Genomic DNA, 288,358 nt, shown 5'->3' on the forward strand with positions numbered 1-288,358 from the left:
TTATTGCAGTTAACACTGGAAAACAGTTCTGTGTCTCGTTTATTGTAAATTAGACATGTTCTGTTGCGATATGTGACTTGGGTTATCACATGGACCCGGGTCTTCGGCGTGACGAGCGAACGCTTTAACCACTAGGCTACCCGACCGCCCCCTCATATTGTATGTACATCACATGTTAATATTATTGCTCTATAACACAGAGACACATGCTCATTGGTTTCACAAAACGTCTAAGCCCATGATCACGTCATTGAATTATTGTTGAACTAGGTGTTAAAACAAGCTCGCTTACCTGCTCTACTTAAAAAAACGAATATGAATATTGTTTGTTGACCTACATACTCGAAAATAACTTCAGATTACCTGAAAGTTAGACAAGTGGGGTCGGGCATACAATGAAGAATTCGATAGTCACCAATAAATAAATATTCTCTTCCAAACCGCTAATGCCTCATCTCGCACTATTCAATCACTCTTGAAGGCAAAACCCCCAAACACCCCGGGCACACTCTCTGCTTAGCGAAAAGGCCTCCCCTGACTCATAGTTTAGCGTGTGCGCAGAAATCCAAACAGGTTGTACAAACATTCCCAACCCTCAGACTGGTGAAACTAGTTCTGATTAGAGAGCTCAATGTTAAATATTCTAATTGTTATTTGTAGGTGAACCTTTTTCATTCTTCTCATCAACAAAACATAGTGCGGTTAAAACATTCTCATTTTGTCTTTCGCTGGTGGAATCCAAAAATTGAACAATTTCAAATTCAAATTCAAATTACTGATTAGTAATTACTGAATTAGGTAACACTACCATTTGCCATTACTGAAAAAGACAACAGTAAGATTACACATTTCTGAAAAAAGAGGACTAACATTTGCCATCACTTAGAACAACAGCACTAACATTTGACATTAGAAAGAATTGTAGCACTAACGTTTGTCATTATTGAAAAAGGTAGCACGGATTGACCTTTGTTATTACTGAAAAGGTAGCATAATCTTGCCGTCTTAAGCAAATATTCGGGGGCACAACGTCTCAGTGTTATCAAACATGACCCTGACGTTCTGCAGATATCAACTGCTTTCTTACTTCCTTATTCAACACTATATAACACGGCCAACCTACCCATTCTCTTGCACCACAAGGATGGATGCAAAATTATATGTAGTTTTGCTATTATCTGTTTCTGTTCCTTATTCTTTGCAATGGACCGGGTAAGTTCTTTGATTTGATTTGATATGATTTTGCGCAAGTTTGTTCGAAGGATATATATATCATTGCACATTTATACAAATTTTCAAACTAGTACCGACATCGTAACCATTTGTTAAAAGTTAACAGTTATTGTGCAAAACCTCTTTTCAATCATCATGTCAATCCTCTATTCAATCTTTATGTCAATCCTCTATTCAATCTTTATGTCAATCCCTATTCAATCTTTATGTCAATCCTCTGTTCAATCTTTATGTCAATCCTCTTTTCAATCTTTATGTCAATCCTCTATTTAATCTTTGTCAATCCTCTGTTCAATCTTTATGTCAATCCTCTTTTCAATCTTTATGTCAATCCTCTTTTAAATCCATATGTCAATCCTCTATTCAATCTTTATATCAATCCTCTTTTCAATCTTTATGTCAATTCTCTTTTCAATCTTTATGTCAAACCTCTATTCAATCTTTATGTCAAACCTCTATTCAATCTTTGTCATTCTAATGGTTGCATGTCTTTCTATCACACTCTGTTTGAAATGGTAATTAATAACGAGTCGCCATTCCATTCATCTAGCACAAGAAAGGTTTCATAATCAGTGTTATACAATATATGAGCATAAATTGTAATGCAGTTGCTTAAAAGCAGCTTGATATCGCAGGCAGATGGTCGCGTTGCAACCTACCTGGACTGAATGTTTGAACAGCTTATTATCAATTCATTTTCCATTGTTTTTCCCACATTTGAACTTATCTAACTTTAACTTGATACATTTCTATAAGATATCTATTACTTTCGGGTGATGTATGATATAGATAACGCTGCTAAATTTAAAAACAAAATTGGTGATGTATGCTGTATTTATTGTCTCCGTTATTGCATATATTTGTTTGTCATGTAGCTTTACTTAGTTTGTACATCCACCGAGTATCTTCCTTAACGAGCATACATCTGTTAGGTATTATAATTACTCTTTAACAAATGTTAGTGTAATCATATCAAAGTATATATCGATATGTGCTTTTAATAAGATTGAACAGGTAATTACTTTGGCTGCAGATGGACCTGTATACATTCTTAACATTGTTATTTTGTTAATTGAATATATGTTTATTTATATTCAAACTAGGGGGAGTGACATACGCTTCCCTTTGAATTAAGATACAAAATTTAAGAAATTGGATACAGCGGTATCTTTTGATTCTAAGCAATAATTCGTTACTTTCAGACACGTGTGTCCATACCAGACGGTGTACTACGTGAGCACAACAATCTGCACGTACCATTGTTGGTGGCAGTAAGTCGTTTCCTAAACTTTACTTAACATCACTAAATATTGACAGCCGCACGTTGCATAACATATATTTTGCATGGCTATTAGAACAGTAATACCATATGTTTGTTTTCTATTCAATGCCGGACTTACCAAGGCCCAGTCACGTGACGTCAGTCTGGATTAGATAATCCGGTGACTGACAAAATGTGCACTGACAAATGCAATTGGGATACGATAACTTGCAAACAACCAAGTCACTGAGCCTGACTACCTGTTCTTTCAGTCACCTCCTACGACAAGCGAGGGTTCCTGTGGACCTCTATATATTACTAGGAATCCCCACGGGTCCTATGATGAAACAATACACCTGATCTACAATGTATCCCTGGCATGGGTTTTTGGAAGAAAACCTCTGACATAGGGCAGGTAACCTCCAGTGCTCGTCATCTGACCCCACTTGGAAATCCGGGTTACTATTGGTCACCCACAACTTGTATTATGCATGTACGACGCGACTGAATGGATCGGGTAGTCAGGAGCGGTGACTTGGTTGATGACGTGTCATCCTTCCCCGACCACATGGCTCAAACGTGGCTCATAATATCACTCAATGGATTGTCTGGTGCAGAAGGGATTATTTCCGCGCGACCATTTTAAAGAGGGATATTGGTGAGGTTCCTGTTGAAATATGAGGTCTTGAACGGATAAACAGTGGATGTTCTCGTACGTTGCTTGTAAGAGAAGATACAAAGTAGTTAATAGTAGTAGTAAATTTATACCAATCTGGTCTTATTTGTTACAGTTGCTGTGATCATGAAGTTATCCAAACACCAATTATAACCACGGCGCATAAGTGTTGTCCTGGTTGGAGTCACAACGGCGATCACAACTGTAATATTGGTGAGGTTACGTAACTGTGATTGATACTGTTCACATCTACTCTACAGTGAATCCACAAGTTCATACGTGACTATCGTCAGCCAATAGTCCCATCATTTATGTAGGCGATTACCTATCCAGCACAGACCGATCTCTAACAAAATCCTTGTTATACCCTACAACTCTATTTGTGTTACCGGGAAAGGTGGAGTAATGTATTAATGCATACATATATCAAGATATATGTATATTTATGTTTTGTTCATGGTATATATATATATGAATATAATCGCGATGAGCTAAATAATCGATACGTTTTTGTTTGGTTTAGTTTTATAACGCCGCACTCAGCAAAATTCAAGCTCTATCACAGTGGCCTGTAAATGATAGCATTGAAGAGACAAACCGGTCACTGACGTTGTGGTTTGTTGCTCATATATCAATCACTGGATTGTCTGGTCCAGATTCGAGTATTTACAGGCCGCGAGTGTGGCGTTGAACAACAAATTCACAAACATAACACCAATTGTTTGACTTTTTCGATGTCGATTTACTTGTCCAGATCTGGACATGTACTATTCCGTCCTCGCCAATCATAAATTGATCTCATGTGTTGATACATTTTACATGTTTTACAGCTCAATGCTACCCAGGGTGTGCTAATGGCGGTACCTGCATCTCCCCCGGCAGGTGTAGCTGTAGGGCAGGATATACTGGCGACACATGTACTGGAGGTAGGTTCAATGTATAAAGTTGGAAGATCGATATAAGAGATCACATTGCGCACAACACATTTAGTTATAGTCGGTTGGTGTAGGGTTTGTGTCATAAGATGTGAAGGTAATGGATAGTTCATCCTGTCTGCATGGACTCTCGACCTTCACCAGGAACTAATTTTAGTAATCTTTTCACTCCACCAATACCAGATTCTGTTATCTGCGCATGCCAATCAGAATATTTTGTTATCATTTACGAGGCATTCTGGCCTCATTTACGACATATTCTGTTATCTTTTACGGGTAATTTTGTTGACATTAACGGGATATTTTGTTACCAGTTACGGAATATTTTGCTATCATTTACAGGGGGTACATTCTGTCATCATTTATGGGAATATTCAGTTGCCAGAGTACGATGTTAAAGAATAAAAATAAACATACAAAAAAATAAAAAAATAAAAAATCTGTGATAACAATGCAAGGGCCAAATCTTTCGAGACGGAAATTCACATATAGCATTATCTAGCATATATCGGATCCGGACAGAAAGATCTCCGGATTTGTAGACCATTTGGACATGATTTAAAAGAGACTAGTTTTATTAATTATCATACAATGCCTTGATCTGGCATCTGAAACGAATTACGTGGCTGGGTTAAGAGAAAGGGGACATGCATATTGACTGTTGAGATACACTATTGGTGGTATGATCCTGAATTGATAATACAAAGTAGACTTCGACCCCTGTCCCTGTGCAAGAGCGTGGGTCTTCTTATCAGTAATATTTGTATATGTCAGAAATAGCGATATGTCAGGCTTATTAGAAATCTAGTCATGTGACATTACTCTGCATTCAACGAACCCTACATTTTCTTTAGAGACCATTGACTCAATGTGAAACTCGTTTAAAGGACTACACCTCCGTTGTTTAGTTGCAAGAGCTCTGGCCTGGAGAGCGGAAGCTCGTAGGTTCGATCACCGGCCGCGTCACACCAAAATAAGTTAAAAAGATGGTGCTTGGTTTTATCTAGCCTCGCGGTCGCCATTAACGGGATTAAACAAGGACTGGTCGGCTCTGAGTCAGTATGTTGGTATCTCAGAGGGCTAGTACTTTAAAACCGGCATTAGTCCAGTCTAGCACGCGCACGCACGCACGCGCACGCAAACACGCACGCACGCGCACGCACGCACACACACACATTTACGGGAAATATAGCTGTCAGTTTTCATGTATGGGACGTACTGTAATTCGAAGGGTTGCTGAAAAACTAGTAATTTTGTGTTTTCAAATAAATGCTATCTATCAATTACCAGTACAAGTGTACACAATTATCAGTACAAGATATGTACAGATTACCAGTACAAATTGTACAAAATTACCCGTAACGGAGTACACAATTACCAGTACCAGGTGCACACAATTACCCGTAACGGTGTACACAATTACCTGTACCCTTTGTACACAGTTACCATTACCAGGTGCACACAATTACCGGTAACCGCATGCACAATTACCTGTACCAGGTGCACACAATTACCAGTATAGGTGTACACTATTACCAGTACAAGATGTACAAAATTACCCGTAACGGTGCACAGAATTACAAGTACCAGGTGTACACAGTTACCATTACCAGGTGCACACAATTACCGGTAACCGCATGGACAATTACCTGTACCAGGTGCACACAATTACCGGTATAGGTGTACACTATTACCAGTACAAGATGTACAAAATTACCCGTAACGGTGCACAGAATTACAAGTACCAGGTGTACACAATTACCTGTACCCTTTGTACACAGTTACCATTACCAGGTGCACACAATTACCGGTAACCGCATGCAAAATTACCTGTACCAGGTGCACACAATTACCAGTATAGGTGTACACTCTTACCAATACAAGATGTATAAAATTACCCGTAACGGTGCACAGAATTACAAGTACCAGGTGTACACAATTACCAGTACAATATTACACATTTACCCGTAACGGTGCGCACAATTACAAGTGCCAGGTGCACACAATTACCAGTACAAGAATACATAATTACCCGTACATATGCACACAATTACAAGTACCAGGTGCACACAATTACCAGTACAATATTGCACAATTACCCGTAACGGTGCACACAATTACAAGTGACAGGTGTGCACAATTACCAGTACAAGATTACACAGTTACCCGTACAGATATACCAATTACAAGTACCAGGTGTGCACAATTACCAGTACAAGATTACACAGATACCTGTAACGGTGCGCACAATTGCAGGTACCAGGTGTACACAATTACCAGTAAAAGATTACACAATTACCCGTACAGATGTACACAATTACAAGTACCAGGTGTACACAATTACCCGTACAGATGTACACAATTACCATTAACATGTGTACATGTATCTTCAGTAACATACCCGTAATGGCTCAACGCACCCCTTGTCCTAATAATGTGCCACTGAATATGACATAAAGACCGGTTCGTTTTTTAACAAAGCACCTTCATACTCTTTGGTAACGACCCATTGTGATTCCGGGTAAACTTACAGGTCCCCAGCAACTTTTGCTTGTCGAAGGCGGGTTAAACGGACTGTGTTGTCAGGCTCGATTATTTACAGATTGACTTCATATAACTGAGTATTCTTTCGTGCAAATGTATGTTGATATCAACACGAAAGACCTCTGTATTTTAAGATCATTTGAACATTATTAAATAGAGACTAATATTATTAATTATCATACAGTGCCTTCATCTTGATTCTGAAACGAATTTAGACCTCTTCAAGAATCACGAGGCTGGGGCTAAGGGAAGGGGCCATGTACATGATATTGACTGATGTGAAATACTTTTGGTGGTATGATCCTGACTTAATGGCCAAAAGTAGACATCGACCCCTGTCCCTATGCAAGCGCATTCGTCTTCTTATCTGACGTTTATGTATGTCAGAAATAGAGGCATGTCACTCTGACCTTAAAACTGGTCCTGTTACATTCCTCTGCATTCAACTGGCCCTAAATTTACTGTCGTTATTTTTAAAGACTCATTGTGTAACTCGTTTAAAAGAGACGTCCCGTGATCTAGTGTATAGAGCGTCTGCTTGGAGAGCGTAAGGCCGGTGGTTCGATCCTCGGCCTGGTCATACCAAAATTATTTAAATGATTGTACTCGCTGTTACCCTGCCTGGCACTCGGCATTAAGGGAATAAACAAAAACTGACCGGTTACTGTTCAGTGTACTGTGTCTGAGTTAAACATGGTATCTCAGTCGGATGCACTATAAAACTGGCATTAGTCCGGACTAATCTAATCTTTATTTCACATACTGAAGAGGCCACAGGCCTATAGTACAATTTGAAGAATATACAATTTTATACAATTTATGTACATATCTCACCAGATCACCTCACGTCATTCCACCGTCATCTCAAAGCAGTCACATAATTTCACACATACAGTACAATACCATACCCTGTAATTTCAAAATTTCTATATTACCATATCACAACTTGTTATATCATACCACATATTCTATAACATCATATCATATTGTACCATTATTATAAGATCATACTATAAAGTATAATTTCATATACCATTATCATATCATAACATACCATACATACCATCGTACCATATATCACACCTATATTATATCACATTTCAACATGTCATATCACACAACACATTAGCAATTTCATAGCTTGCCCAATCATATCTTATCATATCATACTATATAATGCCATGTCATTCCATGCCAATTTATTTCATATCAATCAATCAATATTTATTCAACACTGGAAGACCGCAAGCCATATAATATGTACACTAAAAAACAGTATTTACACAATTTCTATAATACACATAACATATTGCATCATATCCCCTCATGTATCATATCACACGACAACACCTATCATATCATATCACATCATGTCATGTCACATCATATCATTTCATATACATATAACTATACTAAACCATTTGTAATATCACGTCCCACAATATCATATGACCGCCTAGTAGTTTAATACCATTTCTAACTCTTTTGTTTGTAGTTTATTCAGATGGCAAATATCTATAAATATGTACTTAATGTATATACACAATAGTTTCCTAATACCAAGCAGCTAAGATTATTTTTTCATAAGGTTCTGTCGGTATAAAGAGGCATAATATATGTACATGGAAACATTTTGTAAGATACTTCTTTTTGTGTTTGACAGCAGTGTAACAAATTTAATAATATTAGGGTACCTGTAATAATAAGCTTGCAGGTATTTTCCCCTAAGGTGTAAATACACTGGACATACAAGTAAGAAATGAAATTCATCTTCTACTGAGTTTAAACTACATAGATTACATATTCTTTCTTCACGAGGAATGTTTACATAGCGCCCTGTTTCTATTAAAAGGTCGTGAGAAGAACATCTAAAAAGTCCGGACTATTGCATGCGGCCATTCACACGCAAGCACATTCACACGTACATGAACGCAAACACATGCCGGTCGCTCTATGATACAATAATCTTTCACGTTAAACCCCATTTTAGCTGATTACCTCAGAGTTTAAAGGAACACTGTACTCATCTACTGCGTATATCTATCATATTGATGAGAATGCTGTTGGCACACCGACATGTCTTCAAAATACTGAAGACAACACATATCTTAAAATAACACCCTTTAAACAAGTATCACTACTTTGGGTATTGAAGTCACCACAACGTTTCATTTATACAGGGACTTAGTTGGCTTTATCAACCCTCTTGAACACTTTTTTTGTTACATCACATCTTCCAAAAGATTGACACGTTTCTATATGTTATTATATATACATGTATGTAATAGTATTGGTTAAATTGATTTCCCTTTCTTTGTTGTTTAACACCAGTTAACGATATTCTAGCACATAAATAAGTGAGTCTAGACAAGGAAAGGCATTGACTCATATTATCAACAACGTCCAATGCCGTTGGAATAGTGTGACACACAAATAACCATGTTGTCGAGCCTGACCAGCCGGCAATCATATTGTTACTTCACAACTATTCAAGCCTAAGATCAAACAGAGGCTACCTTTTGATGTTGTGTATTTATTTCAGAGGACTGTAACCACGAACGTCCATGTTTTCCTGGGCAATGCACAGGTAACGGCGCCAAGGTTGTCTGCAACTGCATGGACGACTTCACTGGATCATCTTGCAAGACGTGTAAGTGAAGATGAGTCATAAGGATTGTGTGTACATAATATCGATGAATTTCTCGATAAGTCTTCACCATAAACATTTCCAAAAGAATTATCTGGTATTCATGACCAGTGACAAATGATACTGAATTTCATGTTGACTATGTTTCCTCTTAGGATCAGGTGTGTACTTCTCGAAATGCTTTTGTTTATTCTATTGAGGCATGTTGACACACTGCATGAGTTACCACTATTTGATCACACTGATGTGTAATTTCAATTTGTATGTTTCTATGTAGTGAAAGCTGTACAGGCACCTAAGGTGACACAGCTGCAGGCCAGCTTTTCCTACAACAAGGGACAGGAGGAAATCTATGGCGTCATAGCGGACAGTTCTGGGAAGCCAGAACACGCCACCATCTGGACAAACCTAGACAGGCTGAATAACCTTACTGTGACTGCAAGTGCGATGTCCGAATGTAGAGAACTTCCAGCACCCCCTTCTTACATCAGGGGATCACGTCTTGGAATTACCAGAGCCTATGTTAGATTAAGTGAGCAATGACATGGATGTCCACTTCCATGAAACTTCAAGTCGCACTTCTTGTATAAAAACACCAGTGCTATGCACAAAGTAAAGATCTTTATTTCAGTTGCAGCTTTGCTGACTGTCAGATCTATGTCTCTATGATATAACGTTGTAAACTCGTGTCCCTAATTACTCCATCCAAAGACTAGACTTACTCGCTGAAAGTGTAGGAATGAAAAACTATGGATAATTATGATATCAGATGAAAAGGAATACTCTTCATTAATTATTTAACTACAATTTAACTCCTTAAGTTTGCGTTGGCGTTCTATGTCCCACTCCGTCAAAAATGGAACAAATCTTCAACTACGCTAAATGTGTTAAATGTCTAAAGTGTTTGTAATAGGAAAATATGTAGTAAATTAAATGTTAGTGTTAATATTCCTTTGTTTGCATGTTGTATGGACAGTGTTACTCTCAATTTAAGATGTTGTTTTATGTTCTGCCCTACCTAGGTGGACCCGTGGTAACATCTGCCTCCTCCGACCACACGTGTGATAATACCGTCAGTTCCCAGGACCCTAAAGATATAATTACATGCTCCGTCAAAACACAGTACACCAAACGTTTAAATGATGGTGACAAGTAAGTTAAAGTATGATAACACATCTGATTGTTTGAGTACTGTATTATACACGCTATTGTGTGTGATTACAAATCAAAAGAATATTATTTTCAGATATGGTCGAAAGTTTTTGACTATCATTTGATGAATACATTTTGAATAAACATACTTTTAAAATTATCCAAACAAAGTGTTCCAAAACGACTGATATAGCATGTCAGGTATCTGTTTTGAAAATTGATATTTTCAAAGTGACATTGGTACAGTTCTGTATTCACACATCATGAGAACCATGTATATACACTTTATGGCTCAACTGTGGACTTGATCTTATTGTTATCAATAGAAGAACATAACTTTCAATGATTTAGACCATTCTGGGTTTAGGCATTACCAGGGTTAGAAGGATCCCACATGTGTTCAAAGATGTTTTTCTCCAAAATATCGTAATAATTATGGTATTTTTAAAATTTCAAATTTACTTTCTACCGAGTGATTTTGTGATGTTTCAGTGCAGTGGTTTATCTACTCAAATCTCTATCACGTACTTATTGCAGATCTCCCCAAACCCTCACTCACTCATACAGTAAAAACCCACGAATCCAGAAACACAACTGTCCAGGCGATTACTGTTAGAAATGTCTACATGCAGTCAGTAAAAATGTTTAATTAATTACGAAATATGAACATCCCTCACAGGGCAACTTAACTCAGAATGCTACCTCCCTGATTACTAGAGTTCCACAGCACCTACATGTCCTACTGCACAATCTGAACACATAACGTTACTATCTAGGTTGACGATGACATTCCGGGTGTCAAGTGGTGGCTACCGGGAATTGTACGACACCGGAAGTAGACGCGTGACAGCTCATGAGAATTACACAGGGCAAGAGACAGTCACTTCTGTGGCCTTTAACATTGACTTGGTGGAGCCTATTTACAACGACCCCGACCCTGCGTTTCGTATTACTCCCGAATTTACAAAGGTAACATAATTAATAGTAGATATCTGATCTGTAATTCTAAATAACACTGACTACTTAGTTATGTCATTTTGGAAACACAGAAGGAATGTTTTCTTGGATGTCAATGTCTACTTTGTTCTCATTAGTACCAAAAGCAACATAGTGAAACTGTTTGGTCGTTGAAATGATATGCTATATATTTACAGCTCAAACGACGCCAGCTGGCACATAAGACAGTTCTACCAGGTTTTAGACTATCTTCCTTTGTGGACTAAAAACTGTTTAGTGATTGTCGTTTCTAGCATATTTCCTGCTGTCGAGAATCTTATATTATGTCAGTAAAGAAAACAACTTCGAATTTCCATCATAGGTTAAATTAGAATGGACGTAAAGTTTGGCTTTCATTTTTCCTTCTTTAAAACAAACAATTGAAACATATTTTCATTACGATTACTGACACGACTGAGTTGTATACGAGTCATACGAGAAAAGGGAAAAACAAGATTACAACATCCATCATCTTGATCATCGTCTTCTATCATGTGAAGCAAATGCCCCTAGAATCTGATGGAAACGACTCACGTGTTATTCTTTGTTATCACAGGTTGACATCACTTTGAGTTGGCGAGGCTGGACTGATGCTAACTCTGGAATGAACAAATACAAATGGGAAGTCTTCAAACTCCAACCTAGTACTGGAGGAGCGCTGTCGGAGCTGACAGGACCTGTAAACCATGGAGAAGTGAAACACACCTCTCCTATCTCCTTCCCTGTGCCCTTTCTTCCAGAAAAACCAGGGATGTATTCCTTCATCCTTGAAGCTGTTGACAAGGCCAATAACTCTGTATACATGAGACGGTTTGCCCTGTGTGACAAAGAGTCATCTGTTACTACTGACCCAAAGTACGCCGTGTTCATATCAACTGCTGTACAAGACCAGGGCTTCCAGTGGATGACTGATGCCTCCAAGCCACTTGTCATCATCTGGCAAAACCATTTTCGCAACTATGTTCACGAAAATGGTAAATATCTCAACAAAATCCTGCCCCTCAAAAAACAGATCGTGAAAGACCCGCCAATATACAAGCAAGTGATCCAAAGGAATGATGATAAGTATGGTAGAAGAACCACAGCGGCCATCCCCAATTTGAGAGGTGTCGTGAGGTTTGAGTGGACCCATGCTGTCAACAAGACAGGAGGTAGAACACAACAGACGCCTCCCAACTGGGATGATATATCCGGATTGAACACTACTTTACACTTACCTCAAGGTAAAATGTCAAGCCTCTGTGGTATAATAACAAATATGTTATGTAGCATCGCAACATCGAGTAAATATCTTGACATCACTTGATCCATTGCCAGAACATAATTCCACATGTTAACATAAATCTACTGACAAATATTTTGAAATTAAATTTATTGTCATATTTGGCATCCTGTAAATTCAAAAGAAACCTTTATGAAAATAAAATAAATCATACCGATTTAATAGCTCCGAAGACATCAAAACTTACTCGAGGAATAATATGCTTACTGTTTTCAGAGAAGAATTGGTTTTTCTGAAAACTAGTGAATAGAATTGTCACAGTATAATATTCGTTGTTAATGTTCGACTGACACCATCAGCTTCAGAACATTCAAGCTCCAAAACTAAATGAGTATAAAGAATATCTCAAGTTTTATCGTTGGGTTTCAGAAAACGTTACCAGCGGGAGCACTGTTACGATTTGGGTGAGAGCCAGGGACATTCTGGACAACAAGAAAGTGGACTCGACAAGTGTCACCTATGACTTCACGGAGCCACAGTTCAGTAAGATGACATTCCTTCGAAACGAGATATCAAACATCCCCTTCAGTTCAGGGTAAGCATAATGATGAGACAATGTTTACAAGCACTTTTTATTTACCCTTAGACTTATTGCACTAATGCAGCTACCAAACATGTCCCATTAACTGCAAATGCGTATCTGTTAAGGGAACACTTGCCATAATTGTACCATACTTGTTAGTGAGTGAGTGAGTATGGTCTTACGCCGCTTTTAACAATATTCCACCAATATGTAATTGCGGAGGACACCATGAATGGACTTCACACATTGTATCCATGAGGGGAATCGAAACCGGACCTTCGGCATGACAAGCGTAAGCTTTAACTACCAGGCTACACTACCGCCTCACCATGCTTGAGAATATTTCATAAACAACAATTGTTCATGCTTGTAAATATGACATATTTACAACAATTATTCATGCTTGTAAATATTTAGTAGCAGCAATTTTTTTATTATTTTAGACTTGTCATATTTAGAACAGTTATTCATGCTTATAAGGACCATATTTGCAAACATTTTTACAATTTTGTGAGTAAAGGTATGCATTTCAAAATATTTCATGTTTTACGTGCAAATCGGATTCGTTGAATGTTTGACTCATATGGAAAAAAAGGTTTAATACCGTCCGTGCTGTTGCAAATGAACGTGGCGTTTGTTCGATAGATAAACGGTTTCGTCATTCTGAGAGTTATTGTGGTAGATTTATGTTATGTTATGTATTATATGTTTCAGATTAGAATTGACGGTACAGGACCTTGAGAGCGGCATTGAACACGCCGAGGTCAAGGTCACGCAGATGGATGATGGTCACGTAATGACGAACAGGACCCTGACCCTGCCCCTGCCATCAGTTTCTGTACGTACTTATATTTTCTATCAACATTGGAAATATGCATACACCCTACAGTCAGTACAGCCGTGATATAATCACTGGATATTGCTAAACATCTAATTGCTTAAAGTGGCAACGTTCACTCAGGACCAGGTTCTTATACATTCCGTGATATTTCGTTGACTGTACCATTGCTAGTAAAATCGGAAAAAAGAATTTGAAAAGATATCCTGGATTAATGAACAAGTTAATCGGCTGGAAGTTGGGGGTCTGGAATAGTGTACATGTGGACCGGACTCGGTTTCATAGTACATCATAGCAAAAGTAGGCATCAATATCTTAAAGTGGATGTTTTTGGCATTTTGGTAGCCTGGTGGTAAAAGTGTTCTATTCTTAACATGTGTGAAATGTCTGAAACCCATTTTGTATGTGATATTGAGTCGTGCTGGAAGCGTCGTGAAACCTTTCTCAATCACCGTAAAGACATTACTATAGGAACTTTAGTATCAATGAAGACATGCAGTACATGATAGACTATGGATTCAAGCTTAGTTACAATCCCCGTTACAGTAGTAGTATATGTACCGAACCATCTTTGTGGAAGTAGCAAATCAACCATGTCTCAACCATGTGTACATTTTGCAGAATGGACACATCTTGTGTAAAGACTTTAGGTTATGTGATGCGGGAAATGTACATAAACTTAATCGGCTAAATTATCTCCTTTTACGTCCTTGATAATATCAGTGTGTAAAACTGTCCTTCTGTTATTCTTATATTATCATCACTCTTTTTCCACTGAACCGGATTTGTTCAACTGTTTATAATGAATCTCTGTGGTATTCATGAACAAATTTGATGTTTCAGATGTATGCATGTTTAAACAAACCATCTAGCTGCTACTGTCCAAAAGCCCTGAACGTGTGTTACAAACGAGTGTACAAACTGTACATCAGCAACTGCTGGCTGATGGTGGCCAAGGAGGATCTTGAGTCAGCTCACGTTAAGCTGGAGGTGGACGTAGTCAACAGGGCGGGGCTGAAGACATCCATCCCCAGAGTGCACGTGGTGAGTAACTGTTAAAAGCATATGTGAAATTTCGAGTAGCGATAGATGTAATTAATCAACTCCATGTAAATGTCGACTCTTCTAAATCATGCGGCGCTTTGACATCTCAGAGATATCATATCATGTATAGCACCTTTACAGCATTGTCCATTCATGTCAAGGGTCCAAGTAAAACGAGTTCATTGCATGTAGTGTTTATATTATTTGCATACTTATGTGTGACAAGTGTAGGCCAGTCCTATTATATCAGAGGTAGGTTTAGTTTACCAATTTTCACTTTGTGGCATACACCGTTTCGTGTTTGAAACCATGCGATACCTTGGCATCTTGGCACATTGATATGTCATCCTCAAGATAAGTGGCTTGAAAAAATTGCTTTGCCAGAAGTGAAGGTTTTGAAAGGGAAGTGCATGGAACTTTCTTATTAATGTGGCTAGAGACGTGGGACTGCATAGAGCAAATATGATTGAACCATGCGTGTCAAGTGAATATCAATGTAGCCAGAGACATGGGACTTTCTGATTCAAAGATATCTTGCATAAGCAGGTGTTTTATCAAACCGGAAGTGGTGTTGTTAAAACCGGAAGTAAAAATATTATTAAGGGAGCTGGAGGCTTTTCGTGTCATAGTTGTGCAGCATTGGGTATGTGTCCTACCAAAACAGAAGTGATGCAACCATGCACGTGTGTGTGTGTGTGAGCGCGCGCGTGTGTGTGGTTGCTTGTACTAGTCGATGTTTTAGTGTTATGCCACTGAGATACCATGCTGCAGTTTAACAGGAATACCCCACTCAGACACAGTTTATTGACTCCGTGCCGACCAGTCCTTGTTTTAGCCCCTTAATGCCGAGCGCCAGACAGGGCAACAACAAGTACCATCTTTTAACGTCTTTTGGTATGACGCGTCCGGGTATCAAAAACCGGACCTTCCGCTCTCCGGACGGACTCTCTACCACTAGACCACCACGGAGGCGGTCAGAAACTATAGTGAGTGTGGAGTATGGTTTTACGCCGCTTTACGAGACATAAATTCCCCATGCTAGCAAATCAACAAAAAGTGTCAGTTTTCGATATGAGGTAAGTAGGGTCAAACGGATGGGGTTGCACTGAGACCTCGGGGTGAAACCTAGACATGATCGCCTCGTAACATTAATTGCACTATGCAATATATTCATATCTGCTCCTGGTATCAATAGAGAAATACAATAACAGGAAGGCGAATTTCAACATCTACCGTTAAAAAGCCTGTAAGCAAGCCGTCCCGTGAAGGGTATGATCCTAACAGTTTACCACCCGCGGCAAAGATTTGGGTGGACTAGGCAACACCAGGGACGGGCTTTGTGGCCTTTCACCATGTTTCACGGTTTTACCTCCGATTCATAAATGACAGTAAACCTTTTGGCGACGTAGGTAGCGGCGAGCGGTGTGTAAGGTTGACAATTCTTGACCATGATCGCTATGGGGGCGGTGTCATGGTGTGTGGTGGTATCACACATGATAGACAAACTTATTCAGTTATTGTGAAAGGGCATTTGACAGTCCAGCGGTATGTTGACAAAAATTTTCGTCCTTTCTTTGTTCCTTTCGTCGGAATTATCGGTGGACATTTTGAAGTGCAAGATGGCAATGCCAGACTACATAATGCCTAGGTCATCACCGATGATCCCAACTAGAAAACATACGGCCATTGCACTGGCATGGTACGACCCTTAACATGACCCCAACAGAGCATGTGTGACAAGTTCTTGGGCGGAGAGGGGCGGTCGGGTAGCCTGGTGGTTAAAGCGTTAGCTCGTCACGCCGAAGACCCGGGTTCGATTCCTGACATGGGTACAATGTGTGAAGGCCATTTCTGGTGTCCCCCGCCGTGATATTGCTGGAATATTGCTAAAGCGGCGTAAAACCATACTCACTCACTCACTCACTCACTCACTCACTCACTCACTCACTCTTGGGCGGAGAGTGTGCGCCAGGGACCCAGCACCCGCCACCACCCACCCAGCTTGGGGTAGCTCTTTTGTCGGAATGGCGGACAATACCAAGGGCAATCATGCGCATGTTATTAAACGGAATGCCAGCAAGGTGTCGTGCATGTATCACCCAACATTGAGGACACAACAGATATTGATCTACAGGCCCCAATTTATCGATTGCTATTACACATTAACTATTATTTTATCAATTCCCTTAGTTTTTGTCTATGTCATTTAGTTGCAAATATATAATGATTTATAATGCAAGCTCATATTGGTTTAGTTTGCATTCTCAGCTCGTGTTGGAGTATCCACGAACATGGCGACGAAAGGTACTTTCAAGTCATATTTCTGTTCATAGGTGAAGGACCTTATGGTTATTAATGGGACATCAGCATGTAAGTTAATTAATGTAGTTGGGTTTTGATTTTAGTAAATCACAGGGAGTTTTTTATTTGACGAATGGTTGAAAATGAAGTTCTCGAAACCGTTCCAGTGACTGATAGCTAGGGTGTTTCATTTTACAATGTTTTCAAATCGAGTTTTTTAACTAATGTTTTCAAATCGAGTTTTTTTACTAATTAAGTAATGTCAGACCATTTACTCTGACACGATGACTCTCTGCGTGCAAAGCTGACCACACCTCCACAGGAATATGAATCTTCTGATCAGCCAATTAGGTTTCTAAATTCGCGGTCCAATTGAGCAAACAAGCATGTCTGACTTCTGTAATTTGAAACCGAAGTTTAAACGCTCAAGTCCAAATGTAAATAATTCATGCCGCGCTTGTATATCGTTATGAATAGTCCATAACCCTGTCGTTTCTGAGCTCCATGTCACCTCCACCCAGTTGCGAGGAATATTTGGTTTTGATGTTGGTTTTCCTTCTGTAAAACTCGAAATTCCGATTCAAGATGGTAAATAAGTCTGAGCAGAATTGTTTTAGAAAGCTGACGTCCGATTATCTCAACAACCTGGCCATCTTTCATCTTTTGTAAAAACATTTTACAGTCACTTCACATAATTCTTTACCAGTCGCGATGACGTCTCCCTTCGTGTTGGTGCAAGACCATGCCACATAACCCAGCAGTGTCACTCAGAACAACTGCGCTTTTGTATACATGAGAACAACACAATTTGTTCAACATTTGTTCATTGTTTATCAGATTTTGGACCAGTGAACGTGAATGTTGAAAAGTTGACTGACACGACGGCCAATGTGTCGTGGACACACGCCCCCAGCTGCCATGACCGCACATTTATATCGGTCACATATCAGCTCGATTCAGGCAAGCCAGAGACGATCAAACTGTACAAAGGTAAGAACTCCTAGAGGATCCGGATCAAAAACTAAACTGTGTGTGGGTGTGTGGGGGGTGTGTGTGTGTGTGGTAGGGGGGGGGGGGGGGGGGGGGGGGGTGGTCACGGGTGGCCCAGTCGTCTAAGCCGCCGCGATTCGCTGTGCAGAGTTGCGTCCCTTGGGCACGCCAGAAACCTATGGTTGTGGGTTCGAATCCCGGTTCAACCCAATTATGTTTCTAGCTTTCTACCCGTGCTCGTGGGTTTCACCGAAGTGGTAAACGTCGGAGACCTGCATCACTTCGGGCTTTCCTCCCACATTAAGCTGAAACGCCGTGATATAACTGGAATACTGTTAAAAGCGGCGTTACACCCAATTTACTCACTCACTCACTCACTAAACTGTGGAAGGGATGTGTGAAGAAAGCTTATTTTAGAGGTTTCCATGAAGCGTGTTTTGACCAAAGCTGATCATATTCAAAGGAGACGTACATAAAACAGTGCAAAGATATCTTTGGTCACAGACTTAATATATTCACACAAAATCATTTGAAATTCTAACAATCCGCCTCTTTCACTCATTTTGTCTATCTTTGTATATTTGACCATGTCAGACGTTCAAAACTTGCACGCGTAAGAACGAAAGAAAGGTAGTCGCCAGTCATTTGAACGCGTCTTGTAACTGTCATATCAATGTGTCAATTTAAAGTATTCATGAGGGCCAACAATATCCGCATTCTACCTTCCCCTCCTTTCATCTTGCATTTCTATAAAGTCCCCTTGCGATGATATATGATTGGATTTCTTCAGAACCACCAATTATGTCATCAATAATAAATCGCAATTTGATCAAAGGTTCATCTATGTTCTGACAATTTATGCTTGTAACTATGTCAGTAAATATTGCTTGAAGTCGCATTTAGAAGTATTGCAGCAAATTGCAGGTGACAATTACGTTGCCAGTTTTGAAACTACATGTATCAACATGACTTATCATGTAGGAATTTTACATGTGTAAATTGATGTTGCAATGTACAAACTATATATTGGCCTTCGTACAAATGAACTTTGACCTTGACTTTGAATTCTTCAAAGACGCTACATTCCAACTCCTCAAGGGCCTTGAACCTGGCAAAAAGTACAAGGTCATGGTCACAGCAGACTATGGGGACATCAAGAGTAAACCTAGAAATGCCTCTTTTACAATGGGTAAGTCAAATGTTGTGCATGTCAGTTATATTTGACATAAAGTTATATATTGCTTTACAAATTACACACTTTTGGATATCATATTAATTATTCAAATAACTTCTTTACTAATTATCTTCACAGCTTTTTCAGGGGACACCTCAGGTTTAGGTGCTGGAGACATAGCGGGTATGGTTGTAGGTAGGTGTAATGTTTTTCATTCATTAGAAGTCTAAGTCCCTAGGAATATCGAATATCAGTTCATCCGTTTTGTCGATATTAATATTGTGACGAGTAGAATTATGCCAGGACTATAAAGTAAAAAAAAGAAGTCTAAATGATATGTCGAGTCAAAAGATTTCGAGTTTACGAGGTTAACCTGCATCCTGTTAGTTGTTTTAAGAAATTACATTTAGTACTAACTACTAAATGACTTTATCGCGCGTATCAAAACCATTGGCTAATTACGTCCGTAACACAATCACCCCTCGTAACTCAATCACCCCCGGTCACCACTCTGCACCGTGCCAGGGGAATATTCCCGCGCGAGCATCATCCCGCCTTTTGTTAGTCCATCATTCGCGGACATTCCTTCTTCAAGTACACACGCGTTCACTGTATCTAATCGCTTTCGCTTTGTACGTTTCCTTTGTACCCAGTCGCGACCGTTTTGCCGATTACGCTTTGAATACCATCTATTCAAACACTCGCCAAATCGCATTTACACAATCGCGACCGTTTCGTCGATTACGCTTTGAATACCACCTATTTCAGCACTCGCCGTATCGCATTTATTCCGTTCTACTCCCGAACTTCATCCTCGGGACATTTTTACACTTGTGGAGTACCAACTAACCACCTCGACCTTTCGTGATGCCTCCCAAGAGAAGAGCAGCCGTCAACCACAAGCTTGTGAGGGGAGCCAAGCAGGCCAGGACAACCAGAAGACAAACCTCGGGAGTACACATTATGCAGGAGGCAACAGCTGATGGTGAGTCTTCCAATTACGGAAATATCCAAGGTGGCAACAGAATTAACGTGCAATCGGCGCAGCTTGTAAATGCCGCGCAGGCTGCCAACTCGGCTACCCAGGTAAACGAGCAACTGGAAAAAATACTCCAGTTGCTGGAACATTCAGCGCCCAGCCCGGTTAGCGCAAACCAACAGGTAAGGCTTGGTTTTAGTTCTCACGCCATTTCGCCCAACATAGGGAGAATCCCCGATGCGCACAACGAGGCCGACGGTGACGCGGCTTGGCCAGCCAATCAGAACGCAGGATACGGGGATTCCCTATCCTTCCGTGCGGATGGAATAGACGCGCACGTCAAACAACAGGTGAGGGAAAAATTCTGGCGTGGCGAGTTTGTCGACCTCGGCACAATCCTACCAAACACCTAGGGAAGTCACAAGGACGGTACGATTACCATGGCGTACGACTCCTCAGGTAAGATAATTTTTAAACCAATAAAGCAGCAACCAAAGCGCCTGTACCTGGCAAGCTGGACTTCAGCTTTCCACATTTTCATGTATATCTATGTTAGTAGGCACTCCGAGGTCCGCACAACCCAGGGGTTGCTGTCCTACATGGAAACCATAAGAACGGCGGCTCTTCGATTCGGGTGGGAAGCCTGGTCAATCTACGACCAACAATTCCGACACAGAATGTCAAGGGACCCCTCACGACGCTGGGACAACATTGACGGGGAGTTGTGGCTGAAGTACATGGTCACACAGCCGGTACGACAACCAGAATCAGGCGGACGGGGCGCAATGACACGCGTACAGGGGGACATCGCTAGTCAGGTATGCTGGGATTTCAATAAACTTGGTTGTAGCAGGGTCAACTGCAAGTACACTCACAAATGCGGTAAGTGTGGCAAACATTCCCACAGCTCTAGGACCTGCTTTCGATGGGAATGGGGTCCAACCGACCCCATACAAGCCCAATCAGCCTTTCCCTAACAGAAAACCAGCCGTCAAGGCAGGTAATTTCAATGGCCCCTTCCCCCGTGGATCTCAATGAAATAGCACCCTGGTTACGCCAATATGCTAGGGTCAATTACAGAGATGCAAATTATTTATGGGTAGGTTTTAGCTTTGGCTTTAAGCTCGAGTTCCAGGGCAGCTGCATGGGTCGCCTGGCACGAAACTTGCGATCAGCCACGCACCAAGACACGGCATGCTACGTGAAACAAAAACTACAAAAGGAAGTCGACCTTGGCGGGATGGTGGGCCCCTTCAAGGACACCCCCCTGGACAACCTCCAAGTATCCCCAATAGGCCTGGTGCCCAAGAAGCAGCCAGGCTATGGTCAGCATCTGGGTAAGCATGCGGAGGAATTCCGTCTAATTCACCATCTATCCTATCCCAGGGGTAAATCTATAAATGACTTCATAGACACAGAGGCCTGCTCCGTTGTGTATGCCAGATTTGATGAAGCTACGCATATGGTTCAACAACTGGGAAAGGAAGCACTACTAGCAAAATTCGACATTCAGTCGGCCTTTAGAATTATACCAGTCCACCCATCCGATTTCGAGCTACTAGGCATCAGATTCGAAGGTGAGTTCTATTTCGATAAATGCTTACCATTTGGCTGCTCCATATCTTGCGTCATATTTGAAACGTTTAGTACCTTCTTGCAATGGTGCATGCAATTACATCTTCCAACGTGTCAGATCATGCATTACCTGGATGACTTCCTAACTGGGGGCACAGCAGGCACCAGCTACTGCTCAGACAACCTCAACGGATGCGTGAATACACTGGAACAGCTTGGGGTCCCTATTGGGCACGACAAGACGGTGGGCCCCACGACCAAACTGACATTCTTAGGGCTGGAAATCGACACCAATGCAATGCAGATCAGAATCCCAGAGTCGAAGATCAAGGAGGCGACAAGGGAAATCCAAGACATCCTGTCAACAGGTAACATCAAGGTCACAAAAAGGGCCCTTCAGTCCCTCATAGGCAAGCTTAACTTTATGTGCAGGGCTATACCAATGGCAAGGGCATTCAGCCGAAGGCTAATCGATCTGCTTAGCAAAGGTAAGCAACCATTTCACCATTAGGATTACCAGCTGGGTCAAGGAAGACCTACAAATGTGGTTAACATTTCTTACGAGTTATAACGGCATTTCAGTGTTTCAGGACCAACTATGGGTAGACAGCGATTTCCTCCAGCTGTTTTCAGACGCAGCGGGTGGTGCCAGCTTTGGGGCCTACATGCAGGGCAAATGGTTTAACGGCGCATGGCCAACCCAGTGGGTGACGGATGGAACTACATGGGACTTGACGCTCCTGGAGCTGTTCCCCATCACACTGGCAATCCAACTTTGGGGCAAGCAACTCGCAAACAAAAAGGTCCTCTTTTACTGCGACAACCAAGCCGTCTTAGCAATAATCAACAAACAGTCGACCAAGGCCCCCAGAGTGATGAGCCTACTCCGTCGCCTAATCCTGCAGTGCCTCCGATATAATATTATGTTTAAGGCAAAGTATGTATGTTCCACTGCTAACACTATTGCCGATGCTCTCTCGAGGTTTCAGCTCAAATGCTTCCGAGAGGGAGCACCAGCCGCGGACCATAACCCCACACCTATCCTGTGCAACATATGGCGGATCTGAGGCAGGAAGCCGGCAGACTCCTTCAACAATCTCTGTCTACAAATACATGGACCACTTACCAAACAGGCATCAATGCCTTGCACCAGTTCCGGTCCACACACCAGCTACAAGAGGTGTGGCCAGTCCGGCTGGATCAGGTCGTAAACTTTATTGCTTATCTGTCAGTCACTCACCACTCCCCTAACACAGTCAAGACTTACATTCACACCACAAATTCCACGGGCTCACCGACTGTACAAACCATTTCCTGGCAGGCAAGATTTTAACAGGCCTACACAAATCAGCGGGCCGACCAGACACCAGAAAACCGATCACTGCAGAACTGCTGCAGGTAGTAACCAACAATCTGCCTCACGTATGCTCATCAGCATATGAAGCCAGACTGTTCAAGGCAGTCTACTGCACAGCCTTCTTCGGCTTCTTTAGGGTTAGCGAACTGGTCCAAACTGGACCCTCAAAAACAGGTTGCGCCATCCAGAATTTAAGCTTCTTGGGCAACCCCCAGCAGCTTTCAATCCATTTACCACACTCAAAGTCTGATCAGTACAGGATGGGGATAACAGTTACAATGTCATCGATACCAGGTAATCCGCTATGTCCGGTAGTCACCATCAAGCACTCCTTCCGCATTGGGGCAGCCACATCAGCAGCCATGAACGGGGTGCCCGAACACCTCATACAACAATACGGCAGGTGGAAATCAGATTGCTACAATGCTCACATACGCTTACCAACAAATTCAATGTTACACAATTAATTCAAATAGTCTTTCATGGTACTTACTACACTTCTTATTGTTTACAGTTTCGATGGTGGGATCCAGCTACATGGCCAGGGCACGGCAGTACTTGCTCCTGAAGGGCACCAGTCCAAACCAACCGAGGATGCTATGGCTGGCACGAGGGGGGATGATGTGGAAGGAGCTGGACACCATTCTGGATGCACAGGTCAAGGCGACACGGCGCACCCCTAGAGCCCTAATCATTCACCGGGGCTCCAACGACCTGTGCTCGGTCAAGGGCAGCCAACTCTACCTTGACATGGTGGCATCAATCCTTAGGATACAACTCCAGCTTCCTGGCACCAGGATCATTGTATCCTCAATTCTGCCCAGGCGCTACTGGCACGATGCCAGGGATCCACTAAAGATCGAGGGGATGCGGAAGAATATCAACCGCTGACTGGCCAACCGAGACAAAGAGCTCGGCGGTACAATGGTGCCACATCCCCAGATCCTGGCATCAGACAAGACATGGCACCACAGTGACAAAGGATTGTGTGTGTTTACGGACAATTTATTGCATGCCCTGGCGCTTGTTTTGTGCCAGTAAGGATGTTATCTCCACAGGTTAGTTAGTGTTTCTTTTCAGTACATAGGCAAGCGGGACAAAAATGCTATCTCCACGTATCGCGTGGCCGTGGGTGTGGGGTAGCACTCTGGTGCTTTGTGGCGGGGTTCTTGTGGGCTACACTGCTAGTGACGAATTAACTTGCTTCCAAATTAATACTCGTGCTTAAGGCTACCTGCTTTTCAGGGGGAACCTTGTCTTCCCCGACTTTTCCTGCCGGGGAATCGTAAAATAACATACGTTGGGGCAAACAATTGCCACGTATATGGGCCTGGCGGCGGAAGTCGTCTTGTCAAGCGCTAGCTGACAGTTGGGTCCGCGGCGGTAGTCGCACAATGGTTTTTCTAATGGGGCCAGGCAGTGGAATCGCCGTTGGCCACGCTAGTGGCCATTGCAACGGTAGCATTTTGGTATACACAATTAGCAGCTTAGTAGCCCACTAGTACCTGCACACCCTCGGCCTTAAAACCCAATCTCATCTTCTGTTTTTATTATAGGCACGGGCATCCACGGCTCGGTGGCCCGTGCCTCTCCTTGGCATATCGTGGGATAATTACATTAAGTACTAACTACTAAATGACTTTATCGCGCGTATCCAAACCATTGGCTAATTACATCCGTAACCCAATCACCCCTCGTAACCCAATCACCCCTCGTAACTCAATCACCCCCGGTCACCACTCTGCACCGTGCCAGGGGAATATTCCCGCGCGAGCATCATCCCGCCTTTTGTTAGTCCATCATTCCCTGACAGTCCTTCTTCAAGTACACACGCGTTCACTGTATCTAATCGCTTTCCCACCCACCCACGCAGCTTCCCACTCCTTTTCTTTCCTTTTCAGCCTGATGTGTCCTCTTCACCTGGAATGCTAATCACTTCTTTTCTTCAGCGTTTATTCAATTACAGGTACCAGCAGAGCAGATTGTATATATGTAAATAACCTGTACATATGTAAAATAGGTTTTCAGGGCGCTTGTATATATGTACATACCTTTTAAACGATTCTGATATATGTTAAAAAACATGACTTATAAATAGCTGTATATATGTATATATGCGAATACCTGTCTCAACAATAAACTATGTCGAGGTGTGCGGGGTTCTTGTGGGCTACACTGCTAGTAACGAATTAACTTGCTTCCAAATTAATACTCGTGCTTAAGGCTACCTGCTTTTCAGCTGGAACCTTTCCGGGGTTACCTGCTTCTCAGTGGGAACCTTGTCTTTCCCGACATTTCAGCCGGGGAATCGTAAAATAACATACGTTGGGGCAAACAATTGCCACGTATATGGGCCCGGCGGCGGAAGTCGTCTTGTCAAGCGCTAGATGACAGTTGGGTCCGCGGCGGTAGTCGCACAATGGTTTTGCTAATGGGGCCAGGCAGTGGGATCTGCTTTGGTCTACTACCTGGGGCCGGGCAGCGGTAGTCTGACTTAGGCCAGCAGTGGGGAGCTGCTTTTGGCAGCGTGGGAGTTGCCAAGCAATGGTAGGGTTTGAATATGCTACCGTGGGGGCCGGACAGCGGTAGCAGTCTCAGGCCAGCAGCGCTAACTGCGAATCGCCGTTGGCCACGCTAGTGGCCATTGCAACGGTAGCATTTTGGTATACACAATTAGCAGCTTAGTAGCCCACTGGTACCTGCACCCTCGACCATTTAACCCAATCTCATCTTCTGTTTTTATTATAGGCACAGGCATCCACGGCTCGGTGGCCTGTGCCTCTCCTTGGCATATCGTGGGATAACTATGTATTATGTTATTTCTATAATATCACAATCACGTGGGGATTCCGGATTAGAATGGGATGAGTGAGTAAGTGAGCATGGTTTTCGCCGGTTTTAGCAGTATTCCAGCAAGATATAGGCTTCACACATTGTACTCTTGTGGGGAATAAAACCCAGGTCTTCAGCGTGACGAGCGAACGCTTTAACCACTAGGCTACCCAATCGCCCCGGATTAGAATTGGTCCTCTGCAGCCTGTTGTAAGAGGCGAATAAATAAATCCCTTTTACTGAAATTCCAAAGACACCTTCCTTCAAAGAAAGCCAGACGACTCTTGCAGAAATGTTTTTGGATCAGAATAAATACCAAGGCCTTAGTAAGCTTTCCCTTGTTGGTATGGTAGACATGTGGAGGACATTTCCAGCTATGACGCATCAATGAATGCACCGTGAATATTGGAATATTGCTGACTTCGGCGTTCAACAAAACAATTATGATAGCACTATAAAACTATAATAGGATACTGTAATTATTGCTTTAAAATATCAACACCTCAAACATGTACGAACCTTGATCATTTTTCTTTTCTTACCATTGGTGATATTAATCCTAGCTGTCCTTGTCATTGGCCTGTTTATGTGGAGGACGGGCAAGATGGTGGCGTTGATCAATCGACGTCAGAGCAGACACAAAGGACGTCAGAATCCCAACACTCAGAAAATCTACAATAACCTTCAGAGACCTCGGAAGGGCACAGTGTCCTATCATGTAGGTTTCTTCAGTCACAGGCATGGACGTTAGACAAACGAATGTTTCACAGGGAGAGTTTGTAAGGTTTAACGCTGTTTGGAAAGTATCTCGTACTTACGTTATATCACGTCCAAGATTATTGCACTTATATAGCACGTGCATGCACGTGTGTGTGTGTACGTGTGTGGCTGCTTGTACTAGTCCGGACTGATGCCAATTTATAGTGCTAGCACACTGAGATACCATGCTGCAGTTTAACATGAATACCCCACTCAGACACAGTATACTGACTCCGAGCCGACCAGTCCTTGTTTTAGCCCCTTAGTGCCGAGCGCCAGACAGGGTAACAACAAGTACCATCTTTTAACGTTTTTTGGTATGACGCGGCCGGCCGGGATCGAACCCCGGACCTTCCGCTCTACCACTAGACCACCACGGAGGCGGTCTCACGTGACTGCTAAATACTGGAAAAGGTGATGTACGTCCCAGACGTTTACCCAAAACACGGACATGCTGCTGACAAAATTAGAATAAAAGACAGGCAAATCTGGGATTCGAACCTATGGCCAGCAGTAAAACGACTCATGACAGGATGTGGTTAATTCTAATAGGGAATGTGATTGTAACATTTACAAGTATATAAACCATGACATGAAAGAGCCAAACAGCGGCTGTTTGTCTGGCAGCCATAATCATAGATAATGTATCATTATACTCCGACGTGGGACGTTGTTTATTATGTCAATCGCTGGTTTGTCTGGTCCAGACCCAAACAAAGGCTAAACTCGCTTTGTAAAAGAAGGCTGTGGTCTTAAAACATGGATCCTCGATAGCGAGATGTAACATTCAAATAAGCAATATACTAGCTGAATACAAAAACGGGAACGAACTGCACGTATGTCACCTATATTCCATTCATTATGTGTACTATTATGTGTACTATTTATTATGTGTACTGTTATGTGTACTATTTATTATGTGTACTTTAACATTGATGTGTACTATATGGTGTACTATTATGTTTACTATTCATTATGTGTACTATTATGTGTACTATTTTTATGTGTACTATCATGTGTATTATTTATTATGTGTACTTTAAATTTATGTGTACTATTATGTGTACTGTTATGTTACTATTTAGGAAGTGTACTTTATGTGTACTATTATGTGTACTATTATGTGTACTATTTAGGAAGTGTGCTATTTATTATGTGTACTATTACGTGTACTATTTATTGTGTGTACTATTATGTTTACTATTATGTGTGATATTATTTAACATCGGCAAGTGAAATTTGTTTCTTACTCAATTTGTGACTACATGTTTATTTTCTCTTCAGAACAAAACATATGAAGTTGACGACGACATCTATGTGTACGGCAGCATGTCGTTCACGGCGGAGCAGCCTTGGTATATCCCCAAGGACAATCTGACGTTGATGGAGGAGATTCACACTGGCAGATTTGCACGGATTTACAAGGCGTCTCACAAGACTGGCAAAACATCGAGCGAGATGGCAGCCAAAGTGTTGAAAAGTGAGACATGCAAACACTGTCTGGATGGTTGTTCAGATAAAGGATTTTGGTGGTTGTGCAGTTGGACTGTTGTTGTTCTTCTTATTTGTTTCTTGTTCTTTTGTTTGTTGTTGTTTTTTAGAGGTTTCTATGGGGCCGTCGTGAACAACAAGAAACTGGAGGTTTCATCTCGGTAGCCCTGGGTGTTTGCGTTTGAGTTTCGCCTTTTAGTCGTGCCAGGATCCACTGACCATGGGTCTAAACTGTTCTAAATCTAATTCTTGCTTTTTAACTCCATTCGCCTGCCTTTCACCAAAACTGTAGATATTTGAGACCTGAGCGAAACGTAAATCATTTGCTTTTTGATCATCACTATAGTGCAACGCCAATGCTCAAGGGCTGTTCATTTTCGATTTTTTGTGATTGTAAGAAAAGGGACACGGAACAAAACAGAAGAGAAGATACAATTGTACACCCACGAAGCCTCGTTAAGTTACACTGATAACATCGATTGTGCAGCCAGTGAGCATGTCGGAGGCTGCTGTCGTGAAGGTCACTATCACCATAGCCTTAGAACCCGTACCACGACATAGCAGGACCATTTGAGACATGAAATAGGCTTGTGACAGGCTCCTAGCGATGAATCATTAGACACACATTTTTATCACAGAAACACCAGATGAAGAAAACAGTTTACTGATGATGGCCAAAATCAACTTTGCTGCAACACAGGTCGGGGAACATCGCAACGTTCTGGGATTTCGGGGCGCTATTCTCAACAACGATGCTCGTAAGTGAAAACGTAAACGACTAACACCTCTCCATAAGTACCAACGGTAACATGGAATATATACTGGTAAAACCAACTGAGGGATCAACAGCATATTACAACCTGATCGCCCTGATTGTTTCTAGGCGATAGTACACTTTTGGGTGTAGATGGCAAAAAAAGAAATGGGCGGAACAGGCCCATTAACTTCGTTTTCAAGATAGAAAAATTGGAAATGATGGCCTGATCATGCTTCCTTTATTTATAATCGTCGAAATTGGTTGGCGTGAAAGTTAACGTGACGTGACATCCTTTCTGCGACCAATGCAGAGAAGTGTGTATCGGAGTGAAATATTTGATTGTAATTAGATTGTAGCTTTATTCTCTTCCAGTGGGACCTGTGCTGGTGTTAGAGTACTGCGAGAACGGACAAATGGACAAATGGCTGAGAGACCACAGAGACAATGTCAACGTGGACACCTTGGAGAGGATTCAGAGCTTTGGATTGGGTATTGCCAGAGGAATGGAATACCTGGCCATTAAAGGGATATGTCACGGCGCGTGCTGATCTCCTGAATAAGCTTGCTAAATGTGCAATTTGTATCATGATCGTAGGTTTCCATTTTGAACGTCCAAGGCCTGAATCCCTTCCACAAGCTGAGCCTTGATATAATCGAGAAGTTGAAATCGTGTTGAAATCTGCATTAAAGCCCCATTGTGATATGTCTGGTCTCTCCTAGCGCCATCAACCCTCCGAATGATTGAGTCTGGCCAATGTTAACAAGGGTAGCTGACTATAAATTGTCAACCCGAAAGCGAAACGATAAGATGGCGCGTACCTTCCTCACCATTCGCAGCTGCCCTTAACCTACAAGAAGACCCCTACCGATCAATGTAATCTGCGAAAACCAAGCCGAATACCTTAATCATAGGTATTTATATGTACAAACGCAAGAAAAGTGTGCATCTTAAGTGACAGTCACAATTGTTTCACGATACTGAATAACACGTGGATGTAAAACGTTTTAAATAAATACATGTAAAGATACGTGTACGTGTAGTACAACAGGTTGACCTCTACTTTTTGAAATGCCTGTTTGCGTGGAGACCGGCTCAAAATGAAAAATATTTGCCACGTGAGGGTCCACGTAAGAGGGTCCGTTTTATGTTCATGATCACGAATCATGGCGAGTGTCGTTTATTAAGAGTTGCTGAGCTATTTAAACAATTCATGTATAACAATATAATCTTAATTGTATTTTTTTCGGGGTGGGGGTGGGGGTGGGGGGTGGGGGGGGGGGGGGGGGGGGTGGGTCTTTTGCTTTTACACACTGAAAGAAATATTACAGAGCTTTATCACGACATCCTTGAAATAATATTGGCCAAACAAAGCAGTGGTTGATTGCAAAAACATCACCCCTCGCCGTCTGGCTTAGATACAAGCAGCCAAGTCAGAGAGCTTGACCACCCGATCCTCGTCTCTGCTATTCTGGCCTGAAATCTCCACAGATTAACAAGCTAGTTGTGTCACAATCATATGTATTTCAATAAGAATGCGAAATATTGATGCCATACGTCTATAACAGGATACAACTTTAACTGTCTAAATTAAAACATTTTTAGGATCGAATCCCTGTGAAGTGGACGGCTCCATAGTGTCTTCAGTCTCTGAAGGTAGCCAACGAGAAGAGTGACATCTGGTCCTTTGGCATCACTATGTGGGAGATCTTCAGCATGGGTAGGTTTCTAAATCTGAAAATGCCCTTCTCGTCTTTTCAAAAGTTTTGTTTCTTGTAATGATTTGTTTGTTGACACCGCAATATTTCGGCTGTATGAGGGCGGCCTGAAAAAAATTATATGCCAGTGATTTATTTTATGAGCAACGACCCCAATTCATTATGTCGCCTCTTGCTAGGGATCTATATATTCTATTTTGAAAAGTGACTTAAGGATTTCAGTGGAATGGACAAACTGTTGCATTTGTACATATATACATGTTGAGTTTACTGAACGAACGTCAGTAACGTTCTTCATTTCCCGGTTTTGGTATTCAGTCAAAAGCTGATTACGAATACATCACCAGGTCCTGATACTGTGTGACGTACATGTATATGTACTCAGTAATCAGTATGTGGGTACCATATTATATTCTCTATGTACATTTTGCATTGTGCTCGAATGACTAAGACACGCCCATCTACATACTGCACAGGCAAGGCGCCCTACTCAGACATCCGTAGCAGAGATCTCGCTGTCAAAATCAGGAATGGTTTCCGGCTCCAGAGACCGGAATACGCCGAGGATATGTGAGTTGTTTTCTTCCGGTATCAGTCGGAGTTTAATATTGCCATTACCCAACGTTCTTGTACAGTGATATTTAGTGTGGCTAGTTACAGTAGGTAGAGGCTTTGACCCATTGGCAGTTACAGAAAGTTTGTTTCAAGTTAAAATACGGCTTTGGTTACATAAATGCCCAAATTTGATAATGCTTAACATAATGTCCTTAATCATACAGAGGCAAAGATTCCGCTTGAAACATGTAACTTTTCAAAATGTGTAGATCTGGACTTGAAATGGGTAAGGGACTGTTGAGTTCCTCGTATATTCTCCTGATTCTGGTCATTGATCTGGATCAGTAAAAGAATTGAAACGGACCAAATAACCGAAAAACTCATTTATAGACATCTTTTATTTTGAATTAAATAAGTGAATTGATGACGTTTAGTGATTGAATATATTTGGGGAAAGTTGGCCTTTTTAAAAAGCAAGATGGCCGCCAAAGTGGCCTTTTAAAACGGGACCAATGGCTTTCTTGAGTACCGAGAACATAATAATCACAACAAATCAAACTTGAGCAGAAAGTCCAACAAAATGTCCAACTATAGTGTAATGACACTGAGGCTGATTAAAATTATCATTTGGAACGATAATAACAGTTCGAACTAATTGAAAAAACGACGGGGAATTAGGGATTAACTGTTTCAAGTGAATCCATTTAGCACAGGAGTCCTACAGGATTAATTCATGTAATATTTGTAGTATGGTGAAATGTATATAATACGGTTTCCAGACTAATTCTATTACAGTACCTAATGAGGAATACGCCCCTTTTGTTATAAAGTTAGATGCATTGTTCGTTAAAAAGGATAGCTTTGCAAATCTACATTTGCAGATACAGTGTATTTCATCTTGCAGCCATCACAACATGATGAAAACTTGTTGGGAGCAGAGTCCCGATAGGAGGCCTACTTTTGCGGATGTTTGGGGAAAGCTCGAGGCATCGTTTGGCCTAAGACCCACTTCCGGGGATGTGTATTACTACGCCCGGTAGCCAGTTGACGAGAAGGCGCAGAATTACCTCCCTTTTATTGCTTCAACATTTAGCATTTTTTGTTTGAGTTTTAAATCTGCAGCGTTGTAACAAATTGATGTAATACTTTGCTTGACACAAGAGTGTATTTTAGTACCCCTGCTTATATGTACGATCCCATTTGTATTGCTGTACTGTTTATAATTACAAACATCTCCCAAGACACTGAACATTGAATCTTTGACATGATTCCATTCCATCGAATTACTCTTTAATGTACGATTCGCTTTGCTAGTATATCAAATTGAAATTGTCGAATTGAAATGGTCGAGGCTCTTAAAACATTTTTTAACCAGTTAACCCTTGTCGATTATTTTTTCGAGATTATATTGTACTTCGTGATACATGTTTTTTAAGCCTGCTGGAAAAAATGTAATTGCTAATATATTGTACCCCCTATACATTCTTCACTAGACATGCTGGATGATCTGGGTAAAAAGGGAATATATGTGTTGGTCAAAGCAGTTAAGTGGTTCTGTTCCTCCTTGCCTAGAAATACGTTTCTGTGCATTAAGAAATAGATAAGCAAGCACTGTCTTTTACCATAAATTGTCTTTATACCTCCTAAACAGAAACAGTTGAACATATGCAAAAATTGCAAATCCTCTATGAGCTCCTCTATGATTTGACAGACGATTGACTTTTTCTGTGCGCCGGTCATACACGCTATTAATATGATGTGTCAGTGAACTTGGGCGACTTTATGCTCTTTTTCGATTACGTTGAAAGCTTGTTTTTGCTACCCCACCTCAATTCGGGCAACTGTCATGCGAATATCGGTTGCTGTATGATTGTCATTTTAATTGTTTGACTGATTTATAATTGTGGTAAAGTTTCTCTTGGATGTCAGTCAAGGTGATCTTAATTATTACTAATTTTAGTTATTAATAAAATCATATACATGCAGAAAGTGTTACCTTCGTCTGAGAGTATACATGTATGTCTAGTTCACAAAGCCGTAGGATGTTTGCTATATGTCATGCACAAATATTGTGTTAATAAATCAATTGACAGTTTACGGATTTATTAACTTTATTGTGTCTATGGCTTCATGACCTTGCTGCAGTTCTCCAATACCACTGCTGTTTGGCAACTTGATGTCACCATACAATTTGCAGGTTTCATGTTTGTTCATGTTCCGTGTTTATGTTATAAAGGAATCTTCAGGCTGTTTGTTTTCATTCAACATTGTCATTTCGTTTTGGTTTTTAACATATGTGAGATTGTGAAGTCGCAGCTGACCGAAGTAACTGAAACGGACATAAAATATTCACGCAAAATGTCCGCCCAAATTGATATTTCTCAAATGCCCATGTCTCGACTGGCTCAAGTGCCAGCATAGTAATGACGGTGGTCTAATGTAACATACATTTGGTTTTACTTTAATTGATTTCGAATCACAGGTGGAACAGTTGATTAGCTCTCTTCATTTGAATTTATCTCGGGAACTTGGAGAGACACATATATTTTTTTGTTATGTACGCACATTGTTCGGAAGGACATGACGTGCACATATCCGCATGAATATACGCATCGGGCAGGTACTACTCTCCCGGAGACTATACACATTGTAACTGTTGCTGATTAGATATTGAATTCCTTGGTAGCTCTGTTGATTACGGCTGGTCACTTTAAAAATACTAGGCATAATATGAATACACATGTGGCATGAGTGACCTTTTCATACGCACAAGAAGTCTCTGTCAAAGGAAGATTCGACACCGCCGATTTGAACTGTTACAGTATTTTCTATATATAACGTCCTGTCAGCTAAACGTGGAAGGAAAGGCTAATGTGATGCAGGGATAAGACGTTCACCACTTTGTGAAAACAACGAGCCTGTCTGAAACTGGCAGGAATATATTTGTTTACATTTAAGTTGACGATTGGTTGTTTTTAATAGTCAAATTCTTACGTCACCCTGCATTATAGCATAAGCTTTTCGCCATTCCCCTTTACTATGTAGACACGGGCCACTGTGTCGTCCGAGGCGCCTGAATAAGCTGTGGGTAGTTGAGTGTTCGAAGATAAAAAATTAGCACAGTACATGTGGGTTTCACTAAACTGTTCAGCGTCTGATAAGATTTTCATCATACAAGAAGTTGACGCGCCGTCACTGAAGTAGCGTTCGAGGACGTTAAACCAAACTCACTCACTCAGTCACACACTCACTCACAGAGCAGTTTTATATTTTTCTGAGGAGTTTCATTTGAAATTACTGACAATGAATATTTTGGGTACATGTATTTTGAACATGCAGTAAGAAGTGTAAGAAGTGCAGTAAGAAATGTTCTTTTCCGTTTCGGCATATCTTCATGAAATATAATTCCATATAATATATATTGTTGAATAATTTCAAATCTCTTCACTAATACAATGACATGTATACGTTTCTATAAAAACGACATATGTTAAACTAATTTCAAATATGGGACAACATATACCTTAAAGATAACCAATGGTTAAGGCTAGCAGATAGCATGACTTCGTCTTTGAGTGATGTACGTGTAATTGCACTCTTCCACTAATTGCAATGGGTGCTAGGATACATGGCTGTCTTTATACATTTCATTCGCAACAGGACATCACATATTTTGTCTTAGAAATGTAGTTTGTCTTGGTAATGTTACGAAAATAATGTTCTTCAGATTATAACCTTTCAAGCAGGAAACGTAGCGAAATCACATCAACATCAAACACAAACAATTGCCAGATTGTATTTTTTTTCTAAATTGCTTCTGTTCATGGTTTCTTCAAAGTACACATTAGCAAATCTACACCAACACAAGACGGGCACGGGTAGCCCTGTCGTCTAAGGCGCAATTCTCTATGCACGCCAAGGATAAAAGATCGCGGGTTCGATGCCTGCTTCGCCCCGTTCATGTCTCCAGGTGTGTCAATACCATTTCCGTGCTAGTTGGCTTCACCAAAGTGGTTAATGTCTGATGTAACTCATCTTCCCGAGGCAAGGGAGTTAACTGACTATAAGAGTCCAGTTTCCATCCTTGCCGAACTAGGCTGGAATTTCCAGGCTCGATCGTAGCACCACCAGTGGCTATTACGAGTTATGTCCCTTCTTTGTTCCTCCTATTAACCAATCAGATTCTATTAACCTTGATTAAAAGCATGAAAGAATTTACAAAATATCTGTCTACGCCAAGTCGGCGTTCCACATCCTTCGCATATCCTGCAGTCGACCGACATCTGCACGTTGAAATTCCTGTTGTAAACGAACCGGATGTCTAGTTCGTTACGCGATTTTGATTGGACTATACACAGACTCGTTGGCCCAGCCAAAATGTAACTCCATAATTATAGCCCAGTTTGGCAAGGGTGGAAACTGGCCTTTATAGTCAGTTAACTCCCTTGCCTCGGGAAGATGGATGTAACTGGAATGCTGTTCAAAGCCGCGTTAAACACAACTTATTCCGTTTCCTGATTGCTTGTAAGAAGAGGTCAACCACAACAGATAGTACAACCAGCCAGGCTTGTTTTATTGATGAGACAGTATGTGGTTAAAGCTGGAAAAATAAAGTAGTGTGAGATACAGTCAAGTTCTACACACAATGAACTAGTACGCCATTACAAAGTAAATGGTGTAACTACTTATTTCTCTCAAGATATTGCAATTACAACTAACTGCGCTGCAATTTACTAATAGCCATGAATGAGTGATATAGAATGATGGGCTTATATACTCCATATAATCAAACATGTAAAACGTTCGGAAGTATATATTTGTTTATACACGTTATAAAATGAGTAGTCATACAGCAGTACCGAGCAAAATTAGAGAGTGCAACAATAAGTATAAGTCTAACCCTAACAGGGCCTCTGGCAAGCCGATGAGAAATGCATACTAAAGATACTCATAAATTCAGAGTCTTTATAACCAACTGACACTTTGTCACTGACAAATATACATCATAATGAATTCTAAGAGGTAGAAATATAGCATACAATGTACTTACAACACAGTGCGTGCTACATAACTGTATTTTCTTAGACATTTTATAAGAATGCGTTTTGTGCTTGTCCACATAGAGGAACAAAGGGCGATAACACACGAGGCTTAACTGCCTGTCGTTAAAACAAAAGACCGTTATAAATGACTAAAGGGAGGTAACTCTGCATCCCTTCAGATAAACAGCTCACAACTCACTTACTCACTTGAATGTGAATCGAAAGTTTTCGAATAGGTTTATAATTAATAATTTGAAACAGTCATTGGTGTAAGGTTGATGTTGGTGGTAGGTTGTCCATTTTACGAGTTTATGTCCAAATTTTGTTAGTTCCTTGACATTGCAAGTTTCCAAAACACAGCACCTTTTGTGGGATATGATTCTGAGGGTTTCCTGATGAAATCACAATGTTCGTTTTTCGCTGATATAGATGGTTATAAAGGTCCAACGAGAAGGTTTGCTTCATCACTCAATGCCAGTGTTCCATAACGTTAAATATGCCAAGATTGACACGACAACAGCGGTGTCAAGACATCGGACGCCTTCACGCTGTTCAGGGTTGAGAACGGTGCTACTGTTTTCATGACCATCAATAGCGTTTGGTCACAACCAAGACAGAGACAGAACAATAAAAGTAGAATACTGTAAAAATGTAGGGATTTGATTTGAGCCCAACGGGGCTTGATCTGAGGCCTGGTAGAGGGGAGTGGCCTGATCCTAGGCTTAACATATTCTAAACTAAACTTTTAAGCAATTGATTTGAGCCTGCTGGACCGGCACAACTCTCGCCTCCGTAATAGGTTCCTGTCTGCCAACCGGCATGACACACTATTGGAGTTAACAACCTATCAATCGATTGTGACACAGTGCGGCAACCTCAGCTGTCGTCCAGTCCGCGGTCAAATCCTGACAGCGATGCACCGACAGAACGGTATGCAGTGGATTACATTGTATCGAAACTGGCGTAATTAACAGTGGAGACCCTATTGTATTCTAGGATGAAAGTCGTTTAGGCATTGTCAACGCTGACGCCAGCGTTCGAATATAGCGCAGGCGCGGTGAACGCTTTGGTGACGGATGTGTCGTGGAAACCGATACGTGACCCTAGGACCGCCATTTGCCTGAATCATAGATCTTTCAGTTGTCGCCCAAGACGATGAAATGGGGTAACACCTAAACGTTAAAGAAGACAAGACCAAGTGCACCCAAGGACAACAACAGCAGCGGAACTCCCGACAGCCATTATCTAGACATGTTATTCCTATGGCCTTTGTCAGCAGTCTCATGAATTCCATGTACCAAAGGTGCAATGCAGTGGTGAGTACAAATGCTGATCGCGGATGCAACTGAAGTTCAAATTCATTCATGGTTCCTGTCAGTTCGGTTGTTTGTTTGTTTGTTTGTTGTTTAACGCCGCACTCAGCAATATTCAAGCTATATGACGGCGGTCTGTAATTAACCGAGTCTGGACCAGATTATCCAGTGATTCATATCATGATCATCGATCCACGCAAATGGGATCGATGACATGCATCAACCAAGTCAGCGAGCCTGACCACCCGATCCCGTTAGTCGCCTTTTACGACAAACATAGTCGCCTTTTACGGCAAGCATGGGTACTGAAGACCTATTCTACCCCGGAATCTTCACGGGTCGGTTCCAGTCAGATGAAAGTTTGCCCCCAGTTGTACAAAAGGGTTTATTGAAGTGTTAGAATAATGTGTGCCATGTGTCTTTCCCGCTAATTACACATTTCCATGCATCCTCTCTTATAAATAAACTAAAGTATTTTATTCTCAACTTCCTTTTCCTTTTCCGATTCAGTATATATTATAAGTTGTAGCAGGATCACAGGTGGTTGGGGCTTTATGCGTCCCGCATTAGGTTTTATTCCAGAGCCGTATGCTCACGTGACAAAGTACAGATAAACCTCCGCACAATCGAACAGCTGTTTTCTATCAATTTTGAATTTATTTTAATTCTTTCACCAATAGCAGATTATAACATGTTGGAAAGATAGATTCATTGCAGCGGAGGATGAATTTTGCTTCATCGCTGAACCAGACAACTCTCCTTTGCAGTTGAGGCCATACCCTGAGTTGTCAACACCAATGCAGCCGTTGTTGACGATGTTGTCGACTCAATATGACGCGTCGAACAGGACGTCGTGCTCGTAGACCAGCTGCTTTTAAACGGTTTCGTACGGTCTGGTCAGAGATTCTGCACAGTCCGGGTATTTATAATTAGGATGCGATTGAGGTGGGCGAGGTCGTCCTTTCACGTAGGTGGCGCAGTCGGATGTAGCGATCTTGGGCTGGGTGGTCTTTTGGTCATCCCGACCTTGGCCGACCACATGTTGACCCATGCTGTTGAACCCGATTCCATAGCCCTGTGATTGTGCTTGGCGCTACATTGAAAACCCTGGCTACAGCTGATCGGGACCCCCTGCCTTCAAGCGGCCTATGACGTTGTTTCTTTGCACTTCTGTTAATCTTGGGATGTTGTTGAACTGTCACGGTTCGATTGACGCAGTTACCAGGCATTCAAAAACCCTGCATTTTAATACTGTTCATAGTGCTGCCGGTCGCGCAGTTTCCATGTCCTTGTTGTGATCATTTTGATCCGTGAAATTTGTCACTGACACTATAACACATTTAACCTCTTCATTTTGCACCTCTTGGTCAGCTAATTTTGCTTTATGGCCGCATTGCGTTTCCCTTTTTTAAAGAGTAAACATATGTAAAAAGGTTTAATGTCACTGCTTTAACACGTGCTTTGAAGATGACATGTATTGAAATATGATCATAACTGATTTTGTGTTGCCTATCTTCGTCGTGCCAGGACCCGCTGAAGATGGGTTCGAATTATCAGATTGGAACTGATTATGATTACTGACGCGGTAAACGTCGACGACCTGCGTCAAATGGTTCATACGTTACATGAAGCTGACACGCCGTCATTGTACCGACACACTGTTAAAAGCAGCATTACATTCATCCCATTTAAACTCTGAAATGAAGGGGGTGGTCGGGTAGCCTGGTGGTTAAAGCGTTCGCTCGTCACACCGAAGACCCGGGTTCGATTCCCGACATGGGTACAATGTTTGAAGCCCATTTCTGGTGTGCCCCGCCGTGATATTGCTGGAATATTGCTAAAAGCGGCGTAAAACCATACCCACTCACCACTCGCTGAAATGAAAGATTATATAATGCTTATATGCCAGTGACGACTCAACCAATTTGTCATGTAAACTAGACGTAACCAGGCATTAGGCATACCTGGGAATACACAAAAAAAAGATCTGGATCATATATATTTGTGGAGATATTTTTTATGAAATTGTGCGCTCAGTATTCACTACAACAAAAAATATCCCCCAAAATATTCATGATCCCGACATTTTTTTGTTCAGCAATGGTGAGCTAATTACGATGGCTCAATGTAGGACTGCCTGTTACGGTGGTTACATGGGTGCATTTATGGTTCGATGTCAGCCAACATGATGTCGACAGCAATGTGTATCACCAAAATATATATATCCGTTTTAATTTGTTGACAATGTTACATAACGATCACATGAAATATATGTGTTGAACCTGCAAAAGAATACCAATCCTTTGGTTTTCGAGATAATATTAACATTAGTTATCGTTTTATTCAATGTTATCTTAAAGCAACAGAATGCGAAATCAGGTCACAAACAAAGCTTGTTATCAGGTCCGCCGGATACAGATAGGTCAACTTGTTTCGACGGGTCATCTGGACATATGCATAGCTATGGCGAGTGTAATTTCTAGTGACACGTTATCACAATGTGACCCATAGAAATATCTTCAGATAAATATTGCATATACCACAAAGTATGATTTTAATTACACACACAAAAATATAGTTGTAAAGTATAGTCTTAATTAGAATAGAGTTAATTTTGAACCTATATTGCTATGCTTGTACGAGGCGACTTAACAGATATTGTTGTCTGGCTCGGTGACTTGGTTGATTGTGTGTTATCGTACCCCGATGACGTTGGGCGTTGCTCAGAATACCAATCACTGGGATTCTCAGTATATATCGATGTGGTATTCAAACAAACCGACATGGTAACGTAGTTATTAATATTGTTTTATGTCAACGAAAATACTGTCATCCCGTTTTATTACTATGTATAAAAATATTTATACCTCCATGTCAGAATGTCAAGATCTGATTGGTTCAAGTGATCTTAATAAAATACGATGTATCCCACCAGCGCGAGGAATACAATTTTTGAGAGGAAGGAGAAATCCCTTATACCCCGCTTCGCATTTTTTTCGTTTCGAGTTGACGAAAGTCACGTGACATAGCATGGTGTTTTATGCCTCGAGCTCGTTGAGTGAAGGCTAACTCGGGACTCCATGTGCCCCTTGTGATCATGCTGCAATGAATCTATCTTTCCGACATGTTATAATCTGCTTTTGGTGAAAGAATTAAAATAAATTCAAAATTGATAGAAAACAGCTGTTCGATTGTGCGGAGGTTTATCTGTACTTTTTTATTAAGCATACGGCTCTGGAATAAAACCTAATGCGGGACGCATAAAGCCCCAACCACCCCTCGTGACCCTGCTACAACTTATAATATATACTGAATAGGAAAAGGAAAAGGAAGTCGAGAATAAAATACTTTAGTTTATTTTTAAGAGAGGATGCATGCAAATGTGTAATTAGCGGGAAAGAAACATGGCACACATTATTCTAACACTTCAATAAACGCTTTTGAACAATTGGAGGCAAACTTTCATCTGACTGGAACCGACCCGTGAAGATTCCGGGGAAGAATAGGTCTTCAGTACCCATGCTTGCCGTAAAAGGCGACTATGTTTGTCGTAAAAGGCGACTAACGGGATCGGGTGGTCAGGCTCGCTGACTTGGTTGATGCATGTCATCGATCCCATTTGCGTGGATCGATGATCATGATATGAATCACTGGATAATCTGGCCCAGACTCGATTATTTACAGACCGCCGTCATATAGCTTGAATATTGCTGAGTGCGGCGTTAAACAACAAACAAACAAACAACCAACCGAACTGACAGGAACCATAAATGAATTTGAGCTTCAGTTGCATCCGCGATCAGCATTTGTAATCACCACTGCATTACACCTTTGGTACATGGAATTCATGAGACTACTGACAAAGGCCATAGGGATAACATGTCTAGATATTGGCAGCCGGGAGTTCCGCTGCAGTTGTTGTCCTTGGGTGCACTTGGTCTTGTCTTCTTTGTAGTTCAGCCATAAATGTTCTAGGGGATTAAAAACCGGATTGAGTGCTGAACACGTGTAGCGCTAGCAGTATAGGGTCTTGCATTATCCCGTTGGAAGGTGTGTTGTTGGTGTCGATCAATCATTAGGACAACCTGGGGTCGAAGGGCCTGGTCGAAACAACGTTTAGGTGTTACCCCATTTAATCGTCTTGGGCAAATATTCTGGAGGACAACTGGAAGGTCTATGATTCAGGCCAATGGCGGCCCTAGGGTCACGTATCGGTATCCACGACACATCCGTCACCAAAGCGTTCACCGCGCCTGCGCCATATTCGAACGCTGCCATCAGCGTTGACAATGCCTAAACGACTTTCATCCTAGAATACAATCAGGTCTCCATTGTTGATGACGCCAGTTTCGATACAACGTTATCCACTGCATACCGATCTGTCGGTGCCTCGGTGTCAGGATTTGACGGCGGACTGGACGATAGCTGAAGTTGCTGCACTGTGTCACAATCGACAACCAACGGTGGTACAAGAGTATATATATATATATATGTTGTATATATATATATATATATATATATATAGGGTCAGGCTATATATATATATATACAACATATAATATACAATGCATATCAAGATGGTAACAAGCCTAAAATAAATAGAAATTAAGCAAATAAAATAATAATAATAATAATAATCATCATCATCATCATCATCAAAAGAAATAAAATTAGACACCTTAACGCAATAATGAGTTCAAATGTACGATGAATCTGGACAGATGTTTCAAAGTGGATATATTTTTAGGTGATAACGTTTTACACAATTTACACATATTTGGCCAGATATAACAATTCTGTTGGAAGTCGTTGTTTGAGAAGTGCTTCACACCTACAAAGATAGTGAAATTCGTCTCCAACAGCAGATGAATTGCATAGTGTGCAGACACGGTCTTCTCTCAGTAACCCTCTCCATCGGCCGGTTTAAATGGGCAAATGATGATTGGATGTGCGAAATTGTAAAATTGGCAAGTAGATAGTTTTCGGAAGTAAAAGAAATTTTGGTAATTCTTTTAAATGTTGGTAGTATAAACCTTTTGAACTTGATAAAATACATTCTCGCCACTGTTGAATTGCCGGCTGGCAGACAGAAACCCATTGCGGAGGCGATAGTTGTGCCGATGTAGCAGGCTAATATCAATCGCTGAAAAGTTCATATTAGAATATGTTGAGCCTAGGATCAAGTCCCTCCCCTCTACCAGGCCTCAGATCACGCCCCGTTGGGCTCAAATCAATTCCCTACATTTTAACAGTATTTTACTTTTATTGTTCTGTCTCTGTCTTGGTTGTGACCAAACGCTATTGATGGTCATGAAAACAGTAGCACCGTTCTCAACCCTGAACGGCGTGAAGGCGTCCGATGTCTTGATAGGGCTATTCTCGTGTCAATCTTGGCATATTTAACGTTATGGAACACTGGCATTGAGTGATGAAGCAAACTTTCTCGTTGGACCTTTATAACCCTCTATAACAGCGAAAAACGAACATTGTGATCTTATCGGGAATCCCTCAGAATCATATCCCACACCAGGTGTTTTGGAAACTTGCAATGTCAAGGAACTAACAAAATTTGGACATAAACTCGTAAAATGGACAACCTACCACCAACATCAACATTATACCATTGCCTGTTTCAAATTATTAATTCTAAACCTATTCGAAAACTTTCGATTCACATTCAAGTGAGTAAGTGAGTTGTGAGCTGTTTATCTGAAGGGATGCAGGGTTACCTCCCTTTAGTCTTTTATGACGGTCTTTTGTTTTAGCGACAGGCAGTTAAGCCTCGTGTGTTATCGCCCTTTGTTCCTCTATGTGGTCAAGCACAAAACGCGTTCTTATAAAATGTCCAAGAAAATACAGTTATGTAGCACGCACTGTGTTGTAACTACATTGTATGCTATATTTCTCCCTCTTAGAATTCATTATGATGTATATTTGTCAGTGACAAAGTGTCAGTTGGTTATAAAGACTCTGAATTTATGAGTATCTTCAGTATGCATTTCTCATCGGCTTGCCAGAGGCCCCGTTAGATGAGGTGAGGTGAAATGGGGTTTAACGTCGCGTCAAAGATTATTGCATTTATATAGCGACGTGCATGCACGTGTGTGTGTGACTGCTTGTACTAGTCCGGACTGATGCCGATTTATAGTGCTAGCACACTGAGATACCATGCCGCAGTTTAAAATGAATACCCCACCCAGACACAGTATACTGACTCCGAGCCGACCAGTACTTGTTTTAGCCCTTTAATGCCGAGCGCCAGACAGGGTAACAACAGGTACCATCTTTTACCGTCTTTTGGTATGACGCGATCGGGGATCGAACCCCGGAGCTTCCGCTCTCCGGGCGGACGCTCCCCTGTTAGGATTAGACTAATACTTATTGTTGCTCTCTCTAATTTTGCTCGGTACTGCTGCATGACTACTCATTTTTTAACGTGTATAAACAAATATATACGTCCGAACGTTTTACATGTTTGATTACATGGAGTATATAAGCCCATCATTCGATATCACTCATTCATGGCTATTAGTAAAGTGCAGCGCAGTTAGTTGTAATTGCAATATCTTGAGAGAAATAAGTAGTTACACCATTTACTTTGTAATGGCGTACTAGTTCATTGTGTGTAGAACTTGACTTTATCTCACACTACTTTATTTTTCCAGCTTTTACCACATACTGTCTCATCAATAAAACAAGCCTGGTTGGTTGTACTATCTGTTGTGGTTGACCTCTTCTTACAAGCAATCAGGAAACGGAATTAAGTTGTGTTTAACGCGGCTTTGAACAGCATACCAGTTTTATCCATCTTCCCGAGGCAAGCGAGTTAACTGACTATAAAGACCAGGTTCCACCCTCGCCGAACTGGGCGGTAATTATGGAGTTACATTTTGGCTGGGCCAACGAGTCCAATCAAAATCGCGTAACGAACTAGACATCCGGTTCGTTAACAACAGGAATTTCAACGTGCAGATTTCGGTCGACTGAAGGATATGCGAAGCATGTGTACCGCCGACTTGGCGTAGACAGATATTTTGTAAATTCTTTCATGCTTTTAATCAAGGTTAATAGAATCTGATTGGTTAATAGGAGGAACAAAGAAGGGACATAACTCGTAATAGCCACTGGTGGTGCTACGATCGAGCCTGGAAATTCCAGCCTCGTTCGGCAAGGGTGGAAACTGGACTCTTATAGTCAGTTAACTCCCTTGCCTCGGGAAGATGAGTTACATCAGACATTAACCACTTTGGTGAAGCCATCGAGCGCGGATATGGTATTGACACACCTGGAGACATGATCGGGGCGAAACAGGATTCGAACCCTCGATCTTTGGTCGCTGGCGTGCATAGCGAATTGCGCCTTAGACGACAGGGATACCCGTGCCCGTCTAGTGTCGGGGAAGATTTGCTAATGTGTACGTTGAAAAAAAACATAAACAGAAGCAAAATTAAATCTGGCAATTGTTTGTGTTTGATGTTGATGTGATTTCGCTATGGTTCCTTCTTTAAATATTATTATCTGAAGAACTTCCTGTTGATGTCCTGTTGCGAATGAAATTTTTCAAGACAAACATGTTGCCAAGCACCCATTGCAACTAGTGGAAGAGTGCAATTACATCACTCAAAGACGAAGTCATGCTATCTGCTAGCCTTGACCATTGATTATCTTTAAGGTACATGTATATGTTGTCCCATATTTGTGACTAGTTTTACATTTGTCGCTTTTGTAGAAACGTACACATGTCATTGTATTAGTGAAGAGAATTGAAATTACTTAACCATATATATCATATGGAATTATATTTCATGAAGACATGCCGAAACAGAAAAGAACATTTCCTACTGCACTTTATGTTCAAAATACATGTACACCCCCCCCCCCCCCCCACACACACACACACAACTTCATGTGTGATTAAAAATTTATTAGACGTTGAACAGTTCAGTGAAACCCACGAGCACGGTAACACGTACTGTGATAAGTCTGGTTTTCAATCTGAACCCTCAACTGCACACAGCTTATTCCGGCGCCTCGGACGACACAACAGACCGTTTCCCCATAGTAAAGGGAAATGGCGAAATACTTATGCTATAATACAGGGTCATTTAAGCATTTGACTACTAAAGACAACCAATCGTCAACTCAAATGTTAACAAATATATTCCTCCCAGTTTCAGACATGCTCGTTGGTTTCACAGTGGTGAGCGTGTTATCCCTGCATCACATTAGCCTCTGGGGCGATCGGGTAGCCTAGTGGTTAAAGCGTTCGCTCGTCATGCCGAAGACCCGGGTTCGATTCCCGACATGGGTACAATGTGTGAAGCCCATTTCTGGTGTCCCCCGCCGTGATTTGCTGGAATATTGCTAAAAGCGGCATAAAACCAAACTCACTCATTCACTCGTTAGCCTTTCCTTCAAAAAGTAGTTGACAGGACGTAATATATAGACAATACTGTTCAAATCGGTGGTGTCGACTGTTCTTTTGACAGAGACTTATTGTGCGTTTGAAAAGGTCACTCATGGCACATGTGTATTCATATTATTCCTAGTATTCTTAAAGCGACCAGACTTAATCAACAGAGCTACCAAGGAATTCATTAACTAATCAGCAACAGTTACAATGTGTATAGACTCCTGGAGAGTAGTACCTGCCCGATGCGTATATTCATGCATATATGTGCACGTCATGTCCTTACGAACAATGTGCGTACATAACAAAACAATATGTGTCTCTCCAAGTTCCCGAGATAAATTCAAATGAAGAGAACTAATCAACTTTTCCACCTCGAAATCAATTAAAGTAAAACCAAATGTATGTTACAATAGACCACCGTCATTACTATGCTGGCACTTGAGTCAGGCGAGACATGGGCATTTGAGAAATATCATTTTGGGCGGATATCTTGCGTGAATATTTTATGTCCGTATCAGTTACTTCGGTCGGCTGAGACTTCACAATCTAACACGTTAAAATCTAAAACGAAATGACAATGTTGAATGAAAACAAACAGCCTGAAGATTCCTTCATAATATAAACACGGAACATGAACAAACATGAAACCTGCAAATTGTATGGTGACATCAAGTTGCCAAACAGCAGTGGTATGGGGGAACTGCAACATGGTCATGAAGCCATAGACCAAATGAAGTTAATAAATCCGTAACTGTCAATTGATTTATTAACACAATATTTGTGTATGAAACATAGCAAACATCCTACGGCTTTGTGAACTAGACATACATGTATACTTTCTGCATGTATATGATTTTATTAATAACTAAAATTAATAATAATTAAGATTACCTTGACTGACATCTAAGAGAAACTTTGCTACAATTATAAATCAGTCAAATTCAACAATTAAAATGACAATCATACAGCAACCGATATTGGCATGACAATTGCCCGACCTGAGGTGGGGTAGCAAACATAAGCTTTCGACGTAATCAAAAAAGAGCATAAAGTCGACCAAGTTCAATGACACATCATATTAATAGCGTGTATGACCACCCCTTGCTACAAGACAAGAAAAAACTCTCCGGCGCACAGAAAAAGTCAATTGTATTTTAAATCATAGAGGAGCTCATAGAGAATTTGCAATTTTTGCACATGTTCAACTGTTTCTGTTTAGGAGGTATATAGACAGTTTATGGCAAAAGGCAGTCCTTGCTTATCTATTTCTTAATGCACAGAAACGTATTTCTAGGCAAGGAGGAATAGAACCACTTAACTGCTTTGAACAACACATATATTCCCTTTTTACCTAGATCATCCAGTATGTCTAGTGAAGAAAGCATTTTGGGGGGTACAATATATCAGCAATTACATTTTTTCCAGCAGGCAAAAAAAACAACATGTATCACGAAGTACAATATAATCTCGAAAAAATAATCGACAAGGGTTAACTGGTTAAAATATTTTTTAAGAGCCTCGATCATTTCAATTCGACAAATTCAATTTGATTTACTAGCAAAGCGAATCGAACGTAAAAGAGTAATTCGATGGAATGGAATCAAGTCAAAGATTCAATGTTCAGTGTCTTGGGAGATGTTTGTAAACAGTACAGCAATACAAATGGGATCGTACATATAAGCAGGAACACTAAAAAAAACTCTTGTGTCAAGCAAAGAATTACATCAATTTGTTAAATTACAACGCTGCAGATTTAAAACTCAAACATAAAATGATAAATGTTGAAGCAATAAAAGGGAGGTAAATCTGCGCCTTCTCGTCAACTGGCTACCGGGCGTAGTAATACACATCCCCGGAAGTGGGTCTTAGGCCAAACGACGCCTCGAGCTTTCCCAAAACATCCGCAAAAGTAGGCCTCTTATCGGGACTCTGCTCCCAACAAGTTTTCATCAGGTTGTGATGGCTGCAAGATGAAATACACTGTATCTGCAAATGTAGATTTGCAAAGCTATCCTTTTTAACGAGCAATGCATCTAACTTTATAACAAAAGGGGTTCATTCCTCATTAGGTATGGACATATGTTATTGCAAAGTTTACTGTAACAGAATAAGTCTAGAAACCATATTATAAACATTTCACCATGCTACAAATACTACATGAATGAATACTGTAGGGCTCCTGTACCAAATGGATTCACTCGAAACAGTTAATCCCTTATTCCCCGTCGTTATTTTCAATTAGTTCGAACTGTTATTATCGTTCCAAATGATAATTTTAATCGGCCTCAGTGTAACTACACTATACACTATAGTTATGGGCATTTTGCTGGAATTTCTTTTCATGTTTGATTTGTTGTGATTATTCATTTCTCTGTTCTTTAAAACTTAAGAAGCCATTGGTCCCTTTTCAGGAGGTCACCTAGGCGGCCATGTTGCATTTTAAAAAGGCCAACTTTCCCCAAATATATTCAATCATTAAACGTCATCTTATTAATTTATTACTCAATTTCGAACGTCATTCTGCTTCAAGTATGCACAAGAATGGTCCGAGAGTTAATTCAAAATCTAAGGTGTCTATAAATGAGATTCTCAGATTCCTTTGTCCGTTTCAATACTTTTACTGATCCAGATCAATGACCAGAGTCAGGACAATAAACGAGGAACTCAGCAGTCCCTTACCCATTTCAAGTCTTGATCTACACATGTTGATAAGTAACATGTTTCAATTGTATAATTTAGAACATTATGGTATGATAAGCATAATCAAATTTGGGCATTTATGTAACCAAAGCCGTATTTTAACTTGAAACAAACTTTCTGCGACTGCCAATTGGTCAAAGCCTCTACCTACTATAACTAGCCACACTAAATATCACTGTACAAGAACGTTGGATAGTGGCAATAGTCAACTCCGACTGATACCCGAAGAAAACAACTCACATATCCTCGGCGAATTCCGGTCTCTGGAGCCGGAAACCATTCTTGATTTTGACAGCCAAATCTCTGCTACGGATGTCTGAGTAGGGCGCCTTGCCTGTGTAGTATGTATATGTGCGTGTCTTAGTCATTCGAGCACCATGCAATATGTACATAGAGAATATAATATAGTACCCACATACTGGTTACTGAGTATATATACATGTACATGACAGAGTATCAGGACCTGGTGATGTATTTCGTTATATTATTAGCGTCGAAAACTCAGTATGATATGAGCATCGACGCGGAAACCTTTTAGAACCCGTTCCACAAAGCGATCTTAGCGATGCGATCCTTTATGTAAGTTTATGTTACATCAAGGGAGTAACGATCGTGCTAAGAAAGAGCGAGTAAAATTCGTTGTTAAGCTTTCACGGCGACGTCCTATTGTTTTTTAGGGCGCTTTTGACTGAATATCAAAACCGGGAAATGAAGAACGTTACTGACGTTCGTTCAGTAAACTCAGCATGTATATATGTACAAGTTTGCCCATTCCATTGAAATCCTTACGTCACTTTCCATGATAGAATAGGTCCCTAGCATGAGGCGACATAATGAATTGGGGTCGATGCTCATAATATAAACCACTGGCTTATAATTATTTTCAGGCCGCCCTCATACAGCCGAAATATTGCGGCGCCAGCAAACAAATAATTACAAGAAACAAAACTTTTGAAAAGACGAGAAGGGCATTTTCAGATTTAGAGACCTACCCATGCTGAAGATCTCCCACATAGTGATGCCAAAGGACCAGATGTCACTCTTCTCGTTGGCTACCTTCAGAGACTGAAGACACTCTGGAGCCGTCCACTTCACAGGGATTCGATCCTAAAAATGTTTTAATTTAGACAGTTAAAGTTGTGTCCTGTTATAGACGTATGGCATCCATATTTCGCATTCTTGTTGAAATACATACGATTATGACACAACTAGCTTGTTAATCTGTGGAGATTTTAGGCCAAAATAGCAGAGACGAGAATCGGGTGGTCAAGCTCTCTGACTTGGCTGCTTCCAGCTAACCCAGGCGGCGAGGGGTGATGTTTTTGCAATCAACCACTGCCTTGTTTGGCCAATATTACTTCCAGGATGTCGTGATCATGATTAAGCTCTGTAATATTTCTTACAGTGCGTAAAAGCAAAAGACCCCCCCCCCCCCCCGAAAAATAATACAATAAAGATTTAAAAGAGAAACAAACAAAACGAACACAACAAAAAAATCATCCACAACAACAAACACCTCCCTCCGTAAAAAAAACAAAAATGGATATAAATTTGAAAAATTAAAATAAAAACATACACATCAACAAAAAATCATCAACAACAACAAACGTCCACCCCCCTCCCCCCAAAAAGATTTTGTTTTACAAAAAAACAGCGACAAACAAACAAATAAAACTAAAAACAACGAGAAAACACAAGTTGAATATTACCCCCTTAGAGTTGTCATCCTCAGTGGCGTCCATGCGACAAGGTCCGAATCCACTGACCTTCACCTCATTTGTGAAGGTCAAGAGGCAATTCCGAGCAGCCAGCTTGCGGTGGGCAATCTAAAATATGGCTGTTGTTATACATGAATTGTTTAAAAGGCTCAGCAGCTCTTAATAAACGACACTCGTCATGTTTCGTGAGCATGAAGATAGGGCAAACAGGGCATATCAAAAAGTAGAGGTCAACCTGTTGTACTGCACGTACACGTATCTTTACATGTATTTATTTAAAACGTTTTACATCCACGTGTTATTCATTTTCGTGAAACAATTGTGACTGTCACTTAAGATGCACACTTTTCTTGCGTTTGTACATATAAATACCAATGATTAAGGTATTCGGCTTGGTTTTCGCAGATTACATTGATCGGTAGGGGTCTTCTTGTAGGTTAAGGGCAGCTGCGAATGGTGAAGAAGGTACGCGCCATCTTATCGTTTCGCTTTCGGGTTGACAATTTATAGTCAGCTACCCTTGTTAACATTGGTCAGACTCAATCATTCGGAAGGGTGATGGCGCTAGGAGAGCCTAGACATATCACATTGGGGCTTTAATGCAGATTTCAACACGATTGAGCAACTTCTTGATTATATCAAGGCTCAGCTTGTGGAAGTGATTCAGGCCTTGGACGTTCAAAATGGAAACCTACGATCATGATACAAATTGCACATTTAGCAAGCTTATTCAGGAGATCAGCACGTGTCGTGTATGACATACCCCTTTATTGGCCAGGTATTCCATTCCTCTGGCAATACCCAATCCAAAGTTCTGAATCCTCTCCAAGGTGTCCACGTTGACATTGTCTCTGTGGTCCCTCAGCCATTTGTCCATTTGTCCGTTCTCGCAGTACTCTAACACCATCACAGGTCCCACTGGAACAGAATAAAGCGACAATCTAATTACAATCAAATATTTCGTTCCGATACACACTTCTCTGCATTGGTCGCAGAAAGGATATCACGTCACGTTTACTTTCTAATTTGCCAACCAATGTCGACGGTTATAAATAAACGAAGCATTCAGGCCATCATTTCAAATTTTTCTATCTTGAAAACGAAGTTAATGGGCTTGTTCCGCCGATTTTTCTTTGCCATCTACACCCAAAAGTGTACTATCGCCTAGAAACAATCAGGGCGATCAGGTTGTAGTATGCTGTTGATCCTTCGGTTGGTTTTACCAGTATATATTCCACGTTACCGTGGGTACTTATGGATAGGCGTTAGTCGTTTACGTTTTCACTTACGAGCATCGTTGTTGAGAATAGCGCCCCGAAATCCCAGAACGTTGCGATGTTCCCCGACCTGTGTTGCAGCAAAGTTGATTTTGGCCATCATCAGCAAACTGTTTTCTTCATCTGGTGTTTCTGTGATAAAAATGTGTGTGTAATGATTCATTGCTAGGAGCTTGACACAAACCTATTTCATGTCTCAAATGGTCCTGCTATGTCGTGGTACGGATTCTAAGGCTATGGTGATAGTGACCTTCAGGACGGCAGCTTCCGACATGCTCACTGGCTGCAAGAACAAACGATGTCATCAATGTAACTTAACAATGCTTTGTGGGTGTACAATTGTTGCTTCTCTTCTCTGTTTTGCTCTGTGCCTTTTCTTATAACAGAAAGTCGAAAATGAACAGCCCGCAAACATTGACCTTTGCATTACAGTGATGATCAAAAAGCAAACGATTTACGTTTCGCTCAGGTCTCAAATATCTACAGTTTTGGTGAAAGGCAGGCGAATGGAGTTGAAAAACAAGGATTAGATTTGGAACAGTTTGGACCCATTGTCAGTGAATCCCGGCACGACTAAGAGACGCAAATCGTGGCTTCTAGCACCACTGGGGTACCGAGTGCAAAATGAAACCTCGAGTGTCTTGTTCTCGACGCCCCCATGGAAACCCCAAAATGGGGAAAAAAGAACAACAATCCAACCACACAACCACCAAAATCCTTTATTTGAACAACCACCCAGACAGTGTTTGCATGTCTCACCTTTCAACACTTTGGCTGCCATCTCGCTCGATGTTTTGCCAGTCTTGTGAGACGCCCTGTAAATCCGTGCGAACCTGCCAGTGTTAATCTCCTCCATCAACGTCAGATTGTCCTTGGGGATATACCAAGGCTGCTCCGCCGTGAACGACATGCTGCCGTACACATAGATGTCGTCGTCAACTTCATATGTTTTGTTCTGAAGAGAAAATAAACATGTAGTTACAACAAATTGAGTAAGAAACAAATTTCACTTGCCGATGTTAAATAATAGCATACATACTAGTACATACAATAAATAGTACACCTAATAGTACACATACTAAATAGCACACCTAATAGTACACATCAATTTTAAAGTACACATAAAATATAGTACACATAATAGTACACATAATGAATTGAATATAGGTGACATGCGTGCAGTTCGTTCCCGTTTTTGTATTCAGCTAGTATATTGCTTATTTGAATGTTACATCTCGCTATCGAGGATCCATGTTCTAAGACGCCGCGATATAACTGGAATACTGTTAAAAGCGGCGTTAAACCCAACTCACTCACTCACTCCATGTTCTAAGACCACAGCCTTCTTTTACGAAGCGAGTTTAGCCTTTGTTTGGGTCCGGACAAGACAAACCAGCGATTGACATAATAAACAACGTCCCACGTCGGAGTATAATGATACATTATCTATGACTATTGCTGCCAGACAAACAGCCGCTGTTTGGCTCTTTCATGTCATGGTTTATATACTTGTAAATGTTGCAATCACTCCCTATTAGAATTAACCAAATCCTGTCATGAGCCGTAATTTGCTGTGCAGAGTCGTTTTAATGCTGGTCATAGGTTCGAATCCCTGATTTGCCTTGACGTTTAATTTTCTAATTTTGTCAGCAGCATGTCCGTGTTTTGGGTAAAACTCTGGGACGTACATCACCTTTTCCAGTATTTAGCAGTCACGTGAGACCGCCTCCGTGGTGGTCTAGTGGTAGAGCGTCCGCACGGAGAGCGGAAGGTCCGGGGTTCGATCCCCGGCCACGTCATACCAAAAAACGTTAAAAGATGGTACTTGTTGTAACCCTGTCTTGCGCTCGGCACTAAGGGGCTAAAACAAGGACTGGTCGGGTCGGAGTCAGTATACTGTGTCTGAGTGGGGTATTCATCTTAAACTGCAGCATGGTATCTCAGTGTGCTAGCACTATAAATCGGCATCAGTCCGAACTAGTACAAGCAGCCACACACGTACACACACACACGTGCATGCACGTCGCTATATAAGTGCAATAATCTTTGACGCGACGTTAAACCCCATTTCACCTCACCTAGCAGTCACGTCGTGATATCACGTAAGTACGAAATACTTTCCAAACAGCGTTAAAACTTACAAACTCTCCCTGTGAAACATTCGTTTGTCTAACGTCCATGCCTGTGACTGAAGAAACCTACATGATAGGACACTGTGCCCTTCCGAGGTCTCTGAAGGTTATTGTAGATTTTCTGAGTGTTGGGATTCTGACGTCCATTGTGTCTGCTCTGACGTCGATTGATCAACGCCACCATCTTGCCCGTCCTCCACATCAACAGGCCAATGACAAGGACAGCTAGGATTATTATCACCACTGGTAAGAAAAGAAAAATGATCAAGGTTCGTACATGTTTGAGGTGTTATTTTGAAGCAATAATTACAGTATGCTATTATAGTTTTATAGTGCTATCACGATTGTTTTGTTGAACGCCGAAGTCAGCAATATTCCAATATCCACGGTGCATTCGCCGATGCGTCATAGCTGGAAATGTCCTCCACATGTCTACCAACTTTGGAATTTCAGTGAAAGGGATTTATTAATTCGCCTCTTACCACAGGCTGCAGAGGCCCAATTCTAATCCGGGGCGGTTGGGTAGCCTAGTGGTTAAAGTGTTCGCTCCTCACGCCGAAGACCCGGGTTCGATTCCCCACATAAGTACAATGTTTGAAGCCTATTTCTGGTGTCCCCGGCCGTGATATTGCTGGAATACTGCTAAAAGCGACGAAAACCATGCTCACTCACTCAGTCATCCCATTCTAATCCGGAATCCCCATGATTGTGATATTATAGACATAACATAATACATAGTTTCTTAAAACAACTAACAGGCTAGGATGCAGGTAAACCTCGTAAACTCGAAATCATTTGACTCAACATAAAATTTAGACTTCTTTTTTTTACTTTATAGTCCTGGCATAATTCTACTCGTCACAATATTAATATCGACACAACGGATGAACTGATACTCGATATTCCTAGGGGCTTAGACTTCTTATGAATGAAAAACCTTACACCTACCTACAACGATACCCGCTATGGCTCCAGCACCTAAACCTGAGGTGTCCCCTGAAAAAGCTGTGAAGATAATTACTAAAAGTAAGAAGTAATTTGAATAAGTAATATGATATCCAAAAGTGTGTAATTTGTAAAGCAATATATAACTTTATATAAATATAATATAGCTGAAATGCACAACATTTGACTTACCCATTGTAAAAGAGGCATTTCTAGGTTTACTCTTGATGTCCCCATAGTCTGTTGTGACCATGACCTTGTACTTTTTGCCAGGTTCAAGGCCCTTGAGGAGTTGGAATGTAGCGTCTTTGAAAAATTCAAAGTCAAGGTCAAAGTTAATTTGTACGAAAGCCAATATATAGTTTGTACATTGCAACATCAATTTGCACGTGTACAATTCCTACATGATATGTCATGTTGATACATGAAGTTTCAAAACTGGCAACGTAATTGTTACTCGCAATTTACTGCAATACTTCTAACTGCGACTTCAAGCAATATTTACTGACGTATGTTATAAGCATAAATTGTCAGAACATAGATGGACCTTTAATCAATTTGCGATTTATTATTGATGACATAATTGGTGGTTCTGAAGAAATCTAATCATATATCATCATATTATATAGAAATGTTATATGAAAGGGAGGGGGAGGTAGAATACGGATATTGTTGGCCCTCTGGAATACTTTAAATTGACATATTGATATGCTAATTACAAGACGCGTTCAAATGACTGGTGACTAGCTTTCTTTCGTTCTTACGCGTGCAAGTTTTGAACGTCTGACATGGTCAAATATACAAACATAGACAAAATGAGTGAAAGAGACGGATTTTTAGCTCGTGTTCAAATGTCAAAACATGCTTCGTGGAAACCTCTAAAATAAGCTTTCTTCACACATCCCTTCCACAGTTAAGTGAGTGAGTGAATTTTAACAGTATTCCAGTTATATCACGGCGTGTGAGCTTAATGTGGGAGGAAAGCCTGAAGTGATGCAGGTCTCAGACGTTTACCACTTCGGTGAAACCAACGAGCACGGGTATGGTGCTGACAAACCTAGAAACATAATTGGGGTGAACCGGGATTCGAACCCACAATCATCGGTTTCTGGCAACTCTGCACAGCGAATCGCAGCGCCTTAGACGACTGCCGGATCCCCAAGGAGCTCTTACCTTTGTACAGTTTGATCGTCTCTGGCTTGCCTGAATCGAGCTGGTATGTGACCGATATAAATGTGCGGTCATGGCAGCTGGGGGCGTGTGTCCACGACACATTGGCCGTCGTGTCAGTCAACTTTTTAACATTCACGTTCACTGGTCCAAAATCTGATAAACAATGAACAAATGTTAAACAAATTGTGTTGTTCTCATGTATACAAAAGCGCAGTTGTTCTGAGTGACACTACTGGGTTATGTGGCATGGTCTTGCACCAACACGAGGAAAGACGTCATCGCGACAAGTAAAGAATTATGTGAAGTGACTGTAAAATGTTTTTTTCTCCAAAAGATGAAGGATGGCCAGGTTGGCAAGATAATCGGATGTCAGCTTTCTAAAACTATTCGGCTCAAACTTCACTTCTTTACTATCTTGAATCGGAATTTCGAGTTTTACAGAAGGAAAACCAACATCAGAACCAAATATTCCTCGCAACTGGGTGTAGGTGACATGGAGCTCAGAAACGACAGGGTTATGGACTATCCATAACGATATACTCGCCCAGCCTGAATTATTTACATTTGGACTTGAGCGTTTAAACTTCGATTTCGAATTACAGAAAATCAGATATGCTTGTTTGTTCACTCGGACCGCGAATTTAGAAACCTTGACACTAATTGGCTGATCAGAAGACTCATATTCCTGTTGAGGTGTGGTCAGCTTTGCACGCAGAGAGGCATCGTGTCAGAGTAATTGGTCTGACATTACTTAATTAGTAAACAAACCTCGATTTGAAAACATTAGTTAAGAAACTCGATTTGTAAAAACATTGTAAAATGAAACACCCTAGCTATCAGTCACTGGAACGGTTTCAAGAACTTCATTTTCAATCATTCGTCAAATAAATTACTCCCTGTGAATCAGGGAAGATTTACTAAAATCAAAACCCATCTACATTGATTGACTCACATGCTGATGTCCCATTAATATCCATGAGGTCCTTCACCTATGAACAGAAATATGACTTGAAAGTACCTTTCGTCGCCATGTTCGTGGATACTCCAACAAGAGCTGAGAATGCAAACTAAACCGATATGAGCTTGCATTATAAATCATTATATATTTGCAATTAAATGACATAGACAAAAACTAAGGGAATTGATAAAATAATAGTGAATGTGTAATGGCAATCGATAAATTGGGGCTTGTAGATCAATATCTGTTGTGTCCTCAATGTTGGGCGATACATGCACGACACCTTGCTGGCATTCCGTTGAATAACATGCGTACGATTGCCCTTGGTATTGTCCGCCATTCCGACAAAAGAGCTACGCCAAGCTGGGTCTCTGGCGCACACTCTCCGTCCTAGAGTAAGTGAGTGAGTATGGTTTTACGCCGCTCTTAGCAATCTTCCAGCAATATCACGGCAGAGGACACCAGAAATGGGCTTCACACATTGTACCCATGTTAGGAATCGAACCCGGGTCCTCGGCGTGACGAGCTAACGCTGTAGCCACAAGGCTACCCGACCGCCCCTCTCCGCCCAAGAACATGTCACACATGCTCTGTTGGAGCCATGTAAAGGGTCGTACCATGCCAGTGCAATGGCCGTATGATTTCTAGTTGGGATCATCGGTGATGACCTAGGCTTTATGTAGTTTGGCATTGCCATCTTGCAGTTCAAAATTTCCACCGATAATTCCGACGAAAGGTACAAAGAAAGGACGAAAATATTCGTCAACATACCGCTGGCCTGTCAAATGTCCTTTCACAATAACTGAATAAGTTTGTCTATCATGTATGATACCACCACACACCATGACACCGCCCCCATAGCGATCATGGTCAAGGTATTGTCAACCTTACACACCGCTCGCCGCTACCTACGTCGCCAAAACGTTTACTGTCATTTATGAATCGGAGGTAAAACCTTGAAACATGGTGAAAGGCCACAAAGCCCGTCCCTGGTGTTGCCTAGTCCACCCCAATCTTTGCCGCCAATGGTAAACTGTTAGGATTACACCCTTCACAGGACGGCTTGCTTACAGGCTTTTTAACGGTAGATGTTGAAATTCGCCAATTAATGTGATGAGGCAATCATGTCTAGGTTTCACCCCGAGGTCTCAGTGCAACCCCATCCGTTTGACCCTACTTGCCTCATATCGAAAACTGACACTTTTTGTTGATTTGCTAGCATGGGGAATTGATGTCTCGTAAAGCGGTGACCGCTTCCGTAGTCTAGTGGTAGAGAGTCCGCCCGGAGAACGGAAGGTCTGGTTTTTGATACACAGCCGCGTCATACCAAAAGACGTTCAAAGAAGGTACTTGTTGTTACCAAGCAGGCGCTCGTAATTGAGGGACTAAAACATTGTACCCATGTCGGGAATCGAAACCGGGTCTTCGGCGTGACGAGCGAACGCTTTAACCACTAGGCTACCCGACCGCCCCGACAAGGCTGTAAAGGTGCTATACATGATATGATATCTCTGAGATGTCAAAGCGCCGCATGGTTCAGAAAAGTCAGGCGGCGGCGGTCAAATTCAGACAAAACCTTCAAAATTTACATTTACATGGAGCTGATTAAATACATCTATCGCTACTCGAAATTTCACATATGCTTTTAACAGTTACTCACCACGTGCACTATGGGGATGGATGTCTTCAGCCCCGCCCTGTTGACTACGGCCACCTCCAGCTTAACCTGAGCTGACTCGAGATCCTCCTTGGCCACCATCAGCCAGCAGTTGCTGATATACAGTTTGTACACTCGTTTGTAACACACGTTCAGGGCTTTTGGACAGTAGCAGCTAGATGGTTTGTTTAAACATGCATACATCTGAAACATCAAATTTGTTCATGAATACCACAGAGATTCGTTATAAACAGTTGAACAAATCCGGTTCAGTGGAATAAGAGTGATGATAATATAAGAATAACCGAAGGAAAGTTTTTACACACTGATATTATCAAGGACGTAAAAGGAGATAATTTAGCCGATTAAGTTTATGTACATTTCCCGCATCACATAACCTTAAGTCTTTACATAAAATGTGTCCATTCTGCAAATTGTACACATGGTTGAGACATGGTTGATTTGTTACTTCCATAGAGATGGTTCGGTACATATACTACTGCTGTAACGGGCATTGTAACTGAGCTTGAATCCATAGTCTATCATGTACTGCATGTCTTCATTGATACTAAAGTTCCGAATATCTTTACGGTGATTGAGAAAGGTTTCACGATGCTTACAGCACAACTCAATATCACATACAAAATGGGTTAGAGATTTCACAGAATAGAATTTGAGAATAGCTCACTTTTATCACCAGGCTACCAAAATGCCCAAAACATCCACTTTAAGAAAGTCATGCCTACTTTTGTTATGATGTACTATGAAACCGAGTCCGGTCCACATGTACAATATTCCGCACACCAAACTTCCAGCCGATTAACGTTGTAAACATGTACATGTATATACTTGTTCAAATCCAACCGATTTTACTAGCAGTGGTACAGTCAACATAATATCACGGAACGTCAGTTTCTGACATGTATACTGGAACTGACCGTCAATAAGAACATGGTCCTGAGTGAACATCGCCACTTTTAGCAATTAGATGTTCAGCAATATCCAGTGATTATATCACGGCTGTACTGACTGTAGGGTGTATGCATATTTCCAGTGTTGATAAAAAATATAAGTACGTACAGAAACTGATTGCACGGTCAAGGTCTTGTTCGTCATTACGTGACCGTCATCCATCTGCGTGACCTTGACCTCGGCGTGTTCAATGCCGCTCTCAAGGTCCTGTACCGTCAACTCTAATCTGAAACAAATGATACATAACATAACATAAATCTACCACAATAACTCTCAGAATGAAGAAACCGTTTATCTATCGAACAAACCGCCACGTTCATTTGCAACAGCACGGACGGTATTAAACTTTTTTTTTCCATATGAGTCAAATATTCAACGAATCCGATTGCACGTAAAACATGAAATACTTTGAAATGCATACCTTTACTCACAACAATGTACATGTAAATGTTTGTATATATTGTCTTTATAAGCATAAATAACTGTTCTAAATATGACCAAGTCTAAAATAAAAAAAAATGCTGTTACTACATATTTACAACAATTGTTGTTCATGAAATATTCTCAAGCCGGGTGAGGCGGTAGTGTAGCCTGATAGTTAAAGCGTACGCTTGTCATGCCGAAGTTCCGGTTTCGATTCCCCACATGGATACAATGTGTGAAGTCCATTCATGGTGTCCTCCGCCATTATATAGGTGGAATATTGTTAAAAGAGGCGTAAGTCCATACTCACTCACTCACTAACAAGTATGGTACAAATATGGCAAGTGTTCCCTTAACAGATACGCATTTGCAGTTAATGAGACATGTGTGGTAGCTGCATTAGTGCAATAAGTCTAAGGGTAAATAAATAGTGCATGTAAACATTGTCTCATCATTATGCTTACCCTGAACTGAAGGGGATGTTTGATATCTCGTTTCGAAGGAATGTCATCTTACTGAACTGTGGCTCCGTGAAGTCATAGGTGACACTTGTCGAGTCCACTTTCTTGTTGTCCAGAATGTCCCTGGCTCTCACCCAAATCGTAACAGTGCTCCCGCTGGTAACGTTTTCTAAAACCCAACGATAAAACTTGAGATATTCTTTATACTTATTTAGTTTTGGAGCTTGAATGTTCTGAAGCTGATTATGTCAGTCCAACATTAACAACGAATATTATACTGTGACAATTCTATTCACTAGTTTTAAGAAAAAACAATTCTTCCTGAAAACAGTAAGCACATTATTCCTCTAGTCAGTTTTTATGTCTTCGGAGCTATTAAATCGGTATGGTTTATTTTATTTTCATAAAGGTTTCTTTTGAATTTACAGGATGCCAAATATGAAAATAAATTTAATTTAAAAAAATTGTCAGTAGATTTCCGTTTACATGTGGAATTATGTTCTGGCAATGGATCAAGTTATGTCAAGACATTTACTCGAAGTTGTGATGCTACATAACATATTTGTTATTATACCACAGAGGCTTGATATTTTACCTGAAGGTAAGTGTAAAGTAGTGTTCAATCCGGATATATCATCCCAGTTGGGAGGCGTCTGTTGTGTTCTACCTCCTGTCTTGTTGACAGCATGGGTCCACTCAAACCTCACGACACCTCTCAAATTGGGGATGGCCGCTGTGGTTCTTCTACCATACTTATCATCATTCCCTTGGATCACTTGCTTGTAGATTGGCGGGTCTTGCACAATCTGTTTTTTGAGGGGCAGGATTCTGTTGAGATATTTACCATTTTCGTGAACATAGTTGCGAAAATGGTTTTGCCAGATGATGACAAGTGGTTTGGAGGCATCAGTCATCCACTGGAAGCCCTGGTCTTGTACAGCAGTTGATATGTACATGGCGTACTTTGGGTCAGTAGTAACAGATGACTCTTTATCACACAGGGCAAACCGTCTCATGTATACAGAGTTATTGGCCTTGTCAACAGCTTCAAGGATGAAGGAATACATCCCTGGTTTTTCTGGAAGAAAGGGCACAGGGAAGGAGATAGGAGAGGAGTGTTTCACTTCTCCATGGTTTACAGGTCCTGTCAGCTCCGACAGCGCTCCTCCAGTACTAGGTTGGAGTTTGAAGACTTCCCATTTGTATTTGTTCATTCCAGAATTAGCATCAGTCCAGCCTCGCCAATTCAAAGTGATGTCAACCTGTGATTACAAAGAATAACACGTAAGTCCTTTCCATTAGATTCTAGGGGCATTTGCCTCACATGATAGAAGACGGTGATCAAGATGATGGATGTTGTAATCTTGTTTTTGCCTTTTCTCGTATGACTCGTATACAACTTAGTCATGTCAGTAATCGTAATGAAAATATGTTTCAATTGTTTGTATTAAAGAAGGAAAAATGAAAGCCCAACGTTACGTCCATTCTAATTTAACCTATGATGGAACTTGTTTTCTTTACTGACATAATATAAGATTCTCGACAGCAGGAAATATGGGAGAAACGACAATTACTAAACAGTTTCAAATCCACAAAGGAGGATAGTCTAAAACCTGGTAGAACTGTCTTATGTGCCAGCTGGCATCGTTTGATCTGTACATATATAGCATATCATTTCCACGACCAAACAGTTCTCAGTATGTTGCTTTTGGTACTAAGGAGAACAAAGTAGACATTGACATCCAAGAAAACATTCCTCCTGTGTTTCCAAAATGACATAACTAAGAAGTCAGTGTTATTTAGAATTACAGATCAGATATCTACTATTAATTATGTTACCTTTGTAAATTCGGGAGTAATACGAAACGCAGGGTCGGGGTCGTTGTAAATAGGCTCCACCAAGTCAATGTTAAAGGCCAAAGAAGTGACTGTCTCTTGCCCTATGTAATTCTCAGTAGCTGTTACGCGTCCACTTCCGGTGTCGTACAATTCCCGGTAGCCACCACTTGACACCCGGAATGTCATCGTCAACCTAGATAGTAACGTTATGTGTTCAGATTGTGCAGTAGGACATGTAGGTGCTGTGGAACTCTATTAATCAGGGAGGTAGCATTCTGAGTTAAGTTGCTCTGTGAGGGATGTTCATATTTCGTAATTAATTGAACATTTTACGGAGTAATGGCACACTGACTGCATGCAGCCATTTCTAACAGTAATCGCCTGGACAGTTGTGTTTCTGGATTCGCGGGTTTTTACTCATGAGTGAGTGAGGATTTGGGGCGATCTGCAATAATTATGTGATAGTGATTTGAGTAGATAAACCACTGCACTGAAACATCACAAACTCACTCGGTACAAAACAAATTTTAAATTTTAAAAATATCATAATAAGATATTTTGGAAAAAGAACATCTTTGAACACATATGGGATCCTTCTAACCTTGGTATTGCCTAAACCCAGAATAGTATAAATCATTGAAAGTTATGTTCTTCTATTGATAACAATAAGTTTTATTGTGTAATTAGATCAAGTCCACAGTGGAGCCTTAAAGTGTTTATACGTGGCTCTCATGATGAGTGCATACAGTACTGTACTAATATCACTTTGAAAATATTAATTTTCATAACGGATACCTAACGGACTATGTCAGTCGTTTTGGAACACTTTGTTTGGACAATTGTAAAAGTATGTTGATTCAAAATGTTTTCATCAAATGATAGTCTTAAACTTTCGACCATATCCGAAAATAATGTTCTTTTGATTTGTAATATAAACAAAATAGCGTGCATAATACAGTACTCAAACAATCAGATGTGTTATCATACTTTAACTTACTTGTCACCATTATTTAAACGGTTTGGGTACTGTGTTTTGACGGAGCATGTAATTATATCTTTAGGGTGCTGGTGATCCAGGGTTTGATCACACTTGTGTTCGGAGTAGGCGGATGTTACCACGGGTCCACCTAGGTAGGGTAGAACACAAAACAGCATCTTGAATAGAGAGTAACACTGTCCATGCAACATGCAAACAAAGGAATATTAACACTAAACTTTACTTTACTACATATTTTCCTATTACAAACACTTGAGACTTTTTAGACATTTAGTGTAGTTGAAGATGTGTTCCATTTTTGACGGAGTGGGACATAGAACGCAAACGCAAACTTAAGGAGTTAAATTGTAGTTAAATAATACAAACGAAGAGTATTTCTTTTCATCTGATATCATAATTATCCATAGTTTTTCATTCCTACACTTTCAGCAAGTAAGTCTAGTCTTTGGATGGAGTTATTAGGGACACGAGTTTACAACGTTAAATCATAGAGACATAGATCTGACAGTCAGCAAAGCTCCAACTGAACTAAAGGTCTTTACTTTGTGCATAGCACTGGTGTTTTTATACAAGAAGTGCGACTTGAAGTTTCATGGAAGTGGACATCCATGTCATTGCTCACTTAATCTAACATAGGCTCTGGTAATTCCAAGGCGTGATTCCCTGATGTAAGTAGGGGGTGCTGGAAGATCTCTACATTCGGATATCGCACTTGCAGTCACGGTAAGGTTATTCAGCTTGTCTAGGTTTGTCCAGATGGTGGCGTGTTCTGGCTTCCCTGAACTGTCCGCTATGACGCCATAGATTTCCTCCTGTCCTTTGTGGTAGGAAAAGCTGGCCTGTAGTTGTGTCACCTTAGGTGTCTGTATGACAGTCACTAAGTAGAAATATATAAATTAAAATTATACATCACTGTAATCAAATTGTGATAACTAATGCAGTGTGTCACATGTAATAAAGAAAAGCCCTCCGAGCATGTACATAGACGACCCTAATTATAAGAGGAGACATGGACAATATGAAATTCAGTATCATTTGTCATTGGTCATGAATACCAGACAGATATTTTTGAAATGTTTATTGTGAAGTTTGATCAGGACATTTGTCGACATTATGTACACACGATCCTTTGGAGTCATCTTTACTTACACTCCTTGCAAAATGATCCAGTGAAGTCGTCCATGCAGTTGCAGACAACGGTGGCGCCGTTACCTGTGCATTGCCCAGGAAAACATGGACGTTCGTGGTTACAGTCCACTGAAATAAATACACAACATCATGCAAAGGTAATCTCTGTTGGATCTAAGGCTTCAATAGCTGTGAAGAATAGCTCGACAACATGGTTATTTGTGTGTCAAACTACTCCAACGACATTTGACGTTGTTGATAATATGAGTCAATGCCTTTCCTTGTCTAGACTCACTTATTTATGTGCCGTACTTACGAGACACTGCAAGAAAGAAATAGACATCAATTTAACCAATACTATTACTAAATTCCACTTACATATATATCTAATAACATATAGAAACATGTCAATCTTTTGGAAGATGTGGTGTAACAAAAATATTGTTCAAGAGGGTTGATAAAGCCAACTAACAACAAGATGTTATCTTAAGATATATGTTGTCTTCAGTATTTTTAAAGACATGTCGGTCTGCCACTCGCATTCTCATCAATATGATAGATTTATGCAGTAGATGAGGGTTCCTGTAAACTGTGAGGTAATCAGCTAAAATGGGGTTTAACGTGAAAGATTATTGTACTTCTATAGCGACGGGCATGTGTTTGCGTGCGGATACGTGTGTATGTGCTTGTCTGTGTATGGCCGCCTGCAATAGTCCGGACTAATGCCGGTTTTATAGTGCATCCCACTGAGATACCATGTTTAACTCAGACACAGTATCCTGAAGAGGAACCGGTCGGATCTTGTTTATTCCCTTAATGCCGAGTGCCAGGTAGGGTAACAGCAAGTACAATCATTTAAATAATGTTTGTATGACCAGGCCGAGGATCGACCCACCGGCCTTACACTCTCCAAGCAGACGCTCTGTACACTATATCACGGAACGTCTCTTTTAAACGAGTTACACAATGAGTCTTTAAAAATAACGACAGTAAATTTAGGGCCAGTTGAATGCAGAGGAATGTAACAGGACCAGTTTTAAGATCAGAGTGACATGCCTCTATTTCTTGCACAGAGGCCGGGGTCGATGTCTACTTTTGTCCATTAAGTCAGGATCATAGCACCAAAAGTATTTCACATCAGTCAATATCATGTACATGGCCCCTTCCCTTAGCCCCAGCCTCGTGATTCTTGAAGAGGTCTAAATTCGTTTCAGAATCAAGATGAAGGCACTGTATGATAATTAATAATGTTAGTCTCTACTTAATAATGTTCACATGGTCTTAAAATACAGAGGTCTTTTGTGTTGATATCAACATACATTTGCACGAAAGAGTACTCAGTTATATGAAGTCAATCTGTAAATAATCGAGCCTGACAACACAGTCCGTTTAACCCACCTTCGACAAGCAAAAGTTGCTGGGGACCTGTAAGTTTACCCGGAATCACAATGGGTCTTTACCAAAGAGTATGAAGGTGCTTTGTTCAAAACGAACCCTTTCTTTATGTCATATTCAGTGGCACATTATTAGGACAAGCAGTGCGTTCAGTCATTACGGGTATGTTACTGAAGTGTAATTATGTAATAATGTACTGGTAATTGTGTACACCTGGTACTGGTAATTGTGTACACCTGGTACTTGTAATTCTGTGCACCGTTACGGGTAATTTTGTACATCTTGTACTGGTAATAGTGTACACCTATACTGGTAATTGTGTGCACCTGGTACAGGTAATTGTGCATGCGGTTACCGGTAATTGTGTGCACCTGGTAATGGTAACTGTGTACAAAGGGTACAGGTAATTGTGTACTCCGTTACGGGTAATTGTGTACAATTTGTACTGGTAAATCTGTAGATATCTTGTACTGATAATTGTGTACACTTGTACTGGTAATTGATAAATAGCATTTATTTGAAAACACAAAGTTACTAGTTTTTCAGCGACCCGCCGAATTACAGTACGTCCCATACATGAAAACTGACAGCTATATTTCCCGTAAATGTGTGTGTGCGTGCGTGCGTGCGTGCGTGTGTGCGTGCGCATGCGTGCGTGCGCGTGCTAGACTGGACTAATGCTGGTTTTATAGTACTAGCCCTCTGAGATACCAACATACTGACTCAGAGCCGACCAGTCCTTGTTTTATCCCGTTAATGGCGACCGCGCGGCTAGATAAAACCAAGCACCATCTTTTTAACTTATTTTGGTGTGACGCGGCCGGTGATCGAACCTACGAGCTTCCGCTCTCCAGGCCGGAGCTCTGGCAACTAAACAACGGAGGTGTAGTCCTTTAAACGAGATTCACATTGAGTCAATGGTCTCTAAAAAAAATATTGGGTTCGTTGAATGGAGAGGAATGTCACATGACTAGATTTCTAATAAGCCTGACATATCGCTATTATTGACATATATAAATATTACTCATAAGAAGACCCACGCTCTTGCACAGGGACAGGGGTCGAAGTCTACTTTGTATTATCAATTCAGGATTATACCACCAATAGTGTATCTCAACAGTCAATTTGCATATGCCCTTTCTTTAACCCAGCCACGTAATTCGGATCAGATGCCTGACCAAGGCATGGTATGATAATTAATGAAACTAGTCTCTATTAAATCATGTCCAAATGGTTTACAAATCCGGAGATCTTTCTGTCCAGATCCGATATATGCTAGATAATGCTATATGTGATTTCCGTCTCGAAAGATTTGGCCCTTGCATTGTTATCACAGATAAAATTTTTTATTGTTTTATGGTTGGTTTATTTTTGTTCTTTAACATCATACTCTGGCAACTGAATATTCCCTTAAATGATGACAGAATGTACCCCCTGTAAATGATAGCAAAATATTCCTTAACTAGTAACAAAATATCCCGTTAATGTCAACAAAATTACGCGGAAAATATAACAGAATATGTCGTAAATGAGGCCAGATAGCCTCGTAAATGATAACAAAATATTCTGATTGGCATGCGCAGATAACAGAATCTGGTATTGGTGGAGTGAAAAGATTACTAAAATTAGTTCCTGGTGAAGGTCGAGAGTCCATGCAGACAGGATGAATTATCCATTACTTCACATCTTATGACACAAACCCTACACCAACCGACTGTAACAAAATGTGTTGTGATCTCTTATATCGATCTTCCAACTTTACACATGGAACCTACCTCCAGTACATGTGTCGCCAGTATATCCCGCCCTACAGCTACACCTGCCGGGGGAGGTGCAGGTACCGCCATTAGCACACCCTGGGTAGCATTGAGCTGTAAAACATATGAAATATATCAACACATGAGATGAATTGATGACTGGCAAGGATGGAATAGTACATGTCCAGATTTGGACAAGTAAATCGACATCGAAAAAGTCAACATTTTGTGTTATGTTTGTGAATTTGTTGTTCAACGCCACACTCGCGGTCTGTAAATAATCGAATCCGGACCAGACAATCCAGTGATTGATATATAAGCAACAAACCACAATGTCAGCGACCGGTTTGTCTCTTCAATGCTATCACTTACAGGCAACTGTTATAGCTGGAGTTTTGCTGAGTGCGGCGTTATAAAACTTAACCAAACAAAAAAGTATCGATTATTTAGCTGATCGCGATTATATTAATTTATATAAACCATGAACAAAACATAAATACACATATATCTTAATATATGTATGCATTCATACATTACTCCACCTTCCCCGGGAACACAAATAGAGTTGTAGGGAATAACAAGGATTTTGTTAAAGATCGGTTTGTAGTGGCTATATAATCGCCTACATAAATGATGGGACTATTGGCTGACGATAGTCACGTATGAACTTGTGGATTCACTGTAGAGTAGATGTGAACAGTATCAATCACAGTTACGTAACCTCACCAATATTACAATTGTGATCGCCGTTGTGACTCCAACCAGGACAACACTTATGCGCCGTGGTTGTAACTGGTGTTTGGATAACTTCATGATCACAGCAACTGTAACAAATAAGACCAGATTGGTATAAATTTGTATAAAACTACTTTGTATCTTCTCTTACAAGCAACGTACGAGTACATCCACTGTTTATCCGTTCAAGACCTCATATTTCAACAGGAACCTCACCAATATCCCTCTTTAAAATGGTGGTGCGTAAATAATCCCTTCTGCACCAGACAATCCATTGATTGATATTATGAGCCACGTTTGAGCCACGTGTTCGGGAAGGATGACACGTCATCAACCAAGTCACCGCTCCTGACTACCCGATCCATTCAGTCGCGTCGTACATGCATAATACAAGTTGTGGGTGACCAATAGTAACCCGGATTTCCAAGTGGGGTCATCTGACGAGCACTGGAGGTTACCTGCCCTATGTCAGAGGTGTTCTTCCAAAAACCCATGCCAGGGATACATTGTAGATCAGGTGTATTGTTTCATCATAGAACCCGTGGGGATTCCTGGTAAGAATATAGGTCCCCAGGAACCCTTGCTTGTCGTAGGAGGTTACTGAAAGAACAGGCGATCAGGGTCAGTGACTTGGTTGTTTGCAAGTCATCGTATCCCATTTGCATTCGTCAGTGCACATTTTGTCAGTCACCGGATTATCTAATCCAGACTGACGTCACGTGACTGGGCATTAGTGAGTCCGGGCATTGAATAGAAAACAATCATATGGTATTACTGTTCTAATAGCCATGCAAAATAAATGTTAAGCAACGTGCGGCTGTCAACATTTAGTGATGATAAGTAAAGTTTAGGAAACGACTTACTGCCACCAACAATGGTACGTGCAGATTGTTGTGCTCGCGTAGTTCACCGTCTGGTATGGACACACGTGTCTGAAAGTAACGAATTATTGCTTAGAATCAAAAGATACCGCTGTATCAAATTTCTTAAATTTTGTATCTAAATTTAAAGGGAAGTGTATGATACTCCCCCTAGTTTGAATATAAATAAACTTATATTCAATTAACAAAATAACAATGTTAAGAACGTATACAGGTCCATCTGCAGCCAAAGTAATTACCTGTTCAATCTAAACATATTAAAAGCACATATCGATATATACTTTGATATGATTACACAAACATTTGTTAAAGAGTAATTATAATACCTAACAGATGTATGCTCGTTAATAAAGATACTCGGTGGATGTACAAATTAATTAAGGCTACATGTCAAACAAATAAATGAAATAACGGAGACAATAAATACAGCATACATCACCAATTTTGTTCTTAAATTTATCAGCGTTATGTATATCATACATCACCCGAAAGTAATAGATATCTTATAGAAATGTATCAAGTTAAAGTTAGATAAGTTCAAATGTGGGGAAAACAATGGAAAATTAATTGATAATAAGCTGTTCAAACATTCAGTCCAGGTAGGTTGCAACGCGACCACCTGCCTGCGATATCAAGCTGCTTTTAAGCAACTGCATTACAACTTATGCTCATATATTGTATAACACTGATTATGAAACCTATCTTGTGCTTGATGAATGGAATGACGACTCGTTATTAATTAACATTTCAAACAGAGTGTGATAGAAAGTCATGCATCATTAGAAGGACAAAGATTGAATAGAGGTTTGACATAAAGATTGAATAGAGGATTGACATAAAGATTGAAAAGAGGATTGACATAAAGATTGAACAGAGGATTGACAAAGATTAAATAGAGGATTGACATAAAGATTGAAAAGAGGATTGACATAAAGATTGAATAGGGATTGACATAAAGATTGAATAGAGGATTGAAATGATGATTGAAAAGAGGTTTTGTACAATAACTGTTAACTTTTAACAAATGGTTACGATGTCGGTACTAGTTTGAAAATTTATATAAATGTATATATATATAAATTCTTCGAAACAAACTTGCGCAAAATCATATAAAATCAAATCAAAGAACTTACCCGGTCCATTGCAAAGAATAAGGAAGAGAAACAGATAATAGCAAAACTACATATAATTTTGCATCCATCCTTGTGACGCAAGAGAATGGGTAGGTTGGCCGTGTTATATAGTGTTGAACAAGGAAGTAAGAAAGCAGTTGATATCTGCAGAACGTCAGTGTCATGTCTGATAACACTGAGACGTTGTGCCCCCGAATATTTGCTTAAGACGGCAAGATAAGCTACCTTTTCAGTCATGACAAAGGTCAATCCGTGCTACCTATTTCAATAATGAAAAACGTTTATTAGTGCTACAATTCTTTTTAATGTCAAATGTTGGTGCTGTTTTTCTAAGTGATGGCAAATGTTAGTCCCGTTTTTTTCAGTAATGTGTAATCTTAGTGTTGTCTTTTTCAGCAATGGCAAATGTTAGTGTTACCTAATTCAGCAGTCGCTAAAGTGTTATGTTTTCTTACCTATCTTGCTAAACATGTACATCAGCATAAGGATACTTTTAAATTGTTAAATTTTTGGATTCCAACAGCGAAAGACAAAATGAGAATGTTTTAACCGCACTATGTTTTGTCAATGAGAAGAATGAAAAAGGTACACCTATAAATAACAACTAGAATATTTAACATTGAGCTCTCTAATCAGAGCTAGTTTCACCAGTCTGAGCGATGGGAATGTTTGTACAACCTATTTTGATTTCTGTGCACACGCTAAACTATGAGTCAGGGTAGGCCTTTGTCGCTAAGCAGAAAGAGTTCCCGGGGTGTTTGGGGATTTGCCTTCAAGAGTGATTGATAAGAGTGAAATGAGGCATAAGCGGTTTGGAAGAGAATATTTATTTATTGGTGACTATCGAATTCTTCATTGTATGCCCAACCCCACTTGTCTAACTTTCAAGTAATCTGAAGTTATTTTCGAGTATGTAGGTCAACAAACAATATTCAAATTCGTTTTTTTAAGTAGAGCAGGTAAGCGAGCTTGTTTTAACGCCTAGTTCAACAATAATTCAATGACGTGATCATGGGCTTAGACGTTTTGTGAAACCAATGAGCATGTGTCTCTGTGTTACAGAGCAATAATATTTACATGTGATGTACATACAATATGAGGGGGCGGTCGGGTAGCCTAGTGGTTAAAGCGTTCGCTCGTCACGCCGAAGACCCGAGTCTATGTGATGACCCAAGTCACATATCGCAACAGAACATGCCTAATTTACAATAAACGAGACACAGAACTGTTTTCCAGTGTCAACTGCAATAGAGTCCATGAAAAGGTGCATGATATCAGTAAATAATATATGTAAAGACATTCAGGGGTGCAAGTTGAAAAGGATACATTGGGTAATTACGCACAATGTTATTGCTGAAATGTTGCATCAAGCAGCACAAAACCCGACTCACTAACTCATGATCATCCTCTGTGATTGTAGCTTTGTGTGATTAGGGTGTCAGACCCGGAAGCTGTATGGCTACAAAACATCAGTACCTGAACGCACACATTTTGGGGGGACCAGGAAGAATAACTTTTAAGTAAACAACCCTAAAGATTAGGGATAATAAATCATGCTTTAATAAAAGAACGGCACATGCATTTGCAAGTCGTCAGTTTACGTACACAGTAAACACTAGTTTGTTTGTCCATGCAAGCGTGGATGTATGAACATACTAGGGAACTTTGAAATCTGTATATGGATTGGATTGATAATTCCGAATGACCAATCTCGGGAAAACTTTGATTTAAAAAAATGACAACTTCTAAATTTGGAACAATTACATAAGATGAATTCTCAAAGAATTCCGGTATTTCGCCGTCGATACCTGGCGATTTTCCTGTTTAAGCTATTGTGACTTAATCTGATATCCACTCTTCAAATAGGAGAATCTACAATATCTGAAGCTAAAATTAGTTCTTTGAAAATGGTTGTACAAGGTGTCGATACGATATAATTATCATAAACCTGTCTTCTGCCATCGGATTGTTTAAGAGAAAACCAAATGATTTTTGATAAATAATTAAATGCTCTGATCGTTCTCGCTGTCTGCCCTCATATTCTCTTTATTACTTTTGCTTGTATTGATATACAGTCTAGTCTGACATTTAAGGTTACTTAGGACATAAACCTACTGTGTTTGAATATTTGGTGTAGTCCCACTGCAGAGTAAATACCTCTTATCATAATTTGGAACCGAGAGCTTTAGGCTGGAGGAAATATGACAACATTGAAATACCCATAGTCTTGATTTGTTCAAAATATGTGTTAAAAACACATAGTTTTTCAAAAATAAATTGACAAATAATCCTTCAAACTAAGTCCAAATAGGGAGATGTTTCAATTTTATCATAACCTGCTATGCACCGTTTAGACAGTGACTCACCAAGTCATGTCTTGGAAATCAGCGAGGGAAGTCATTTCTTGGAAATCTAATACGCCATTTCCATTGTAAGGGTGACAAGTTGTAGAAATAGTATTAATAAAGCTAAGAGAATATATTTCTCAATCAAACTTTATGATTAAACATTCTACTATTTATTTTACATGTGTAAGTTTTATTAGTTAGTTAGCAATTACCCCCAGTAAATAAATCTTTTTAAATCCTCTCCAACCAAACTTGTGGCAGACATTGACATACATCACGGTTACTCACACCTCACAATTGTCAATGGCTGTGTTTACATTCTCCGAAACAAGTTACACGAAGCAAGGTGACAACCCCGATCTGTGATGTGGTTCAACATTAAGGTTCATATTTACTGGGAATAAGACTACTGGTACAATATGATCACCAATGGAACAGAGTATGACTTAACAGTCGCTTTGTAGGCTGCAGACGAGCCGGATATTTCAACACGAGGAATCTGCATGATTTGAACTGTCATATTTGCTGGGAATAAGACTACTGGTACAATATGATCACCAATGGAACAGAGTATGACTGAACAGCTTCTTTTTAGGCTGCAGACGAGCCGGATATTTCAACACGAGGAATCTGCATGATTTGAACTGTCAGTTTTAAAGATTCATGGATTCTAAGCCAGCATGTGAAAGCAATGAGACATTTGTGGCCCAGACATTCTTTTCATTGCCTCTAGTAAGGAGGTGTGTTTTCTGATGGGCTTTCAAATTCCCTGCTGACATACCCTTACGGTGGTGGTTGATGGAGATGGCAATGCATATCGATCACAAAAAGGTTTGTAAACAATATGTTGTCATGAATAAAGTTTCTTCTGACACATTGTTATGATGTTATATTTTACTTTCATTGTCAGTTGTTGCAATGACTAAATTTCCTATTAATTCCGAGTCTGTTCACAATCGAACATGTCCCTGACAGTTCCATAAACATTTCATTTGTATGCAAAAGACATGCCTTCGTACGGTCTTGGAATCTCATCATCGAAGCAATCCGGGTTACGGCCTAGAACATCATATCACCGCCAAAAACATCCTATATCAAACTCCCGTATTTTCTCTGGACGCTAGGAAGACTTAATTTCGCGAGAACCGTTGACTCAGCGTATATTAGAGACATGGCTTGTATTAAAGACCCAGCGATACGTTTTACAGTTCCAGTGAGTGATCAATCAGCAGCCATTCTTTTATGAATCGATATGTAGGCTATTGATGTATTCAGGCGCACGCTTTTGTGTGAAAAGGCTTGATGTATTTAAAGGGGTTTTCTGTAGCTAAAAGGAAACCTCTTTTTAACTAATCAGAATGAAGCATTCTTCAATGTCATGGTAGAATGAAAGTTTATATTTTCTGAACATATTTAAACACCTACAACTTCCTTTTTTAGACATTTACACTCTAAATCAAACACTTTTTATATGTAATACCTCCAACTTTCTTCTGCATACACATACAAATATTGCTTCAACAGCAAATTTAATAATTTCATTAATATCAGAGAGTGCCGTTTCCACAGATGTGGTTAGTAATCCTTGCATACTATCAGAGTGAAACGCATCATGAAATTGTCCCGACTTATCATAATCCCATACAAACTTGAAATAGAAGGAAACAGGAGTATTATCTGAATTACCGGGGAAGATGACTTCTGGTGATTCTAGGGTAACCGTGACAGATAAGTTCTGACCTTGTGGTAACAGTAAATTTAGTACAGTGGCTGAAGAGTTGTGGTTAACCATATCTATCATATAATTTATTAATGTTGAGTACTGAATATAAGTATAGTGACACTTGCCATAGATAAACACAGTCTTATCACACACATATCGTGCGAGACTGAAATGATTCAAGTCCAAACATTCCAGGGCGGCATTGAAATCGCTACCGATGAAAAGTATGATATCCCCGTTTTTAATAATACACCTAGAATGTCTTCTTGTGGTAATGTAATACTGTTTCTACCCGCTATTCCCACAGTTTTATTTGTTAGTTCCTTTAACGCTGCAGCCAAAACATGATATTCCAACTTTATGACGTCGGTCTGCAAACAGTTGAATCTGGACCAAAATAAGTAAACAAATCTACGCTGTCGGAATAAGATTACACGAAATTAACCAAGACTATGACCATCTACCCATTAAGGCACCTCAACAACAAGCATCGCTTGCTGGGCAGTTGCATGTATACGCACCTTTTATCACACTTAAAACGTCCAAACGACCGCATTTTTATATTATGTTTAGTTTTTGAAAATATAAAAAATAATACATTGGCCTGATTATAATTAGACTCATATTTGTTCCTGCCAAACAATATCTTCATCAAAAGTAAGGCTTACGACGACTTGAAGCAATGGTATGAAGCTACATCATGGGCATTGTTTCGTGCTCGGTAAAATACATTTCTAACATTATATTGGTATCAGAAGAAGAAGGGTATGTCACCACAATGTTAATCAGATCATGGACATGCTGGGAACATGGGGGTATATATGTTACAGGAAATATGTATAATCAGGGAATATGTGTATTACCTGAAATTTCCAGGAATTATATTAATGTCTTATTCACTCAGGGAATATAAATATAAATTTTTCCGGTATTATACATATTTCCTGTTTTAACATCATGTTTGTTAGACATATTCCCTGAAATTACTTTTGGTCAATGTTTTAAGTACGTATCTAGCCATGCTATCATACCGGAAGAAGAGAAATAATATGAGTAAATCATGCCAAGGCGGAAGGACACCTAGAATGGGCTTCATTGTTGCCATGTAGGGAGTCGAACCCATGTGTTCGGCGAGCCGAGCGAACGCATTAACCACAAGGCTACCCTGCTGCTTGGGCGATCAGCTGATCATTACTCTGTCAATGGCGGCCAATTGGCTTCATCAGCAAAAGAGTTGTCAGCAAAATAGACGGTGTTGTGTTGTTTTGATGCATTAAGAAGAGATATCAGAGTTTCCTCAAAACGGACCCGAGACAGCTCGGTTAGTTATTTAGTGAACCGATGCACTCCGTCTTATGAATTTGAAACAAATCCTTCAGAATATGCTTTCAAACATATTGGGCAAACACCCTCAAACTATATCGCGATCAGCACTCAAGAACCCCTGAAGATCAAGTTTGGAAGAGGTCTTCAGCAACCCATGCTTGTCTTTAAAGGCGAGTATGCTTGTCGTAAGAGGCGACTAATGGGATCGGGTGATCAGGCTCGCTGACTTGGTTGATGCGTGTAATCGTATCCCATTTGCGTAGATCGATAAATGGTTCATTTCATTAAAAAGATTAGGCACATGTGGCCCAGTCGTCTAAAGGCCGCATTTCCCTGTGAAGAGCTGCGTCTTTTGTGCATGCCAGAAACCTATGATTATGGAATCTAGGTTTATCAACACCATACCCGTGCTCGTGGGTTTCACCAAAGTGGTAAACGTCTGAGACCTGCATCACTTCGGGCTTTCCTCGCACATTACGCTGACACGCTGGAACATTGTCATAGCGTCGTTAAGCGGTTTCTTTGTTAACACTGAGGGCATTGTTTCCAAATTTGACGCATCTGTGACAAAAAACAATGTCTGATACCATTCCCTATTTTGACTTGTACCATACGTTCCCATGTTTTTTTGTTTGTTATTTTGTTTCAGGTGAAACAATTGTCTTTTTCCTGCCTGTGTTGTGGCGAACACCTAGTGTCATCACTATTTGATAGTTATTCATAAACACTTGCTTATTATATAGTCGGAACAGGACAGTGGACTTCACAATGGAAATGTCTTCTGAACGTTTGTTTGTTTGTTGTTTAACGCCCCACTCATCAGTATTCCAGCTTCATGACGGCCGTCTGTAAATGAACGAGTCTGGACCAGACAATCCAGTGATTGATATCATGAGCATCAATTGACGTAATAGGGATACGATGCCATGCATCAACCAAGTCAGCGAGTCTGACCACCCGATCCCGTTAGTTGCCTCTACCCACAAGCATAGTGGCGGTCTTGTAGCCTTCATTTATTTGGATATATCGTGAGGGAATAGTTGCACATTATTATCAGAGAGCACATCAACATTTGGTTTTAATTATTTTGGTATGTTCTTTTCAGGTTGTAATATCGTTGATTTTCTTTCCGAGCGAGTGTGACAGTTTAGGTCTAAACGGGTTGCCATCGGATAATTCTGTACGCATGTCTTTCTACCCTTGGACAGCTTGTGATTCCCCATCTTCCCGAGGCAAGAGAGTAAACTGACTTTAAAAGTCCAGTTTCCACCCTTGCCGAACTAGGCTGGAATTCCTGGGATCGATCGTTGCGCCACCAGTGGCTATTACGAGTTATGTCCTGTCTATGCCTCTCCTATTGACCAATCAGATTCAACCTCTCGTATCACTTGCATTTTCTTCAAACAAAACGGTGGCGCCCTGTCAAGACGATATGATCGATAATCAAGGTCTATATTGTGATACAGCGAGTCTTACATCGCGCAGTGCAACAAATCACGTGAGCACCTTGATAAAAACATAAAAAGATATAGAAAATATCTCTTGATAACGAGTTCGCGGTGCACATGCTTTGCAAATCCTGCAGTCGACCGAAATCTGCATGACCCTTTACGAACCGGATTTCGATTTCGGTGCGCGATTTTGATTGGACTATGCATAGACTCGTTAGTCCAGCCAAAATGTAACTCCATGATACCTGCCTAGTTCGGCAAGGGTGGAAACTTGACTTTTATAGTCAGTAAACTCACTTGCCTCGGGAAGATGGTGATTCCCTTAATCATGGCCATTACTGCTTTATCTGGAATTCGGAGTTTGCCCAAATAACCTGTTGCTATTCACTGTGTATCCTGATTACTTTGAGATATGCCTCGAGATATGCCTGTCTAAGTTGTTCACACACACACACACACACACACACACACACACACACACACACACACACACACAGAGGCTCACTGACACACTCAGACACACACGCATGCACGCACGCACTTACACGCACACACACACACAGACATACGCACGTACACACACACACACACACACACACACACACACACACACACACACACACACACACCTAGCAATATAGAGACCCAACCGCCAAATAAGCATAGACATCTTAATCTCTTCAACGTTAAACCCCATTTCACTGGACCTCTTGTCTTTGTGGTGTGATCGGAATATAGAGTTTGATTTGTGTCGGAAACCTTTATATATAATTCAAGCTTTGTCCGCTGCAACGGTACTGTTAAGGTTAAGACCTTAGAAAATTAATCCAAAGTCAACCTTTAAATTGATGGTTATAGCTTTAAAAACGATGGAGACAGAAAGCAAACAAGCAGGAAATCAATAGGGCCATGACAGTGAGAGGATAGTTCGGGACTGAGAGGAAGTAAAACTTATGCGAGAATAAAGCTTGTGTTGCGTTTCTTTATTATACGAGTATAAATGCTGATGGAGAAAATTCGGATTAAGCCTCGTCAGACCAATCACTCCTTGACTGAGATGAGCCGAGTCGTACAAGCAAGGCGAGCTGCAAAGTCACGGCTTCACTGACCACAACAAGGAAAGACAATGTCTTTCGGTAACTGTAGTAGGGCCCCACTTGACCCCCGAAGGCAGTTATGACAGTACCAACTGCAAGTCAAAAATATTGCCAAGAATTGAGTCGACATTCGGCCTATCCCGGAGAGACACGAGGGCCAACGAATGGGGTCGTAAGAAATCTCGAGTTATGTTTTTGTAATTGTAGCTGTCAAATGTGATAAACACGGAAAGTTTTTGCAAGGGCTAGCAAAATCAGAGGCAGCTCCCAATTTGTAGAATGCCCCAGAAATAATCACATATCACCACCCATTTCCAGTGTCTCACCTTCGGTTCTTTGAACTACATTCCTATGTAATACTAGATGTAAGTACCTTGCCCTTACCTGGCCCGTGAAGATCCGGGGTAGAATAGGTCTTCAGCTACCCATGCTTGTCGTAATAGAAGGCGACTAACGGGATCGGTTGGTCAGTCTCGGTGACTTGGTTGATGTATGTCATCGATCACAATTGCGTGGATTGCTCACGATAACAATCACTGGTTTGTCTAGTCCAGACGCGATTATTTACAGACCACCGTCATATAGCTGGAATATTGCTGAATGCTGCGTTAAACAACAAACCAATCAATCATAAGAAGGTTAAACGCACTTTCGTTTGAATTAAATCACTTTCATTTTGAGCAAATACATTTCATAAGCAGCGCGACTTTAAAACAGAAAATCTCCGAGAAGATCTGGGTTAGCATTGGTCTTCAGCAACTAAATGGATCGGGTTAGTCGCACTGGCTCGGTTGGTCCAATGGTGTGGATCAATGATGCCAATCACTGGATTGTCTGATCCAGACTTGATCATTGACATAACGTCGTCATAAAGCTGGTATATTACGGAGTTCGGCGTTAAACAACAAACAAACAACGAAACAGAAAGTCCATAAACGTAGTCGACAGTTACGATACGGAAGGGCCATCGACCAGCAGTACAACATCATGATAAAACGTGTCTCCCAAACCAAACAATATATTCCATTTAACGTTGTATAGCGCCCTGAGTTTTTGTTACATAAAGCGTACTTCTGTGCTTTTTTACAAAATGGACGCTCGAAAGCTACCTTCAACATCCGGGTTTTTTCACACTTGCTAAGTACTTCCGGCCTCGTCAAACACTTGGCGGCACCCTGCATAACACTTTACCCATGCGACAACCACATACATACACTTAAAAGAAAGTACATATGAAATACAAATCCTAAAACCAAATATGAGAACAATGCTAGAACGTTTATGTCTGTACAACATAACACCAAAACACACCCTACAGTAGCGCAATACACGCGCGTAGTGTGTCATTCCTGATTTGGACACTTTCAAGGAAGATCGACTAATCTGTGTGGATCATTATGTCTGTCAATTTTGTTGACTCTGCTTATCATACAGTTGTGATTTACTTGAGATTTAATCCATTGTTTGTGTTTGAACTAGCGACGGGCGTATCTGCAGCGTATGGAGCGTCCACTGGCTATTGACATGCTAGAAACTAGCAGAAATCAGCGTGCAGTGGCCAAAACAGTCTGTGATGAGCAGTGATTATTTGTTGGATGTTGATCCTCAGCAAACTTTGTGTAGTATCGCTCCGGTACCAAACACGAATCACTTCCTTGTATGTACAACAAGAAGTACTGTTATAATCCATTAGTCAATTCTGTCATCATTGATACTACAGCTTAAAAAATTAATACGGTTAATTTGATTTGATGTCAGATAAGTCCGATTCTTTTGTACACAAATCAATCAAAAGATTTAACAGTATAGAGAAAACCGACTTACTGCCTTGTACAATCTTCTTTAGGAACTTTCACATAGGACCACAAACACAACATGATATAGTTTATGGTGATTGCTTAATGTGACCGATATCCAATGTATATCGGGGGCACGGGTGGCCCAGTCGTCTAAGGCGCCGCGATTCGCCGTACAGAGTTGCGTCCCTTGGGCACGCCAGAAACCTTTGATCGTGGGGTCGAATCCCGGTTCGCCCCGATTATGTTTCTAGGTTTGTCAGCACCATACACCGAAGTGGTAAACGTCTGAGACCTGCATCACTTCGGGCTTTCCTCCCACATTAAGCTAAGACGCCGTGATATAATTGGAATACTGTTAAAAGCGGCGTTAAACCCAACTCACTCACTCCAATGTATATCAACTCACTGGTTCGTAGTGCTGGATACTGGTGTAAAATATTATCATTGCATGATGACCCCTCCATAAAAAAGGGTACAACATGTTACTTTATTTAGATAATGTGGGGTATAAAAAGTTGGCTTCAAATATACTGAACCGCAAAAGAAACAACACCCCAAGTAACATTGCATGGACAGTTGTCATTTAAATATCTGGGTAACAAAGCAGATGACAATGTAAACCGATCGCCCAAACGCATCACGAGTTCCGTGCAAATTGAAATGCACATGTGTTCCCCTATTTCTTGCCCTATAAAAATACACCCAGATCCGAAAACATTCATTCGTTATTGAATTGCTACCAAATCAGCGAAAAACCAAGCCCATGGACGACTGCAAGTAGCCAATGCATTTCAAGTCCACGTAAGGACCATATACAGGCTCCAGCAACGGTACAAGACCACCAACACCACAGATGACCGACCACGTACTGGAAGACTAAGGGTCACCACCCGACGTCAGGATCGTCAAATTGTGCGACAGCATCTTCAAGATCAAGACTGCTGCGGAAACTGCTCGACAGACCATTGGGAAACACCAGCGACACACCGTGCGTCGACGATTGACGAGCAGACACCTCCACTTTCACAGGCCACACCGAGGACCCATTCCGACACCACATCATCGCCGGTACCGTCTTCATTGGATAACACAGCACTAGCATTGGCGTCACCAGCAGTCCTCTTCTCAGACGAGAGCCGTTACTGCATCTCAACAGCAGATAGCAGAGTGAGAGTCTAGCGACGCCGTGGGAAACGTTACTTGGATGCTTGTGTTGTTGAGAGAGACTCGTTGGGGGGTCCGAGTATCATGGTGTGGGGTCGAATATTGGTCTTGCAGAGAGGGTCGGCCCTGTGGTCTTCCAGAACATCGGTCCAGGGAGAGGCAATGGTGTCACAGTAGCTCGGTACATTGATTAAATCTTGAGACCACACGCTGTACCCCATTTGGCACGTCGCCACAACCACGAGTTTCAGCATGATAACGCCCGTGCCAAAACTGTGAGAGCAACAAAAGACTTCCTCCAGCAGAATGGCATCAGAACCATGCGGTGGCCTGTCCTCAAAATCACGATTGAAATACCATTGAGCACCTGTGGGACGAGATTCAAGAACGGCTGACAACTGCAGCTGAACTACGTCAGGCGTTCCTCAGAGTGTGGGCTCAAGTGTCTATGGCCTTCATCAACCGCCTCATCCATTCCATGTAACGACGTTGCATGGCAGTCATCAATGCACATGGCGGACACACGAGATAATGACTTGTGATGCCATTTTCTCAGAGACTAGTGTTGTGTTTCACTTTAAGAACATTTAACATTTTCATTTTAACCTTGATGATCAGATTTGCCAAGTTTCATCTTTTTTATATGTCTCAAAGTATCTTTACAGTGTTTGGACAAATACTTTTTCTCATATATCTATCCAGGTGACGTTTCTTTTGCGGTTAGTATATTAGATATCTACTATTTTCTCATGGTTTTGATTTTATTTGACTGTCACAAACAGTTGGAGATAAAAACATGTTCAATAACAACGTTGATGGATTGTGCTATTAATAGTGAGTGAGTGAGTGAGTGAGTGAGTACGGTTTTACGCCGCTTTTAGCAAAATTCCAGCAATATCATGGCGGGGGGACACGAGAAATGGGGTGCTAATAATGTTTTATCAAAATTGTATATCTGTATTCATGTTATAACCATTATAGATAATTTAAAAGTTTGTTAGAACCAGACAAATATCTTTATGCAATTAGCGAATTAAAGCTTCGAAAAAGTTTAGTGGAGTTTAGAGGTGGACTATTACGGTTGAGATAAAATGAAGGTAGATGGCCAAAAAATCGATATATGCATGAGAAACTGTCCTTTATGTCATCGATGTATAGAGGACGAATTTCATTTGCTACTTGTATGTGCTACTTTTGATGCCATTAGAAGTAAATCTACCAAAGACATGTATAACTAATGTTAGTATGCATACATTTAAAACCATAATTGCCACAAACGATACAGAACAAAATCAATTTGCCTGTTTAATTATCATGCGTATGAAAGAAGAAAGTATTTGTTAAACAATGTTTCAAATTATGTATATTGCCTCTACCATTCTTGTAAACTGCTATTTGTATATGGGCTTATGGCCTTCATACTGAATAAAGTATTGTTTGCTTGATTGATTGATTGATTGATTGACTTGTTGATTTATTGATTGATTGGCTGATCTCCTGCACATTTGATTCAATTCGTACAAACGATCAATGTTTTTGTCTGGTAACACAAATCTAAAATTGCGTAACAATTTTCGACAAACCTTTGCCGCCTTTAATCACAGTCATATAACAGGTTCATATACGACATATATTACAACGGTTAGGAATGAAAATGGTCTTTGAACAGTTGGGCGTAGTCTCTCTTTAAACGCCTGAAGTAAACACACAACACTATCAGAGAGAGAGAGAGAGAGAGAGAGAGAGAGAGAGAGAGAGAGAGAGAGAGAGAGAGGCTAATCATCAGCCCATATTATCGATCCGTGAAGGGGGTGGGATGGGGGTCGGTTGAGCAGCCGATCCTTGCCAATAATGTGTTTATATCATCGTGCGTTTAACCATTTATTGCATATATGACACGTAGAATACCAGAATCATTCCGCGTATGATCCGTGGTCAGTCGATACTATATGGGCGGTGGAGTAGCCTAGTGGTCTCTCTATATGGGCTGATGATTAGCCTCTCTCTCTCTCTCTCTCTCTCTCTCTCTCTCTCTCTCTCTCTCGCATTCGACGTCGTCAAGCGCAGTCGCCTTTTACGGCAAGAATGGGTTGCAGAAGACCCCGGATCTTCACGGGTCACAAATAATGCAAGAAGATACTCGGATATTTTCGCGCTAAAGCTCATCTGACAAGTAGAAAAAAGTTGTCCTGGTCACGAAAACACGAACGCATTAATAAAAAAAACCGCAATTACGTCGCGTTGTTTCGGAAAGTACATAACCTGAATGTTACGTACTACAGTGGTATCTGTGTCAACCGGACTATGACTAATCCGGATTTCTGTCAATACTGGACCAACGTTCTGGTCCCGAAATAAATTGGTTGATTTGTCCAGATTAACGGGTGTTTGCTGACTACAAACCTGGTGGAGAGAAAACACATCAACGTGTATTTGAATTGTTTGGCTCTTTTCGGTAAACGTTAACTGCCTGGTTTGAAGCAGTGACCGAAATATATCCTGCCTCAAAGAAGAATCGCCTTTTTGATTAGTATTACAGTTACGGTGCGGTGAGGTGAAATGGGATTTAACGTCGCGTCCAAGATTAGTGCACTCTTATAGTGACGTGCATGTGCGTGTGCGTGTATGTTTGTACTAGTCCGGACTGATGCCGATATGTAGCACACTCAGATACCATGACGGAGTTTAACATGAATACCCCACTCAGACACAGTATACTGACTCCGAGCCGACCTGTCCTTGTTTAAGCCCCTTAATGCCGAGCGCCAGGCAGGGTAGCAACAAGAACCATCTTTTAACGTCTTTTGATATGATGCGGCCGGGGTTCGAACCCCGGACGTTCCGCTCTCCGGGCGGATGCTCTACCACAGGACCATGGAGGCGGTCTGGTGTAGACATCATCCGAGGATAAGAAAACAAGACTTGGACAGTATGCTGTTCACAGATGAGTCCGGGTTTCATCTGGGCCGCCCTGATGGGGTCGTGCAAGGGTCGACAGGGAACCAGGAGAATGTTCGACGCTTTGTTACTCAACGTAAGCAGTTTGGGATTGGAAGTGTCTTGGTATGGGGTGGCATCACAACTAATGGGAGAACACAACTCATCGTTGTTGATGGCAATTTGAATGGCGTACGCAACAGTTATAACATCGTTCGAGATCATGTTCTATCCTTTGTGCAAATGGAGGGACGTAACGTCACGTTGCAGGACAACGCCGCCAACATGTTGCACATGTTCTCACACTCTTTATGGGGCAGCATTGTTGTTTTGCCATGGCCGGCTGTTTCCTAGACCACTCCCTCATACGACATGTCTGGGATGAGATAGAGGAGAGACGCCTACGACAGGATCAGAACCAACCGGTAAAGCTACTCAGTTGGACCAATCTTTTGGTAACATTTGGAACAACACCCGGTTGGCTGTTTTCAATCATCTTGTGTCATCAATGCGTTGCTGCTGCCTCGCCTGTGTCAACGCAAATGTGGGTCACACCCGATATTGACATTGTTAAGTGTGTTGTTACGCCATCCCTCTTTTAGGACGTGAACCTCGTGCATTGAACCTCGTCATTGACATCTCTGTTGTATTCGGGCGACCGTTTTCCGTTTACGGACTGGTTTACAAAGGTATTCATAGGTTTTAATGAGTAATGGGCGTGTGATGTTGATCATGCTATCAACCACTGGTTTGGTGTTCCAGGGCTGTAATGGAATATGACTGTCTGGCGTGAAAGAACAACAGCTGACATTGACAGCATGAGACAACAAAAGCGCATCGACAGATTGAGTCAGATTTAAGTGTATTTATTGGATGAATCATTCAGAATCAATTCCAAAAGTAGACAAAATTGTCGTAGTTCATTTATATAATAAAAAGGAATATTCCAGGAGATGGGTTCGCGTGTTAAAAATGTCGAATTTTTAAGAACTCTTTACCAGAGGCTTATTGCGCGAAAAGTCCAAAACGCGGCGCTGGACCTGAGGGTGCCGACATTTGATGTTGTTGAGGGTTTCGGAGTGGATGGGTTTGAGGATCTGAGAATGTATCCAAAAAATATTTGTTTTAGCAAATCTCAGAAAGTTTTTCGTTTTGTTAAAATATAAATGGGGAATGTTGGCTGAACATGTCTTAAAACAATGCACAGTTGACTACGGTTATAACGAACTCGAGGGGGCCACTAATTTTAGTTCGTAATAACCGTAGTTCGTTATAAGCACACATACAGCATATATACAACAAATGGTCGGGACTAAAAGAAGGTTCGTTATATCCGTCATTTCGTTATAAGCATGTTCGTTATAAACGTAGTGTACTGTAGTGAGAAAGAAATTGTTCGACTTTTTTGTGTGAAAAAGGTAGGGGCACGGATTTGGCACTGAAACATAATCAGAGCGAATCATGAATTCGAACCCACGTTTATGATCAGCAGATACAGACATTACATGCGTAAATCTGCATAGCGAATAGCTGCACGTAAGTCAACGGACCTGTTCCGCAAATGTGTTGTACAAGTGAATATATTATGGTTGGTTGGTTCGTTTTTTAACGCCGCATTCAACAATATTCCAGCTATACGACGGGGGTCGGTAAATAATCGAGTCTGGACCAGACAATCCAGTGATTGATATCATGAGCATCGATGCATGCAGTTGGGGTCGATGACATGCATCAACCAAGTCAGCGAGCCTGACCACCCGATCCCGTTAGTCGCCTCCTAAGACAAGCATAATCGCCTTTTACGGCAAGCATGGGTTGCTGAAGAGCTAAGCTATCCCGGCTCTTCACAGGTCGAATGTATCATGACCATAGTGTACCGGTCACTTGATTCAAAGCATGCAACTGATAGCAGTGTCTTGTTAAATAAAATACGACACGGATAACCCTAATTATCAAGTTTCATCCCAATTCAGACAGATTTATTCGGTAATGTGGGCCACATGGCTTTATTACAATGTCAGAACAATATAAATTTAGTCACGTTTTTCTAGATTTAAATATCTTATACAGGTATAGTCAGTTTTATTACACTGACATTTTTGCAGTTAAGAATATTTGGAAGTGACAGGTACCCGTCATACATATCCTGTAGTTGAGTAATACAATGATTCCGTAAAGTCTGGTAATAATCACAAGTGAAAAAGACAAGATCTTCATTTTCAATACAACCCTTGTTACAATATCTACATACACTATTTTCATTATCTGAGGGGGTTTTACGTAGAAACTGAACATTAGAATTATGTAAGCTAATCCTAAATTTACAAAAGGTTCTTCTGAGAGATTTATCCTGCAAAGAATCAATAAATTTTCCCAATTCACCCTTTCATAAGGTAAACAATATTTGATAACACGATAAAATGTTGTTCAGGCCAGGGACTTATTGTGAGTAACTCTCGCGACTATCAACAACGTGTATTCTTGCACGTTTGACAATAATATTTGAAAGATACTGGAAAATATTCCAAAGCAATATAAACAGAGTGTACATGTGTTATTCTTGTTAGTGTACTCTGTGGTGACGTGAATTATTCTTATTCATTGTACTCTGTGGTGACGTGAATGATTCTACACCAGTGTACTCGTGGTGAAATAAATGATTCTATGTCAGTTTACTCTGTGATGAACTGAATGATTGTATGACAGTGAACTTTGTGATGAAGTGAATGATTCTATATCAGTGTAGTTTGTGGTGACGTGAATGATTCTTTATCAATGAACTTTGTGTTGAAGTGAATGCTTCTACATCAGTGTTCTCTGTGGTAAAGTGAATGATTCTATATCAGTGAACTCTTGTGTTGAAGTGAATGATTCTATATCAGTATAAACTGTGATGAAGTGAATGATGCTATATCAGTGGATAAATCAATGATTCTATATCAGTGTATTCTGCGTAGTAGTGAATGATGCTCTACTTCCTTGATCTTCGTCAAAAGGAAACATATCCTTGTCGTAAGGAAACTTTCAAACGTAATATATATGAGGAAATGTTTAGTCTTAACGAGGAAAAGGTCGACATTTGTCGCATTTCTTTATCAGGTGACACGTTTATCGTCCTGTATTCAATCATTATGTGAATACAACGTCGTCAGAGTCAACTGTGGAAGTGCAGTTATCTTGAACGCAAAGTTAAACCCGTTTCACCTCACCTCAGAGTTATACATACCACCCTGGCGTTAAAAATGTTATAGTTAGTCATGTTAGTCGCCTCTACGACAAGCATGGGAAGACCTATGATTACCAGCCCGTGAAGAGATCACCCGTTTAATAAACTTACATACATCAGTCAACCAGCAGAAACATCGACCCAGTTTAATTAAATGAAAACTTCAACGCTAGAGATTACCCATCCTCCATTATCCACTGAATCAGATTTCATTGGGCGTAGGTCAAGGTCACCCTTGATAAACACATATTTTGTTTAGAGGCATTTGTTATCAGAACGTACGTTGAATTTTTTACCATAATTCATTCTATGGAGTTGCGTCTCTTACGCATGCCAGGGACGGATGATCGTGACCTCGAATCCTTAATTCGCACTCTTTCCCCCTTGGTTTGTGAGTGAGTGTGTGAGTATGGTTTAACGCTGCTTTTATCAAAATTCCAGCAATATCACGGCGGGGGACATCAGAAATGGGCTTCACACTTTGTACCCATGTCGGGAATCGAACCCGGGTCTTCGGCGTGACGAGCCAACGCTTTAACCAGTAGGCTACCCGACCGCTCCGTGGGCGTAGAAGGCACAATAGCGGTGATTTCTTTAAATGGATCACAGAAAACCCAGTGGAGGGGAGCATGCCCCTCCCTACCTCTAGCGTCCGCCACTCATACAATTTCCATAAAGAAGTAAGTGTTGGTTGCCTGACGCCGCAAACCGCAACATAACAGACGGTGACCCTTTCTTTTAGTTTACTTATTGTAGTTAATATTCGTTTTTATTTATCAAATAAAATGCAAGTTATGTAAAATAATATACAAATTACATAAATTTGTGAAGAATTAATTAAATGGAAGTTTGGCTTGAATCAAATTCAAAATCATGTATCAATTACTCCCATAGTAAAGTCTCTGCTTGAGGAAACATCCAGAGGAGGTCGCGTCTATTCAGCCAATCAACATCGAGGTTTATAACGCTTGAAACAAGGGATCAAAGCATTTATAGAAGCATATCTGACTTCTGCATCTCGAAGACGAACTAAAAGGAAAAGTTCAGAAAGTAGATAATATAGAGGCACCTTTATATTGGTGTGTATATTTCATCCGAACTGTCGTGGATTAAGCAGTCAAAGCTAATATCATCGCAGGTATATGTGTATTCTATGTGTGCTTTTATTTCTACCAATCGACATTTCCGAAAAGAGATGGCAAAACAATGAAGCCGAAAGCTGACAGCTTATCGCCTCAACAACTAACGGACTTTTCTGTTTGGGGAGTAAAATTCGCTCAGGGCGACTTTCTGTGTAGTGTCCTCAGATCTTACCTCTCTGGCTATCCTGAATTAAATGAGACTGTTTAACACAAACAAGACGTACAGGAACCAGAATACACACCAAATACATCTGTTTTAAGCAGCAATGTTTGTATAGTGTCAGAAACATGGTCCTAGTTACTGTCGGGGTAACGTTGGAAACGTTAGTGTGATCTCGAGAAATAGTATTATTGTATATCTCATGTCGCCCCGAAAAAATAGTGCCCTGGAAGTTGCCACAATCTTCGGGTTACTGCTACTAGTTGATCATGAAACACGGAAGGTAGAACCGCAATCGGCAGATCGTCGGCAGCTGTTACCAGCTGCTACCTACGTCACTATACTTCCTGCCGCTTCAAACAGAAATACGAAATATCGCGATGATTGACTAGTGAGTGAGTATGGTTTTAGCAATATTCCAGTAATATCACGGCGGGGGACACCAGAAATGGGCTTCACACATTTTACCCATAAGGAGGATCGAACTTGGGTCTTCGGCGTGACGAGCGAACGCTTTAACCACAAGGCTACCCCACCGCTCCGATGATTGATTAACGAAGATAGCTTCATGTGTGCTGATACTTATAAAGTTAAAACAAGACAGGAGAAGACATATGCTTGTCGTAAAAGGCGACTAACGGGATCAGGTGGTCAGGCTCGCTGACTTTGTTGATGCATGTCATCGATCCCAATTGCGTGGATCGATGCTCAGGATGTCAATCACTGGATTGTCTGGTCCAGATTCGATTATTTCCAGACCGCCGTCATATAGTTGGAATATTGCTGAGTGCGGCGTTAAACAACAAACCAACCAACCCTTTCTTTGTCTTTCTGTTTGTGCTGCTAATGTATATACGCAGAACACGCTGCGACACAAGCTCCTTCTCAGCGCGTGATACCTTCGTTTCCCCTTCGGTGACATCGCTGCCACCATTGTGGGCGCGGCCATTACAAAAATCTTGAAATTTGACCTCTAACCCCAAATGTAGTAACGTTTATACCATCATTTTGAAAAGGTTTACGACTGACCATGTTTTCCAGATTAATTTACTTTGTTGTTTGAATAATCAGATTGGTTCGAGATTGAAAATCAACCAACTCCCTTACATTCTTACTATATTAGTAACACGATAGTTTTAATGGAACAGAAATTCAAATTGACAAACAAAGAAAGTAATTTAGCAGCGGTAAGTGTATTCGGCGTCACGATAGTCGTCACTTGTTTCTAAATATAACGGTCATTCGGTTGCGAGTTCAACTCCAAGCATGGTTGTGGCCACCTATCACAGTGGGGAGTTATGACTGGTGGCATCGATGGTATAGAGAGCTCCACGAACGGGTTATCGCTGTGAGGAGCTTGGCTGCGACATTTACCCGTAATACAGTCACTTGCCGACGTTCACCCGGATGTTTATCACGTGATTAAAACTCAGCGATGATGTTTATCGGCAGCAAATTGGATATTTCGGGAAAAGCACGTTTTGCAACTTTTGTCATTACTGTAAAGTAATATTCCTTACCGACGGAATGGCTTCTTTTCAATTTTTAAGTATTAGCCCTTTTAAGTATGTGGCCTGTACATATCTCACCACTCGGTTCGAATTGGTCTAATTGACATGTCAGCACTGGCTGGAATCCATATAATATGACCATAAAATGTGCTCCATTATTTTGTTTTTAAATCAAAGAGTATACATCACACCAGCCAACACACACTTGTAATACAACTGTCGTCGTATGAACTAAAGGCGGTGTGATCTGGCGATTCACGTTCAACTTTTATTGCTGTCCAAGGTATTGTGCTGGAATAATCAAGCCGAGTGGACCGGAATGTATTTCTTCACTGTGACCGTATGTTCGGTTTTCGCGATGTATCGCAGCCTTTGTTCTGTACCGTATATGTAACGTTTCACACAGTCGCACACGAGTGTTGTTGTAGCATTATACCGTACAGGTAGTATTTGTAAATAATCGAGGCTGACCAGACAATCCAGTGATTGACGTCAGGCGCATCGATCCACGTAATTGGGATACGAGCCTGACCACCCGATGCCGTTAGTCGTCTCTTACGGCAAGCATGGGTTGCTGAAGAATTATTCAAATCATCCTTTGTCATAATATCATGTGGCAGTGAAAATCTTTGTAACTATAATTTAATGAAGCGCACGTAAAATATGTTTTGCTGGCCTTTGGTGATCGTCCCACGGCAGCCCGTAACACAGAGTGACCTCCCTTAGTGTTTTAGTCTAAAACACAGTCCGAACCATCAACGCCTTCATTTTCCTCCCGCTATAGAGCTCTTCTGTGAGGAACTTTTTCCTTCAAGGACTTGTTTACAGTTATTAACCTTCGAGAACTACATGGTTCCAGATGCTTCGAAGTAGAAGTCTGTCGAAGGTTGCCTGGACCCATATAGGAGAGAGACAGTTCAAGGTCTTCCATCTGCATCTGACTTGCGTTTTATATACTTGCTCAATGCGGACGAGATACCCATCGGAAAACACAGACCTTTCTGTCTGTTTCCAACACTGTTTCCTGAATTCAAGAATGGAGCACGTGCCTCATTCAAACATTCAACTGTTAAACTTGGTATCCCCATCTTCCCGTAGGCGAGGGAGCTAATGGGCTATACGACCCTTACTTCCACCCTTGCGGTATAGTCCACTCAAAATCGCGTAACGAAATTGACATCCAGTTCGTCAACTGCTGTGCAGGTTTCGGTCGATTGTAAAGCATGTGTACCGTCAACTTGTTGTCAACAGATATTTTCCAAATCATTTCATGTTGATTTGATGCACTATGCGAAGTAAGACCCGTTCTTTTAACAATATAGATTTTGATTATCGATCTTATCATCTTGACTGGGCGCCGCCATTTTTAAGCAAATGCAGGTTATATGATAGGTGGAATCTGATTGTCAATTGGAGGGACAAAAGGGACATAACTCGTAATAGCCACTGGTGGCGCTACGATCGAGCCAAGAAATTCCAGCCAAATTCGGCAAGATTGGAAACTGGACTTTTGTAGTCAGTTAACTCCCTTGCCTCGGGAAGATGTGGTATCCAATGCGGAAAAGAATCAGACACGTCGTTTTGGAGTAAAATAGTAAAAAACACAATATTTGAGGACATCTTTATTCAACTAAGGACTACACAAAATTATATGTACTTTATTGAAGGAGACGTTATTGAGCCTTATCTTTCATTAGAGTTGATAAATAAGTCTACATAAACGATAAACACAGATAGACAGATGTTGGTAAATATACGGAGGGACAGATATATGATAACAGCTTAACTCCACTAAGATCTACACAAAATCAAATGTACTGCGCTGAAGGATAAGTTATTAAGCAACTTCGTACGTTACACGTCGTAATATAGTCGGGATCAACAACAAACAAAAACTAGAACAAAACGGAATATATAGCATATAAGTTGTTATTTATACATAAATTAACTGGAACGCTATCACTACAAACGAGACAAAAAACAGATAAATGTTTTAAAATATAGCATTGGAGAATTCTGTGAGCGAATTTGATTACAACCAATTTCAACTTGGCCAACAGTGTGGTTCAAGGAGACTCCAAAATACATTGCCCTTCATGTTTATACATTTTAAATAAATGGTTGTATATTTTGCCAAAAAGACATTTCAACATGGCTACCATGGAGGATATGTTAAGTAATGACTGTTGACACGTTACACACTTTTTATGTATACCGAATTATTATGAATTCAACAAGCAGTATAAAAAATGTTCAGTACACTGAAATAAGGTATAACTGTTGTTATTGTTTAGTCTGTCCATATGTATGCATGCGTCAACTAACATTTCTTGCAAAATCGGTGCTCCCTGTGAAGACCATTGACTTTACTTACCCAACTTTATTCTATTACACTTTGAGGATACTAGTGGAAATTATTAATATTATATTGGTAATTAATAATAAGGCTGCTTTGAACAGCATTTCAGTTACATCACGATGGGTTAGCGTAACATAGGAGGACATGCCCCAGTAAAGTAGGTCATGTAGAGTCGAACCCAGTATCAGCAGATCCTGATACGACAAATGGAATTATGACCTTGGCAACTTGGGCCCTTTATTCATATTGAATACGGAATGCAACTCTTCTGTTTGGTAACGATGGTTTCGGTATCATGTAAATAGATAGTAGCTACACATCTGAATAAATTCAAAACCACATAGTAAGAGTTTAAGATGTTAGCAATTTGTTATATGGACTAAATTATAAATATATAAATTGATGTGAAATTGGTAATATACCCACAGACGCCAACTCTAGAATAAACAACTAAATTTACAACGCTTTTAAAATACAGATGATAATTTATGTAACTGTATGTAAATTTAGACACAATTTAACGAAAGGTAATTTGTAATAAGACAAATGTATGTTAAGGCTGGTTGATGTTATATTTGCAAAAAATATGTAGGCTTGTAAATGTCGCATATTCCACGGTTACTTACCCTTGTGAAGTGATTTACACTACTTTACAATAAGTAAAGGTACTTTGAATATATTTCTTCCAGTGCAATACATAACGGCATCTGTGGTGAAGATGCTGGACAAGTGTTACTGTATATCTTATTGTTTGCGATAATAAAATATGCAATAAAGTATAATAAATGATATCCTATCATGTATTATATCCAATTATATTAAACGGAATGGGTGATATAAACGACAATAGCGATTGATTGGTCAACAGTGAAATTGAACATTTTGCAATATTCACTGACAAATATAATATTTTTACAATTCAATTTTGCTTCCTTGTGTTTACATTTAGTCCAAAAAGTTGTGTTTCTGTTTTTACAAATTGGATACTTATTTTCATGTGACGGAATGCGGAACAAAATAAAACATAGCGAGAGTAAAATGACCTCAACTTACTCTAAATAATACATAAGTAGCAACATACTAATGTACTTGGAATATAATGAAAAATAAAAAGATCATTCTATTCTCATAATGGAGAAAACATTTGTTTTAGTTGCTTCCAATGTCTGTCATTCCTGCAGTTACTATTTGGAGTAGTAATACAGAACTCCAGAAGTCGGTCTGAGGCCGAATGACGCCTCCAGTTTCCCCAGCGCATCCGCGAAGGTAATCCTGTCCTCTGGCTTCTGCTCCCAGCAGCTTTGCATCATGCTGTAGTGACTGAAAAATAACACCACAGGCTATTATATTCTCGTTTCACAATAATCATCCACTTGTTTTACATATTTACCCTTCACAAAGCAGCCGTAGCGTTACACTCCGAATCTGCACTTCCATTACATTACACACAATACTGGAAGCATTATAAGGTGTTTTTCCTTGCCTCCGTGGGGTTCCCGGGCAGAGTGAGTGAGTTGGGGTTAACGCCGTTTTTAACAATATTCCTTTTTTTTTATCACGGCGGGTCAGCTTAATGTGGGAGGAAAGCCCGAAGTGATGCAGGTCTCAGACGCTTACCACTTCGGTGAAACCCAAGAGCACGGGTATAGTGCTGACAAACCTAGAAACGTAATCGGGGCCACCCGGGATTCGAACCCACAATCATAGGTTTCTGTCGTGCCCAAGGGACGCAACTGTGCACAGCGAATCGCGGCGCCTTAGACGACTTGGCCACACTTGCCGGTCAGGAAAGGGCTCCCAGTACTTCATTCTTCATGGCTGGTTGTGTGCCATCGTCCCCGACAAGGATCGTTAACGTTGTTCATGTAGTCGACCACAGGCTGACCTGACCAAGACTCGAGTATTCACAAGCCGCGGTAATAATGCCGAAATCTTGCTGACGTTAAACAACATTATAAACCTCCGGTGACGTCATCTTATTATTCTCCAGTCAGATTAAATCTCATAAACAGGGACGTTGTAATGTCCCTGGGATTTTATGGGATATTCAAGTCATATTTGCTAAATAATGGGTTATAATATCCCAGGGATTTTATATTATGTCCTGGGTATTTTATTAATATAACTTTCGTTCAGATTGTAACATGAAATGAAATGTAAAATCAAATGACAAATGTTTGCTTTATATTCCCGAGGATCGAACTCGCAACCTTCATATCTGTAAGGTGAGGTGTTGATAAGCCAAATAGGCTTCTCTGGAATTTTCATTAATTGTCAAGATCACTTAATGTAATAATTACCGTATTAAACATCACTGCTATTAATACACATGCGTTTATCACTCACATATCTTCAGCATAGTCCGGCCTCGCGAGTCTGTAACCATTCCTCAAGTCGGCTGGCAGATCCCGGCTCCGCATGTCAGTGTAGGGCATCTTGCCTGTGTGGGATAAAGTGCAGGGATATACTAAAACCAAATACCCTCCATGACTATTCCGTGAGTTTTAGATGTTTTCCATGACCTCAGATATATCAGCTGAACTGATTGGTGAGCCAGTCATATGTACCAGTCTAAGTACTGTTTAATGAACACGGGCGTATGCGGTCGGAATTTTATACTCTTTAACTTTTCCTGCTTTAGCTCCAGCCTGTGTCCTTGTAATACACTGATGGATGATGCCACAACAGAGTATATCAGCGCTGGTAAGCAGTGTTTGGAATCACTATGGACTATGATCAGCGAGTTGTTTTGTCTGTGTGTTCATTTTTAACGAGAAATATAGTGTAATAAACTTAAGCTAAAAAAGTGATCCATGACATTTCCATGGCATTTTGAATAATTTTGTTTCAAAATCGTTTACAGGCTCTTGAAATGTACTATTAAAATGCCATGACTTCTAAAGGATTTAAGGACGGGACACTGAAAATATTAATCGTGCATAAAATCTTCACTTGCGGAAAGATTAAGATCAGTGAGTAAAGCCTAAGGCCTTAAATTTCTTTTATAATAAATCTCCTCATAACCGAACCAGCAACCCATGCTTGCCGTAAAAGGCGACTATGCTTATCGCAAGAGGCGACTAACGGGATCGGGTGGGCAGGCTCGCTGACTTTGTTGATGCATGTCATCGACCCCAATTGCGTGGATCGATGCTCATGATGTCAATCACTGTATTGTCTGGTCCAGACTCGATTATTTACAGACCGCCGTCATATAGCTGGAATATTGCTGAGTGCGGCGTTAAACAACAAACAACCAAATCACATCCACCAACAGCTAATGATAATGTACGTAAACGTTCTCCAACTGGAGATTTGAATAATTAACCTATGTACCCCACGAGGAACCCAATATTGGATTTAAAACTAAATTGTTTTTTATTTAAGCTTTTGTTCATGTGCAACTGTCATTATGTAATATTAATATAATCATTAGAGAGTTCTATTACCCATGAGGGATCCGGCTTAGAAAAGTGCAGCGTTAAACGTGAAACACAAACATCACATGTTTTAGGAATCTATATCCTCACATTCTTTCATGAGGCAATGGAAACTATACCAAGTATTCTTACCCATGCTGAAGATCTCCCACATAGTGATCCCAAAGGACCAGATGTCACTCTTCTCATTGGCTCCCTTCAGAGATTGAAGACACTCTGGAGCCGTCCACTTCACAGGGATTCGATCCTGTAATAATGTATATTTGTGCCGAATTACATATTGACAGTAAGGGTTTATGTCATTTTGTGTTAAACATTGTTTTCTTATTTTAAAAAGTAATGACAAGCTTATAAGAAATTATTTAAATGTCTACGGTGTTTATTGCCAAAATGAAAATCATGGTGTGTAACTACATCATAGATGCAGGGAACTTTGTTTTGCTTGTTGTTTAACGCCGCACTCAGCAATATTCCAGCTGTATGACGTCGGTCTGTAAATAATCGAGTCTGGACCAGAAAATCCAGTGATTGATATCATGAGCATCGAACCACGCAATTGGGATCGATGACATGCATCAACAAAGTCAGCGAGCCTGACCACCTGATCCCGTTAGTCGCCCCTTAAGACAAGCAGTCGCCTTTTAGGGAAATCATGGGTTGCTGAAAACCTATTCTACCCCGGATCTTCAGGGAACTTTGATTCCCTGGGATGCCATACTTTAACAGAAGCATTTGATACATGGTACACTTCCCATTGGAAATTGCGGGAAGAGGTCAGTCACAAGTACACCTAATAGTCATTAGGTCCTTCTAATGAGGGCTGGGTGGGTAAAACGTATCCGTCGTTTGTCATGGTGCATGTGTCGCTGCTAAAATTGAATGCAGTCAACCACTGATTTGCCTGGGAGCCGTTTCACAAAGCCATACGACTGTGGTACGTCCTTGTTATAGAATGGAACTTCTTAGTGTTACAATTGCTTTGTGAAACGGGGACCTCGTCGAGACTCGATTACTCACAAGCCGCAATGATGTAATTGTGACCACATGATGTAATTGTAAACAGCATTTCGTCTCTTACCCCCTTGGAGTCTTCGTCTGCACTGGCGTCCTCCATGCGACAAGGTCCGAATCCACCGACCTTCACCTCATTTGTGAAGGTCAAGAGACAGTTGCGAGCAGCCAGCTTGCGATGGGCAATCTATAGAACGACATCAAATTGATACAAACAGCTTCAATCAATACATACATAAATGTTATTTATTGTAATCAAATGTTATATGTACATATATTTAACTTAAGCACATCTAGTTACTGGCGTTTTGGGCACAACCGTCATCCTTTCTAGTTTGGTTTAACGCCGCTTTGAACAGTATTTCAGTTACATCACGGGCGTCAGCTTGAGGTGAGGGAGAGCCCCTTTAATCCTTAAACAACTTTTACGGCAAGCATGGGTTGCTGAAGACCTATTCTACCCCGGATCTTCACGGGTCTGGCCACACTTGCCCTCTTTATTGGGTTGAATCCCATGGCCAGTTGAACGTGACTCCATTAAAACTTTCATCCCCATCAGCCTCATTACCAAAACCACCCGCCTCATGTCAGTGTATTGTCCCGAGGACATACAAACAAGAAATATTGCTATGGGTGTTACTTTCTTGCTTTTTAAGATGATAAACGCCATATACTTGATCCTATCAGACATTCGCGTTCCTTTTGAATCACTTCAGGCAACATTAATGTCCACAGATAGCATGAATAGTTTGTTTTTCAAAATAGAACATTATTTATGAAAACGTTTGTCACGTCGTTTGTTTTTATTATTTAGAAGAATTTGTAGTACAATGAAATCATAAAAAGTACCAATCAGCCAGCTATAGTCAAGGTAACTAACCCACGTTCTTTATATTTCCATCTCTTACAGTCCTTACATGCACTGTACATTTGCCTCAAAACAAACAGCGTCCAGTCTATACATACCCCTTTACCCGTTAGATACGCCATGCCCCGGACAACGCCTAAGGCAAATCTCTGAATCTGCTCAAGAATGTCCAGTTTCACTTTGTCCCGACGAGAGGTCAGCCACTTGTCCATCGGTCCATTTTCACAGTACTCCAACACCAAAACTGGGCCCACTGACGAAGAAGGAATGTACGTGAATAGGGACCGACCATTTGATATTCAGAGGGGTGGCAGGGAAGATTTTATCGAAAACAAACAGTCCCAGAAAATCCTTTAAATAAATAGTTAAGCCGTTATATAAAGTATATTGTCTGCCACAAAACTTACATTGTTGCAAGGTGTTGTGCTTCTTTTGATAGTCTGGTTCATAGTTTTTGTTTAATATGAGCTTTTGCAGCTGTATCTAAAAAAAATATCTAGTCTCCACACAAAATCTCATATCAGTTCGTGGACCCCGTGCCAATGTCTACGAGCTTACACATAGCGGAGGATTTTCCTTTCGGATATTCGGATATTCAAGACTGATTTTTTTATATTTAAGGAACCCACTATATAATATTCAAGGGCTGTGGGTGCTAGATCTTTTCTGTGAAAGGAGACTAATATTATATTTTTGTTTTAGTACACCAGGAACATCCTAGTGAACAACTTATTCTTTTGGGTAAAGCCTGAGGGCAAACAATGTTTTCCAAATATTTTTTCAAAAAAAGGTCTCACGTCCTATTCTCATGCCTAAATTGGTACCTGACACATAATCGTAAGTGAAGTGCGCTAATAGTATAATGAGGATGGAGTGGAGCTCAAGGATGGCCTGTTCATGATATTGGCAAGAAGGGTCTTTTGCCGTTTTGAACTGTAATTCATATGGCGCTTAACTTAACGTGGAAGATGAGCCAAGTCGTAGAAGTTTCCGAAACGTTTTGTGAAATGACGAATACGATATGGTGCTGAAACGGCAAGGGACTGAGCGAGTCTGAGATTTGAACCAAACATCTGTGGATCCTGATGCGACTAAGGTACGCAACTCGGAATCATGTCGACTTCAACCCTTGGACAACCCTGGTGTCTTCATGTCTCTATCAGGTTAAAACGGTGTCCGTGTTTTTGACTGTATTTGAAGAGGCTCATATGCTGTTGTATCTCGTACTTACATGCATCATTATCAACAACTGCACCGACGAATTTCAGCACGTTGCGATGTTCCCCGACCTTTGTGGCAGCAAAGTTGATCTTGGCCATCATTAGTAAACTATTTTCCTCATTAGGACTGTCTGCAATAAAAAATCTTTGGAATAGGCACGTTTACAGCCTTAGACGTATCAAGGCCAACACACCTGATGTTGTCCTTTTTTATGAATCACATGAATCATTTATATCATTGAATTTTGTCCCTTTTGACACTAATGTGATTGACAAGATTCAGGAAAAAAATATGGCAAATATGCGGACCTCGCCTTCGAAATGTTACGCTTGCATCCCAAGTACCAAGTCGTTCGACTCCCCATTGTTCTCGGTGCCTTAGGTTTGGTACCCCAAAATCTGTTGACTGACATTGGGAGAGTACCCAGGTTTGCTACCTGGAAAACAGCCCTTATGACAATCTGGCTAATGCAGAAGGATACAGTTTTGGGGAGTCTGCACATTCTCCGAAAATTTCTGGGTGGGTTCGTTATTTAGTCGCCTCTTACAACAAGCATTGTCGCCTTTTACGGCAAGGCATCGATCTACGCAAAAGGGATACGATGACAAGGATCAGCCAATTTAGCGAGCATGAGTACCCGTGCCCGAAAGTCGCATCTTACGACAAGCAACCCGTGAAGATCCTGGGTAGAATAGGTTTTCAGCAACCCATGCTTGCCGTAAAAGGCGACTATGCTTGTAAGAGGCGACTAACGGGATCGGGTGGTAAAAAAAAGGTTCGCTGACTTGGTCGATACATGTCATTGATCCCAGTTGCGTCAATCACTGTATTGTCTGGTCAAGACTCGATTATTTACAGACCGCCGTCATGTAGCTGGAATAATGCTTAGTGCGGCGTAAAACAACAACCAAACGATAAGCGCAGTCGCCTTTTACGGCAAGCATGGGTTACTAAAGACCTATTCTAACTGGGAAATAGGCTACTAACGTAGTGCAATGAAGTACCTGCGCAAAGCTTTATCATCACGATCAACTTGCCAAGGTGTTTAAACCTGCTTCAAAAACTCAAATCTCCAAAACTCAAGCGTCATATTCCAGCTTCTAGACTGATGGTGCACAAATGGTATATACAATGCTCCAATGTACATGAGCGAACTTTGTTGACCCTGAAATAGATATAAATACATTAAAGGTATATGCTACTGTCAAGACAGGCTATTCCTCTATATTGTGGTTACCTTTCAGAGCTTTGGCCGCAACCTCGCGCGATTTTCTGCCAGTCTTGTAAGCAGCCTTGAAAATCCGTGCAAATCTTCCGGTTTGGATCTCCTCCATCTGTGTCAGCTGATCTTTCGAGATGTACCATGGCTGCTTCGTCGTGAACGTAATGCCGCCGTAGAGGTAGATGTCCTCCTCGGGACTGTACGTTTTGTTCTAGAATGGACATTGCAAACATTGATCAAAATTGACATATACAGTGTGTGAATGCTGAGCAGCGGTCAGCATTATACTAGCTACATGGCGACGGCAAGGATATAATCGAATCTAGACCATAACAAGACAGTGACTGAAAGCATAAGTACTAGGAACGATCCACGTCCCCGTTATGCAGATTCCCATCACATCATAAAGGAAAAGACCCATGATTGAAACCCGAGGGGATCCAGGTTAGAATTTGTCCCAGTAATCCTGGCCGAAAGAGTCAATTCACAAAGATCGGGTAATTAGATACGGTGACTTGGCAGATAGGATCATGACCAGGCCGTCGTGGTACAGCTTGGAACATGTCTGAGTGTGGCGTAAAAAGAAGCAAGCCCTGTCATAATCAAGTGCCGATCTCGGCGTGTGAAATACCATGGGCACCCCATTTGAAGACTATACAACTTTGGTCTAATTAGCTTAAAAAGACTTCAATCCAAGCCTATGCCTCTTCTTCTCCCGGATGCTCAAAAATGGCCTCCTATGACGGAAAATTGGACGTGTTGTGAGGCCGTGACCGAAAACATATGACATTGATGGTTTCACCCTTTCTTGGAAAATGTAGATTCATTGGCATATTTCGCTGAAGGGCAGGATAATAAATATGCTGTCCCATTACGCAGCTGCCTTACACAGAACATTAACATAAATACAAGGCTATCAATTTGTCTTTATTGGTCTTGGCTTAGAAAAGAACTCTTGACCTCCGTTGAAGTCATAATAACATATTTATTTATATTTTGCTTGTCCATACATATACGTCTATGACATTAATACATTTATGTTCTATTCACAACATGTGTGTGTCAGTGATTATTGATGCCTACCTCGACACACGCCCTGTCCTTGTGAGGGCCAAGGTTATTGGTCACCGTTCCTGCCACGTGATCCTCACGTTCAGCGTTCCTCTTCTGACGTCCTTTGATCAGTGTCGATATTCTTCCCGTCCGCCACAAGAAGAACCCGACTCCTAGGACTGCCAGTATTATCAGGAGTACTAGCAAGAGAACAGTTGATCATTACAAGGCTAGCAGAGGTAGCCATAAACCGATGGCAAAGAATTATGCTATTAAATATATCGAGGATATTTGGCTAATCTTGTAAAAAAAAACGTTTATCTGATCGAGTGACCTGAGAAATTTCATATTTTCATGAGTGGCGATGTCATACGTGAAAATGAACTTTATCGTTGTATTCAAATGGTAACCTATCCCAGATCTCCTTGCTTGTAGAGCAACCGCTTTAACGTCAAGTGTCTAACCTTCCGCCGTAAGAGCAAAAAGTGTGATATGTAAAAAGAATTTTTAATTTATTAACACTGATTTTAAAACATATTTAACAATTTGCAAGACAGACATCACAGTTTTATAACGTCTTAATGCCAATCGGGATGAAATAGAACGATCTTTCTATGAAGATTACAGGCATTGGCAACAGAACTGATTTACTAAATTAAGAGAAAGAATTCGAATTTAAAACTTTGAAATGTACACTTTAAATTCTCAAAGATAAAAGTTTCGTGCTCCTTACATAATATGTTCAAAATGAGAACATCACAGTTTACATACGAGTATACATGATGCATAAGACGAAAGTATGTTTTATTGTTCATTAAGACCGCACTCAGCAATATTCCAGCTGTGGGACGGCGACCTGTAAATAATCAGGACCACACAAAATAGTGATTGATATTATGAACAACGTCCCACGCCGCCAGGTACGACAACATGCCATCGACAAGTCATAAAACCTGACCACCCGATACATTTTAAAGAATACATGTAGTCTGGGGATCTATTCCAAGCTGGAATCCGCACAGGTGTAAAGTCCTCTCTACTCACCTACGATGATTCCAGCTATACCCCCCGCACTTAGAGCTGCAGCAGTCGTAGTCGTGTCCTCCGCTGAAAATTATTACTTATAATTTGTTTGTTTGTTTTGTGTTTAACGCCGCACTCAGTAATATGCCATCAATATGACGGCGATCTGTAGATACTCGAGTCTGGACCGGACAATACAGTGATTTATATCATGAGCAACGATGACATGTATCAATCAAGTCAGCGAGCCAACCTTATCCCGTTAGTCGTCTCTTACAACAAGCATGGGTTGCTGAAGACCAATTCTAACCGAAATTACTGCGAAGAGTGGTCTCCCTTGAGCATTCAAAAAACCTTTGATGGTTTGTTCTGACTCTAGATTTGTTGCTGACGTGATTATGGCTCTTTCCGCACCACAGTTATGATCTTCTTCAGTTTCTGAACGTGTGTTTGTCATTGAGTCATATGACGCATCACTTTATATATAATGTTTCCTCCAAAGTCAAGGAGTACCAACATTTCTATGAATAACACAGGTTTTGCCTTAAGATATGATTTGATATTTCCTCTTAGTGTGTCTCTAACAGTTACTCTTTGAACATAACTGAAAGAGCGTTTATGCATACAAAAAGTTAAATCCTTTTCATTATTTTTAAAGACCGCCTCCGTGGTCCGGTGGTAGAGCGTTCGCCCGGAGAGCGAAAGGTCCCGGGTCCGATCCCTGGCCGCGTCATACCAAAAGATAGTACTTGTTGCTACCCTGTCTGGCGCTCGGCATAAAGGGGCTAAAACAAGAACTGGTCGGCTCGGAGTCAGTATATTGTGTCTGAGTGGGGTACTCATGTTAAACTGCGGCATGGTATCTCAGTGGGCTAGCACTATAAATCGGCATCTGTCTGGACTAGTGCACACACACACAGACACACACACACACACACACACATGCACATGCACATGCTTGTGGCTATATAAGTGCAATAATCTTGGACGTGAAGTTAAACTCCATTTCACGTCACCTAATTATTTTGGGCAAATTAATATATTTCTTAGAATTTTCGTAGAATATTCATGCGAACGGCCCAATACCTATATATAGACTCGTATGTATTTACCTGTGGCGACGGATGCAACGTTAGCAGTACTCTGCTCTGTGCCATACCCTGCTGTCACCATGACCTTGTATGCTTTGTTGTGTTCAAGGCCAGTGAGGTCATACGATGTATCGTCTTTGAACACGGTGACGACATGGCGTGGCCCGGATTCCGTGTGGTAGGTGATTGTTATAACTGTGCGTTCGTGGCAAGTAGGGGCGTGATCCCACTGTACACGAACAGATGTTGCAGTCAGTCGTTTGGTCCTCACGTTTGAAGGTGCTAAATCTGGGGAAAGATCAAATGAGTTCACTTCACTGCAGCTTCACTGCTACTTGGCAAGATCATATTTTGCCCATTTTACAACAAAATGTATTAAGTACACCACAAGTCAGTCTCTAATACATTTGAAGTGATTGAAAGGCCTGGGGCAAGTGTGGTGTGAGTGTTTCGTGGGCAATACCATGTATTCAAATACTGAAAATGTATTACAAGATATCTATGCGCATGAATAAAAATAATAATCATCATCATCATCATTGAAAGGTCAGTGGCCCGGAAGGGCTTACAAAATATGGAAAAGTGACTAAAGTGAAAAGTTAAACTAATCCATATGCCAGTGGATAAGGTCATGAAATGGTATTGAGTTGTTACTCATCACCGTTGGCGTCATTTAAATTCAGAACGTCAACGCCAGAGAAGAATCAGTCCAAACTCTCTGCCGAAACAGATTCCACTTGGCACAAAGGGCGAAACAGTGATGGAAATTAAATGAAAGGATCATTGAAAATCGGTGATGACGAGGGTGTCCAGGAAAAGGGTAAGCATGTCCTGCTCTACCGTCGCACCATCCACTACTTGTTTGCAAGTGTTTGTTTTATACCTTGTGATCAATTTTGTTTTCGATTGATAAGCAAAGTTTGGTTTCGTAATAAGGTATCTGGTTTGCATCGAACACTCGGATTTTACCGGAAGAATGATCTTTCCATGCTTCTTGTCTGTTTGTTGTTTAACGCCGCACTCAGCAATATTCCAGCTATATGACGGCGGTCTGTAAATAATCGAGTCTTGACCAGACAATCCAGTGATTGACATCATGAGCATCGATCCACGCAATTGAGATCGATGACATGCATCAACCAAGTCAGCGAGCCTGACCACCCGATCCCGTTAGTCGCCCCTTACGACACGCATATTACTTTCCTTGCTAAATAATGCCGCTACGGTTGTTTTTTATGTTGAATAAGGTTTCTGCTTAGTCGGGAAAAGAGGAAGCAGAAAAGTCCAGTGACCTGGTCGTTATGGAAACATAGTTTGGGAAACATTTGGGACTGACATCACTGCTTGACCCAAGCATCCTTATTCGGAAACAATGAGGCTCTGTATCAGAACAAAAATAGCATAATTCATAACATTACTTACAGGACGTGGTGCCGTTTAGCTCCAACAAATTCGTCACCTTTGAACAGAAATTGTCAGGTTGTGAGTACCAGTTTGGATCACGGGTAGTGTCGTAGGTAATGTGAATGAGTGAATGTTGCTTATCGCCTCAGTCAGCGAGCCTCGCACCCGATCCGTTAGTCGCCTCTTACGATAAGCATGGTTTGCTGAAAACCAGTACTAACTCGCAAAGATCTTCAAGTGGTTATGAAGCCTCAGTCAATACAGAGGCAAGAATATTACTTACATGTGGATAAAATAGTATTAAGCACCGTGACCGAGCCGTTCTTGTTAAGCGAACTACTGATTTACTATGCGTTATGAGCGACTCAACGCGTGATGCAAGCTCCATACCCACGCATTCCATCTGAGCTTGATGCAAAGTGCTCTGCCATCTGGAGACGGATGAATTATTGTGTATATTTGTTTGTTTGATGTTTAGCGCCGGACTCAGTAATATTCCAGCTTAATGACGGTGGTTCGTAAATAATCGAGCCTGGACCAGACCATCCAGTGATTGACATCATGAACATCAATCCACGCATTTGGGATGACATGCATCAAACCAAGTCAGCGAGCCTGACCACCCGATCCCGTTAGTCGCCTCTTACGACAAGCATATATAGTCACCTTTTATGGCAAGCATGGGTTGCCGAACACCTAGTTTGGCAAGGGTGGAAACTAGACTTTTATAGTCAGTTAACGCCCGTATGTCGGGAAGATGCACAACGCTGTTATAGAGTTATTTTGCTGACTGTGGCATTTAAATAACTCGCCCACTCTCTCAATGTAAGAAAAGCGTTAGTGGCAGTGTCATATAGCTTCTCACCACTTGTTCCTCGTGGTTGGCTGACTTCAGCCCCGCCCTGTTGACAACGCGTACATGCAGCCGAACCTCGGCCTCTTTGAGGGCGTTCTTGGCCACCATAAGCCAGCAGTTGCTGATGTAGACTTTGCTTATCCGTTTGTAACACACGTTCAGGGCGTTAGGGCAGTAACAATCATGTTCTCTGTCTGTGCAGGCATGCGGCTGAAAGCAGGTGCAAAACAACATGGATGCAGAAAACAGATAATTAAGATGTGAGGATGAGGTTGGACACACTCTGATGATGCAAAATTTGCCAAAATCATATTTGTATTTCCTTTTTGTTCTATTCCCTATGCATTTAGCATGCCATGCATAGATAAATATTTCAGTCAAACTTTCAATCTTGAAAGTTTATTTTTTTTATTGCGATTTGTTTATTGTAGCACCAACAGCAAATCTCATGCTTAAAGCGAACTTTTGTATATATAATGCTCTTAAGTAATTGGACATATATATATATATAAATATATATATATATTTGTACAATTACGTAAGAGCAATATATATATATATATATATATATATATATATATATATATATATATATATATATTTGTACAATTACTTAAGAGCAACACCCTGATCCCTGTGGGGACAAGGAACGTGCCATGCGCTCGGAAGTAGTCTGTGCATGCATAGTCCCTGTTCATGCAGACTGGCCCTTGACAGTATTCACATATTGCAACCCTTCACAGAATCTCTTCCGGGCCTGCTTGAGGAAATCAGTGTTAACTGATGTTCCGTTATGTCATGACATGTTTGTTAAACGTTCCATATATTCCCATATAAATTAGACTAATTAAGGTTATTTTGCGAATCATATTTTCTCTTGAACAATAATTACAAAATTGTTTATAAAATAAGAATAGCATGGACAAGTACAGTAACTATGTCCAATAATACAAAGACATATCACTCACACTGACGGATCTAATGGTTACATTCTTCGTATTCAGTAGGCTACTATCTTCATTATTGAAGACCTTGAGCTCAATACGGTCGATTCCGCTCTCGGCATCGCGTGCGGTCACCATTAATCTAGAGAAACGAACAGAGAATTTCTTGTTTAATAATCAAAAAAGTCTGCAGTGGTGTCATTATGAAATATAAATTTATATATTACAGTACTAACCGCATTGCACAAATCACTGTTCTTCGTGAAATACACTTCAACAATGGACATTTATAAGTCTGATCAATACATGACACGTACACATCACCCTTGGAGTTAACATCATTCCCGTGAGGATGACCCCGTGTGTGTGTGTGTGTGTGTGTGTGTGGGTGGGGGGGGGGGGGGGGGGGGGGGGAACCACAAGCAAACAAACAAAAAGTGACCATGATGCACTGGTGAGTGAGTGAGTTGGGTTTAACGCCGCTTTTAACATTATTCCAGTTATGTCACGGTGTGTCAGCTTAATGCGGGAGGAAAACCCGAAGTGATGCAGGTCTCAGACGTTTAAACCCAACTCACTCATTTTGTCGAACAGTGCAAAACTCCCTATGTACACAGAGTTGGTATATATAAATTAGTAACTAGCGTAAAGTCTTATCGTCTTTGATATATTTCCACAGGAAAGGATTTTTTTAGTATTTGGAGTAAAATGCCAAAGAAATTAACAAATTATACATTACAAAATATGTTGGTTTTTTTAACATCAAATGGATCTCTTACTCCTCAATAGTTCTACAAAAGGGATACAATCTATAATTGGAATCTATAACTTTTGAAAGATCAAACTCAAGCATATAGGACTATCAACTGACACTCCCCAAACAAGCCAGGTTACTAGATCTAGGTTTCTTTTTACCCAGAGCTGAAGTGAACGTTGGATCTCTCGTTCTTGTGGAATGTCATCCCATTGAAACTTGGTGGAGTAAAGTCGTAAGTTACACTTGTCGAGTCCACTTTCGTGTTGTCGAGGATGTCCCTGGCTCTGATCCACACGGTAACGGTGCTCCCGCTGGTAACATTGCCTGGAGTACAAGACACAGATTGTGCAATGGTAACGAGTTTTAGCAACAGTTATACAGACAACGTCCTGCTGAAATTTAAAATCTCGCATATATTGTTGTTATGAAATCCGGAAACGAAGTTTTTTTTCAGTTCAGTGAGTTGAGTGAATTATCTTTTTAATAAGTATCAGTTACCTTTTTGTTTAACCACACACACTGAAGGACGCCAATACGGCCAACCAATGACCCTTCACTCTTAGCAGATCAGGTTCAGGCAGAAAATATATAATAAAACACAAATGGGTCTTTTCTTGCCAAAGAAACAGGTTGATCGTATGTCTTGCCTTGAGAAAGTTTATATTTATTGGAGCCAACTGTAATAATATCTCTTTTTGTGGTTATTCGATCAGATATCTCACTATTTGACATCATGGTCCAAGTACCATTTGTCAGACTGTACAAGGTGAGGTGAGGTGAAATTGGGTTTAACGTTGCGTCCAAGATTATTGCATTTATATAGCGACGTGCATGCACGTGTGTGTTTGTGGCTGCTTGTACTAGTCCGGACTAATGCCGATTTATAGTGCTAGCACACTGAGATACCATGCCACAGTTTAACATGAACACCCCACTCAGACACAGTATACTGACTCCGAGCCAACCTGTCCTTGTTTTAGCCCCTTAATGCCGGGCGCCAGACAGGGTAACAACAAGTACTATCTTTTAAAGTCTTTTGGTATGATCGAACCCCGGGCCTTCCGCTCTCCGGGCGGACGCTCTATCACTAGACCATGGAGGCGGTCTCAGACTTTACAAATAACAACATAACAGAATACAAACCAAAGAATGGCGACTGCATTGTTGTGTCCAGACCAGAGGCATCATTCCAGTTGGGTGGTGTATGTAGCGTTCTGCCTCCAGTCGTATTAACAGCACGTGTCCACTGAAACCTGACAATGCCACGTACATTGGGGATAGCTGCTGTAGTTCTTCTGCCATAATGATCATCATTTGCATAAGGCACTTCCTTGAAGATGATTGGGTTTTCTACAACCTTTACCTTGAAGGGGAGGATGGTGTTGAGGAATTTACCACTTTCATGGACATAATTGAGAAAATGGTTTTGCCAGTTGATCACTAGTGGCTTGGAGGCATCGGTCATCCACTGGAAGCCCTGGTCTTGTACAGCAGATGATATGAACAGGGCATGGTTTGGATCAGTGGTCACTTCTGACTCTTTGTCGTACAGTGCAAACCTTCTCATGTATACAGAGTTATTGGCCTTGTCCATGGCTTCAAGAATGAAGGAATACATCCCTGGTCTTGTGGGGGCATAGGGAAGAGGATATGACATGGGATCGGTGTGGTAAACTTGTCTGTGAACAACAGGTCTCAGTTTGTCTACTTCCGTCAAGCTTCCATTCCCAGTGGGTTCAAGTTTGAAGGCTTCCCATGTGTATTTGTCCATACCGGATCTGGCATCAGTCCAGCCATCCCATGCCATTGTGATAGGTTGCTATTAAAGGAAAAAGTAAACGCGTGCAAGTCATCCACTTCCTGAGAAATAAAATGAAGTAAGGGTTCAGTTATTTGATTTGGGTTTACTAAATTACTTGATTTACAGATTAGCTGATCCAAACTGTCACAAATGTGGAATAGTTCTTGAACGCTTTTTCATCATCTCGCCTAGTCTGTCAACATGTTTCGGCAAATCTTGACAGTAGGTCAATATTGGAAGAGAATAAACTCTGTGATTTTACATGCCCCCCAAACAACATTTTCGCAATTCATTTATACCCTTATAGATATTTTTTTACATATATGTTTTCAATGTCACTTAGTAAATATTCTGGCAAACGTTAAATAATTCTTACTTTCTTGAATGTGAAGTTAAGTGTACGATGAACACTCTTACCTTTGTGAATTCTGGGTGAATCTGAAAAGCATCATTGGGACTGTTGTACACCGGTTCACCCGTGTCAACGTGGAAGGCCACAGTGCTGACAGCATCCTCTCCGGTATAGTGTTGTGTGGCTGTAGTATCTGTTCCGACTAGCTTCCGGAAGCCACCACTTGAAACTCGGAAGGTCAAGGACAACCTGAACAATTGCATAAAATGTGACATCAATTATATGTTTTGTTTTGTTCGTTTGTTGCTTTACGCCGCACTCAGCAATATTCCAGCTATATGACGGCGGTCTGTAAATAATCGAGTCTGGACCAGACAATCAAGTGATTCACATCATGAACATCGATCCACGCAATTAGGATACGATGACATGCTTCAACCAAGTCAGTGAGCCTGACAACCCGATCCAGTTAGTCGCCTCTTACGACAAGCATTGTCGCTTTTTAGGGCAAGCATGGGTTGCTGAAGACCTATTCTACCCCGGATCTTCACGGGTCTGGCCACACTTGCCCACTTTATTGGGTTGAATCCCAGTTGAACTTGACTCAATGAAAACCTTCATCCCCATCAGCCTCATTACGAAAACCACCGGCCTCATGTCAGTGTATTGCCCCCGAGGACCTTACACACAAGAAATATTGCTATGAGTGTTACCTCCATGCTTCATAAGATGATATACACCATATACTTTATCCTGCCAGACACGTTTCGTGTTTCATGGGAGTGAGTGATTTGGGTTTATCGTCACTTTGAACAGTATTCCAGTTATATAACGGCGTGTCAGCGTAATGCGAGAGAAATTCCCGAAGTGATTCAAGTCTGAGACGAAAGCCACGAGAACGGGGATGGTGTTGACAAACCTAGAAACATAATCCGGGCGGATCGGGATTCGAAACCAAATCATAGTTCTCAAGTCAGCGAGCCTGACCACCCGATCCCATCAGTTTCCTTCTTACAAGCATTATCGCCTTTTAGGGCAAGCATTGGTTGCTGAAGACCTATTCTACCCCGGATCTTCACGGGTGGCATATTTCTTGAATAGTACGAAAACGCACACACATACACGCGCACACACATACACACGAGCATGCACTTCGCTATATAATCTTGAACGCGGCGTTAAACCCAATGTCACCCCAACTCATGTCTATTGTGAAGGATGATAACACAGACAGTCAGGTCAATATCTCTCTATTCTTTCAGGAGACTTACCTGTCCCCATCTGTCAAGTAGGAGGTATAATATTTTGTAAAGGAGCATTGGATCCTCTCTTTGGGAATTTCGGGGCCAACTGGATCACTGCATTGAATATCCTCGTCTTCAGAGACTGAAGTCGGTCCGCCTTAACATTTAGAAACAAATATGAGCTTTGGATAAAAATATCTAATCGATGTCCAAATGGCACGCCATCTCGCTGAAATATGGATCGAGTTAGCACACCTAAGATCAAATGTATTTCCCTGCTTTTAATAATTGTTTATTTTGTATTATTTCCCTATTCTAACCTCTTTTCAAATTGCAGAAATATTTAATTTCACACTAGTATAAGACAGGACTACTCACAGATGTCATTGATTAATGTAATATTTACAATTCATTTGTGTTTGTGACGGGTGCCATCGAAGGGGCGGGATACGCTTACCTTAACACCTGTTATCATCACTATTTGATAGTGATTCCTCAACTCACGTTCAAGTTATTGTCGGAATCGTAAAATCGACTCTGCTTTCCCCCCACATAAGCTGACACGCTACACATAAAATACTTCCAAGCACAGAAAAACCCATGTCACCCATTCTGTATGACAAAGAGCGTATCGAATTACTTACTAAGCTTAAAATAGGCTCTGGCAATTCCTGTTTTAGCCTCACTGATGTAGGAAGGAGGGGGATATGGTAGATCTCGGCCTTTGAACATAGCACTGGCGGTGACGCTCAGGTTGTTCAGTTGTTGTCGATTTGTCCATACGATGACTTCTTCGGTCTTGTCCGTGCCATCGGCTATAAATCCGAATATCTCTCTCTTTGCCTGTCCTTCATCTTTCCAGTAGGAAAACTGTGCCCGTATCTGTGTGACCTCCGGAGTTTGGGTATCTTTCACTGTAGGATGACATAAGACAAGGGAAAACGTATCAAAGCGCGCATGACATACCGTATTCGACGTAATAAGCGCCCCACTGTAATAAGCGCCCACGGCGATATTTTCTAATATATTGACTAGTGAACAATACCAATTAGCACCCTTCCGATTGATCAATGTACACAAGACTTATTTATTAGTGTATAATACACAATCCTGTGTTATAAGCACCTTTAATTACGGGCAACTGAATTCTGGAAAAATATATCTGTCGTGTATAATACGCACAAACTTTTCTTTTGTATCATTTCAGGCTATCAGCATAAACCACAAAATTTACGATCTTTCAACAAAATTATATTCTAAAAAGAGCTCCCTATTTCTAATTTTGAGAGCGCCCTGGGCGCTTATTACGTTGGATACGGTAGTATGACCATTGAGGTTAGAACAGCGATATTCTAAAGTGTGAAACACTGTCGAAATTATGATCGACACCGGTTTCTCTAACACTGAGTTACATTTTTACAGTCACTTACTCTAATAATTACAAAGACGCAATTTAAGTAAAACAAAAGCGAGACAAAACCTGCATGCTGGTCCGTTATCATAAAAAGACAGAGTCCATTGTAAGATTACGACTACACCATAAATATGCTATTATGAATCACTATAGAATGCTGATGATACCAGGTGTTCGCGAAAAGGTGAGCGTGTCCTGTCGCGCCTGTGGCACCTGTCACAAATACATGCAAAGGCAAGTCTAGTGTTCATGCGAAGAAACACGGAACACATGGTACAAGTCCAAGTAGGGAATGGTTTTGGGACATCATGAAACGCTATATGTATATGTTTATCAAATATCAAGGTTTCGACACCTTTCAACATATAGCCAAAAGTCTAGTAAAAATGCATATTAAGGATTCGTGAAATATTGTAGGACACGACCGCGGTTGTATGTGGACAATTTATTACTAGCCACATTTTGTTTCCATCCTTCTAACAACTTGACAGTTAGAATTCAATATTTCAATTACAGAAACGACATTTCAACAGTGTTAAGATGTATTTTCAAGCAGCAGTTTAGGTGTCTAGAGGCCGAGAGAAAGATCGTAAGATCTAGTTGTGTGTAAGGGGTCAGTATCATTGTGGCAGCTGGTTTTCACTATTTTCCCTACGGGGACGTATGCGTGGAATATATTTTAAACTACTACCACTTACGATGTACACAAAATTGTCCATTGAAGTCCTGCATGCAGTTGCACACGACGTTCCCACCATTGCCTTGGCAGTCCCCCGGGTAGCATGGCCGTTCATTGTTACAGTCGACTGATAATAGAGATACACCACCAGTTGATAGAACTGTTTTACATTAATCAAGTGATAAAAAGTAAAGATATGTATACATATACATTGTTACTCTATAAAGGTAATAAAATATATATATATCAACTGCTTTACGTACTTAACGGAGACACTGAATCAAACCACGTTTGATCTACTCCTGAGTCTACTCCATGAAAATATTTACACTAACAACACGTGAAATCCGATTTTATCCACCTGCTGATCCCCCCCCCCCCCCCTCTTCCCCCCCCCCCTCTTCTTATTAACCATAACACAGGAAAAAGACAAAAATACAACACAGTCAATAGTTTGTAGGTAGTTATGCAATCCCTATTATGCAGTCGCCATAAAAGCAGAATGGCCGAAGAAATAGGGGTTGCAGTTTGTTACCTGCCAATCAAAACTCAACTCCACTATGGTGGCCTTTGTCTTTGCGGTCATTGAGTTGGTTCATCAAGGTTAATGTCCGGGTTGGATTCCCCACATGGATCTATAATGTGCGACGCCTATTGTTGGTGTCCCCCGCCAGGATAAGGCTTGAATAGTACTAAACGCGGCCTAACACCTACCTCACTCTCTCGGCTACTCGCCTTCTCATCAGCTATAAGATTATCGAAGAGACCTTTACTAAATATGTACTTACGCCCGGTGCATCTGGTTCCAAGATATCCTGACCTGCAGAGACACGTTCCTGGCTTCGTGCAAGTACCACCATAAGCACACGGGGGATAGCAGATGGCTACAATGAGAGTGTTATCAAATTGCACGTAGAAAATTAATCCATAGCCAATATGATGCAGTTGTTTTCGGTTCTTTATAAGAACAGGAGGAACAGAAAGCATTATGTATTTCTATATTTTAAACAAACAAAAATCACTTTCTCTTCCATATTCCAAAACTAACGCAAGAGTCATGGGCAATCATGATATGCAGCATTCTTTTCCATCGACCCAAAATAGATAGATGTTTATGAATTATTACGTATGTTGCAGATTTCATTTCCATTGTGAGTCCACCCGGGACAGCACTTATAACGCCATGTATAAACGGGTTCGTTTACATATGCATGGGCACAGCACCTGAAACAAGAATAAGTATCATCACGTCACCTATGTTTATATACACCTGGAAAAGGTTGTGCATACCCAGTAGGTTTTCAATGACAAATGAAACAAGTGTTGGAATGAATTTACAGACCAAATAAGTGTGATATTAATCACGATATTGTAGTACAACCACCGGTGATGTCACCCAGAAAACAATGTCGGATCAGCTTATCTCGATGCAAAGCTAAACAGGAGGCAGCAGTGCCTGTATACCACGGCCAATGATGTTCCCAAATGTGCTCCAGTGGACTCAGATCTAGGCTCATGGCGGGCCAAGGCAAAATGGTCACAGCATTGTTCTGGATCGACGGGCTTGATGTTCCTAGGTGTACAGGTTTCTTGTGCCTCCGAGCCCTCCGTCGTCCATCAGTGACATGGAGCAGGAGCCTGATTTCGCCCGACCAATGCATTTTCCGCCAGGTTCAACATGCCAAACAGAACCTCTGATGGGAATCTGCCAGTAGTGGGAGTCCTGTCACCATTCATGCTGCCCTGAAGCGGTTCCTCAACTTTCTGGTGGACACATGCATTGTCGCATTGTGGTACCAATCGAAGCAGTGCCCTATCTTCACGCTGAGGCGTCACAGACGCTCAGCCTGACCGTGAAACCTCCGCTACGTCAGCAACAACAGACAACAAGGAGGCAAGAAAATACAAATATACCGAGTCGGATAAACTTACCTCCACCACCAACAACGTGCTGTACAGTAAGCTCGCCGGCTCTCGTAGTGAACCGCGGAGTAAGGACATATCTGTCTGAAAGAAGAACAAATATAATTGAAAGGATTAGGTATTTTAACGATCCTTTTATCCCCTTTGGCAATTATCCCTTATCCCTTATCTATCCCTTATTTAAAATGGTTTGGATTCAGTTATTCTTGGTTGATATGACGCCATATACACGGACTTTACATGCCTGTGTCAAGAAGCACAACAAAACCAACAGAATCATATTTTTATCAACATTAATTTTCAAACTATTACGTAACACACATGTTATAAGTACTGAATTTAATTATCGCGATTCTTCAATATCACACATGGCAATGAATGTTTGTTTCTTGCTTAACTCATCACTTAGCATTATTCCAGCTATATATGACGACGGTCTTTAAATAATCGAAGCTTTACCAGACAATCCAGTGATTGACTTCATAAGTATCGATCTACCCAATTGGGATACGATGACATGCATCAACCAAGTCAGCTAACCTGACCACCCGATCCCGTTAGTATCATGCACATTCAGTGTGACAAGCATGCGTTGCTATTCTAACCCTGATCTTCACGGGCCTTGCAATGATTATGAAAACCTGCATGATTCCGTTCTCAGCAGTTTTAACTAATGTTTAAGAACTGTAAACTGCATGTATGGACACATTATACATTTCTTCTAAAACTGTCTTATAACATTGTTGGTTGGTTTGTTGTTTTACGCCGCACTCAGCAATATTCCTGCTATATGACGGCGGTCTGTAAAAAATCCAGACAATCCAGTGATTACTATCATGAGCATTGGTCCACGCAATTGGAATCGATGACGTGCATCAACCAAGTCAGCGAGGCTGACCACCCGAAGCATAGTCGCTTTTTACGGCAAGCATGGGTTAGATCCGAATCTATCAGAATTAAGGTATCGTTGGACAAAGGGAGAATGTATTTTTTCCATAACATCATAACACACTGTACCCCATTTGTCCGAATGAATAAAACGTCTCACAAGAAGCTGAGAAAGATAATTTTGGATTAACGAATAGATTGAAGAGTGTATTCGTGGCTCGTGTCCGTGTTATCGAAGAATTATGTGTTGTGGTTTAGACCAAATTTATAAAATGATGTGATCATGATTACAGCCGAATATGATCTCTATACGAGGTTTCAAGTCTGAGATTAGCATTTTCTAAGTCTGTGCATCAACCGAATACAATTACATCCACATGTACGCCTTATACCCATTTATGAAAAAAACTCAATATAATGAGTGAAGAGCATTCAATTGTTTCTGGGGACTAGTAATAGAGTATACCAACATCATCAACAAATGATGCTTACATCCATGCTTACAAATATACTAAATTGGCTTGTAGTTCGGTAGCAAAGTCATTAATATTCCTTGGTTAATAGTTTCAGACTTAAACTATTCTTTGACCGTACAACGGAGAAAGAATAGTTGCTTCTAACCTTGTTTGTCATTCACAACAGCGTCTTGAAATGGTAGTCTCAACATGCATTGAAAATGAACGTTCAAAGTCTAATGTTTAAAGTTGTCATGACAGACACTTTTTAACAATGAATGTTTTTTTTATTCTTCAACCATATATGACTTTCTTGTATATCATTCAGATCAGAATAATAATCTGCTTAAGAACCGCGTTTGCAATGTGATGTGACACGTGATGTTTACGCGTTGCGAGGAATGTATTTAAACAGATCGACTTAAGAAAACACATTCGGTTTAACATGCTATACGGGTTTGAAAATGACTGACACGGTGTATTAATAGGTCCCTAGTAACCAATGCCTGATCTTCACTTTTTCCCTTCCATTACAGTCGTCTGTTCAATGCAGCAGACGTACTTGATTTGCGAACCCTTGCATCTTAAAGGGACGCACCTTCACCCAGCGTATTCCTCAAGCTTCTGTGCCACCCTTTTGCCAAAGCATAAACGAAACACCCTCCACTTTGTTCGTTTGTTACAAGTTCAGTGACAAATCAAGTGAATTGTGAACTTGTTTCAAGTGAAAGCTGGATGCATTGCAAAGAAAGAGAACAGTAATATGCTCAAGAAGGAAGTAAAATATTTCTTCGGCCACAGTGTCGCGCTTAGAAAAGTATTGAAAAGAAAAGAATGTTAAAATCCTTCGTGTCTGCTGCATTGAAAAGGCGATTGTGATGGATGGCAAAGCCTACCCTGACCCATAGTCTTTTAGAAGGACAAATGCATCCAGTCTTAATTTCAACAGGGAAGGTATATATGGCACTGGTGTTCATAGTGGTTAGTGTACAGCTCTCAACGCCCGTATATGGTCTTAAAATTGTAATGTATACGTAGTATCATTTTTCACGTGACTACCACATCATAAAACACAAACGGACGGCATTCGTGACCATAACCTCGATATCAAGTTGTATTGAAAACAATGAAACCAATTTCTATCAACAATTAAAAATACATTTTAATTATAAAAATCAGCAGTTATGTTCTGCGAAGCCCTAAGGCCCGCCTTCTACTTTATCACCTGTACAAGAATCATCATCAATAACTGCTTTTATTCACTGTAGGGGACCACCAGCGGTGGGACATCAGAGATACAATTCATTAACAATTGTATAGAACATGTGAGACAGCAAGATGAAAGATCCATAAACACTCAAAGAAAAGTAATGTATCTGTCTTATAAAAAATGACTATTCAGGAATACGATGAACTCCCATAACTTCTTGATAACAGATATAAGTTTGCATTTCAAAATGTTTACCTAACCGTATTTGTATTTCTTAATCAAGATAGCTTATATATTGAATAGTGATTAATCACAAGGGAACGGGTAGTGGAATCCGAGGTATACCTGTCCATCGATCCGTTTCTCTTGATATTTTATTGTAACAATTACTGAAAAAAGTAATGGTTGGGAAATATATCTTACAAAACACCGAGCTTTAGACGTTTACCACTTTGATGAAACCCTCGAGTATGGGAATAGTACTGACAAACCTAGAAACATGTGTCAAGTTGTTTTGTGTTAACACTTAAAGAAGGTCTTGTACAAAGGTTTTCAAGCAAAATCATTGTAACGTCATCAGCAAATAATAGCAAAATTAGTATATGGGTTTATTTGTGTGACTTTACACTAATATTCTAGTTCTTTTGTCAGTTCTTGAAAAGAAAAAAGTAAATAGGAACGGACTTACAATACACCCTTGCCTAACACCTAGAATGCCTTCAAAATCATTGATCGTAACTTGTGAACCGTATCTGGAATTTCGGAGGAGGGACCAGAAACGATTTGTTGAGGTTCTTTAATTAGATTCATAATCATCCTCATTCCCTGGGATTTTTTCTTTGGAATTAAGAGACCGGTGAATAAAATCCCTTGCTTTGTTTTGTACAGTTATGATTACAAGGTCGGCTGATGGAATCGACGTTCGATAGGACGGGATGTAAGAGCAGGAAGAACCTGGAAGAGTAGTTTGTACCCATGAGTGATGACATCGAGAATTCCAACTGTCTGCGCAGAACAACAAACATCCTCCCACTGGACCTGGAGTCAGTGAAACGGGGAAAAGCCAGGTCGATAGGGTCTGAAGCTTCAAGAGGAGCAGGTATTGAGCACAGTCTGCACTTACACCGGCCGGCAGATCTAAAGCGACGTTGCAGGCTCATTGATTTGGTTGATGCATGTCATCGATTCCAGTTGCGTGGATCGATGCTCATGATGTTAGTCACTGGCTTGTCTGGTCCAGGCTCGATTATTTACATAGCTACATGTTTACATATCTATGACAAGACTTGTTTTGTCTTTTTACATGGACCCATCATATAGATGAAATATTGTGGCGTTAAACAAAACCAAATACAAGAACGAACATAGCCAATGAAACCTGCAAACGCCGAACCTAAGAGGACTTGCTATAAGACACATCACAAACTCTATTTGGTTGTCACTCACGACAACGACAAATTTTACAACAGTCTATATAAAAGTGTTTCCAACATCCAAAGAAAATGAGCGTGCAAATTCTTACGTTTATGCTGGTCGCGATGGCCACTTCTTTCTTAACCTATATATGACTTCAAGGTATCTCCTTCAACTCAGAGAAATGTTCTGCTTAAGAACCGTTCAACTGAATGTGCTGACAGATGATGTTTACGCATTGCAATGCATGTGTATAAATAGGTCGATTAACAAAGCTATTCACGGGTTATAAATTTTAATACATTCCACGGTGGCTTTTCCAAGGCAGGATCGGTACCCAGAGAACCAGCCTGTCGTTAAGAGAGAACCGCCTTCGTGGTGGAATGATAAAGTAGCCACACACACGCGCGCGCATGCACGTCGATATATACAACTCAAAGTTTGCTGAGAATTACATTTTCTGAATTCCCAACGACACATACAAATAACCATGGGCAAAATCGTGCAGATAAATGTTTAATTGAAGGGAAATTATTGGAATTTGTTGAAAATACCAAAGTAACACGTTATCGACCGGTAATATTAGACTGCCATAAAAAGTGATTATGACAGCAACCATTAAATCTCCAAATCACGGAGCAAGTGTCAACAGCGGGTATATGATCCACGAGATGCGATTACAGTCTGGCACCGTCGTCTCATGTTTCCAATAAACGTCTGGATGGATGGCAAGGGAAGGCTGTTCCACTCTTTGGTGAGAGCAATTCCGAGTTCTTGGAGAGAACCTGGATACACAGGACGACGTGCGACGGACACGTGAAGCATGTTCTAAAGGTGTTTGATCGGGTTGAAGTCCGGTGAACGAGCTAGCCACTCCATATGGACGATTGTCTCTTGCTTAAGGTAACGATCAACCACTCTGGCACAACTCTCTACCAAGTTAGGACCAACTGCACCAGTATATGGTCTCACCTACACATCCAAGATCTCATCTCTGTAACGCAAACCTGTCATCGTGCCCCTCACTAACACATGGAGATCAGTTCTCCCTGCCCGGCTTATTCCACCCCAAACCATTAATGAGCCATCTCCCCATCTGTCCTGTTCGGCTACGTCAGCATCCTGTAAACGCTCTCCTGGTCTACGCCACAGCCGAGCACCTCGATCAGGGAAGTCTAATCAGTACCGTGGCTCGTCTGTGAAGATTACGGATGTCTAATCATTGATTGTCCAATTGACATGAACTCTCGGACTGTCTACGTTGAAATGTTTACTCCAGTGGCGTTCCGCAGTTCATTTCTGAGCGTGGGTGCCGTGGGGGCATTTCTGTTTTTCAGCAATTGTAATAGTCTTTCACAGAACGGAGTGCAAGGTTGCCTTGACAAACAGATAAAACGCTGGCAACTGTGGCTATCATGCACCACGTGCATCACGTGCATATGGTGTCCATCACAGAATGTCTTTTCCTTCCTGGTGTGGTAGCGTGACTCCAGATGGGCCACCCAATCATTGTGTACCGGGTTTTATTCCAATATGACTTCATATCATAAGTTCATGTTGCATTAAAGGTGTGATCCTTAGGAAACTTTGAGTAGGAAAACAAGTCACTGTGTATATAATCATGAATCATTAAAGCCCCACCCTGACTATAAATAGCCCGCAAGGTGGCGATGTTTCAGTTTCGAACAATGACTGACAATGTAAACACAACCGAGTGTCGGGAGACCTTTTTGAAAACTATACGGGAAGGAGATCACCAATGACCGTCAAACTTCGAATAAACTGGAATGACAAACCATGGATACAACACATGGCTCCATATCAAGATATAAGTCAATAAATTTTCTGTAGTTTTATCCTAAAAAATCGAATCGATCGTGTTTGGCGGCTGCATCGATCACAGTGGGCGGAGCTTATTTACGTTTGCGCTATAAATAGCAAAGCACATGGTCATGTGTACATGTGGCACATTTAATGCGTTTGTGGTCAAAGAGTATTGTGTTGTATATTTTTACGGCAGAACAGCAGCAGAACATCAGTTTCAGTTAATGTAACAGTAACGATACGTAAATACGAAATTGACGACGCGATTCTTCAGTTCTATCCGAAAATTACAGATATTTGTTTAGTTTGGGTCATTTGCATTCCACAGTTAGATTTGTGCCACACAATAATCAGTTCTTAATTCATAAAACGTAAATTATTACAGTGATTTTTCAACTAGTGTTTAGGAAGGGGCCTTATTTGAAGCACCAGAAGTTGCGCCAATATTTCTCAGCTTGACTACAATAGATGAATATGGCACGTGTATCAACATAAGCACATAAGCAACTGGTAAATAAGTAACGAAATATACTTGATGTTTTGGCCTACAGATCGAAGGCGTATCCGGATAATATTGTACTTACGATAAACGAAAACTCCAATACACATATTCCAAGACAACTTTAATTATGAATTTCCTTTTCTTTCACAGAATTTTCACACACAAAACTGAGTTTGATCATTAGACCCACACTTGTCCCATGTATTTTTTGTTCGGGGTAATTGGATACACTTCGCGCACAAGTTTTAAAACATACAATCTGGGATCCCTTTCCCGTTTTGTCCACACCAATCCTTCATTTGCTGCAACATTTAATTCCGTTTCTTCAAGTCCAATATCTACGATCTCTCCAAACACTTCGTTCATTTAGCTCAGTCCATAAACAATGTGTTCGAATCGATGAATTTCTGCAACATGGTGGCCGCACCATTCCCTAACTGCGATTGCCTGTGTCGTGTCACGCATGGTTGATAAAAGAAGTGTGAACATACATATTCGGCTTCATCTGGTTCCAAAACGAAATCTAGCTGTGACACTGATTCACTAATCCCAAGAATCGGCACTGAATTTATCAAAGTTTCTGTTGCACCTGCAAGGGCGGGAAGAGAGGCGATTCGAGTTGTGAATCGGAATGATGTCATCTTGAACTGGAACTTCCTCCACGATAAAGTCACCAATGTCACAATCGAAATGACCTAAGGCTCCCTGATCTCGAACAATTCTTCGTTAAATTAGGCTTCACATGAAAATGTTCTGTTGCTCATATTGAAGACAAGCCAAATTGCAAAGTTCTTGACAGTTGTAAGCAGCAACTCGATGCGCTCATGGGGCGTGGTTGCTAGGAGATCGCGTGTTCAGAAAGGCGAAATTAAATTTTTTTAGAAAGTAATAAAAGAAATACCCAGTGCAATGAAAAAGTACCATGTACAGATATTTTTTAATAATAATATTCACGAAAAAAATATTTTCTAAAAATGCAAAATAATTTACTAATTTATCCCAAGGTCGTATCACGTGGTGGGTATTTAGAAGGAATCTTTGCGATGACGCCGTGAATGAGGCCGTGTATATTACATTGTTGAATTCAACTGCCCAGGAAGATTGTTGAGGCATTGACATTATGACAGATGTTCGTCATGGATGGAGAGGAAAACGTATCTGAGAAAAACATTGTTGCTTTGGGCTTCGAGACAAAACACTACTGCCGAAGTAGCCAGCGACCTGAATGTAAGTTTGATGAAAGTAATGTTTAAACCCATTTTCACGCACATGACAGAATTAATGTAAACAAATATTTATCTGAACATCGTTTCGAAGTCTGTGAGGCAGCCCGTAATTGAATATTTTTATCTCCATTCCCACGTGAAATAATATAATGTCTTCGTGTCTCGATTTTGCTGCCGCTGTGGAAAAGTGCGCACCGATCTAATACATGAAATACTACTAGATCTACAATTGCACCGTCATAAAAGAACCAGGTCAACTTTATCTTTGTTCCCATGTTTATTAAAAATTCGTTTCCGAAAAAAAGCGAATCGATCTACATAATAAATTAATTCATAGACTAGATTCAAGTACCAAGTGTTGAACCTTTTTTAAAATGTCATAAAATAACTTCCACAATTATTGAAAGACATTTTTTTATAAGTCATATATTTTATTTCGTCCGCCCGCTCTCTGATTAGTTGAGGCTTGAGGGGAGAAACACATACACAAAATATGGATGGCCTTATGCAAATGACACTTGGCATGCCAATCAACAGGGATCTGGGTCACAAGGGACCCGCCAAGTTTCACGGATCGAGTTACTTCGGCATGAGGAGCTTCATCGGACAAGTGAGACTTTGCCAAAATACATTGCTACTGGGCAATGAAAAAACGACAAGGAACTACTTTGATCACTTGAAAATATTTTTGTCCATTACCATTTTTACACGATCGTTGTCATCCAGATTCCAGATGACGCAAGACGAACAAAACGAAGAAAAACACTGTTGAAATCACCGATTGCCGGATATATTCTGAGAAATGCTATTTGTAAACTGCAGATATACCGTACACCAAAGGATAACGATTGGTGCCCCAACACATATTATGTTTCTTGTTCATTTACACTGCTCATATGCATCACGACAAACATATTTCGTTCTCGTCCAGAGATCTAGAACAATAATTTGTGTGTTGGATAAATCGTGGACATTCACACGGTATCATTTTATGGAGATGTGAAGACGACATGGCAGGTAGGTGGGTGTTTACATGACGTCACCCGTTTACGCATTAACCAATGAAATGTATGTGTTATCATGACGTCATATTGACCTGTCAAATCACTTGTATAAGCTCCACCCACTAGAGTGCGGTAGTCACTGCATGTCAGCTTATTGTGGATGAAGAGGTCATATTGGCGGGTATGATGGTGACAAACGAAAAATTATATACAGGGCAACCGGGGTTTCGATCCCATGATTTGCGAATCCTCGCATAGGTAAGGGACGCAACTCCATACAGCAAGATGTCTTTTGGTCCACCCATTTCCCCAATGAATAGAAAACCCGCTCGTTTTGTATTGATGGTGCTGTGAAATTAGTACACTGTTCAATGCATTGCAAGCATAAAGGACAGAAATATAACGAGGCAGTAAAAAGGTATCTGTAATGTGTAGCAGCTTGAAAAGAAATTCTATTTCAATCCTTCGTGCGTGGTGCATTTGAAAAGAGGATTGTAATGGAAGGGCAAAGTCTACCCCTTGAATGACTACTCATACATCAACCCTGTCTATGTACCTCTCAACAGGGAAGTAGAATATCAGGCCTGCCAAAGACAACCAACAGAGAGCAACCAAACTATAGAATATGTACACAAAGAATTAGCCATGCAAATTACTATTAAAATTAGACTACTTTGTTATAATTTTGCCCTGGCACTTTTTCAATGGAGACCGCAACAAACCAGGTTTGTACGCACTCGGTTCGATGCGATCTGTGTGATTAGCTGTGTTTGGTTCCTTTGAAAATGTGAGTTTATGATAGGGCGGACCTAATCTTAACAGTCATACAATCTACATTGAAGTAGGATCAGCCAGTCCTTTGCTCCCATTTGTATGACAACTTTAGGAGGTTCTCTTATCGAAGTGAGACATATCTGGGTTTCAACCCACTCATCACTCCCAATTAACCAAACCCCCACCATTTATAGCTTAAATAAAATATAAACGCCAACATACAACCAGTCAGGAGTATCTGTCGATACAGATTCCTTGGGAAAAGGCGCACTAGCGGCGAAAATAGTATGAATGAATCACTGAAAACCATGATGACACCAGGTGTTCGTGAAAAGGGTAAGCATGTCCAGTCCTACCGGAAGCTCTGCGCTCATTGCTGGCAGTGGTAGTCTATTGGTGTTGTGCTGCTGGGGGTGACAATTGACGAGCACGGGCGTTGTCGTTTTGAAGGACAAAACGTCGACATACATGCCTTGCAAGCGTGACAACAAAGGATGTCAGTATGATTCCCCGATAGTGCTGTACATGTCACGTGACTGTTCCGTACACAATATGGAGCGGGTCTCGGTCACACTGCAAACACGAAAACGTCGTTTTTTTCCGTATATGGTCATTGGACGGAAAAACGCCGTTATTTTGACGCTTTCAAACCATCGTTTTTCCGTTCAAATAACGTCGTTATTTGACATCGGGATTTACTGGGAGAGAACGATATCATCAAGCTCCTCCCTTTCTTGATTGGCATTGTCAATCAAGCAATAGCGTCTACCGGTATTCCTCGGTATTCCTACTTCTCAGATTTCATTGGTCAGTTCTCGCGTGTTAGATTACAGGCCCGAGTTTGACGCTGTACTCGAAGCGCTTAGGGGAAGTACTGAAATCAATCGTTCTGCGCATGCGCGATTTCGCGTATTGTTTCCACTATATGTCACCACTATTTGACAGTGATTCATAAACACAGTCTCGTGATGAGTTCGGAATCGTACAATGCCGCTTTAATTTATGGCACGTACTTGATCGACGCGTATTTCCCATTAACAAATACAATGATAACGGTAATAATTTTAGTCAAAATAATTAGGAAAGCGCAAGGCTCAGAAACGTCTGAGTATAGGAAAAGGATTTATACTTTCGAAAGTTATATAATCGTCAAATACGCAAAAGAATATCAACCGGCTTTTAAAACTTATTTTTGTAGGTGATCTTGGTGTTTAGTGCCAGAATGTATATGCATATACATTTTCCCGATATTGCTTATTTTAATGTTTATTAATAGTTTTAAGGTTCGTCCGCCTAATTGACGGGATTCCACTTTCTCATTTGTACATGACACTTAAACAGTGTTCTGTTACTGCAAACAGATTAGTTTCAAATTCCAAACTGGTGATATCTATTCAGACTAATGCTTAGTCTGAAACTGTATAGTTTTCAAAAAAACAAGTAAATTCCATTTAAATTGAAGAGGAGCCGGAGTTATGTGGGAGATTCCGAGATGAACCTACTCTATGGATATCTAAGCTGCCACCCAAACCGACCCAAACGGGACCTGAAAACTTATTGTATGCTATATAGTCACATAGAAGTGCACTAGAATCATACATTGTATTCCGGACGATTGTGTTCTTTCATCTACTTTTAAATGTTGCCTATACACTAATCTGGACGTACTACTCATTGTTATATTTATGTCATCCTATTTTATATATATATAGATGGATGACATAAATTATATATATTTATATCAGATATACATTAACACATGTTACCATTCTAAAGTCATACTCTCATATAACCTTATATTGTTCATAGTATCAAAGTTTATTCAACAACATCAAGAACAGCAATTTAAACAACTGAAACACCCAAACACAAGGTTGTTATCACGCGCTGGTGCAGACGTGATGCATCGTAAAAATCTGTATCGTGATGTCTTCAGAAATACAATTTCTTGAAACATTTATACTACGTGATAGTAAGGCTAACGCCTACTCACCGGTGGAACGTAGAATATCGCTAATACAGATATCACGTATTTGAATGTTAATACTAAAGACAACACTCATTATTTTTGCAGTGACGATATAACACTTATACACGTTTATTGGCGACTTTCATCATTTTTACTATTAATTTTAATAACTTTGTTTTCACAGCTACAAGTAGCACTACCCGACTGGCCTGTCATACATACATATCGGGCAGTTTTCAATCTTGTTCTGACTTACTCTGGTGTTCCTGAGGGGAGGTTATTGGCTTGGGTGTTATACCCCGTTTTTCTGGTAATCCTATTATTACTTCATTTTTATCTAATGACACCCTGTTCTCTGGATCACGGCTCCGTGACTATCCATAACAATTAGGATGAACATTCAGATCAAGTACATGAATGAGTTTGTTTTGACGCCACAGTCAATCAAAGACCAATGCTGTGCGGTTTGATTACACACTTCTACTAGGTCGAACATCGTGGATCTTTTTCTACCTAAAGAGAATCATAGTTAATATGCTAATCCATCTCATCTATTGCCTATGAAAACCGTTCCGCTCAAGATGACCTTACTTGTTGTTAAATCCATCATCTATCCCCCCGTTGCCCCCCCCACCACCACACACACACACACACACACACACACACACACACGCACGCACGCACGCACACACACACACAACGGACCTAAATAACCTGGACAGGAAATAATGCTGATAGCCTCTGGTCACACGCCGCGAGCGCTACCACAGAATGTCCAACTCTGCAGGGGGCATTCTCAGTAGTGTTATAGTGCAAACCATTTCAATACTTTTACTTAAATAGTGCAAACCATTTCAATACTTTTATTTTACATTCCATTTATCTAAATACCTAACTGGTTCATCATGTTTCCAAGTGCACCGACATTCTATGCCCTTTGTCTGTTTAATATATTCAGCAAACATTCGACGTATCCCCTCTTATCATAAGCCCCTCCGGGCAGGACCCTTAATCTCAAGGGCTATCTATAAATTTCAATTAACACCTCCTAACGTCGCCGGATCTTACGTCTATACATACACGTAGGACAATGACCTTGCCACACGTTACGTAAAACCTCGCTCTACAAAACCCGACTGACATGGCCAGTCAGGGAAACAGCCAAGAGACAGCCTAGAGAAGAGCCAGAAGGTAAGTGATAGAGCGAGTCTCCACCCGGGAACATTGGCCACTCGGTCCCGGTGTGCGTTCCGTCACGTTCTTATCAACATGTACCCCTTCGACTCATTTCAACCATCAATAATAAATATGGCTGCTGTCGTCTAAACTTCACCCCTTCGTTTTGTCTTCCGTCATCACCCTGAGCTACCATCTGAGGGCCGAAACGTACGCCCTTGGACAGTAGCTTCAAATGCGCTGAAATGTGCGTGTCAAGGACAGCTGATGTCCGATGCTGAAGAACCGTGTTCACAGCTGACCGACGTGGTATTTTTCTGCACTGAAAGAAACTGGATATACTGACACGCAGCTGTTATAAATATTTACATAACCCCTGATCAAATAGATGCACTTCGTTAATCTCTGTGTGGAGTACCGTATATACCTGTGATAACGATACCGGTGGCGATGCTGATGCTGATGGTGGTGGTGATGATATCCTGATATCCTTGCATTTTACAGTGGTGATAAATATTATCTGTGATTGCAAACTTTAACATTTGGAAAAATGAAAACACTTGCGATATCTAATCCGCTGTCCTCGCATAGATATTAACATATCTTCGAGATCTGTCTGAATGAATGGCGTGACAACATTCAAGAAGTACGTTAACGGTTATGTGAAATATTAGAATGATTCCACCACAGAAGCCAAATCTTAAAGTGTTCTGTCACGTTATTATCAACATGTACCCCTTCGACTCATTTCAACCATCAATAATAAATATGGCTGCTGTCGTCTAAACTCCGCCCCTTCGTTTTGTCTTCCGTCATCACCCTGAGCTACCATCTGAGGGCCGAAACGTACGCCCTTGGACAGTAGCTTCAAATGCGCTGAAATGTGCGTGTCAAGGACAGCTGATGTCCGATGCTGAAGAACCGTGTTCACAGCTGACCGACGTGGTATTTTTCTGCACTGAAAGAAACTGGATATACTGACACGCAGCTGTTATAAATATTTACATGACCCCTGATCAAATAGATGCACTTCGTTAATCTCTGTGTGGAGTACCGTATATACCTGTGATAACGATACCGGTGGCGATGCTGATGCTGATGGTGGTGGTGATGATAATGATGGTGACGGCGATGATGATGGTGATGATGATGATGATGATGGTGATGGTGATGGTGATGTTGATGATATCCTGATATCCTTGCATTTTACAGTGGTGATAAATATTATCTGTGATTGCAAACTTTAACATTTGGAAAAATGAAAACACATTAGGTTGATCATATGATCAAGGCCGCTGGCGTTGCCTAGTGGTAAAAGCGTTCGCTCCTCGTGCCGAAAGTCCAGGTTCGATTCTCTGTATATCATAGGCACAAGGTGGGAATCCCCCGCCGTGATATTGCTGTAGTATTGCTTAGGCGGTGTAAAATCCGACTCACATAAACTCTCATAAATCACTGTGCCATTGCTAACCAAGGTTCTGCAGATGGCACCGGAGTATGTCAAGATTCAACTCTCGGTTGGTCTTCTTCCATTATATCTCACTAGGGGGCGCTACTGGCCTCGCTAGGTCGTTCATTCATCCACAGGGCTGTGTACATGAATGGCGGCACTTTCTTAAAGCGGTTGTCAAGTAGGAGTTTATGTCATGGGAAGTTCACCTCAACCGATTCTAGCAGTCCTGCTTTTATCTGATCCATTGACCTAAGTTTGTGGCTCTATGACAGCACGTACAAAAGAAAGTCTTTGTACAGGAGATGCAATGGGCTATTCATGGCATATCACAGGCTTTTACGGACTGTGAACCGGCCTCGCGATATCTAATCCGCTGTCCTCGCATAGATATTAACATATCTTCGAGATCTGTCTGAATGAATGGCGTGACAACATTCAAGAAGTACGTTAACGGTTATGTGAAATATTAGAATGATTCCACCACAGAAGCAAAATCTTAAAGTTGTTTGATTCTTCAATAGCATTTTCAATAAATGTTGCTCACGAAAGGTTCCTGAATACATTAATCGAGATTACGCCATCCGCATGTATTATTCTATCAATCTACCAATCAAACAATCAATCAAAATGGAAAACGAGTGACGGATGCTTGACTCATTGTAAGTCTTTGTAGCCATTGTATCGTTGCTAGTGGTACCAGTTACCGGTTTGGGCTAGACGAAGCATTGACGAAGCAAAGAGTTTAATCAGACGTCTTCTTGAGGGAGACTGGTATCACACCTGTGATCCCTGGCGACAAGAAATAGGACATTGCGTACCAGGCCAGCAGTTAGACGTATCAACGTATAATCGTAAATTCTCCTCGGCGTAATATATATCTTGCACGTGTACGTAAACAGGGTGTGTTTGGTAACTTGAGTAGGAAGCACATGTGCACGAGGGGATGGTATTTCAGATGACAAATGAAAGAAGACAGAAAGATTGTGACCCAAATTTAGTGACTGGTGGCCGCGTCGCACACACGAATGTTTATTAAATGTATCCTCGAGTGTCAGTAAGAAACTAGAAATAACTGCCTTTGTTCTGTAAATCTCACTAAGTTTCAGCTTTCGCCTCTTCCTTTGTGGAATCAGGTTTCACATTTGAAAAATGATCTCTGTTATCTGTCTGTACCATCAACTTAACTACCCTCACCCCCTGCAGTTTTCCCGTCCCATATTGCCAAGCAGGTGACCCACAAAGAGGAATGCGGCCCTCCCTCAGTCCAGACTCATGAGTTGTACTGTGCCTACCACAATAAGTTGTGAATACGTAGCCTTGCTGGGCCAAACATTTTGTAACAATTTGGCAAACTTTGATATGTAAACAGCACATATAATTCAGTTTTATTTCATCTCAACATATCAGTTAAATCCCACTTGACCTTTGAAAATCCGGTTAAGAATAGATTTACAGCAAACCATGCTTGCCCTTATAGGCGACTATGCTTGTCGTAAGAGGCGACTAAAGGGATTGGGTGGTCAGGCTCGCTGACTTGGTTGATGCATGTCATCGTATCTCAATTGCGTGGATCGGTGGTCGTGATATCAATCACAGGATCCAGACTCGATTTACAGAGAACCGTCATACAACTGGAATATTGCTACGTGCGGCGTTACACAAAGAACAACAAAAACGGAAAAAACGGATCCTACTTATTTTGTGGATACCATAACAATAAATCAAACCAATAGATCGTTTAAGCTAGCTAAATATTAAAAAATAGTGGATAGTCATATTTCCCTCTGTTGGTCCCACGTGAAATGTTCTTCATGAGTACTGTAAATCATGAAATTAACGCAATAATAAGTCAGCACATTAATGCGAGTATAGAAGAACCCTGGCCTCAAATGCGTCATGACATTTATGAGAGTAGCCTCGCAAAAATCACTGTAGTCTCACAATTTAATAATGTAGTATTGGCTGATAGATGTTCAACTGTTCATCTAATTTCCATTAATGTATGGGTTTCTTCTCTGAACGTATAGTGTTGAGGACTACTTCAGTTGAGGATAAGTAACATAAATAATGATGATATTATTTTGATATTATTGTCATTATTATTCCTTCAGATCATTAAAAAGAGTTATTATGTTTCACATTAAACATAGAGAAAGAGGTATGGATATTGTGGAGATTATATTTTAGCATCGACATTATTAACATAATTCTTAGATATTATGTTTTGTTTATGGTCTAATGCCGCACTCAGCAAATTAAGGATATTACAACATACATTTAGGTTCAGTTGTATTATTAAATTTGTTTTATTTTGCAAATGTTACAGAGACCTGATATAGTGATATAAAAATTTATAGTCGCTCTTCTTAAAAGTAAGCATATGTTAGATTTATCAACCGGAAATATTGCACACCAAAGGATAATTATATATCATGACACTACTCTATGTCGAAGTCAACTATATTTGTGTTTGCTACTGCTACATGATTGGTTATGACTCGGATACGTCATGATAAAGCAATGAGAAATTGACATTTGATGATATAGGACAGCTACGCGATAAATCGCAGAGAACAAAGAAGAAGGAAGCGATATTTATTTCACGATAGAACCTTGTTCTATCATGACGTCATTTATGGAGATTCGAACATGCACTCGCAACTTGAGGACGTCGTAACTTTGATGTTATTTGTGAGAGGGAAGTGTCCAATGAGTTGTTCCCAATAGATGTAGCAGGGGAAGGTAGATAAATGCAATGCCCGAACAATCGCATCAGAAAGTGAGAGCGAAATGTAAATCGGTACTGGGAGAAAAGGTACAGACGAGAACATTGTGGGAATATGCGGGAAAGACCAAATTCAAACCCTCCTGTTCATAAAATGGATTTATCTGGCATTGCCGCGGTCGTACGTAATGTTGATATCTCATATAAGAAATAAACGAGCCTGACATTAAATTACAGTTGATTATATCAGTTGACAAAAACGACATAAGCCGTTCCATCATCACAAGAAACCCTTGCCAAAAGTAGCGCCAACTGCAGGATTCCGACAACACCAGGAGTATGCATGTTTCATTATTCACCTTATAACATGATGACACTGTGTGCTCGCATAAAGGCGAGCTCATCCCGATCCACTGGTGGCACCCGCTACAAACACATGCAAAGGCAAGCCAATTGTTCACCCGAAAAGGCACGGAAACACACGGTACAAGTCAAAATAGAGAATTGCATCAGACATCATTTTGGTCATTGATACGTCAAACCTGGAAATGCCAGCTACACGTCCAACACAAAGACCAAGCCAGGACCCGAATCCTTTAAACCCGTCCAAACAACCCCCTGAGCACGAAGCTTGCATACATTTTCTCCTAACCTAAATTAATCTATACTAGTTCTGAAGTAAATCGTATTTACCCGCATGAATCGCCTTATGTCATTTATTCCCGATAAACAGAGCATGCACACTTTCTGACAGTAATGTGGGGTAAGTCACGCACCAAACCTATACTCTCGATATACATGTTGCTCTTACTTAAAACACTATTGGGCTAACAAGATACGTATATCAGTCATCGAGATGTCACCCAACACCATTATAGATCACCGCCAAATTTGTAGGGGCGCGTTGTCGTTGAAAGCGGTCGACAGTCAACATTTTCGGTTTGTTGGTACCTGTTCCATAGTCTGATATTCACAGACTGTGAAACACTGAACGTATTGGTCAATAACACGTAGACGCTGCGCGAGTTGTAGACGCCGCATCGCTTGTTCATACACAAACAATGAATAAAATCAGTAACTCACAACTGTATGATAGGCGGAATCAATAAGAAATAAGTCCACAGATTAATCGACCTTCCTCGAAAATGTCAAAGTCAGGAATGACCCTACTCACGTGTGTTGCCCTACTGCGTAGGGCACGTACAATCTATCTGACGTGTTTTTGTGTTATGTTTTACAGACATTAACGTTCTTGCATATGTTTGTCGTCACCATCTATTTATATGTATAAATGTAAAATACATAAAAATGAATCTGTAACCGTAGGCTAGTGATGTCCAAGCTAAAGGAATTTCAATATTTTATCCAAAATGTGTTTAGATTATAATCACTCCTCTTTGAATCTTTTTCTTTTGACATTAAAATCGTGGATTGGTTTAAGAATCACCATGTTGCGTAGTTTCTGCATGTAAATAGAACATGTCAATCAACTTCTAAATGATAACCACATTTGCAGTCTGAACTGTCTGATACATGCTGATTAAATCTATGAGCGTCTAATTCGCTTCAGCAGAATCTGAGGTGACGATGCATAATTTGACAGAAGCTAGAACCGAAGCTTAAGTCTATACATTTATTTGTAGTGTCAGGGTCATTGATTAAAGTGTTACATTCTCTTAACGAGCTAGTTACTACAATCCCCGAGAAGAGCGTTCCACAGTTCAATCGCACCTGGAAGAAACGAGTGCGCATGTCTTTGGGTCATATGATTCATTGCTTGTAAATTATATCTATCCCTAAGAATATGATTGTTATCATCTGAGATTTAAGCTGGAATATGTTCACTGAGATATTCAGGAGCAATACTGGTATTCATTTAATAAACGTTCTTCAGTTTGGAATGGTCTTCTTTCTTTCAGAGATTTGAAACATGTTTCATTATGAAGTGTATCATGACTCGTGCCACGAACCGCAATGCAAACAGAGCATCCAATTGCAGGTTTTCTAAGTACCGAGATCGTTCGTTTGCGCAATTGTCCCAAGTACGACAATGATCGAATATAGGCGGTATAGAGTTCTTTCAAGATAAACGATCTTTTTACTCCCAACGCAGAGTTCTTCAGTTCGAGAGTTAGGGAGGAAAATCGTAGATGCTTTTGCCACAGAGACCCTCGGTTGCAATGAAATAACTATTATGCTATCTTGTGACCTGACAACATGCCTAATTGCTAATCAATGCATTTGAGTATTCTGCTCCGCCGAATGGATTCATTTAAATGGGGTCCGGATTAACGGGGTCCCTTTGTATGTAAATACAAAAGCGCATACGTAAGGCCTGTTAATATATATAATTAAATATTCTGACAAAATTAAGTTACATGACTGACTTGCGTCAATGGCTGGGCATATTATTAAGTATGACCTGAGCCTCATTCCGGTAGTTGGTTACCCTGGCACTAACGATGGTTTTTGTAGACGTGAATATGTGGAGTTGTACTTGCATTTAGCAATGATTCCACAAATACCAATGCGAGGTCCTCACGGCTTTGATCGAACGCTTTAGACGTCATGCTACCTAGGTTTCAGCAGTAACCATGATTCACTAAATATTCGACAGTTTTGTTGTAGGTCGTCCTGTAAACAAGCCTACAATATTTACACATCTCATTAAAACAATTGATAGCTCATATTTCATGATGAATATATTACCCGTGCAGTTAATAATTTCAGAGAATATATCTCAGTTTCCAAAAGGACTCAATGTAACTTCTCTGCCTAATCTACCTAATAACAACTCAACTATCCAGTGTGAGAATGATACCCAAATAACAGCGAGTTGTCAGTTATATGTTTTTGCATAAACTCTATCTGAACAACTCTCAGTATAAAAATTCGTGATGATGAGATGATGTTCGTAATTCGAGATGTCGTAATGAAAACCCCCAAGAAAACCGAAATCAAAATAATTAAATAAGCCTTACCCGCTCCATTGAATCGAAGGTTGAACCCACAAAGCAAGTACAGAGACCATCAACACAATTGTTGCAGACATGTTGGACGGGTATGCGCACACGCATAGACGCGCTGTTTTATAAACATCCAAGAAGGAAGTACATTACAGCATTAATGTAAACAGTCACATGGTTCTGCCTTCAACCGTTTCATTAAAAAAAAACACCCTCAAGGTCGACTCGAAGTATTTACTGCATACAGTAAAAGAAACGCTAAACAACCATGTTAGACCTTTCCTCGAATATTATCAGAACACTGAAATATACAGTGAAACATTTAATTTGTTATTCGGAAACCTCACCTTCCAACCTACCCTGTTAGGAACGTGTGTACATATTTAAGGACAAGTTACCCCACATTCACGTTTCGTTAAACCAGGAATCTTCCATTATAAGTCGGTTTAACTGTAACTTTCGGAAAGGTTCAAATAAAATCCTGTGAAATCAAATCAAACCCTATGAATTGTTGAATTATCTGAATTAATACAACGTTGACAGTGAACACCTCCAGAAAACTCAAAGTTTATTTCACATTGCTGTTTGTTGAAATTTTGAGTTCAAAATAGAATGTGCTATAAAGGTACATAGTACGACATCTTGGTATTTTAACTTTCAAAACACCGACCCACTCATGTTATTTTCGTTATTTCAAGACGTGAACATATTTCAAGTTGGCTGACCTGGTTATGAATTATAATGGCGCCAAGGTAATGTTGCTTACCAGTACAGTAGATCTAAAAATGCATTTGTGATTTAGTTTTGATTTGATGAATGTGTTATGTGGAAAATATTTCATTTATACTCGACAAATTATTGATAAATATATTTTGTGCCAAATTGTTCATAGACGGAGATTTTATAGCAATCATTTGACTTCAAACAAGTAAAATTAAAATCTGAACTTCCTAATGGATAGAGTTATGGATTGGTTTAATATAAACTTGCCTCCTTCAACACATAAAACCAAAGTGCTTATACTTTTAAACGAGTATTGATGATGGTGGATCCTTAACTGCCACGAAAACAAGAACATATGTTACACCGTCAAATATGGAAGACTAGCACATCAAAATTGATTGTATCGTTGTTCATGCACTTCCGGTGTAATGATATCATTTCCGTTTTGTGTAAACACACGCCTCTTGCAGTTGAGCAAACACTGGCCTCTAACTACCACAGCGAGAAAACTATTTGTCATTCCGATTTATTTGCCCCTGTCTGCTTTCAGAATCCACACGGTCACAGTGACTACTGTGCCCGATCCTCAAGACGTTGAGAACTGAGACATATTAAAAGTATTTACGTAAACACTTCCAGCTTCCACTTCCATTCGTGACCATTCAAGAAGGAGTCTTCCTACGTGACCAGCACCCATTGTTACAGGAACAGAACAGAGCAGCACTTTATTCCTCTCAGGCCGAGTACATCGGCATATGAGGTACAAACAGTACACACTCGAGCGTCTTGATTGGGAAGACAATAGGGTATTAAGGGGCCTACATTCACATAGACTTTACTGATTGAACACTGTTATGTTTATATATCAATGAGTGAGTGAACATATTTATAAGACATATCGAGATATTCAAATTTATGTAATATAGTGACAATTTTCAGCTTGGTAAACCTCGGGCAAACTGAAAAGTATTTTACGAGGGAAGTTTAAGTGTAGCGAGTTAATGTTCTATCTATTACCACAGATGTAATCTGAAGAGTGAGTGAGTTAGTATGGTTTTACGCCGCTTTTAGCAATATTCCAGCGATATCACGGCGGGGGACACCCAAAATGGGCTTCACACATTGTACCCATGTCGGGAATCGAACCCGGGTCTTCAGCGTGACGATCGAACGCTTTAACCACCAGGCTACCCGACCGCCCCGTAATCTGAAGAGGAATCGACAAGAGGAAGTGACGTCAGTGATGTCAAGTGCCGTACGTGAAAGTTTGAAGTTCATTTTTGTCTCCTGTACGGTAAACGACAAATTAAAGGCGTCATTAGTCCTTTATCAAAGCAGTAAAAGGCACATAATAACTAGCATAATAATTTAGCAAGAAAAAATCGTAATCTCTCGTTAATTTCGCCTTTTAAACTCGTACTCTGTGCGTAGTAGACTCAACAACTGTTCCAGGTTTATTTTGATACTTGTAGATCTTTAATATCTCTGCATTCGTTGTTTCCTGTACGCAAAGTTCAGATCTCAGCCATTTTAGCACTTAACGGTTACACTCGTTTCTTTTACTTGGCAGCGTGGTACCCTAATGATTGAAGCGTCCCTCGTCCCGGGTTCGAATCCCCACATGGGTACAAAGTATGAAGCCCACTTCTGGTGTTTCCAGCAGTGATATTGCTTGGATAATGTTAAAAGCGGCGTAAAACCATACTCACTCACTCTTACACTTGGAATTATTGCGACGGAAAGCGACTTCATCCTGTCTTTGACGAAGTTAGAAATTGGTGTGTGGGATGTTTACCGAACCAATAAAGTGATAGAAATATCGATATGATAGATAAAATGGATAGATAAAATAACATTAACATCGGTACGATATTACCGATGTACTAATTAATTATTCTTGCTGATGCCAATGGCCCACAAAAGCTCAGGGTTTATATAAAGAATACTGATAGTAAGCAAAGTGAAGTTTAAACTGATTGTCTCTTAATTCTGATTTCATAATGTGTAATAGTATAAAATATATATCAGTTTCACAAACTTGACTGCAACTGTGGACAATCTTACGTAGGTGAAACTTCCCGCCCAATCAACACCAGAATCAAAGAGCTTAAAACCTCCACCATCAAACCGACAGCAAATAAGCCATCTCGGACAATATGTGCAACTGTCCCAATCACATCATCAACTGGGACAACGTCCAAATCCTCCCCAACAACCTCCATGATTTCACCAAAAGAAAACTAACAGAAGCAGTCCACATGCGCCGCCACAAGCCATCAATCAACAGAGATCAAGGCTATTTCATCCCACCCGCCTACTATGAACTCATCAAACAATAATCACTCATCCTGTTTATTGGCTTCATCACCCTATTGGCTTCCAGCTACATGTATGTGTTTTCTGTCCATCGTGTTGTGACAGCACGGTGTCGTGCCGGGTTAGCGAAAATCCAATTTTCCCTAGTATCAGTAAAGCGAAAACCCAAGTTGGGGTATTTGCCCCACGAAACCGAGAAATGAGTAATGGCTATAAAAACACCGGATTACCGTAGTTTAGATTAGCGCCCGTGCTGTTCAAACAGAGGAGAGGAGAGTCGCTTCTTAAGAATACATACAGTATGTATTTGATGGTATATATAAAGATTGCAACTTATTTATCCATGTCCAAAATTGCTAAAGCACAAGTTCGAGTGACCATGGTTGATACCGTGGTCAGCACTTGTTTTATGAGGGATTCAAGTTTCGTTGTAAGAAAACGGTCCGTGAGAAGAAGTATTGGAACTGCGTTGTTGCTGCCTGCAGAGCGTCGGTGATCACTGAAAACGGCATTCTTCAAGCGGCGTTGCAGGTAAGACAATAATGCACATGATCATGATGATAATAATCTTAAAGACATAGACTCAAAAGACTTTGCTTACGGACTACAAGAACGAAGATGAAGTGCGACGACTGGTGAGAAGAGCCGCAGCCTTGCCTCTGCTTCCCTTGGACAAGGTCGACGACGTCTGGCTCCAAGCCATCGCTGACAGTCCCGCGGGTCCCAAGGTCGCAGCCTTCATGGACTACGTCACGACAACGTGGGTGGAAGGATGCCAATTCGGACCTGAGATCTGGAACCATTTTGGTAGCCAAGGTCATCGCACTAACAATAACGTCGAGGGGTGGAATCACAAACTTAACAAACTTGCCAGGAAGAACCATCCAAACATTTATGAAGTTGTTACGCTATTTCAAAGAGAACAATCCAACGTAGAAGTCGCCATTCAACGAAATGTAGCCCACTGGTCAGCACCACCCAGAAAGAGAAGATACCGGCTGATTGACAACCGTCTTCAGGCTCTAAGAACAATCTTGTCAACAACGTCATCGGCGACGTTGAGTACACAGATCACGTTGGTGACCTGATCCACTTGGAGTGAATGACAAATTTATTATAGAATGTATTTATGTATTTACCATATTTTAAGATATAAGTTATTGTTATTTTTGTAGAAATTATAATGTACATCTATGAAATATTAAAGTATTAGAGTTATTAGATTTGTTAAATGTAAAGTACTTTTGTGCAGCTATACTATACTTCAGCATCTGTACTACTGTAAATACGGTACACGCATTTCTGTGTTTTTCTTGTAATTTGAGAGTCCCGGTACAGCAATATCCCGTGTGTACTGTAGCGTGACCAGTCTTACGGTAGCTTCACGAAAGCGAAGAGATTTTAGAGTTGATTATGGCTAGGTTTCGCTCTTCCGGCCCATAACCGACAGCACAATGTTATCCGACTCATGTATACTATTGTTGTTACTGTTAATCCTCTACTGTTAATCCCCCACCTACTATCTATATTCTGCACTATGTCCCCAATTCAGTCTTGCTTGACAACAGTATAAGGATCTATACCGAAACGTCGCTTTTCACACTATTAAAGAAGTTGTTATCCATAAAAATTGTGTCTATCTTCTTTTGTGGCCTATTGAAGTTGACACAATCGATAGGGTATTAATATCCTACTTAACTTCAAGTCTGTTCAAAGTATCACGGCAAACCAGGAAGTTTCTTTGTATACATCGCCACGTTTTCTCATTGTGGCTTACCTTCTACTGGCAAACTTATTAGTTTATGTATCTCATCAGCCTATGAGGTTTATTGCTTGGACTGCGAAAATTCCCCTCCTGGTTCGTGCATGCTATTTGTGTTCGTCAAAAACTTTACAGAACACCTGGAAGATTCCACTGTCGATAAATAGGAGGTTCTGTAGTATCACAAAAAGTATTTTGTGGCTAGTGTTCAAGCTTTTATTGAATGAAAATACAAAGATACTAGAAAAATACGCTCCCAAAATATTTATAGCTTAACTACATTCAAGGCCCTGTATTATTATAACCACCTATCACGCTTTGCTGAAGCGCCCCCGTTTATAAATATAACTACATTAAAACAGTAAAAGAAGGTCTTATACAAAATTGTTCAAGCTCATTTATCTGATTTTGTAATCAAGGTACAGAACTCAAAATCATTTCAACGTCATCAGCCAATTACAGCAAACATATTTTAACAATATCTGGGTGTACATGTATTCCCTGATTACATTTGAGGCTCTCATATGGTCAAACTTGACAAAAAAAAAACGAGAAATAAATTGATTTGACATGAAAACAAATACCTTTCACTTAACTTAACAATTAGTCTTAAGTGTAATCAAAACATAGGATAGAAATTATTAAGTAAAGTGAAAGGTATTTGTTATCATGTCAAATAAATTTGTCTTCTCGTAAATAATTTGGCTTTTTTTTTATCAAGTTTGGCTATATAAGAGCCTCAAAAGTAATTTCAGGGAATATGTCTAAAAAACAAGGAATATGTTAAATCAGGGAATATGTATAATACCTGAAAATTTTAGGGAATACGTATATTCCCTGAGTGAATCAGACATTAAATATATTCCCTTAAACTTTCAGGGATTATACATATTCCCTGATTATACATGTTCCCTGTAACATATATATATCCACAACCATTGTAGTTAGCACACTGACGGAGCTAATGAAGACTGGTGAAGGAGGCCCAACTCAATCCCCGGCTTAAATCACAAATAGGATGAGATCACACTGGAGAGTGTTGAGCCCAGACTCAGATCACTGCCACTGGACTGCGAGCAATCCACCCTCGTAAATTCAAAAAAATCCCCTTACTATTTCAAATGTCCATGTTCGGATGTATGTTCTGGGTTTTTTCAATTTATTGAATGGTTGGTTGCTTGGTTTGTTGTTTAACGCCGCACTGAGCAATATTCCAGCTATATGATGGTGGTCTGTACATAATGGAGTCTGGACCAGACAATCCAGTGATTGATATCATAAGCATCGATCAACGCAATTGGAATACGATGACATGCATCAACAAAGTCAGCGAGCCTGACCGACCGATCCCGTTGGTCGCCTATTACGACAAGCATAGTCGCCTCTAACGGCAAGCATGGGTTGCTGAAATCCTGTCCTACCCCGGATCTTCACGGGTCTTCAATTTGTGGTTTGAGTGCGTGTGTTGCTTCACCGATACATGTGACACATAGACGCATGCGCCTCGGCTCGCATGACCTTCGAGTGATTTGAGCCTGCTTCACTGATGCAAAATCAGCAGTGGGCTTCAGGACAATGTTTTGAAGACATGAATCGTAGCTGTACGGTGGTGACCTTGGATGTCGGATGTTTAAAGCCGAGCAGTACATTCATGTAGCTACGATTTCACAGCTGGTTACGGCCTGGTTACTGCATTTATTAGCTAGCACATGCAACTGCTAATTGACAGTGGGCCGGACTGCCAGGGCTGATATATGGATCGGCTGTCACAGACTCACTAACACGTGATGTATACGTTTTGCGAGGAATGTATGTAAACAGGTTAACTTTAAGACATTCACACGTACATATTGTTATTTAGGTTTGGATCGATTTTCCAAGGCAAAATAAGTCCCATACCTGTCGTTTAGGATGAAGTGGATAGAGCGTCAGCCCGGAGAACTTGGGTTCGAGATTCAATCCCCTGGCCGCTCCATGCCAAAGGACATTACAAGATGGTACTTCTGTTACCTTGCCTGTCGTTCGATATTAAGGTGGATAAAATTTGGACTCGTCGGCTCTGCATGACTATTTCTTAGTGAGGTAGCTATGTTAAACTGCGAGCTCAACACTTGAAAACCATCAATAGTCCGGATTAATACAAGCAACCACGCACACCTGCATGCACGTCGACATGTATGTGAATTAATTTTCAACGTGACGTCATGCTATGGAGAAAAGACGACTCCAAGTTTTTAGGTTTTGACGTTTTTGTAGCGCATTATACTGACAAAAATCTTGGCATTTGGATATGGTTAAGAGAGTTTTGTCTTGCGCTAGTTTAAACAGTATTTCATTCACATCATATCATGTCAGGTTATTGTGGATGAAGAGGTAATTTTCACGCATTTTGGGTGAATCCAGGGCAAAACGGATATGATGCTGACAAATCAACAATCATATTCGGGGCAACTAGGTATTGGAACCCCTGACTTGAGAATCCTTCACCAGCGTATTGCATCAAGCTTCTGTGCCACCCGTTTCCCCAAAACATTTAAAAACCCCCCCTTAACAACTTTCATTTGTTACCAGTTACAAATCACTTGAAATGCTCGATACATTGCAAAGAAAAGAGCAGTATGCTCAAGAAGGAAGTATAATTATTCTTAACTAACAATCGCACTTTCAAAGTATTAAACTTATAAAAATCGTTCGTGCCTGCTGCATTGAAAAGAGGATTGTAATTGAAGGCCAATGTCTACCCTGGCCCGTAGCCTTCTAGAATGACTATTCGTGCATCCAGACTGACTGTGTATATCTCAACAAGGAAGTTGAATATGGCATTAGTGAACATAGCAGTTAGCGTTTTGCACCCGCCACCTCTCAATTTGCACAACAGCAAATAAGCAGTCTTGAATCGATGTTTTCAACATGCATTGAAAATGAGCGTTCAACTTCAAATTATGTATATAGTTGTCATGACAGACTCTTTTAAACATACTTTTTATTCTTCAACCTTAGATACCCTCCACGTATCTCTTTCAGATTAGAATAATGATTTACTTCAGAACTGTATTGGACTGACACGTGATATTAACGCGTTGCTATGAATGCATTTAAACAAAACGACGTAAGAAATACAATCATGCTATTCAGGTTGGAAAATGACTCACAGGGTGGATTTTCCAAGGCAGAATAGGTCCCCAGTACCCCGTGGCTGTTCTGAAGGGGGAACCACCTCCATAGTGCACGTAAGCTTATTGGGGATGAAGAGGTCACATTGAAAGGGTACATGTATGGTGGTGACAAACCAAATATCATACACAGGGCAACCGGGGACTCGAACCCATGATTTACGAATCCTCGCGTGGTTAAGGGACGCAGCTCCACACAGACTTCTGGGCCACCCACTTCTCTTATAAAAAGAACTTAACACGCCCCACGTCTCTCGTTTGGTATTTCCTGTGCTGTCAAAGCAGTAAATTTACATATCAAGAGCAATGTTCAATGCATTGCAAACATAAAGGACAGACATAGGTTCAAGAACGAAGTAAAGTTCAGTGTAGCAGTTTCAAAGTATTAAAAAAAATAATTAATAAATAGCTTCCCTTCTGCATTGAAAAGAGGATTGTAATGGAAGACCAATGTCTACCTTGGCCAGAAGCCTTCTGGAATGACTATTTATGCAACCAGACTGACTGTGTAAATCTCAACAGGGAAGTTGAATATAGCATTTGTGTAAATAACAGTAACTGTTGTGTTTAGCAGCCGTCACCGTCTGACACCGCAAAGCAGTGTTCCTACCATGCAACAGCAGCCTCTAAAAACACAAGACAATTAAGTCTGGTGACTTAACCAGCTTTTTCTGGTTTTAGTTGAAACTAAAATCCATGATTGTATTTTGAATTACATCTCACGTGTACAAGTGCAGAAATTCTACCGCAAACATTAACCTCATATTGTTCCTTTCCTCCTATATTATCAGAAATGTTGGAAACATGTATACATATACTGAACCGCAAAAGAAACATCACCGTGGATAGATGTATGAGAAAACCTATTTGTCCAAACACTGTTAACATACTTTGTGACATAAAAAAGAAGAAACTTGGCAAATCAGATCATCAAGGTTGAAGTTAAAGTATCAAAATTTCTTAAAGTGAAACACAACACTAGTCTCTGAGAAAATGGCATCACCAGTCAGTATCTCGTGTGTCCGCCATGTGCATTGATGACTGCCGTGCAACGTCGAAACATGGAATGGATTAGACGGTTGATGAAGGCCATAGGCACTTGAGCCCACACTCTGAGGAACGCCTGACATGGTTCAGCTGCAGTTGTCGGACGTTAGTTGCCTCTTGCGACAAGCATAGTAGCCTTTAACGACAAGCATGGGTTGCTGAAGACCTATTCACTCCGGATCTTCAAATTGTGGTTGGAGTTGTGTTGCTTCATCGATACATGTGGCACATAGACACATGCGCCTCGGCTCGCATGACCTTCGAGTGATTTGAACCTGCTACACTGGTGCAAAATCAGCAGTGGGCTTCAGCACAATGTTTTGAAGACATGAATGTCTTTGAATCTCGTCCCACATGTGCTCAATGGGATGTAAATCGGGACTGAGGGCAGGCCACCGAATGGTTTTGATGCCATGCTGCTGGTTGGTATCGCAGTTTGGGCACAGGCGTTATCATGCTAAAAGTCGTGGTTGCGGCGACGTGCCAAATGAGATATTTCGTGTGGCCTTAAGACTTGATCAATGTACCGAGCTACTGTGACACCATTGTCTCTTACTGGACCGATGTTCTGGAAAAACCACAGGGCCGACCCTCTGTGCAAGACCTAATGACAGTGTTCGCACTAATGTGTCGCTGTCGAGCAGTTTCCGCAGCAGTAATAAAGCGATTTTGAAGATGCTGTCGCACGATCTGACGATTCTGACATCGGGTGGTGACCCTTGGTCTTCCACTACTTGGTCGGTCTTCTGTAGTGTTGCTGGTCTGGTACCGTTACTAGCCCTGTAAATGGTCCTTACGTGGACTTGAAATGAATCGGCTACTTGCCATGCGGTTTGTCCAGCTTGCAATGGTCCAAGGGCTTTGTTTCGCTGATTTCTTGTCAATCTTGGCATGTGGTAGCAATTCAATAACGAGGGAATGTTATCCGATCTGGGTGGATTTTTTAAGGGCAGGAAATGAAGGAACGCATGTGCATTTCAATTAGTAGGGAACTCACGTGCATCGGGCGATCGGTTTTATTGTCATCTGCTTTATTTTTTATCATCAAATTTCATTTTGCCGGACAATATCATGTTAATTTTAGAAACTTTGACAAAAATTACCCAGATATTAACTGACAATGTTTCATGCAATGTTACTTGGGGTGACGTTTCTTTTGCGTTTCAGTATTTTTAAAGACGTGTTAATTTAACTGATTAAGTTAAGGATAAAACGCGACTCCAATGTTTTGGTTGAAAATGTAAAAGCGCGAGCGTGGGAAATGCCCGAGGGCTTTATCCGCAATGGTAGTTTTACAGTTTCTACCAAAAACGAGGAGTGTTTTATTCAACTTATGAATGCACGAAATACCAGACAAATTAAGAAAACATCTGGATATCTTGTAGTGAAGCAATACAGTGTGTCGCGGTGTAATGGAATTCGATGAAAGCGTGCAAGAGAAAGACCACGTTCAGCACGACACAACAAAAGTCACGACATATAACATTGAACACTTTTCAACAGTGCGTAACAAATCTTAAAACAATATGTGAGCTTGCAGGTTCGATTGATCACGTCATGCAGGTTTCATTTGAATTTTTCTTATGAATTTTAACCTGGCAATCAAAAATCGACATTATTTTCATACCAAAAAATCCTGTTTTTAATCTTCAATTGTAAAACCTCAACAAAGGTTTATAAACCTCCACTTGTAAAATTTAGCTCTTACAATTCAAATGATAGACCTCTGAGTCGGCCTCAAACAACAAACAAACAAACAAATAAATAGGGACATTTCAATCATTGGCTTTAAATGCAAGACCCACGTTGTTCTTCATGTCGCTCTTTAACAGCTTTCAATGAACAAAAAGTGAATGTAATGTCAAAGACCCAAACTCACATTTCATATGTTGTGTGGCCAATTCTATGTTAGGAACCGACCTTTTAATTTTCAAGGGCGGGGTGATGTTTTTGATTTGATTAAAAACAATTAAAAAAGCTGACGCTTGAATAAAATAATCATGCTTCAGAGTGTCGGAGAAATTGAAATTGCCTGCGACAAAAATACATAGTTGCCAGGTGTTTTTAGTTTTAAAAGATTTTGGCATATAGTTTTAACTAGAAAATGATCTCAAATTGTCACTCCCCTAACAAAATCGATATTTATGTCACGCATGAGACAAGGATATTGATCTTCTTCTTAACTTCAAGCCTATTCAAAGTATCATTGCAAACCAGGAAGTATGCACAAAGAAAAATATTAAGCACCCCCATATTTCTGAACCATGACAAATGGCAAATAATGGCATGGGATAACTGACCACAGGAGCTGGGCGATACCAATGTCATCGGATAGAACAAACATGTGACAACAAATAAAGAAGATATAGGTGAGTTGTGATTGAAATTTACTGACAAAAACATCATGGTAACAGGTACTGTTATTTGATCTTAAACAATACCTCAAAAAAGTATGGAACTGTAGGATAAAGTAAACGAGTTACGTTTGATGTTTCATGTGAAAATGTTCTGTAAAGTCTCTACTTGACATGACACAGATCAGTAGCGGGTATAACCGTCACGTGCCGGATGACGCATTCCACCCTACGTCTCATGCCTCCAGTCAGACGTTGGATCTTTTGATGGGTCCACCACTCCATGTAATGCTGCTTCCAATTGGCTTTAATCCTTTACAGGAGGATTTCGTGCCTGTATGCGCCGCCCCAGAATATCCCAAACATGTTCAAAGGGGTTCAGATCTTGGCTCATTGCTAGCCAGTGTAGGGTCGTTATTGCATTGGCCCTCGTGTAATCCACGACTGCATGAGAACGATGAGGCCTGGCATTGTCATCAGTGTACTGAGGTCGAGGAACAAGAGAGTGGTTGTCAAAATGAGGAACGACGACTGGCCTCAAAACGTCCCGGATGTACTGAGCCCCTGTTAAGTCGCCCCTTATGGAGACCAAATCCAACCTGCAATCATGAACCCTAAACCATTACCGAGCCCACGTCGTATGCAACAGTCGTTTTTATGTCCCTGGGGGCGTAGGCCGTGTTCCCGGGAGTGCCCCCAAACTCTCGTTCTTCAATCAGCGACGTGGAGCAGAAACCGACTTTCGTCGGTCCAATGGATCCGTCTGCAAGTATTCAGATTCCAGTTCTGTCACGCAATACACAATGCTAAACGAGCAGCTTTGTGGTGATCTCTCAACAAGGGATGCTTTATGACTCGTCTAGCCCTCGGTCCTGCTGCTTTCAGCCGGTTCCTGACGGTTCTGGTGCTGAAACGACGATTGGGCAACCACATCTGTTTCAGAAGAGTACTTGTTAAAAGGGTTCTCGGACGAAGAAGGTCCCTGTCTTTGCGATGTGTCGTCACAGGTCTTCCGGATCTGGGACGGTCCTGTACATCACCAGTCTGTTTCTCTCTAGACGGCTTACGAAATTGTGATGATACCCCAAATTCAGACCAATGGCATTACAAGACATTCATGCCGATTATTTGCCATCTTGTGACGTTTGATAATCGCCTTCGTGCCATGGTCACACAATGTCATGGAATAACTGTTTAAAACCGAACTTAAGAAAGCAATTTTAACGTTTGGATATACTGCTTTTAGAGATACTCGAGGGTAGCATGCTGCACGGGCATACCATGCATGGCACGTGAGGTTTCGTCACGCATGAAAGATTACATCATCTCGAGAAAACATAATTCTACCCGTAATTATATCTTTCCAATCTCATTAAAATCAGATCTTAGTTCTCGCTGCCGCTAAACAAAGATCTGAAGACATCCCATTACGGGTCACGTCAGACCGACCTTGCGCGAACTTTGACTGACCTATGGAATGACCAATCAGAAGGCAGTTTTCTCATGCTTTAAGGCACTAATTTCAAATTGGCGTCTACGCTTCGCAACATATTTTGACAAATTCTCGATTACAAATTTGAAACCTAAGCAAATTCGTTACAGAGCGTTTATTCGTTACAGAAGAATCAAAACCACATTGCTTGGCTGACGTCGACGGTCTGAAACGACGGTTCAATTGAAGTGAGTGTATGTGGTTGTACGCTGCTGTTAGCAGTATTCAAGCTATATCAAAGTAGTCACAAAGACGTTGACAACGGTATAAGGATCGAAACCTTAACGTGAGTTGGGTTTAACGCCGCTTTTAACAGTATTCCAGTTATACCGAGGCGTGTCAGCTTAAGGTGTGTGTGTGTGGGGGGGGGGGGGGGGGGGGGGGGGGGGGGGGGGGGGGGGGGGGGGGGGGGGGGGTAGGCAGGGGAGAGAGAGAGAGAGCCTGAAGTGATGCAGGTCTCAGACGTTTACCAATTGAAGACGTGAAACCCACGAGCACGGGTACGGTGCTGACAAACCTAGAAACATAATCGGGGCGAACCGGGATTCGAACCCACAATCATAGGTTTCGGTCGTGCCCAAGGGACGCAACTCTGCACAGCGGATCGCGGCGCCTTAGACGACTGGGCCACCCGTGCCCCCTTGTGTCTAAGTAATGTCTATGAAACAATTATATCAGTGTTTTCGGCGCGACGATCGAACGTTTTAACAAATTTAAAACGCCACTTATTTACAGCAACATAGGTCGGGGAATTAAAAATAATAATTACATAATTATTCATTGAGATGTCCAAAATTCGTCCGTATAGTTGCATATGAGATCGGTCGTCTTATCCTTCAATATTCACTGATCGTGAAAAATAATTCTAACACAATGATGTGGTTAATAATTTTACAGAGAAAATGTCTCAGTTTCTCATAGGGCACTACCTTCTCCGTGTAGATCTGGACTTGTAATTAATACTAGAACGGGAACACAGTTCCTTTTTAAAAGAAAGTTTTCTCCTTTGGGAACATTACGCCGCTCTCAGCACTATTCCAGCTATATGACGACAGTCTGTCAATAATCGAGTCTGAACCAGACAATCCAGTGATTATTTGTACCTTTTCTCCCAATACCGATGGTCATACCGCTCCCACTTTCGGATGCGATTGTTCGGGCATTGCGCTTATCTACGATGCCCAGCTGCATCTATGGGGAACAACTCACTAGACACTTCCCTCTAAAAAAACGTTGTCAAATTTACGACGTCATCAAGTTGCGAGCGCATGTTCGAATCTCCAGAAATGACGTCATGATAGACTTATGTCTTATCGTGAAATAAATCTCGCTTCGTTCGTCTTTGTTCTTTGCGATTTATCATCAAATATATAGAGGTTATCACGCGAGTGTGTTTGGTGATGGTAAATATCCTGCATTAGGAATAAACATTGTATTTAGCGAACCTTGGCGAGCTAAATACATAGTGTTTATTCCTAATACAGGATATTTACCAACACACAAGCGTGATAACCTCTTTATCATATAATGTCATTCTTTAATTCTGTGCTTCAAAATTGCTTCCCCTCTCTCACAAACATTACCGAAACATTGCGAGTTTTCCTGGAATGCGCGCATTAATATATAATACGTCATAGGGTAAGTGATGGGTCAGTCGGACAGTGACAGTAGCCAATATAGTTCCAACTGAAATCTGTTTCTTATACAGTTGCGAAGGAACATATACGCAAAACAACAATTGTTTTTATTTGCCTTCGCGGCAATCCATCGGTCTGTCCGCTAGAGTAACTGCCCTTTGTCAAAGGGAAGCTACTCTAACCCTAGTCTATGAGACGTCACGGCCACGGTCAGACGCTGTTGACAGTCGGCCTGTCCTGTCATAACGTTAAGAAGTGCAGTCAGATGTACACACAGCCACAAAACGAAACAAGGTAACAATTCAAACATATTTGGTTCCAAATCCAACTATTTTAATTTGTGGAGAAGGTTTCAAGCCGCAGAGGTCTACAAGCACAGGTATGGCTACTGATCCCGCTTGGCTAGGCCTCGTGCCCTCGCAAAATTGTTTCGAAATTTATATCTCCAAAGTTGCCAAAACTTATAAAATGCCTTAGCTACGTCACAGTTAGACACTGATTTTCAGTATATTAGACTGTTCTTTTGATAATGATAGCAATTATCCCTGTAGTTTATCCAGATTCCCGATGGTTAATTCTGACTCGATCGCCAAATGCCGAGGGCGACGCCATGTTTGTTTATAAACAGTGAAAGTAGTCCCTACTTGACCTTTGATATTTGCATCTCTATCCGCATATGACCCCAACGGATATCGTTTTTATCCGTTGGCTTTAACCAGCCGAGAAACCTACTCATTATATCATTATTATCAAGACTATCCATGTCCAACCAATAGCATACACAAATATCGTTGTCTTCGACGTACAATAGAGTCATGATATATTATTATCCTTTGGTGTGCACTATTTCTGGTAGATAAATCTGGTATATTTATACCACTTCATCATGTCTCTGTTACAATTGCAAAATAATACAAATTTAATGATACAACTGAACCTAAATTTGCGTATATTGTAATACCCTTAGGTTGCTGAGTGCGACATAAACAACAACAAAAGTATAATATCCGTAAGGATTAAGAATGATATTAATTAGAATAATTATTAATTTCATGATTTATAGTATTCATGAAGAACATTTCATGTGGGACCAATAGAGAGAATGATTAGCATATAGTTTCTAATTTTTTTATGATATTTATGCTAGCTCAATCGAAAATTTAATTTAGGTTTACGTTATCCTCCAAAATGAGTCCGTTTTTGCTGTTTTTTTTGTTTAACGCCGCTCGCAGAAATGTTCCAGCTTCATATGACGGCGATCTGTACATAATCGAGTCTGGACCCGACAATCCAGTGACTGATGTCATGAGCATCAATCCATGCAATTGGGATACGATAACATGCATCAACCAAGTCAGCGAGCCTGACCAACCGATCTCATTAGTCGCCTCTCACAACAAGCATAGTCACCTCTCACGACAAGCATGGGATACTTAAGACCAATTCTAACCCGGGTCTTCACGTGTATCAAACTATGTGCCAAAGTTGGTAATCGAACCCGGAACTTCGGAACGCTTTTACCACTATGCTACCCCATCGCCCCGCATGTCTCAACGTAATATTTTGCTAATTTCATAGCTATTGCACCTTTCGTCAAGTAATTTGATGAAGATAGTTCAATGATTTTTTGACATAGAGAATCTCACCCGAGTGTCTTTTGATATCAAATATATCAACACGAGTTGATAAAAGTGGGAAAACTCCGAGGCTTGCCGAGGATTTTTTTCCACTTTTATCAACGAGTAAGTTTATATTTGTATTGTTTAGGGTGTTACAAAATGAAATATATCTATTTCTTTTGAGTGATTGTTGTTTAACGCCACACCAACAATCGTCCAGCTATTCGCGTCGATTGTTCCCAAGAATTATGGCTCACATTTAACCGTCACGTTATTTTGCAGATTGTTCTCTTCATTGGTGAAATAGCACACACCTAAATCCTATTCAATTCCCCCAACATTGTTAAATATGTATGCAAACTGATCAACATGTCTTTATGATATTTGATAAGAACGTGATTTTATGGAATGTGTCAAGGCTACCATAGTGCTTTACTAAGACGCGTGTGCGAGCATGTGCACGTGCATTTATATTTGTGTACGCGAGGTGCTCATGTATATTTGTATATGCGAGCTGCTCGTGTGATATATTCTACTATAATCCATGGGGTATGGGAGGGGAAGGGGGCATGGGGTGATCTGTACAAGATGTTAATGTATTCATACTTCTCACGATCTCTAGATAAGCTGCCTATTTGTAAAATACGCAAACTGCATTTGTAAATCACCATAAACCCTTTGAGTTGCTTGAGTACACAAATTATATAATCCAATATGCGTAATAACCTAATGTAGCTTTTCAACTCGCGCACACAGATGTGTTTACATTTCTTTTCTTTCGGACTGAATGCAGGCATCGTGTACATAAGAATTCCACCGTGGGGAATAATGCACAACTTTGCAACATCTTGCTTATTGTAACTTGTATCACTGTAACGAAATTATGTAAAACATCATCACATGTTGAGTAGAAGTTAAAAACTAAAACAGTATACAAGTACAATTATTTTAAACAGAACCACTCATAGGTTTGCAATTAAGGTTTGACTGTGTACTGTTTTCGTTTCAAACTGTATGAATCCGTGTAGCGGACTCTTACAAAAGGTTGCACATCGGTTTTTCGATTCATATCTCAATGAACCGAAAAGAAATACACAGTCAATGCTGATAATTAAATTCGACAACGTAAAACATGTTTTATCTACAATAGTTTAACCAAAAACAGTTGTATATATCCAAGGACAGGCAAAAATGACGAGATCGAAAAACATTCCAGTGTATGAATACATACTGTGGCGTGACATGAATCAGGTGATCGTTTAATTTTTGCACATAACTTGACACGCCTACACGGTCAGTAGCCAATAAACGGAGGGTAGGATCAAAACAATGTTCATTGGACCTGCCAATCAAGGCAAGAGACGAGAAGAACTGCAAAAGTCAGACAGTAACGAACCGGAAGAAATATGTCCGGGAGAAGGCGGCTGTATCAAATGACATGGTCTGCAAAATAACGGTACGGTAAAATGTGAGCCATAATTCTTGGGAACAATCCACGCAAATAGCTAGACGATTGTTGATGCGGCGTTAAACAATAATAACTCAATCAAAAGAAATAGATATGTTCCCTGAAAACGGGAAAACACAGTTGGAGAAATGCTAGTTAGAAATGAAACCCGAAGACATGAAAGTTGTGGAACCGAAGCCAGTGGGGATAAAAAATACAGGCGAGCGAGCCTGCACGTTTGCTGTTTCATTCCTTCTCGGCCTTCGGTTTCAAAGGGTAATTTGGACAATGAATATCCATGAATGTCGCTAAATGTCCTATGCATGACGATACACGTAAGCAGAAAGGGAATTCCCTCGACGGTAATATACGGATTCCCCAACATTCCGCAGTAATAAAAGTAGTCCGCCTCGGTGGGCATGGCTTAAGTTTTCACATTCATTGGGAAAGGAATGCAATAACATGTGAACAATTTAGCTAATCGGAATGCAGGAATTTCAATCAACACAGCGAAAATTAATAATTATCCTATAGACGGGACGAGAGTAATAATAACTGAATACCGCAACAAACTATCGATACCCATTGTGAATTATAACATGTGAGTGAACGCTCAATGGCTTAGTCATTTATCGGAGGCCCTGGTCTCCCACACAATTGTCAAAAGAACTGGCAACCTGGTGAAGGGAAGCGATTAAATTGATGACCTAATGGGAACGTTACAGCTTGCATAATAGTGTTTTATTTAGCCAGAACCTTAACAGAAAGGTTAATGGGGGCATATGAACCTTGGTGGCAAAGGTTTCAGTATAAGTGAAATTATAGTTAACCCAATATTTAAAATGTTGGAAACGTATCATCAACTTATTTTAGTACCGATAATATGAGCATAAACTATTCAAATACATACCTTTGATATCCGGAATGATACATAACTTTCTAAGGCTTGAAAACATTTGAAAATTATATGTTTACAAATGTTTCCCCACCTAAGGAAACGTTCATATTTCAAACCCTAGTACACTTAGAAAGGACTGGCAAAGCTCAGCACCTATTACAATAAAAAGGAATGCATTCGAATACTTTATGATCAAGTATTTACTGGGGTATCAACTTTTTATTTAATGCCTTGGAAATGTCAGAAAATCCGATCAGAGCATTCAGGATAATGGTGTTTGTGCATACACCAATACACGGTGATCATATGTCTCAAAGTTGAAGCTCCATATCAAATTAAAGCCCAAAGTTAATTCATATCGGAAAACACCACATAAAGCCGATCACAGCATACATTTCCTATTGTACTCGTATTTGCGTTTCTTTCAATGGTTTAAAATCCGGCTTTTAGAAACTTGTAATGTGTTTCAAGATAGAGAGCAAACTTGTTACGATTCAAGATATGTATATCAAATACTAATCACAAACAATGAAGTCATTGTGATCCTCACGAGTTATGCAGATTCGCGTACCATTCGGTTATGTTAGAAATATCACATTGACAATTATCTGGTCATCTTCATTTTATTTAATAACAGTAACTCCAACGTATGTTTCTTGACGTTCCCTGAGGCGGTCGGGTAGCCTGGTAGCTCGTCACGCCGAAGACCCGGGTTCGATTCCCGAATTGGGTATAATGTATGGAGCCCATGTCTGGTGTCCCCCGTCGTGATATTGCTGGAATTTTGCTAAAAGCGGCGTAATACCATACTCACTCACTCACTTGACATCCCCTACCGTGTGAAATTCGATGCTGAGTGTAAAGCTGATTTAAAGGGCATGTCATTCTCTGTAATAATACAGTTAATCTATAAATTCCAAAAAGATATTTACTCTGGTAAAGGATCCGTATCATATGGATGATACATGTTTTTTTATTGCAGATACTGGAGTAATAAAAGCACAACAGAGATACTTTCCCATGCCATTCTGCAGTACCGTCAAAAGAACCACCAAACTGAAGCGCTTGTAAATCATCCTCTCCATAGTCTGTTCCTGGTTCCTATCATAACAAAGGATGAAGATCCTAAATGTCTACAGAGATGGCTGGTGGGAAAATCATCCCGTCACTGATAAGGCCTACATATACATGTACACCAAGATTTTACATCCTTGTTTTTACAGGATCCTTGTTTTGTTAGTGAGAATATATCAGAAAGAATGTTTCAAAGTCCATGTTTGTGTCAGATGGCTACAAGGAAGTTCTATTGCATCCCTGCGAGGGAGTGTTTTGACGACGCAGTCAACAACGTTCAAGCCAGGAATCGAATCGTAGAAGGGTGACGGAAGTATTCCTGTTGTGGTAGTTCTCTTGCACACCTGCATTTTGTTCAACGTGTTATAAGAAGATGGTCACTGAGAGGGGTCCTCGCCATATCGCTCCGAGAAATCCACACAATATCGCGCGACAAAGCGATAATACGAAACACAATGACAAAACAATAGAATTAGACGATGGAGCGATAGTACGACCCGACAAGTTGATAGCGTGACACGACATAGGGATAGAACGACATGTTATGGTGATAACATGACATGTCATCACGATGAATTCGTAGCAAAAAGGCCATAAAGCGATATGGTTACGCGATACGATATGGCAAAAGAACAGCATGGTTATAGAGTAATATTTTGATATGACAATATGATGATATGACAACATACCGACATTGTGTAATTGCGGTATGACAATGTGACGACATGACAACACTTTTAACTGAAACTGAGGCTGATTGGCCAATTGCAAATGCAAGGAGCATACTATTATTGAAATGACCCAAAGTAGTGGCAGAGCGACATCATTACCCGAACCATAACAATATACATGATATATTTCATACCTTGTTGTCTTCATATTCATACTTAATAATTAAATTGTCATTGTTTGAATCGTTCAAAGCGCAACAACGACCACATGCATATTGCAAAAGTAAGAATGGTAACACCACATTACAATAGGATCAATGCACGTTCATGGTGGGGTGGTTTTGACTGGTAGCAACTGTTTTACCTGTGACATCGGGCCACGTCTCACTGAAGCTCAACGGAACAACCTCGTAGGTGGATAGGAAGCAGGAGACTTGCAGTCAGTTGTAGCCAGGATATTGAAATGTACATGTGTGCCAAGACACCATCAATTCCTCTGGTATCGATACGAAAAGCATGGCACGTCAATTGACTGACCCAGGTCGAGCCGTCCCCGTGTTACAATGGCTTTCCAAGGTCCGCTTCATACGGCTACGTTATTTGCAATTCTCAAATTCGCAACTGAGCTGCAAGCAGTATATGCCCCAAACAGCGATGGAACATTGTTCAGCGACATTTGGGTAAAACACGTCCCATTTTAATTCTGGAGGCCCAAAAGTCCAGAAACTCTACGGTCTTTGCCGACTCTCGGTCAAAGGTATTTACAAAATTAAACATGCTGTTTTCATGGGAACATGCCAAGGAAGAAAAAATGAAAACAAAAATTGTTAAAAAACTCAATATTTACACTATCTCGCCCATGGGCCTGCCCATGGGCGAAGACTGGCCCATGGGTAGGTCCATGGGCGAGAATATGTTCCTTTACTCAAAACTCATGTTTTTGTTTCGCAAATACATTAAATGTATTTATTCAAGTATCATGACACCAAATTTAACTCATTTTAACTTAATTCAACTATTTTATAGCGATATTGAAATAATTCGCCCATGGGCGAGAAAAAGGTTTGGCCCATGGGCGAGAATATGTTCCTTTACTTAAAACTCATGTTTTTGTTTCGCAAATACATTAAATGTATTTATTCAAGTATCATGACACAAAATTTAACTCATTTTAACTTAATTCAACTATTTTATAGCGATATTGAAATATTTCGCCCATGGGCGAGAAAAAGGTTTGGCCCATGGGCGAGAATATTTTCCTATGCTCAACTGTTTTAGTTTCGCAAATACATAAGGGTTTTATAAGCATGACACATGATTCAACTCATTTTACCTTAATTCAACTATTAAAATATTTCGCCCATGTTTTCGTCAGTCCCTTTAAATAATTAACTAATTGTGTACAGAGTATATTGTATCATGTGAAATATACTTTATATTATATCATTACATTACTATTTAAAAAGGGCATTTGGTTGGATGTTTCCTTTACAGAAGTTTTACAAATTTCACCTTTTTTACATATTGCAACCATACGCCAATTCATTGGCGACATATTCCAACACATTAAAGTTTAGTTAGTTTCTTTTTCATTTCCCATTTTATGTCTCGTTGAAACATCACACTGGGAAAGTAAGTGACACTAAGTATGCAATATACAGGTACACGTGCGCGTATTTTAATGGCAACAAAAAACGATTCGTCTTTCATTGCATAACGTCTGGCTGAATATCTCACATTCTAACGAAATCTCGAAATAATTATTTAATTATATGCGGTGTCGAACTGACCAATGGGAATTATGTTTACAGGCGATTGAGGAAAACTTGAGTGAATATTATAACACTAAAGCAACTTTTAAATGCATTGTCACTTTTGGTATGAAAATAGTAACAGTTCAGAAAAAACAACAGCCTTCTTATGATAATTCTCATATTCTCATTAGGACGTTGTATCTAATTATAGTGTCGGCCTTATTTACAGGTGATTCTACAATACCTGCTCTCGGTCAATTACGATCTACCACACCACGCGTGAATAATATAAACAGTTATGCAGGTGTTGCTGTGGGCAAATACCTAGCCTGAAAATGTATATTTATTTTGTGGATACATGTTTTACAAATTTTCGTTGATATGTGGATATATTAAGCACAAAGACAAAAAAATGTTTATGAAAGATGAATTAGTGCCTTGAAATATTCATCGAGATGTGTATCATCGTTTAATGGGGTCATTCAATAAAAGTATGTTTGGAGGAGATATCAACGGAGCCGCCCAATATACACAGTGTCGTCCAGTGAACTACCATCCCACCCTGTCAAAAATAGTTATGTAATCGGTACACAAATATATTTGATGCGGTGTCAGTGTGAAAGGAGTTTGAATTACGTCTCAGGTTATTATTGTTTGGAGTTCACATTTTTGGGCATTTCAGATACTAATTGAACAGAGTTCACCTGCACATGTCCACTTTAGTGAGACAGACTGTAACCAAAAATGCAATGAGCCGTAGCTCCTAATCCCTTATAACAACGGTCACAACAACCAGGGTGAGGACACAGTAAGGTTAAACCGTGTCCAACAGACAATCTCAGGTGGCTAACGCCATATCTCCCATCAAGTCAGCTCTGTTTCTAAGCCCATAATTATGTTTTTACATATTAAAATAAAAGGAATTAAAAAAATCATATTTAACAAACCTACACATTACCAAATACAAAACCTTATAACCCTTTCTAGACTTCGTTCCAATTAACCTGGATCATTCAACTCGCTCGCGAAGGTCGTATACGACTTTTAAGTGAATACATCTACACTGTATCATATATACTCATGATAAGCAATTATTTTCGTTCCTAATTCGAATGAGCACATTCTGAGGCTAAATCTGCAAAAGGACAAACAAAATATTTCTTTGTACAATGCAAACGATACAAACGTAGCGGCCGATAATAGAGACAATGATTTAATAATCTGCAATATATCATTTGTTCTCGTTCAATTTATTGTAGATATTGAAGTGATTGTAAAGTTTCAAGGAATACTAAAACGTTGTGGTATTATGATGTATTTAGAATATGAACAGCGAAAAACAGTTACCATATTGGATGTACATGTATAACTTGTCTTCCATCACCACGCTTGTGCCGAGGCCAATGGTCATAAAACTAATCGGTCCCATAAAAGGAGCAAATAGTTTCGCAGATAATACTTGCTATGGTTCACTCCCAATTGACAGACGACCTAATCATCAGACAGACCAGTCAAGTGTGACCAGTGTACCTGCCTGGTTTCACCTCCTAATTACTGAGCTGCCCAATACTGTCATACTGTGGGCAGAATAAGCGGCGCCAACTTGTTGAGTGATACAGACTAACCAGATTATGATTGTGTTTGTAAGTTTCGTTTAATCTGTGTCGGGTTGCAGTTGTTTTATTAGGCTAGACCAGGGGTAGTTTTTTCAATGAAACCTTTTAGCCGTTGAGTTTGTTTTGTATTCATTTCATTAAATACATTGTTAGGTAGAATAATAACACGTTATATGGATTAAACATCTCCCTAACCTGAGTATAATCTCATATGTACTCTTAGGTTCCGTACTATATTACTTTGCGGAGACATTGAGTATAATTTAAGTTGGCATTGTATGCTGTCTGAATGACTTTATACAAATCCCTGCGTCCATGGACCCGTGAAGATCTTCAACAACCCATTCTTGGCGTAAAAGGGCGACAGCGCTTGTCGTAAGAGGCGACTTCCGGGATCGGGTGGTCAGGCTCGCTGACTTGGTTGATGCATGTCATCGTATCCCAATTGCATGGATCGATGCACATGATTTCAATCACTGGATTGTCTGGTCTAGACTCGATTATTTACAGAAAGCCGTCATACAGCTGAAATATTGCTAAGTGCGGCGTTATACAACTAACAAACAAACAGAATTTGGAGGAATTCACAACAATCTCTATGACGAGGTATGCATATCTTGCAATCAGCCTGAATCCAGTTACTGGAATGTCAAACCCGCTTGGTTAAAACAAGAATTGCAGTTAGATCCGCTATATGCTGTAGACCTCCTGTCAAGAGATGCAATAGTGAGGCAGAACTATGTCAATTTATGAGGGACAGAGAGCTACTCGAACGTATAAAATATTAAATCAACCTGAATCCAGTTACTGGAATGTCAAACCCGCTTGGTTAAAACAAGAATTGCAGTTAGATCCGCTATATGCTGTAGATCTCCTGTAGTCAAGAGATGCAATAGCGAGGCAGAACTATGTCAATTTATGAGGGACAGAGAGCTACTCGAACATATAAAACATAGCAGCCAAAGATAAAAATGAAATCATATCATGTACGAAAATAGAAATCATATCAACACAAAAAGAGAAAGTGTATGAGTACTAAAACTTGCAATAGTATGTGTACCCTACGACAGTCTACAACACACTGACATCGCATCAAATATATTTGTGTACCGATTACATAACTCTTACTGACAGGGTGGGGTGGTAGTTCACGCGAAACGGACGACACTGTGAAATAGAGCGGCTCCTTTGATATCGCCTCACAACATACTTTTAATGAATGACCCATTAAACGATGATACACATCAGGATCGCGGGGAAAATACAAGATTCGTTCTTGTTGAATACATATATCAAGGCACCAATTCATCTTTCATAAACTTTTTGTGTCTTTGTGCTTAATATATCCACATATCAACGAAAATATGTAATACATGTATCCACAAAAAATATACATGTACAGGCTAGATATTTGCCCACAGCAACACCTGCATAACTGTTTATTCACGTGTGGTGTGGCAGATTGTTATTGACCGAGAGCAAGTATTGTAGAATCACCTGTAAATAAGGCCGACACTATAATTAGACACAACGTACTAATGAAAATATGAGAATTATCATAAGAAGGCTGTTGCGTTTTTCTTAACTATTACCATTTTCATACCAGAAGTGACAATGCATTTAAAAGTTGCTTTAGTGTCACAATATTCACTCACGTTTTCCTCAATCGCATTGAAACATAATTCCCACTGGTCAGTTCGACACCGCATGTAATTAAATAATTATTTCGAGATTTCGTTAGAATGTAAGATATTCAGCCAAACGTTATGCAATAAAAGCCGAATAGTTTTTTCCAATAAAATACGCGCACTCGTAACTGTATCTTGCATACCTGGTGTCACGTAATTGCCCAGTGTGATGTATCAACGGGACATGAAATGGGAAATGAAATAGAAACTAACTAAACTTTAATGTTGTGGAAAATAACTCCAATAAATTGGAGTAAACGCACATGAATTCGTATAATAAACTGTCAAAACGTTTTGAGAGGTAAGGCCGAATTCATTAAAGATCGCTACAATATGTAAAACAGGTGAAATTTGTAGAACTTCTATAAAGGAAACATCCAACCAAATGCCCTTTTTAAAAAAGTAATGTAATGATATAATATAAAGTATATTTCACATGATACAGTATACTTTGCACACAGTTAGTTGATGCTTTAAAGGGACTGACGAAAACATGGGCGAAATATTTTAATAACGCCGTAAAATAGTTGAATTAAGTTAAAATTTGTTAAATTATGTTACATGAAACTTTTGAGCAAAGGGAAATATTCTCGCCCATGCGCCTGCCCATGGGCCAAACCTTTTCTCGCCCATGGGTGAAATATTTCAATAACGCTATAACATAGTTGAATTAAGTAAAATTGAGTAACATTATGTGCCATGAAAATGGTAAGAACACCTGCATGTATATTTGCGAAACAAAAACATAAGTTTTGAGAAAAGGAAAATATTCTCGCCCATGGGCCAAACCTTTTTCTCGCCCATGGGCGAAATATTTCAATATCGCTATAAAATAGTTGAATTAGGTTAAAATGAGTTACATTTTGTGTAACAAAAACATGAGTTTTAAGTAAAGGAACATATTGTCGCCCATGGGCAGGCCCATGGGCGAGATAGTGTAAATATTGAGTTTTTTAACAAAAAATTTTTCATTTTTTCTTCCTTGGTATGTTCCCATGAAAACAGCATGTTTAATTGTGTAAATACCTTTGACCGAGAGTCGGCAAAGACCGTAGAGTTTCTGGACTTTTGGGTTTCCAGAATTAAAATGGGACGTGTTAATATATGCATGCACGCACGCACGCACGCACGCACGCACGCCCACATACAGTGCTTCACTCATCACAGAAATCTTTTGTCTCTTTTCCTCATTTGCTTGTAAATATTGTGTTGGAATAAGGATGAATATTTTCCACTGTCTGGGAAATGTCTCCTGAAGATACTTGGATACTGAAATAGCATATATTGAGGGGACTGCTTCGTCATGCATTTCTAGAACTAATACCATGAGAACTGAATCTAACAATATAGCTTATCTCATTCACAAACAATCTTTGCACGCTGTAGCCATTGAAGCTGGGGTCCCAGGCAGTCTATTGTGTAATAATTCAAGACTGTGAGTTCAGATTGTTTCATAACCTAAGCCTTATCACCATCTCATTAGTAATCTAATATGATCTCTGTTTTTAAGTAGTAGTTAGCACCTCCTCTCCCCAAAAATCACATACAAACGTCGATCAAATGGATAGCGCGTATAAGTCCCCTGGACATTGTTTAGCTTCATAAACTGTTCAAAAGAAACATGTCATACAGCTTTGACATCATTGATGACTTAGTCTTATGAGATGATGTAAACATTAGGGGAAATGAGCTCAAGTAAATACAGAAACAGAGGGTCTAAAATTGCCACAGTGTAAGGCCCGAAAGTCTATTTAGGATTTAAATTGTGATTAAGGAAGTAGAGGGTAGAGAGAGACGCCGTCGTATCTGTACACAAAACAAGTGCAGTCTAAACTAGGCTACATATGCATTTCTTCAGCCGTTTACAGATGTCTCGACAACATTTTCCATACATGAATGAGTTCAACCTTGGCAGTACAGGTAAACATGGCTATTAATGCTCATGCGTGTCAGGTTGCCCTAACCTCGCCGTCGTATCTGTACTCAAAACAAGTGCAAAGTCTAAACTAGGCTACATATGCATTTCTTCAGCCGTTTAAATAAATCGGTGCGCTGTCACAGCATGCTGCGTAGGTCTGTACAGCACAATGTATTTTATTAGTAATTGGTCGATCCTTCATAAATCATATTTTTGCCATTCATTTCACATATGCCTCGGTAGAATTGAGGTAGGGGAAGGACTTCTGGTCAGTTAACAAGGTATTCAGATATCCAGATACTCGTTTATCCGGACAACATTTTAGAAAAAGCAATTGTCCGGATAAGCGAGGTTCGACTGTATAGCGCGTGATACATGACAAAACAGATGTGTTAGGACCTGATTCGCACTTGCTGAAGGGATACCAATGGACCCTGATCATAATACATTGGTTACTTATTATTATTATTAAACATATTGTATTGTCCAAAAAGACAAAGGGATTGGGCACAAGTGTAGCACTTATTACCGCCTTCTCCCTATATACAGTTATACATAATACTGCATAATGAAAATGAACAATTTACAGTTGAAGCATCACATTGTGGAAACATAGTGCGCATTATATATACAGTGCTCATATGAAGGATATGTACAATGTGCTGGAAAGTGAAGACGGTGTGCATCTCATACATATGCTAATATTATACATGTTAGAGTTGTATATAGATTTAACAGTATTAATGATCAACAGTTTGGAAACAATAATATGCTAGCTACTGAATCTGTTAGTCGTTTCTATAAATTTGTGTACAGACAATGAGGATAAATTTTCCTGCTTTTGATTTAATAGAAGTTAGATCAACAGTTGAAGTCAAGTTTTTGAGCATAGCAAAGGGTAGTTTTCGATCGAACTGCCACCAAAACTACATCATAAGTCGACAGTCTTGGTGTTTTCGTTTGCTGGTTAGCTTTTACAGGTCAAGAGCAAAGTTAATCGCATTACTTTCGTGACGCATTTTAGGCCTGTCATACAGTTCCTGAAACAAATATATCCAATACAGCCGATGCAAGTCAATCATATTTGGCAAGACTAGATTACTGCAGTTATATATTTTATTAATATAATTAAACAATTGTTTTTATTTTTGTAAAATATGTTCATTTCAGAAACTAGATGTTGGTCTAGCCAGCGGTCTAAACTCGTTTCATGATTTACAGTATTCGTGAAGAATATGTAACTATTAGCCACAATTAGAACCTTTGGTAGGAGTAGAGGAAATGATAAGCATAGACTTGCTAAGTATTCATGATATTCATGCTAGCTCAAAAGAAACTTTGATTTATGTTTGTAGTACACCCCAAAAAGAGGGATTACACTAGTGATATATTAAGATGACATACAACTTATACATACTTACGTGTATAAACTACTATCAAAAAGTGAGGATAACAGGTGTTTGCATAGAGGTGAGCGTATCCCGCACCACCGGTGGAACAAACACATGCAAAGGCAAGTTACTTGTTAAACACGAAAAACACGGAAACGTATGGCACAAGTCAAAACAAAGAATTTCATCGGACATAACTCCATTTGCTACTTCTGTGGTAGTCACCAATCAACCCATTTATACTTCCAAAAATAACTTTAACCTTTTTAAAGCTTTGGAGAAATTCAAAAGTATGGGTATGGTCTGACAAAGCAAGAAGCACAAATGGGGCATGTTTCGGCCAATGATTTGAGTATTCTTGCAAGTCTAACCGTCCAACAGGAGTTATTTCTGCGACATGCTATTTCAAAACCCAAAATGCAGAGTGATATTTATGAAAAGAAAAATTAAAATAATACAAATATAAATTCCTTCCAGGTGAAGGCTATCACTTGAAATCAAATTAACCAAGCAGATTTTAGTCAATGACACATCCTTTGGGGTAATATTCAAATAAGTGTACTTGTTCTAGGTGTGTGTGACGTGGATACATATATATATAAGCGTATAGTCATATGAGCCTTGAGAAACGTGAACCCAATATTTCAAATGCTGGAAAAAAGGAGAAAAACAGATGAGTACAGTCACGGTCTAGTAATTGTCTGGCTTCCGTCACCAAAGTCCGGTGGTCGTTGGTGTCCTCTCATCTGTCAGACATCCCACTTGTTAGACACTTTTAGTAATGGTTGATTCATTACTAATACCATGCCTGTTACCTACGGTTCAAGTGGACTCAGCCCTTTCTTGACCCATTTGTCAGCCAGTAAGGAGTAAGGAAAGAACACCACTAAGTGTTACTCATAAGTTTATTTACAGCACTAACAATTCAAATGACATGAGTCATATCAACAATATTAAATCAATGTGAGCACTAAACACGCATATCAAGTATGCAAGGTATTGATTTGATATATTTATCTCATACATGTTTGCTACCTTGAGGAAGCGTATTTGAGCCACGGTCTAAGAAAATGTATCATCTACGTAGATGAAAGTAACATCGACGTCGCGATCGATGGAACTATAATATACGTAGATGATGCTTGGCTGACTTTTATATGCCAATTAGAGTAGGCTGGTGGCAATGTATCCTACATAAAAAAATAATACGCACTTTATGTGGTTTAAAAGACATCGGTGACGAATACCAATATTTGTGTTTTTGTGTTCTACATCTAATAAAACAAGACGTAGATTGTTGACTCATGTCTTCATTAATCAAAGTTCTGTTCTGTAGGAGCGCCTCACTTCTAATTGACGTATTTATCATATATAATGGCTGCATTATTTAGTAAGTGCATTATTTAAATTCGTGTTTGGTTTGTTGGTCATGGAGGCTCCTCAATTTTGAAAGGATAAATGAAGAAACATTTCATTTTGTTCTGAGGTAGTTTAAAAAATAATTGTAACTGTGAATTGTACAGTAGGCTTGACCGCCTTTCTACGGATACAATACATGCCTATCTGATACGAATATTCATCAATATAAAAGGAATTATATCAAACTTTAGCAACCTAACACTTCTCTGCAATGTGATACTGGTAGATGAACAAAACGGATTCCGCTCAAAGAGAAATACACAAGAGCACATTTACAGCTTATTTACAGTGATAAATAATAGGAAACTATCAAAACAATCGACACTTGTGTGTTACATTGATGCTATGAAAGCTTTTGATAAAATTAATCGTATATGTCTATGGTATAAACTTATGAAAATTGGTGTTAACGGTAATTTTCTTCAAGCAGTCCATGCAATGTATAACGATACTTGGTCATGTGTTAGAGTAAATGATCACCACAAAGACCGCTTTCCAGTAGACTCAGGTGTACGCCAAGGGTGTGTTTTATCACCAACTTTGTTCTCTGTATTTATAAATACACTGTGGTATCCACCTGGACACTGACATGCTGAGTATCCTAATGTATGCTGACGATGTTGCTCTCGTAGCACATGACGAGCACTCTTTACAGCGGATGTTAGATTGTGTAGCAAACTGGTGCGCACGCTGGCGCTTACTTGTCAACATCAAGAAAACTAAAGTTATGCACTATCGTCCCAGTTACATTAAAATGTCCGATTTTGTTTTTACAACTGGGTCTGATCAGGTTGAAAGTACTCACGCTTATAAATACCTAGGTGTTTGGTTACAGGAACATCTTGATTTGAATTTTACAGTTAAAGAAATAGCTAAATCTGCAAATAGGGCACTTGGTGTTATAATTTGTAAATTCAAAGCAGCTGGTGGTTTAGCTTATAACATTTTTACAACTTTGTACAATAACTTGGTCCAGCGTATCTTATCTTATGGATCGGCAATTTGGGGAAATAAGGAATTTAGCTGTATAAATGCTGTCCAAAACCGAGCGTGTAGATTTTTCTTAGCAGTCGGTAGAAAGACTCCAAATTTGGCTGTCCGTGGTGAAATGGGCTGGACATCCTCATTTACAAAACAAAAAATTAAAATTCTTCGGTTCTGGCGCAGTTTGCCTGCTGCAGATCAATCCCGAATGCTGAGTATTATTTGCAGATGGTCAGTAAAATTCCGTAGATCCTGGAATAATACAGTTTTCAACTACTTTGTCAGTTTACATTTACCAATTTATGATCTAAATAATATTTCTACTGAAGCGTTTAACTTGTCTAAAGTATGTCTGTTATCCTTAGACCATTCTGATTGGTTACATGGACTCTGGAACGATACGGGCCATGTATGTAAATGGTAATAAGTTACGTACAGACAGATTATTTAAAGATTCTTTACCAGTGGAACCCTATGTCAGTTTATTGATGAACAGATGTCAGCGCAGTATATTAAGTAAGTTTCGCTGCGGCTCACTGCCATTAGAAATAGAATTGGGAAGATTCACCCGCCCCAAAACACCGCTTATTGAACTTATGTGTAAATTCTGTAATTGCAATGCTGTTGAGGATGAAATACACCTTTTTTGCTGAATGTTCTCTCTATACAGATTTACGCTATGATTTATGGAATTTAGCTTCTCAATCGACTCTAAACTTTAAACAGATGTCCGCTGCCGATCAGACCGTGTTCTTTATGCGGAACAATAAGGTGGTCAGACCCCAAGCCGCGTTTCTTCATTACATGTATCAGCGAAGACAACTGTGTCTTTCGTCTCTACCAACTTAGTTCAATGTATCGTAGTATCAGAATGTTCTGATAACTGGTGATAACTCATTTTTATGTATATGTATGTACTGTGATATTTCTCATTTTTACTCATATGTATGTGACGTCCTGCGTGTCTCGTAGGCCATAATGGCCGGACACTGTCACACAATTATTTTACCCTTACAACGCCTGACTGATTATTTATATTTCAGGGCCTAGATTTTCGAAACGATCTTAGCTATGATAAATCTTAACAACTTACGTTCAAAGATAAGATATCTTAAGGTTAAGATAAGATAGATTTTCGAAACTATCGAAAACCTGTCGCAGATCGTTCAGAGCTACGATACCTGGCGTAGCTCTGACAGAGAACTCATTTGTGTTAGAGATCGAAAAAGCGGGTGTTTCCCAATGACGTCACGGGGATTTCCCAGCTGCTGACAATAACAACAACATAGATAAATGACACGGAATTCATGATCACATTGTCATGTCACATTGTTTAACACGCACATATTTGAGTGAAATTCTGTACAACCCTACATATGTCCTACATGTAGACGTGTTGTTCTTATGATAAAAGATGCCATGACTAACCGAACACAAAAAGCATTCGTGTGCCATGCAATAGCATTTTTCAAAGCCAAAAAATGTTATAATCAATAAGTATAGTGTTACCACACTTTAGCTATTAGAATGGAAATAATGTGCCAAAAGATACTTCACTATTTTCCCTTCAAATGGTCCTCTCGTGACCGCGCAGAACTTTATGATATAAACACATCGCGTACAAAGTCAAGGACGAAAGTAAGGGACGTTATTCTAAATGACAATGACGAGACCTTTAATCGAACAGCAGATGCGTTCAGCATTTAACATGCGTGTTCAAGTCTGATGTTAAGTGATGAATACTGTATATGTTTGTGTTTATATCAAAAGTCAAGTTTATATTAGTGTAAACACCAACATTATACGTGGAAACACTCAAAACAAAAATTGTTCAGGAAGCAGCTCACCCACAAGCAAGACTTTTTGACAATCTAAGCTTGTTAAGTTTATTTTGTTATTTATGTATCCAATATATTTCACGAATTAACCAAGGGCTTAAATACAATATCAAGCTATAAGTATTCAGATGATGAAATTATTTTTTATCTATCTAGATCCATAATTCTTTCAAAATTTAAAGTGACACTAATTTTCGTTTGCAAAGAGAGATAATTTCGGAATTGCCAAGTTATGTTGTCTCATGGAACACGCCACAAGTTAATGTAAACATACATATAATGTAGTTATTTTCTATCCTTTTAAATTAAGTAGAGTTAATAAACTGATTTGTCTGATTTCATTTACATCTGACTAAGGAGCGAAATACTTTGTAATGTGTCAAATCTCTTCCAGAACGTAGTTCAATGATGTTTGGCTTGTCTGACAGCATGGCCGAGGATCGTTTACTAGTATTTGTCCGTTGACCCTAAACGTGACAACGATTTTATTGTTTGAATGGTCTCAAGTATATCTATATATTTTTTAACCATAAAACGGGAAGATGTAGACTTAAATATTGAAAACATCAAAATATTTTAAAACCGGTTTATTGAATGCAAAGATTATTGTGTTGAAAATGTGTATTTTATGTTGATCAGTAAATTTCATTCAATAAACTTTGTTTCTGCGAACATATATTTGAAAGTGAATTTTGGACAATGTGCAATCTATGCTACATTTTGAGGAGAACCAGAACGAGCATGGGAACTCATTTTTTATTTGATTTGTCGATACAAAAATCTGTGCTTAACTTTTGCTGTCAAAATTTCAGTAAATTGTTAAATTTATAAGGGAATACATCTATATGCCGTTAATCACCTGTTTTTAAAGAATGCAATTGTTCAACAGACAGTTTTTAATCACTTTTTATCAAATATGTATCTTTCAAGAGGATATAGATAACGTAGGTATTGAATTTAAAACGAAACAAATTACAATTACTTTTGCAAGAAAAATATTAAATATTGTAAACAAATATTTTATCACATGTATTTCCTTGTTAAGTCAATAAATACTACACTGTATAGTTAAAATTCAATTATTAAAACCACCCGTCCCACACGATTTTAGATGTAAAAACTTATGCGAAACCTTTATTGTTGTTTTACACATATAGATTGATATAATTTTATAAAATGCGAAAATAAAGACTAAAGCATTGACACAAAATATAACAGCGGAGCTTTATGAAAACTGTACCATTGAGCAAGGTGTCCCGGGCGAATACAAAGGGAAACCACTCTCAACTAGAGTTTGAACTAAGATTAGCTCCCCCTAAACTATCAATAAGGTCACGGTCATTACTGTAGCCTGTCGACACCTTCCGTTTTTATCCTTCCCAAATTATCGAAAAGGTATGTTGTTTCACACTTCTTCAGCATGGACTCGGATAGAAAAAATAATGTAAGCTATCGACTCCACAGTTATGTGTATCGCTGTCGCGATTAAGAACATTTTTGACGTGAAATCCTTGATGCGTTCTTCGTGTTTTCGAAGTGTCAATTTGAATCACTCAGTTTTACAAAATGAAATGTCAATGTTTGAACGTAAAGCGGACTAATTGTTTGGCAAAATATCTATGGAAAAGTATGCAGCCATCTTGGATGAAGATAAAATAAACTTACGACAGGTATAGGGCTATCTTAGATTTACGACAAACTTAAGATATCTTAGGGCTACGATAGTTTCGAAAATATGCTACGATAGCCTACGATTTCCTTACGACAAATTTACGATAATTTTAGGGCTACGATCGTTTCGAAAATCTAGGCCCAGTGTCCTACATTCATAACACCAACATAGACTTAAAACCTAAACAATATCCGTGGTATTATTTCAAATTGCTTCAGTTTAACTTTATGCACACATATAATTTGACGATTTTTCATAAGTTGACATGTATCATGGTGACATGCAGTTCATACCGAAATAATCTTCCAGATATGATTTTGTTTTTTAAATGCGTGTAACACGAATGTGGAGTGGTAGAAAGATCTGCACAAAAGTTGCACGTCAAGGTCTTTACAGGGACAGCGGGTGTTATTCTTTAACCAAGGACTGTCTCCTTGTGTATGGTCTTCATTGTTAACACATGTGATCTATCTATTGTGGCCCGATTACCCGAAGCTTGTAAATTATAGTGACGTAGTCGTCTTACTTCATTGGACAAACATATTTAAACAGAATGTTAACAGCAAAATGAGATAAAATGGCGCTCCAATTATTCTGGTCACACTGATCATGAGGTCAGTAAGTCCACAGCAAGGCTATTCCTTCCACCACATGTCTCTCATTGCCTTTACGGTTACATAACTTCACGACCTCCATGTGTTGATGTTTGTCTCTGAACGGGACAGAGGCTGCTGTTACCGTTTGGCCACAATCAGTGAAAGATAGTCATTAGTACAACGAGAAACAAAGTATCAGCAAGCTTTCAAGCCATATGTTTGCCTAAAAGTCTGGCAAAGAAAAGTCGGGCCGGGCCGGGCCGGGCCAGCGGGTAATACTAAAAATGGATTGCAGAATAATAAAACGAAACGTGCATATCTAGGCAGATCTCAAATATCCGCAAACGTATAGTTTTGCTCATATAATTGGGTTTGAATCAAAATGCATCTTCAACAATAACTGATAATTATGACTACACACCGTGAGTCCTCGTCAAAAAGTCAATGTCTTGACTTTGTGTTTTCTTTGATGAGAATGTTTCTCACCGACCTTAGCGTGTAGGGGTGTGATGTCCTGGGCAGGAAACGACAGTGTTTTGACTACCCTTTTTCATTAATTAACGTTTTTGGGCATCCCGAATCAACCTTTGATAATTCATGTTAAACCAACACAGGATGTTTTCTGGAAGTTGATATTCGCGAATGTCGTAGGGCTGACACGAAACGTGTTAATAACGGCCCTAGCACTTCTAAAGTTCCTAACATTCTTTATATCTAAAGACTAGTATTATATCTCATTATATATCTCTATCAGAAGTGTTTGGTTTGTGTTGGGTCCGACTTGGCCCGGGCGGTCAAAATCTACTGTGTGTTTAAAGTAGATTTTGACCGCCCGGGCATTACCGTGACATTATAAAGTTGTGTATAGGTAGATATAACACTAATCTATCGCTGTAAACACATTTGAAGATACATCTGTGTGTTTAAAGTTGAATTGAAAGCCCGGGCCAGGTCCGACCCAAGCCAAACACTTCTGATAGAGACTATGTTGAGAATGTAGAGGGAAAAGGGCTTCACTTTGAGCCCCTTGTTTTCTTTAAGTACAGCGATCTGAGACACTATAGAGTGGTATTTTGGTAGACATTATACTAGTTTATAGATGTGAATCCATTTGATGAAACATTTGTGTGTTTAAAGTTGATTTTGACAGCCCGGGCCAAGTCGGACCGAACACTTGTGTGACTGTTGAGAGGATAGGGAGAAGAGGTCTACTTTAACCAACGTGTCTGCTTTAAATACTATGAACAGTGACATTATAAAGTGGTATTTACTTAAATATAGTACTATCCTATAAATATGAACGCTATGCCGACAGATGGAAATTTGTATCACCATAGCTGGAAGTATTTGATACGCGTCAAATCTTATTTCGTTTAACGATTGCTCTTTTATATGTTACCTGGATCAGCGACGCTTACACACACCTCCACTTTCTGGTTTTCAAGCGATTTACTCCGAATTACTTAATTATGGTGCACGTGTTTGGATGGTGATTGTTCATTAATGTCATGTGTGTATGTTGCATCAATTATATGTAGGCCGATAATGAAGTAATTAGCCAACAACACTTTGGCCCGGCCCGGCCCGACTTTTAGGCAATGCCCCATATGTTTCATCAGTTGTCTTGACAACTTGGAGTACATACCATAACCCTGATCAACCAAGTTATTTTACAGTAACCGTCTAGTGGAACCAGAATGTGTCTACAGACTTGAGGCAGAAGTGAACGTTCGCGTTTGGGGCCGTGATAATGTTCCTTCAATTTGAATTGACAATGTGAAAACAAAAGCTGTTTGAGCATATACACGATTATTAATACCAAGAATGTGCCAGCCTACTTGACATAAATGACGACATGAACATGACATAAAACACATAACGAGTATCCATGACCATTGGGACTTTTGAACACCTGTCTGTAATAACTTATTCAGTTTGTCCTATTTATTGATAATGACGAATTTCACATCAACAATATGTTGAATCGGTTTAAAAAAAACTTATTATATTATACTCAGATTAGACGTGTCCTTGCTGATATAAGTCAACCATTACCACATGATGGAATCCATCAAATAATCAATACAATCAGCGGGCATATGAACATATTTATGGTGAAATTGCTATTTCAACACGTTTAGATTGGCGTCTGCATGGAGTTAATCATGGTCTTGGTATCCCATACAGTGGCACACGCTCTGTTCAAGAAGTCAGCAATAGTTTATTGAAAGGTGGTTGGCTTCGATAGGACATTGCTCTCTCGAGTAACGAGTGGAGAGATGATCATGTGAACTTTGAGGGTGGAGTTGTATTCACTGTTCAACAGGTTGAGACACAACAACATGCTGAAAATGCTTGGAATTCATTTTAAATAAATCAGAAGTTATTACTCACCCTGGTATTGAAAGACTTAATGACTCAGTCAGAACTTATGTATGGGCTGTTGTTGGGGCTCAGGCGCAAACACGTACAAACATCATTGGTGGATTCGCAGCATTTGTTGCACAAAAGCAGTTTGCTGAAACGTAGAGGATGCTATTTCGTCACCTGTTGATCCAACTTCGGCCAACAACCCATATCAAGATGCTCTACAGTATGCTGGTGGTAAAGTTGACTATGTTTTTGGGACAGGTCTGTATATGACACCGAGTAACATGGAACTTAAGATTGTTCAAATGGTAGGTTATAATAATAAAATTGTAATTACTACTGATATACAAACAATAGGTATCAATTCAGATATTAACACTGTCGTAATAACTTACCCAAGCACGGGTGAGACAGGAATAGTCAAACCACAGCCATCTGCTGTAATTCAGCCAAACACGGAAGTAACATCTCAACCACGTTCAGTAATTGAACAAACACCACATATTGTTACTCAAAATCAACAACATATCGATCAGAAAACAACACTTAGAGTAGGTGGAATTGCGGCAGGTTTATTCATGATTTGGATAAATAGTTTTGACTAAGCTAAGTAGCAGTCTCAGCGAATAAAGTCTAGAGCCAGGATACAATACTTCTTAATATACCATGAAGTGCAGATGCAGCTTTCCCTGCAAGATTTCCTAGAGCGTCTCCTAATGACTTTAAATTATATTTATCCACTCTTTTACACCATCCTTATCATTATTAAAAAGTAGCAACAACAGATGAATAATAATTATATGTCCAGAGGAAAGGGAAAAGTGTAAAATATAGAAACATATTTTCTCATGGCATGAAAGAATAGTGTAAATATGTGGCCATGCTGCGTTCAAGACACAATTCTTCTATAAATAATAAACTATTATACCAGATGACAAACTTAGTTATCCTGTCACACTAATCCTTGTTTACAACGAACGCATGTCTACGCAACATCCTTTTTTATATACTTAAGTAGAAGTATCACGATGGACAGTGCATACAACTGTTTGGCATACAATATCAAGCAATATTTTAGATTCAGAATCAACATACCATGACATAACATAACAGAAACATATATATTAAATTGTATATATTCATATTTGCCGCTATTCACGATAAATGTAATTTACCGTCACTGTTTAAAACTACTCTGAAGTACTTGTATGCATAGATCATCTTATTTGTAAACAGTAGGCGGATGTATTATATATCTAACTGTTACAAAAGTCTGCTGAAATCTTCTATTTCTTTACTATGTAAAATGCTGTCAACAATAATAAATGCCAATTATTTCATAACACTCCAAATATAGTTGTCACAATGAACATAGTTTTAAAGTATATTTGTCACATGCAATAATACTGTCCGGTATTATTGGTAATATTTTCAATATTAACCACATTTTTTGAGAATCCAGTAAGAAGAAACTGAGTGAAGCAGTGGTAAAATATATCCATATATAAAAAATTGTATATTTTTGGATATACCACATATACAAAATTGTATATTTTTTTATATACCATATATAAAAATTGAATATTTTGTATATATTGGAATTTTCCCTTGTGTTTTTTCAAGCCACTTATCTTGAGGATGACATATCAATGTGCCAAGTTGCCAAGGTATCGCATGGTTTCAAACACGAAACTGTATATGCCAAGTGAAAATTGGTAAACTTAATCTACCTCTGATATAATAAGACTGGCATACACTTGTCACACATAAGTATGCAGATAATATAAACACTACATGCATGGAACTCGTTCTACTGGGACCGTTGACATGAATGGACAATACTGTAGTGAGTGAGTATGGTTTTACGCCGCTTTTGCAATATTCCAGCAATATCACGGCGGGGACACCAGTAATTTACATGGAGCTGATTAATTACATCTATCGCTACTCGTAATTTCACACATGCTTTTAACAGTTACTCACCACGTGCACTCTGGGGATGGATGTCTTCAGCCCCGCTCTGTTGACTACGTCCATCTCCAGCTTAACCCGAGCTGACTCGAGATCCTCCTTGGCCACCATCAGCCAGCAGTTGCTGATGTACAGTTTGTACACCCGTTTGTAACACACGTTCAGGGCTTTTGGACAGTAGCAGCTGGATGGTTTGTTTAAACATGCATACATCTGAAACATCAAATTTGTTCATGAATACCACAGAGATTCATAATAAACAGTGGAACCAATCCGGTTAAGTAGAAAAGAGTGATGATAATATAAGAATAACAGAATGACAGTTTGACAAAAACTGATATCATCATGGACGTAAAAGGAGATAATTTAGCCGATTAGGTTAATGTACACTACCCGCATCACATAACCTGAAGTCCTTACACAAGATGTGTCCATTCTGCAAATTGTACGCATGGTTGGGACATGGTTGTTACTTCCATAGAGATGGTTCGGTACATATACTACTGCTGTAACGGGGAATGTAACTAAGCTTGAATCCATTGTCTATCATGTACTGCATGTCTTCATTGATACTAAAGTTCCTAATGTCTTTACGGTGATTGAGAAAGGTTTCACGACGCTTCCAGCACAACTCATTATCACATACAAAATGGTTTCAGACATTTCACGGAATAGAATTTGAGAATAGATCACTTTTATCACCAGGCTACCAATATTCCCAAAACATCCACTTTAAGATATTGATGCCTACTTTTGTTATGATGTACTATGAAACCCAGTCCGGTCCACATGTACACTATTCCGGACCCCCAACTTCCAGCCGATTAACTTGTTCATGAATCCAGGATACCTTTTTCAAATATTTTTTTTTCCGATTTTACTAACAATGGTACAGTCAACGAAATATCACTGTATGTCAGTTTCTTACATGAACTCTTTAACTGACACTCAATAAGAACATGGTCCTGATCGAACGTCGCCACTTTTAGCAATTATATGTTTAGCAATATCCAGTGATTATATCACGAATATAAGTACGTACAGAAACTGATGGCACGGTCAAGGTCTTGTTCGTCATTACGTGACCGTCATTCATCTGCGTGACCTTGACCTCGGCGTGTTCAATGCCGCTCTCAAGATCCTGTACCGTCAACTCTAATCTGAAACATATGATACATAACATAACATAAATCTACCACAATAACTCTCAGAATGAAGAACAAACCGCCATGTTCATTTGCAACAGCACGGACGGTATTAAACCTTTTTTCCATATGAGTCAAATATTCAACGAATCCGATTTGCACGTATAAAACATGAAATATTTTAAAATGCATACCTTTACTCACAAAAATGTAAAAATGTTTACAAATATTGTCCTTATAAGCATGAATAACTGTTCTAAATATGACAAGTCTAAAATCATAAAAAATGCTGTTTCTACATATTTACAAACATGAATAATTGTTGTAAATATGACATATTTAGAAGCATGAACAATTGTTGTTCATGAAATATTCTCAAGCCTGGTGAGGCGATAGTGTAGCCTGATAGTTAAAGCGTACGCTTGTCATGCCGAAGTTCCGGTTTCGATTCCCCACATGGATACAATGTGTGAAGTCCATTCATGATGTCCTACGCCATTATAAAGGTAGAATATTGTTAAAAGCGGCGTAAGACCATACTCATTCACTAACAAGTCTGGTACAATTATGGCAAGTGTTCCCTAAACAGATACGCATTTGCAGTTAATTAGACGTTTTTCGTAGCTGCATTAGTGCAATAAGTCTAAGGGTAAATAAAAAGTGTTTGTGAACATTGTCTCATCATTATGCTTACCCCGAACTGAAGGGATGTTTGATATCTCGTTTCGAAGGAATGTCATCTTACTGAACTGTGGCTCCGTGAAGTCATAGGTGACACTTGTCGAGTCCACTTTCTTGTTGTCTAGAATGTCCCTGGCCCTCACCCAAATCGTAACAGTGCTCCCGCTGGTAACGTTTTCTGAAACCCAACGATAAAACTTGAGATATACTTTATACTCATTTAGTTTTGGAGCTTGAATGTTCTGAAGCTGATTGTGTCAGTCCAACATTAATACGAATATTATACTGTGACAATTCATTTCACTAGTTTTAAGAAAAAACAATTCTTCCTGAAAACAGTAAGCACATTATTCCTCTAGTCAGTTTTGATGTCTTCGGAGCTTTTAAATCGGTATGGTTTATTTTATTTTCATAAAGGTTTCTTTTGAATTTACAGGATGCCAAATATGAAAATAAATTTAATTTTCAAAAAATTGTCAGTAGATTTCCGTTTACATGTGGAATTATGTTCTGGCAATGGATGAAGTTATGTCAAGACATTTACTCGAAGTTGTGATGCTACATAACACATTTGTCATAATAACACAGAGGCTTGACATTTTACCTTGAGGTAAGTGTAAAGTAGTGTTCAAACCGGATATATCATCCCAGTTGGGAGGCGTCTGTTGTGTTCTACCTCCTGTCTTGTTGACAGCATGGGTCCACTCAAACCTCACGACACCTCTCAAATTGGGGATGGCCGCTGTGGTTCTTCTACCATACTTATCATCATTCCCTTGGATCACTTGCTTGTAGATTGGCGGGTCTTTCACAATATGTTTTTTGAGGGGCAGGATTCTGTTGAGATATTTACCATTTTCGTGAACATAGTTGCGAAAATGGTTTTGCCAGATGATGACAAGTGGCTTGGAGGCATCAGTCATCCACTGGAAGCCCTGGTCTTGTACAGCAGTTGATATGTACATGGCGTACTTTGGGTCAGTAGTAACAGATGACTCTTTGTCACACAGGGCAAACCGTCTCATGTATACAGAGTTATTGGCCTTGTCAACAGCTTCAAGGATGAAGGAATACATCCCTGGTTTTTCTGGAAGAAAGGGCACAGGGAAGGAGATAGGAGAGGTGTGTTTCACTTCTCCATGGTTTACAGGTCCTGTCAGCTCCGACAGCGCTCCTCCAGTACTAGGTTGGAGTTTGAAGACTTCCCATTTGTATTTGTTCATTCCAGAATTAGCATCAGTCCAGCCTCGCCAATTCAAAGTGATGTGATCCTGTGATTACAAGGAATAACACGTGAGTCCTTTCCATTAGATTCTAGGGGCATTTGCCTCACATGATAGAAGACGATGATCAAGATGATGGATGTTGTAATCTTGTTTTTCCCTTTTCTCGTATGACTCGTATACAACTCAGTCGTGTCAGTAATCGTAATGAAAATATGTTTCAATTGTTTGTATTAAAGAAGGAAAAATGAAAGCCAAACGTTACGTCCATTCTAATTTAACCTATGATGGAACTTGTTTTCTTTACTGACATAATATAAGATTCTCGGCAGCAGGAAATATGCGACAAACGACAATTACTAAACGGTTTTTAGTCCACAAAGGAAGATAGTCTAAAACCTGGTAGAACTGTCTTATGTGCCAGCTGGCATCGTTTGAGCTGTAAATATATAGCATATCATTTCCACGACCAAACTGTTTCACAATGTTGCTTGTGGTACCGAGGAGAACAAAGTAGACATTGACATCAAAGAAAACATTCCTTCTGTGTTTCCAAAATGACATAACTAAGTAGTCAGTGTTATTTAGAATTACAGATCAGATATCTACTATTAATTATGTTACCTTTGTAAATTCGGGAGTAATACGAAACGCAGCGTCGGGGTCGTTGTAAATAGGCTCCACCAAGTCAATGTTAAAGGCCACAGAAGTGACTGTCTTGCCCTATGTAATTCTCAGTAGTTGTCACGCGTCGACTTCCGGTGTCGTACAATTCCCGGTAGCCACCACTTGACACCCGGAATGTAATATTCAACCTAGATAAAAACGTTATGTGTTCAGATTGTGCAGTAGGACATGTAGGTGCTGTGGAACTCTATTAATAAGGGTGGTAGCATTCTGAGTTAAGTTGCCCTGTGAGGGATGTTCATATTTCGTAGTTAATTGAACATTTTACGGAGTAATGGCACACTGACTGCATGTAGACATTTCTAACAGTAACCGCCTGGACAGTTGTGTTTCTGGATTCGCGGGTTTTTACTGTATGAGTGAGTGAGGGTTTGGGGCGATCTGCAATAATTATGTGATAGTGATTTGAGTAGATAAACCACTGCATTGAACCATCACAAAATCACTCGGTAGAAAGTAAATTTGAAACGTTAAAAATATCATAATAAGATATTTTGGAAAAAAACATCTTTGAACACATGTGGAATCCTTCTAACCCTGGTATTGCCTAAACCCAGAATAGTCTAAATCATTAAAAGTTATGTTCTTATATTTATAACAATAAGATCAAGTCCACAGTGGAGCCGTAAAGTCTATATACATGGTTCTCATGATGTGTAAATACAGTACTGTACTAATGTTACTTTGAAAATATCAATTTTCAAAACGGATACCTAACAGGCTATATCAGTCGTTTTGGAACTCTTTGTTTGGACAATTTTAAAAGTATGTTGATTCAAAATGTATTCATCAAACTTTCGACCATATCCGCAAATGATATTCTTTTGATTTGTAATATAAACACAATAGCGTGTATAATACAGTACTCAAACAATCAGATATGTTATCATACTTTAACTTACTTGTCACCATCATGTAAACGGTCGGTGTACTGTGTTTTAACGGAGCATGTAATTATGTCTTTAGGGTGCTGGGAACCGACGGTATTATCACACGTGTTGTCGGAGTGGGTGGATGTTACCACGGGTCCACCTAGGTAGGGCAGAATATAAAACAACATCTTAAATTGAGAGTAACACTGTCCATGCAACATGCAAACAAAGGAATATTAACACTAACAGACAATTTATATTTAACAAATTTTCCTATTACTAACACTTTAGACGTTTTAGACATTTTGTGTAGTTGAAGATTTGTTCCATTTTGACGGAGTGGGGGCATAGAACACCAACGCAAGCATGAGGAGTTAAATTGTAGTTAAATGATACAAATGAAGAGTGTTCTTTTTCATCTGATATCAATAGTTATCCATAGTTTTTCATTTCTATATTTCCAACAAGTAAGTCTCGTCTATGAATGGAGTTGTTAGGGAAAAGAGTTTACAGCGTTATATCCTAGAGACATAGATCTGATAGTCAGCAAAGCTCCAACTGAACTAAAGATCTTTACTTTGTGCACAGCACTGGTGTTTTTATACAAGAAGTGGAACTTGAATTATCTGATTGCTCACTTATTCTAACATAGGCTCTGGAAATTCCAAGACGTGATTTCTTAAGAAGGGGGTGCTGGATGATCTCTACATTCTGACATCGCACTTGCAGTCACAGTAAAGTTTTTCAGCTTGTCCAGGTTTGTCCAGATGGTGGCGTGTTCTGGCTTCCCAGAACTGTCTGCTATGACGCCATAGATTTCCTCCTGATCTTGGTGGTAGGAAAAGCTGGCCTGCAGCTGTGTCACCTTAGGTGCCTGTACAGCTTTCACTACATAGAAACATACAAATTGCAATTACACATCAGTGTGATCAAATAGTGATAACTCATGCATTGTGTCACCACCCCTCAATGGGATAAACAAAAGCATTCCGAGAAGTGCACACCCGATCCTAAGAGGAAACATAGTCAACATGAAATTCAGAATCATTTGTCACTGGTCATGAATACCAGACAAATATTTTAGAAATGTTTATTGTGAAGTCTGATCGGGATATTTATCGATATTATGTACACACGATCCTTTGGAGTCATCTTTACTTACTCTCCTTGCAAAATGATGCAGTGAAGTCGTCCATGCAGTTGCAGATAACGGTGGCGCCGTTACCTGTGCATTGCCCAGGAAAACATGGACGTTCGTATTTACAGTCCACTGAAATAAATACACAACATCATGCAAAAGGTAACCTCTGTTGGATCTAAGGCTTGAATAGCTGTGAAGTTACAATATGCTTGTCTGCTGATCAGGCTCGACAACATGGTTATTTGTGTGTCACACTACTCCAACGGCATTTGACGTTGTTGATAATTGAGTCAATGCTTTTCCTTGTCTAGACTCACTTATTTATGTGCCGTACTTACGAGACACTTGAAGAAAAAAATAGAAATCAATTTAACCAATAATATTACTAAATTCCACTTACATATATATTTAATAACATGAAGAAACATGTCAATCTTTTGGAAGATGTGGTGTAACAAAAAGAATGTTCAAGAGGGTACAAATAGCCAACTAACAACACGATACTATCTTAAGATATATGTTGTCTTCAGTATTTGAAAGACATGTCGGTCTGCCAATCGCATTCTCCTGTTAACTGTGAGGTAATTAGCTAAGATGGGGTTTAACGTGAAAGAATGTACTTCTATAGCGACGGGCATGTGTTTGCGTGCGGATATGCGTGTGTGTGTGTGTGTGGCCGCTTGCAATAGTCTGGACTAATGCCGGTTTTATAGTGCATCCCACTGAGGTACAATGTTTAACTCAGAAACAGTATCCTGAAGAGGAACCGGTCGGTTCTTGTTTATTCCCTTAATGCCGAGTGCCAGGTAGGGTAACAGCAAGTACAATCATTTAAATACTTTTGGTATGACCAGGCCGAGGATCGAACCACCGGCCTTACACTCTCCAGGCAGACGCTCTTTACACTAGATCACGGGACGTCTCTTTTAAACGAGTTACACAATGAGTCTTTAAAAATAACCAAAGTAAATTTAGGGCCAGTTGAATGCAGAGGAATGTAACAGGACCAGTTTTAAGATCGGAGTGACATGCTTCTATTTCTGGCATACATAAACGTCTGATACGAAGACGAATGCGCTTGCACAGGGAAAGGGGTCGATGTCTACTTTTGGTCATTAAGTCAGGATCATAGCACCAAAAGAATTCACATCAGTCAATATCATGTACATGGCTCCTTCCCTTAGCCCCGGCATCGTGATTCTTTAAGAGGTCTTAATTCGTTTCAGAATCAAGATAAAGGCACTGTATGATAATTAATAATATTAGTCTCTACTTAATAATGTTCACATGGTCTTAAAATACAGAGGTCTTTCGTGTTGATATCAACATACATTTGCACGAAAGAGTACTCAGTTATATGAAGTCAATCTGTAAATAATCGAACCTGACAACACAGTCCATTTAACCCGCCTTCGACAAGCAAAGGTTGCTGGGAATCTGTAAGTTTACCCGGAATCACAATGGGTCGTTACCAAATAGCATGACGGTGCTTTGTTCAAAACGAACCGGTTTTTATGTCATATTCAGTGGCACATTATTAGGACAAGGGATGCGTTCAGCCATTACGGGTAATTGTGTACATCTGTACGGGTAATTGTGTAATTATTTACTGGTAATTGTATACACCTGAAACTTGTAATTGTGTAATCTTGTACTGGTAATTGTGTACACCAGTAGTTGGTAGCAGTACTACAGGGCCGCTCCTGGCTTCTGATTGGTCGAGAGGATCTGTGACGTCACTGCCGGTTTCGGTTTGGTCACGTGACTGCGCATGCGCGCAGGGCATGCTGGGACCTGCGGGCGCATCCGAGATGGCGTCGCAGCCGTTTCCGGTGGCGTCGCCTCCAATATGGCGGCGCATCCGTTTCCGATGGCACGCGCACCACCATTAGGGCGTCGCATCCGTTTCCGGGGAGGAGGGGAAAACCTGGAGAAGCGCACGTAAAAGGTGAACAGGATCGACATTGATAGAAGCGCGTCAAAAATCTTTGTTGTTGTTGTTGTTCTAAACATAGACGTGGTGGTGGTGGCGGCGGCGGTGGTGAAGGGAACGGATTCCCTTCGGATTATTCTGTACGCATGTCGTTTCTACCCTTGGGCAGATTGTGATTCCCTTAATCATGGCCATTACTACTTTTTCTGGAATTCGGAGTTTGGCCAAAATAACCTGTTGCTATTCACTGTGTATCCTGATTACTTTGAGATCTGCCTCGAGATGTGCATGTCTCAGTTGTTAACACTGCTGTAATAGTGTGTCTAACCGGAGAGGGGAAAGAGCCGTCCGGCTCGGATTCAATACAATGTGTCTGAGTTGGGTATCCATGTTATGTGATTGGCACAAGCACCCAACCACCCCCAAACCCTCCCCCCCCCCCAATTAATCAACAGACATCTTTAATCGGTCAGTAGGTTCCGGTAATATGCTGATCACGACACAAACACGAGTTCATGGTCTGATATTGTTCTTAACCAATTAAAATGATGTACGAGGACATGTGACAAAGACAGGCCAGGCCCGAACATTATAAAATGCTACCGTCAACATTAGGAGAGGAGAACGCGGTTTGCAACCGATAGAGTCGAATCCCGATCGTTTTAAGATCTCCCCTTTTACTAACGACCCTGGCTGGTCTGATCCTGTCGTGTATTGGTAGTAGGACTGAGGGGAAGTAAAACTTATGCGAGTATAAAGTTTGTGTTGCGTTTCTTTATTATACGAGTATAAATGCTGATGGAGACAATTCGGATTAAGCCTCGTCAGACCAATCACTCCTTAACTGAGATGAGCCGAGTCGTACAAGCAAGGCGAGCTGCAAAGTCACGGGTTCACTGACCACGACAAGGAATGACAATGTGTTTCGGTAACTGTAGTAGGGCCCCACTTGACCCCCGAAGGCAGTTATGACAGTACCAACTGCAAGTAAAAAATATTGCCAAGAATTGAGTCGACATTCGGCCTATCCCGGAGAGACACGAGGGCCAACGAATTGGGTCGTAAGAAATCTCGCGTTATGTTTTTTTTTGTAATTGTAGCTGTCACATGTGAAAAACACGGAAAGTTTTTGCAAGGGCTAGCAAATTCAGAGGCAGCTCCCAATTTGTAGAATGCCGAAGAAATAATCACATACCACCACCCATTTCCAGTGTCACACTTTCGGTTCTTAGAACTACATTTCTATGTAATACTAGATGTAAGTACCTTGCCGCTTTTGGTGAGCGAGTGAGTTAGGTTAAACGCCGCTTTTAGCAGTATTCCAGTTATATCGCGGCGTGTCAGCTTAATGTGGGAGGAAAGCCCGAAGTGATGCAGGTCTCAGACGTTTACCACGTCGGTGAAATCCATGAGCACGGGTATGGTGCTGACAAACCTAAAAACATAATCGGGGCGAACAGGGATTCGAATCTACAATCATAGGTTTCTGGCGTCCCCAAGGGACGCAACTCATCACAGCGAATCGCGGTGCCTTGGACGACTGGGCCACCCGTGCCTCCCGTGCCACCTTTAACATAATGAGGAACCCAAAGTCCGTTCCACTATAAGACAGAGCTTCCGGTCCAATGGCTCCATCCCCAATTTGACAAAAATGGGAAAGTCCTATGTCCATAGCTAAACTTATTGAGGAAGATATACACTCTTTGAATGGGGAAAACACTTCTTGATGGGGAACACACACATCACATGCACTCTGTCTTGCAAAACACATAAGGCCTCTTGCCTCCAACTTCATTAAGAAGAAAAATATATAACCTTCCGGTTTATCTCTTCCGGTTTGGAAAAACACATCCAAACTTTGAAACAGAATTTCTCATGCTCCTAGTAACCTCAATAACAACGTCATAAGAACTTCCATGTCCCATACCATCACTTCCGGTTTGGAAACACATGCCCAATGCAATACAACTTTGAAACAGAAAATCCTATGCTTCTATTTACAAATCAATAAGCACCTCCGACTTACTGACCTTGACAGTTAGTCTCATGTCTGAAACATCCTTAATAGGGAATGCATATGCCCTTCCAGTTTAATTACGTCAGTTTCTTTTTGGAAAAACATAAATCGTATGCAAACCAATTTTAAAACATGAAGTTCTTTGCCTCTTGCAAATTTCATAAGAAGGTGACCCGTGAAGACCCGGGGTAGAAAAGGTCTTCAGCTACCCATGCTTGTCGTAAAAGAAGGCGATTTACGGGATCGGTTGGTCAGGCTCGTTGACTTGGTTGATGCATGTCATCGATCCCAATTGCGTGGATTGCTCACGATAACAATCACTGGTTTGTCTGGTCCAGACGCGATTATTTACAGACCACCGTCATACAGCTGGAATTTTGCTGAATGCTGCGTTAAACAACAAACCAATCAATCATAAGAAGGTTAAACGCACTTTCGTTTGAATTAAATCACTTCCATTTTGAGCAAATATATTTCATAAGCAGCGCGACTTTAAAACAGAAAATCTCCGAGAAGAGTTGGGTTAGCATTGGCTCGGTTGGTCCAATTGTGTGGATCAATGATGCCAATCACTGGATTGTCTGATCCAGACTCGATCATTGACATAACGTCGCCATATACATGGAATAATTACGGAGTTCGGCGTTAAACAACAAACAAACAATGAAACAGAAATACCATAAACGTAATTGACAGTTACGATACGGAAGGGCCACCGACCAGCAGTACAACATCATGATTTAACGTGTCCCCCAGACCAAACAATTTATTCCATTTAACGTTGTATAGCGCCCTGAGTTTTTGTTACATAAAGCGTACTTCTGTGCTTTTTTCAAAATGAACGCTCGAAAGCTACCTTCAACATCCGGGTTTTTTCACTCTTACTGAGTACTTCCGGCCGCGTCAAACACTTGGCGCCACCCTGCATAACACTTTACCCTTGCGACAACCACATACATACACTTAAAAGAAAGTAGATATGAAATACAAATCCTAAAACCAAATATAAGAACAACAAAACGATGCTAGAAAGTTTATATCTGTAAAACATAACACCAAAACACACCCAACAGTAGCGCCATACGCGTGCGTAATGTGTCATTCCTGATTTGGACACTTTCAAGGAAGATCGACTGATCTCTGTGGATCATTATTTCTGTCAATTTTATTGACTCTGTTTATCATACAGGTGTGATTTACTTGAGATCTAATTCATTGTTTGTGTTTGAACGAGCGACGGGCGCATCTGCAGCGCATGGAGCGTCCACTGGCTATTGACATGCTAGAAACTAACAGAAATCAGCGTGCAGTGGCCAAAACAGTCTGTGATTAGCAGTTATTATTTGTTGGATGCTTTTTCATTATCATCAAAACTTGATCCTCAGCAAACTTTGTGTAGTATCGCTCCGGTACTAAACACGAATCACTTCCTTGTATGTACAACAAGAAGTACTGTTTTAATCCATTAGTCAATTCTGTCATCATTGATACTTTAGCTTCAAAATTTAATACGGTTTCACAAATGTTGGTTGGTTGGTTGGTTGGTTGGTGTGTTGCTTAACGTCGCACTCAGCAATATTACAGCTATATGACGGCGGTCGGTAAATAATCGAGTGATTGATATCATGAGCATCGATGCACCCAATTGGGATCGATGGCATGCATCAACCAAGACAGCGAGCCTGACCGCCCGATCCCGTTAGTTGCCTTTTACGACAAGCATAGTCGCCTATTAAGGCAACCATGGGTTGCTGAAGACCTATTCAACCCCGGAATCTTAACGGGTCTTTCACAGTAGTAAGTTACCTCTAAGATCTAACATTTACATAGTCAACAGGGCAGGACATGCAGTCACAAGACTTATAAAATATATAATTCAAGACGTCAACGCCAGAGAATAATCAGTCTCGAATATCTTTGTTTGTTTGTTTAACGCCGCACTCGGCAATAAGTAATCGAGTCTCAACCAGACAATCCAGTGATTGACATCATAAGCATCGATCCACGCAATTGGGATCGATGACATGCATCAACCAAGTCAGCGAGCCTCTCGAATATCTGTCGAATCAGATTCCATATGGCGTTAAAAGCAAAATACTGTTGCAAATTATTTGAATGAATTAGTGACGACACCATGTGCTCGTCAAAAGGGTAAGCATGCAATGCTCTAACGTCAGTACGAGGTTGTATTTTGGGGGTTAAATTTGGTTGTTTTTTACGCGGCACTCAGCAATATTCCAGCCATATGACTGTGCTCTGTAAACATTTGAGCCTATAACGCCAAGCATAGTCTCCTTTTACGGCAAGCATGGGTTACTGAATACCTTTTCTAAACCGGATCTTCACGGGTTGTAAATTCCAGTGCGTAAATATGTGTGTGAAGTCCATGTAACGGTCACAGTATGGGACAGCATAACATACCATGTTGGCACGTGATGTATAATTTTTACTAAAATTTTAATTTGTCTGAATGTCTACCATATAATTTCTGTTAAAACGCAGTCACGGGTCAGTAACAATAATTTTGGGTCAAAGTGAGCTCAGTGTTCCGTCCTACAAAGCCATTTTAGCGTTATGACTGTAATAAGTGTACGTTAAAGTATTGGTGTAACGATCGTCTTAACACTTAGATAGGTCCGTTGAACTGGCCTTGGTTAACACGCTTAAAGTTATTTGATGTCAGATAAGTCCGATTCTTTTGTACACAAATCAGTCAATAGATTTAAGAGTAGAGAGAAAACCGACTTACTGCCTTGTACAATCTTCTTTAGGACCTTTCACATAGGACCACAAACACAACATGATATAGTTTATGGTGATTGGTGAATGTGACCGATATCCAATGTATATCAACTCACTGGTTCGTAGTGCTGGATACCGGTGTAAAATATTATCATTGCATGATTACCCTTCCATAAAAAAGGGTACTACATGTTACTTTATTTAGATAATGTGGGGTTTAAAAAGTTGGCTTCAAATATACTGAACCGCAAAAGAAACGTTACCCCAAGTAACATTGCATGAAAAGTTGTCATTTAAATATCTGGGTAATATTTGGCAAAGTTTCAAAAATTTAACACACCTTGTCCGGAAAAAAAGAAATTTGATGATAAAAATCAAAGCAGATGACAATTAAACCGATCGCCCAAACGCATCACGGCAGCGGCCATGGGAACCCGATGCACGTGGGTTCCGTGCAGATTGAAATGCACATGTGTTCCCCTATTTCTTGCCCTATAAAAATACACCCAGATCCGAAAACATGCATTCGTTATTGAATTGCTACCACATGCCAAGAATGACAAGAAGCCCTTGGACGATTGCAAGCTGGACAAATCGCCCGGCAAGTAGCCAATGCATTTAAGTTCACGTAAGGACCATATACAGGCTCCAGCAACGGTACCAGACCACCAACACCACAGATGACCGGCAACGTACTGGAAGACCAAGGGTCACAACCCGACGTCAGGATCGTCAAATTGTGCGATAGTATCTTCAAGATTCGGAAACTGCTCGACAGACCATGGGGACAAACCAGCGACACACCGTGCGTCGACGATTGACGAGCAGACACCTCCACTGTCACAGGCCACACAGAGGACCCATTCTGACACCACATCATCGCCGGCACCGTCTTCAGTAGTTAACACAGCACCAGCATTGGCACCAGCAGCGGTGGAGAAGAGTCCTCTGGACGAGAGCCGTTACTGCATCTCAACAGCAGATAGCGACGCCGTGGGAAACGTTATTTGGATGCTTGTGTTGTTGAGAGAGACTCGTTGGGGGGTCCGAGCATCATGGTGTGGGGTCGAATTGCAGTGGCCGGCCCTGTGGTCTTCCAGAACATCGGTCCAGGGAGAGGCAATGATGTCACAGTAGCTCGGATCAAGTCTTGGGACCACACGCCATACCTCATTTGGCAGGTCGCCACAACCACGAGTTTAAGCATGAAAACGCCCGTGCCAAAACTGCGAGAGCAACAAAAGACTTCCTCCAGCAGAATGGCATCTGAACCATGCAGTGGCCTGTCCTCAAAATCACGATTTAAATCCCATTGAGCACCTGTGGGACGAGATTCAAGGACGGCTGACAACTGCAGCTGAACTACGTCAGGCGTTCCTCAGAGTGTGGGCTCAAGTGCCTATGGCCTTTATCAGCCGCCTCATCCATTCCATGTATCGACGTTGCATGGCAGTCATCAATGCACATGGCGGACACACGAGATACTGACTTGTGATGCCATTTGCCCAGAGACTAGTGATGTATTTCACTTTAAGAACATTTGACACTTTAATATCAACCCTGATGATCAGTTTTGCCAAGTTTCATCTTGATATGTCTCAAAGTATCTTTACAGTGTTTGGACAAATAAGTTTTCTCATACATCTATCAATGGTGATGTTTCCTTTGCGGTTAGTATATTAGATATCTACTATTTTCTCATGGTTTTGATTTTATTTGACTGTCACAAACAGTTGGAGATAAAAAATGTTCAATAAGAAAGTTGAAGGGTTGTGCTATTAATAGTGAGTGAGTGAGTGAGTACGGTTTTACGCAGCTTTTAGCAAAATCCCAGCAATATCACAGCGGGGCACATCAGAAATGGGGTGCTATTAATATGTTTTATCAAAATATGTATATCTGCTATTAATAACAGTTCATTATATCTCCTTTATGGATAATATTAAAGTTTGTTAGAACCAGAAGAATATCTTTAGGCAATTAGAGATTAAAGCTTCGACATATGCATGAGAAACTGTCCTATATGTCATCGAGGTATAGAGGACGAATTTAATTTGCTACTTGTATGTGGTACTTTCGATGCCATTAGAAGTAAATATCTACCAAAGACATGTATAACTAATGTTAGTATGCATACATTTAAAACCATAATTGCCACAGACGATACAGAACAAAATAAAATCAATTTGCCTGTGTAATTATCATGCGTATGAAAGAAGAAAGTATTTGTTAAACAATGTTTAAAATTTTGAATATTGCCTCTACCATGCTTGGAAACTGTTAAATTGTATATGGGCTTATTGCCTTCATACTCAATAAAGTATTGCTTGCTTGCTTGCTTGCTTGACTGATCTCCTGCACATTTGTTTCAATTCGTACAAACGATCAATGTTTTTGTCTCTTAACACAAATCTAAACAATTTTCGACAAACCATTGCCGCCATTAATCACAGTCATATAACAGATTCATATACGACATATATTACAACGGAAGAGAGAGAGAGAGAGAGAGAGAGAGAGAGAGAGAGAGAGAGAGAGAGAGAGAGAGAGAGAGAGAGAGGAGGCTAATCATCAACCCATATTATCGATCCGTGAAGGGGGTGGGGTGGGGGTCGGTTGAGCAGCCGATCCTTGCCAATAATGTGTTTATATCATCGTGCGTTTAACCACATATGACAAATAGAATCCCAGAATCATCCGGCGTATGATCCGTGGTCAGTCGATACTATATGGGCGGTGGAGAAGCCTAGTGGTCTCTCTCTCTCTCTCTCTCTCTCTCTCTCTCTCTCTCTCTCTCACTCTCTCTCTCTCTCTCTCTCTCTCTCTCTCGGATACTCGGATATGTTCGCGCTAAAGCTCATATGACAAGTAGAAAAAATATGTACGCATTATTAAAAAAAACTCAATTACGTCGCGTTGGTTCGGAAAGTACATAACTTAATTTTAAGTACTACAGTGGTATCTGTGTCAACCGGAGTGTGACTAATCCGGATTTCTGTCAATACTGGACCAACGTTCTGGTCCCGAAATAAATAGGTTGATTTGTCCAGATTAACGGGTGTTTGCTGTATACAAACATGGTGGAGAGAAAACACATCAACGTGAATTGTTTGGTAAAAGTTAACTGCGTGGTTTGAAGCAGTGACCGAAATATATCCTGCCTCAAAGAAAAATTGCCTTTTTGATAAGTATTTCAGTTACGTGCATACACGCGCGTGCGTGCGTGCGTGCGTGCGTGCGTCTGCTTGTTCTAGTCGGGACTAATGCCTATATGAAGCACACTGATATACCATATCGCAGAGTAACATGAATACCTCACCCAGACACAGTATACTGACTCCGAGCCGACCGGTCCTTGTTTTAGCCCCTTAATGCCGAGCGCCAGGCAGGGTAACAACAAGAACCCCGGACCTTCCGCTCTCCGGGCGGATGCTCTTCCGCAGGACCACGGAGGCGGTCTGGTGTGGAGGTGTGGAGAAAGCATCCGAGGATAAGAAAACAAGACTAGGACAGTATACAGTATATCGTTGTTGATCGGCAATTTGAATGACGTGACGTACGCTACAGTTACAACATCGTTCGAGATCATGTTCTATCCTTTGTGCAAATGGAGGGACGTAACGTCACGTTGCAGGACAACGCCGCCAACATGTTGCACATGTTCTCACACTCTTAATGGGGCAGCGTAACATTGTTGTATTGCCATGGCCGGCTGTTTCCCAGACCACTCCCTCATAGAACATGTCTGGGATGAGATAGAGGAGAGACGCCTACGACAGGATCAGAACCAGCAGGTAACGCTGGCTCAGTTGGACCAATCTTTAGGTAACATTTGGAACAACACCCGGTTGTCTGTTTTCAATCATCTTGTGTCATCAATGCGCTGGTAAAAGGCGACTATGCTTGTCGTAAAAGGCGACTAACGGCATCGGGTGGTCAGGCTCGCTGATTTGGTTTATGCATGTCATCGATCCCAATTGCGTGGATCGATGCTCTTGATGTCAATCACTGGATTGTCTTGTCCAAACTCGATTATTTACAGACCGCCGTCATATAGCTTGAATATTGCTGAGTGCGGCGTAAAACAACAAACCAACCAACCATCAATGCGCTGCCGCTGCCTCGCCTATGTCAACGCAAATGTGGGTCACACCCGATTTTGACATTGTTAAGTGTGTTGTTACGCCATCCCTCTTTTAGGACGTGAACCTCGTGCATTGAACCTCGTCATTGACATCTCTGTTGTATTCGGGCGACCGTTTTTCGTTTACGGACTGGTTTACAAAGGTATTCATAGGTTTTAATGAGTGGTGGGCGTGTGATGTTGATCATGCTATCAACCACTGGTTTGCTGTTCCAGATTGGCTAATTTAAGGGCTGTAATGGAATATGACGGTCTGGCGTGAAACAACAACAGCTGACATCAATAGCATGAGACAACAACAGCTGACATTGACAGCATGAGACAACAAAGGCGCATCGACTGTTGCATCTTGCGACTGCAACGCCCCATACTGTCATGACCATATGCTATTTCTGGTGATTTATCTCACAGCTGATTAGGTCGAGTTGCGTGGCAAACTGACAATGTCCAATAGTCAATAGCAAAGTTGGTCGACCAACACAAGGAAGTTACCTTTCTACTGAAGGAACCAGGATATAGTTTTATTGACAGATTGGGTCAGATTTAAGTGTATTTATTAGATGAACCATTCAGAATCAATTCGAAAAGTAGACAAAAATCGTCGTAGTTCATTTATATAAGGAATATTCCAGGAGATGATTCCGCGTGTTAAAAATGTCGAATTTTTAAGACACTGCAAACACGAAAACGTCGTTTTTTTCCGTATGTGGTCATTGGACGGAAAAACGACTAAAAATTCATTAACATTGATTAATTGGTTAGCGTCTAGAAAGTGTCCAGAAAAGGGTCGAGTTTTTCAAGCGTAAAATGGACGGAAAAACGATGCTTTTTGCTCCGCCTTGTACAACTGTTAACGGACAATCAGATGGCGCTGGCCCCCGACGCACATGATTCCTAAGGCTTCCTTTCCTGTCAGACTTCTATTTCATAACTCAGTTTTATTTGCACGGATCTCTATGGAAGGGGCATTGTCGCATTGTCCCGTGGTCGTATTGTTGCTTTCTTTATTTTACAAAAGGGCGACGATGCCTTAAAAAAAAAAAACGCGACATTTTCAAGGTCAAACTATGTCTCGTTGTCGCATTGTCGCCCCATCACAAATGTGTATAAAAGGCGTAAAGTTCAGTTTATGTTACAGTTAGGAAGCGGTAACCATGTAACATCTGTCGTAGAAGTTCAACCTGATACATGTACGTCTTGAAATGAAAACACAAGTCCATAACGTTTTATTGTGAGCTCTTCTCTAAAAGTGCTTAGTGTTCAACTCCCAGTTCCAAACACGTAATACCTCATCGACAATCCACATACATGTACCTCTAGTGCAGTGGTCGTCCGGAAGATCTTACTCTTGACCGTATCAGACAACTGGCGAGTGCACGCTTGACCTGTGACCTCGTTGCAACCCCCATGAGGTGTTTGCCGAAGGGAGAGGGGTAGGAAATGTGTGCTCCAGCCCAGCGCAGTTGATATACTGTATACATCATGTGATACTTATTTGCGGAAATGTTACATCTTTCAAGATTCAAGATTCAATTTGCATTTGTTTTATATACAACAGACCGCCGTCATATATCACTGGAATATGCCGAGAGCGGCGTTAAAACAATTTGTTTTCATAATGGAGCGCTGTAATTTAAAATAGAACCGTGTACATATGTAGTACGAACTCACTCACTCTTATTTCGAATATTCAGCAGAAAATATATAATAATTAACCAGGTCTTTGGGAAGAGATATCAGATTTTTATTAGCAGTCACATATGGATGATAAAGGACCCTCGCTGATAAGGCTCTTGTTTACGTCAGAGCAGAGTTGGCCATATAAGATGATATAACCAAAATCCAGGAGCTCCGGCGGGGGCAAACTGGTCTTGTTAGTGTATGGTATGAGCTGTGACGTTAACCCAAGAGAATGATGTACAAATGAGACCAACTCAAGTCTATAATGATTGGGAAAGTCTAGATTTCCACAGCTCTAGCCTGAAATTAAGAATTGTTCTATGCTCCATTTTAATTGTATTATTTTCATTTTGTAGACATAGATGGACCAACCAGGAAAAAATGACTGAATATTAATATCACATGTTACCACTGATCTAGTTGAATTCATCACACAATAATATATTAGTATTTGATATTACGAAGGGCATGGTCATGTACATGTTCACTGTAGTAATGTACATACTAGTCAACTTGATTATAATTTTTATTATAGTGTAGCGCGGCATCAACGATTACTATATGAAATCCTCACTTGTCACAATGGACGGCAATTCGAAATTCTTATAAACAGTTTCAATAGGGACAGCGCCAGTGTCAGAACAACTTTCATAGTTAAAAATATGTATCTACAAAATATAATCTGAAGCAGCCAAGAACAATATTTTTTTATTAATGCTTACTTTCATGGATAGAATTAAGGTAATCTAGGCTTGCCAAATCGTTCTAGACTTGAGCTGGATTCCTTTTAAATTTATTCTCTATTGTCTGGGAGACGTACAAGGGAGTCAGTAGCGCACGGAGAACTGGGACAGCCTGAGCTGGGTCAGTGTAATCGGATATGTTGTGGAGTTTCGGTTTTGGGCTGTTTGCTGAATAGAACAATTTGCAAGGGTGCACGGGTGGCCCGTCAACTTAGCGCTAAGATCACTTTGTGGAACGGGGCCCAGGTTACTACCGGGATACGATCTCAGCACCAGGCGCTTGTTAACCTGGCACTTTTGACTGCTTTTGTCGAGTATTTCGTCATTATAAATGAGTTCGAGCCCCCTGTCAAACTCCGGTCATGTAGTAATGTATATAGTTTTTATTAAACTATTTATTCAATTCCGAGATCGAATAAGCTTTTTTTTATCTTATCTTTGGAAATACACTAATGACAACGGTTCAGCTTTCATCAGGGGTATCAGTTTCCATCAAATCTTATGCTCTAACACTACTTAATCTCATCCCTTTTAACTTCTTTGTTTATGAAGACCGCCTCCGTAGTCTTGTGGTATAGCGTCCACACGGAGAGCTTTGGTCTGGGGTTCGATCCCTGGCCGCGTCACACCAAAGACGTTTAAAGATTGTACTTGTTGTTACCCTGCCTCGGCATAAAGGGGCTAAAAACAAGGACTGGTCGGCTCGGAGTCGGTAAAGTGTGTCTGAGTGGGGTATTCATGGTAAACTGCGTCATGGTGTCTCAGTTGGTCACAATGTATTACCTGGGCTTGTTAATTTTCATGGTGTCTCGGATGGCCACAATGTCTTTCCTGGCTTGTTACATGTCATGCTGCCTCAGTTGGTCACAATGTATTACCTGGGCTTGTTAATTTTCATGGTGTCTCGGATGGCCACAATGTCTTTCCTAGCTTGTTACATGTCATGCTGCCTCAGTTGGTCACAATGTATTACCTGGGCTTGTTAATTTTCATGGTGTCTCGGATGGCCACAATGTCTTTCCTGGCTTGTTACATGTCATGCTGCCTCAGTTGGTCACAATGTATTACCTGGGCTTGTTAATTTTCATGGTGTCTCGGATGGCCACAATGTCTTTCCTAGCTTGTTACATGTCATGCTGCCTCAGTTGGTCACAATGTATTACCTGGGCTTGTTAATTTTCATGGTGTCTCGGATGGCCACAATGTCTTTCCTGGCTTGTCATATGTCATAGGGTCGGTCGGGTAGCCTAGTGGTTAAAGCGTTATATCGTCACGCCGAAGATCCGGGTTCGATTCCCGACATGGGTACAATGTGTGAAGCCCATTTCTGGTGTCCCCCGCCGTGATATTGCTCGAATATTGCTAAAAGCGGCGTAAAATAATACTCACTCACTCACTCACTTACTCACCCACTCATATGTCATAGTATATCGGGTGGTCACAGTTTCTTTCCTGGTTTGTTACATGTCATGGTGTCCGAACGGCATTACGAACCGGTGAGGCGGGATTCTGGGAGGTTTTTTAATCAAAACATATTCCGGGAAAACAAATGGGAAAGATTCACTTGCCCTGGACTTAAACGCCAAAATGTGTTTGCAGGACATGCTGGATGACCTATGAAAAATAAAATCTATCGGCGCATCCTTTCACAGAGAAAATATTTTATAGCAATGGCCTAAAACATCCTGTATCTGATAAAAGAAATCGTGTTTTGGACCCTTAATGCCGAGCGCTAGGCGGGGTAACCTCAAGTACCATCTTTGGACGTCTTTTGGTATGACGCGGCCGGGGATCAAACCCTGACCTTCCGCTCTCCGGGCGGACGCTCTACAACTAGACCACGGCGGTAGCGGTATCTAACGAGTTTTAGGTTCATGCGATGTGTATCACAGTCCGTTGCATACTCATCAGTAGACGATGTAAGTGAGTTAGATTTATCGCCCTTTGAACAGCATGTCAGTCGAAATATTCAACAGATGATTTTATGTCATCCAGCTATAATATTTTGGGGTACTTTAATAATTATGTTTGATGTATATCATTTGCGTGTCACTGCTTCATTAGAATAAAGATTCTTCTTCTTCGCCTTCAGTACCTTTGATCTTGCCGCAAATGATGACCTACATGTAGTTAACTGTCTGTATATGTCAACATTTACTATCCACATTTTGTTCGTTAATTGTAAGATCATAGGTCTTATGAAAACATATTGAGCCAATATAGCGGTTCATATACATGATCATATGCAACTGAAAGTAACTAGTCCTGTGTCATATACTTTGTACGTGTTGTCTCTACATGTACAGCCCACACCCACACCCACACCCACACCCACACACAAACCCACACCCACACCCACACCTACACCCACACCCACACCCACACCAACACCCACACCCACATCCACATCCACACCCACTCACACACAGACAGAAAGATACTAACACCCACACCCCCTCTCCAGACACATACATACAAACACACAGACACTCATACCGCCTCCACACATACATACACGCAAGGAGACACATACAGACACACAGACATATACCACACAACCATAGCCCCTCGACATCTACATACAGACAGACACACACACACCAACAACCACTAGGTCCCTTCACACAAACATACACACACAGACACACACACAAACACAGACGGACATCAACACCAATTCCCCCTTCACACACGCACATACAAACACACACATAGACGGACGCCAGCACCCATACTCCTCCCGGCCCCAACACATACATACAAACACTCACACATAGACAGACACCAACACCCAAACCCCCTCCACACGCACATACAAACAGTACCACATAGACAGACACCAATACCCACACCCCCTCCACACGCACATACAAACACTCACACATAGACAGACACCAACACCCACACCCCCTCCACACGCACATACAAACACTACCACATGGACAGACACCGATACCCACACCCAATCCACACGCACATACAAACACTACCACACAGACAGACACCAACACCTATACTCTCTTCCACACGCACATACAAACACTCATACATCGACGGACACCAACACCCATACTCCCTTCCACACGCACATACAAACACTCACACATAGACAGACACCAACACCCATACTCCCTTCCACACACACATACAAACACTCCCACACAGACAGACACCAACAGCCATACTCTCTTCCACACACACATACAAACACTCACACATAGACAGACACCAACACCCATACTCCCTTTTACACGCACATACAAACACTACCACATAGACAGACACCAACACCCATACTCCTTTCCTCACGCACATACAAACACTCACAAATAGACAGACACCAACACCCATACTCCCTTTCACACGCACATACAAACACTTCCACATAGACAGACACCAACACCCATACTCCCTTCCACATGCATGTACAAACACTTACACATAGACAGACACCAACACCCATACTCCCTTTCACACACAAATACAAAGACTCACAAATAGACAGACACTAACACCCATACTTCCTTCCACACGCATGTACAAACACTCACACATAGACAGACACCAACACCCATACTCTTTTCTACACACACATACAAACACTCACACATAGACAGACACCAACACCCATCCTCCTCCTGCCCTCAACACACACACATACAAACACTCACACATAGACAGACACCAGCACCCATCCTCCTGCCCTCAACACACACACATACAAACACTCACACACAGAGAGACACAAGCACCCATCCTCCTCCTCCCTTCAGGACACACACACACATACAAAAACTCACACATAGACAGACACTAGCACCCATCCTCCTCCTGCCCTCAACACTCACACATACAAACACTCACACATAGACAGACACTAACACCCATACTCTTTTCTACACACACATACAAACACTCACACATAGACAAGCTCAATCACCCACACCCATACTCCCTTCCACACGCACATACAAACACTCACAAATAGACAGACACCAACACCCACACCCCCTCCACACGCATGTACAAACACTACCACATAGACAGACACCAACACCCACACCCCCTCCACACGCACATACAAACACTCAAACACAGACAGACACCAACAGCCATACTCACTTACACACGCATGTACAAACACTCACACATAGACAGACACCAACACCCACACCCCCTCCACACGCACATACAAACACTACCACATAGACAGACACCAACACCCATACTCCCTTCCACACACATGTACAATGAGTGAGTGAGTATGGTTTTACGCCGCTTTTAGCAATATTCCAGCAATATCACGGCGGGGGACACCAGAAATGGGATTCACACATTGTACCCACACACATGTACAAACACTCGCACATTGACAGACACCAACACCCATACTCCCTTTCACACGCACATACAAACACTCACACATAGACAGACACCAACACCCACACCCCCTCCACACGCATGTACAAACACTCACACATAGACAGACACCAACACCCATACTCCCTTTCACACGCACTTACAAACACTCACAAATAGACAGACACCAACACCCACACCCCCTCCACACGCACATACAAACACTACCACATAGACAGACACCAACACCCACACCCCCTCCACACGCATGTACAAACACTCACACATAGACAGACACCAACAGCCATACTCACTTCCACACGCATGTACAAACACTCACACAGAGACAGACATCAACACCCACACCCCCTCCACACGCACATACAAACAGTACCACATAGACAGACACTAACACCCATACTCCCTTCCACACACATGTACAAACACTCACACAAAGACAGACACCAACACCCACACCCCCTCCACACACACATACAAACACTACCACATAGACAGAGACCAATACCCACACCCCCTACACACGCACATACAAACACTTACACATAGACAGACACCAACACCTATACTCTCTTCCACACGCACATACAAACACTCACACATCGACAGACACCAACACCCATACTCCCTTCCACACGCACATGCAAACACTCACACATAGACAGACACCAACACCCATACTCCCTTCCACACACACATACAAACACTCACACACAGACAGACACCAACACCCATACTATCTTCCACACGCACATACAAACACTCACACATCGACAAACACCAACACCCATACTCCCTTCCACACACACATACAAAAACTCACACATAGACAGACACCAACACCCATACTTGCTCCACACGCACATACAAACACTCACACATAGACAGACACCACACCCATACTCCCTTCCACACGCACATACAAACACTAACACATAGACAGACACCAACACCCATACTCCCTTCCACACACACATACAAACACTCACACATATACATACACCAACACCCAAACTCCATTCAACACACACACATACAAACACTCACACATAGACAGGCACAATCACCCACACCCATACTCCTTTCCACACACACATACAAACACTTACACATAGACAGACACCAACACCCATACTCCCTTTCACACGCACATAAAAACACTCACAAATAGACAGACACCAACACCCATACTCCCTTCCACACGCATGTACAAACACTCACACATAGACAGACACCAACACCCATACTCCCTTCCACACACACATACAAACACTCACACATAGACAGACACCACACCCATACTCCCTTCCACACGCACATACAAACACTAACACATAGACAGACACCAACACCCATACTCCCTTCCACACACACATACAAACACTCACACATATACATACACCAACACCCATACCCCATTCAACACACACACATACAAACACTCACACATAGACAGGCACAATCACCCACACCCATACTCCTTTCCACACACACATACAAACACTTACACATAGACAGACACCAACACCCATACTCCCTTTCACACACACATACAAACACTCACACATAGACAGACACTAACACCCATACTCCCTTCCACACGCATGTACAAACACTCACACATAGACAGACACCAACACCCATACACCCTTCCACACACACATACAAACACTCACACATAGACAGACACCAACACCCATACTCCCTTCCACACGCACATACAAACACTCACACATAGACAGACATTAACACCCATACTCTTTTCTACACACACATACAAACACTCACACATGTGTTGGTTATTCCTGTCCCCAAACTTCATACAGACAGATACTTATAACATCTACCTGTGGAAAATCATGGGCAAAATAGTCACCTGAAACTTCTTGAGAGCAATATGTTCTAAAACACAATCAGGTGTTAAGAATAGACGATCTTAAAAAGAACAACAACTTAGTAGTATGTTTGCAATCTGAAGTACTTTGAAATACATGTACATTGGCAGTCAGGAACGTATGTTAAGTGTATTCCTTTACATTGAAAGGCGTAATATATGCTTTGTAGACGAATATTACTTTTTAAGGGACACCAACTTGGTGTGAAATGTAATGTTTCGTCGGATTTGTTCGTTTCTATCAAACAAGAATGGGCATTTTTAAAAATGGCACCCATCAAGGACGTATTATAAGTCCTGAACTGTGTTTATCCATTATTGATGATTTCAAAATAAGTAGCTCTGTTCTTATAATTACAAGAATGAAGATCACACAAATTAAATTCAATCTTGCGCCTGATCCAATTTTCTATATCTGAACTCAATTTTTTCAGAGGCTAACATGGTTCAAACACATTGTACACACAGCTGCTAAATATAACCAAATGATACATCTCATTAAATCTGTATCTAAGACAAAAATAAGTCCTCCATGTCGCATATATATAAGTCACTGAGGTTACCAAGGTTGGACTATGGTTATCATGTCTTTTTATAAATGCCTCAAAGTTTCGCTTGATGTTATCCAGTCAAAAGTATTTAGACAAGAGCCTTTGGAAGCTGAACGTTCCATAATACCGCAATATCTCCTCCGTCAGGTGTTATCTTTGAGATATATCTCAAGCTGGAATCTGCCAGTTTTTAAGAAATTCGCTATTGATGCCTTGAATGGTTTTCTCATGGTGTCTTCGCAACCAAGCACCTGTGCCAATGTGGTTAAACTTGTAGCCCATGACTATTCCTGAAAACTAATTCTGATCAAACGAATATTTTCATTGATGCGTTTAATGTTGTCCACAGCAAGTTAAGCTCCTGTAAGATTGTCGTAATAAAACATTGGTCGACCCATTATAGAGTATCCAGGGGAGGTAACTCTTCAAAATCCGGAAATTGGTATACTTTTTTCGAATAGATAAAAAGTAACATATTTTAGATCCAGCTCTCAGGCATCATTTACAAAGCACCATCGAGGATCTAGTCTCATAGATTCATCCTCGATTTTAAAGCGTATCATACCTACATTCTATCACAAAATCTACCCTGGGCCCATTCACCACCACCACTGTCATCTTGAGTCCAATTCGAACAGTAAGACGCAAGTGAGATTGTCGTAAAAAACCACAGATCGACCCATTACATAGTATCCAGGGGAAGTAACTCTTCAATATCCGGAAACTGGCTGTTTTGCGGGACAACGGTCCCCACACAAACTTATCAATCACTCTTGAAGGCAAAATCCCCAAACACCCCGGGAACTCTCTCTGCTTAGCGACAAAGGCCTACCCTGACTCATAGTTTAGCGTGTGCACAGAAATCAAAATAGGTTGTACAAATATTTCCATGGCTCAGACTGGTGAAACTAGTTCTGATTAGAGATCTCAATGTTAAATATTCTAGTTGTTATTTTTGTACCTTTTTCATTCTTCTCATTGACAAAACATAGTGCGGTTAAAACATTCTCATTTTGTCTTTCGCTGTTGGAATCCAAAAATTGAACAATTTAAAAGTATCCTTCTGCTGATGTACATGTTTAGCAAGATAGGTAAGAAAACATAACACTTTAGCGACTGCTGAATTAGGTAACACTAACATTTGCCATTGCTGAAAAAGACAACACTAAGATTACACATTACTGAAAAAAGGGGACTAACATTTGCCATCACTTAGAAAAACAGCACCAACATTTGACATTAAAAAGAATTGTAGCACTAATTAACGTTTGTCATTATTGAAATAGGTAGCACGGATTGACCTTTGTCATGACTGAAAAGGTAGCTTATCTTGCCGTCTTAAGCAAATATTCGGGGGCACAACGTCTCAGTGTTATCAGATATCAACTGCTTTCTTACTTCCTTGTTCAACACTATATAACACGGCCAACCTACCCATTCTCTTGCGTCACAAGGATGGATGCAAAATTATATGTAGTTTTGCTATTATGTGTTTCTGTTCCTTATTCTTTGCAATGGACCGGGTAAGTTCTTTGATTTGATTTTATATGATTTTGCGCAAGTTTGTTCGAAGAATATATATATATATATATATCAATATATATATCATTGCACATTTATAAATTTTCAAACTAGTACCGACATCGTAACCATTTGTTAAAAGTTAACAGTTATTGTACAAAACCTCTTTTCAATCATCATGTCAATCCTCTATTCAATCTTTATGTCAATCCCTATTCAATCTTTACGTCAATCCTCTTTTCAATCTTTATGTCAATCCTCTATTCAATCTTTAGGTCAAACCTCTATTCAATCTTTATGTCAAACCTCTATTCAATCGTTGTCCTTCTAATGATGCATGACTTTCTATCACACTCTGTTTGAAATGTTAATTAATAACGAGTCGTCATTCCATTCATCAAGCACAAGATAGGTTTCATAATCAGTGTTATACAATATATGAGCATAAGTTGTAATGCAGTTGCTTAAAAGCAGCTTCATATCGCAGGCAGGTGGTCGCCTTGCAACCTACCTGGACTGAATGTTTGAACAGCTTATTACCAATTCATTTTCCATTGTTTTCCCCACATTTGAACTTATCTAACTTTAACTTACATTTATATAAGATATCTATTACTTTCGGGTGATGTATGATATAGATAACGCTGATAAATTTAAAAACAAAATTGATGATGTATGCTGTATTTATTGTCTCCGTTATTGCATATATTTGTTTGTCATGTAGCCTTAATTAGTGTGTACATCCACCGAGTATCTTCCTTAACGAGCATACATCTGTTAGGTATTATAATTACTCTTTAACAAATGTTAGTGTAATCATATCAAAGTATATATCGATATGTGCTTTTAATAAGATTGAACAGGTAATTACTTTGGCTGCAGATGGACCTGTATACATTCTTAACATTGTTATTTTGTTAATTGAATATATGTTTATTCATATTCAAACTAGGGGAGTGACATACGCCTCCCTTTGAATTAAGATACAAAATTTAAGAAATTTGATACAGCGGTATCTTTTGATTCTAAGCAATAATTCGTTACTTTCAGACACGTGTGTCCATACCAGACGGTGTCCTACGTGAGCACAACAATCTGCACGTATCATTGTTGGTGGCAGTAAGTCGTTTCCTAAACTTTACTTAACATCACTAAATATTGACAGCCACACGTTGCATAACATATATTTTGCATGGCTATTAGAACAGTAATACCATATGTTTGTTTTCTATTCAATGCCGGACTTACCAAGGCCCAGTCACGTAACGTCAGTCTGGATTAGATAATCCGGTGACTGACAAAATGTGCACTGACAAATGCAATTGGGATACGATGACTTGCAAACAACCAAGTCACTGAGCCTGACCACCTGTTCTTTCAGTCACGACAAGCAAGGGTTCCTGGGGACCTCTATTCTTACTAGGAATCCCCACGGGTCCTATGATGAAACAATTCACCTGATCTACAATGTATCCCTGGCATGGGTTTTTGCAAGAAAACCTCTGACATAGGGCAGGTAACCTCCAGTGCTCGTCAGATGACCCCACTTGGAAATCCGGGTTACAATTGGTCACCCACAACTTGTATTATGCATGTACGACGCGACTGAATGGATCGGGTGGTCAGGAATGGTGACTTGGTTGATGACGTGTCATCCTTTCCCGACCACGTGGCTCAAACGTGGCTCATAATATCAATCAATGGATTGTCTGGTGCAGAAGGGATTATTTACGCACCACAATTTTAAAGAGGGATATTGGTGAGGTTCCTGTTGAAATATGAGGTCTTGAACGGATAAACAGTGGATGTACTCGTACGTTGCTTGTAAGAGAAGATACAAAGTAGTTTTATACAAATTTATACCAATCTGGTCTTATTTGTTACAGTTGCTGTGATCATGAAGTTATCCAAACACCAGTTACAACCACGGCTTATAAGTGTTGTCCTGGTTGGAGACACAACCGCGATAACAATTGTAATATTGGTGAGGTTACATAACTGTGATTGATACTGTTCACATCTACTCTACAGTGAATCCACAAGTTCATACGTGACTATCGTCAGCCAATAGTCCCATCATTTATGTAGGCGATTATATAGCCACTACAAACCGATCTTTAACAAAATCCTTGTTATTCCCTACAACTCTATTTGTGTTCCCGGGGAAGGTGGAGTAATGTATGAATGCATTCATATATTAAGATATATGTGTATTTATGTTTTGTTCATGGTTTATATAAATTAATATAATCGCGATCAGCTAAATAATCGATACTTTTTTGTTTGGTTAAGTTTTATATCGCCGCACTCAGCAAAACTCCAGCTCTATCACAGTGGCCTGTAAGTGATAGCATTGAAGAGACAAACCGGTCACTGACATTGTGGTTTGTTGCTTATATATCAATCACTGGATTGTCTGGTCCGGATTCGATTATTTACAGGCCGCGAGTGTGGCGTTGAACAACAAATTCACAAACATAACACAAAATGTTTGACTTTTTCGATGTCGATTTACTTGTCCAAATCTGGACATGTACTATTCCGTCCTTGCCAGTCATCAATTCATCTCATGTGTTGATACATTTTACATGTTTTACAGCTCAATGCTACCCCGGGTGTGCTAATGGCGGTACCTGCACCTCCCCCGGCAATTGTACCTGTAGGGCGGGATATACTGGCGACACATGTACTGGAGGTAGGTTCCATGTGTAAAGTTGGAAGATCAATGTAAGAGATCACAACACATTTTGTTACAGTCGGTTGGTGTAGGGTTTGTGTCATAAGATGTGAAGTAATGGATAGTTCATCCTGTCTGCATTGACTCTCGACCTTCACCAGGAACTAATTTTAGTAATCTTTTCACTCCACCAATACCAGATTCTGTTATCTGCGCATGCCAATCAGAATATTGTGTTATCATTTACGAGGCATTCTTGCCTCATTTACGACATATTCTGTTATATTTTCCGCGTAATTTTGTTGACATTAACGGGATATTTTGTTACCAGTTACGGGATATTTTGCTATCCTTTACAGGGGGTACATTCTGTCATCATTTATGTGAATATTCAGTTGCCAGAGTACGATGTTAAAGAACAAAAATAAACCAACCCCCAAAAAATAATAAAAAATATCTGTGATAACAATGCCAGGGCCAAATCTTTCGAGACGGAAATTCACATATAGCATTATCTAGCATATATCGGATCTGGACAGAAAGATCTCCGGATTTGTAGATCATTTGGACATGATTTAAAAGTGACTAGTTTTATTAATTATTATACAATGCCTTGATCTGGCATCTGAAACGAATTACGTGGCTGGGTTAAAAGAAAGGGGACATGCATATTGACTGTTGAGATACACTATTGGTGGTATGATCCTGAATTGATAATACAAAGTAGACTTCGACCCCTGTCCCTGTGCAAGAGCGTGGGTCTTCTTATCAGTAATATTTGTATATGTCAGAAATAGCGATATGTCAGGCTTATCAGAAATCTAGTCATGTGACATGACTCTGCATACAACGAACCCTATATTTTCTTTAGAGACCATTGACTCAATGTGAAACTCGTTTAAAGGACTACACCTCCGTTGTTTAGTTGCCAGAGCTCCGGCCTGGAGAGCGTAAGCTCGTAGGTTCGATCCCAGGCCGCGTCACACCAAAATAAGTTAAAAAGATGGTGCTTGGTTTTATCTAGCCTCGCGGTCGCCATTAACGGGATAAAACAAGGACTGGTCGGCTCTGAGTCAGTTTGTTGGTATCTCAGAGGGCTAGTACTTTAAAACCGGCATTAGTCCAGTCTAGCACGCGCACGCACGCGCACGCACACACATTTACGGGAAATATAGCTGTCAGTTTTCATGTATGGGACGTACTGTAGTTCGAAGGGTCGCTGAAAAACTAGTAATTTTGTGTTTTCAAAAAAATACTATCTATCAATAACCAGTACAAGTGTACACAATTATCAGTACAAGATATGTACAGATTTACCAGTACAAATTGTACAAAATTACCCTTAACGGTGCACAGAATTACAAGTACCAGGTGTACATAATTACCTGTACCCTTTGTACACAGTTACCATTACCAGGTGCACACACTACTGGTAACCGCATGCACAATTACCTGTACCAGGTGCACACAATTACCAGTATAGTTGTACACTATTACCAGTACCAGATGTACACATTTAACCGTAACGGTGCGCACAATTACAAGTACCAGGTGCACACAATTACCAGTACAAGATTACATAATTACCCGTACATATGCACACAATTACAAGTACCAGGTGCACACAATTACCAGTACAATATTACATAATTACCCGTAACGGTGCACACAATTACAAGTGACAGGTGTGCACAATTACCAGTACAAGATTACACAGTTACCCGTACAGATATACACAATTACAAATACCAGGTGCACACAATTACCAGTCCAATATTACACAGTTATCCGTAACGGTGCGCACAATTACAGGTGCCAGGTGTACACGATCACGAGTACAAGATTACACAATTACCAGTTCCAGGTGTACACAATTACCAGTAAAAGATTACACAATTACCCGTACAGATGTACACAATTACAATTACCAGGTGTACACAATTGCCAGTACAAGATGTACACACTTACCCGTACAGGTTTACACAATTACCATTAACATGTGTACATGTATCTTCAGTAACATACCCGTAATGGCTGAACGCACCCCTTGTCCTAACAATGTGCCACTGAATATGACATAAAGAAAGGGTTCGTTTTGAACAAAGCACCTTCATTCTCTTCGGTAACGACCCATTGTGATTCCGGGTAAACTTAGAGGTCCCCAGCAACATTTGCTTGTCGAAGGCGGGTTAAACGGACTGTGTTGTCAGGCTCGATTATTTACAGATTGACTTCATATAACTGAGTACTCTTTCGTGCAAATGTATGTTGATATCAACACGAAAGACCTCTGTATTTTAAGACCATGTGAACATTATTAAGTAGAGACTAATATTATTAATTATCATACAGTGCCTTCATCTTGATTCTGAAACGAATTTAGTCCTCTTCAAGAATCACGAGGCTGGGGCTAAGGGAAGGAGCAATGTACATGATATTGACTGATGTGAAATACTTTTGGTGGTATGATCCTGACTTAAAGGCCAAAGGTAGACATCGACCCCTATCCCTATGCAAGCGCATTCGTCTTCTTATCAGACGTTTATGTATGTCAGAAATAGGGGCATGTCACTCTGATCGTAAAACTGGTCCTGTTACATTCCTCTGCATTCAACTGGCCCTAAATTTACTGTCGTTATTTTTAAAGACTCATTGTGTAACTCGTTTAAAAGAGACGTCCCGTGATCTGGTGTATAGAGCGTCTGCCTGGAGAGCGTTGGTTCAATCCTCGGCCTCGTCATACCAAAAGTATTTAAATGATTGTACTTGCTGTTACCCTACCTGGCACTCGGCATTAAGGGAATAAACAAAAACCGACCGGTTCTTATTCAGGATACTGTTTCTGAGTTAAACATGGTACCTCAGTGGGATGCACTATAAAACCGGCATTAGTCCGGACTATTGCAAGCGGCCATTCACACGCAAACACATACACACGTACATGAACGCAAACACATGCCGGTCGCTCTATGATACAATAATCTTTCACGTTACACCCCATTTTAGCTGATTACCTCACAGTTTAAAGGAACCCTCATCTACTGCGTATATCTATCATATTGATGAGAATGCTGTTGGCACACCGACATGTCTTCAAAATACTGAAGACAACACATATCTTAAAATAACACCCTTTAAACAAGTATCACTACTTTGTGTATGGAAGTCACCAAAACGTTTTATTTATACAGGGACTTAGTTGGCTTTATCAACCCTCTTGAACACTTTTGTTGTTACATCACATCTTCCAAAAGATTGACACGTTTCTATATGTCTTTATATATACATGTATGTAATAGTATTGGTTAAATTGATGTCCCTTTCTTTGTTGTTTAACACAAACAACAAAGTGTCTCGTAAGTTCGGCACGTAAATAAGTGAGTCTAGACAAGGAAAGGCATTGACTCATTATCAACAACGTCCAATGCCATTGGAGTCGTGTGACACACAAATATCCATGTTGTCGAGCCTGACCAGCCGACAAGCATATTGTAACTTCACAGCTATTCAAGCCTTAGATCCAACAGAGGTTACCTTTTGCATGATGTTGTGTATTTATTTCAGAGGACTGTAACCACGAACGTCCATGTTTTCCTGGGCAATGCACAGGTAACGGCGCCTCCGTTGTATGCAACTGCATGGACGACTTCACTGGATTATTTTGCAAGGAGTGTAAGTAAAGATGAGTCATAAGGATTGTGTATACATAATATCGATGAATTTCTCGATAAGTCTTCACCATAAACATTTCAAAAAGAATTATCTGGTATTCATGACCAGTGACAAATGATATTGAATTTCATGTTGACTATGTTTCCTCTTAGGATCGGGTGTGTACTTCTCGAAATGCTTTTGTTTATTCCATTGAGGCATGTTGACACACTGCATGAGTTACCACTATTTGATCACACTGATGTGTAATTTCAAATTGTATGTTTCTATGTAGTGAAAGCTGTACAGGCACCTAAGGTGACACAGCTTCAGGCCAGCTTTTCCTACCACAAGGGACAGGAGGAAATCTATGGCGTCATAGCGGACAGTTCAGGGAAGCCAGAACACGCCACCATCTGGACAAACCTAGACAGGCTGAATAACCTTACTGTGACTGCAAGTGCGATGTCCGAATGTAGAGATCTTCCAGCACCCCCTTCTTACATCAGGGGATCACGTCTTGGAATTTCCAGAGCCTATGTTACATTAAGTGAGCAATCACATGGATGTCCACTTCCATGAAACTTCAAGTCGCAGTTCTTGTATAAAAAGATCTTTAGTTCAGTTGGAGATTTGCTGACTATCAGATCTATGTCTCTAGGATATAACGTTGTAAACTCGTGTCCCTAATAACTCCATCCAAAGACTAGACTTACTTGCTGAAAGTGTAGGAATGAAAAACTATGGATGATTATGATATCAGATGAAAAGGAATACTCTTCATTTGTATTATTTAACCACAATTTAACTCCTTAAGTTTGCGTTGGTGTCCCACTCAGTCAAAAATGGAACAAATCTTCAACTACACTAAATGTCTAAAATGTCTAAAGTGTTTGTAATAGGAAAATATGTAGTAAATTAAGTGTTAGTGTTAATATTCCTTTGTTTGCATGTTGCATGGACAGTGTTACTCTCAATTTAAGATGTTGTTTTATGTTTTGCCCTACCTAGGTGGACCCTTGGTAACATCCGCCCCCTCCGACCACACGTGTGATAATACAGTCGGTTCCCAGGACCCTAAAGATATAATTACATGCTCCGTCAAAACACAGTACACTAACCGTTTACATGATGGTGACAAGTAAGTTAAAGTATGATAACACATCTGATTGTTTGAGTACTGTATTATACACGCTATTGTGTTTATATTACAAATCAAAAGAATATTATTTTCGGATATGGTCGAAAGTTTTCGACTATCATTTGATGAATACATTTTGAATCAACATACTTTTAAAATTGTCCAAACAAAGTGTTCCAAAACGACTGATATAGCCTGTTAGTGGCATTAGTACAGTACTGTATTCACACATCATGAGAACTATGTATATACACTTTACGGCTCCACTGTGGACTTGATCTTATTGTTATCAATAGAAAAACATAACTTTCAATGATTTAGACTATTCTGGGTTTAGGCAGTACCAGGGTTAGAAGGATCCCACATGTGTTCAAAGATTTTTTTCTCAAAAATATCTTAATAATTATGGTATTTTTAAAATTTAAAATTTACTTTCTACCGAGTGATTTTGTGATGTTTCAGTGCAGTGGTTTATCTACTCAAATCTCTATCACGTACTTATTGCAGATCTCCCCAAACCCTCACTCACTCATACAGTAAAAACCCGCGAATCCAGAAACACAACTGTCCAGGCGATTACTGTTAGAAATGTCTACATGCAGTCAGTGTGCCATTACTCCGTAAAATGTTCAATTAATTACGAAATATGAACATCCCTCACAGGGCAACTTAACTCAGAATGCTACCACCCTGATTAATAGAGTTCCACAGCACCTACATGTCCTACTGCACAATCTGAACACATAACGTTACTATCTAGGTTGACGATTACATTCCGGGTGTCAAGTGGTGGCTTCCGGAAATTGTACGACACCGGAAGTGGACGCGTGACAGCTACTGAGAATTACATAGGGAAAGATACAGTCAGTTCTGTGGCCTTTAACATTGACTTGGTGGAGCCTATAAACAACGACCCCGACACTGCGTTTCGTATTACTCCCGAATTTACAAAGGTAACATAATTAACAGTAGATATCTGATCTGTAATTCTAAATAACACTGACTACTTAGTTATGTCATTTTGGAATCACAGAAGTAATGTTTTCTTGGATGTCAATGTCTACTTTGTTCTCCTTAGTACCAAAAGCAACATAGTGATTCTGTTTGGTCGTGGAAATGATATGCTATATATTTACAGCTCAAACGATGCCAGCTGGCACATACGACAGTTCTACCAGGTTTTAGACTATCTTCCTTTGTGGACTAGAAACTGTTAAGTAATTGTCGTTTCTCGCATATTTCCTGCCGTCGAGAATCTTATATTATGTCAGTAAAGAAAACAAGTTCCATCATAGGTTAAATTAGAATGGACGTAACGTTTGGCTTTCATCTTTCCTTCTGTAATACAAACAATTGAAACATATTTTCATTACGATTACTGACACGACTGAGTTATATACGAGTCGTACGAGAAAAGGCAAAAAAAGATTACAACATCCATCATCTTGATCATCGTCTTCTATCACGTGAAGCAAATGCCCCTAGAATCTAATGGAAACGACTGACGTGTTATTCTTTGTAATCACAGGATCACATCACTTTGAATTGGCGAGGCTGGACTGATGCTAATTCTGGAATGAACAAATACAAATGGGAAGTCTTCAAACTCCAACCTAGTACTGGAGGAGCGCTGTCGGAGCTGACAGGACCTGTAAACCATGGAGAAGTGAAACACACCTCTCCTATATCCTTCCCTGTGCCCTTTCTTCCAGAAAAACCAGGGATGTATTCCTTCATCCTTGAAGCTGTTGACAAGGCCAATAACTCTGTATACATGAGACGGTTTGCCCTGTGTGACAAAGAGTCATCTGTTACTACTGACCCAAAGTACGCCATGTACATATCAACTGCTGTACAAGACCAGGGCTTCCAGTGGATGACTAATGCCTCCAAACCACTTGTCATCATCTGGCAAAACCATTTTCGCAACTATGTTCACGAAAATGGTAAATATCTCAACAGAATCCTGCCCCTCAAAAAACAGATTGTGCAAGACCCGCCAATCTACAAGCAAGTGATCCAAGGGAATGATGATAAGTATGGTAGAAGACGCACAGCGGCCATCCCCAATTTGAGAGGTGTCGTGAGGTTTGAGTGGACCCATGCTGTCAACAAGACAGGAGGTATAACACAACAGACGCCTCCCAACTGGGATGATATATCCGGTTTGAACACTACTTTACACTTACCTCAAGGTAAAATGTCAAGCCTCTGTGGTATTATGACAAATGTGTTATGTAGCATCACAACTTCGAGTAAATGTCTTGACATAACTTGATCCATAGCCAGAATATAAATCAACATGTAAACGGAAATCTACTGACAATTTTTTTAAATTAAATTTATTTTCATATTTGGCATCCTGTAAATTCAAAAGAAACCTTTATGAAAATAAAATAAACCATACCGATTTAATAGCTCCGAAGACATCAAAACTGACAAGAGGAATAATGTGCTTACTGTTTTCAGGAAGAATTGTTTTTTCTTAAAACTAGTGAATAGAATTGTCACAGTATAATATTCGTTGTTAATGCTGGACTGACACAATCAGTTTCAGAACATTCAAGCTCCAAAACTAAATGAGTATAAAGTATACCTCAAGTTTTATCGTTGGGTTTCAGAAAACGTTACCAGCGGGAGCACTGTTACGATTTGGGTGAGAGCCAGGGACATTCTGGACAACAAGAAAGTGGACTCGACAAGTGTCACCTATGACTTCACGGAGCCACAGTTCAGTAAGATGACATTCCTTCGAAACGAGATATCAAACATCCCCTTCAGTTCAGGGTAAGCATGATGAGACAATGTTTACATGCACTATTTATTTACCCTTAGCCTGCACTAATGCAGCTACCAAACATGTCTCATTCACTGCAAATGCGTATCTGTTAAGGGAACACTTGCCATATTTGTACCATACTTGTTAGTGAGTGAGTGAGTATGGTCTTACGCCGCTTTTAACAATATTCCACCTATATAATGGCGGAGGACACCATGGATGGACTTCACACATTGTAGCCATGTGGGGAATCGACACCGGAACTTCGCCATGACAAGCGTACGCTTTATTGATCAGGCTACGCTACCGCCTCACCAGGCTTGAGAATATTTCATGAACAACAATTGTTCATGCATGTAAATATGTCATATTTACAACAATCATTCATGCAAATATGTAGTAACAGCAATTTTTAAGATTTTAGACTTGTCATATTTAGAACAGTTATTCATGCTTATAAGGACAATATTTGCAAACATTTTTACATTTTTGTGAGTAAAAGTATGCATTTCAAAATATTTCATGTTTTATACGTGCAAATCGGATTCGTTGAATATTTGACTCATATGGAAAAAAAGTTTAATACCGTCCGTGCTGTTGCAAATGAACGTGGCGGTTTGTTCGATAGATAAACGGTTTCTTCATTCTGAGAGTTATTGTGGTAGATTTATGTTATGTTATGTATCATTTGTTTCAGATTAGAGTTGACGGTACAGGACCTTGAGAGCGGCATTGAACACGCCGAGGTCAAGGTCACGCAGATGGATGACGGTCACGTAATGACGAACAAGACCTTGACCGTGCCATCAGTTTCTGTACGTACTTATATTTTCTATCAACACTGGAAATATGCATACACCCTACAATCAGTACAGCCGTTAAATAATCACTGGATGTTGCTAAACATCTAATTGCTAAAAGTGGCGACGTTCACTCAGGACCATGTTCTTATTGATGGTCAGTTCCAGTATACATGTAAGAAACTGACATTCCGTGATATTTTCGTTGACTGTACCATTGCTAGTAAAATCGGTTGGATTTGAAAAACATATCCTGGATTAATGAACAAGTATATACATGTACATGTTTACAACGTTAATCGGCTGGAAGTTTGGTGTGCGGAATATTGTACATGTGGACCGGACTCGGTTTCATAGTACATCATAACAAAAGTAGGCATCAATATCTTAAAGTGGATGTTTGAGGCATTTTGGTAACCTGGTGGTAAAAGTGTTCTGTTCTCAACAAGTATGAAATGTCTGAAACCAAATTTTGTATGTGATATCGAGTTGTGCTGGAAGCGTCGTGAAACCTTTCTCAATCACCGTAAAGAACACTTTAGTATCAATGAAGACATGCAGTACATGATAGACTATGGGTTCAAGCTGAGTTACAATCCCCGTAACAGCAGTGGTATGTGTACCGAACCATCTCTGTGGAAGTAACAAATCAACCATGTCTCAACCATGTGTACAATTTGCAGAATGGACACATCTTATGTAAAGACTTGAATTTATGTGATGCGGGAAATGTACATAAACTTAATGGGCTAAATTATCTCCTTTTACGTCCTTAATAATATCAGTTTGTGTAAAAACTGTCATACTGTTATTCGTATATTATCATCACTCTTTTCTACTTAACCGGATTGGTTCCACTGTTTATAATGAATCTCTGTGGTATTCATGAACAAATTTGATGTTTCAGATGTATGCATGTTTAAACAAACCATCTAGCTGCTACTGTCCAAAAGCCCTGAACGTGTGTTACAAACGGGTGTACAAACTGTACATCAGCAACTGCTGGCTGATGGTGGCCAAGGAGGATCTCGAGTCAGCTCACGTTAAGCTGGAGGTGGTCGTAGTCAACAGGGCGGGGCTGAAGACACCCATCCCCAGAGTGCACGTGGTGAGTAACTGTTAAAAGCATATGTGAAGCGATAGATGTAATTAATTAGCTCCATGTAAATGTCGATTTTAAAGGTTTTGTCTGAATTTGACCGCCGCCGCCTGACTTTTCTGCACCATGCGGCGCTTTGACATCTCAGAGATATCATATCATGTATAGCACCTTTACAGCATTGTCGGACGGGTCGGGTAGCCTAGTGGTTAAAGCGTTCGCTCGTCACGCCGAAGACCCGGGTTTGATTCCCGACATGTGTGAAGCCCATTTCTGGTGTCCCCCGCCGTGATACTGCTGGAATATTGCTAAAAGCGGCGTAAAACCATACTCACTCACTACAGCATTGTCCATTCATGTCAAGGGTCCAAGTAAAACGAGTTCCATGCAGGTAGTGTTTATATTATTTGCATACTTATGTGTGACAAGTGTATGCCAGTCTTATTATATCAGAGGTAGGTTTAGTTTACCAATTTTAACTTTGTGGCATACACCGTTTCGTGTTTGAAACCATGCGATACCTTGGCAACTTGGCATATTGACATGTCATCTTTAAAGATCAGTGACTTGAAAAAATTGCTTGGCCAGAAGTGAAGGTTTTAAAAGGGAGGTGCATGGAACGTTCTTATTAATGTGGCTAGAGACATGGGACTGCACAGTGCAAATATAATCGAACCATACGTGTCAAGTGAGTATTAATGCGGCTAGAGACATGGGACTGCATAGTGCAAAGATAATTGAGCCATACGTGTCAAGTGAGTATTAATGTGGAGAGAGACATGGGACTGCACAGTGCAAATATAATCGAACCATACGTGTCAAGTGAGTATTAATGTGGCTAGAGACATGGGACTGCATAGTGCAAATATAATTGAGCCATACGTGTCAAGTGAGTATTAATGTGGCTAGAGACATGGGACTGCTTAGTGCAAATATAATTGAGCCATACGTGTCAAGTGAGTATTAATGTGGCTAGAGACATGGGACTGCATAGTGCAAATATAATTGAGCCATACGTGTCAAGTGAGTATTAATGTGGCTAGAGACATGGGACTGCATAGTGCAAATATAATTGAGCCATAGGTGCCAAGTGAATATTAATGTGGATAGAGACATGGGACTGCACAGTGCAAATATAATTGAACCATCGGGTCAAGTGACTATTAGTGTGACTAGAGACATGGGACTGCATAGTGCAAATATAATTGAGCCATACGTGTCACGTGAGTATTAATGTGGCTAGAGACATGGGACTGCATAGTGCAAATATAATTGAGCCATACGTGCCAAGTGAATATTAATGTGGATAGAGACATGGGACTGCATAGTGCAAATATAATTGAGCCATACGTGTCAAGTGAGTATTAATGTGGCTAGAGACATGGGACTGCACAGTGCAAATATAATTGAACCATACGTGTCAAGTAACTATTAGTGTGACTAGAGACATGGGACTGCATAGTGCAAATATAATTGAGCCATACGTGTCAAGTGAGTATTAATGTGGCTAGAGACATGGGACTGCATAGTGCAAATATAATTGAGCCATTCGTGTCAAGTGAGTATTAATGTGGCTAGAGACATGGGACTGCATAGTGCAAATATAATTGAGCCATACGTACCAAGTGAATATTAATGTGGATAGAGACATGGGACTGCATAGTGCAAATATAATTGAGCCATACGTGTCAAGTGAATATTAATGTGGCTAGAGACATGGGACTGCATAGTGCAAATATAATTGAGCCATCCGTGTCAAGTGAATATCAATGTAGCCAGAGACATGGGACTTTCTGATTCAAGATATCTTGCATAAGCAGGTATTTTATCAAACCGGAAGTGGTGTTGTTAAAACCGGAAGTAAAAAAAATATTAAAGGAGCTTGAGGCATTATGTGTCAAAGTTGTGCAGCATTGGGTATGTGTCCTACCTAACCAGAAGTGATGCAACCATGCACGTGTGTGTGTGTGTGAGCGCGCGCGTGTGTGTGGGTGCTTGTACTGTCGATCTATTAGTGTTATCCCACTGAGATACCATGCTGCAGTTTAACATGAATACCCCACTCAGACACAGTATATTGACTCCGTGCCGACCAGTCCTTGTGTTAGTCCCTTAATGCCGAACGCCAGCTTGGTAACAACAAGTGCCATCTTTGAACGTTATTTGGTATGACGCGGGCGGGTATCAAAAACCGGACATTCCGCTCTCCGGGCGGACGCTCTACCAAGAGACCGCGGAGGCAGTCAGAAACTATAGTGAGTCAGTGAGTATGGTTTTGCGCCGCTTTACGAGACATCAATTCCTCATGCTAGCAAATGAACAAAAAGTGTCAATTTTCGGTATGAGGCAAGTAGGGTCAAACGGATGGGGTTGCACTGAGACCTCAAGGTGAAACCTAGACATGATCCCTCATAACATTAATTACACTACGCAATATATTCATATCTGCTCCTGGTATCAATAGAGAAATACAAGGCGAATTTCAACATCTACCGTTAAAAAGCCTGTAAGCAAGCCGTCCCGTGAAGGGTGTGATCCTAACAGTTTACCATTGGTGGCAAAGATTTGGGTGCGCTAGGCAACACCAGGGACGGGCTTTGTGACCCTTACACCATGTTTCAAGGTTTTACCTCCGATTCATAAATGACAGTAAACGTTTTGGCGACGTAGGTAGCGGCGAGCGGTGTGTAATGTTGACAATACCTTGACCATGATCGCTATGGGGACGGTGTCATGGTGTGTGGTGGTATCACACATGATAGACAAACTTATTCAGTTATTGTGAAAGGACATTTGACAGGCCAGCGGTATGTTGACGAAAATTTTCGTCCTTTCTTTGTTCCTTTCGTCGGAATTATCGGTGGACATTTTGAAGTGCAAGATGGCAATGCCAGACTACATAATGCCAAGGTCGTCACCGATGATCCCAACTTGAAATCATACGGCCATAGCACTGGCACGCTACGACCCTTTACATGGCCCCAACAGAGCATGTGTGACATGTTCTTGGGCGGAGAGGGGCTGTCGGGTAGCCATGTGGTTAAAGTGTTAGCTCGTCACGCCGAAGACCCGGGTTCGATTCCTGACATGTGTGAAGCCCATTTCTGGTGTCCTCTGTCGTGATATTGCTGGAAGATTGCTTAAAGCGGCATAAAACCATACTCACTCACTCACTTGGGCGGAGATGGTGCGCCAGAGACCCAGCTTGGGGTAGCTCTTTTGTCGGAATGGCTGATAATACCAAGGGCAATCGTACGCATTTTATTCAACGGAATGCCAGCAAGGTGTCATGCATGTATCGCCCAACATTGAGGACACAACAGATATTGATCTACAAGCCCCAATTTATCGATTGCCATTACACATTCACTATTATTTTATCAATTCCCTTAGTTTTTGTCTATGACATTTAATTGCAAATATATAATGATTTATAATGCAAGCTCATATCGGTTTAGTTTGCATTCTCAGCTCTTGTTGGAGTATCCACGAACATGGCGACGAAAGGTACTTTCAAGTCATATTTCTGTTCATAGGTGCAAGACCTCATGGATATTAATGGGACATCAGCATGTGAGTCAATCAATGTAGATGGGTTTTGATTTTAATAAATCTTCCCTGATTCACAGGGAGTAATTTATTTGACGAATGATTGAAAAGGAAGTTCTTGAAACCGTTCCAGTGACTGATAGCTAGGGTGTTTCATTTTACAATATTTTTACAAATCGAGTTTTTTAACTAATGTTTTCAAATCGAGTTTTTTAATGTCAGACCAATTACTCTGACACGATGCCTCTCTGCGTGCAAAGCTGACCACACCTCAACAGGAATATGAGTCTTCTGATCAGCCAATTAGTGTCAAGGTTTCTAAATTCGCGGTCCGAGTGAACAAACAAGCATATCTGATTTTCTGTAATTCGAAACCGAAGTTTAAACGCTCAAGTCCAAATGTAAATAATTCAGGCCGCGCGAGTATATCGTTATGGACAGTCCATAACCCTGTCGTTTCTGAGCTCCATGTCACCTACACCTAGTTGCGAGGAATATTTGGTTCTGATGTTGGTTTTCCTTCTGTAAAACTCGAAATTCCGATTCAAGATGGTAAAGAAGTGAAGTTTGAGCCGAATAGTTTTAGAAAGCTGACATCCGATTATCTTGCTAACCTGGCCATCCTTCATCTTTTGGAAACAAACCATTTAACAGTCACTTCACATAATTCTTTACCAGTCGCGATGACGTCTTTCTTCGTGTTGGTGCAAGATCATGCCACATGACCCAGTGGTGTCACTCAGAACAACTGCGCTTTTGTATACATGAGAACAACACAATTTGTTTAACATTTGTTCATTGTTTATCAGATTTTGGACCAGTGAACGTGAATGTTGAAAAGTTGACTGACACGACGGCCAATGTGTCGTGGACACACGCCCCCAGCTGCCATGACCGCACATTTATATCTGTCACATACCAGCTCGATTCAGGCAAGCCAGAGACCATCCAACTGTACAAAGGTAAGAACTCCTAGGGGATCCGGATCAGAAACTAAACTCGGTGTGTGTGTGTGTGTGTGTGTGTGTGTGTGTGTGGGGGGGGGGGGGGGGGGGGGGGGGAGTCGCCTAAGGCGCCGTGCCATGATTGTGGGTTCACCGCATTTCTATATAAAGTCCCCTTGTGATGATATATGATTGGATTTCTTCAGAACCACCAATTATGTCATCAAAAATAAATCGCAATTTGATTAACGGTTCATCTATGTTCTGACAATTTATACTTATAACATACGTCAGTAAATATTGCTTGAAGTCGCAGTTAGAAGTATTGCAGCAAATTGCGAGTAACAGTTACGTTGCCAGTTTTGAAACTTCATGCATCAACATGATATATCATGTAGGAATTGTACACGTGCAAATTGATGTTGCAATGTACAAACTGTATATTGGCCTTCGTACAAATCAACTTTGACCTTGACTTTGAATTTTTCAAAGACGCTACATTCCATCTCCTCAAGGGCCTTGAACCTGGCAAAAAGTACAAGGTCATGGTCACAGCAGACTATGGGGACATCAAGAGTAAACCTAGAAATGCCTCTTTTACAATGGGTAAGTCAAATGTTGTGCATGTCAGTTATATTTGATATAAAGTTATATATTGCTTTACAAATTACACACTTTTGGATAACATATTAATTATTCAAATTACTTTTTACTTTTACTAATTATCTTCACAGCTTTTTCAGGGGACACCTCAGGTCTAGGTGCTGGAGCCAAAGTGGGTATCGTTGTGGGTAGGTGTAAGGTTTTTCATTCATTAGAAGTCTAAGTCCCTAGGAATATCGAGTATCAGTTCATCCGTTGTGTCGATATTAATATTGTGACGAGTAGAATTAAGTCTAAATGATATGTCGAGTCAAAAGATTTCGAGCTGACGAGGTTTACCTGCATCCTGTTTGTTGTCTTAAGAAACTGTTTATTATGTTATTTCTATAACATCTACATCATGTGGGGATTCCGGATTAGAATGGGATGAGTGAGCATGGTTTAGCAGTATTCCAGCAATATCACGGCGGCGGACACCAGAAATAGGCAATGTGTGACACTGTACCCATGTGGGGAATCAAACCCGGGTCTTCGGCGTGACGAGCGAACGCTTTAACCACTTGGCTACCCAACCGCCCCGGATTAGAATTGGTCCTCTGCAGCCTGTGGTAAGAGGCGAATAAATAAATCCCTTTCACTGAAATTCCAAAGTCACCTTCCTTCAAAGACGACTCTTGCAGAAATGTTTTTTGATCAGAATAAATACCAAGGCCTTAGTAAGCTTTCACTTGTTGGTATGGTAGACATTTCCAGCTATGACGCATCGGTGAATGCACCGTGGATATTTTGGAATATTGCTGACTTCGGCGTTCAACAAAACCATTATGATAGCACTATAAAACTATAATAGCATACTGTAATTATAACTTCAAAATATCAACACCTCAAACATGTACGAACCTTGATCATTTTTCTTTTCTTACCAGTGGTGATAATAATCCTAGCTGTCCTTGTCATTGGCCTGTTTATGTGGAGGACGGGCAAGATGGTGGCGTTGATCAATCGACGTCAGAGCAGACACAAAGGACGTCAGAATCCCAACACTGAGAACATCTACAATAACCTTCAGAGACCTCGGAAGGGCACAGTGTCCTATCGTGAAGGTTTCTTCAGTCACAGGCATGGACGTTAGACAAACGAATGTTCACAGGGAGAGTTTGTAAGGTTTAACGCTGTTTGGAAAGTATCTCGTACTTACGTTATATCACGACGTGACTGCTAGGTGAGGTGAAATGGGGTTTAACGTCGCGTCCAAGATTATTGCACTTATATAGCGACGTGCATGCACGTGTGTGTGTGTACGTGTGTGGCTGCTTGTACTAGTCCGGACTGAAGCCGATTTATAGTGCTAGCACACTGAGATACCATGCTGCAGTTTAAGATGAATACCCCACTCAGACACAGTATTCTGACTCCGAGCCGACCAGTCCTTGTTTTAGCCCCTTAGTGCCGAGCGCCAGACAGGGTAACAACCAGTACCATCTTTTAACGTTTTTTGGTATGACGCGGCCAGGGATCGAACCCCGGACCTTCCGCTCTCCGGGCGGACGCTCTACCACTAGACCACCACGGAGGCGGTCTCACGTGACTGCTCAATACTGGAAAAGGTGATGTACGTCCCAGAGTTTTACCCCAAACACGGACATGCTGCTGACAAAATAAGAATAAACCTCAAGGCAAATCCTGGATTCGAACCTATGGCCAGCAGTAAAACGACTCTGCACAGCAAATTACGGCTCATGACAGGATTTGGTTAATTCTAATAGGGAGTGATTGCAACATTTACAAGTATATAAACGATGACATGAAAGAGCCAAACAGCGGCTGTTTGTCTGGCAGCCATAATCATAGATAATGTATCATTGTACTCCGACGTGGGACGTTGTTTATTATGTCAATCGCTGGTTAGTCTGGTCCAGACCCAAACAAAGGCTAAACTCGCTTCGTAAAAGAAGGCTGTGGTTTTAGAACATGGATCCTCGATAGCGAGATGTAACATTCAAAGAAGCAATATTCTAGCTGAATACAAAAACGGGAACGAACTGCACGTATGTCACCTATATTCCATTCATTATGTGTACTATTATGTGTACTATTTATTATGTGTACTGTTATGTGTATTATTTATTATGTGTACTTTAAAATTGATGTGTACTATTAGGTGTACTATTATGTGTGCTATTTAGTATGTGTACTATTAGGTGTACTATTTATTGTATGTACTAGTATGTATGCTATTATTTAACATCGGCAAGTGAAATTTGTTTCTTACTCAATTTGTTGTAACTATATGTTTATTTTCTCTTCAGAACAAAACATATGAAGTTGACGACGACATCTATGTGTACGGCAGCATGTCGTTCACGGCGGAGCAGCCTTGGTATATCCCCAAGGACAACCTGACGTTGATGAAGGAGATTAACACTGGCAGGTTCGCACGGATTTACAGGGCGTCTCACAAGACTGGCAAAACATCGAGCGAGATGGCAGCCAAAGTGTTGAAAGGTAAGACATGCAAACACTGTCTAGATGGTTGTTCAAATAAAGGATTTTGGTGGTTGTGTGGTTGGATTGTTGTTCTTTTTTCCCCATTTTGGGGTTTCCATGGGGGCGTCGAGAACAAGACACTCGAGGTTTCATTTTGCACTCGGTACCCCAGTGGTGCTAGAAGCCACGATTTGCGTCTCTTAGTCGTGCCGGGATTCACTGACAATGGGTCCAAACTGTTCCAAATCTAATCCTTGTTTTTCAACTCCATTCGCCTGCCTTTCACCACAACTGTAGATATTTGGACCTGAGCGAAACGTAAATCATTTGCTTTTATTATCATCACTGTAATGCAAACGTCAATGTTTGCGGGCTGTTCAATTTCGATTTTCTGTTATAAGAAAAGGCACAGAGCAGAACAGAGAAGAGAAGGAACAATTGTACACCCACGAAGCATTGTTAAGTTACATTGATGACATCGTTTGTTCGTGCAGCCAGTGAGCATGTCGGAAGCTGCCGTCGTGAAGGTCACTATCACCATAGCCTTAGAATCCGTACCACGACATAGCAGTACCATTTGAGACATGAAATAGGTTTGTGTCAAGCTCCTAGCAATGAATCATTACACACACATTTTTATCACAGAAACACCAGATGAAGAAAACAGTTTGCTGATGATGGCCAAAATCAACTTTGCTGCAACACAGGTCGGGGAACATCGCAACGTTCTGGGATTTCGGGGCGCTATTCTCAACAACGATGCTCGTAAGTGAAAACGTAAACGACTAACGCCTATCCATAAGTACCAACGGTAACGTGGAATATATACTGGTAAAACCAACTGAGGGATCAACAGCATACTACAATCTGATCGCCCTGATTGTTTCTAGGCGATAGTACACTTTTAGGTGTAGATGGCAAAAAAATGGGCGGAATAGGTCTATTAACTTCGTTTTCAAGATAGAAAAAATGGAAATGATGGCCTGAATGCTTTGTTTATTTATAACCGTCGACATTGGTTGGCAAATTAGAAAGTTAACGTGACGTGACATCCTTTCTGCGACCAAGGCAGAGAGGTGTGTATCGGAGCGAAATATTTGATTGTAATTAGATGGTCGTTTTATTCTCTTCCAGTGGGACCTGTGATGGTGTTAGAGTACTGCGAGAACGGACAAATGGACAAATGGCTGAGAGACCACAGAGACAATGTCAACGTGGACACCTTGGAGCGGATTCAGAACTTTGGATTGGGTATTGCCAGAGGAATGGAATACCTAGCCAAGAAAGGGGTATGTCATGTACGGCGCATGCTGATCTCCTGAAAAAGCTTGCTAAATGTGCAATTTGTATCATGATCGTATGTTTCCATTTTCAACGTCCAAGGCCTGAATCACTTCCACAAGCTGAGCCTTGATATAATCGAGAAGTTGAAATCGTGTTGAAATCTGCATTGAAGCCCCAATGTGATATGTCTAGGCTCTCCTAGCGCCATCACCCTTCCGAATGATTGAGTCTGGCCAATGTTAACAAGGGTAGCTGACTATAAATTGTCAACCCGAAAGCGAAACGATAAGATGGCGTGTGCCTTCCTCACCATTCGCAGCTGCCCTTAACCTACAAGAAGACCCCTACCGATCAATGTAATCTGCGAAAACCAAGCCTAATACCTATGTACAAACACATCAAAAGTGTGCATCTTAAGTGACAGTCACAATTGTTTCACGATACTGAATAACACGTGGATGTAAAACGTTTTAAATAAATACATGTAAAGATACTCAACTACGTGTAGTACAGGTTGACCTCTACTTTTTGCTATGACTGTTTGCGTGGAGACCGGCTCAAATTGAAAAATATGGCCACGTAAGGGTCCACATAAGAGTCGCCATCCGCCATCTTCGTGATCACAAATCATGGCGAGTGTCGTTTATTAAGAGCTGCTGAGCTATTTAAACAATTCATGTATAACAACAGCCATATTTTAGATTACCCACCGAAAGCTGGCTGCTCGGAATTGCCTCTTGACCTTCACAAATGAGGTAAAGGTCAGTGGATTCGGACCTTGTCGCATGGAGGACGCCACTGAGGATGACAACTCTAAGGGGGTAATATTGTCTTTTCTTGTTGTTTTTAGTTTTGTTTGTTTGTTTCTTGCTGTGTTTTTTTGTTGTTTTTTTGTTTTTTGGGGGTGTGGGTGTGGGTGTGGGTGTGGGTGTGGGTGTAGGTGTTTGTTGTTGTGTTTATTTTTTAAATTACTATTTAAATTTTTAATTCTACTTTGCTTTTTTCAGTGTGTGTGTGGGGGGGGGGGGGGGGGGGGGGGGTGTGGGGTGTGGGTGTGGGGGGGGGTTTGTTGATTTTTTTGTGTGTTCGGTTTTTTGGTTTTGTTTTTTTAATCTTTATTGTATATTTGTTCGGGGGGTCCTATGCTTTTACATACTGTAAGAAATATTACAGAGCTTTATAACAACATCCGGGAAATAATATTCGCCAAACAAAGCAGTGGTTGATTGCCAAAACATCACCCCTCGCCGTCTGGGTTAGATACAAGCAGCCAGGTCAGAGAGCTTGACCATCCGATTCCCGTCTCTGCTATTCTGGCCTGAAATCTCCACAGATTAACAAGCTAGTCACAATCATATTCAATAAGAATGCGAAATATGGATGCCATACGTCTATAACAGGACACAACTTTAACTGTCTAAATTAAAACATTTTTAGGATCGAATCCCTGTGAAGTGGACGGCTCCAGAGTGTCTTCAGTCTCTGAAGGGAGCCAACGAGAAGAGTGACATCTGGTCCTTTGGCATCACTATGTGGGAGATCTTCAGTATGGGTAGGTCTCTAAATCTGAAAATGGCCTTCTCGTCTTTTCAAAAGTTTTGTTTCTTGTAATGATTTGTTTGTTGGCGCCACAATATTTCGGCTGTATGAGGGCGGCCAAAAAAAAAATTAAAAGTCAGTGGTTTATATTATGAGCAACGACCCCAATTCATTATGTCGCCTCTTGCTAGGGACCTATTCTATCATGGAAAGTGACTTAAGGATTTCAGTGAAATGGACAAACTGTTGCATTTGTACATATATACATGTTGAGTTTACTGACACGTCAGTAACGTTCTTCATTTCCCGGTTTTGATATTCAGTCAAAAGCGCCGTAAAAAACAATAGGAGCGTCACCTTGAAAGCTTAACAACGAATTTAACCCGCTCTTTCTTAGCACGATCGTAACTGCCTTGATGTATCATAAACTTACATAAAAGGATCGCATCGCTAAGATCGCTTTGTGGAACGGGGTCCCAAATGGTTTCCGCGTCGATGCTCATATCATACTGAGTTTTCCACGCTAATAACGGAATACATCACCAGGTCCTGATACTGTGTGACGTACATGTATATATACTCAGTAATCAGTATGTGGGTTCTATATTATATTCTCTATGTACATATTGCATGATGCTCGAATGACTAAGACACGCACATATACATACTACACAGGCAAGGCGCCCTACTCAGACATCCGTAGCAGAGATCTCGCTGTCAAAATCAGGAATGGTTTCCGGCTCCAGAGACCGGAATTCGCCGAGGATATGTGAGTTGTTTTGTTCGGGTATCAGTCGGAGTTTAATATTGCCATTACCCAATGTTCTTGTACAGTGATATTTAGTGTGGCTAGTTACAGTAGAAAGAGGCACTGACCAATTTGCAGTCACAGAAAGTTTGATTCAAGTTAAAATACAGCTTTGGTTACATAAATGCCCAAATTTGATTATGCTTATCATACCATAATGTTTTTAATTATACAATTGAAACATGTTACTTATCAACATGTGTAGATCTAGACTTGAAATGGGTAAGGGACTGCTGAGTTCCTCGTTCATTGTCCTGACTCTGGTCATTGATCTGGATCAGTAAAAGTATTGAAACGGACCAAAGAATCTGAGAATCTCATTTATAGACACCTTAGATTTTGAATTAACTCTCGGACCATTCTTGTGCATAATTGAAACAGAATGATGTTCGAAATTGAGTAATAAGTGAATAAGATGACGTTTAATGATTGAATATATTTGGGGAAAGTTGGCCTTTTCAAAATGCAACATGGCCGCCTACGTGGCCTCCTGAAAAGAGACTAATGGCTTCTTAAGTTTTAAAGAACAGTGAAATGAATAATCACAACAAAACTTGAGAAGAAATTCCAGCAAAATGCCCATAACTATAGTGTATAGTGTAGTTACACTGAGGCCGATTAAAATTATCATTCGGAACGATAATAACAGTTCGAACTAATTGAAAAAAACGACGGGGAATTAGGGATTAACTGTTTCGAGTGAATCCATTTGGCACAGGAGTCCTACAGCATTCATTCATGTAGTATTTGTAGTAAGGTGAAATGTATATAATACGGTTTCCAGACTAATTCTATTACAGTAAACTTTGCCATAAGATATGTCCATACTTAATGAGGAATGAGCCCCTTTTGTTATAAAGTTAGATGCATTGTTCATTAAAAAGGATAGCTTTGCAAATCTACATTTGCAGATACTGTGTATTTCGTCTTGCAGCCATCACAACCTGATGAAAACTTGTTGGGAGCAGAGTCCCGATAAGAGGCCTACTTTTGCGGATGTTTTGGGAAAGCTCGAGGCGTCGTTTGGCCTAAGACCCACTTCCGGGGATGTGTATTACTACGCCCGGTAGCCAGTTGACGAGAAGGCGCAGATTTACCTCCCTTTTATTGCTTCAACATTTATCATTTTGTGTTTGAGTTTTAAATCTGCAGCGTTGTAATTTAACAAATTGATGTAATTCTTTGCTTGACACAAGAGTGTATTTTAGTGCTCCTGCTTATATGTACGATCCCATTTGTATTGCTGTACTGTTTACGAACATCTCCCAAGACACTGAACATTGAATCTTTGACTTGATTCCATTCCATCGAATTACTCTTTTACGTACGATTCGCTTTGCTAGTATATCAAATTGAATTTGTCGAATTGAAATGATCGAGGTTCTTAAAAAATGTTTTAACCAATTAACCCTTGTCGATTATTTTTTCGAGATTTTATTGTACTTCGTGATACATGTTGTTTTTTTTGCCTGCTGGAAAAAATGTAGTTGCTTATATATTGTACCCCCCAAAATACTTTCTTCACTAGACATACTGGTTGATCTGGGTAAAAAGGGCATATATGTGTTGTTCAAAGCAGTTAAGTGGTTCTATTCCTCCTTGCCTAGAAATACGTTTCTGTGCATTAAGAAATAGATAAGCAAGGACTGCCTTTTGCCATAAAGTGTCTATATACCTCCTAAACAGAAACAGTAGAACATATGCAAAACTTGCAAATCCTCTATGAGCTCCTCTATGATTTAAAAGACGATTGACTTTTTCTGTGCGCCGGAGAGTTTTTTCTTGTCTTGTAGCAAGGGGTGGTCATACACGCTATTAATATGATGTGTCCTTGAACTTGGGCGACTTTATGCTCTTTTTCGATTACGTCGAAAGCTTGTGTTTGCTACCCCACCTCAGGTCGGGCAACTGTCATGCCAATATCGGTTGCTGTATGATTGTCGTTTTAATTGTTGAATTTGACTGATTTATAATTGTAGTAAAGTTTCTCTTAGATGTCAGTCAAGGTAATCTTAATTATTATTAATTTTAGTTATTAATAAAATCATATACATGCAGAAAGTGTTACCTTCGTATAAGAATATATATGTATGTCTAGTTCACAAAGCCGTAGGATGTTTGCTATGTTTCATACACAAATATTGTGTTAATAAATCAATTGACAGTTACGGATTTATTAACTTGATTGGGTCTATGGCTTCATGACCGTGTTGCAGTTCCCCCATACCACTGCTGTTTGGCAACTTGATGTCACCATACAATTTGCAGGTTTCATGTTTGTTCATGTTCCGTGTTTATATTATAAAGGAATCTTCAGGCTGTTTGTTTTCATTCAACATTGTCATTTCGTTTTAGATTTTAACGTGTTAGATTGTGAAGTCTCAGCCGACCGAAGTAACTGATACGGACATAAAATATTCACGCAAGATATCCGCCCAAAATGATATTTCTCAAATGCCCATGTCTCGCCTGACTCAAGTGCCAGCATAGTAATGACGGTGGTCTATTGTAACATACATTTGGTTTTACTTTAATTGATTTCGAGGTGGAAAAGTTGATTAGTTCTCTTCATTTGAATTTATCTCGGGAACTTGGAGAGACTCATATTGTTTTGTTATGTACGCACATTGTTCGTAAGGACATGACGTGCACATATATGCATGAATATACACATCGGGCAGGTACTACTCTCCAGGAGTCTATACACATTGTAACTGTTGCTGATTAGATATTGAATTCCTTGGTAGCTCTGTTGATTAAGTCTGGTCGCTTTAAGAATACTAGGAATAATATGAATACACATGTGACATGAGTGACCTTTTCAAACGCACAATAAATCTCTGTCAAAAGAACAGTCGACACCACCGATTTGAACAGTATTGTCTATATATAACGTCCTGTCAACTACTTTTTGAAGGAAAGGCTAACGAGTGAGTGAGTGAGTTTGGTTTTATGCCGCTTTTAGCAATATTCCAGCAAATCACGGCGGGGGACACCAGAAATGGGCTTCACACATTGTACCCATGTCGGGAATCGAACCCGGGTCTTCGGCATGACGAGCGAACGCTTTAACCACTAGGCTATCCGATCGCCCCAGAGGCTAATGTGATGCAGGGATAACACGCTCACCACTGTGAAACCAACGAGCATGTCTGAAACTGGGAGGAATATATTTGTTAACATTTGAGTTGACGATTGGTTGTTTTTAGTAGTCAAATGCTTAAATGACCCTGTATTATAGCATAAGTATTTCGCCATTTCCCTTTACTATGGGGACACGGTCTGTTGTGTCGTCCGAGGCGCCGGAATAAGCTGTGTGCAGTTGAGGGTTCAGATTGAAAACCAGACTTATCACAGTACGTGTTACCGTGCTCGTGGGTTTCACTGAACTGTTCAACGTCTAATAAATTTTTCATCACACATGATCTAATCTATGCTCATATGCTATAATTGGTGGAAGTATTTGCTCGCGTATGTACAGTCTCAGCTGAAAGTGAAACCTGCTCCTCCCCATATATCCCACCAGTCAACTCTGTTTCTCTGTTTCACAAGCTGGTTAATGGTAACAACGTTTTAGAGAAACGTGTTGCGTTGATTATGATTATTTGCATGTACATCTATACAAGGGGCCAGTGTGTGTGTGTGTGTGTGTGTGTGTGTGTGTGTGTGTGTGTGTGTGTGTGTGTGTGTGTGTGTGTGTGTGTCTGTGTGTCTGTGTGTGTGTGTGTGTGTGGGGGGGGGGGGGGGGGGGGGTACATGTATTTTGAACACAAAGTGCAGTTGGAAATGTTCTTTTCTGTTTCGGCATGCCTTCATGAAATATAATTCCATATACTATATATGGTTAAGTAATTTCAATTCTCTTCACTAATACAATGACATGTATACGTTTCTACAAATGTAAAACTAGTCACAAATATGGGACAACATATACATGTACCTTAAAGATAATCAATGGTCAAGGCTAGCAGATAGCATGACTTCGTCTTTGAGTGATGTAATTGCACTCTTCCACTAGTTGCAATGGGTGCTTGGCAACATGTTTGTCTTGAAACATTTCATTCGCAACAGGACATCAACAGGAAGTTCTTCAGATAATAATATTCAAAAAGAAAACAAAGCGAAATCACATCAACATGGAACACAAACAATTGCCAGATTTAATTTTTCTAAATTGCTTCTGTTTATGTTTTTTTTCAAAGTACACTTTAGCAAATCTTCCCCGACACTAGACGGACACGGGTAGCCCTGTCGTCTAAGGCGCAATTCGCTATGCACGCCAGCGACCAAAGATCGAGGGTTCGAATCCTGTTTCGCCCCGATCATGTTTCCAGGTGTGTCAATACCATATCCGCGCTCGTTGGCTTCACCAAAGTGGTTAATGTCTGATGTAACTCATCTTCCCGAGGCAAGGGAGTTAACTGACTATAAGAGTCCAGTTTCCACCCTTGCCGAACGAGGCTGGAATTTCCAGGCGCGATCGTAGCACCACTAGTGGCTATTACGAGTTATGTTCCTTCTGTGTTCCTCCTATTAACCAATCAGATTCTATTAACCTTGATTAAAAGCTTGAAAGAATTTACAAAATATCTGTCGACGCCAAGTTGGCGGTACACATGCTTCGCAAATCCTGCAGTCGACCTACATCTGCACGTTGAAATTCCTGTTGTAAACGAACCGGATGTCCACTTCGTTACGCGATTTTGATTGGACTATACACAGACTCCTTGGCCCAGCCAAAATGTAACTCCATAATTATAGACCAGTTCGGCAAGGGTGGAAACTGGCCTTTATAGTCAGTTAACTCTCTCGCCTCGGGAAGATGGATGTTACTGGAATGCTGTTCAATCGGCGTTAAACACAACTTATTCCGTTTCATGATTGCTTGTAAGAAGAGGTCAACCACAACAGATAGTGCAACCAACCAGACTTGTTTTATTGATGAGACAGTATGTGGTTAAAGCTGGAAAAATAAAGTAGTGTGAGATACAGTCAAGTTCTACACACAATGAACTGGTACGCCATTACAAAGTAAATGGTGTAACTACTTATTTCTCTCAAGATATTGCAATTACAACTAACTGCGCTGCATTTTACTAATAGCCATGAATGAGTGATATCGAATGATGGGCTTATATACTCCATGTAATCAAACATGCAAAACGTTCGGAGGTATATATTTGTTTATACACGTTATAAAATGAGTAGTCATACAGCAGTACCGAGCAAAATTAGAGAGAGCAACAATAAGTATTAGTCTAATCCTAACAGGGGAGCGTCCGCCCGGAGAGCGGAAGGTCCGGGGTTCGATCCCCGACCGCGTCATACCAAAAGACGTTAAAAGATGGTACCTGTTGTTACCCTGTCTGGCGCTCGGCATTAAAGGGCTAAAACAAGTACTGGTCGGCTCGGAGTCAGTATACTGTGTCTGGGTGGGGTATTCATGTTAAACTGCGGCATGGTATCTCAGTGTGCTAGCACTATAAATCGGCATCAGTCCGGACTAGTACAAGCAGCCACACACACACGTGCATGCACATCGCTATATAAGTGCAATAATCTTGGACGCGACGTTAAACCCCATTTCACCTCACCTCACCTAACGGGGCCTCTGGCAAGCCGATGAGAAATGCATACTAAAGATACTCATAAATTCAGAGTCTTTATAACCAACTGACACTTTGTCACTGACAAATATACATCATAATTCTAAGAGGTAGAAATATAGCATACAATGTACTGACAACGCAGTGCGTGCTACATAACTGTATTTTCTTAGACATGTTATAAGAACGCGTTTTGTGCTTGACCACATAGAGGAACAAAGGACGATAACATACGAGGCTTAACTGCCTGTCGCTAAAACAAAAGACCGTCATAAATGACTAAAGGGAGGTAACCCTGCACCCCTTCAGATAAACAGCTCACAACTCACTTACTCACTTGAATGTGAATCGAAAGTTTTCGAATAGGTTTAGAATTAATAATTTGAAACAGTCAATGGTATAAGGTTGATGCTGGTGGTAGGTTGTCCATTTTACGAGTTTATGTCCAAATTTTGTTAGTTCTTTGACATTGCAAGTTTCCAAAACACCTGGTGTGGGATATGATTCTGAGGGATTCCCGATAAAATCACAATGTTCGTTTTTCGCTGATATAGAGGGTTATAAAGGTCCAACGAGAAGGTTTGCTTCATCACTCAATGCCAGTGTTCCATAACGTTAAATATGCCAAGATTGACACGACAACAGCGGTATCAAGACATCGGACGCCTTCACGCCGTTCAGGGTTGAGAACGGTGCTACTGTTTTCATGAACATCAATAGCGTTTGGTCACAACCAAGACAGAGACAGAACAATAAAAGTAAAATACTGTAAAAATGTAGGGAATTGATTTGAGCCCAACGGGGCGTGATCTGAGGCCTGGTAGAGGGGAGTGACTTGGTCCTAGGCTCAACATATTCTAATATGAACTTTTCAGCGATTGATATTAGCCTGCTACATCGGCACAACTATCGCCTCCGCAATGGGTTTCTGTCTGCCAACCGGCACGACACACTATTGGAGTTAACCAATTTATTCAACAGTGGCGAGAATGTATTTTATCAAGTTCAAAAGGTTTATACTACCAACATTTAAAAGAATTACCCAAATTTCTATTACTTCCCAAAACTATCTACTTGCCAATTTTACAATTTCGCACATCCAATCATCATTTGCCCATTGAAACCGGCCGATGGAGAGTGTTACTGAGAGAAGACCGTGTCTGCACACGATGCAATTCATCTGCTGTTGGAGACGAATTTCACTATCTTTGTAGGTGTGAAGCACTTCTCAAACAACGACTTCTTTACATCCAACAGAATTGTTATATCTGGCCAAATATGTGTAAATTGCGTAAAACGTTATCACCTAAAAATATATCCACTTTGAAACATCTGTCCAGATTCATCGTACATTTAAACTCATTATTGCGTTAAGGTGTCTAATTTTATTTCTTTTGATGATGATGATGATTATTATTATTTTATTTGCTTAATTTCTATTTATTTTAGGCTTGTGACCATCTTGATATGCATTGTATATTATATGTTGTATATATATATATATATATATATATATATATATATATATATATATATATATACAAAAATGAGGTAAATGTTCACTCGGTGTACATGTAATATATAATAAAATAATAAAGTCCACCTTAGTCCATCATCTTCTTTATATCAGTTTCATACATAGTACTTTCGCTGTCTCATGACAGCTCTTCAGTGTAACTGACAATGACATATAATGACGTCATACTTATGATGACGTTATAAATTACAACTGTGACGTCATAATGTATTTACACACTCCGTCGACGTCACCAAGTAATTAAACAATTGTAGGGAGACATTTGAATTAAATATACAGTATTTGTAAAGTAACAGTGCAACATTTACGATTGAAATGACAAATCTATTAATACATTCTAGATTTCAATTTTGGTTTCATCAATTGGATAAACATTTGTTCTTTTTCCAGTCTCAGCTGCTTGTTACTTGTATACAATTTATAAAACGGAGAAATAGTAAATTTCCCGTTTCCGCAATCATCAATGTGTTTGCTGACACCTAAGCATCGAACATTAGGGTCTCTAAGCTGCTGTTTGTGTACAGTGACTCTATCTTTTAATTTTAATTAGGTGTCAGCAAACACATTGATGATGAACGCTTTGGTGACGGATGTGTCGTGGAAACCGATACGTGACCACAGGGCCGCCATTGGCCTGAATCATAGACCTTCCAGTTGTCCTCCAGAATATTTGCCCAGGACCATGAAATGGGGTAACACCTAAACGTTATATCGACCAGGTCCTTCGACCCCAGGTGGTCCTAATGATTGATCGACACCAACACACCTTCCAACAGGATAATGCAAGACCCTATACTGCTAGCGCTACACGTGTTCAGCACTCAATCCGGTTTTTAATCCCCTAGAACATTTATGGCTGAACTGCAAAGAAGACAAGACCAAGTGCACCCAAGGACAACAACCGCAGCGGAACTCCCGGCTGCCAATATCTAGACATGTTATCCCTATGGCCTTTGTCAGCAGTCTCATGAACTCCATGTACCAAAGGTGCAATGCAGTGGTGAGTACAAATGCTGATCACGGATGCAACTGAAGCTCAAATTCATTTATGGTTCCTGTCAGTTTGGTTGTTTGTTTGTTTGTTTGTTTATTGTTTAACGCCGCACTCAGCAATATTCCAGCTATATGACGGCGGTCTGTAAATAATCGAGTCTGGACCAGATTATCCAGTGATTCATATCATGATCATCGATCCACGCAATTGGGATCGATGACATGCATCAACCAAGTCAGCGAGCCTGACCACCCGATCCCGTTAGTCGCCTTTTACGACAAACATAGTCGCGTTTTACGGCAAGCATGGGTACTGAAGACCTATTCTACCCCGGAATCTTCACTGGTCGGTTCCAGTCAGATGAAAGTTTGCCTCCAGTTGTTCAAAAGCGTTTATTGAAGTGTTAGAATAATGTGTGCCATGTGTCTTTCTCGCTAATTACACATTTGCATGCATCCTCTCTTAAAAATAAACTTAAGTATTTCATTCTCGACTTCCTTTTCCTTTTCCTATTCAGTATGTATTATAAGTTGTAGCAGAATCACGAGGGGTGGTTGGGGCTTTATGCGTCCCGCATTAGGTTTTATTCCAGAGCTGTATGCTCACGTGACAAAGTACAGATAAACCTCAGCACAATCGAACGGCTGTTTTCTATCAATTTTGAATTTGTTTTTATTCTTTCACCAATAGCAGGTTACAACATGTCGGAAAGATTCATTGCAGCAGGATCACGAGGGGGCACATGGAGTCCCGAGTTAGCCTTCACTCAACGAGCTCGAGGCATAAAACAGCATGCTATGTCACGTGACTTTCGTCGACTCGAAACAAAAACGAGCGAAGCTGGGTATAAAGGATTTCTCCTTCCTCTCACAAATGTATTCCCCTCGCTGACAGGATAGATCGTATTTTATTCAGATCACTGGAACCAATCAGATCTTGACATTCCGACATGGAGATAACATATTTTTATATATAATAACGTAAACGGGATGACAGTATTTTCGTAGACATAAAATAATATTAATAACTACGTAACCATGTCGGTTTGTTTGAATACCACATCGATATATACAGAGAAACCCAGTGATTGGTATTCTGAGCAACGCCCAACGTCATCGGGGTACGATCACACGCAATCAACCAAGTCACCGAGCTAGACAACAATATCTGTTAAGTCGCCTCGTACAAGCATAGCAATATAGGATCAAAATTAACTCTATTCTAATTAAGACTATACTTGACAACTATGTATTTTCTTATGTAAAATCATATGTTGTGGTATATGTAATATTTATCTGAAGATATTTCTATGGGTCACATTGTGATAACGTGTCACTAGAAATTACACTCGCCATAGCTATGCATATGTCAAGATGACCCGTCGAAACAAGTTGACCTATCTGTATCCGGCGGACCTGATAACAAGCTTTGTTTGTGACCTAGTTTGCACTCTGTTGCTTTAAGATAACATTGAATAAAACGATACCTAATGTTAATATAAACGAATAAAATTAAACGAAGGATTGGTATTCTTTTGCAGGTTCAATACATATATTTCAAGTGATCGTTATGCCAACATTGTCAACAAATTAAAACGAATATATAAATTTTGGTGATACACATTGCTGTCGACATCATGTTGGCTGACATCGAACCATAAATGCACCCACGTAAGCACCGTAACAGGCAGTCCTACATTGAACCATCGTAATTATAAGCTCACCATTGCTGAACAAAATAATGTCGGGATCATGAATATTTTTGGGGATATTTTTTGTTGTTGTGAATACTAAGCGCACAATTTCATAAACATATCTCAACAATATATATCATTCAGGAGGTGACGAAACCGTTTAAGAGCAGCTGGTCTACGAGCAAGACGTCCTGTTCGACGCGTCATATTGAGTCGTCAACATCGTCAACAACGACTGCATTGGTGTCAGCAACACAGGGTATGGCCTCAACTGCGAAAGAGAGTGTCTGGTTCAGCGACTAATCAAGATTTCTCCTCCGTGCAAGGGGATGGAAGAGCACGGGTCTACAGACGTCGGGGAGAACGTTACGCCGGAAATTGCGTCAAGAAAGTGGACAGGTTTGGTGGGGGTAGCGTTATGATGTGGGCGTTATGACATCGGGGAGAACGTTACGTTGAAACTGCGTACAGGAAGTGGACAGGCTGAAGGCGTGTCATGCAAACACGCACGCACGCACGCACGCACGCAAACACGCACGCACGCACGCACGCACACACACCGACCACTCGACTGGAGAGCATCTTTGGCGACGGATAAGACAACCAACGTGCAGACCTTCACACGTTAAATTGTACATATTTGTAGGAAATTAAATTTCCGAAATTATTATCTTCATACATTTTACGTACATGATATCAATGCGTACAAAAAAATTATGAATAAATAAGTCAACAATAATACCTTCACAGATTTTTGTAACCATTTAGTGGGCATGGTCTTATTGTTTTAAGGTTTATGGTAATACAAACGCAAACAAAATCATTGCTTTGTTAACCGATTAAATGCAATAGAATCTCTTGCAATTTAATTATTTTCCCATATTATAAAGTGTTTGACGTTCTTACATTATATTTTAAGAAGGAGAGGCGGTTTTAAATCAGCTTCATATAGATAGTTTGGGTGTCTAAATGCGTTCACCATTTTCAATGTTGCGGTAATTTATGTGCGCATTTTCCGGTATGTTTCCTGCATCCCCATGCAATATTGGGTACAATGATAAAGTCACGAAAACTATTTCACAACATTCAACCATAGATTTCATGGGGAAACCAGTGATATCCATAAAGATGAATCTGTGATATGTCAGAAATACTTACAGTGGTCTCGCGTTACTATTGATGGATTAATAGTGGTACACAGTTGCAGGTATTTGAGTGTCAACCTTTTAAAGCTTTGTCTACAAACCTTGGTAGTTTTGGAAGTCGAGAGTGAACCTCGATTCCTCGAAAACATGACATTAGCCCAAAGTCGATTATCCCACTGACGCCTATGATTCAAATGACGTGCAGTAAGTTTAGGGATGTGGCGTGGACGTCAGGCACAAACATGACATCTGAGCAGACGATTTTAAACGGGCATGTACTCTTACACCAGTTGGCTGTTGCAACCGATCCCATATCTATCTAAGTGGCAGTTTGCAACATATTTCGTAATGCCATCGTTCTGACTAATCCGTCCTGGGCTGGAGTGGTTGCCCTTCGGCGTCCAGAGCGGCGTCGATCATCGACGTTCTGTGTTCGTTGGTATCCGGCCCACAATCTGCTGATGACAAATTTAGAAACATGCAGCGTTTGGGCAACAATATTCTGACGTGTGCCCACCTGCACCTGCAACATGCACTTTGCAAAAATCGTATGATCCTTGCTGTTCTTTCCTTAATGACAAAATGTGTTTGATAAAGTGTGTTTGAACGTTTGGTTCCATGGAAACAATATATGTCTGCTCTCAAACGAATCTGAGTGACAATGGTAAATCTGGCATACCACCCCTTGCACATGCTGCCCCAGCTAGGTCACGTGCTTCGTGACTGTCACAATGTTCTTGGTACATACATTACTTACTTCAATTGCCAGATGTAAGTGTATTTTCTGTAGGTACACCTCAAAACAAAGTGTGCTCTACTTTTTTGCACAGTATATATGTCGCACTGCCACACTGAGTCAGTGCATGAGTGAACGGGAGATAACGCTGCTTCGAACAGTGTTTCATAGTTTGCCTGGTTGAGGTTTTATTTTTCTAGTCAAGTGGATAAGTGACCATGTATTGTAGCATTTATGATTTAGTAGTTACCCTTTCTTTTTTACTGGTTACACGGTACCTACATGTGCATATCATTAAAAGTAAAACTCACAAACAATCATCTTTGCTTTACCTTAAACTAATAATATAAATACAACTCACTGGTAATTTTATATGAGTGAAAAAAGGACAACATATCTTTAAGGACACCACGAGTTAACAGGCTATCAGGTGCAAGTGTGATCAAGCTTTGCAGATAACATTGTTACTTCCCTGTGTGATGCTATTATCACACAGTCGATAGTTGGCTTCTCGATTAACTGCAATGGGCGTCCATCTACATCTTTTTCTGGCCCTACCCCCTTTCAAACAGGAAAAAAGTGCAACGGCACTTTAGCTCACATGGATGTGGAAGCCAACAGTTGAAATATATGCCCTAAAATTATTGTTAGCATTGATATTCAAATATTTCTGCTTAAATACTGAGGACTGAAATGAAATTTCAGAGAAGATAATTGCACCACCACCACTACATAAACAAACATTATATACCGATTGTTATTTACTGATCGGCCATTTGCCATTGCCTTAATCCGCTTTGCCCAGTTACATCTGAGGGGAAAAAACCTCACGGACACATCACACTCAAAAATGACGTCGTCCAATTTGCGACGTCATCAAGTTGCGAGCTCTTGTTCGAAACTCTAGAAATTGCGTCATGGTAGAACAATGTTTTATCGTGAAATATTCCACGCTTCCTTCTTTGCGAGTGAAGTTTGAAAAATGAAACGGAATATTTACAAACATTTATCTCTTGGCGAGAACGGAAAAATCATGAATCATATAGTAACGTGAAAGATTATTGAAAATATAATTCTTGGACACACACTTCAAGTTTGACAACCGGTCCACATGGCACATGTCAAAGAGCAAAATAAATATGTTTCAAGTAAATCTTTAAATATACAATACAAAGTAATATATAAAATCAACGAAAATATATCTAAAAGAACGGAACCGAAGCCTGTAAGGATGAATATTTGTTAAGTTTTGTCTTTAAAATTAATTTTGAAAATTTACGTTGCAGACATTCTTTTCTTTTTCTTTCTGTAAAGTAAGGGTTTATACCTATTGTTGCATTACTACAGCTGTAGGGGCACGGGTGGCCACGTCGTCTAAGGCGCTGCGATTCGCTGTGCAGAGTTGCGTCCCTTGGGCACGCAAGAAACCTATGATTGTGGGTTCGAATCCTGATTCGCCCCGATTATGTTTCTAGGTTTGTCAGCACCATACCCGTGCTTGTGGGTTTCACCCAAGTGGTAAACGTCTGAGACCTGCATCACTTCGGGCTTTCCTCCCACATTAAGCTGACACGCCGTGATATAACTGGAATACTGTTAAAAGCGGCGTTAAACCCAATTTACTCACTCATTACTACAGCTGTATGACGTATATTATATAGCCACGTGGGGAATCAAACGATAGTCTTAGGCCAGGGGAGCGTACGCTTTAATCACAAGGCTACCCTGTCGCTCTATTTTCTATGTATGTACATGAACGTGTACTTGTCTTGTATGAGTGAATTTTGTTTAATACCGCTTCAAAAAGTATTTCATGGCGTGTCAGCTTAATAGTGTAGGAAAGTGGTGCGGGTATTAGCATTTTATCTCTTTGGTGAAAACACGGTGAGGTGTGGGGTCCTGACAAATCTAGAATCATTTTATGTGTTTTTGAACCCACCATCATTATATCCTGGCACGCCAAAGAGACGCAACTCTTCAACCGTTAGCTGACTGGACCACCGCGGTCACCAACATGGCTTGAAATTCATGATCTTTTATAATGAACTTAAGAGTACGTCTTCCTATAGGAAAAAGAAGATGAAAATGTATCTAAATATAATTTGATATACCAGATTTTGGACCAATGGGAGTTAACACGGAGGAAATCAGCGATTCAAGTGTCCGTGTTACCTGGCATCATTCTCCGAGCTGCTATCCCCGGACCTTCATCTGGATTAACTACGAGTGGGACACTGGACATTCTGATATGATCAAGGTTTACAAGGACGCCAATTACTATGACCTGACCGACCTTGACCCTAGTAGAGCCTACACGGTCAAAGTAACCACTGACTATGGCGGAATCAAAAGTAAACCAGTCGCGGTATCCTTTAAGACTTGTGAGTACAACAGTCATGTATTTCTGATTGAAATAAGGTTATTATATACTTATATTATGTTGCCTTCTTCGATTCGCAAATTCTGTAAATGAATTTAATATCACTACTCTTGAGTCAAGTACAAACTGATACTGCGTTTTTTTTATGAAAATGTTTTGAAAATGATTCAGTGGATGCTCCGGCCCAACCCGGGATTGGCACAGGAGCGATTGCTGGAATAGCCATAGGTTGGTATTACTCTTGACTGCATCTGATTTCTTTCCGTAGTTGGCTACGAGGTGTGGGGTAGCCCTGAATATCCGGGTTTTACATTGTGTGAAGGGGGCACGGGTGGCCAAGTCGTCTGAAGCGCCTCGATTCGCTGTGCAGAGTTGCGTCCCTTGGACACGCAAGAAACCTATGATTGCGGGTTCGAATCCCGGTTCGCCCCGATTATGTTTGTAGGTTTGTCAGCACCATACCCGTGCTCGTGGGTTTCACCGAAGTGGTAAACGTCTGAGATCTGCATCGCTTCGGGCTTTCCTCACACATTAAGCTGACACGCCGCGATATAACTGGAATACTGTTAAAACCTAACTCACTCACTTACACATTGTGTGAAGCCTATTGCTGGTATCCCTGCTGTGATATTGCTGGCGTATTGCTAAAAGTGTAAACCCAACTCACTCACTAAACCGCACTGTTATTTCAGGGGCGCTGTTGATAGTAGTAGTACTAGGTGTAGGCATCTTCGTGTGGAAAACAGGGAAGGCAGCAGCCATGATGAAACGTCGGCGAAGTCGCTACACCACACGGCGCACATATCAAGAACCCCCTCGGGGAAAGCTGAACAATGCCGAAGCCAAAGTAATGTCTTACAAGGTAATCCATACTCATTCCATCGATCTTCCTTAATGATTATTATTAATTAGATGTTTGCATTTGATTCGTGATCAGTTGGTACCAATGGATACTGACCTTACCAATGTCAAAGCCCTTGCTGGTATTGAGCTCAATATCGAAAACTGTTTGGGCCGAGACAGTTATACTGACACACACAAACACACACACACACACACACACACACACACACACACACACACACACACACACACACACACACACACACACACACAAAACACACACACACACACACACACACACACACAAAACACAAACACAACACAACACACACACGCACACACCACACACACACATTTTGATTTATCAACCCCTGAATTGAGAAGTCGTGCGTTACGAAGTTCCTCCGAGTCAGCCAAAGCCGAAAATACGTTTATTGTGCTTTCTTGACAACAAATGTATGTACCGCATGTGGATTTATTTACGTTGGTGAGACACAACCAATTATTTACCAATTTCAATTCTGAAAATTTCTTGTGAATATGGAAAGGGTTTTATCGATTATAATTACAATGTGTACTCTAACGAAATTCAATGTTGCTGAGTGTGAATTTTACGAAAATTATAATTATAATTATTATTATTATTATTCACGCATATGATGCTGCAGGTCTTAGAGCACGGGTACGTTGCTCACAAACCAAGAATCATAGCCAGGGCGAATCTGGGATTCGACCCCGATCGTAGGATTCTGGCACGCCAAATGGTACGCAACTCTGCACTGCGAATTGCAGCGTCGTAGAAGACTGGGTCACAGTTATTGATCAAGCAAAGCTGTTTCTATTTCTTGCAGAACAATGCGTACAATGCGGATGATGACATCTACCAGTACGGCAGTATGGAGTTCGGGTTGGAGCAACCCTGGTACATCTCGAAGGATAATCTCAAGTTGCAGCAGGAGCTGCAGGTTGGCAAGTTTGCTCGGATACTCAAGGCCACGTACAAACATGGCGCACAGTCAACAGAGGTGGTGGCTAAAGTGCTAAAAGGTACATGTTGAAACCCAATCTCATTAAAATCAGATCTTAGTTCTCGCTGAACAAAGATCGAGGGACATCCCATTACGGGTCACGTCAGAACGACCTTTCATCCGACCAATCATGAAAGTGACAGTCGGAATGTGTTTTCTAATCATGCAACCTCGAAAATGTTAGCACGGGGTATTCCGAACGACAGTAACGGCCCGTACGACTGATTCCGTCCAAAATTATCGTCTATCTCTTGCATCCGTGTAAACATTTGAACGGAGGAGGCGTTGCAAAGTACGTGGGAAGCACTGCCATACAATGTCAACCATACATTAGACATTCCGGAGTGTTCGTTTGTTCAGTTTTCAAAATTTTAATCGAGAACTGTGTCAACATATCTTTCAACCGTAGTCTGAAATGGAAGTCGCCAGGTTAAAACGAGTGCCGTAAAGCTAGAGAAAGCTGCTTTCTAATTGGCTGATGTCAACTTCTTGTTAGTAATTTCAGTCGCCGGTCAAAGTTCGCGAAAGGTCGTTCTGACGTGACCCGTAATGCGATGTCCTCAGATCTTTGTTTTTAGCGATAGCGAGAATTAAGATCTTATTATAATGAGATTGTGTTGAAACCATAAAGTATGTACGAGAGAAAGGCGCTACTGATGCCTTAGTGATCTAAGCTGTAAAATTTTGCTGTGCCGATTTACGTCCTTTAGCCGAACACGGATACGCTGATCACAGGTTTGAATTCCACATTCGTCCAGATAATGATCCTTCGTCTGTCCTCACCATGAGGTGTAGGATGGTTCCAAAATTTAAAGGTCTGCGTGACTGGGATCCATGATCATCGGACCTGGGCACGTCTAAGGGACGTAACTCCTCATAGACAAAGAGGCCAACGAAGACGCGCTGATATTTTCTGTGTAATAGTGGTAGATGTTTCAAATCTCACATACTCAGATATTAATATTTTGAATGCAAACAAGCGCTTGTCCATGGCGCATTTTGTGTTATTATCCCCCTCCGAACAAAGTTGGCGGAGGATATAGAAACGGCCTCCGTCCGTCACGTTTCGTTTCCGGAGCATAACTCATAAACCGTTCAATATTTTTTCATCAAACTTTGCAGGTCTGTCCGGTAATGCTGAACTGGTGCCTTTTGCTATTTAGAAATTTTAGAAATTTTTATTTTTTACGTTTCCATGGCAACAAGATGGACTTAGGTTCCAAACTCTTCTTTTTTTTACAATTTCCATGACAAGTTCCACCTCGGTTAAAAAAGGTTAGGGTTTGTTTAATTTTAATTATATCATAAATTCTGCAACAGGGGCGGGGGATATAGCCACGTTAGTGGCAAACTCTTGTTAGCATTGCTCCGACATCAAGCTACCACTCATGATATACATGTTTCTGAAATACAAAGTACATAACTGAAAATTAAGTAAAACAAATATTCGGTGACCCTTATTTAAAAATATTTACCTCGGGGTTTCGGGGATTCGGGGTTAGGATATGTCCCTAGTAGACCTTGATTGTCGTGCGCAGCAACGAAATGCATCTGGTGGTTAGGTTCGGTTTCGTCTGGTCTGAACTCAGTTATGAAAAGGCCGCCATCATGTTATTTAAATATAGCAGTAAGCGATGTTGAAAAACAAACCAACAAATTAAAAGTAATGTGTTCATTCTCTACCTGATTAGTAGTATGGTGGTGTGTTTGGGTGTTTAATGTCGTGACATAAGTGAATAAAAGGTGTTAAACCGTTCAATCAGTAATATTTCAGCTATAAACAATATGTATTTTTATTAATCCACAATTACAAGCTCGCGCAAAGCGCACTGTTATTATCCTATTCGATAGGTCAGTGTGCTCTTGGGAGTATTAAACCCAAGCTGCCCTACTAGGTGCTATAATATAAAGTAACAGACACATTACCATCTCAATCTACCGGGTACCCATTCACTGCCGGGTGAACGGAGGCATGTTTCGAACAAAGTCTCTTGCCTAAAAAGACACATGTTTCATTGTGGGAGAGGACTGAAGACCTAGAAAAAAACTAGGAGTCAAGCTTGCTAAAGACGGTCATCTCCGTGACCAACGGTGCTTACAAATAAATTTGCCTGATGTGTAGCCTTCGCCTGTATGATAAGATGGTGCTATGCGATAAGCCACACTTAGGTATCACATCGATTTATATTTAATATTTGAGTGCACACCCCTTGTTTATAATATTGATCAATGTATTTATTTAAAAAAATTACATGCATTGGTGATCGCTTGCTAAATTCCAGATGAGGTGAATGATGCCAGCAGACTTATGATGTTGGCAAAGATCAACTTTGCAGCAACCCAGGTTGGAGAACACAGAAATGTCCTGAAATTTATCGGGGCAGTTGTCAACAACGATGCATGTATGTATTCATTTTAATGTAAACTCACATCAATGCTATTGTAGTGTTCACATTTGTGAGTGAGTGCGTGAGTGAGTTGGGTTTAACGCCGCTTTTAAATTTGTTCCAGTTATATCCCTGCGTGTCAGCTTAATGTGGGAGGAAAGCCCAAATTGATGCAGGTCTCAAACGTTTACCACTTCGGTGAAACCCACGAGCACGGGTATGGTGCTGACAAACCTAGAAACATAATTGGGGCGACCCATGATTCGAACCCACAATCATAGGTTTATGGCGTGCCCAAGGGACGCAACTCTGCACAGCGAATCGCGACGCCTAAGATGACTGGGCCACCCGTGCCCCCATTCACATTTGTGTTTGCACTTGGAGTAATTTGGCAATCACGAGATTACACTGTGACGGGTTCATTATAATTATCATTAAAATGATAGGACTAGTATTTGACGGTTCAATATACAACACGGTCTACAGACGGCCAGTATCCATAGTCAGGCCAGACTGGGGACCATAGCGACTTAACGTATCTCTGCTACCTACATGGGACCCCAGCAAGGCGTACAACATCCCTCCATCTGCTGGTGATTTGCAACTGAAAAATGTTCTATGATTAAAACTGTGGAAGAAATAAAAATACTTTGAAAGACGTGATCGTCTGATGCCCTCCAATTGGTCGAACGTCTGCCCGTAGAGCGGAAGGTCAATGGTTCAAACCATTACCGCGTCTTACTAAAAGACGTTAAAACATGGTACTTAGTGTTACGCAGGCGCTCCGCATTTAAGGATTAAAACAAGGAACGGTCTGGTTAGTATAATGTTTATGAGTTGGGTATTCGTGTTAAACTTTCGGATAGGTATTCTCAGATCCAAATATTATAAGGTACAGATCGAGATCGGATGCCACACAGCGCGACAGATTCCGGAACCGATTCCGATCTCGTCGCGGTGAATATGATCCCAGACCTAAGGCTGTTAACACCCTAAACGAAATTATATGCTTTAAAGTGTTTGTTTATTTGTTTGTTGTTTAACGCCGCACTCAGCAATATTCCAGCTATATGACGGCGGTCTGTAAAATAATCGAATCTGGACCAGACAATCCAGTGATTGACATCATGAGCATCGGTCCATGCAATTGAGATCGATAACATGTATCAACCAAGTCAGCGAGCCTGACCACCCGATCCCGTTAGTCGCCTTTTACGACAAGCATGGTCGCCTTTTACGGCAAGTATGGGTTGCTGAAGACCTATTCTACCCCGGAATCTTCTCGGGTCGCTGAGATCGGTGATGACAAAGCCCGTTTTGGATTTGTGAATAAGGTATAGTTGTGTTTGTTTGTTTGTTTTTTGTTTAACGCCGCACTCGGCAATATTCCAGCCGTATGACGGCGGTCTGCAAATAATCGAGCCTGCACCCGACAATCCAGTGATTGACATCATGAGCATCAATCCACGCAACTGGGATATGATAACATGTATCAACCAAGTCAGCGAGTCTGACCACCCGATTCCGTTAGTAGCCGCTTACGACAAGCATAGTCGCCTTTCACGGTAAGCATGGGTTGCTGAAGACCCCGGATCTTCACGGGTCATGTATAGTCAGTTTCCCTACTGTTCCATATATATACTTCAACTATATCCACGTTCGCGATCCGTCACATTATGATAGGAAAACGCTTGTATCTTGATACCGAAAGCATCTCGATCAATTCTGATCCGATCTGATTCCGATCTGGTCGCGAAAGGATCGCGGTTGAGGGACGTTTATGTTTGAGTCGCGACATGGTTGCAAGAGTGTTACAGCCAGCACCTCGCTTCCTGACGATAGGTACAGATCTAGAACCCTCTCGCGATCCGAGTCCGATCTGGTCGTAATAGGCTCGCGATCTATGGATCTATGGAAGTGCAGTATAGGTATTTCAGTATTTGTATTGCTTTACAGTGGGACCTGTGATGGTCCTAGAAATCTGCAGAAAGGGACAGCTGGACAAATGGTTATCAAGTCACCAGAATAAGATCAACGATGAAATCATGGAGAAGGTCAACCTGTTTGCCCTCGGAGTAGCTCGGGGCATGGCTTACCTGGCCGACAAGGGCGTGAGTTGTACACAGATCAGACCTAAAGCTAAAGTCCTTCAACGTTAAGGGGACGTTACGGAGGGGCCGTTACGGCTTATGTGTTTTGATCAGAATGGTTTTGGTGAAATTTATATTATTCCAGTGAACATTCGGAAAAAGAAAAATCGTAACGATGATACATTGGTTTTATTCTTTAAAACGTTCAGTAATATTTTTTTTAGAAATAAATTTGGTATGGATTTCTTAGCACAGTGCATTTACCCTGAAAGGGTTTGCTAAGTGTGATACGAATTGAATTGATATTATATTTTTTATTGTATCTTTGCTATTTCAAATGACACAGATCGTTCATCGGAAGCTAGGGGCCCGCAACTGCCTTCTCACATCCTCCGACGAGGTCAAGGTAACAGGATTTGGTCCCTGTAAATTGGAAGAGGATGGTGAAGACAACAATGCTAAATCGGTGTGTTTTAAAAAAAAACACATTTCTCAACTAAGCTACCAATAACACCAACCATCGTTATTAGGCTGACATGAATCAACACAACTTCGTGAAATATTAGAATTTGGATTGGTTGTTGTAACACGTTGTTTATCATAAAATGAATATATCTCAGCTGTCATTTAAACAGAATGATGGACGACCTAGAAAGCCCGAAGAGATACATTACCCGCCATTTAATCGAACAATTTCTTACCTATGGGATTTTAATTAAAACTAGATTTGATAGATCTGCTTATACGTTTATGGGCCACCGTACACATGCATATCCAGAGGCATCAGTTTGCAGTGGTATCATATTGTACACTTACAAAAAATATTTCAAAGTATTCTTAACAATACTACAACGCCCAATTTTTGCTTCATCTCCCTTACAGTGATAGCAGCATCGCTAGCAATTGAATCTGATGGCATAGGCAAGGGGTGGGCTATATGCCTTGTTTTGTCACGATAATGTGTAACACTGGTATGAGTGGTTGACTTCCTTCCACAGACATTCTTTGACCATGGTTCATATAAAACTTGCATTTCAGCCTTCAAGGCTAAAAGTAGGGCTAAAGTGTGGTTTCAAGCAGATTTACTAGAAAATCCTTCATTTCGTTGTAAAAATGTACTTCAAATTACACTATTAGAATAAAATCCACATCACAGTGTTTCAACATAACTGACCGATGAAGAAACGGACTTATCTTCAATTCAAGCCACAATATCTACAATAAAAAGAGGCTGAAATTATGTCTCAAAACTACCTGTCCAGCGCCTTTGAAGAGTGATGAAACTTGTAATGAATATTATTTATTATATATGTCCAATACATGATTAATTTCGTAATTCTTCTCAATCTCTCTTAACGTATATAATACTGATATCTGACCGAAGTGCTACACACTACATGTATCTCACGAGTAGTGTAACAAGAAATACAATGGCACGTTATCACAAACCTATTTTCCAGGATAAAATCCCTGTGAAGTGGACGGCTCCAGAGTGTTTTCAGTCTCTGAAGGGAGCCAACGAGAAGAGTGACAGCTGGTCCTTTGGCATCACTATGTGGGAGATCTTCAGTATGGGTAAGACATGTTTAGATCTTTAAACTTCTTCTTCTTGCTTCTTGTATTTTTTAAAATCATTTTCCGATACGAAGCTTCACATTTTTATTTAACCTGTCTTGGCGAAATCAATGCTCAACGTGATTTTGGAATCTTAAATTCAAAACAAGAGTAGTAATAGTCCTACCTGTTTTGTTTTCAAAAATCTTATGAGAACAATATTTTTTATGTGGACGTATACATGTAAAGTCCATGGCAGATAGGGAATAAAAATATTCTTGCAGCCTGTGAGGATGATTTACTTTCCAAAGACATGATCTCAAGAACGTTTCTGCAGTGTGAACGATAATCACGTTTGAACCCACCAACAGGCAAAACTCCATACGATGGTGTAAGAAGCCGAGATCTGCCCACAAAGATTCGAAACGGACATCGTCTCAAGAAACCCGAGTTTGCAGAAGACGTGTAAGTGGCTTTGTTAATACACTGCCTGGCAAAAGAAAGTATACAACCCTGTGTGGTGGTGGTGGTGGCAAAAAAGTGAAACAAACATAAATTGTTAATTATTTTCAGCCCAGGTACCGTTTTGGTAACGTTGTAATTACTGGTCAAATCCAATATTTTAAGTGTATACGATCTTTTGCCATGGAGTTTATAAGACCAATAAAACACATTATTATCATTGTGTACAGAAGGTGTCTCAATTTTTTACTTGATTTACGGATCCACCGATCCTGATATTCAGGAAGGTGGTAGAAATCAGTTTAAAGCTTTTCTATTACCACCGAGTTTACTTGTTTGTTATTTAACACCGCACTCAGCAATGTTCCAGCATATAGACGGAGGTCAGTAAATAATTGAATCTGGACCAGACAATTCAGTGATTGACACGAGCATCGATCTACGCAATTGGCCAGACAGACAGCCAGCCTGGCCACTCGATCCCATATTTGCGTTAAACAAAAACCAAACAAACAAAACATAACATTTTGATGCTCCGGTGATGTGAACTAATCGTTCTATATTTACAGTCACTACGAACTCATGCAAACTTGTTGGAAGAGCTCTCCCCAAGCACGGCCTACATTTGCGGAGATGTTGGGGAAACTGCAGGCGCTATTTGGCCTGACTCCTTCATCTGATGAAACGTATTACTACGCTAGCTAGTTTAATGAAGTCGATTGTAACAAATTAAATAGTTGTAGTTACAATCACCAGAACAAAGAAACTGTAATTTTATAACCACTGCTAATGCTGAAATAATTTTGCTTTTAAGTCACTTTTGAATATGCTTATAATGTTGCTGTTTTGCTTGTGTTAACAGTATCCTCGTCTTATGTTCAAGATCCGTGTTGCTTTCATATAATCATAATCAGAATCATGATCATAATAATGATATTATTTTATAATTAGGAGGCGTAGTTGTCACTATTGATACTTATTACCTGTTTGACAATGTTCAATTTGACAGCGATTGGGAAGTCTAAGAAAGTAATTGTATATAATTTTGCTTTCTTCCACATTCTGAAGTAATAATTTCATGAATTTAAATTCATTGTATTACTAAAAGGTGTATTGAAAGGATAACATGGTCACACAATATGTCACTCTTGAAGTCATGTGTTTACTCTATGGACAAGTATTAGGATGACCCTTTTGGGTGTTAACTTTCATATTGATGTAAATGTCATACCATGTGATGACAAGGCAACAGTTTGACTACAATTAAGATCGCATTCTGTAACATTTTATGATCAACACTGTCTTCGTAACACTGGATTCATAGACAGTGCCAACTCTTCAAATATCCCGATTAAATATTCTAACCTCCTGGTTAACTTATATCAAAGTAGTGTTGGCTCCCTGTCAAACCCTCAATACAATTTACTATTTTCCAAAGGATGCACGCAGGTGGTGTTAGAAGCCCACGTAAAATGCAAAAATATGCCAGTCAACACGACACATTAAGTTGCATATCATCTACAGTCAAGTCCCGTTAATTCGACATCGATGGTTGCATATGATTATGTAGGATTAACGAGTATGTCGGATAAACGAAACTTAGTAGTATCAACGTTCGTGATCGAAAATCGGACAACTACACGATAGATAAGGATTCAAACACGTAATAAAAAATATAAAATAAATATTCATATTGTTAGGTTACATTGTTGGCGGAATATGTTTTCTAATCATGCAACCTCTAAGTTTAACACAAAACAACTGTTACGGAATGTATGACCGATTCAAAATACTTTAAAAAGCATTGTCTGGAATGGAAGTCGCAACTTTGAAACTGGTACCCAAAGCTTAAGAGAGCTGCCTTCTAAGTGGCAAACGTCGACTTCCTGTTGGTCATTTCATTGGTAGGTCATAGTTCGCGAAATGTTGTTCTGACGTGACCTGTAATGGGATGTCCTCGTATGTTAAGCATAAAAAATAACAACTTTTGAGGTAACACGTATTATTTCAATGAAAATGATAACAAACTGCAGATAAACGTATAGGTACAACATGCACATTAGCTACTGAAAATTCAACATTCGGCATATATCCAAATATACCACTTTTTAATATTGTTCTATAGAGTCATATAGCAGTGCCTATACTTTTGATTTCGTCGTCGTTTTTCGATACTGGCTTCATCAACATATAATAACTTGCATTTGCAAATTATGTATCTTCTTGTTCTTGGCCTTTGAGCTTGAGTGTAGCATCGCATGTCAATCATAGAGTCTGTAGGTAATCAATCATAAAGTCTGTAGGTGATCAAATATATATCCTGTATGTGATCAATCATAAAGGCTGTAGGATCAGTCATAGAGACTGTAGGTGATCAAACATAAAAGCCTGTATGTGATCAGAGCCTGAAGGTGATTATTCATGGAGTCTCGAAGTGGTCAGCCTTATAGTCTGTTGGTGATCAAACACGCAAGTGCTTGATCAATCATTCAGGCTTTAGGTTTCAGTACTATAACCTATATAATAATACACTATAGTTTCTCAATAATGCATAATGTAGGTGATTAATCATAAGACGTGTGTGTGTGTGATCAATCAAACACCATGTAGGCAGCAACCATGTGTCCTACATGTGATCATCCATACATACTAGGGCTTTGTTTGTTGTTTAACGCCGCACTCAGCAATATTCCAGCTATATGACGGCGGTCTGTAAAATAATCGAGCAATTGGGATCGATGACATGCATCAACCAAGTCAGCAAGCCTGACCAACAGTCCAGGGTGATAAAGCCTACTGCCTGTAAGCGATGAATCATACACTCTATTGATGATCAACTATACAGCCTGTTCATGATCAAACAGGCCAGACAGGCCTGTGGAAGCCATGCACGGTTAAATTGTTAAGGAAAAACTCAAAGTATTGTATATCTGGATGTTTCACGTAATGGAAGGAAACTGCTATATTACTGACGCCATGCAGACCCTGAAAATTAAAAGAATAAAAATGACATCTTTACAGTTTCAAAATAGAATACTGACCATCATTTTCTTACACTTATAAGGCATAATATGATACAATTATTTATCCTCAAGCACACAATTCGAAAATAGTGGCAATGTGCCTATTTTCAAAGGTTGATTTTACGACAGGCCTTCAGTTAATGACAAAAATCTTGATGAATAATATTAAAGCAATAATAGTACAAAAATAGATAATACACCTGCTCGAATGGATGAATGTACATGTATGTTTAGAAAAGAAGGTGGATCCCATTTTATTTTTGGCTCTCTCTGGGAGAAATAGTTTCACATATGAAAAATATTTTAAAATCTGACTTTCAGATACCAAGGTTTACCTCTTATTTGATAAAACGTGTCTCATTTTCACTCCTAATATTAGAGTTTCTCTGCTTTTGAAAGACTTAGTAAATAAATCTTAAGATCAAAGTGTCGTTATTCAAATGAAATAGTAATTACTTGACAATGTAATACTGTTACATATTTCTCTTGTGAATATGCTTTGCTGAAACAAGAATTTACTCTGAAACCTCATTAATCTGGACTTCGTATGTCTTGAAACCCCTCATCCAGACGATTAATATTTAGAACGTCTATAATTATGCAAGGAAAAAGTACTTATAAACCTCATATATCTGGAGTTTCTGATGAAACGGTACGTCCGCATCAATGGGGTTTCATATTATTTAAGAAAACTCACTATGATGGTGTGAGTAGAATTCTTTGCCCACGCAGGCACGTCACCATTCAGACTCCCATATGCATTGTTCCAGTTGAACAGTGGTCTGCCTAACGTGTCCTCTGTATTTGCCCAGAGCATCACCCCCAAGAAGGCCAAACACTGACCAATTACAACGTCTTCAGATTGGCCATTCGTACACATGCCCGTGTTTGGAGCCTCTTTACCAAACCGCCGCAAGCCTTCTTTTCCAATGACATACCCTGCGCCGCCGCTGTTGTAGGAATTCCGAAACACCTGACCGTAGTAATACGGTGCCGTTGTGTCTTTGTCTCTGAGGAAGTGACGTAAATTTTCCATGATGACGTAGGTATCGTCGTCAGCTTTGAGAAACCAATCAGCATCGTCATAGTGGTGTTTGTATATATACATTAATGCTGCAAACGATTTTTGGGGTAAATAGGCTCTTCCTTCAGGAATTTTCAGTCCTATTGTTGGGAAATAAGGGTCCGTCTCCGAACTGAAGAACAAGATGATATCACACCGTTTTGTCCAAGTCCGTTTGACGGACATACTCCTGTTTGAGAAGTTCATTGAGTGGATTACGATCCAACACAGGATGCGGACACCTGAAATATATTGATTAAGAACATATTTTGTTATTACGAACATTCTTGGATTCGGTTTGGAATGCAACATCATCAAATCTAATTACCATGATAATTTTCTCTTCAGCCCATCGGTTGTTAAAACTTTGCAAGTAAAGTAACGTTTTCGATTTCATTTTAGGACAATCATTTGGTCAGGTGAAAAATAAGGTTTCATTAAAGTTATTCGGATTGACAACTCGTGAGGGAACAGCCGAATGGCGATTCTGGTTTCGAATTGGTGTAAACGGACATAGTGCAATAGCCAGTTTGTTTTATCACATCTGTACATCCCTACTATAGGGGCACGGGTGGCCCAGGCGTCTAAGGCGCCGTCATTCGCTGTGCAGAGTTGCGTCCCTTGGGCACGCCAGAAACCTATGAATGTGGGTTCGAATCCCGGTTCGCCCCGATTATGTTTCTAGGTTTGGCAGCACCATGCTCGTGGGTTTCATCGAAGTGATAAACGTCGAAGACCTGCATCACTTCGGGCTTTCCGCTCACATTAAGCTGACACGCCTTGATATAACTGTGAATACTGTTAAAAGCGGCGTTAACCCAACTCACTGATTCATTTGCATCTGGATATTGTATGAGCATATCAGGGTTGCTAATATTTTCAACTCCTTTTTACACTGCAAACACGAAAACGTCGTTTTTTTCCGTATATGGTCATTGGACGGAAAAACGACTAAAAATTCATTAAAATTGATTAATTGGTCAGCGTCTAGAAAGTGTCCAGAAAAGGGTCGAGTTTTTCAAGCGTAAAATGGACGGAAAAACGATGCTTTTTGCTCCGCCTTGTACAACTGTTAACGGCCAATCAGATGGCGCTGGTCCCCCGACGCACGTGATGTCCAAGGCTTCCTTTCGGAAGCTTTAGGTTTCGTATTTCTGGCATGCCTTGCTCTAGTATCTGTCGCGCGCAGTGCAGCGAGATTTGCTGATAAGCTAGTTTTAGGATATGTTACATGTTAATGGAATTCAGACACGCGCCAAGAAGTAAAACCAAACAATGTTACTAAGTTTATTGTGGTAACGGCTATGTACAGTTACCCCTATCGGATAATGGGTTGTGTTTCATTTGGTTATAACAATAACTAATTTTTTAATGTGAAGTTTACAAGATATACGACTTGGACGAGAGGTCGGTCACATGACGTTCTTCATGTGACTGTATTCTTGAAAAGGCGTAAACACTGACTACTTCCACATTCCTGGGGAAAACCCTTGGAATTCCCTGGTACGAATTCATACAGAAGCGTGGTTGCAAGCCCATTTAAGGATACTCTCGCTACAACCCATCCCAGAGAGAAAAAAACACGAAAAAAAATCCAAACTGTCGCAGTGACAATTTACAGAAATCTATGAATTTACCTTAGTATCTATTTGACACATCTTCACAATCACCTTTCAATGATCGGCCAATTGATCAGTGATGCCAAAGGCTTGAAATAGCCACAGGTTAATTAACAACTTCGGAAATATCTCCCGTCACGTTTATCGTGTCGGCCATTTTGACGTATTGTACTTGATGTAAATGTATTACGACGCTCTGTCATTGTAATTGACTTACTGAGGTAATTCTGTAATAGATCTTCTCATCTAATGAGGATATTGTTTGGAATATATTTCTTGTAAACATACTAAAACATATGTTCCTCGCTTTGGGGGGAACTATTTTATTTCGGGGTGGCCCATTAAATCTAGTAGTAAGTCAAGGCACCATGCGTGATCTGTTATTTTATGTGTTTAAATTACGATTTGGGGCGTTAATAAAATACGCTGACGCAAGTATATTCTATTCCAATCAATTGGATAATTGAATATGCTTTCTTTTACATATTACATAACATCACTGCACAAAATATGAACAGTTGCAGTAACACAATACGGTAATCGCATTAAACATCATTTTCAACTGTACAGTATTTCAGTATTTCAGTTATATCATGGTGTATCAGACTGATGTGGGATAAAAATCCGAAGTGGTTCAGGTCATCCAATGGGTGTTCGGGAAAAGGTGAGCGTATCCTGCCACACAAGTGACACCCGTCACAAACACATGCAAGGACAAGTCAATTGTTCACCTGAACAAAGCACGGAAACACACAATGATCATTCACGTAATACATGTCATACATTTGACAAAATGTATTGACTCGGAGCATTATTGTTAATCACAGCGTATGCAGTTGAACTCATCACCCATCCCATTATTGATAACCCTTCTTGAAGATCTATGAAATCAGAAGCTGCAACACTCTATCTTTTAACTGGCATGTCAGACTTCTATTTCATTACTCAGTTTTATTTGCACGGATTACTATGGAAGGGACATTGTCTCGTTGTCGCATTGACGCCTTTACAAAAACAAGCAAAATGTGTCAAAATTAACAAAAGCGCGACAATTGGCCATTTGTCGCATTGTCGCGTGTTCGCATTGTCGCTCTTTGATAATCCTTTTCTTTATTTTACAAAAGGGCGACGATGCCGTAACGCGACATTTTCAAGGTCAAAATATGTCTCGTTGTCGCATTGTCGCCCCATCACAAATGTGTATAAAAGGCGTAAAGTTCAGTTATTGTTACAGTTAGGAAGTTCAACCTGATAAATGTACGTCTTGAAATGAAAACACAAGTCCGTCCGCGAGTCCATAACGTTTTATTGTGAGCTCTTCTCTAAAAGTGCTTAGTGTTCAACTCCCAGTTCCAAACACGTAGTACCTCCTCAATAATCCAATACCTCCTGTGCAGTGGTCTTCCGGAAGATCTTACTCTTGACCGTATTAGACAACTGACGAGTGCACGCCTGACCTGTGACCTCGTTGCAACCCTCAAGAGGTGTTTGCCGAAGGGAGAGGTGTAGGAAATGTGTGCTCCAGCCCAGCGCAGAGCTCGCGACACACTGTATACTGATGTATACAGTATATTGCAGTTGATATACTGTATACTGCATGTGATACTTATTTGCGGAAATGTTACAACTTTCAAGATTCAAGATTCAATTTGCATATATTTCATATACAACAGACCGCCGTCATATATCACTGGAATACTGCTGAGAGCGGCGTTAAAACAAATTGTTTTCATAATGGAGCGCTGCAGTCATTTAAAATAGAACCGTATACATATGTACATGTAGTACCAACTCACTCTATTTGTTTCGAATATTCAGCAGAAAATATATTATTAACCAGGTCTTTGGGAAAAGATATCAGATTTTTATAAGCAGCCACATAGGGATGATAAAGGACCCCTCGCTGATTAGGTTCTTGTTTACTTAAGAGCAGAGTTGGCCATGTTAGATGATATAACCAAAATCCGGGAGCTCCGGCGGGGGGCAAGCTGGTCTTGTTAGTGTATGGTATGAGCTGTGACGTTGACCCAAGAGAATAATGTAAAACATGAGACCAACTCAAGTCTATAATGATTGGGAAAGTCTAGATTTCCACAGCTCTAGCCTGAAATTAAGAACTTTTCTATGCTCCATTTTAATTGTATTATTTTCATTTTGTAGACATGGATGGACCAACCAGGAAAGAAATTGATGGAATATTAATATCACATGTAACCACTGATCCAGTTAAATTCATCACACAATAATAAATTAGTATTTGACATTACGGCATTTGATTAATAGGGCATGATCATGTACATGTTCACTGTAGTAATGCACACACCAGTCAACTTGATTATAATTTTTATCAAAGTGTAGCGCGGCATCAACGATTACTTTATGATATCCTCACTTGTCATCGATGTATTGACATCGAACAATGGACGGCAATTCGAAATTCTTATGGATAGCTTCAATAGGGACAGGCCGGTGTCAGTACAATTTTCCTAGTTAAAATAAGTATCTACAAAATATAATCTGAAGCAGACAAGAACAATATTTTTTTATTAATGCTTACTTTCATGGATAGAATTAAGGCAATCTAGGCTTGCCAAATCGTTCTAGACTTGAGCTGGATTCCTTTTAAATTAAATTATGTATGGTCTGGGAGACGAACGGGCGTCAGTATCGCATGGAGAACTGGGACAGCCTTAATCAGTGTAATCGGATATGTTGTGGAGTTTCGGTTTTGGGCTGTTTGCTGAATATATAGAATTGCGAGTTATGTATACTCTGTATTCTTTCGTCATGGTAGCATATATATTTTCTATGTTGCTTTTTGAATTATCCACAAATAATGAGAACTACAATGTAAACCTCTCTCTGGAGATATGCAATAATACTACTGAAGGGCATATCTGAAAAATGGGACTTCTCGACAAATATTTCTTTCTTAAATACTACCCGCTACAGGCATTCTGATCATTATATCATACTTTGTACAGATTAAAAGTCAAATAATGGCAAATTGTGTATCTTTCTACATTTTGAATTAATTATATTTTCTGAAATAAAACCTTAGCATCAGATAGTGATATACACGAATATGATCTATACTATTATAAATGAATTATCAATTTCGTATTATGAATTAGATAAACAGAAATATGATAGTAAAACAAATTAGTTTAATCTATTCTTGTGAATAGGTAACGAGAGATCTAGGCAACGCACTAACGTAGCCATTTATGAAAAATGAAATATTAAAAGTTTAGGGGTTTAACATGCACATTGAATGACAGGGAAGAAAGCAACGCAATAATTAAATTATGAATCAAATTATGTTATAAATATAACAGAATATTTAGAAAATATAAGTTTAATTTCTCATTGTTGGAAGGTGTTTAATAATTATATAGATGTTGTTTGATTGTTTGTTGTTTAACGCCGCACTCAGCAATATACCAGCTATATGACGGTGGTTCGTAAATAATCCAGTCTGGACCAAACAATTTAGTCATTATCATCAAGAGCACCGATCTACGCATTTGGGATACGATGACATGCATCAACCAAGTCAGCGAGCCAAGTCGCCTTCGTACAAGCATGGGTTGTTGAATGCCTATTCTAACCCGGATCTTCACGTGTATCTTTTGAAATAATAAGGTACAATGAAATTATGTTTATGTCCATAATAAGTGTGTATAAGTAGATGGATAATATGTCCATACACGCCAAGTAAATGGTATATGCATTAATTTAAATGCAAATGATTCAATGATGAGTTCTTTCACAAGTCCATATTTCAAGGCATGTATTTGATATTCATAATAACTCCACAAAAGCTACACAATGGCAACAAAACGGTACCAGCATCACAGATACCAATAATACATGAGATACATATAATTACTTTAAAGTTAAAACATGTATCTAAATAGAAAATTAGAAGGATACACTTCCGATATTTTTCGTATTTTGTTTTCGTTTGGAGAGAGAAGTTGTGATTGGTATCTGATGGGTGCAAACAGGTGTTCCCTTCCGCCCAGGCCTTGCGGCAATGCTATAGCCCAAAATGAGACAAGCCTTGTTCAACAGGTTCAGACTCAAATTTCTATCCCACTTGGGCTCCTTTTAAATTTAAATATAATTTCTCGTGTCGATATGTGTCAGAAGAAATGAAATATTACAGCACTGGTGAATAGGTTATATGCGCATGTCAGCGTCGATCCTATAATATCCTTTTATGCAAATACATATATACTGATGAATTAAGGTAGTAATACTACGCAAATATATGTCCAGATGCATACATCAGTATCATCTCGTGATCTTAATTCGTGCTTTGATCCCTTTTTCTACCGGAGATTCTGGGGTGTTACATCACACCAGAAAGCCAGGTCCAAATTCAAGTCATAATTTCATGGTCCGTCTTGTATGTTGGAAACCAATATCGCAATATATGGCTAAATATTGCTGAACGTGGTATTAACCCGATTACTCACATAATTATTCCATTTTCTACAGTCATCTACGAACACTATCTTTAAGGAGGTATATATCTGTATCATCCAAATGTCCATACATATATGTCCACATTTATATGTATAAAGCAAGTCGTCCTGCACACTTCCTTAAAAGATAAATGTTAAGCATTTCCTCTGTGGGGATTTATATAATGTAATATCGTTTAAATGTAATGCTGATGCAGTAAACGTACCACAGACCTGATGCTAGAATAACATCTAATTTCTGAAATGAACATATTTTACAGAAAATCAACAGTTGTTTAAACAATACTTATAAAATATAAGAACAAGGAGCCAAGAGCCAAATATTGGGCTGTGTTGGACATATTTGTTTCGGGGTCTTATGACAGACAAACCTGATGCCTTTAAGTATAAAGATAAGTAAGTATAGATGTTGTACATATTCAAATATGTTCGTGATTAACCCAACCTTGAGAAACTATTGAAAGATGAGTGGTAACTATTTATGCCATTATTTCAAATTAGAATGAGAGCACATCAGAAAAGCATGGTACTTTAATAAACGTATCTTGTTAACCCAATATTCTTTTTTAAGTAAGAGCAGCATGTATATCGAGAGTATAGGTTTGGTGCGTGACTTATCACACAGTACTTTCAGAAAGTGTGCATATTCTGTTTATCGGCAATAAATAACATAAGACGATTCATACGGGTAAATACGATTTACTTCAGAACTAGTATAGATTATTTAAGGTTAGGGGGAAATGTATGTAATTAACAGAACTTTGGCCGGGTTTGAAGGATTTGGGTCCTGGCTTGAGCTTTGTGTTGGACGTGTAGACGGCATTTCCAGGTTTGACGTATCAATGACAAAAATGATGTCAGATGCAATTCTCTGCCTTTTAGGGTGAACAATTGGCTTGCCTTTGGATGTGTTTGTGGCGGGTGCCACTAGTGGATCGGAATGAGCTCGCGTTTTTTGCGAGCATCCAATGTCATAATTTATTATGATGAATCATGAAACATGCTCCTATGTTGTCGCAATGGTGCAGTTGGCGCTACTTTTGGCAAGAGTTTCTCATGATAATGGAAATGCTTATGTCGCTTTTGTTGACCGATAAACATGAAAAGATATAATGTTAGTGTATATGGTCATGTAATTAATAAACAAACGACGAGTGGGAGTTGTTTATTGTACGATAAACAACGACCGAGACTCGTTTATTTCTATATGAGATGTCAACATTACGTACAGCCTCTTTTAGGGTGTTAAATTAGGAAAAAATACACGCTTTACAATATTTACCCGTACTTAAATAATGATGATTCCTTGAATAGAATCCGACAGCGGCCATGCTAGATAAATCCATTTTAGGATTGAGTTTGGTCCCGCATATTCTCACAATTTTCTCGTCAATCATCTGTACCTTTTCTCCCAATACCGATTGTCATATCACTCTCACTTTCGGATTCTCCAGCAACATTTATTGGGAACAACTCACTAGACACATACCTTTCAAAAATAAGGTCAAATTTACAAATTTTACTTTTCAAGTTGCGAGTGCATGTTCGAATATCAATAAATGACGTCATGATAGAACAATGTTTTATCGTGAAATAAATATCGCTTCCTTCTTTGTTCTTTGTGATTTATCGCGTAGCTATCTTATATCATCAAATGCCAATTTTTAATTGCTTTGTCATGACGTATCCGTGTCATGTAGCAATAACATACACAAATATCGTTGACTTCGACGTTGAATAGTGTCATGAAATATGATTATCCTCTTGTGTGCAATGTTTCTGGTTGATAAATCTAACATATTCTTACTTTAAGAATAGCGACCATACATTATTATATATCCCTTATCAGGTCTGTGTAACATTTGCAAAATGATACAAATATAAAAATACAACTGAACCGAAATGTAATGTTTTAATATCCTTACGTTGCTGAGTGCAGCATTTAATAACAAACAAACAAAACATAATATCTTTAAGAATTATGCTAACAATTCCGATGCTAAAAATAATCTCACAATCTCCATACCTCTTTCTCTCTATGAAAACATAATAACTTTTTTTTTAATAATCTGAAGGAATAATAATGGCAATACTATCATAATTATCATCATTATTTATGTTACTTATCCTCAAGTGAAGTAGTCCTCCACACTTTACATTCAGTGAAGAAGCCCATGAACATATGAACTATGTAACATACATTCATGGAAATAAGATGAACAGTTGAAGTTAGCAAATGATATTATTCGGTCGAACGTCTATCAGCCATCTATTCTATTCATGAAGAACATTTCACGTGGGACAAACAGAGGGAATTATGACTATCGACTTGCTAATTATTTTTTATATTCATGCCAGCTCAAACGATCTATTGGCTTGATTTATTGTTATGGTATCCACAAAATAAGTAGGATCCGATTTTTTCCGTTTTTGTTGAAATAAAACTGAATAATATTTGCTGTTTACATGTCAAAGTTTGCCAAATTGTTACAAAATGTTTGCCCACAGCAAGGCTACATATCCCCAACATATTGTGCTAGGCACAGTATCACTGGACTGAGGGAGGGCGGTATTCCTCCTTGTGGGTCACCTGCTTGGCAATATGGGACGGGAAAACTGCAGGGGGTGAGGGCAGTTAAGTTGATGGTACAAACAGATAAGAGAGATCATTTTACAAATGTGAAACCTCAGTCCACAAAGGAAGAGGCGAAAGCTGAAACTTGGTGAGGTTTACAGAACAAAGGCAGTTATTTCTAGTTTCTTACTGACTCTCGAAGATACATTTAATAAAACAATTAATGCGTGTGTGTGTGTGTGTGTGTGTATGTCCGTGTGTGTGTGTGTGTGTGTGTGTGTGTGTGTGTGTGTGTGTGTGTGGTGTGTGTGTGTGTGTGTGTGTGTGTGTGTGTGTGTGTGTGTGAGAGGTAGAAGAAGAATTGTACACCATAAACATGGCTACGTATGTAGTTGGGGTAGATATGTTGAATGCCCGGCCTGTATGACCTTTGAGTCACTACAGTTTCAGTCATTAAAATGCGTAAAACAGTATTTGAGTGAAAGAAAACACTATAAGTGAGTGAAACAAAAGACCTCAGTACAGGCACACCCAGTCCCCCAACCCCAAGTCTGCATGTACCAATACTCATACCTGCCACATCCTCAACCACTTAACTTACTCACACAATCAACTGACAACATGTTCGCCAACCCTCGTATCACAACGCATGCACGCATGCACACACACACACACACACACACACACACACACGCGCGCGCGCGCGCACGCACACACACACACACACACACACACACACACACACACACACACACACATACACGCACATCACATTACATTCTTCTTTCCCCACCATAATGTCTACGTCAGCCATCATGGATCCATGCGCATGCTCATACATAATCCATCCTCCCACCATTCCCCAACATCGATCGAACTATAACTATATCCGCCCTCATGTATCGGTGTTCGTGCTTTCATACATACATACATCCCCCTACCATTCCCCTACATCCATCGCAGTATAACTATGACTATAACCGCCTTCGTGCATCCGCACTTATGTTCACATTGCATTGCATATGCATCGAATTACACGTTTAAAATATCGTAAATATTTTACAACATGTACATATTATAGATCAGCAAACAGAGATTATTATAACGCAATAGATTTCATCCGTCAAAACATCACAGAAAGAGGGGCAGTCTGGAATTTTACAATGGCATCTGAATGCACTAAGACGTTCAACTGGTCAGGAGGTGAGAGTTGCGGAAGATTATGGTAAACTTCAGTTACAGATCTCCATTACGAATATCTAAAGTATGAATAAAGATCACAGCTTGCTATGACGTGTACTTCATTCCTGCAGAATAAGCAATGTCCTTAGCTTTAAATTGTATGTCTAAATGCTTATGTAGACAAAGACCCAAATGTATATAGGCATGACCATATTATATTCTACGCAAATATCACCACATTTAAAAACAAAGCTAGATTGAGTCTTTGAAGGGCATTAAGAACTGATACGCACAAGGAAAAATATTTATGGATGTCAACGGAGGAACACTGCGTTTCGGAATATATACTTTCTCCTTCATCAGGTGCATATTATTAAATGCTATGAGACAGAGAACATATATTTGTACCTGTAAGAACAACAAAAGTAAAAAGATAGCAAAGAAGGGAACGCAACAAGGGAAGCCAACAGATAACTGGCATGGCGCTGATTACCCCGCCTCCCGTTTGCCCATTGTCCCATTACCAATCATTCATAAGTTAAGTTTTGGCTTTAATTTGTCCATTGATAATCAACCATCAACGTCTATTATCTCCACCCTAAAAATATGTAGTTTACTGAGAAAGTGGTATCCAAATATAATGTGTGTTACTGTTGACCACTTTCTTAAAGGCATTGTTGGTTCAAAGCTTTCGGTCATAGAAGCCGTGCCCTTTTTCCCTTGTCAGAGGAGTACACAAAGTATACGTCATCTGGACTAACATTTTTGGTTCGGTGGCTGGGTTAGATCGCCAACTTTGTGTTCTGGCGATTGGGTGCCTCACTCACAGTGTGGGTTCAAATCCCGGACGGGACTCAACCCAAGAAAGTACGAGAATCTGTACTTTACTCAGAAAGTGTTATCCCAATTATAACATTTGTTGTAAAAAAAACACAATAAATGTATATTCGGCTTTGGATGGGTAATGATATTACAGACATATACGGATATTGATGATGACTTGGAGGAGTTTCGTAACGCACGTCTTCTCAATTCTGGGATTGGTAAATCCAAATATGTGCGTGCGCGTGCGTGCGTGCGTGCGTGCGTGCGTGCGTGCGTAAATGTGGGCCTGTTGGATGTTACATAAAACATTAATCTTGAGCGGGATGGTAGTTCGAGTTGGATTAGCATGTTAACTATATGATCTTCTTTAGGCAGAGAATGCCGCGCATGAATGTATTGATGAAATTCTTAGGTACATGGGGCCTTTTCGTCCCCAGGAATACCCACAGTGGAGACTTCAATGGGGATAGGGTGTACACAATGTGCTACCCGGGAGATTGTGTGTCATCAGACCGGACAACGTTGGTCTTTGACTGATTGTGGCGTAAAACACACTTATTCATTTACTTATATCGGAAATTGAATGTTCATCTTAATTGTTGAACATGTAATATATTTTTACAGAAATAAAACAGTGACATAATAACTACAACTTTATGTGAGCACGAGTAGCTTTTTTTGAATGAGATGAATAAGTCTTATAAAGTTGTAAGCTTCTTCACAACCGTGTAACTATGAATTGACTGTATTGGGTAATCAAAAAAGAGATAGGACCTAAAATAGCCAAATTTCATACGATTTCACTTGTCCGGCATCTTGGATGCAAGGCGAAAACATTTTTAAGCGCGTTTGAAGCCACTGAGAATGCCCCCTGCAGAGTTGGACGAACATTCTGCGGTGGCGCGGCTGAGTTGACCAGTGGCTATCAGCAGTATTTCCTATCCAGGTTATTTAGGTCAGTTGTTTGTGTGTGTGTGCGTGTGTGCGTGTGTGTGTGTGTGTGTGTGTGTGTGTGTGTGTGTGTGTGTGTGTGTGTGTGCGTGTGCGCGCGCATGTACGTGTGTGCGTGTTTGCGTGCGTGCGTGTGGGTGGGGCGGGGGCGGCGGGGGGAGAAGGGGGGGGGGGGGGGGGCGTTGGGGGTGAGATTGGGAGGATAGATGATAGATTTAGCAACAAGTAAGATCATCTTGAGTGGGGGGTATTCCCAGATCGGTTAGCATATGAACTATGATTCTCTTTAGGCAGAAAATGAGGATCCACGATGTTCGACCTGGTAGAAGTGGTTATCAAACCTCACAGCATTGGTTTTTTGACTGACTGTAGCGTCAAAACAAACTCATTCATTTACTTGAACTGAATGTTCATCTTAATTGTTATGGATAGTCACGGAGCCATGATCCAGAGTACAGGGTGTCATTAGATAGAAATAAACTAAGTAATAATAGGGTTTTACACACAAGCCAATAAACTTCGCTCATTAACACCAGAGTAAGTCAGTACAAGATTGAAAACTGCCCCATAATTATGTATGACATGCTTGTCGGGTATTGCTACATATATATGTGAAAACAAAGTTATTAAAATGAAGAGCAAAACTGATGAAAGTTAACAATAAACGTGTATACGTGTTATATCGTCACTGCAAAAATAATGATTGTTTGTCTTTAGTATTAGCATTCAAATACGTTATATCTGTATTAGCGATATTGTCTTTGTTCCACCGGTGAGTCAGCGTTAGCCGTACTATCTCGTAGTATAATTGTATTTCTGAAGACATCACGATACAGTTTTTACGATGCATCACGTCTGCACTAGCGCTTGATGACAGCCTTGTGTTTGGGTGTTTCAGTGGTTTAAATCGCTGCTCTTGATATTGTTGATTAAACTTTGATACTATGAACAATATAATGCTATTTGAGAGGTTGACTTTAGAATGGTAACATACTAATAGTATATAGGATGACATAAACAGATCTATGAGAAGTTCGTCCAGATTAGTGTATAGGCAACATTTAATAATTAAAATAATTACATTCAACAACTCCCCTTTTAAGTCCATTTTCCTGACTTATAAGTAAATGCAAGAACAATCGGCCGGAATACAATGTATAGTTCTTGTCCACTTCCATATGACTATATAGCATACAATAAGCTATCGGGTCCCGTTTAGATCGGTTTGGGTGGCAGCCTCGATAGCCATAGAATAGTTTCATCTTGGAATCTCCCATATCACTGGGGATACTCTTCAATTTAAATGGAGTTACTCGTTACGATTCCGAACCTTCACGTGACTGTGTTTATGAACCATTGTCAAATAGTGGTGACATTAAATCTAGGAAACAATACGCGAAATCGCGCATGCACAGAACGGAAAATTTGGTCAAGGCATTAAGTAATCCGCATGCGCAGAACGATTGATTTCAATACTTCCGCTAAGCGCTTCGAGTGCTGCGTCAAACGCGGGCCTGTAATCTAACACGCGGGGACTGACCAATGAAAACCGAGAAGTAGAAATACCGGGAGACGCTGTTGCTTGATTGACAATGTCAATCAAGAAAGGGAGGAGCTTAACGCTATCGTTCTCTCCCAGTAAATTCCGATGTCAAATAACGACGTTATTTGGACGGAAAAACGATGGTTTGAAAACGTCCAAATAACGTCGTTTTTCCGTCCAATGACCATATACGGAAAAAAACGACGTTTTCGTGTTTGCAGTGTTATTGGATACAGTGAAACAATTGTTAGTTGTACTTTGGTGTATTTTATAAACAATCAGTACGTATTATAAACAACCAAAATAAGGAGTCAGTGAACCTTTCACAAAAATACTCTTAGTCATTCGCACATCTTGATTGTCGACTAAGGGATTTTATTCCAATTGCGTAGATCGATGATCATGATATCAATCACTGGATTGTCCTGCCAAGGCTATCATTTACAGGCTGCCGTCATATGGCTGTGTTATTATTAAATGTGGCGTTAAATAACAAAGAAACGAATAATGAAATATGTTACTTTTGGAACGTCCATGTAATACACAAACCAGTACATATACAATCAACATTACTCTGAGCACTTTGTTAATCAGGACATTTGTTAACCGGGTGATTTCACCGAGACAGATACAGTCCGAATTTAAGGAGTTCAGACTTTATAATATTGCGATACCGATTCCTGCTGAACCATATACCAATACGCACCTTTTCCCCTATACTCCGCATCCCGGTCTGTCGGGCCAGCCTGCACAAGCAAGTCCCTTGGGGATCTCCCTCTCGATTGTTTGTCAATGTGGTATGCATTCCAACTGGCCAAGTAGAGACACACAACGCCCATGACACCGAAAAAGAAACCAGCCATCCCCCAAAATATCCATCGGGTTGACATCGTATTTCATTCTCATCTACTCTGTTCGTGCTGGGAAGGAATATCTACAAGTAACAACACAGAGTGAGTGAGTTAATATGATTTGAAGCCGAATTTCGAATTAATGTGGTCTTATCCCAGCCGAGACCACCATAATAAGGATATATACAATGTATCCAATCGAACCAGTTTGAGGTGAACTCTTACAATTGCATTTCTGGTGCTGCGCATGTGCACGTGACACAACAATGATGCTGGCAGAACAAATAGGAATGATCATCGGACCCTTGTACATCAAAGGGACGTAACTCTCCACATCGAATTTCTACAAAAAGAAACAAAGAGACAAAAACAACAACTTAAATGCGCCGACATTTGTTGTTTAGAGTTGCGTTCCTTAGCGTAGGAAAGATCTGACTTGATTGATGCATTTCATCGTATCCCAATTGTGTTGATGCATGCTCATGATATTAATCACTAGATTGTTTGGTCCAGACTCGGTTTATTTACAGACCGCCGTCATATACCTGGAATATTGCAGAGTGCGGCGTTAAACAACAAACAAACAACAGTACCATACCACCGCGTATGTAGTATTAGCAGAACAGAACACAACAGATATTTACAAATGAAAAAGACTTGTTCTTCTGCCCCTCGTCTAGCAGATACAACAACAAAAAATAATATATATATATATATATATATATATATATATATATATATATATATATATTGACAATGGAGGTTGGACACGATTTCATATTTACTTAAACAGGATTTAATAAATTAAGAAATGTATAACAGTTGTGTTTTACAACTTGTTTGTAGTAGGCTAAATTGTTTGAATTCAGATGGCCTTTCCCAATAATATTTATGTATATATTTTATTCTGTTATCTTTATATTTGGGACATATTAATAGAAAATGATACTTATCTTCAAGTACGTTGACACTTCTAGCTTGACAATAGTCACAGTATCGATGAGCTTTGATAATGTTGTGATATCATCAAACTTCTATTTTTAACTTGTGACTCGATTTTCAAATCATTGTTACATATTTCCGTAGACCTCAATATTGATATATAGTTCATAACCAAACGCTACGTTTAGATTTCTGTACAGCATAAACGTTCTACTCTTATGGAGATCTGAGTTCCATTTTTGTATATAATTATCAATAAGTCTTTGTTTAAACAAAGAGACAATTATCATAGGATTTACCGACAAAGGATTAAACCACACATATGTAAAACCATTTGTACACGACATATCTTTTACATACTGCTCAATTTTTCACACCTTTATCACAATGCTGCAAACAAATATTATATGCAACCTGTAATATACAATTCTACAAAATCTATTGATGTAAATAGGATACCGACCTAATCCTCCATATACTGTAATATTACATGCCTTTGAATGTACATTTAATACTTTCTTACATAATTTCAGATGCACCCGTTCATGATGATCAATATCAGGTGCGTTTAACGTACCGCATACCTCACAACCATAGCACAGATATAACGAAAGAATCAAATAATTAGAATAGTGTTTTGGGTGTAAATTTACAATTTCTAATACTTGATAACAATACATTCATACCTTTCCAAGCTACGAAAATGATCCAGCAAAACTGTTTTACCACTTCAAGCTGTTCATCATTTAAAAGGGGCGGTCGGGTAGCCTAGTGGTTAAAACGTTTGCTCGTCATGCCGAAGACCCGGGTTCGATTCCCGACATGGGTACAATGTGTGAAGCCCATTTCTGGTGGCCCCCGCCGTGATATTGCTGGAATATTGCTAAAAGCGGCGTAAAACCATACTCACACACTCACTCATCATTTTAAAACCATTTTTCATTTTTATGTAAATTTCTTCTTTTACTAAATACCATTACCTTCGTTTTATCGACGTTTATGTGTAAACCCCATACTTTACAGTAATTTTGCAAGCTATTTATGTACATTTGGAGCCCATTTGGTGATTCAGATAAGATAATCCTATCATCAGCAAATAATATCATAAATAGGTTAACAAAATCAATCAACAATCCTGCATCAATATTTTCTTGAAGTTTGAGCTCAAGGTATTCCAAGAATAGAGAAAAGAGTACAGGCGACATCACCTCCCCTTGTTTAATTCCAGCATCAATATAAAAATAATTGGACCGAGTGGAGTCAAACTTAACGGATGCCTTTACATTTGTGTACATTGAGTGAATAATGCTCCACATTTTCCCCCGAACACCGCTTCTAAAGATTTTAAACAATAGCCCATTTATATAAACACTGTCAAATGCTTTGCTTAAATCAACAAAGGTACAACATAGGCGCTTCTTATCACATAAACATTTACTTACAATGGATTGTAAAACAAAAATGGCATCGACAGTTGAATATCCACGTTTAAACCCAAACTGAGCATCAGATATTATGTTGTCTTGCTCCGCCCAAGCAGATAATCTATGTGTCAACACTGAAGTGAATAACTTTGTAAAACAACTGTTTAGAGTGACACCCCTGTAATTTTTAGTGTCATTTTTGGCTCCTTTCTTGTGAATAGGAATAATCAATCGAGTACATCATGACTTGGGAAATGTGCCTGTACTAAAAAGTTTATTAAATAATATAGTTATGGTTTAACAAGCATATCGGAACTGCATTTAAAAGTCCCGTTCATTATTCCATCTATTCCGACTGCTTTATTCTTCTTCAAGTTTGTAATAGAGACCTGTACTTCTTTTTCTGTGATGTCTTTTTCCAAATCCTCATGTACAGGGTTATTGTTGTTTCTGTCTTCATTAGCTTGTTTTTCTACATCCGGCAGAGTAAAGCTTTCAAATTTCAAAATAGCTTTCGAATATTTTGCAAAGTCACTGGCTGCTAACTGGTTTCCCAGATTTGATGATTTTTTAGCTTTAAAAAGCTCAAAAAAATCCTTGTGATGTCGCAACGCAATTGCACAATTTGTTTAGATTTATTATTATTAATATTGTAAATCTTTCTCTTTACAATCTACAATTTTTCCTCTTTTTCGAATGTAGATCGGACCTATTTATGTCCCTATTGAAACACTCTAAGGCACTTATGTTATCCCCCTTACTCGAAACACAGATTTTGTCAAACCAAGGTGATGATTTAGTTTAGCTACCGCTGAAGCGAGTATGAGCTCTGACAGTCAGTCCACCTTCTCCTTTCCGTGTAAAGGTTTGCAGTTTTCAGCAGGATATCACTCACATTTGCATTCCTCCCACAAAAAGCTGACACAACACTTACTCGAGAGAGCAGTGTTGTGTCCGAAGACCAGATGCTACCTATTCAAATGTCGGGGATATATTTAACATAAGTATGTTTAATATTCCACGATTTCTCTCCTCGTACTCCTGGTTGTCTCACCAGTAGTAACTCGTGCACATATTGGGGATGTGACATTCCAGAAGAGACGTTCTTCCTCCCTCGTCTAGAGATCCGGCGTAGAACAGGTCTTCAGCAACCCATACTAAAAGGCGACTATGCTTGTCGTAAGAGGCGACTAACGGGATCGGGTGGTCAGGCTCGCTGACTTGGTTGATGCATGTCATCGATCCAAACTGCGTGGATCGATGCTCATGATATTAAACACTGGATTGTCTGGTCCAGACTCGCTTATTTACAGAGCGCAGATGAAATACTGCCGTGTGCGGTGTTAAACAACCAACCTACCAACCAATCGTAGATCAGATCACATTAATTGTATACACACTGATCTTCAGCACTAACTACACATGCACTTCCTACTCACATTATTATTAGTAGTAGTAGTATTATTAGTATTATTAGTATTATTGTGGCCGTTATGACTTATATTTTTGGCCGTTTTGACTACAACCCGGATCAGCATACCTAACGTATCGGATATTGCTTTCTCCAACGCCATTGCAACGTCTGTCACTGAACATCAATACCATATGTTCCAACTATGCGCATTGTACGCGTTTGTTCTTGTGAAGGCTATGTGATAAGGACGAATTAAACATTCTGTATGATGAAAGGTTAGAGGGATCGATTCCACCGTGTTATTGTGACATAGATGTATACTTCTATATCAATAAGCATTACAGAAGAGATGAGGATTAACGAAACACATTGTGAATACACACCAGCACAGCAGAACCAAAACGCATGTGTTATCTGTATGAGTACATGTATTATTCATACACCAAATAAAATGCTCACCTCTTGGACATATTCTGTCTCCAGCATCCCCTGACGACTGCCCAGATGAACCTCACGTCGGCGACTATAGTGGCAAGTCGATGTGCTCATGAAACAGTGGCCGGCAACACCTGTTGCACCGTGTTAAAAATTGGCTCAATAACGCAATCATTTAAACTAGAATCATAGTATTGTATTACAAAGGACAAGGCAGAACTTTGAAAACGCCTGAGCTCTTACCAAGGATATTCTGAGTGTCAAGATTGGGGCTGAATGAGACATGCTTGGAGACGTTGTCATACACATATAACTGGATGTTTCAAAGGAACTGAGGCATTTCTATTTTATTTCAAGTATTTCAACATACGTTTACAATTTTATAAGTTGTTGTCCTGAGATTTGTAAACGTATGAAATGTCTCAGCATCCCTATTAAGAGCTGAGTACATATTTATGTCAATGTGTATGAAAGAGACCGATGTTTCGGAATTTATAAATGAAAAATACAAAGTCCGTGACGTATATACATTTACTCGTAGTTACCTATATATCACATGAAAATCTGCTTTGTCTAGATCCTGATCGTGTTCATTTTGATGGTACAAATACTTGAAAAACGCTTCCTTAAAAACATATTTGACCCTAACGTGTAATTAATGATCCAACACACACAGACATTTGAGTGAGTGAGTGAGTGAGTGAGTGAGTTGGGTTTAACGCCGCTTTTAATAGTATTCCAATTATAACACGGCGTTACAGACATTTGAACGAAAGTCTAGTAATCATTTGTATGACCACATTTGATGCTTATATAACGAGTCCTAAAGGTTTTGCCTGTATCAAATATGCAAACGCCTTGTCCTTCAGACATGTGTCAAATATAAGGTAACATGAACATTCTATTCTCTTATAATCACCAATGGTGATAGAGCGTCCGCCCGGAGAGCGGAAGGTACGGGGTTTGATCCCCGGCCGCGTCATAATACCAAAAGATATTAAAGTTTGATAATTTTTGTTACCCTGCCTGAAGTCCGACTCAGCGTCAGTTTTCAGTGTCTGAGTTGGATATCCATGTTAATCTGCGGCATGGTGTATATCTCAGTGGGCTTGCACTGTAAAATCGGCATTAGTCCTAGTACTAGCAGACACACACACACACACACACACACACACACACACACACACACGCGTATATAAGGGCAATTATCTTGGAAGCGACGTTAAACCTAGTACATGTTTAGGAATGGTAGTTGGTCTCTTTCGAGAGGGTTATTTTTTGCCTTAACAGACAGTTCTAAAATTCTATAATTTATATACTATATAAGATTTACTGCTGCAATACAAAATAGATGATATGCACTGTATCACCTTGTTAGTGAGAGGAAATGATGTTTTTCTTCAACACATTCTTTGGCAGATACGTCATTGGTTGATCCAATGATATATTTTGGATGGCGTTCAATGTATTGTACTGTTAGCGATTGATAAACAGTTTTCACAATGCAATCTTGAGCAGAGCGTCATTGCTTGATCCAATGATTGAGTTCAAATTTGGATATCGTTCAATGCATTGCTCTGTAAGTGAGTAAATAGTAGTTTTTAACACTGCAGTCTGGAGCAGATAAGTCATTGGTTGATCCACGCCTCCCCGTTGAACACGTTGTGACTCTTCGATTCCCGTTTACGTACTTCTATGCTCCAGATTAACCTCCTGGACCTTGAACCAGGTACACTCATAAATCAACAGGCAAACAACAGCTGTTGCTACAGACATCCATACGGTCATTGTTATCCATTTTACCCATATTGCCCCTTGGCCTGTGTTGGATTAGGACGCTGTTGCAGAGGAGACTATTTTACAATTTCCTGATAGGATAAAAATAATGCTGGTTTTTTTGCGCTCTGGTTAGATACTCTCTGCTGTGAAACTTGCATGTCCGAACATGTAATGGTCCTCTTATTTTCTGCTTCTGAATAATCGAGAAGATTGAATGATTATCTTGAATTACGATGAATAACAGTATTATTCTCGGTGCTTTATGTTACGCGTTATGTTGTAATGCGCTGTTTAAAAGATGATTTATAGATCATTTTTGTCCCTTAATCCCACAAATGTAATGTATTCCTCATGCTGGTCATAGATACGACTATGTTAATGCTGCCTTAATATTGAAAAAAAAACATTCTGCGTGTGTCTTACATGTATATTTGCATTTGACATTTGTATTTTTTTCACCGCCATTTTGTCGTTTACGCCCAACGGAATCTCTTTCGGCTGATAATCAACACTGGTTATTCTCTGGCGTTGGTGTTTTATACATGTTTTAATTGTATAGCATTCTGTGTGCATTTTCCCTTTTATTAATACAGAGTTTGGCTTTTCATAGATATCTCAAAGATCATAGTTAAAGTGTACATACAGAAGCAATATTAGTCTTTAGGCACAACGAGTGATAATATTTACCAATGTGCTGCTTATTATTCTGATACTGCAGGGCCGGTCGGGTAGTCTGTTGGTTAAAGCGTTCGCTCGTCACGTCAAACACCCGGGTTCGTTTTCATACATGGGTACAATGTGTGAAGCCCATTTCTGGTTCCCCCCGCCCTCACTCACTCACTCTGATACAGCAGGAGAAAGTCTCTTGAGGGTTCGGCTTGGCAATCCAGTCTCTACATAAATGTTAAGTGATGACGACAACTTCACTGATAACAGTAAAATAAACTAATAGAAAGGTAGGAACTTTGACTGTTTTGATTTGGTTACTTTTGATATTCTTGACTAGATAACATTGGACCCGTGAAGTTTCGGGTGGTCAGGCTCGCTGAATTGGTTGATTCATGTCATTGATCCCAATTGCGTGGATCGATGCTCATGATATTAAGCACTGGATTGTCTGGTCCAGACTCGATTATTTACAGACCGCCGTCATATAGCTGGAATATTGCTGAGTGCGGCGTTAAACAACAAACCAACAACAACTAGATACCATTGGCGCTATCGCTAGAGTATGCCGATATGCAGAAGAAAACACAAACGTGTTGGGGTGGTGATGGGGATGGCACATATTCATCATTATTATAGTGTTTAGCTTTATCTTCCTTTTATCATATATGGCAATGTAATTCATTGTTAAATAATGTTGTCAAGGTATTGAATTGTTTCTGTTGAGATTAAGTGGAGGATCATAGCATTGTGCTTCTACAATAGTCACTTGTCAAGAATGTAGTACTATAATGTAAGTCATGGGGTTGAAGTTCATATAATTAGATGCTTTTGGAGTCATATGTAATCTGGAATCTTCTAGAACAGCTATAGACGAATCCAGCATAAATAACATTTTCTAGCAAATGTTTGTACAGGATAAGTCGGCAAACGCCTGCCTCTTTCATCTCACATTACATCAAGGCCAGCGGCATGTGAATGTCACTTTTCACCCTGGATATCCAACCTGGACCTGTTTGGGAAACTTGACCACTGTTCCTGTGAGGTGAATATCATTATCACTGACTTGTTGCTTTTACGATTGCTGTTTGTTTGTTTGTTGTTTAACGCCCTTCTCCGCAATATTCCACGTATCCACCGGTCTGAAAATAATCGAATCTGGACCAGACAATCAAGTGATTGACATCATGAGCATCGATCTGCACAATTGGGATACGATTAATGCATAAACCAAGTCATCGGGCCTGACTACTAGCCATTCACGGCACGCAAGGGTTGCTGAAAACCTATTCTACCACGGATCTTCACGGGTCTGTTGTATTGTATACTGCCAGTGTAATTGTACTGCCATTCCATTTTTTACTGCCATTCTATTGTGTGCTGCCATGATTGTAATTGATTCCCAGTTATGTGTATTGATTTGTAAACCTGGTGCATTTTGTAATACAATTGTTGATTGCATGTAACAGCATTTATTTGTTATTTGTTGGTTTCACAATGGACTCTTTTAAGCTTTGAGTTCTGAGTTAACCGATTGTTTCACTTTGGAAGTTGAGACATAACATATTCTATTTGAAAAAAACCCACACAAATGGTGAGTGGATGGTTGATAAACCTGTAGTTTATGAAGTATCTATGCACATGTTTGGCGTTGAAAGGTAGACATGGAGCGTTCATTCCAGGCTCTGCTTAATTCCTAAAGGAGTTTTACATGGTTTACATCTAGCGTCACTAGGTTTGTCATCATGTTCAAACTTGAAGTTCACGTCAGGCAGATATGCAACAGGGAACTGCATTGTTAAGCCCGATGGCTTCGTTACCCCACAGTCATATCAGCAATAACTTCAGACACCATTGCTAAATGGCGTGCGTTGGTGAGTTCTGTGTCACGCCGCTACAGTTTCTTTATTTCATCACATCAAGACTGTCAGCTTTATGAGGACGCGAACTTGAAGTGCTGCAGGCCTGAGACATTTAGAACGTCTCTGAAATCCATGGGATGGTGCTGTGAAACCAAGGATCATAATCAGTGCGAATCTGGGCTTTAACCCATAATACTGATTAGGATCCTGTCACATGTCAGGAATGCGACACCGTACCTACACTATTGCTGTAATGAATTCGAATTCTAAATATCCAAAGGTCGTATTGACTCTTTTATAAATCAATATGTATTTCCCTGCTTCCTTCATAAATCATCGGAGTACTAATCGAGTACTTGATTTCATTTCAGCCAAATATTGATGACAAGTGCTGACAATGATATACAGGCTGTTGTATGTGGTATTTAAGCTATGATTTGCAGCATGTTAATATTGATTGTCTCTTGGATTTCTCTACCAACATCAATTATGATCTCCTGTGTTTCAGTCTGATGTCAGACAATTAGGTACATGTATAGCGATCAAAGAAAAGTCGATGATTTCTTCAAATATGCGTCTTAATGGCAAAACATTTACAGTATGTACTGATATATTGATCTATATCTCCAAATGGCAGATAATAACCCACCATGAATTCTATTTTAAAATATTTCAAAATAGTTCATGTTATATACAGCAGTAGTCCCAATGAAAGTTTTCAACATAGTCCTCACAAAACACATTCTTTCTGATATATAGTCTGGAAGGTAATGTAAGGTCCGACGTTTACTACAATATGTGAAAAACTATCGGACCTACGTATACTCCAGTCAAAGTTGGTATGAGATTATTAAACAGTCATACATAACTGGATATTACATTTAAAGACAATCGGTGCATGAATAAAAATTCTGTCTATTTAGCTGTCACTATATTTCATCAACAACCAGACCTGTTCGTCACGGGTGGAACGAGCATTCATTGAAACAGCCATCTGCATAATGCTACCCCTGCGTCACAGGGCCATATGACACAGTTGAACCAATCAACTCAACTCGAAAGGGTGCACGGGAATCACGCACGCACGAATACGGTGTTAGCGTTGGGCGTCTCAACGTGCGTGATTCCCGTAATCTCATACCAACTTTGACTGGAGTAGGTCCGATAGTTTTTCACATATTGTAGTAAACGTCAGTACCTTGAATTACCTTCCAGACTTATAGTAGGTACTGCATCAATCACGGTTGATGTCACGTGGCATTCTGATCCACTTGTGTTCATATTGTAAGTTCAATTATGAAACATTCGTTGATAGTTCATGTTATGTGCAACAGGAGACCCATTGAAGGTTTTCAACATATTCCTCCGAAAACCCTTAGTAGGAACTGCATCAATATGATCCCCTGGGGGTGGTCATTTGGTGGGTTCCTCGACTAGCTAAAGCAAACCGGCTTATAAAGCCACACGTTTCCTCTTCAAAGGAATATTCATTGTTCACCATGATAAACGCTCCGTGTTCATCATCGGGTAGTTGGTCTTGAGTGTGTACCCTGCATGGAACATTAGACAAGATTGCTTGTCCGTGGTTTGTCATATCCATGAGTGGTCAGGTTATACAAGAAGAAGTCCATGATTCGCATCGCACATGGTCCAACATAGTGAAACGACGCGGCCACGGGACAAACAGCATCTACACCCTGAAAAAGAGGAAGCCTGACGGTGAGTAACTGCATTGAGTTTAACGACAGTAAGGGGGCACGGGTGGCCCAGTCGTCCAAGGCGCCGCGATTCGCTGTGCAGAGTTGCGTCCCTTGGGCACGCAAGAAACCTATGATTGTGGGTTCGAATCCCGGTTCGCCCCGATCATGTTTCTAGGTTTGTCCGCACCATACCCGTGCTCGTGGGTTTCATCGAAGTGGTAAACGTCTGAGACCTGCATCGCTTCGGGCTTTCCTCCCACATTAAGCTGACACGCCGCGATATAACTGGAATACTGTTAAAAGCGGCGTTAAACCCCAACTCACTCACTCACTCACGCCAGTGAAATGGAAACCTGCGTAAGGTTACTGGGAGAGGAGGATCTGAAGTGAGGCAGATCGTATACCATTTTCACCTCTGTCAAACCGACATTCGCATGATATGATGGCAACAGTCTGTAAATGTACATTACAGTGACTGAAATATTTAAATATTCAACATTCTTTAATAGTAGCCGAGTAGAAGTTTATGCAAAGAATATATTTCGGGATCCGTAAAGGAATAACAGTGAATTGTTTGTAAATGTAACTAATGTAGATTCTTAAAGTTCAACATATCTTTCAAAGTTGCAGAGTAGAAGTTTATGCTGTCATAATATATATTGAAGGACGGTAGGTAAAATAGAAAATAAGCATAAACCATAACACCTACCCAAAGTAAAAAGACTGTTTTTCGAACCACTGAATCGTTCATTCTGTAATTTGTTAATCTCTACAATACGTTGGTACGGTCCCGTCCAGATTAAAGAAGCTTTATTGTTATCCATATCATCTTTATCTTTGTGTATCATCATCAAGTCGGGGCGGTCGGGTAGCCTAGTGGTTAACGCATCTTCACGCCGAAGACCTGGGTTCGATTCCCGACATGGGTACAATGTGCAAAGCCCATTTCTGGGGTCCCCTGCTGTGATATTGCTGGAATATTGTAAAAAGCGGCGTCAAACCATACTCACTCACTCACTCGTCATCAAGTCCAGAATCGATTATTAACAGGTCATATAGCTGACTACTGCTGAGTGCGGCGGTAAACAACAAACAAAACAAACATGTACTATTCATCTACTACACGGTATAATTAAGTTTAATTTTGTTCTCTATTCACCACCCACGATGGTACAAGAGATATGAAATTCCTGAAAAAAATAATCAAACCGAAATTGTCAACTTACCGACTGTATATAAGTAATCCCCATCGCCCACGTCGGCCAATTCCCCTGAATAATTGATATAGGTTTGTTCCAGTTGAATATAGGCCTCCCAAAACTGTCCGTTGCCTTCCCAACATCGATGCCCAGTGTTTTGAGACACACACCCACCCTTACATCTTCACTTTCTGCTTGATGACATGCATCCACATCCTCGCTATATAAAGCGATCCTTTTCAAACCCTCTTTTCCGAGGGCGTAGCCAGCACCCCCACTGTTGTAAACGCCTTGCTTCTTTCTGTCAAAAACCTCACCATAATAAAAAAGTCCGTTTGTGTTTTGCTTTCCAAGGAAGTGACGTAGATTGTCTACTATTACGTAAGTGTCGTCATCTGCCTTGAAGAACCAGTCAGCTTTATCGTGATAATGTTGGAACAAATATTTCAATACTGCGAACGACTTATCTGCTAGATGTTCACGTCCTTGCGGAATATCTAGCTTAATTGTGGGTATTTCAGTGTTGGCTACTGAACTAAAGAATAAAGTTATGTCGCATCTCTTCGACCATGTGTCTTTGACTGCTCTTGTCTTGTTTGCGAAGTTGCAGGGCTGTGTGAGGACCCAGCACAGGAGTCTGATCCCTAAAAAAGTAAACAAGATTATCCATTTTTGCGGAGCACATATGAAAAGGGGATTTTACAATAAGAGTTAGGCTTTGCAGACATCCAGTGAAGTCATAGTAGTGAGTGAGTAAGTATGGTTTTACGCCGCTTTTAGCAATATTCCAGCAATATCACGGCGGGGGACACCAGAAATGGGCTTCACACTTTGTACCCATGTCGGGAATCGAACCCGGGTCTTCGGCGTGACGAGCGAACGCTTTAACCACTAGGCTACCCGACCGCCCCGAAGTCATAGTAGGAAAACTGCCCACCTGGGACAACTCCACCTGAAATCTATCACCCATTAATACAGCACAAGACAAGCACAGGTTTCTGTCAATAATAATAATTTTGAATCTCGAATATTCGAACACTGTATAATCGCACTCATAGTTCTTGACAATAATCATGTGTACAGTTGTACCTTGTCAATCCGGACACCGTTAATCCCGGAAATCCCGTTTTCTGGACTATTGCTGTTTCGACAGCCTACATGTGTTCAAAGGCACAGTTCTCCATACCCCTGATCCGTTTACCCGGACATCCATTAATCCGGACGATCTGACTGATAACGCTACCGTCCAGATTAACGGGGTTCCACTGCATATAGAAAAGTGGCGTGTTAGCAACTTATAGCAAGCCCTTTAAAGAGTAGTAGCAGTAGCAGTAGCAGTAGCAGTAGCAGTAGCAGCAGCAGCAGCAGTAGCAGTAGTAGTAGTAGTAGTAGTAGTAGTAGTAGTGTATTCTGGTTCATACTGCATATAACTCTTCGCGGGTAGCGATTCAAGATATTGAACATTATTTCATCAGTTAACTTTGAGTGTCAAGTGTTTCAAAGCACCGAGGCATTGCTATTTACAAAATAATCTTCACGTACGTGTGCATATTGAAAAAAAAGAGATTATCAGATACTTGTGAGATATTATCAAGGAACAGTTGTCCGAGGAGCATTTGTCTCCTGGGGCAGTTTTCAGGGGCAATTGTTCCGGAATCATTGTCTTCATCACCAGCCTACGACGCCGCCCTCTATGCATGTTAAAAGGAAAGAGTTACGTCCCTCGGGCGGGCCAGAAACCAATGATTGTGTGTTTGAATCGTGTAGTTGATAATTTTTCGAATTTGTAAGCACCATACCCGTGGTTCCATCAAAGCAGTAAACGCCTGGAACCTGCATCACTTCGGTTTTCTTCCCACATCAAAGTGGCGTTAACCCAACTCACTCACTAACTCACTCACTCACTCAATGCTTGTTTGAAACACCTACCTGAATTACGATATTTCTGTCCAGAAGTTCCTATAGGGTATTTCCTCTGTGTTTCCTCCCGTAGTTCCGTATGACGTGACCCCAACGCGTCAAACATTATCACCGTTGTCATCAAACCAGTTATCAAGCCTAATGCCGTATACCAGTTTGCGTTGACCATTGTGAAATGTCATCATCGTTACAGTTGGATGGAAGTTATCTGAATATTACGATATATAAAATTGATACAAATGTGTACATCACGTGTATATCTCCGCCACAAACAAAATGTTCGTCAAAAATGGCGTTTTACTGTCATATCAAAAGGCATCAGAACTTGAAATAAGACTCTATGCTCTTAGCTTGTCAACAGAATATACGTGTTTCACCTCTGGATAGCAATTGGGACTGGAAAAACAGTTCAGACATTTGGTTGTTTGTGTCCTTGTCGGACTCCTTGGATCAGAGAAACCCTGATTACTTCCAGATTTTCTTGCAATTACTGACAGTGACCAGATACATTTCCTAGCGGGAACAGGCAAAAACAAATGAACAGCGTGGGTAACATGGAATGTGTATGATGAAGCGATAGAGGCTTCAATCTTATTGGTGATGGACCAACCGAACAGGATGGAGACACGAGAGGCCAGGCATTCAGTGGTCTGTGGTCTTACAAGGGTTGTTGAGGCATGCTTAGAATTATTCCCTGAGAAAGGTACAGCATGCAATTAATTCCTTCCGTCTACATCACCACCGGCTTGGTACCAAAAGGTAAAAAAAGCTACATTTCAAGCTGTCGGGTGACAAGTCTAGAGAGAGGATGGGTAATATCATTTGCACATGTCTTAATAGACTTGACTGCCACAAGCTTCTAATTAAGTCATGCCAAGAGCTTCGGATATGTAGTTGCTTGTCCGCGAGGGGGTGCAGAGCAAGGCGTTACTGTGTTGTGGCACATTTAGTTAGTACACCACTATGTAAATGTGGTGGCGACTGTTATCACATTTAATTGTCGCTAACCAACCAACCAACAGCATCTTTTAATGCATTCAAATTTTATTCTTTCAAAATTCCGTTGTTGTCATTGTATTCACCAAATAAGGACACAATATTGATATAGTTAATTGGCCTGAATGGAGTATATCTTAAAGATGCGTCGAAGAAGAAAGAAATGAATATTTTCTCACACTTTAGATCATCTAAATCAAGATAAATAGTCTATTATGATAAAGTTATTTACTTTACATATGTCGTGTTGGGTTTATGCATTCCAAAATGTTATTTTTTTATTAAATACTAAGGTTGTGCGTCCAGTTCATACGAAATATGCTAGAATTTTATTCCTCCATGACGGTCAAATTGGAATTGGCGGCCATACTGGATTTTTTGGGTGGCCAAATATCTGAAAATATTTGGAATGTCAATACCTACAACTATCACCCTATAGATGTACTGTAAAGGACACGGGCCCATCTTTGCTGAAATGAGACATACACTGTATCATTTTTGCCAAGTTTATCGAGGAGTTGCGTATTGACGGGACATGCGTTTGTCGTATTCCTTCAACTTGCAATTGATTCCCCCAGATTCCATTGTGATGAAAGTAGTACTTTTTGGTGGGCGTGGCTTTTTTGCATTCATTGGGAAATAAAATTGCAGGAATAATAATGAACCGACAAAGTGTCAAAACTGGCGTGTGACTAACTTCACCAGAGCTTATTGTTGAAATCATCTTATCAATGTCTTTCTTTGACAAATTAACTAAAGGACATCCGAAAAGTGATGAACTCAAACAAAGTGTTTTCTTCTATCAACAGGTTTAAAAACAAAATCCGATCAGAATTCAACAATGCAGAACATAAACTGTAACAAGTCAAAATCACTCGAAATAAAATTCATTCACGTCTATATCAAGGTTTTGGTCGGAATGGAATAATGTCAGTAGTTAGCATGGTTTGATATGACTTGCAAGGAAGCATATTTTGTCTTTTTTTTTAGACAGAAATAGAATCTACATTTCAAGCATTTAATGGATGTGAAGCCACTGCATTTCTCACACTTGCACCTCTGGAGAATTGTATTTCAGACGAACATTTCTTCTTGGTTGATACCCGTGCCCGTGGGTTTCACCGAAGAGGTAAACGTCTTAGGCCTGCATCACATCCTCCCACATTAAGCTGACACGCCGCAATATAACTGGAATACTGTTAAAAGCGCCGTTAAACCCAACTCACTCACTCACTCATTTCTTGGACGTGAGCTCATTCTCCAAAAAGGACAACAATTTCTTGCAAAGTAAATTATGTTCACTTCAATAAAATATTTTATGATTATTTTACGAATTATTTAACCCCAAATTAACGACGTTTCCTGTAATTTACAGAAAAATATATATATAAATCACTTGATAGATAGATATCTACCCTTTTCACTTCCTCTAATTCCCAGTGTAGCACATATGCTACAGAGGGATGAGGGGCGGTCGGGTAGCCTAGTGGTTAAAGCGTTCGCTCGTCACGCCGAAGACCCGGGTTCGATTCCCGACATGGGTACAATGTGTGAAGCCCATTTCTGGTGTCCCCCGCCGTGATATTGCTGGAATATTGCTAAAAGCGGCGTAAAACGATACTCACTCACTCACTCACTACAGAGGGATGTACCGTGACACTACAAAAAATCAAATGTAATAACACCACACAATAATCACAAAATGTTGTGTATATAATATTATCCTCTTAAGATGAAGAAACAGTTTGCGTATAGTGTTATTTCCTGAAAGAATGTATACTACTCTGGCATTATACTTCTAAGAGAAGCACGATTTCTGCATGAAGGCGGCCATGTTTGATTATATAGGGGAGAGTCGCATACTGAACCCATTCGTCACCACTCGCCCCTTTCCGTAACCTGCAAGAAGACTCGTCCCCCTATTGATGAATGTTATGTGTGAAAATACGACAACCCAATCAGAATGCGCGTATGATTTCAAGTACTTCGTCAAAGAATCCCTCAGAAATATTTTTTTGATTTTACATATGTCATGCATCTAAAATTTTACCCTAGACACAGTTAAATGTGTTCAATCATACTGTATAATTCCGTACGTCCCGATGTGCTTTAAATTGCATCTGAAATATATATAATATATAGGGAAATATATGTGAACCATTACGCAACGAATTGACAATTATTTTAGGCATGCCCGTTTGCGCTAAGGCGGAACCCGGTCGCATGAATGGCCACGAGAGGCACACGAGTCGCTATTCGGCTTGTCCCGGAATAAAACGAGTTGGTCACGAATGATACTGAACCAGCAATTAGTATGAAACTACAGGATGACTTACACAATTTGCATATTCAAGGTCATTGAGGGGGGACAACTTACAGTGTACAGTTTTACAGTACACATTTCCACTTGTTGAAGTGTTATATAGCATATACACATGTACATGTATGTTAGTTACAATGGGCACAAGAGGGTGAAAACAATTAACAAACGCCTGAGCATTTTGTACCGGTCAAAATTGGGAATTGCACTGGAAGGAAGCGAAATAGTTTTCAAAACAGTACGACATTCTGTCTGCCGTACAAAAGCTTCCGATGAAATGCAAATATACTGAAACAACAACTGTTATACCTTAATAATAAGAACCACAATGTAAATTACATCTATTTACTCCTACCAACTTATCAACTAAATTATGCTTTGGTTTTGTTTTGTAAAGTTAAATATTATTTCGTCGGATGTTTTTTTGACGCAAACGGACATCAGAAAGGTACAGTAATTAATACTTACTTGTTTCTTAATCATATTCCCTTCATCCTATTAATTTTACAAAAAAATCATAAATACTTTTTTTAGAAAAAATGTATTTGTGATACTTACGTGAAGTAACAGCAGAGATAGTTTCTCATTGTAATCATCGCCCTTGAATCTAATGCCATACATAACGTTAGATTCACAATGAAGTTGTGGTGTCAACATTCTGATATGTTTCCTGATAAGCATGGAGCGTTCACTACGTCAAGACCCGTGTCGTGAAAATCAATTAGATGCTGATAGCCCTACACATATCGACCAAACCATTTATATGGAATTGACCACGGTCACCCCGTAAACAAAAACACGTTCTCCAGCTGTACTTCGATGTATCAATATTGATTTTGTGGTAAGGGATCCGGTGTCTCACCTGTGATTGATATATCAACATATGCACAAGTGTATATGTATTTATGACACGTTTCCATAACAACGTTGTTTACAGTACAAACAGCTGTTTCTGTTTGAGCATATTTGAACTCCATTTTTTTACATATTAATAGAAAAATGCAGTTGTTTTTGTTGATATGTACGGCTGCCTGCAGCCAGGTTTCTGTCAATAATAATAATTTTGGATCTCGAATATTCGAACTCTGTATATTGGAACTCATAGTTCTTGACAATAATCCCGTGTACAGTTGTACCTTGTCAATCCGGACCCCGTTAATCCCGGAAATCCCGTTTTCCGGACTATTGCTGTTTCGACAGCCTACATGTGTTCAAAGGCACAGTTCTCCATACCCCTGATCCGTTTACCCGGACATCCATTAATCCGGACGATCTGACTGATAACGCTACCGTCCAGATTAACAGGGTTCCACTGTATATTGAGTGGCGTGTTAGCAACTTATAGCAAGCCCTTTAAAGAGTAGTAGCAGTAGCAGTAGCAGTAGCAGCAGCAGCAGCAGTAGCAGTAGTAGTAGTAGTAGTAGTAGTAGTAGTGTATTCTGGTTCATACTGCATATAACTCTTCGCGGGTAGCGATTCAAGATATTGAACATTATTTCATCAGTTAACTTTGAGTGTCAAGTGTTTCAAAGCACCGAGGCATTGCTATTTACAAAATAATCTTCACGTACGTGTGCATATTGAAAAAAAGAGATTATCAGATACTTGTGAGATATTATCAAGGAACAGTTGTCCGAGGAGCATTTGTCTCCTGGGGCAGTTTTCAGGGGCAATTGTTCCGGAATCATTGTCTTCATCACCAGCCTACGACGCCACCCTCTATGCATGTTAAAAGGAAAGAGTTACGTCCCTCGGGCGGGCCAGAAACCAATGATTGTGTGTTTGAATCGTGTAGTTGATAATTTTTCGAATTTGTAAGCACCATACCCGTGGTTCCATCAAAGCAGTAAACGCCTGGAACCTGCATCACTTCGGTTTTCTTCCCACATCAAAGTGGCGTTAACCCAACTCACTCACTCACTCACTCACTCACTCAATGCTCGTTTGAAAAACCTACCTGAATTACGATATTTCTGTCCAGAAGTCCCTATAGGGTATTTCCTCTGTGTTTCCTCCCGTAGTTCCGTATGACGTGACCCCAACGCGTCAAACATTATCACCGTTGTCATCAAACCAGTTATCAAGCCTAATGCCGTATACCAGTTTGCGTTGACCATTGTGAAATGTCATCATCGTTACAGTTGGATGGAAGTCATCTGAATATTACGATATATAAAATTGATACAAATGTGTACATCACGTGTATATCTCTGCCACAAACAAAATGGTCGTCAAAAATGGCGTTTAAATGTTATATCAAAAGGCATCAGAACTTGAAATAAGGCTCTATGCTCTGAGCTTGTCAACAGAATATACATGTTTCACCTCTGGATAGCATTTGGGACTGGAAAAACAGTTCAGACATTTTGTTGTTTTTGTCCTTGTCGGACTCCTTGGATCAGAGAAACCCTGATTACTTCCAGGTTTTCTTGCAATTACTGACTGTGACCAGACATCTTTCCTAGCGGGGAAAAGGCAAAAACAAATGAACAGCGTGGGTAACATGGAATGTGTATGATGAAGCGATAGAGGCTTCAATCTTATTGGTGATGGACCAACCGAACAGGATGGAGACACGAGAGGCAAGTCATTCAGCGGTCTGTGGTCTTACAAGGGTTGTTGAGGCATGCTTAGAATTATTCCCTAAGAAAGGTACAGCATGCAATTAATTCCTTCCTTCTACATCACCACCGGCTTTGCACCAAGGTAAACAAAGCTGCATTTCGTGTGTGTGTGTGTGTGAGAGTGAGAGAGAGAGAGAGAGAGAGAGAGAGAGTGTGTGTGTGTGTGTGTGTGTGTGTAAGCCCATTTGCACATGTCTTTATGGACTTAACTGCCACAAGCTTCTAAGTCATGCCAAGAGCTTCGGATATGTAGTTGCTTGTCCGCGAGGGGGTGCAGAGCAGGGCGTTACTGTGTTGTGGCACATTTAGTTAGAACACCACTATGTAAATGTGGTGGCGACTGTTATCACATTTAATTGTCGCTAACCAACCAACCCATTAGCCATTTACGGCATCTTTTAATGCATTCAAATTTTATTCTTTCAAAAGTCCGTTGTTGTCATTGTATTCACCAAATGAGGACACAATATTGATATAGTTAATTGGCCTTAATGGAGTATATCTTAAAGATGTGTCGAAGAAGAAAGAAATGAATATTTTCTCACACTTTAGATCATCTAAATCAAGATAAATAGTCTATTATGATAAAGTTATTTACATTACATATGTAGTGTTGGGTGTATGATTTCCAAAATGTTTTGTTTTTTTATTAAATACTAAGGTTGTGCGTCCAGTTCATACGAAATATGCTAGAATTTTATTCCTCCATGACGGTCAAATTGGAATTGGCGGCCACACTGGATTTTTTGGGTGGCCAAATATCTGAAAATATTTGGAATGTCAATACCTACAACTATCACCCTATAGATGTACTGTAAAGGACACGGGCCCATCTTTGCTGAAATGAGACATATCATTTTGCATTTTTGCCAAGTTTATCGAGGAGTTGCGTATTGACGGGACATGCGTTTGTCGTATTCCCTCAACTTGCAATTGATTCCCCCAGATTCCATTGTGATGAAAGTAGTACTTTTTGGTGGGCGTGGCTTTTTTGCATTCATTGGGAAATAAAATTGCAGGAATAATAATGAACCGACAAAATGTCAAAACTGGCGTGTGACTAACTTCACCAGAGCTTATTGTTGAAATCATCTTATCAATGTCTTTCTTTGACAAATTAACTAAAGGACATCCGAAAAAAGTGTTTTCTTCTATCAACTGGTTTAAAAACAAAATCCGATCAGAATTCAACAATGCAGAACATAAACTGTAACAAGTCAAAATCACTCAAAATAAAATTCATTCACGTCTAGATCAAGGTTTTGGTCGGAATGGAATAATGTCAGTAGTTAGCATAGTTTGATATGAATTGCAAGGAAGCATATTTTGTCTTTTTTTAGACAGACATAGAATCTACATTTCAAGCATTTGATGGATGTGAAGCCCCTGCATTTCTCACACTTGCACCTCTGGAGAATTGTATTCCAGACGTACATTTCTTCTTGGTCGATACCCGTGCCCGTGGGTTTCACCCAAGTGGTAAACGTCTGAGACCTGCATCACTTCGGGCTTTCCTCACACATTAAGCTGACACGCCGCGATATAACTGGAATACTGTTAAAAGCACCGTTAAACCCAACTCACACACTCACTCATTTCTTAGACGTGAGCTCATTCTCCAAAAAAGGACAACAATTTCTTGCAAAGTAAATTATGTTCACTTCAATAAAATATTTTATGATTATTTTACGAATTATTTAACCCCAAATTAACGACGTTTCCTGTAATTTACAGAAATATATATATATATATATAAATCACTTGATAGATATCTACCCTTTTCACTTCCTCTAATTCCCAGTGTAGCACATATGCTACAGAGGGATGTACCGTGACACTACAAAAAATCAAATGTAATAACACCACACAATAATCACAAAATGTGTATATAATATTATCCTCTTAAGATGAAGAAACAGTTTGCGTATAGTGTTATTTCCTGAAAGAATGTATACTACTCTGGCATTATACTTCTAAGAGAAGCACGATTTCTGCATGAAGGCGGCCATGTTTGATTATATAGGGGAGAGTCGCATACTGAACCCATTCGTCACCACTCGCCCCTTTCCGTAACCTGCAAGAAGACTCGTCCCCCTATTGATGAATGTTATGTGTGAAAATACGACAACCCAATCAGAATGCGCGTATGATTTCAAGTACTTCGTCAAAGAATCCCTCAGAAATATTTTTTGATTTTACATATGTCTTGCATCTAAAATTTTACCCAAGACACACTTAAATGTGTTCAATCATACTGTATAATTCCGTACGTCCCGATGTGCTTTAAATTGCATCTGAAATATATATAATATATAGGGAAATATATGTGAACCATTACGCAACGAATTGACAATTATTTGAGGCATGCCCGTTTGCGCTAAGGCGGAACCCGGTCGCATGAATGGCCACGAGAGGCACACGAGTCGCTATTCGGCTTGTCCCGGAATAACACGAGTTGGTCACGAATGATACTGAACCAGCAATTAGTATGAAACTACAGGATGACTTACACAATTTGCATATTCAAGGTCATTGAGGGGGGACAACTCCTAGTTTTACAGTACACATTCCCACTTGTTGAAGTATTATATAGCATATACACATGTACATGTATGTTAGTTACAATGGGCATAAGAGGGTGAAAACAATTAACACACGCCTGAAGATTTTGTACCGGTCAAAATTGGGAATTGCACTGGAAGGAAGCGAAATAGTTTTCAAAACAGTACGACATTCTGTCTGCCGTACAAAAGCTTCCGATGAAATGCAAATATACTGAAACAACAACTGTTATACCTTAATAATAAGAACCACAATGTAAATTTCATCTATTTACTCCTACCAACTTATCAACTAAATTATGCTTTGGTTTTGTTTTGTAAAGTTAAATATTATTTCGTCGGATGTTTTTTTGACGCAAACGGACATCAGAAAGGTACAGTAATTAATACTTACTTGTTTCTTAATCATATTCCCTTCATCCTATTAATTTTACAAAAAAATCATAAATACTGTTTTTAGAAAAAATGTATTTGTGATACTTACGTGAAGTAACAGCAGAGATAGTTTCTCATTGTAATCATCGCCCTTGAATCTAATGCCATACATAACGTTAGATTCACAATGAAGTTGTGGTGTCAACATTCTGATATGTTTCCTGATAAGCATGGAGCGTTCACTACGTCAAGACCCGTGTCGTGAAAATCAATTAGATGCTGATAGCCCTACACATATCGACCAAACCATTTATATGGAATTGACCACGGTCACCCCGTAAATATAAACAAAAACACGTTCTCCAGCTGTACTTCGATGTATCAATATTGATTTTGTGGTAAGGGATCCGGTGTTTCACCTGTGATTGATATATCAACATATGCACAAGTGTATATGTATTTATGACACGTTTCCATAACAACGTTGTTTACAGTACAAACAGCTGTTTCTGTTTGAGCATATTTGAACTCCATTTTTTTACATATTAATAGAAAAATGCAGTTGTTTTTGTTGATATGTACGGCTGCCTGCTCTCAACAAGTTCTGCTCCTGTTGTTTTTT

General features: G+C 40.2%; 9 protein-coding genes across 13 annotated transcripts; 5 read left to right on the forward strand and 4 right to left on the reverse strand.

Annotated features, from left to right (window-relative positions):
- Positions 1-1,129: 1,129 nt before the first annotated feature.
- LOC124130860 (angiopoietin-1 receptor-like) lies at positions 1,130-227,262 on the forward strand. 4 transcript variants are annotated; one of them, XM_048388127.1, is made up of 25 exons: positions 1,130-1,212; positions 2,436-2,504; positions 3,286-3,383; positions 4,001-4,096; positions 9,192-9,299; positions 9,574-9,828; positions 10,319-10,448; positions 11,225-11,417; positions 210,576-211,242; positions 211,669-211,834; positions 212,524-212,641; positions 213,534-213,734; positions 217,262-217,298; positions 218,084-218,236; positions 218,711-218,824; positions 218,953-219,009; positions 219,748-219,918; positions 220,812-220,813; positions 221,131-221,326; positions 221,954-222,073; positions 222,443-222,597; positions 223,294-223,413; positions 224,030-224,144; positions 224,807-224,900; positions 225,874-227,262. In XM_048388127.1, the coding sequence occupies exons 1-25, from the start codon at positions 1,145-1,147 to the stop codon at positions 226,007-226,009; spliced, it is 3,639 nt and encodes a 1,212-aa protein (XP_048244084.1). In that variant the 5' UTR covers positions 1,130-1,144; the 3' UTR covers positions 226,010-227,262. The 4 variants fall into 4 exon arrangements, with proteins under 4 accessions (XP_048244084.1, XP_048244077.1, XP_048244080.1 ...); XM_048388120.1 differs by lacking the exons at positions 4,001-4,096; positions 9,192-9,299; positions 9,574-9,828; positions 10,319-10,448; positions 11,225-11,417 and adding exons at positions 204,178-204,273; positions 207,820-207,927; positions 208,202-208,456; positions 208,918-209,047; positions 209,808-210,000; XM_048388123.1 differs by lacking the exons at positions 3,286-3,383; positions 4,001-4,096; positions 9,192-9,299; ... (1 more) ...; positions 10,319-10,448; positions 11,225-11,417 and adding exons at positions 203,465-203,562; positions 204,178-204,273; positions 207,820-207,927; ... (1 more) ...; positions 208,918-209,047; positions 209,808-210,000.
- LOC124127116 (tenascin-like) lies at positions 14,930-23,239 on the forward strand. Its single transcript, XM_048388138.1, has 6 exons — positions 14,930-15,131; positions 17,465-17,501; positions 18,270-18,422; positions 19,498-19,611; positions 19,735-21,034; positions 21,132-23,239. The coding sequence occupies exons 1-5, from the start codon at positions 14,931-14,933 to the stop codon at positions 19,824-19,826; spliced, it is 597 nt and encodes a 198-aa protein (XP_048244095.1). The 5' UTR covers position 14,930; the 3' UTR covers positions 19,827-21,034; positions 21,132-23,239.
- LOC124127117 (putative tyrosine-protein kinase F09A5.2) lies at positions 26,883-29,909 on the forward strand. The gene is made up of 4 exons (XM_046490571.2): positions 26,883-27,057; positions 28,383-28,578; positions 29,228-29,347; positions 29,719-29,909. The coding sequence occupies exons 1-4, from the start codon at positions 26,926-26,928 to the stop codon at positions 29,892-29,894; spliced, it is 624 nt and encodes a 207-aa protein (XP_046346527.2). The 5' UTR covers positions 26,883-26,925; the 3' UTR covers positions 29,895-29,909.
- On the forward strand, positions 30,677-32,764 carry LOC124127121 (cytoplasmic tyrosine-protein kinase BMX-like). Its single transcript, XM_046490575.2, has 3 exons — positions 30,677-31,064; positions 31,539-31,632; positions 32,522-32,764. The coding sequence occupies exons 1-3, from the start codon at positions 31,043-31,045 to the stop codon at positions 32,655-32,657; spliced, it is 252 nt and encodes an 83-aa protein (XP_046346531.2). The 5' UTR covers positions 30,677-31,042; the 3' UTR covers positions 32,658-32,764.
- LOC124127118 (angiopoietin-1 receptor-like) lies at positions 47,134-70,829 on the reverse strand. The gene is made up of 24 exons (XM_048388114.1): positions 70,667-70,829; positions 69,516-69,584; positions 68,644-68,741; positions 67,936-68,031; positions 64,787-64,894; positions 64,260-64,514; positions 63,638-63,767; positions 62,641-62,833; positions 61,397-62,063; positions 60,805-60,970; positions 60,026-60,143; positions 58,949-59,149; positions 57,283-57,319; positions 56,331-56,483; positions 55,350-55,463; positions 55,161-55,217; positions 54,283-54,455; positions 52,840-53,035; positions 52,093-52,212; positions 51,567-51,721; positions 50,795-50,911; positions 50,078-50,192; positions 49,326-49,419; positions 47,134-48,348 (listed from the first exon to the last, which is right to left on the reverse strand). The coding sequence occupies exons 1-24, from the start codon at positions 70,732-70,734 to the stop codon at positions 48,213-48,215; spliced, it is 3,636 nt and encodes a 1,211-aa protein (XP_048244071.1). The 5' UTR covers positions 70,735-70,829; the 3' UTR covers positions 47,134-48,212.
- LOC124143126 lies at positions 92,160-134,966 on the reverse strand. Its single transcript, XM_048388115.1, has 23 exons — positions 134,813-134,966; positions 115,222-115,296; positions 114,416-114,513; positions 114,078-114,173; positions 113,309-113,416; positions 111,841-112,110; positions 111,224-111,353; positions 110,018-110,201; positions 108,943-109,618; positions 107,958-108,123; positions 107,067-107,184; positions 106,108-106,308; positions 105,261-105,297; positions 103,860-104,126; positions 102,769-102,831; positions 101,755-101,924; positions 100,687-100,882; positions 99,460-99,579; positions 98,327-98,481; positions 97,428-97,547; positions 96,482-96,596; positions 95,256-95,349; positions 92,160-94,229 (listed from the first exon to the last, which is right to left on the reverse strand). Exons 1-23 carry the CDS (start codon positions 134,881-134,883, stop codon positions 94,094-94,096), a joined length of 3,666 nt encoding a protein of 1,221 aa, XP_048244072.1. The 5' UTR covers positions 134,884-134,966; the 3' UTR covers positions 92,160-94,093.
- A 10,602-nt stretch (positions 227,263-237,864) lies between the features above and the next one.
- LOC124130854 (fibroblast growth factor receptor 2-like) lies at positions 237,865-249,038 on the forward strand. Its single transcript, XM_046493889.2, has 11 exons — positions 237,865-237,875; positions 238,765-239,031; positions 239,202-239,258; positions 239,723-239,892; positions 240,725-240,920; positions 243,184-243,303; positions 245,245-245,399; positions 245,725-245,844; positions 246,839-246,953; positions 247,304-247,397; positions 247,964-249,038. The coding sequence occupies exons 2-11, from the start codon at positions 238,776-238,778 to the stop codon at positions 248,097-248,099; spliced, it is 1,419 nt and encodes a 472-aa protein (XP_046349845.2). The 5' UTR covers positions 237,865-237,875; positions 238,765-238,775; the 3' UTR covers positions 248,100-249,038.
- A 352-nt stretch (positions 249,039-249,390) lies between these two features.
- On the reverse strand, positions 249,391-269,840 carry LOC124130855 (glycoprotein-N-acetylgalactosamine 3-beta-galactosyltransferase 1-like). The gene is made up of 4 exons (XM_046493890.2): positions 269,759-269,840; positions 265,375-265,602; positions 251,115-251,722; positions 249,391-250,379 (listed from the first exon to the last, which is right to left on the reverse strand). Exons 2-4 carry the CDS (start codon positions 265,556-265,558, stop codon positions 250,251-250,253), a joined length of 921 nt encoding a protein of 306 aa, XP_046349846.2. The 5' UTR covers positions 265,559-265,602; positions 269,759-269,840; the 3' UTR covers positions 249,391-250,250.
- Positions 269,841-275,147: 5,307 nt separating this feature from the next.
- On the reverse strand, positions 275,148-288,058 carry LOC124130861 (glycoprotein-N-acetylgalactosamine 3-beta-galactosyltransferase 1-B-like). Of its 2 annotated transcripts, none has more exons than XM_046493897.2 (4): positions 287,846-288,058; positions 284,134-284,332; positions 276,968-277,584; positions 275,148-275,738 (listed from the first exon to the last, which is right to left on the reverse strand). In XM_046493897.2, the coding sequence occupies exons 2-4, from the start codon at positions 284,291-284,293 to the stop codon at positions 275,604-275,606; spliced, it is 912 nt and encodes a 303-aa protein (XP_046349853.2). In that variant the 5' UTR covers positions 284,294-284,332; positions 287,846-288,058; the 3' UTR covers positions 275,148-275,603. The 2 variants fall into 2 exon arrangements, with proteins under 2 accessions (XP_046349853.2, XP_048247778.1); XM_048391821.1 differs by lacking the exons at positions 284,134-284,332; positions 287,846-288,058 and adding exons at positions 278,870-279,068; positions 282,735-282,947.
- Between the last annotated feature and the right edge of the window lie 300 nt (positions 288,059-288,358).

This window comes from Haliotis rufescens, unplaced genomic scaffold, assembly GCF_023055435.1.
Source record: "Haliotis rufescens isolate VD_foot unplaced genomic scaffold, xgHalRufe1.0.p SCAF_10, whole genome shotgun sequence".
NCBI lineage: Eukaryota > Metazoa > Mollusca > Gastropoda > Lepetellida > Haliotidae > Haliotis > Haliotis rufescens.

Bases quoted from the DNA above. Each gene is read 5' to 3' on its own strand.
- LOC124127117 (XM_046490571.2), top strand. From the start codon at position 26,926: ATGTGGAGGACGGGCAAGATGGTGGCGTTGATCAATCGACGTCAGAGC. The intron at 27,058-28,382 runs GTAGGTTTCTTC...TTTTCTCTTCAG, and splicing joins AGGGCACAGTGTCCTATCAT to AACAAAACATATGAAGTTGA. The intron at 29,348-29,718 runs GTAAGTGAAAAC...ATTCTCTTCCAG, and splicing joins TATTCTCAACAACGATGCTC to TGGGACCTGTGCTGGTGTTA.
- LOC124130860 (XM_048388127.1), top strand. From the start codon at position 1,145: ATGGATGCAAAATTATATGTAGTTTTGCTATTATCTGTTTCTGTTCCT. The intron at 1,213-2,435 runs GTAAGTTCTTTG...CGTTACTTTCAG, and splicing joins TATTCTTTGCAATGGACCGG to ACACGTGTGTCCATACCAGA. The intron at 211,835-212,523 runs GTAAGCATGATG...CATTTGTTTCAG, and splicing joins AACATCCCCTTCAGTTCAGG to ATTAGAGTTGACGGTACAGG.
- LOC124127118 (XM_048388114.1), bottom strand. From the start codon at position 70,734: ATGGATGCAAAATTATATGTAGTTTTGCTATTATCTGTTTCTCTTCCT. The intron at 62,064-62,640 runs GTAACATAATTA...TTGTAATCACAG, and splicing joins TTACTCCCGAATTTACAAAG to GTTGACATCACTTTGAATTG. The intron at 49,420-50,077 runs GTAGGTCTCTAA...CATACTACACAG, and splicing joins GTGGGAGATCTTCAGCATGG to GCAAGGCGCCCTACTCAGAC.
- LOC124130861 (XM_046493897.2), bottom strand. From the start codon at position 284,293: ATGGTCAACGCAAACTGGTATACGGCATTAGGCTTGATAACTGGTTTG. The intron at 277,585-284,133 runs GTAGGTTTTTCA...TTACTTTTTTAG, and splicing joins ACAGAAATATCGTAATTCAG to GGATCAGACTCCTGTGCTGG. The intron at 275,739-276,967 runs GTAAGTTGACAA...CCTCTTTTTCAG, and splicing joins GGATTACTTATATACAGTCG to GGTGTAGATGCTGTTTGTCC.
- LOC124130855 (XM_046493890.2), bottom strand. From the start codon at position 265,558: ATGTCAACCCGATGGATATTTTGGGGGATGGCTGGTTTCTTTTTCGGT. The intron at 251,723-265,374 runs GTGCGTATTGGT...AATATATTTCAG, and splicing joins TGCGGAGTATAGGGGAAAAG to GTGTCCGCATCCTGTGTTGG. The intron at 250,380-251,114 runs GTGAGTTTTCTT...TTTAATTTTCAG, and splicing joins ATTCTACTCACACCATCATA to GGTCTGCATGGCGTCAGTAA.
- LOC124127121 (XM_046490575.2), top strand. From the start codon at position 31,043: ATGTGGGAGATCTTCAGCATGG. The intron at 31,065-31,538 runs GTAGGTTTCTAA...CATACTGCACAG, and splicing joins GTGGGAGATCTTCAGCATGG to GCAAGGCGCCCTACTCAGAC. The intron at 31,633-32,521 runs GTGAGTTGTTTT...TTCATCTTGCAG, and splicing joins CCGGAATACGCCGAGGATAT to CCATCACAACATGATGAAAA.
- LOC124130854 (XM_046493889.2), top strand. From the start codon at position 238,776: ATGGGAGTTAACACGGAGGAAATCAGCGATTCAAGTGTCCGTGTTACC. The intron at 245,400-245,724 runs GTGAGTTGTACA...CAAATGACACAG, and splicing joins CTTACCTGGCCGACAAGGGC to ATCGTTCATCGGAAGCTAGG. The intron at 246,954-247,303 runs GTAAGACATGTT...ACCCACCAACAG, and splicing joins GTGGGAGATCTTCAGTATGG to GCAAAACTCCATACGATGGT.
- LOC124143126 (XM_048388115.1), bottom strand. From the start codon at position 134,883: ATGTCTGCAACAATTGTGTTGATGGTCTCTGTACTTGCTTTGTGGGTT. The intron at 110,202-111,223 runs GTAAGTCTCCTG...GCAATTGTTCAG, and splicing joins TACTTGACAGATGGGGACAG to GTTGTCCTTGACCTTCCGAG. The intron at 100,883-101,754 runs GTAGGCATCAAT...TGTCCATTCTAG, and splicing joins AGGACAGGGCGTGTGTCGAG to AACAAAACGTACAGTCCCGA.
- LOC124127116 (XM_048388138.1), top strand. From the start codon at position 14,931: ATGTATGCATGTTTAAACAAACCATCTAGCTGCTACTGTCCAAAAGCC. The intron at 17,502-18,269 runs GTAAGTTAATTA...ATTGTTTATCAG, and splicing joins TATTAATGGGACATCAGCAT to ATTTTGGACCAGTGAACGTG. The intron at 18,423-19,497 runs GTAAGAACTCCT...AATTCTTCAAAG, and splicing joins GACGATCAAACTGTACAAAG to ACGCTACATTCCAACTCCTC.